Source organism: Chrysemys picta, chromosome 4, assembly GCF_011386835.1.
Source record: "Chrysemys picta bellii isolate R12L10 chromosome 4, ASM1138683v2, whole genome shotgun sequence".
Classification (NCBI taxonomy): Eukaryota; Metazoa; Chordata; order Testudines; family Emydidae; genus Chrysemys; species Chrysemys picta.
This window is the reverse complement of record NC_088794.1, coordinates 23,770,877-24,052,268: the sequence shown is the minus strand read 5'-3', so window position 1 is coordinate 24,052,268 and position 281,392 is coordinate 23,770,877. Positions and strand designations below refer to the sequence as shown.

The window sequence follows — 281,392 nt, the reverse complement described above, 5'->3', positions numbered from 1 at the left end:
GGTCTGCATTGAGTCATATTAGTGTGGCAATGCAGGGTAGTTTTCTCTGCTATTGCTTGCGCTGTTCCTGGTCTGTGGATGGAGGGAACTTCCTCGCCCAGATTGTCAGTCCAGCACCTTTCATCAGCACTAAACTGGCTCCCAAAGTTAAATAAATAGACGTAAGCTTTATTTTTTGCAGCAGAAATGCCAAGCCTGGCAAGATTGCTGTTTTCCCCCCTGGAGAATCCGTGCACAGAGCTGAGCTTGTCTGACAGGCTGCAAGAAACTGACGATGGCTGTTTGATAACATTGTCCAGGAAGTAACTGTGTTTTCTCCCAAGAGCCCAGGTTAGAGAATCCTGTTTATCCAGCCAGAGGGGCAGCAAAAATTGATACTGCTCAGAGAAAGGAAGGAACGAGACCCACTCTAATCTTTCTGGTGCAGCGAGAAGGGGAAAGGTATCTGCAATAGCCCTGCTGATAAATCCACTTGTATCATGGCTTCGCAAATATGCTAAAGTTGTGGGAGTCTCGCCTTTGTTTCAAGCAATTAGATTTGTGGGCATCTGGCACAGAATTACCCACTGGTAGGGTGGGAAGAATTATAGGTGCTGGGGAGGTGGAGGAAAAGAGCTAGAAACTGACAAATTCCTAGCAACCCTGCCTCCCAAACCTTAGCACTTAGACAATCAATGAGCTGTCTGCCTTGGGATATCTGATCTGGCTTCTGCTTAGGGATGACTGACAAGGAAGGGTTGGAAGGAAACAGGTTGAGGTGCCTGAGAAGCAGGTTTCTCAGAACTTTTAAAGGGATCTAAATAAATAACTATAAGGAAGCAATTATTTCAAGAGCAAATAAATGAGTGCTAGCAATTCTAGCTATTTTTTTTTTTTTTTGTGGTTGGGTGGAAGGGTGGGTTTTGTTTGGATGCTGGTGTCTGAAGGAAGGAATTCCCACCACACCCCTACTTTAAGTACTGTCTTCGTTTTTATATCACACATGTTACTATGGTATCTCAGCACCTAGGAAGGTACGTCCTTAAAATCAGGAAAGCGAATGTATTTTTGGGCTGGTACCAGTTTCTTCTGGATGTGCCAGTGGTGGAAGGCTCACGGTGGGAGATGGGCCAATCTCAAGGATGTGGGCCGGGGGAAGTCATCTATCTGCCAGGACTGTCGGATTGTTGGCCTGGAGTAGTTGCCAGGTTGGCTAAAAGCAGCTACACGAAAGGTCTGATTGACCAGTTTCCTGACGCTCACCAGGAAATGTTGATGCCTCATCTGAAAATGCCAATCTGAACATAAGCCCCAGAGCCAGTGTCTTGACAGGTTTAAAACATTTCATGCAAGTTACTCACCCATACTGGGTCACCAGTAGGAGATATAGAGAAACTGACCAATGTCTGATGCAGTGGAAAATGTAAGCTTCCTCTATACCCTAATGCACCGTGTTGTACACACCTGGGAATTTGTTTCTGTAAGGAAGAGATACAGCCCTTGAGACATGATTGACTCATCCGCTGTGATTGAGTTTTCATGCACCGGAAACAAAGGCATCAAACTTTCGGTTAAGGATGCTAGGTATTAAAAGTCCAACAGGCAATTTCCTAAACCAAACCCTAACCTTGCTGTGTCTTCTCTTCTTCCCCTTGGGTAAAACTGAGGTGATAATAAAAACTTCCAGGATGGGGTGAAGGGGGAGAGACATTTGAGGCTTAAATGTTTGTTTAAAAAAAAAAAATTGGGTTCCCCTGAGCAAAGCATCTGCTCAGGTGTAAAGAGTGCTTATATAGGCACCATTTCCCGTACACAGAGATACTGTTGTCACTGAGCTAGAAGCTGTTTAACAGAACTCCCCACATGACAGTTTAGTAGGATAAGAAGTGAAGTCTGCCCTGGAACCACTGTGGAGAATTTTAAGTAGGCAGATGAGTTGGAATTGGTCAGAACCCTAGGAACACTAGTGCTCATGTACTTCTGCTCAAATGGTCATGGCATTTAATGGCTATTGGTTTGGTCTCCAGTAATTGTGTATTTAATTTTTTTTGTCAAGGGCACCCAGAATCGGGCCTAGGAGGTTCTTTTTCAGTTGACAATACTGAACTGTAAATAGATTCATGCAGTCAGGAGCTGCAGTCTCCTCTGAATAGATTGCCAATCTGCAGAGAAGGTGTAATACAGACAGAGCCCAGTTGTCGGCAGGCGGGATTGAACCTGGGATCTCAGGAGCTAAATGCATGAGCCTCTACTGCATGAGCTAAAAGCCATATGCCCCTTAGCTAAGAGACTCATTAATCTCTTTCTCTAAGTGGTCTCGGTGCCACTAGATGGGACAGAACACCACACCCAGCAGGTGTATGGGTTACAAAGGTACTTTGAAAATGACTGTTTCTGTTGGAACCAGCTTCAGGGTGGATTTTCATAGCGGGGTCAGAAATTGCCCAGAACTGCCCTGATTTTTAGGGTTCCTATACTGTTCTTTGCATGACGGGTTTGCTATTCCAATAACTAAGAAGCATATGCTTTGCATTTTTGCTATCCATCGCTGCACTGACACTCCCTGACGGAGATGAAAAAGGATTTTTGTTGACTCTCTGGTTAGAAGAGGTCCCGGTGAATCCTGCAACACCCTGGCATGATCCCTTTGTGCTGGGGGGCAGGGATGCTCATTCCAGAATGGAATGAGTCCATCCTCTAAGGCTCTGTAGGCGTTTCCATTAGAATCCCAGTTCTGATCTTCTGTATCTAAGTGTTATGGACCTGATTTTTTTTCCAGAAAAACTGAGGAGCCATCCTACAAATTAAATAAAAAGGAGCTGTAGGTGCTCAGAGTTGAAAATCAGGTCTCGGGTTACTAGCTGAGATGTAGTTTTGAGACATAATATCAGTATGGAAGTGACTATGCTAATACTTCTGAGCATGCACGTTGTAGAGTCGGTGTTAAAAATCCATCAGATGGGCCCCCCAAAATCATGAAATAAAAAAAAAAAAAGTCAGGGTTCTTGTTTTCTGCCTTGTGCCTCGGAGGTGCGATTGGGTCACCTTTGCAAGCTTTTCTCTGCCACCATGAGGACTAGAAATTCTTCTTAAAATGAAAGTTCTTACCTAGTCATATGGCTCGAGGAGCTTGGGCTTCAAGACATACATCAAATATCATGAACTTGGGATAAAATCAGTGGCATCACTAAACCTCCAGAGGCCTGAGCAGACTTGGAGCGTGTCTACACAGAAATGGCCTCAATTAAGCTGGTACACCTTTTGTTTATGGGCCTCCCTTTATATTGTTTTAGAATTGGTTGTATCATTTTAGCTTGTGCCTGTAATTGTACCTCCAAAGCTACCAGAATTCCCACTTTGAATACCAGCTCCTGGCCTCCTCAGAGACTCCTTCATTTGCCCCTTTCCCTGCATGCAAATGTCTTGAGCTTCTGGTATTCAGAGGACTAAAAAACCCTGTTTATGAATGTATGTATTTGTAACCCACGCTGACACAGTGTGACTGTCTCCCTCTAGTGGCACCTCGTTTGAGGCCACTACAGTCTGTGTAAACTGCGCTAGCTCTTGCCGCTCAGGCAGGAGAGATTTATGCTTTTAGATCCAGTGGTCCCTGGTTCAGTCACCGTGGCATTCTACCCACTCAAGCATGTCCTGTGGCGTATTGATTTAATATTTATATTCCAATAGCAGCAGCCAGAATTGGGGCCCCATTGTATGCTGCACAAACACATGGGAAGATGTGGTCCTCGCCCTGAAGAGCTACTATATAACATTCTGTTAGTCTTGCTTTAAAGGGCAGCGTATTCCCATCCCTCATACTATTTTAATAGTCTCTAGGTTGGGGATTAGTTATGTGTTGACAGAGCAAACATTTTTCTGCCCTCATTCTGCCACTGAAAGCAAAAACCTCACTGCGCCTTGGCTTTCGCGCACTGACTGACGAATACAAGGAGTCCCAGCCTGGAAGATGAGGCCATCTTTCCAAAGGGAAGGGAGGGTCCTCTGAGAGGCGGGACTTCTGGGTTCTGCTTCCAGCCCAGGGAAGGGATGTGCTTAGAGCAGGGGAGCGGGCACCTCGGCTCCTGAGTTTTCTTCCCAACTGTCACTGATTCACGTTGTCCGGTTATTTAACCTCTCTATACCTTCATTTTTCCATCTGCAAAATAGACTGAATGAGCCCATCCTCCCCAGGGCTTGGTGAGGTTTCAATAATCAGTCTCCATAAACGGCTTTGTGATTCTTGGATGAAATGCAAAGTATTTAATCGTTAAGTTGCTGGCTTAAAATTAAAACTCCTTCCTGGTGCAGGTGCCTAGAAACTGTAGCTCTAAGCCCCAGTCCTGGTTGTCCAAGCCTGCCTGCATTTCCTTTTATAAACCCTTTGCTTTAAGTGTCTGCAGGGAGGCTGGCGTGGCTCAGGGAGGGCAGGAGGCGTTTGCACCTGTTCGGCTGGAGCCGGCAGCTTGCATTCCTACTGGTTTGCTCTACAGCAGCTTGGGTCGTGGGGAAATGATTATTCTTCCATTTAAAAATCAATGCGTCAAAACCAGAGCCAGCTCTTGAGCTGCAGGAGGGAGAACGCAACTTCAGAGCACAGCAGCCAGGGTGACCTGCAGGTGGCTCGGTGCGGCTGGAAATTGGACCACTTCAGTCTAAAGCACTGAATTGGGACTGTCCCTTTAGGCACCCAGCTCTCTAAAGTGGGCCCTCAGGACCCTAGTTATTCTGGTACGCTGCGCAGAGATGGGTTGGAGGTGGAGCAATACGTGGCCCCAGCACCAGGGCCTCTGGGGTTTGAGTGGGACCCTGATTCTGGGGACAGCCATAATTTGTTTCCTGGCTGCAGTGGCTCCATGGGGCATTCCAGCCACTGGACATGTAGTGCCAGCCCACCCCCTGCACTCTATGAGCTTCTGTATTGGGTGGTGCAGTGTATGTCTGGGGTGTCAGAGGGCCCTCTGGCTATAGCATGGGTTAATTCCTCTCTCAGCACCCACTGCACCTAGGGAGAACGTTATACCTGCAGGGTAACAGGTGCTGCTGAGTCTGGCTCTGCGCTCAGAATACAAAGTTATCTGTGTCTTGGGCACAGCAGAGAGTTCTCCGCGGGGGAGGGGGAGGGTGTCTCTGAGCCCAGTTCGTCGTTAGTCTGGAATGACACGTTTCCTTAGCAGCTCCATGACTCACATCTGAGTCAGCGCTCAGCCTGCATCACCTCTGCCTTGGTCTTTCCTTGTTTGTCTTCTGGCCTTGGATTATAGAGGCTAGAGGGCTCTTGCCCAACCTCCTCAGCACCCGTTGTCAGCGTCGGTAGGTGTGCAGAGGGGAATCTTGCTGCAGGTTGTTGCAGCGTGAGAATTGGCTGCACTTTATTTCTGACAGGATGTGTCCTGCCCCCCGGTTAAAGGAGCCAGGCTGCCCTTGGCTCAGTCCCACTTGAGCAGCATCTGAGAGGACCCAGTGGTAGTTAATCTCTTAGGCAGGGATGATGGTACAAACTAGCAGGCAGGGATGGGCTCTGTGGTGGTGGTGGGGGGGGGGGAGGGAAGGATGCTGCAGAGCTGTTCTCTGAGGCAGAGGGTATTTGTTTCAGGCCTGCTCGAGAGACTTCAGTTCTTTGTGCTATTCCTTCCTGTTGTCTCTCCCCGGAGTCAGGGTTAAAACCCTGGTATTAACCCTATTCTGCTGCTGCTTCACCCTCAGGAGACCTGGGTCTTGTTCCTGGCCCTGCCAATGGCCCACTGTGCGACACATCCACGCTCTGTGCCTCAGTGTCCCTATCTGCAAAATGAGGATAATGATACTTGCCCCCCCCCTTTATGAAGTGCTGTGAGATCTACGGATGAAAGGTGAGCTATAAGAGCCCGGTTTTATTATTAACTTTATAGGCAGGGATCATTTCACCCATCACTGAAGTGCAGCCTCATCACAGAGCATGATTGTGTAACGCCGACAGACCCTGGTCGTCGACGGGCGGGATTGAACCGGGGACCCTCTGGAGCTTAGTGCATGAACCTCTACCGCATGAGCTAAAAGCCAACTGCCTATTGGCTAAGGCTGCAGAGTATATATATATATCTATCTCTCTCTCTCTCTCTCTCTCCCTCCCCTTCCCTCCCCCCCCCCCGCCATTAGATGGGACAGAACACCACACCCAGAAGGTGGGTGGGTTACAACTGCACAGCAATTTGTTTTTTAAGATCAGGGAGAAGTAGAGGTGGATTTATAACCAGGCTAAACCACGAAGAGTAATTGGAGGAGGGAGAACCTATCCAGCTGGAATTGAGGACAGGGGCATGAATGCTTCAAACCTTGCCTTAAAATACCATGGCATCTTCAGTGACCACAAAGGGGTCCCCCGCTTTCTCTTCTGACAGACTAATGTTGCTCACTGAAGTGAGGTTATAGGTGGTTGCTTATCCTAACTGAATGCCTTTACTCTGTCCAAGGGCAAGTAAAATCTTAAATGCTTCCTCCCGCAGCACGAGACTGACCTTTGGAACTCTCTGCCTCAGAAGTCAGAGTCAAATACTGTGTCTGAGTGTAAAAGGGACTGGATACGTTTATCGCTAGTAACAATCCTTTAACTCTTTGTATCCATTAGTTCTGAAGGAATGGGGTATGCTTCCCCCTGCCCCAACGTGATTTCAGTATTATGCAGTGGCAGTCACCCAGTAAAAGGGAGTTTCAGGCTCCAGGACTTCAAGATAGGGCTAGTCAATTCTCATGCTTCAGGGCATGAGCTGATTGCCATGGATCAGGCAGGGTTTCTAACTCCTATGTGTAGCATTAAACAATTACCCAGGTGTGTTATGGATATCTTCACCTTCCCTGATGTACCAGGGACTAGTCACTGCCAGAAGCAGAAGACCAGATTTAATGGAGCCGTGGTTTGGATAGGCATGGTGGATGTTGTGTTCTTTCTAACTTCTGAACTTAATGACCATCCAGATCTCCCCAAAGGGGACAATGAGAGATGAACCCAAGCCAGGGCTCATTATCTAACTCTCCCTCCCTCATTCCAGCCTCTCAGGCTCCATCTTGTGGGGTAAGATGGGACTGGGATCTGAACTGACCCAATCCGCTCTGGGTTTGCCTTTGCGAATCTGAAACTGGCAAAATACAAATCACCCCAGTTTTGCCATGGGACAAAACTGCCAAAACCTTTTATCTGGACAGTGGTGGTCTGGGATACTGTAGAACCCAGACAGGCATCGCTCCCAAGAACCCAAATCAAGATCCATCCCATTCTCTTGTGGCACTTCCTTGTCCTGGCAGCTCTTCTGGACTTCAGGTCCTTGCAGCCGCGGGTACTGCTTGCTCTCAAGCCTGTGAGGCGTTCTCAGGAAGAGGGCTCACTACCCGCCTCCCACGATGCTGGCCAGGGAGCTCTGCTCCTTGAGGCCGTTATGCCCAAGGATCATTTGCATGCACAAAAGAAAGAATTTGCATTTCTTCGTGGCAGCTAGTGTGGGAACCGAAGCAGCCAATGAGTCAGGCTGTGCTGCAGCCTAGATACACGCTGGGCACTGTGTGAAAAGACAACATCCCTTCTTTTGGCACTTTGTCACTGCTGGTTTCACCTGGCTGGCTGTGTATGCCTGGGAACAACTGGCAGAGAATGGCTTGATCTATTGTGGCTGGCGGAGAGTGAGGGGCAGGGAGGGCTTGAGCATGGGTTACCTGTCCCAGAAATGACCCTCCCAATGGTAGCTAATGTGCCGAGGAGGGAGAGCAAAGGGGATTACAGCCCCATGCTGACGTTTTTCCGGTAGGCAGGTTGGGTGCAGCAGGCTGAAAATTGATTGACGTTACCATGAACGTGGGTTAATTCTATCGGTATCACTGGGCTTCTCCTGGTGTGGTGGGGTTGGGACCACCCTGCCTTTCCCAGATTGCTAACTGGGATGGGGCTTGCGGGCTGGGGTGCCATTGGCTCATGCTATCCTCGAGGCTGATCCAACCATCCCTTTGCAAAGGGGATGTAGTGCCCCTGCAAGGTGCTCAGGTGACGGCCCTGGACAGCTGAGGCCTCTCTCTAGCCAATCACGTGGCAGGCAGGGTAGCATCCTGTAGCCGTGGCCATTTAAGGCACTGCACATCCTGTCTCAGGATGACGCTGTTGAATCTTCCTTGTGGTTCTCAGCCCTGGGGCTTACTCTTCTACTGAACTCTCTGCCACAGTAAGACGTGGACACGGTGACTGGGGGAAGATTGCACCCACTATGAGCGCATGGGTGTGCAAAGGTGAATGGCAACCCTGGTGGGTCGGTTTGCTAGGGGAGCAGGAAGGAAGGGGTTAATCGAGCCAACGGGGTATGTGGTGCTGATTTTTATGATGGGATGTGCTCATTTCAATGCACTGCATTAGGTCTGATCTAGCTGAGCATAGCCACTGGGGGCACATTAGCATGATATTCAGCACACCAGCTTCTGCTTCAGAGAGAATAGCAGGGAGGTGGGGCAGCACCCGATGGAGGATGCACTGGCAGAACTACATGGGAACTCAGGCCTGGAACAGCAGGAGGCGTTAGTCAGCACTGAGTGCAATTGGGAAAGGTTGTGAAGATGGAGGTTCAGAACTGGAATATTGGGGGGCAGGAGGTCACGATCACAGGGGATTCATAGAACTGTGGGGAGGGGGGTCCACGACTGGAACTGCAGCGGGTGCTGCAGGGTGGGTTTGAGGGGCCTGGGCAGAGCTGTGCTGGGAAACTTCTGCAAAAGCTTCATTTCTGCCACTCAGGGTCGGTCTGTCTCTTCTGAGCACTGAACTTCAGCAATTAACGAAAACAAAGGCAACAAGCACCGTTTGTCCTCACCTCACCACTTCAGGCGGGTCACACCCACTCTGCACTGAGATGCCCATTGCTGGCAGCGATGCCAGCCCCAGCATGGATGGGCTGCACACAGTGACTTCTAAGGCTTAATCCCAAGAAACAAAAGCAGTAATTTACAGAACCCAGAGGAAGAACAGGCTCAGGGCATTAACCACAGAACAACAAACATGCAGGTGGATTCTGTGCCCTGGAATGTGCTTGCCAGCTGGGCTGTTTGGGTTGGTACAGGCTGAGATCTTTCCACTTTGTTCTGCGTCATTAAGGATTTGAACTGGCAGTGCTGAGAGTGACAGAGACAAAACAGCCTGAACGAGGCAACGGCAGCCAAAGAAGGGGAGAGCAAAGAAAGGGCAGGCCGGTGGCCTGAGAGAGCCTGGAGGGGAGTGAGGGGAGAGAGGCCACACCTGAAATGCACCGAGGGGAGACTGGCTAAGGCAGGGCAGGTTGGGGCCGGAGCAAGGAAGGTCTTGCATTGGGGGCTGCTTGGCTTTATCCTGCCTGTCCTGGGGCTGCAGGATTGGACGTGCACGGCAAGCTGTAACAAGCAGTGGAAAGGCTGCAATGTGTGTGTGCAGTCAGGTGATCTGTTGACGTTATTGTTACGTACGAATCCATTGCGACCAGCCTCATCTGTAACTCTAGGGGCTTTGTCGCTCCAGCCCAGCTGGAGTCTGTTCCACACCTTGAGGCCTGTATCCCTAACCTCAGCAATGCTTGGCGGCCACCCCAGGGGGACCTGCTACCACAGTTGCTTTGCCCTAGTGCCACTGGCCCCCTCCCCTCCTGCTCTCCTTGGTCACATGGACACGGCTTATCCCAGGCTAAAATGGGCATAAGTGTGTGTTGGGGCAGCTCTTGTTAAAACACTGGCAGTGTCCCCCTGGGAGGTGGGTAGGAGGCTGAGGCCTCAGATTGTCAGCGCTTTGGGGCGGGAACCATTTTCTTGGTCTGCATCTGCACAATGCTTAGCACGGTGGGGTCCTGGACCATGACTGGGGCTCCGAGGTGCTCCCACAATACCCGTAATTAATATCAATGAAGAGCTTGTGCTGCCCGTGGGGAAGCAAACCTTATATCTTATGGGGCATATGCCTAGCCTACCCAGGTAGTGTGCTCTCGCTCTCATCCCGTTTCCCCTTCTCCCCATGCTGCCCTCTCAGTCATCGCCGTGGACTGGGAGGACCCACTTACTGGGCTCTTCCTCTTTAACTTGGGGGCAGAGATCCCCCTTCTCTCTAGAACCGCCCCCTCCCCCAGTCCATACACACAGGTGGCTGCATGGAAGAAGACCCAGTGTGGGGGCGGGGTTCTGGGAGTGAAGGCCGAGATGGGGGGGCCCCGCTCTCCTGTAGGATTTGCTGGGGGGCGCTCTTCTCTCTGGGCACCCCTGTCAGACGCCAGTCAGAGTGATGTTTCAGGCTGCTCTCTTCCTTCGGCCAGTGGCTACTGATCAATGGCAGAAGCAGCATCATTTCCTTCAAGGACATAAAAAACAGCTGGCATGCTGGGGGTGCCCGACTGTGCGAGGCAGGGCCATCCCAGCACCTCCATTGCCTGGCTCCTTCTTCCCAGCCAGGCATCCATTTGTCTCTCATCGGGACCTGTCGCCTGCAGGGAGCCCCACCCAGCGTCTCGCCCCACTGAAAAGAGCATGTGTGTCAGCGCTGTGGTTACCTTGGAAGGGAGGGACTAGCATGTAATGGTATTTATGTTCCTCCCTGCTTCACTGATCCCTGACAGGATTGCCTCCTGCTGCAGGCAAGGAGGGAATATCTACACTGCAATTTAACGCCTGCGGCTGGCCAATGTTAGCTGACTCTGGCGTGTGGGGCTTGGGCTATGGGGCTAAAAAGAGTTCGAAAAAGAATTAGATAAGTTCCTGGAGGATAGGTCCATCAGCGGCTATTAGCCAGGATGGACAGGGATGGTGTCCCTAACCTCTGTTTGCCAGAAGCTGGGACTGGGCAATGGGATGGATCACTTGATGATTACCTGTTCTGTTCCTTCCCTTTGGGGCACCTGGCATTGGCCACTGTCGGAAGACAGGATACTGGACCTTTGGTCTGAACCAGTATAGCTGCTCCTATGTGCTTAAATCACAGCATAGGGATTCCAGCTCGAGCAGGAGCCCAGGCTCTGAGACCCCGCAAGGGGGGAGACTCTCTGAGCCCAGGCTCCAGCCCGAGCCCAAATGTCTGCACTGCAATTTAATAGCCTCACAGCCTGAGTCAGCTAACACGGCCCTGCCGTGGGGGTTTGATTGCATTGTGGACCTACCTGGAGTGCCTTGAGTGCACAGCGGGCCCTGGTACGGTGAGAAGAGGCAATGCTGCCATGGGATCTGTCTGTCTATTTTATCATCCCAATCTGATCTAATCCCTCATCCCAGTTAATAGGGTTGCCAATTTTGGTTGGATGTATTTCTGGAGGTTTCACTGCATGAACGTCTTGAATTCAAGATTAATCTTTACTTCCTGGAGATTCTAGGACAATCCTGGAGAGTTGGCAACCCTAGATCATAAGAATGGCCAGACTGGTTCAGACCAATGGTCCATCCACCCCAGTATCCTTTCTTCCGACAGTGGCCAATGCCAGGTGTTTCAGAGGGAATGAACAGAACAGGACACTCATGGAGTAATCCATCCCCTGTCGTCCAGCTCCAGCTTCTGGCAGTCAAAGCTTTAGGAGCACCCGGAGCATGGGTTTGTCCCCGACCATCTTGGCTAGTAGCCATTGATGGACCTATCCTCCAGGAACTTACCTCATTCTTCTTTATCCTCTTTTGCCTTCATAACATCTTTTGGTGCAGAGTTCCACAGGTTGACTGTGTGTTGTGTGAAGAAGTAGTACTTATGCTTGTTTTAAACCTGCTGCTGCCTATTAATTTAATCACGTGGCCCCTGGTTCTTGTGTTATGTGAAGGGGCAAATAATACTTCTTCTCCATACCATTCCTTATTTTCTCTCTCTCATATCCCCCCATGTCATCTCTTTTCCAAGTTGAACAGTCCGTCTTTTAATCTCTTTTCATACGGAAGCTGTTCCATAGCCCTAATCATTTTTGTTGCCCTTCTCTGTACTTTTTCCAATTCTAATCTATCTTTTTTGAGATGGGGCCATCAGAACTGCACACAGTATTCAAGGCGTGGATCAACAATGGGTCTATGTAGTAGAATTATGATATTTTCCTAATTATTTCTAAAATTGTTAGCTTTTTTGACTGCTGCTGGATTATGTTTTCCAATGTGCATAACTTTGCATTTATCAACATTGAATTTCATCTGCCATTTTGTTGCTTAGTCACCCAGTTCAGTGAGATCCCTCTGGAGCTCTTCACAGTCAGCTTTGAACTTAACTATCATGAGTAATTTTGTATCATTGGCAAACTTTGCCACCTCACTGTTTACCTCCTTTTCTAGAGCATTTATGAATGTTGAACAGCACAGGTCCCAATACAGATCCCTTGGTGAGGGACCTTGTCAAAGATTTCCTGAAAGTCCAAGTACAAGATCTGCATGCTTGTTGATGCTCTCAGAGAATTCTAATAGATTAGTGAGGCATGATTTCCCTTTACAAAAGCAGTGTTGATTCTTCCTCAATATATCATGTTCATCTATCTGTCTGATAATTCTGTTCTTTACTATAGTTTCAACTAATTTGCCTGGCACTGAAGTTAGGCTTCCTGGCCTGTAATTACCAGGATCAGTTCTGGAGCCTTTTTCTGAAAAATCGGTGTGCATTAGCTATCCTCCAGTCATCTGTGTGGAGGCTGATTTAAGCTATAGGTCACATACCACAGTTAGTAGTTCTGCTATTTTATGTTTGATTTTACTTCAGAAATCTTGGGTGAATACCATGTGGTCTTAGTGATTTATTACTATTTAATTTATCAGTTTGTTCCATAACTGCCTTTGACATCTCAACCTGTGACTGTTCCTCAGATTTGTCCCTAAAAAGAATGGTTGAGGTATGGGAATCTCCCTCACGTCCTCTTCAGCGAAGACCAATGCAAAGAATTCATTTCACTTCTTTGCAATGACTTTGTCTTCACTGAGTGCTGTGTTAGCACCTCTGTGGTCCAGTTGGGCAGGCTCATAGGCACCGGAACTAGAGGTGTGGGGGGGTGCTGCAGCCCCTTCCGGTTTTACGTGGGGCTCTGCTGCCAGCCCCACACCCGGGGTCCCAGCTGCCGTCTTGCCCCCCTTACCCCTGTCCAGGTCCCCCCCTCCTAGAGACACGGCCCTGCTTCCAGCCTCACTTGGGGGGGGGAGGCGGACAGGGGTAAGGGGGCTGGCTTTCAGCACCCCCACTGGGCAGGGCTTCCTGCTTCTGATGTACTTTAAAAAAATTGCTGTTAGCTTTTGTGTCTACGGGTAGGTTTATACTTAAAACGCTGCATTGGCACAGCTGCAGCGCTTAAGTGAAGATGCTCCTAAGAGAGCTTCTCCTGTCAGCGTAGTTAATCCACCTCCTGAAGAGGCGGTAGCTATGTCAATGGGAGAAGCTCTTCTGTCAACGTAGCGCTGTCTACACCAGGGATTGTGTTGGTATAACTGTCGCTGAGGGGTGGGGATTTTTCACACCCGAATTATGTAATTATACTGATATAGGTCTGTAGTGTAGACGTGGCCTTTGACTGGTGTAATCTAATCTGCTATCCTCAAGCATCAGGTTTCAGAGTAGCAGCCGTGTTAGTCTGTATCCGCAAAAAGAAGAACAGGAGTACTTGTGGCACCTTAGAGACTAACAAATTTATTAGAGCATAAGCTTTCGTGGACTACAGCCCACTTCTTCGGATCCTCAAGCAGTCCAACCTAATCCATCAATCCAATCCATTATCCCAGTCCGGTATAACTTAATCTACTATCTGCATCAAATCCAATTTAAACTCTCATCTCAGTCTAGTCCAAACTACATCTGTTGTTCTAGGCCAGTACAATCTAATCCATAGCTCTCTGGGGCAGAGACTGTTTCTGTTTTGTGTTTGTACAGCAACTAGCACTGTGGGGCCCTGATCCATGACTGGGGACATTTTAGGTCCAATACAAATACTACAACTGCAATACAAATAATAAACCATAATATCATCCAACCCAGTCCATGCGGTCCCACTTGTTTTTGTCTAATCTACCAATCCCATCTGGTTTAATCTAACATCTCCTCTCCCGTCGAGTTCTAATCACCCCTGAGTGCTGCGGTTGGGTGGAAAGCCTGCAAAGTTCACTACATTCATCTGACGAAGTGGGTATTCACCCACGAAAACTTTTGCTCCAATATGTCTGTTAGTCTATAAGGTGCCACAGGACCCTTTGTTGCTTTTTACAAACTAAACTTGGGAATTCTGGCACTGGCACTTTGGTTTGGGGTGCATTCAAACCCCGAGAGAATGTGCACATTTCTAAAGCAAGCACTGAAGGTGCATTAACAGCGTGACATAGGTGTGTATTAGTAGAGTGACTGGAACTTCAGACCCCGTATTAGAAATGGAACCTTAATGCTCCCCTGACTCGCACTAAAATTTTAGAAGGGAATGTGGAGTGAATTCCTGGGCAAGTAGGGTTAAAAGGGACCGTAAGGATCATCTAGTCCAGGGATAGGCAACCTATGGCACGCGTGCCAAAGGCGGCATGTGAGCTGATTTTCAGTGGCACTCACACTGCCCAGGTCCTGGCCACTGGTCCAGGGGTCTCTGCATTTTAATTTAATTTTAAATGAAGCTTCTTAAACATTTTAAAAACCTTATTTACTTTACATACAACAATAGTTTAGTTCTATATTACAGACTTATGGAAAGAGACCTTCTAAAAACATTAAAATGTATTACTGTCACGTGAAACCTTAAATTAGAGTGAATAAATGAAGACTTGGCACACCACTTCTGAAAGATTGCTGACCCCTGGTCTAGTCTAACCCCCTGCCAAGATACAGGATTTGTTGCATCTAAACTGTCCCCTTCCGGGTTTGTTTTAGGATTCAGGGAGCCAGGAAGGGCCTATTTTCCAGTTCTGGTTTGGCTGCAACCAAATTCTTGGGAATTTCTAGCAGTCACTCTGAAACGCAATGACAAATCCGATATTGGTATTATGTTTAGTCTTTCATTGCTGATCGTTTGAGCAGAACCATACAGCAACTCCAGCCCTTGGTGAGGTGGAGCTGGGAATTGTGGGTGGAGCCTGAGAACTGCTTAAATGATCTCCAACCCCACCCTCGCACTCCTGGGCAGCAGCAGATGGGTAAGGTAGCTTTACCCATGCCGTGCTTGGCACTAGCAGGTGCTACTGATCCTGCACACTCAGGAGCACCAACAACTCACTTCAGTACTGAAAATGAAAAGGAGTAGGAAGGTGAGGGAAGTCCTGTGCACCTGTCTTCCTATGCAGCCGGCTACAGCTGTGAGCCTGTGCCAACCCCACAGGGTGGGCCCAGCATGCGGCTGCCAGCTATGACTGTTCTATTTGCCTCTGGCACCCGCATAAACCCCATAAACACCTTTATGGCAGCATCTGGGAGATGGGGCAGAAGGAAAAATGGAAGTAATAAATGGGAGTGACCCCGATCTCAGTCAAATCATCCCGATTCAGGAGCTGTGACTGGCTAAAAGCTGGTAGTGTTGACGGAGACCAATTTATTGTGACTCAACTGGTCCCTGCTGTGGATCGTATAGTCACGTAAATCATTTTCCAACTAATCGCACCATGCTTCTGGCTTTGTTGATCTATCTAGTGGCAGAGACTTCCATGGGTTAATCACGCACTATATAAATGTGTGTTGTATTGGTTTTAAATGTGCTGCCCTTCTGTTATTTTCTCTTCCACTCTTGACATACCCTAACATTTTGTTTGGTGGTGGGTTGGATCCAAGATACCTATTTCCCATGTCCAGTTTGGATGCCGCTGAAGTGCTGGGAATGCCGAGAGTGTATTCTGAAGCATAATGATGACTGTTTAAATACCAGTTACATTAGCAGAAACATATACCTGTGCCAGCCCTTGGAGGTGGAGTTTTGAATTTTTTTTGTGTTTCTGTCTTTGTCAAATTTCCTCTTAACCCTCCTCACTTTCCTCTGATGTTTAACATTTAGTGTGTAGGCTGGATTTCTATGAGAGAAGGATTCCTGTCTTGTTGAGGGAACCTCTTGCACCTTAGTATTTAGTCATACTGAGTAATCTTCCCTTTGCATTCCTGCTTCCTCTTCTGTATAGAGGGGTATGTAACCTTCTAGCTCTGCTTAATTAGCTTCCACCCCCCAAGTCCTGCTTTGCCTCTAGCATTTATAATGTGTTAAATATAAAAAATGTTTTTAATTTATAAGGGGGAGGGGTCGCACTCAGAGGCTTGCTATGTGAAAGGGGTCCTCAATACGAAAGTTTGAGAACCACTGGTCTATTTCATACCAGCTGCTGCTGGGACAGATTTTTTTAATGATTTTTGCAGCACTTTTTTCTTTTGCAAATATCCCCGTTGAAAATCAGGATCTGGCTATTCCCTGCCAGCGAGCAATGCAATTGCTAAAGCTTCCTCTCCCCCCGAAGAGCCTTGTGACCAATCGCCTCCTTGCAATTGAACAAGGATTCCAAACAGCTGATCCCATGGCCTGTTTCGTCTCCAGATACAGTTCCCTTTCTAGATCTTCTCAGTTATGACTAAGGGCAATGCAGATGCTGTGTTTCTCCTTAGCTGCTGCTCTGTTGGTGGTTAATGACCTGGGACAATGGTGCTCAGACAACGTGCAGCTGGCAGCGACCCATCAGATCAGCACATCTCAGTCCGCACCTACCTATGCTGTTGCTATTAAAGATGCCTGTTCTTGCTTCGGGGGATGGCAGAGTCCATCAGACACGGGGAAGGCTCCGCTAACTTGGAGCGAGGGGAGGATGGTACAAGAAGCAGCTCGGACAAAACACGCAGGCCTGGCCACTGCTTCCTGCTGGCTGTGCCAATTTGGAAGCATAATTAGATCTTGTGTTTCGATCATTGCAGCAACCGTGCCAGCTCTCCTCAGGTACACAGTGACTTCCCAGCCTGCAAAGGAAACAGTGATTGCATACATGACATTTACAGTATTGCAACAGAGTGGAGATGATGTTGACTGATGTGCAATCTTGGCTGCTCCATGGGTCCTGGACGCATGTAGCTCTATTAGAAGACTTTGCCCTGCTATAACACCTCTGATCTGAAGATATCATGGCGCTTTATAATAATAATAATAATAATTAATGGAGATATCCCATCTCCTAGAACTGGAAGGGACCTTGAAAGGTCATTGAGTCCAGCCTCCTGCCTTCACTAGCAGGACCAAGTACTGATTTTTGCCCCAGATCCCCAAGTGACCCCCTCAAGGATCGAACTCACAACCCTGGGTTTAGCAGGCCAATGCTCAAACCACTGAGCTATTCCTCCCTCCCTGTTAATTAACTGTTAATTAAGTTAATTAACTGATGCACATGCACCCCAACCCCCTTGATGCGGGTGGTCTGTACCTTATCTGTAAAACATGGGATTAGAGAGGGGAAGTGACCTGTCCAAGGTCACGCAGGGAGTCAGTGACAGATCAGTACCCAGGTGTCCTGACTTCCTTTCCTTAGCTCTGATCAGTAGTCAACACTCGCATTCAGGGGTACTGGAATGATTTGTATAGTCGGGGTGCTGAGAGCCATTGAACCAAACCAGGCCCGCCGACAGCAATTCTGGGCCCTAGGGCTGTCCCTGAGGGGCGGAAGTGATAAATCCGTCACTTCTGGGACTAATCATGCTGGCCAATCGCACTGGGCCCAAAGTGTAGAGCCCAGAGCAGTCACGTGTGCTTGGGAGCCCTGCGGACCACCTGGGCAATTTAAAAGGGCCCGGGGCTCCCAGCTGGGGGTCCCTGGGCCCTTTTAAATCACCAGGGCCCTGGCCATTTGCCTCCTCGTCAGCGGGCCTGAACCAAACTGTAAACCCTGTACATAATGGAAACCACTTCAAGCTAGGGGGTGCGGCACCACCCCTAGTTCCAGCACATATGCGCCCATTCCTATGTAGTTTAGCCTACACCCCTCAATATTTGTGGGGGGACTTCAGGAGAAGGGACAACAGCCCTCCCCTGGCTTCCCCTGAGTCCTGTTGCTAAGGGGGCTGCTTAGACCACCTAAGGCCTGTTCCAGTTCTCTGCGTGGTTGTGCAAAGCCCTAGTGCAGTCGGGAGAAGTGGTGATTTGAGCTGGTGGAGCTCACTCCTGGATGCTGCACTGGAGTGAAACATGGGGAATAGCAGCTGTGCTGCGCCATCCATGGAAGTAATGGAGGCAAATCCCCAGCACAGGTAAGGCCGTACCCTCCCCTCTTTCCTCCCCCTGAGGTGGGGAGTGGGGAGTTGGGCAAGATGCTCCAGAAAATATCTGCAATGAGAGAATCTTTGAGCTACCTCTCCCACGGACAGTGCTTCAGAGTGAGTTAGGAAGGGATGGGGAGTGGTTTCTATTTCCCTTTGACAATGGGGACAGGTACCCTCCCTTAGCAAACAGCTGTAGGCAGCTGCCTGATGGCAATTTCAAGCATCCCCCCTGGCCCTTCTGTACTTCAGTGGTAGGATCAGTGTGAGCCCTGGTGGTGGGGCCCATGGGGGGATGGGGACTCTCAGTGCCAGATTGTACAAAGAGCTACGGACTCTTATCTGCTTCATTCGCCCATGGGAAAAAAGAGCTTAAACTGCTTAAAATAAACAGCTCAGCCCTCTTAAAAGCAACCCCTGGGCAGCGAGTTAAATGAACAGCCCCTGTGCTGTTGTTTCTTCTGTTTGCATGTGGTTGGCAGGCGTTAAGAAGCTGCCATGGGATCAAGGTGGTTATGTATACAGCTGGCAGTCTCTTCCCAGCCTCAAATACCCATGGTTAGTGCTGTGCAGTGTAGCTGGCCTCAGCGCAGAGCGCATCATAAACATAGAAACATAAATACTGTGCAACTCAGAAGAGCTGCGGAGTGCGTGTGCTACATGTCCCTTTCCTTTAAGAGCGGGGCTCCTTGGAGAAGAACCTGTGAAGTCAGGTCCTGGTGTGTGTCTGTAGCGCTGGCTGCTCGCTTGATTGTGAAAGGCTCAGGCTTCACTTCACTTCTGTTAAGCCTGCGGAGTCAGTCCAGCTCTGGGAGAGGGAGCTGAGTTCTAGCTGGCTGGTCAGGTTCTACTTGTAGGTGCAGTGCTAGTGGTGCAGCCCCTGCTGTCAGGACCTCCACTCTCTCTGCATCCCTCACTGAAGGCGACGGGAATAGCAGAGGATCTAATGTGATCACCGGGGGGTTGTACTGAGGGCAAGCCTTGCCTGCAGAATCAGTATTACTAGTGATGACTGATGTATTGGAAAGGGCCCCTGTCGGATGCCAGGCTGAGATTGCAGGGCTGGTAATGACAAAACCTTTTTATTATTTTATTTTTACAAATGATGGTAGGGTCTGAGACATAACAAATGCAGTGTCCTGCACAAAGCAGAACCATGCGGTAAGGTTCCTGTGGCAGAGTGCAGGGCATTCACAGGGCGCCTACACTCTGATCACTCGGACATCAGTTAGGTCCCCTGGAGGAGGCTGATTGGGGTAGGTGAAGTTAATTATTTAACCAGATGATGGGGGGGGGGAGGGGAAAGGGGGGCTGAGTGAGCTAAAGAATCATGAGAGGAACAGGTCTAGTTAAGCCCCGTCTCAGAGAGCTCAAATAAGGGAGACTTCTACCCCCCTCCTGCCCCAGAGAAGAGGCTGGAAGCACAGGTGACACTGCAAATGGCATTGCTGCACGGGACTGTCAAGGTGTTGGAGGTGGGAACATAAATGAAGCATGTGGTGTGGTTACCCAGCTGGTGGAGTCCGAGCAGGTTTCTGGGATGCAAAAAGGCAGGAGCAAAGCCCACCCTGCTATGGTCCCCAATGAGCAGATGAGGTTAGGTCACTCACTGGCCTTTCACCATGACCCAGACTCGGTTTGAATCTTGGCTTGGGATATAGATGGAAATGTGTTTGTGGGGTGGTTTATTTCCATCCTTAATCACTCCATGGTCTGACCCAATTGGATACGACTGCCAGGCTGCTTAAGAGGGGACTCGGGCACATCAAGGCAGGATTGAGGTGCCTAGGCATAGCTGTCTGAGACTCCTGCCCTGGAATGATAAGGGGTGCTCCCAGTAAGGACTGGGATGCACTGGTGAAGCATGCACATAGGTGTGACTGTATGTCAGGGCTGAGCCATGGATCAAACCTGGATCAGCAGAGCTGTGTGGACACCCAGATGCGAAATATCAGGGTGGTCGCTGGTCAGTGTACTTACTGGCACAGCTCTGCCATGGTAAAAGGATGTGAGTTCAAATCATTTCTACAGTTAAGGGAGCGGGAGATAGTGCTGGAGATTGGTACGAGCTTTCTGCACTCTGTGCACATGGGGACATAATCAACCCACCAGCAGTTTGCAAACTTGGGTAAGTGAATCTGCTTAAAACTCCACCTTGGGCACTGCCTCCCCTTCATTGCTGCCAGTGATTGCTTAGCAATGTTAATCTACTTCCAGGGGCTTAATGCTTTGGAGCTGCCCGCTTGCTGGATATGTCAGTTACTGAGGATTGACAGAGGGGCAAGGGAGGGCACGCTCCAGGGCATAAATCAGTCTGTAATGGAGCGGGGTTAGGAAGAAATGTTTGGGTCAGAATAGCCCAGAGCTGCCTCCTGCAGTCTTTCTCGAACCTTCTTCTGAAGCCAGGCTTCTGGGCTAATTGGACCTTCATAGAATCATAGACTTTAAGGTCAGAAGGGACCATTATGATCATCTAGTCTGGCCTCCTGCACAATGCAGGCCACAGAAGCTCACCCATCCACTCCTGTATCAGACCTGTGTCTGAGCCATTGAAGTCCTCAAATCATGGTTTAAAAACTTCAAGGTGCAGAGAATCTTCAAGCAAGTGACCCGTGCCCCACGCTGCAGAGGAAGGCGAAAACCCCCCAGGGCTTCTGCCAATCTGCCCTGAAGGAAAATTCCTTCCCGACCCCAAATATGGCGATCAGCTAAGCCCTGAGTGGTCTCACCAGTGCCTTGTATAATGGTACTAACACCTCCTTATCTCTACTGGAAATACCTCGCCGGATGCATCCCAAGACCGCATTAGCTTTTTTCACGGCCATATCACATTGGCGGCTCATAGTCATCCTGTGATCAACCAATGCATCCGAAGAAGTGGGCTGTAGTCCACGAAAGCTTATGCTCTAATAAATTTGTTAGTCTCTAAGGTGCCACAAGTACTCCTGTTCTTTTTGCCAATACTCCGAGGTCCTTCTCCTCCTCTGTTACTTCCAACTGATGCCTCCCCACTGTCAAAGTTAGACTCAGGACTCATAGTTTGTCAGACCACTCTGTTTTATTAGCACAGTGCTCTGCTAATACATTCAGATAATGTGAGCCCCCATGCAAGATTCAAACAGTCTTATTTATACAGATAAAAGGGTGCAAACTAAACAAAGGGACAGAGAGAGCAAAATTGTAAAATTTGCATAGGGCACAATATGCCTATCCTGCTTCCTTATTAACTCTTATCGATCTAGGCTAATGCTTCACCAATTGCCCTTAAGTGGGGCAATTCATTAAGCAGTTAATGTCTGCTTTCCTGCCCCCTGGCTTGCAGCATTTCTCATTTCTACTTAAAGGTACATACAGCATTCTTTAATTCATTCTATTTCTTAGTATAATTTATTTCACTTTCACACCAGCTTATAACAATAGTTCTTGTTAATAATCCCTAAATGCATGACCTTGCACTTTTCACTCTTAAATTTCATCCTATTACTATTACTCCAGTTTACAAGGTCATCCAGATCTTCCTGTATGATATCCCTGTCCTTCTCTGTATTGGCAATACCTCCCAGCTTTGTGTCATCTGCAAACTTTATTAGCACGTTCCCACTTTTTGTGCCAAGGTCAGTAATAAAAAGATTAAATAAGATTGGTCCCAAAACCGATCCCTGAGGAACTCCACTAGTAACTTCCCTCCAGCCTGACAATTCACCTTTCAGTACGACCCGTTGTAGTCTCCCCTTTAACCAGTTCCTTATCCACCTTTCAATTTTCATATTGATCCCCATCTTTTCCAATTTACCTAATAATTCCCCATGTGGAACCATATCAAATGCCATACTGAAATTGAGGTAAATTAGATCCACTGCATTTCCTTTGTCTAAAAAATCTGTTACCTTCTCAAAGAAGGAGATCAGGTTGGTTTGGCATGATCTACCTTTTGTAAAACCATGTTGGTCTGGCAATTCCTGTGTTTTATCCCAAAGTATTTCTCCAGGTAATTTCAAGAACCTCCTTTCTAGGGATGCCAGAGCACGCTAAAGATTCTGACCTAAGTATGCATTAGCCTGCAATAACGTAACAGAGCCAGCAATAACCCCCATCAGCGTGCTGGGAGGAAGTGGACTAGTATAAGCAAACGTAGACTACAGAGCAATTAAGATTACAGACAGTGAAGGGGGGGGGGGGGTGAGCAGCTTCCAGGACAAACACCAGCAGCTCACTCATGTAATTACCTTGTTTCTAAGGTGACAGAGTTGGTCTCCTTGCAGAAGTGCTCGGCTGCCCCTCCTAGCCGAGGTGCACTCAGTCTGGGAGCGTTTCCTTGCTTCCCTGGCTGCTTTGCTCCTGGATTTTTTAGGGCATAAAGAGACATGCCAGTGGGTCATGCATGGTAGGAAAAGACTTGCTGTGGCTGTAGTGAATGTAAAGGGGATTCTCTATGGAGGCTGCCGGACATGGGCTGACCCTGTGGTTCTCCCAGATTGACCAGCGCTGCCAGTGCCTGCTTAGCATTGTCATGCACTACTCGGTTACATGTGCCTCCCACGGGATCTGGAGGGACATTGTGCAGGGGAAAAGCAGAGCTAATTTCCCATCTTGTGACCCTTTCAGCCATTGGTCTTTTTTGTTGAGGCTGTTAATGATGGGACCTATTAGTGCCAGTGGTGGGTTATATGATGGGATGCTGTGTCTGGAGGGACCTGGACTGACCTTCACCCAGACTCCTCTCACTTAGGGGCCATCCTACTTCACACCCAGGGCTACACAACAGATAAAATGAAGAAATCTCGCAGCACTGGAGCACTGGGAAGTTCCATTGGGTTCTGGTGCCAAATCCCTGAAGGTTGATGTCTGCAGTTTATGCAATGACTTCAGTACCCCTAAGTGTTTTTATTACATCCGTATGTTACATGGCTGCTTATCTCTTAGTCTAGCGATGAAACCAGAGATAAGTCCAGAGAGATTCCTCCAGACTGATTCACGTCGCTTTCCTAACTCTGTCACGTTCCTGAGCCACGCACTAAGAGTTAAGGTGTGACAAGCGCACCTGAATCGGAGCTGCTGCCTTCTCGAAAGGCACCAGGAAAAGTTTAAAAATCAGCCTTTGTGGCTCTGGTGTTGCAAGCTACTCTTTGAATTTCACTGTTTTGCATGTGTAACCAGAGCTGTTTTGAATAGCAGTTGTGACCGCACTAGGGTTGCGAAAGGCAGGGCTTTCTCATTCAGCCAGATTTGCAGGCCGGGGAGCCGGTTATAGCGGGGCTCTGTATCAGCTAAACCTGATCATGGGAGGGAACTCTGAGAGGCCTGGACAGGCCGACGTGTAGGCAAACCAGCATTTATATATATATATATATATATATATAATGTATAATGGGGTGGCCAAACTGGCTTGTGAGCCACATGTGCCTCTTTTACCATTCAAGGGTGGGTTCTGGAGCCCCCCAGACTCCCCTATTTTCCAGCTACCTGACTGGGATGGGGGAGCGCAGGACCTCTCTATTGCAGTGGGATGGTGGGGTAGGGGCTTCTGTCCAGCAGGGAGGGGAGTCTCACTTGCTGGGGCTCGGGGCTTCAGCAGGAGTGGGGCTGAAGCCCTGAGCCCTGTCAGAGACATCCCACAAGGCGGAAGCTCCGGACCCCGGCAGTTGTGCCCTGGCTCTCAAACTTCTGAAGATTGTCGTATGCAGCTTGTAGGGCCGGTAAGTTTGGCCACCATTACATGTATACATGGTCTTGGCTGAAGACCTTTAGCCAATCTATGGCTCTCTATCCCCCCCCATTGCCATGGCATCCGAGCAGCTCAGACTTTTTTAATGTATTTATCCTCACCATACCCATGCTCTTCTCCCCGTTTTACGGACGAGGCTCCATGACTTCCCCAAGGAGTTCATGTCAGAGAAAAGAATTGAACCTGGGGCACCCAAGTCCTCAATGAGTGCCCTAACCATTAGCCAATCCTACGACTGCCCACATGGCTTGGCCTCTGGCAGGTCTGGGCCTCTCATGGTGTAAGCTTCATGAACTCCTTCCCAGGGGTAGGTGGGAGGGGAGTCACCCTGTCTCACTATAAACCTGTTGGGTGGGATTGTCAAAAGCGCTGGCCGAGCTCAACTCCCGTTGACTCTGATGGGAGCAGAGTTGGGCCAGTGGGGAGTTAGAGCATGCGGGACAGGCTGGGGAATAAAGAACAGAGTCCCAATTTGCTGCTGTGTGTAGAGCGAGTGCAATACTCCCTGGAGAGCACCGTGTGTGGAAATGGGGTCAGGCCACGCCAATAAAAATTGCTCTGAGCTACTAGTATGCTTATTATTTATCAGTTGTGTTTCCATAGCTCGTAGGAGCCTGAGTCGTGACCCGGGATCCCATGGTGCTAGGTGCCCTACAAACACAGAACAAAAAGAGGGTCCCCGCCCCACCCGAGGCCAGATGTGGTGGCTGAATTAAACCAAGCCTGTCACAGGAAGACAGCTCTGCCTACCGCTGCTCTTCATTGCTCCCTTTGGGTCTCAGATGGCTTCAGGAAAGGGATCCAGTCAGCTTGTAGTCAATTTCCAAACAGAGTTAACGGCAATTTCAGACCCTGCTCCTGAATCCTTTTGCCTGTTTTGCGGCTTTTATATATTTTTCTTCCCCCGTGTTGCTGCCCCAAACCAACAGGGGAAGCAAAGAAGGCAACTCCAAAGCGCTGCCAAGTTCACAAAGCCAACAGCCTGCAAAGCAGGGCAATTGTGTTTTCTCTAATCTCTTTCGCTTATCGAAATCTCCGGTGTTAGTGATAGCAAGAGAAGGGAAAACATTTTCAGACCAAAGCGTGATCTTTACGGTGAGAGAGTCCCTGAAAGGCCAGGATGAATGGGGTTTGGTATGCAGCGAGCAATGGTCCCATGCGGGCTGCTTCCAACTCCATCCCATTTGCTCTGTAGCCTCAAACTGGCTACTTGCTTGGCATGAACAGACCCTTCTCTTCTCTGGTTGGCTGGTGGCTGAGGCAGGGTTGGCTGCTCTGGTGTTGGTCCTGGTACAAAGGTGGTAATGAAACCGAGTGACAGTAAAGAGTAGCCAATTCAGCTTGCACAAGCAAGAGCCCCCTCCCCACAAAACTTTCTATTAGTCCCCTCCCTCCACGCTCAGGCACGGCAGCATGTTGATCGCATGATGCTTTTGTGGTTCATAGACCTTTCTGTGTGCATTGTATCTACATTGTCTGGGGATCGTACGGTGAGTCTGTGGCTTTCAATCCGTGGCCTTAGATTATATCAAGCGGAGAGCAGGCATGTAATTAATGTGTGTGGCTCATGTGACCTTAGTGCGTAGCCTGGGTGAGCCATGTGACGCTAACATGACCTTAAGGTGCAGTGTGTGTGAGGCTGGAGTGACTTTAGTGTGTAGCACATGAGCTGACTTGTGCTGAGTGAGGATCATGTGCCGTTTCTGTGGTACAACCAAACAGTGAGAATGCACCTGGGGAACAATGTTGAGAAAATAGCTCTTGGGAGCTGCAACTTATGCTAGAATGAGCAGTGCGCTTGGAACGGCTATATAGATCTATAATAGTCAATGCAAACGCGCAAAGTAAGAGCATTAGCGACAGCCTGGGGAATAAAGAATAGACCCTGCTCTGAAGCTGTGCTGAGAGCAGGATGGAACCTGGCAGGATGCTGGACTTGGAGGACCATAGATCCTCTGTCTGTCCAACGGTGCTACTGGCAGAGCTGTCTGAGTGCCCGGCTCAGCAATAGCGGAGGGGATTGGCATGGCACCGAAGGAGCACGTCCGGCACCTGCCTCCACTCTGCCTGGCTTGAGCTGTGCATTGCAATTTCCCTTCCCTGTCACGAGCACGGAAATTCAGTCAGTTTTGTGAAAATAAGGGAAACCTCTTAAACAAATGGAGTTAGCTCCAAAAAACCAGCCGTTCCTCACGGGGGAAGCTGTTCAGGGGCTGGGATCCTCCCCCCATCCCTGGCTGCTGCTTTTCGGAGCCTGGACTGGTTCCAGTTTGTGGAGCGCAAATTGGAGATGAGCCCAAACCAAAGCTCTGGGGTCCAAGTTGGGGGCGGGGGATTCGGATCTGGATACTTGCGGCCCAGGTCTATCGCTAGTGTCAATTCAGTACTGCCCTGCCTCACGGTGAAGCTGCAGCAGGTTGGCTGGTTCCCAAAAGAGTTCCTGTCTTGATACTCCCTAAATGCTTCTGCTACCGTTCCCCTTCAGGCACGAAGGGGAGGTAAACAGCCCCCTGGGATTAATTAAACTGCCACGGAACTGAATCATTTTAAACCCTGGAACCATAGCCTGACCCTGCACATTGAACATAGTGAGCGTTTGTGCTGTGTACTTTCACACACAGAAACTGGGCGAGCGTTCCCTATTCCTCTCCTGGGTCTGCAGGGTCTGCAGAAGGGATGGTTCCCTCAGGGAAATGGGGCACGTCAGAATGAGGCTAGAAACTGCCTCCGCTGATCTCAACAGTCACCTCAGCCAGGACCCCTTTGTCCCACTCGGGCCCAATTGGTCTCCTCAGCAGGAGGACTGGCTGATTGGAGCGCAGCGGTCCTTTCCTGTCCGGGTTGTGACGGCCACCATCTTGGCCTGGGGAGTGAACCTGGGACTTGCAGAGCTACAAGCTTGAACTGCTAGGGCTTGAGCTCAAGAGTGAAGGCACTATAGTTGAAGCTGTAACAGATATATATCCTTGGGGGCGGAGGAGACACATAAAACACTCATCACTGGGTTAGACCTTCATTTTGGCTTTATTATCCCTGAGATCTGAGCCAGTGGTGTCCAGTGGATCACGTTGCTCTTCCAGTATTACTCGTTCCTCCTGGGCCGAGGGCTACTGTCTGCTGAGATTAGAAGCGCTGTATCCGCAATGAGATGGCCACGTTGACGCATGTGACACTCTTGTACGTACAAAGAAGCCACCATGTCTTTCGCAGGACTGGGATCCACTATATCCCTGCAGAGGCTAAATTCCAGACATCCTCGGCTGTCCTGGAGGCTAATGGAAGTTACCCATGTTTGATGGTCCTGAATTTCCTTTCCCTCTGAGCCTTATCTTTTTGGGATTCACAAAAACAAGGTGCCATTGGGTAGGAAAAGAGCAGTAAATTATTTATCTGTGGATGTTTGTGTCTCTCTCTTGCTGTCTCTGGGGTGTATGTGTTAAAGTCCCTGGTCATCAACATCACAGTTCCTGAGAAAACTCTGAATAATGTTTTAGGCAAATCAGGGGAATTGTTTTTTGCACTGCCCTATAATCACATGCCCTCTTGTAGTAAAGAAGGTAAACAGGCTGTCCTGCTCAGGCAAACAGCACTCTGAACCTCCCCACTCGCTGTGCATTGGCTTTACCACAGTAATTAAATAATCAAGAAACAGAAGTGGAGAATGTCAGTAGCAACTTATGTTGGCTGGGTGTTTGTGTGGTTATTTTATGCCCTATCTTAAGTTTCCACATTTGAGACACACCTGTGTTTCTATTCATAAACTATGATAAAGTTATCACCGCTTGGAGACGGTGCAGCGGGACTAGCCGTGAGCTGAAAGCAAGCAAGGACTGAAGTAGCCGTGAGTCGAGCTGGGCCATGTTTTTCATATGAAATTGTTGCCTCCAAAAAAGGCAGGTTTGGGTCAACTGAAACAATTTGCAAATTCGTGTCTATTTTGACAAACTGGGGTGATTGAAACAAACAAGGAGATAGGACTGTGTTGGAAGTGCCGCAAGAGACCAGTTTGAGTCTCCAGAAACATCTCATTTGCTTTCTCCCGCTAGACACTCTGCCCAAAACTGCTAGTACCACCCCCTGCGTTAGCCCGGGGATTAGGGCACTCAGCTGGGAGACCCAGGTTTGAATTCCAGCTCTGGAGCAGGGACTGTAACCCAAGTTCTCCCCTTCCCAACCCCGCCATGTGAGTGCCCTGACAGCTAGGCTGTTGTAGGATGGGGCTCTCTGTCTCCCCACTGAAGCTGCTCCACTTCCTATGGAATAGGATAGTCCCCCTGGAAGGATTGCATAATCCTCCTGTTTTGTATGGCTGAGTGGACAGAGCCATGCCATTGGCTTAGGAGATGGGGAGAAAGGAGGAGCTCAGAACTGGGATCTCCAAAGCTCCTTGCAGTCAGTGAGGGTCTTGCCATTGATACTAGAAGACCCATAATTCCTTAGTATCCCAGAAGGCGAGAAACTCCATGAGCAACCAAGAGAAATTTGGCTTTGACATTGAGGTGCTCAGATCCCACTGGAGCTGGAACTGCTGAGTGTCTCTTAGGGTCAGACCCTTTGCAAGCCATGCTGATGAAATACATGCGTGCACCTGGGACTCCCTCTCGATTGACCTAGTTACTCTATGTTCGCTAGTGATCAAAGATGGCGCTTGTGTTTCAACAGTGGTTGCTTCCTGGTTCAAAGCCCCAATGGATCCTGCAGTGAAGTTGTAAATGAATGCTGGGTTGGTCCAAGCACAGTTAATTTCATGGCATCCCCACCACCAGATTATGGGAGTTCCCAGGGGATCAGGAAGGAGAAACAGGGCCAGGTGGGGAGAAGGTTCATATTCAAATAGAAATATCCTGGGGACAGGATGGCTAATGGGTGATGGACCATTTCAGTGTGGTCAGCACCCAGTCCAAGTGGGTAGTGAATGAAAGTTTCCACTAGAGAGGGATCCATTCCCAAACCCCAGAACCAAACATCCCTGACACTTTTATGGAGATGATTGGACTCTGAACCCAAATTTTGCAGGTGGCATGTCTCTCTCTGACAGCTTGAGCCTACATCCCTGAATATTAGGCCAGCATGCATCTTGGCCTGTCTCTGCTTGTTGACAAATAAAGGTTGCTTGGTGGCCTCTGTGAAGTGAGCTAATGGTTCTTAGCCTAGCTCTTTAGTGGGCAGGTGTCCATATCACCATACAGGAGGATGGCCTGGGGTCAAGGTGCTAGCCTGGACTTGGGAAACCTAGGTTCAGTTCCCTGCTCTCTCAGACTTCCTGTGTGATCTTGGGCACGTCGCTGTCTCTCTCTGCTTCAGTCCCCTATCTGTAAAATGAGTCCATTTCCTACATCCACCATCATGTTGAGGACACGACATATGGTGAGATGCTCTGGTACTACCATAACTGGGGCCTACTACCTACCTTAGATGCTGTCATTGGATCAGCTGTAGGCTAGACTGAAACCCTAGGGAGAAGTGGAATATGTGCATAGCTCACCCACAAAATCTACTTAACAAACCTCTGCTGCCGATCACAAGGGCGCCCATGTGGGCGGGCTGGGGTGAGCCAAGGGCATGCAGGATGCTTCTGCCCAAGGGGGAATTGCTAGCAGTATAGCTGCAACTGTCCCAGGGAGCTCGTCCCCAGTGTGGGTACACACCCAGCAGCCCGTGCTGCCTGCCACGTGTTAGGGGCTGGACTCTAATTACAAAGCGTTCATCGAAATGAACAAAGAAAGCTCGCCTGCAGCAGCCAACGCTGTAATCTAAGGGAAATGGTCTCCCCCCGATAAGATAACATTGATGTATTTCAAAAGGAAGGCTGAGCCCCCTGAGTCGACGATAGTGTGGGAATGTACATGGGCCCCGTGTGCCAACGTTGCCGCCGCTTGCTTGTGGCACTTTAATGCACGGCCTTCCTTTATTTTTACTAGCAAAATAGCTTTTTGATTGTGCGCTTATCTGGGCTGTGGGTTTTAAAACCCATTTCTGTTGGCACAGGCCTGATGGAGAAAATTGAGGACCTTTCCCCTCCGGGACCCATGGGTCAACCGCAGCCTGAGCTGTTGTTGGGGAAGCGAGTCTGGTGCGTGCGTCCCGGGCTGCTAAGTGGCACTTTAACGTGTTCCGAAAAGCAGTGACGAGTTTGCACAGTTCCTTCTGGGATAACAAAGAAACATTTGTTCGATGCTGGCTGTTTTCAGCGGAGATCAGAGATTTGCTCTATGCAGGGGCTAAAGAGCAGCTACGCATCTCTCTAGTCTATAGGAAGTTAGGTTTGGATTGAGAGCTTGGGCAGCCTGTTCTTAAAGGCACAGTGGGCCTGATTCTCCCTCCACTGCCTCCCACCTTGCAGCCTTTTATCCCCGTGCAAAGTGGGTGCATAACGTGAAAGGAGACAAGAAGCGAAGTTAAAGGCAGAGGAAAGAAAAATAGAGCTCAGAAGGGAAGCTAGGAGACTAGAAGAATGGGGCAGGACGGGATTGCTGCTGGGAAGGAAAAGATTGACTAAAGGGACGAGAGCTCCTTGGAATGTGGCTCTGAGTGGGAGCGCCTGCTAACTGCTACTGTTGGAAGTGGTGGCCCCAGCACCACAGGGCAGCCAAGCCTCAGCCCCTGCTATGCCAGCCCTGGTTGTTCAGGCTGGTTTAACCGTCAGACAGCTAAACTCTTCTGAGAGCTGAAAGGGGAGGGGATCCAAGGGGACAGCCCTTTTCTTTTGAGAAGTGTTATCTGTTGATGATGGGCCTAGAGCAATTGCCTTGTTAAGGTCTTGGGAATATTTGCTTCCTACATAAGCATGGTGGTGGGTGGGGGGAGGGATGACTAAAGTGGTTTGTGTGCTGGGAACTGTGCTCAGCATGTCTAGACGTGTGTACAGGTGTGTCTGTGCACACATATATGTGTATGTCCAGAAGGATTCGCTGCTGTGTCTATGGACCACATGTAGGGTGACCAGACAGCAAATGTGAAAAATCAGGACAGGAGGTGGGAGGTAATAGGAGCATATATAAGAAAAAGACCCCAAAATCGGGACTGTCCCTATAAAATCGAGACATCTGGTCACCCTAACCACATGTCTTGGTGCCTACATCTGGGCTTGCTTTTATTTTCCTGGATGTTGGTCTGTATCTACCCACGTGTACGTGTGTGTGTATCTACACGTGTGTGTGTGTACGTACGTACATGTGTACATACTTGCACCTGTTCTTATATAGATTTGGATTTGTGTGTCATTGTTCTCACATACGCACCGATCTGTAGTTTATATGGAGCTGCATATTTATATATTCTATGGACGTCTCTGTTTGTGTCCTTATGCATCTCTCCATGTGCATTTGAATGTGCTGTGTATGACCTTTGCACGTGCATGAATATGTGAGCCTGTCTGTATATACGGAACCCTGGGGATGGTTACAGATGAACTTGCTTGCTTGTGTGAATCCAGGTATAGGTCTACACTTGCTTGTAAGTGTATGTAAGGATTTGTCTGTATCTGGCCCTTGATATGAGGCCTGAGCTTTTGCACACGTGGACCTGTTTACACATGCAGTTATACTTGTGTCTGTGTATAGCAGCTGTAAGTGTCTATACGGCTCTCATATGTCTGCATGCGTAGCCTCTGTGTCTGGGTACACTGGGTGTCCGTGCATGTGCAAATAGTATGTGCTCACCTGGCGTGTGCCATGCATACTTTTGTTTGATGTGACAGCCCATGAGGCGAGCGCTTCTTGTGACTGGGACGAGGGGAGGTGTGCGCTCAAGGATGTAAACAAACATCTGTGAGCCTATCAGCCGTGTGTGCCCTGCAGTGCTTATCATTCACAGAGCCTCTGCACTGGCTGGCTGGACAGTTACTAGGGATGGGACTTGCATCAGCCTGAAGAAGCAAAGATGGAGCCTTGCTTGGAAAGCAGGGCTCCGATAAAAGCTTGGGTGAGCGGGAGCAGGGGGCTAAGACTTCTGCACTCATGATCCTGAGAATTGGTTAGAAGGATGTGGGATGCTGCCGGTAAGTGCAATAGATGGGCCGATGCCAATCCAGACATCTGTTGCAGGACTTACTCTGCCCCTGGTGTCCGGGCTGAATTGCGATATAGCTACGTACGTCCTCCCAAGCTCATTTTTACTTGTGGTTTCAGCTGGATGCAGTGGGCCTGAGCTACCTCTCGCCATTTGGCTTGATTCCTCTGGCTTTCGCGGAGTTGCTTTTGACTCGCCCTGGTGTGGGAGACTCAGACCCAGTATTCGTCTTCGCTCCCCGGCCCTATCCTGTCAATCAGCTGCCATAGTCTGTCCCATATGCAGCAGCAATTCAGTGGGTGAAGAGCTAAGCAGGGATGATACTGTAGACATGCAGTGTATAATTGCTGATTACCATTTACCCCTTAGCGGCGGGCCCGGTCACGTCACACACCGGAGCAGGGCTCTGCAGTGCTGGGGACACTTGAGTTGATTAAGGGGTGGCTGCAGAAGCCTTAATTCTGAATTTGCTGCCATTCAGCTTGGGCCCCTCAGCATCTGTTGCGCGGGGATAGCTTTATCGCGTTTTGTAGCTCATGTTCCAAAGAAAGAACTGGGCCCATGAGACCGGAAGGGGAGTGGATCTATGTGAAGAGGAGCCAACAGAATCGGAGGAGATGGTTCTGCGCCAAAGGGTGCAACAGAGCTAGAGGAGACTTTTAGGATTAGAGGCTCCACTAGAGTCAGGAGAAGGGGCTCTGTATGTCACCCAGCTGGGCAGCACTGATCCCATGGCACCAGTGGGTGTTGGTGCCCTCACAACAGTGAAGGGCCTCCCTTCCAAGCCGCCCACGTAATCTGGGGGTACGTAGCAAGGAACCTTCTTATCCCCCTTCCACACCAGCCTACGAGGACCCTGGGTCTCCTCTCTTGAACAGGGCTGGCAGCCAGGGTCCATCATACTGGCAGCGGTTTTGAAGGGGTTAAAGGTTAGACGGGCAAGGCAGTGGTGTTGTGGGGAGGGTGGGCAAGGGGGGAAGGGGAAAGATTCCCGGCTCTGAGTCCCAACAAGGGCACGTGCATGAAGGATCATCCCCCTAAAGGGTTAACCCTGGGCTAGGTTATTCAAACACCTCCAGCTGAGGTAAGCACACTGCTTGTTTGTTCAGGTAAATAAGGAAGGAATTAGATATAATGGGCAAAGGAGGCATTTGCTGAACACTTTGCATTCTAGCGCTCAGCGTCAGGGTACGTACCTAGAGACAGATGCCTTTAGCTGAGTGCATTTCTCCATAGCCCACCGCTTCTTTCCCACACCTCCTCCATCCCGTGGAGGTCTCTTCTGGTGGCACTTCTCAGAGGGCTGATGTTTCTCGGCACACTCGGCCTCCTGCAAACAGTGTCCGGGTGAGTGATGCAGGGGTAGGGCTCTCATCCCACCCCCCTGCCCAGCACTCCCCACGAGCCAAGTCTTGCACCCCCAATCCGCCTCTCTGTCCCCTCCCCATGCCTGCCTGAGACGCTGAAGGGACGGGGAAGAACTTTTCTAGCCTTCTTTTTGGATCGATGCTACAGCTGAGAACCTGCACATCTCTGCACACCTAACGGGTAAGTCCGGCTAAGATAGTCTCGCTTCAGTGTTATGTGTGACTTACCCTCCATGGTGTTGGAGGGTACACCCGGACCCTAAGATCTCCTAGGTCTGTTCCATCTCTGCTCTGATCCAGCCCTTGCTCTCTCATCTCCTGTCCTGTGTCATCTGAGGTCAGCTGGCTGATTCTGTGACGTGGTCACCTGGCCTTTTCTCCCCCTTGTTTTGAATGACCTGGTGAAATATCTGGGGTGGTTCTGAGATATTTCCAGGTTATCCCAAAACTTCCTACTTCAGGATTTCTTGCACCTTCCTCTGAAGCAGCTGGGATCAGCCACTCCTCGGGAAAAGATATTGATCCAGTAGATGAGTCCTACAATCCTAGGGGGGAAATATCCAAAAACACAAATGGGAATTAGTACCCAACTCCTTCTGAAAGTCAATGGGAGTCGGCATCTAACTCTCATTGGTGCCTTCAGAAATTAGAATGAGGGACTGGGGGGGTCAGGACTCCTGGGTTCTGTATCTAGCTGCATTGCTATATGACCACTGACTTCAAAAAACAACCATGCCTCAGTTTACCCAGCTATGAAATTTAGACAATAACGCTTGTGTCTGGGAGTATGCAAGGGCTTAATTGATATAATTATGTGCATTGATTAAATAAGTGCCCTTGGAGAACCTCGTGTAGATGGTCTATAGAAGGGTTAAGTATTGTTAGATACCCGGTTATATAAATAATGACAATTGTTGGTATACAGATCGCCAGGTTTCAGTGACTGCCTTAGCTAACCTGGGCATGCAAACGGCTGGGGGCGTATTTGTAAAAGGACAGTGGGTGCTGTTAACCCTTTTAATCAGACCGCCTGTGTCTCGGGGCTGCCCTTCACGTTTTTCAGTGCCAAAGGCAAATTGGCTCTGTGTCTGGGGATTTTTATGGTTATGCTCGGTTAGTGAAACACAAATGACACCTCTGATGCCAAATCCCTTACAATACCGGCTTTCTCATGGGCAGGCGTCTCTGCGGGGCAAGCGACTTGCAGGGGGAGGCATGTGCTGATATAAATAGGGGCTCTCTGGATTTTGATGGGGAACACCAAGCTCCACCGCTCCCCTGGGACACACAGGTCGGTGCTTAATTAAGACGGTCAGCTCGCCACTTCCCTCCCCTTTCTGCTGTTCACCTCCCAGTGGGAATGGAGAGACGGCAGGTGGAGAGGGCGGCTTGACCCGGGCTGCAGAAATCTGTGTGAACATCAAAGACGGCACCGAACAGGGGCTCCGTCACCCAAGAATCTCTGCATCGGGTGGAGGTAAATGAGTGGGGATCTGTGTATTTGCCGTCGTTGGAGGGGGCAGGGAAGGAACACTGATCTGTGTTCTCTTTTTTTAATACCCCAACGATAACTTGTGGAAAAGTCAGCTAGGAAGAGACTTGCCCAGGAGGAAGGCTGTCTGCAAGGTTCAATGAAAGATGGAAGGACAGAAGAGAAAGGAAAAATCTTTTCTCAAAGTCCTAAATGCAACAGCACCCAGACATATTTCCCTACCATCCTTAACAGGCCATGTGCCTCCCTGGCAGTCAGTGGAGTTTGCATCAGAGATCAATACAGCGCATTGACACTAAAGCTTTCGGGGCACAAAGGGGATGCAGCTGTGACCGTTTCTTAGGAAAAGGAGAGAAAGGGAGGGAACTAGATTGGATTCTATATCCTGAGATTCCTATCCTTCCCCGCCCCCGTGAAGTGGAGAAAACCTAGACAAGACATACAGATCACCAACAGTACTCCACTGCTGAAATCAGTCCAACCGGCCTGTCTATAGTCTGGGCTCTTCCCATGTCCAGGAGATGCACTGAGTGAACAGGACAGGTCTGGATCACTTAAGTCTGTGAGGCTACAGTGTTTGAGGGACTCCCGAACCTCACAGTACGTTGTTGGCGTTGTACTGGCCCATGTCAGTTTTGTGCTGTCTGGGAGGTGACCCCACAACCCTGAGGGTACAGGATGTTGTTTGATCGTGTATGCCGCTCGTTCCATCCTGGAGCAAAAAGCCAGGCCTAGTATGCCTCGCACCCCTGTTCTCAATTCAGCATGCTCAGAACCCCCCTGGATCCAGAACCAGGGACAGCTCTCAAATGAAGAGCTTATGAGTCCTGAACATCACGGGCCAAATTCTGCCCCCGGTCCCCCCTCAAACAGCCTTAAAGAGAGGGAGTTTGTCCACGTGTGTGAGAGACGGATGGATTTTTACAGACTGTGCTGAACCCTCTGGCACCCAGGCCCCTTCAAGGTATTTCAAGATAAGCACCCCAAAATGGAGGCACCTGGAATCACTAATCACTTGTGGAAACCTTGGCTGTGAGCTGCCTTCCGTGAGGTTGTCCTGGGTTGGTTTACTGTGGCCCCTTCTCCCTTAGCCCTGTTTGGTTACGGGAACACCTAGAATCCACTTTCATAGTTAATCTGATGGCCCCCAATAAAACCATCTCATTTCCTTCTCGCCACCAGATGTCTGGCTGGCAGAGCAAACAGGCTGGTAATTATTTCGTACCCAACCTGCTGGACTTTGACAGCCTTCATTTCCAGGTGCTCCCCATTCACAATCAGATGAAGCTGACTCTGTCCTCAGGCCGATTCCAGTGAATCCGAGGTAACCCATAGTATTTCTAGAGTGCCTGTCTCCTTGGGACGTCAGGGCCAGTGGTATCCTAGTAACCCCATGCTCTTGTCAGACAGGGGTCTGGAGCGCATGTGTCCAGCACAAGGTGAGAAGAAAGGGACTGAGAGAGAACCTCAAAGTCAGTTGGTGAGGAGCAGCAGGATAAAGCAGGGATTATTGTACTCCATTGGGAATGGTGATCTGGCCCGACTGAGTTTTCCTGGCCCTTGGATTCGTGGGAGCCAGTGTGAGGTAAAATGTGAAGGGGTCTCCAGCTAATTCTCCCACATGGGAGCTTTGGCGACTTGTCACCCTTATTTGGGAGAGAGGGTTTATCTGGGATGAGGATGGAGGCTGTGGAAGAGGTGGGGTTCTCTTTCCGGGTGGCTGGGGGGAGCTGTGTAGATAGGGGAAGCTGGAGAGCAGGGATGGGCCCAGACACAGACTCCAGTTCCAAACAGACTTGGAGGGCACATTGAATCCATACTGAGCAGCTGAACCAAAACCCTGGATCCAAGCAGGACGTTTCACAGACAGCAGGGGCGTGATTGCTGATGCACCTGAGGACCCTGGCCACTAGGGGTGCTGTAGTGCAGCCTCCTGTGGAGGTGGCATAGCGACCACGGGACTAGAGCCAAGGCCTGAGGTTGGGGAGAGCTAAGCCTGGCTGTCGTTGCAGCAGTTTTGAAGAGCAAAGGCTGCTGTAGAGAGGACAGCTGAGCCAGCCATGGGTCTTTGGAGAACTCCTGCTGAGAAGTCGGGGGGGGGGGGGAGGGTCAGGGGAGTGGGGAGGGATAATTTAACAGGTGAGCTTTGGGAGGTGAGCATGGACATGGGGAGAACTTGCACAATGGGTGGAAACTTGAGTCTTTCCCTGGGGTGCTCATTTGCAAATCTTTCCAGGCCAAGGTTTGCAGACTCAAGAGTTGCAGGTGAGTTTTGCAAAAGCTTCTGCCTCTCTTGGTCCTTAGCTGACCTGAGTCTCTGGGCTTCAGAGGCCTTGTGTCATTGCTCCCAGGTTAGACGCTCTTGCTTCTCTGACCAGCTGGTCCCAACTGGGGAGGAAATGTGTGGGAGAAGTAGGCAGGGCCAAGCAGCTCAGCCCTCGGCTCTCTCCCCCTGGGACTCTTACGACCGGGCATAAGGCCAGCCTTGGGGGCTGCTGAACCAGTTACCAAGGGCGACACCTGCAAATCCACCCCTGCAATTGGGGATCGTTGAGATCTCTGTGGCCCGCCAGATCCCTTGGGCTCACGGCATGGTGCAGGCTCAGAGAGCTGGGGCATTGGCCTATGTGATACGCAGAGAGTCTCGAAATTGGGTCCTTCAGCGTTGCCAATGTTGTCTTTCAAAAATCCGGGATGTGCCTGCTGGGGGCAGGGATGCTGAGCCAACTTTGAGTGGCGTCGCGACCTTGCGCGTCAGGTCACATCACCAGCAGCCTCCCCATCACATTCTAAATCAGTCCGGGATGCCTTTAATCTCGTATTGCAGCCGGGGGTAAGCGCCACTGGAGTGGCCTGGGATAAAAGGCGTCCCGGCCTGATTTAGTAAGGGACAGGCGATTTTTTATTTAAAGAAGGGCTGTCCCTTATAATTCAGGTCTGTTGGCAATCCTAGGCTCCCTCTGCTCTCTGCCAGCCCCCCTGCCAAATGCTCCGCTCCATGGGCATGGTCTCAAATGTCTCCCCCGGGGGGGAGGGTGCAAGAGGAGAACTGTTAGGCCCTCATGAACTCTGATATCCGAATGGAGGACTGTGCCTTAATGGGGCTATGGGGTCCCAGCCCTGCCTCTCTCCTGCCCTGTGGGAACAGCTCATGGAGGGGATCAGCTGGAGAATGGGGCTTGGAATCCCCCTGCTGGCAAGGCTGCTTCCTCGCTCCCTGCTGCAACGGGGTCATAAATTGGACCATTAGCCTCTGAGTACAGGAGAAAACATGCCCGGGACCTGCCTTTGTCATGTGGCCCTTCCCAGGCAGCACCAGAAACTTGGCACAAGGAGAGAGAGCCCCGGCTGCCCCGTCACCCGCATTCTTACTATGCAAAGCAGTTCAGCCAATGTTCCTTGGAGCCTAATGCCTTGAGGCATCCTCCTCATTGATACATTTACCTACCTCGTGCTCTCACTGGCCTGCCTCCCACAGGCAGTTGTTCCTCCGTCTCCCTTTAGCCCTCTGAGAATGAAGTGCTGGGTGCTCTCCAGAGCTGAGCCATTGGGCCAGCGCTGAGGACACAGGAAGGCAGGATGGATCTCCAAAGGGCCACATTAGGGGGGTTAGTAACTTTGTCCTGCTCCCTTTGGGCACAGAGAGAAAGAAAGAGAGAGCTAGTAATATTTTTTTCATATATAATTGTTTTGGTTTTTTTTAATGGGAGGCAATGTTGTCTTCTGCTTAAACCGTCAGACCGAGAAGCCGGACTCCTCGGTTCCTGACTTTGGCATTCACTCCGTGTGTGACTTTGGGCAAGTCACTTAAATGCTCCGTGCCTTAGTTTCACCTTCTGCAAAATGGACATAACTTTTGCCAAGTGCTTTGAGATCCATAGATGAAAGGTGCCACCAATTGTTAAATATTATTTTTAGCCTTTGTGATGTGTTTGCTGAGTTCCTTTCCAAAGTCTCCTTCTATTTTAAAAAACAAAAAACCCTCCATAGGAGCAGCCTATTAACATTCTCCTATCCTATGGGGGCTTCAGACATGTTCCAACAACATCCATAAATTTGGATAGTTTAATCCAAAGCTTCTTTGTACCCACCAGGTCTGCAGGATTGGGCTGGAAAACTAGAAAGAATGGGCTCCCTTGTGAAATTTCTGGGGATCTTCCCTCTTGCTGGGGCTCAAAATACAGAGGAAACAGCCTTTCTTCCTCATGATTTTTCAGGGGGTCAGCTTATGTTCCTAACTGGATCCCAAAATACAGAGCCAGCATAGGGATGAAAGAACTGGGGGGGGTGGGCGGGGGAGGAAGAAATGTAGTTTGGTCAAAGGTTCAGGCTCAATCTGATTTTATCCACTTTGATTTGCCTGACAGTGGGATATACCTGTCTTCTCCAAAAGCATTTATGGATGCTGGAAAGAGACAGCAGCGTTAAAGACCACTTTGGCTCCCTTAATCCCACATGGGCTGCTAAAATACGCCAGGTTCTTCTCCAGTGTGCGGTCTCTCCGCTTTCATTGCTGAGAGGTCTAAAACTTCCTGCTACAGGAGGGTCGGAGACACAGAACTGGAATCTGGTTTTGGAACGCTCCCTGATTTCTGGGCTGTTGTTAGTTCAATGAAGGTTAGAGAGAGAGCCTAGGGAAACAAACAAGTTTTGTGAAACCCCCAAAATTGTCGAGGTTTCCTACAATCCCACATGTTCCCAGGCCTTCCTGTCCCCTACTTAACACTTCTGCCTGTTTGCATGCAGTCGACAACAGTTGGGAGTGCTATCTGAGCTTGCCCTAACCCAACCTGTTTCGCTGCGGATTTAATTTTAATTAATGAGCTCATTGTTTAAGGTAGGTTTATTCTTTGCTTTCAAAGGGCTTGATCCCAAGTCTGTTGAAGTCAATATCAAAGATCTCATTGACTCATCGGAGGAGGATCATGATAATACAAATAATACCTACCTCTTAGTCATACAGAGATCTCAAAGCACTTTACAAAGAAGGTTTGAACCATTCTCCCCACTTCACAGAGAGAGAAACAGAAGCCCCGGGAGTGAAGTGACTTGCCAAAGTGGCTGAGCTGTGAACAGAACCCAGGTCTACTGAGTCCCAGTCTAGTGCTCTGTCCACTAGGTCACACTACCTCCCGTAGGCCTTATGTGTATTGATGTTCTGCACGGAGTTGGACCTGCAGCACACTGTTCAGATCCAAATTTCCCCCAAAAGATGATTAGAGCTGAGGTTTGGGCATACCTCTGAGAGCCACAGTCCAGCTTTCGTTAAAGTGAATGCTAAAACTCCCATTGGCTCATTCAGCAGACGCTCCCAAAAGCGATCCGGCAAAATGTTTGGGAACGATTTGGCGCTAGCTGTGTCCCAATGTAAGTCCCCCTGCCTCTTGGGGGCACCTTTCCCTATTTGAGCGGGAGAGTTGAGTGAGCGAGAGTGAAGTGTTCATTCCTGGTGGGTTTCCAGCCAGCTGAACAAGAAGCAGAGTGTTGCTGGTGTCCTAGCGAAATCAGGCTGAGCATTATATGCAAAAATCACATGATTTTTCTTTGGCTTTGTTGCCTCGCACCCTGCAATTGGCTGGTGCCCTTCTTCGAAGCAGCCATGCTTGCGTGGCCCTGATTAGCATCCCCGTGGATGTATGACATGCTAGCTGTTGTACATTCTCATCTAGCTGGGTTTTGCTTAGTCGTGGGCTGCACCTGGGTTCTCTCTGCAGGCCCAAGAGTCTCAGCAAAGCTCTCTGAGCCGTGGGAGCGAGTCTGGTGTTTGGAGCCTCCAAACCAGACGAGCTTCCCCTGCTTTGGAGCTTTGGCGTTGCAAACATTTTGCACAGCGTTAGTCCCTGCTGCAGGATTCGGTTTAGGAACCGTCCCTGCTCCTGGGCTAGCAGAGCTAAACTTCGCATCTAGAATCTTAGTGCCCTGATATCTCCAGTGGTATCTCACCAACTGGAATATCCCACCGCTGCCTCGTTTTTTCTTTAGTCAGCTATCCATTAATGCTTTTATATAGTGAGCTCCTTAGTGGGAAGGTACTATAGAAGGGTAAAAAGGCCCCACCCCACCCCAAAGTCCTTGCTCAGGCAAAACTCCTAATGAAGTCAAGGAGAAGGGGGGATCTCTTATTCTCAGTCTTGCTACAGCTTTTCTCTGCTGGCAGAGACCTTCCACTCCCTCCATACTGATGGAGGGTGTGTTGAAGGTGATGGTGGTGGGGGTGGGGTGGGAAGAGGGACGCTTTTTGTTGCAAGAGCGTTCTACTGAATTTTTTTCTGCAATGGCTTGGAAAAAATGGAGGCCCGTGTTTTAAGCTGCATGCAGTTGTCATGTGGGATCTTTCTTCCTATCAAAGGCACACATCACATTAGAGTTCATGGGAATTACATGGGCATATCAGAGGAGAATGAGGGTACAGCTGGAACTCACCTGCACATGGCTAGGCTGATGTCATCAACATGATAAACAGCTTGCAGGTTTTTCTTTTAACACCATTTACAATCTATTTCACACTTTAAGGTGTGATTCTGTTTGTCAAATGACTGTGGAAAAATGGCCCCTTCTTTCCCACGGATCAGCTCTTGGTAAATATTTAGAGCCAGAGCTGATGAACCTACTTTACCATATTAAACACCTGTTAGCCCTGCCACACTGGCACAGCTAAGAGTGAGCAAGCTGGACTCAACTCCTCATGCACCTTCACCTGCCCTGTTTGCAAAATTCCAATATCAGAGTTAATTGGCGCACCTGTGCACACCCAGTGATGGCAAGGGGGTTTGCACTGATGTCAGAGAAAGCAGAATTTGACCTGCAGACCCTTCATGCCTGATTGTGATGCATAAGAAGGAAATACCCCAGCTTGACTCTCAGATCCAAGGGCTGGCAGTTGCAAACAATGGGATGGATGCAGATCAGTGTAGCTCCCTGTAGCCAGTAGAACTATGCTGGTTTATACTAGCTGGAGATCTGGCCCAGGACCTTTCTACTTGTAAATGGAGCCCAGTTGGTCTGGAGATACTGAGAAGCAAGTCAGGAGCCCCTGGATGCAATTTTTACACTGATTTTTTTTTTTACAGTGACACTTTAAGTTGTGGTTCTGATCTCCCCCCAGCTCTTGTAGAGTTTGGCAAACAGCTGAAGTGGAACATAACTGTCTGCAGGTAATAAAGGGAGGAAATACCAAAGAGGGGAATTGTTTAGGGTATTAAAAGGGATCATTAAATGCAACCGAGGCTATGCCTACCCTTAAAACGCTACAGTGGCACGTTAGGGCTTTCCGCACGCTTCAAGCTTTCTGCGCTAGGGAAAGACACCAAAAATTGTTGTTAAGGCAGCAGCTCGATCTCAGAAACCCTCGGGCCTTGAGGGATTTTTATAACTTGGTGACAGTTTATTTTTAAAGGTTGTAAGAGTTAATGCCTTAATTGTTTCCTTTCTTGCCTGGATACTTGAATCCGCCGTGGCAAAGTTCTTCTCCTAGAGACTAGAGTGTATAACCGTAAGGGAAAGAAGAGAGGAAGAAGAGGAAAAGGAAATAGAAAAGAGAGAGTTAAAATAGAGACATATTTGAGTGCTACATACCAGTGCTCCCCGATGGGGTCATGGTGACTTTTGTAATTAACGTGCTGGAACCATTTGGTCAAAGGAATGATCCCAGCTGAGACTCTCTTTAAACTTTTATTACAGCTGCCTAATGCACCGAGCCCTGATGCCCATTTGTTGTCACAGGGCTTGTCTACTTAGCAAATGACATGCCCAGCAAGCCAGGATGTGAATCTGTCGTCAGATCCCCTGTGGACACTGCTACACATAGGTGGCAGGTGACTAGGCTAGAGGGGGGCTCAGCTCCCCTTCCCCAAACATATCTACCAGCTCCCCAGTTTTGGCTGAGCCATCCTGTGTACACGCCCGGCTCAGGAGGCAAACCCCCTCATACTAGTGCTAGTTCTCATTGAGCTACTGCGAGCATAAGTAGCCATGACCGCATGGGTCATGGCTATAGGCTGCTGGTTTCAGGAGGGGTTGGACTCCGACAGCTAATCCGTGCCTTGCAGTGACAACCATACACCTCTCTTAGCTCAGCCAGCGAACTATGAGGCACTCAGATACTACGGTGACAGGAGACAGATAATTACCGGACGTAGCTGAGGGTGGTGGTCCTGGGTGGATTCTGCTCTCTCCAAGTTTGTTAGAATTTACACTGGAATTTAGCTAGGGAGTGCAGTGGCCTTTGGGTTCCCTACCATAGTCTTTTGCTCCATGAACTCTGGGCCAAATCCCAGAATTGCCTTTGACACCAGTGGGGGGTGAGGGGGGAGAGACTTGGCACTGATCTAAAGATCTCTCCAAGGTGCTGGGGCAGAGGACAAGGAAGCAGAAAGAACCACACCCTTTTTGTGATTAACAACTGTTTGCTCATGCCCTGAGCTTAAATGCTGTCTCTGCAGCTGCTCGTCTGGGAGAAATTAGAGGGGTGGAGAAAACACCCCCACACACACATTAGCTGCAGAGCTAACTTCTAGCATTAAATAGGGGTCGAGGTCGCCGAGGCTAAAGAGATGTGTGAGGCTGGAGGAAGGGGAAAGGGATAATGCAAGTGAGGGAACAGTGAATAAATGCAAGGGGGAAAAGGCAGTCAAGGACAGAGGGGATGTGAGATGAAAAGAAAGCAGACAAACCAAGGAAAGAGAGAGCATGGCCTTAGAAACTAAAAAATCCTGGGCCCAGTTTTCAGACATGGGCCATAACTTGACATAGCTTTATAGACTACATTAGCATTGACTCCACTGTACACTGGCTGGGCGTCCGTCATTGACCCTGAAGGAGCTTCGTTGATGTATTCCAGTGGGGGAGGGGGGTTCGTCACCCTTGTATCAGTATATACAAGCTGACTGAGGAGCCCTGAGCTGCAAACCCAGCCTCCGTGCGACTCCCTGGCCTTGGAAGCAGGGCTGCGGTTTGACATCTTGGGTAGATGCTGTTCAGGAGTGGACGTGCGAGAGGAAAGTTGAGCTTTCCCTGCAGTTGGTCCCTCCTTCTCCTGTTGTTTCGCTCTTGCTCAAAGCAGCTTCTCAGAGTAAATACTTCCCCACCTAGCCCATAAAGGCCTCAGCAGCAGCCTCCTGGGTGCCAAAGCCAGAGAAAATCAAACAAAGGTCCCCACCCTTAGAGTACAGCACATTTTGTCAGATGATTACTCAGGCTTTTCTCTCCCACAGCCCAGAGGTTCTGCTCCTGGCCAGGTTCTGTTTCCCAGGGGCTCTGGCCTACAATTTCCCAGCCAGGGGTGGTGGGGTGGGGTGGGGTGGAAGGAAAGGGCAGGGCTGATTAGTTAGAAGTTTCACCTTCTTTCTTTGTCCTCTGTCCCCAAACTTGGCAATGCCCCTTAGGCCCTAGAGCCTCCAATTGGCACCAGTTGTGCTGGTTTTGCCTCAATCTGTCTGTCTGTTTGATGTGCGGCTGCTAGCGTGAATACCGTGACTACTGGGCAGTAATCAGGTGTGCGTTTTTGCAGTGGCTCTTGCATCAGAGACTTTATAATGGTTTAGAGAACAGGGCTCCCCGCATCTCCCTCACAAACACAGATGTAGGTACATGTCCCTCCTAGCACTCCTGATCTCCTTTCTTGTAGTACCCAGCACTGTTACTGGGATCAGTTGGCCAGATTCTCTGCTGGTGTCAATCAGCATCATGCCATTGACTTCAATGGAGCTTCCCCAGTTGACACCAGCTGGAGATCTGGCCCCAGCGACTTTGGGGTAGTAAGTAAAACTGCATTATGGGATAGAATGGGGAGGTATGGCTGAGCTGCTGCCGCTGCAAATGCTTTGTGTACATGGAGGAGTGAGAACTGCTGCAGACTGCAACCAGTTTAGCCAGACCTGAGGGCTAGACTTTGCCCTGGTTGTGGCAACCCAGGCTTGCAAGATGTCTGGGACAGCTGCTGTGCGTGAATGCACGTTGTTGCAGACGCCGAGTACACCAAACGCTGTTTTGCTTAGGGCCTGGAGAGAACTTGGGCAGAGAAGCTTGGAATTAGGAAGGGGAAGACAGAGATCCAGGGGAAGGGACAAACAGGCTGCAGCGGTCTGATCTGCCATTGTTGCAGAGCCCAGGAACATAACTGCATGCACTTTTTAAATTTATTTAGCCCTCTGCTTGTGGGGAAGGTGGTGCCGGGATCTAATCCCACTTCCAAGGAGCACCACACCATCTCGGGTTTGCAAAGGGCTTTCTAGGGCCTCGCAAGCTGTTACCAGCTTCCCTTTTGTGCAGGGAGCAGCATGGGGCTGGATTTAAGGCTGATCTCTTAAAGTCTTCATCTAATCCAGAGCAAATAAACCAGAGGTTTGGAACTGCGCAGCATCTCTCAGGGAAACCTGGTGCCTCTTGGGAGGCGTGGACCCCCCTAGCTAGGGACTCCCCAGTTCTGGCCTCCGGAGCATCAGAGAAAATGCAATATTTGCTGGGCAGCAGGGGGGTTAGCACCTGCTCTGCGGAGGATCACCTTACTGGGTGCCTGATCAGAAAGGCCAAGCCTGCTTCCGGGGCCGCTGTGACATTCCGACATGTTTCTAAAAGTCTCCTGTCTGAGCAAAATTCGCCACTTAAAGGCAGCCTAGTATTTCTGTATCCCTCAGGGCTATTGATTATTAAAGTCTATGGGGCCAGACCCCCACCTGACATAAATCAGCATAGCTCCATTTCCCGTCCATGAGCCGGGGCTATCGATGCTAGCTGGGCTCTAACTCTGTGTGGGTATGTGATTGCGTTGTGCGAATATATGCGTGTGGGGGTATTTGCATGGCATGTGTGTGTGTGTATATCTGTTTAGCTATATGTGCTAGGGACTTACCTGGGCCCCTATGACCGTAATACCCTCACAAACCTGAATGTGTTTATAGCGTATACACAAGAGCAGAAGCTCCTCGTATAGTCAGCCTCTTCCTGCTCGTTAGTTGGTTCAGCACTGTTACAATGCAGCATCTGAGACCCGTGCGCAAAAGTAGTTACTGCCTTCAAGGGTTTGATGGTAGCTGTTTAGTAGGGCTGTCCTTGAATGATGGTTGCACCGTTGCCTGTTAAGGCTAGGGTTGCATGCACTGGGTTTCGTACTGTAGCCGGGGTTTCTTGTGAGCAGTGGGAGCCACACACTGGCTTGTTATCGTAGGGTTGCTTGCGAGCGGGCCAGGCTGTATACGTTTTCTTTTTTGGAATACAAGCACTGAAGCATTTGGAGCCAGGTTTTTCAGAAGAGCCCAGCAGGCTAGGGGGGCCCTTGAGTGCTAAGTCTTTGGAAAATCTGGCCATCGCTGTGGAATGCCTCCTTTGCACATGGTGTAGGAAGAGGTTTGTTTTCAAAAATTGGGCTTTCAGTTATGTGCCGCAAAAAGCCCTCAGGAAATGTTGGCCTTTTGGGATTCTGAGGCCAGAAAGGAGCAGCGGGATGGCATAGTGGTCAGTGCATAGGATTTGGCGCCAGGACCTCCTGTGGTCTAACCCCAACTCCGCCACTTATTTTGCATGACCTTGGGCAAGTCATTTAATCTCCCAGTGCCTCCGTTGCCCTATATTTACTGCAGGGGGCCAGGACTTGACTTCAATGGAGAAATGATTTACAGTAGTGGAGGCCCTGGCCCAAGGATAATAAAACTTCCCTCCTGGGGATAATTGGGGAACCTTTGTGAAGCACATGGGAGATGCAAGGCCCCGGGGAAGTGTTAAACATTGCTGCTGTTAAAATCGTTGCAGACTTCGTTCCTGGCTTTGTCTGAAGGATGAGTTTAACTGTAACAATGTAAATCTTCCAGATGTCTCCTCCTTCCTCCCATCCCCACCCTTTCCACTGGCAAATCTGTGGTTAATGGGAGTCTAGCTTGCGGCTATTAATGACATTTAATTATCTCTTATTTACCAGCCATCACTGACTGCAGGGAGTGGACATGAGACCAGCCCATTCGCTAGAAGCAGCAGAATGGCAATGAAATTTTCTTGGCACGTTGAAAAATGTACAAAGATAGTAACACGCAGTACAGAACACTTTGGTAAATAACATCTCTCCTACACAAAGGATACCTTTATTTGGTTAGAAGGGCTTGAATAAACTCAGGAGATTCACCGTTTCATCCTTCGTGTTAAAGGAACCCAATGAAGTATCTTCATTGCTATTTTTCTCTTGCTGCTTTTTTTTTTTTTATATAATACCCACTGGGAAACATCGCACTGAAATCTGCTTACCCACCAATGTTTTCCCATCCTCCAGTGTACGTTGGTTTGTTTATTGCAGGGTCGCTTGTGTGCTGGCCTGCTGCACGGACTGATTTGTTTTTGTAGGGTCACTTTGGAGCAATGGCCCACAAGTACACACGCTGCTTTGTTATGTAGGGTCACGTGTGTGTGCCATTATTACTGTTCATTATTTGTATTACAGGAGTGACCGTCATGGCGCCAGTGTGCTAGGTGCTGTATAAACAGAACAAAAAGACGGTCCCTGCCCCCAAAGCGCTTACAGTCTGTGATCTGTGTGCACTGGTTTGTTTTTGTGGGATCACTCATGTGTTGAGCTGGATGGTCTGGTTTATTATGGTAGGATCGATTGGCATTACCCGGCTGTGTACGCTGCTTTGTTATTGTAGGGTCCCTTACCAGCACTGGATTGCTGTATTTTGAGAAAAAGAGCAGGGAATCATTTGTTGGGGAGGGAGGAGGGGGAAAGGTGGAAAATCCCCATACAAAGAAAGACACGGGCCGTGCAAACAGCTATACAATTGACCCCGACGGTGCCCTTTTAATGGCACACTCATTTCAGAGGGCTCTTTTCTTTAAAGCCTCAGGACTCCTCTCAGGGCACTATCAGGCTTTCTCTTTTGATGGAGACATTTCCCGCGGTTGCCATGGAAATTCAGCAGGCTCCTCCTCTTCACTGCAGAGTCCAGGGCTCCCTGTGTGCAGGAGACAGATGGAACTGGGCTTTTAAACATGTGCTCTGGAAAGAAAAGAACAAGTGCAAAAAGTTCATGCCAACGGGGATTGAAGGGGTTCGTGGCCAGGAGCCATCACCTGCCGTGTGCCCTGTCATCCGATTCATAGATTCCAAGGCCAGAAGGGACCAATGTGATCATCTAGCTGATCGCACGTATAACAGACCAAAGAACTGCCCCCACAATAATTCCCAGAGCAGATCTGTTAGAAAAACAGCCAATCTTGATTTTAAAAATTGTTGGCAATGGAGAATCCACCGCGACCCTTGGTAAATTGTTCCAGGGGTGAATTACTCTCACCATTAAAAATGTTTATGCCGCGTTTCCAGTCTGATGGAAACGGTGCCAGGGATTCTGAAATCAGAGGGTCTCCTCATGGAAGTGACATGAACAATGGGGTGCCTGCCTTATAACTGGGGCTCAGTCTAATCGCCAGCCACTCTGTGCAGGGTTTTTATACCATGCTCATCCCTGTGGGATCTGTGCTGCCAGAAATGCCAGTGCCTCACTCATTTAGGGTTTGAACTACTGTTGGTGTCATTGGCTTTCGGATCAAGCCCCTAATGACTGGAGATCTCATGACGATGGCATTGTAATTGTGTGAGCTGCCCTTGGGTGCAATAGTAGTGGATACACCGAGGCCTAGATCTTGTTAGAGAATCCCCATGGGGAGAGCAGTGTTCTTCAGGACAACACTCTCAGGCTAAGTCTACACTGGGGGAGGGGGTCGACCTAAGATATGCAACTTCAGCTATGCGAACAGCGTAGCTAAAGTCGGCGTATCTTAGGTCGATTTACCTGGCCGTGAGGACGGCGGCGAGTTGACCGCTGCCGCTCCTCCGTCGACTCCGCTTCTGCCTCTCCCCGCGGTGGAGTTCCGGAGTCGACAGCAGAGCGATCGGGGATCAATTTTATCGCATCTACACTAGACGCGATAGATCGATCGCTATCCGCCGATCTGGCAGGTAGTGTAGACGTTCCTTTAGCCCCGGTCTACGATAGGGACCAGGCTTACAAAGGGATTTAGGCACCTAACGATGCAACAAGGCACCTAGTGAAAAACACCTAAGCAGGTTACATGGCTAACTCCCAGTGACATCAAATGGGATTTCTGTGCCAAACCTGCATAGGTGCTTTTATATAAATCTCACTAGGTGTCTACCGGTAGTTGCATCATTACATGCCTAAATCCCTTTGTAAACCTGGCCCTAGGTGAAAAGATATTGCAGCAAGCCAGGATTTGGAATCCCTTGCAATGCCTCAAATCCACCCAACAGCCATGCTAGGGGCTTTACAAGGCTCTGAGCCGTAGCAAAGTCAAGAGAGAACCAACCGTTTTGTGGAGTCCAGCGGCCCTGCAACAGTTTCCTTGCTTGGTGTAGACGTGCCCTGCGCCTGCTGGTGACGTGAAGCCCATGTAAAGGGCTGCTCTGTTGGTTACACTCCGATCATTTTTTTTATTTATTATTATTGTTGTTGATTTGTATTATTGCAGTGCCTTTGACTCCTAGTCCCAGACCAGGACCCCACCGCGCTAGGTGCTGTACAAACACAGAACAAAAAGATGGTCCCTGCCCCACTAGGATGGGCCTTGTCTCTGTTATTTTAACTGGTAGGAGTTTGGAGGCCCAGCTTGGAGCAGAAGCAGTGAGGGGGAATGTTCTGGAGTCCAACCTCTGCCTGAGATGCAGGGCTCTGTCTAACCCTGCCACAAGCAGCATCTCTCCTGCCCTGCGTTGCCCAGTGATGGGGAACGGCTGTGCCCGCTAATGCTCAGGTTCTTGGCAGAGATGCTCTCCCCGTCCAAGGCAGGGTGCTCAGAAACCAGATTCCCCAGGCACACTCCCGTCTCTGGTTGTGTGTCCATTTCTTCCCGAGGAATGTGCAGTTCCCCACCCAAGGCTGATGGCTTCATTGTCCCAAACAGGCTTCAGCTCACCCCCCCCCCCCACCCCAGCCAACTGTGGCAAGGGGCTTATTTACTTCACACCATTTTCCTTCCTACCCCCTCCAGAAAGTTACCACCCTGATGAAGGATGACTCTCCCTCACGTTTGGTATCTGATCATTCCAGGCAGATCGGCTTTTCCCCACTCCCCTTCTACCCCCTGATTGCCAAATGACCCAGAAGCAAAGGAGTCACCCGGGCCTGTGAAGAACTATTTAACCTGTTTTCATCTGGGGGTCTCTTCGGGCGTCGAGTGGCTCTTTTGGAGGCTTCTTTCCCACTAACAGGCTTAGCTTTCCCCCTTTGTGCCTGACCACTGGGCAGAAAGGCAGGAATTTTTATCAAGCCCCAGCCCCTTCTGACTGGTGCTTGTTGGTTTGTTTCTCTCTCCACCCCTTGGTGGCTGACAGACTTGGAGACGCACCCGGGCAGAGTGATGGGCAGCGCAGGCCAGGGGCTGACCGCTCTGCCTCACGGCCGGATCGCCCCACAGGACGCCCTGCTGCTGACCAGCCTGGAGAAGACCCCCGCCGCACAAGACCCCGATACCCGGAGCTGGAGCTCCCTGGACAGCCCCAGCCCCCCTGCCACGCCCGAGCAGACCCTGCCCACTTTCTATCTCCACTACTTCGATATGCTCTACTCAGAGGACACCAGCTGGGTGCCCAAGGGCCTGGGGGAGACTCCTCAGGGCAGTGGCCAAGGAGGCAGGGGCGAAGGGCAGAAGGAGCCGGAGCAGTGCCCCATCATCGACAGCCAGGGCTTGGGGCTGAGCCCCGACATGGACTACCAGGAGAGCCTCCACTTAGAGGAGCACTCGCTGGAGCAGGTGCAGAGCATGGTGGTGGGCGAAGTGCTAAAGGACATCGAGACGGCTTGCAAGCTCCTCAACATTGCAGCAGGTGGGTGCCCCTTCTGTCTCTCCACTTTTGCGCTGGGGGTGTGTGTGGGGGGGGGGATTTAAGGGGCCAAGGAGAGCTCAGTGCCTTGTTGTGGGGAGACCGGAGGCTCAGGGGGCTCCAGACTGAGTTGTGGAGCTTGTCACCTCTTGCTTGCTGGTTCGGATTCAGCTCGGCAGCAGGTGAAAAGCATTGTTGGCTCTTGGTCCGGGATGTCCATGGAGTGGCTTGAGAGTTCCTGGCCCTCCACATTTACCAGAGAGCACCAGGATGTGCTATGTACGCTAGTATCCACAGGGCAGCCGGCATTAACAGCTGGACCCAAAGCCCTTGGAAGGCAGTGGGAGTGTTTCTGTTGTCCTCAGTGAGCTTTGGGTCAGGTCCTAATTGTCCCCCTTGTGGGCACTCTCAGCAGAGAGGCCAAAGACTGACTGGGCCATGGAGGCTGGGCTCCTTCCTCACCCTTCGCTGGGATTTCTCCAGGGCAGGCTGAGTCACGTTTCCAGGGGCCGGGGATGTCGAAGGAAAGACACCCCCACTGGCCTCTGTGGCCTTCCCTGGCACAACACTCCTCAAGCAAAAACAGCCACGCGGATTCCTTTTTTCTGTTCAAAGCCTTTTATTTGACAGCAATTTAAATCATCAAACCGTTCTGCTGGGTTGCGACAGAGTGAGTGGGCTGTGAGTGAGGCCCTGAGAGGGCAGCATCTGGCACATCTGGATCCCAGCAGTGCCACTGCCAAAAGTTTTCAAACAGGTAGGGGCTGGGGGTGGAAGAGTCTGAGGCCTGATCTCCACCTAAAACTTAGGTCGGTCTAGCTGCATTGCCCAAGGCTGTGAAAAATTTCACACTCAGAGCACTGTAGTTGGGTCGGCTTAACCCCCAGTGTAGGATTCTTCCAACAACCACTGGAAAGGTGGATGACCTACATCAAGAGAAAACCCCCTTCTGTTGATGTAGGAAGCATTTACGCTACAGTGCGGCAGTGCCGTAATTCTGCTGCTGTAGTAGCAAGAGTGTAGACGTGGCCTCATAGGTCCTAAATTAGACTTCTAGATGCTTCCCACTAGCAAAATATTCTGGTCTCCCCAGAGGCCAGGGCAGCTGGATTCATAGGGACTAGCAGGTTTTCCCCATCTCCCATGTCTATGATAATGTGAAATATATTTCACTGGGTTGCAGGGGGAATCTCTTCCCCGGGGGTGAGAAGTTTCTTTGAAGTCATGTGTGTTAAGCAAGTGGATGGCAGGTCAGGAAGGGAGCAGCCGAATGGGTGGGTCGTTCGTTTGTTCTTTCTTTCTTTCTAATTTCCCACTTGGGAGAGCTGGTGGTGGAATGTTGAGTGTCTAACAGAACTGTCCTCTCAGGTGATTCTTCTGGGGTGGTGGTGGGGAAGGGGATGGAACCTGCTTTTCTTGACATCAATGGTAAAACTGCTAGTGACACCAACAGGAAGCAGGGTTGGGCTGCAGAGGTGTGAAAGTGAAACCACATGCACAGGGGGGAGAAAAAAAAAAGTCATGCCAGGGAATCGTGGCGTGGTGGGAAGGGACCAACCCCCCCCCTCCCCCCGATGCGAATACCCTTGATTTATAGTGTGGGGGCTGAGAATCTGGACCCAAACGTTGCATTGTGGTTCGTACCTGTCTCTAAAATCATCCGGCGCACGTGTTTAAATGCAATGGCATGGGATATCGGGGGAAGTGCCTTTGAGTTACAAGCAGCCTACAGCAGGGTTGCAGCCATCTGGCCCCAGTCCTGACAGGATTTAGTATGAACCAAAATGAGCAATCTGATCTTCAGAGGAGCCTGAGCTGCCTCCTGTCTGAATCAATGGGCATTTTCTCACTGAATTCAGTGGGAGCAGGAGCAGGGCCTTCTTGCTCCAATGGTGCAAAAGTGCACCGTGCACATCCTCTCTGAAGAGCCAAACCCAGCAGCGAGCTCGGGACCCTGCAAACAGCACCTCGTTGACCCAGATCCGGAACTGACAGTGCTGTCAGCGATGGGGTTTGGGAGCCGGGGCCTGTAGGAGAAGCGGCTGGAGCCAGAAACAGAGAGTCCCAGCTAGATCATGAAAACCATGCTGAGCATTTTAACCCCTGCCTTGCACTGATTGCAAAGGACTCTGCAAGGTGCACTGGGACAGAGAGCAAAGGTGGCAAAGTCTCCAGTAGTAATGCACAGCCACTGGGGGCAGGTATGTTTGGTTTACTAGGATGAGTTCCTCTGGCATGAGGAACTTCGGGCCAGCTCCTTAGCTGGTGTAAATCAATGGAGCTATGTGAATTTACACCCTTTGAGGATCTCCCCATATATTTGGAGGGAGCAGTGTCTAAAATAGCTCACAGGGTTTCTACCTCTAATGCTGGAGCGGGGCCTGAACCGGAATCACAGATCCAAACTCTTTGGGCTTGGAAGCTCAGAACCATGGCAGAACTCTGGCTGGTCTCTCTCTGCATTTGAAATATTTTGTATCCTGTGGAGTTTCTTAAGCATCTATAAAGCTACTGGATCGAGGCATTAAGAACATTGGTCCAATTGGCAGTCAGCGTGGCTATGCTGATTTCCATCCACTGAAGCCTTGAACCTTGCAGCATGTGGGAAGGTGATTTGCTCTATTACGTGTGTGCATGCAGTAGGCACTTGCTGGGTGCATAGCCTTGCTGGGCGCCCCGAGCCAGGTGCTCTTCCAGAGGGCGTCGCTGTTTCACAAACAGTGGCAATGGGGAACAAAGTGATTTGGCACGCGGAGGATAAATGTGCCCCTTTAGGAGAACCAGCCCTTCGGACAGGTCACGCTGCTGTTGCTTCCCCCGTGGGCACGCGGTCCATCTTCTTCTCCTGACTGGATTGTTCATTTGAAAGTGCGCTTGCTGGGCTTGGTGCAAAGAGACTCGCTCCTTACGGCCGGGCTGGGCCTGCACTGGGGAGGCTCCCCTGTGCTGTAGGTGAAGGGTGCTTCTGATGCTCCCTTCCCCTGCCCCCACACCCCCATGATCTGTGGGTTTTGAGATCTGTTGACTGGGGTTGAAGTCTCTCCCAGTAGAGGCAGGGACTTTCTGCAGGTGGGGCGTTCCCCTGGCAGGAAAGGGATCTGGTTCCCAAGGGGATGGGACAAAGAAGGAGGCAGGGAACCCAGGAGAGGATCAAAGATCCATGTTTCCAGTGGTTGAAGTAGATTGAAACTGGAGGGGTAGTTTCCTTGCCCCAGCCATGCAGGAGGGGGAACAGGCAGGGAGTACTGCTCCTCAGCTCCCTTGTCCTTTTAGCATGGGAGGGGTGCAGTGTTCTCTGTTACTGTAACCCTTGCAGAGTGTTCTCTGGAGGAGAAGTGTCCCCCGACCCTGCTCACCAGGGCTGGGCGGGGCATTTTGTTTCTCATCCACAGATCCGGCGGACTGGAGTCCAGGAAACGTCCAGAAGTGGATCCTATGGACTGAGCACCAGTACCGACTGCCCCAGATCGGGAAATCTTTCCAGGACCTGTCTGGGAAGGATCTGTGTGCCATGTCAGAGGAGCAGTTCCGTCAGCGCTCCCTGGTGTGTGGGGACGTGCTGCACGCCCACCTGGACATCTGGAAATCAGGTACATGCCGGCGGAGTTGGAGGAGGCGGGGTGAGCGCGGCAAAGTTTCCTTAACCGTGTTATCCGTGGGAACAGTGCGCTTTGTAGCGGGTGGATTCTGCTCCCCCTCACCTGATGCTCATGCCCTTCCCTTCTAGCTGCCTGGATGAAGGAGAAGGCTGCGCCCGGAGAAGTGCGGTACTGTGGTGAGTTCCCACCTTTGCCAAGGACAGGAAGCGAGGAGGGGTAGGAGGGAAGCTGGGGGTGCAGCAGGAGGGTCAATGAACCAATGATTCAGTGACTGGGTCCCCAGTTATTTCAGAGGTTGCTTCTCTCTTAATCAGGACCAATATGTTAATCGTAATTAAGTCTCAGAGTGGTAATTATAATACACTATTTATTAGTCAATAATAGCCTGGTTAATTAGTCAATAATGTGTCTGGTTAATAACAAGCCCAAAGGGGAAATGACTATCAGATCTATCCCAGATACTTATATAGCCCTCATTACCCTGATATCAGAGTGCCTCACAATCTGGTGTGTATTTATTATGAATGTATTATTACTGTAGCACTCAGGAGTGCCAGCCACGGGACTGTGCTGTGCTAGGCGCCGAACAAATACAGAACAAAAAGATGGTCCCAATCCCAAAGAGCTGATAATCTCAGTCTTTACAACACTTCTGGGAGGCAGGGCAGGGCTATTATCCCCACGTTACAGCTGGGGAACTGAGGCACAGAAAGGCTAAGTGACTTGCCCAGGTTCACACGGGAAGACTGTGGCAGAGTAGGGAACTCAGCCTGGGATTCCCAAGTTGCAGGCTATTGCCCTGCCCACTGAACCATCCTTCCTCTCATCAGACGGCAGCCATTTTTGGCCACTGATGAGTCGTGATGACCTGGGCAAGCTGAAGAGGAAAGACTCCCTCTGTTCCCAGTCCCCAGAGCCACTTGCTCCTCTGCTGGTAGCGACTGACTAACAGCTGGCATGTGCTTCCTTTCTGCCGCAGCGGGTGACGAGAGCTGGACGGATAGCGAGGTGGACTCCTCCTGCTCAGGCCAGCCCATCCACCTATGGCAGTTCCTCAAAGAGCTTTTGCTGAAGCCTCATCACTATGGACGGTTCATTCGCTGGCTCAATAAGGAGAAAGGTGAGGGCTGTTGACTCCTCCTGGGGAACTCAAAGCCATATTTTGTATCTATGCCATAACCCCCCTAGGCCCCACAGTGTTGAGTCTCCTAGCACGAGTATTCACCCCGGCAGGTGCTCCAACCCAAAGCTCTCTGGGCCAGATTCTGCTGTCATCATTCCGTCAGTCCACAGGGCCAGATTTTCTGCCCTGCTCTTCTCTTTGCACCCAGAAAATCAAGCCCAGTGACTCCCAGTTTACACTGCTGTGAGTGAGATCAGAATGAGGCGCTATGCCTGGGTGTCTCCCTGTCTGTATGACTAAGGTACTCATTGCCATAGACACAAATCTGAGTCTCCCATTATCTTCCCCCAAACTCTATCCCTCAGTGAGTTTGTGGGAACCAAAGCTCTATTTTCCGTTCCCTAAACTTCCTTCCTGGTGAAACTGGGCTCCTGATCCTGGATTCCTGTAGTGCCTAGATCAAAGCCCGAGCTCTGCATGTTGTGGGTGTGTCTACCCAGCGCATGGCAGCAGGTCTCTGAGCTCGGGTCAACAGGCGTAGGCTCATGGGGCTCACCCTACTGTAGACGTGTAGCTATGTTGCAGCCTAGTCCGTGAGTCCAACGCCCCCTGCCCTAGGCTTCCGAGCCCAATGCTTTTGATTTAGTTGGGGATTGGTCCTGCTTTGAGCAGGGGATTGGATTTGATGACCTTCTGAGGTCCCTTCCAACCCTGATCTTCTATGATTCTATGCTGATCGTCTTCACAGCTGTTCTTAGCATGAACCATGTGAGCCTGAGTTTGCCGAGCTGGGCTCGGAGGTTCACTGCCGCTGTCTGTGTTAGACACGTCCACAGAGTCCCTGCCCCAAAGACTTTACAAGGCAGATGAAGGGTGTGAGGGGAAATGGCCACATGGAAAGTGGGAATCACTTGTCAGCGTCCACCCAGCAGAGCCGTGTCAGAGCTGGGACTAGAACCCAAGTTTTGCCAAGTCCTGTGCTCTGCCCACTAGACTATGCTGCTTCTCAGTGTCCCTGGGATTGGTCCTGCTTTGAACAGGGGGTTGGACTAGATGGACTAGACTCCTGAGGTCCCTTCCAACCCTGATATTCTATGATTCAACTCCCATCCTGTATTATTGCCTCCTTTTTCTCTGCTTGTTCCTCTCTCAGGCATATTCAAGATCGAGGACTCTGCCCAGGTGGCTCGTTTATGGGGAATCCGGAAGAACCGGCCCGCCATGAACTATGACAAGCTGAGCCGCTCCATCCGGCAGTATTACAAGAAAGGGATCATCCGGAAACCTGACATCTCCCAGCGCCTGGTCTATCAGTTTGTCCACCCCGTCTGAGAAGGGGTCAGGAGCAGGGGAACGGACTGACCTCCCGGTGGGATCCCTATAACCACAGCACCTCCCACCCCCTTCCAAAAAGAGATCCACCTTTGATAATAAAGATGAAGTCTAGGGTTGTGCAAGAGGCTGGAAATTCATCAAACTTGCAGGATGAACTTCAGAGCTTCCAACCTCCCCCAGGCTACAAAGCGTGTGTGTTGGGGGAAGAACCCCCGCCTAGCAATGGACTGCCTGCGAAATAGAGTGTATACATTTAATTCTGGGGCCAATGAGTTTGTGTAGAAAGCCCCCTTCTCCCCCTAAAGCTGTGGTGTGAGGGGGGCACAACAATTGGGTGGGGTGGGGGGGCGAGGGGATGCTGCCTGGAAGCAACGTCGAACCAATAGAAGTTACGTCTGACTGTTGTGGATGAGGTTCATTTTTCTCCCCCAGCTTTTCAAGTCTTTGGCTGTGCGAGAGGCACCACTAGACCAGATGCCACTTAGCAGAGATTTATGGCACGTTGGAGGTCACACAGCATAGCAGCTGGGCGTAAAACCCAGGAGTCCTGTCCACACGTGGGAACATAGGAGTTGTCATACTGCATCAGACCACTGGTCCTTGTTTCTGAGCCTGGCCGGCCACCCCTGCTTTAGTGAAAGGTGCCGGTACCCCTGCAGTGATGGGTAACTTGCCCCCTGGGGAAGTTTCTTCCTGATCCCCATCAGTTAGAGACGGTCGTGTACCCTGAAGATTGATAAGAGACCCACACACACACTGCACAACATCTAGTGATAATCAGATTCGGCCTCTCTTTGTCGATGCTTCCAGGTGGGGAGCTTGAGTTGTCCTGAAATATCCCAAGGATATCGTCATGGCAATTCTACTGGTTTTGCTTTTTCCTGATCTGAAGCCGTTCTCTGAGCATGGAAGAGAGGTAATTCCCCACCCCCCTCAGCCAGTCCAGAGCCTTTCTTTAATGGGACAACTCCCTCACCAATAGCCTAACTGAAATCTGTTCCTTCTATCCTTCCCTGGGCTAGAAAAGTAGCTGGTCAGTCCAATCATTAACTGGCGGTGTCTCTTCTTGGTGGGGGCAAGGATAGAACGATAGCCAGAAAGTGCTTGCCACTAAGGCAGTCTCCCCCCAACACTTGCTATATGCATGTGATCAACTAGGCAATGCCCCCAGCCTTGTGTGGCAGTGGAGGGATGCCCCAGTGTGACAGGGCTCTGCGAGCCGGCAGAGAGCAGCAATGCTCTGGTGTAGACGACTGCCAGAAGGACTGAGGGTTATCGGCTGGAGACGCTGCAGCTGAAGCGTTCGCCTCCCTGGTTGGCTCGTTTGGAGGTGGGTCGGCAGTAGGAAGCAGTGGAATTGTCCAGTAACGTGTGATGCTGGGTTAGCAGCTGCATAACTGGCTGGTGTGTCCAAGAACCTCTCAAGCGTCCTGCTTCTCTTCCTTACGGAGAAGCAGTTCTGAAGCACGTGCCTTGCTATTCTGGGAAAATCGCTTCGACGAGTTCATCATGTCCGACTGGCCCTCTGAGACATGCAGTGGGCAGCTTCCCTTTTTCTGGGTGCCATTATTCCTTAGCACCATTTTAATACTTCAGGACTAGATTCTGAACTTAGTTAGGCTGGTATAAACCGGGAGTAGCTCTCTGAGCTTCAACCGGGTTACTCTGGATTCACACTGCTGTAAATGAGATCAGAATCTGGCCCAAATGTTTTGGAGTCAAGTTCTGCTACTCCCTCCCCAGTTCGTCTCCCATTGCCTTGTGCAAAAGCAGCACCAGCTGTAAACCAAAGACAAGTGTGGCTGATCATGGGGTGGGCTCTAACTCGGGGATTGCCTAACTGGGCCAAACCCCGGACACCCGACTCAGATCTGAAGCGACTGAACTAGCCAGTTTCTGGTGCACACTTGAATGGGTGCGGTGACCATTTTCGGGCATTGTGTGTGAAAGGACAAAGTCACCCATGCGCAGGATGTGAGAAAGGCTCATTTGAAAGGAAAGACAATAGGATCGTACACAGCAGCCTTCTGCCAGGGCTCACGCTGACCCGAAGCTGGGACACCCTGGCACTTGGATGCATGAGAAGGCCATCTGGCTGAGCAGCAGGGTAACACCAAAAAGCTCTTCTGGGAAGCATGGAGGCAGCAGACTGTGTAGTATGTTGCTTTGCCCGCTGGACAGGTTGCTGTACCATGGCCAATCTCCTAAGCAAGAGTAGATTGCAAACAGTGGGACCAGTATATCTTGCATCCCTTCTGTGCTGCCCCACTGGGGACAAAATGAAGGCCACTGGGCAGGTTTCCCTTCCTCACCACAACTTGTGGCGTTTATGCCCCAGTTGTGCTAGTTAGTTTCCTAGCGACACCACCATCCTGTTTGTGAAAAATCTGCTGCCTATCCTGGGCAAGCCAAGACTGGAGAAAGATCCAGCCTGCTCTCGGAGCACCGAGTGATCAAAGGTGGGTAGAGCGCAGCACGGCAACTGGGTTGGCTTTTGGTGACCAGAGGTTCAGCTTGTTTTCTAGTAAGGCTGTATTCTGCCTCCTTAATTTGACTGGTGATTAAGGAAATTCACTGGTGTTGAAAGGGGCTGGGGCAGAAAGCCTGAAGACTGACATTATAGCCTGGTTACTAACAAGAAAGTTAGTAACTTTACTTCCAGCTTCAGTCCTGATCTGGCAGTCCCCCTTCTAGCATTGACTAAGGAAGTCATTCTCCATCTGATATGGGCTCTAACTGCAGACTTTGGATCCAGATTTCAAAGTCCCCAAGGTGTTTGAATCTGGGCTTTGTGATTCAGCGCATTATAAAGAATGGAACCATTTGCAAAACTCAGATCAAGGTTTGTTTTCCAACCTCCACTCCCAAAATAGCCAGCGCTTTGGCTCAGCCTGTATGTGGTCTCTCTGCCCCAGTCAGTCTTTCTGCTCAGACTGCCAACTACGAACCAGTTGTGATGGCTGTTCATGTGGTGTATGGACACCTGTCTACTAAGAACTAGACAGAGACCCACTAAACTCATTTCCTACCAGCACTGCACAGGACTTTCTTGACTGCCTTATTCTTGTACCTGTTTTTAAAGGGATTTTTTTTTTACACCTCTGCAATTTACTCCCACAGGGAAACAAATCAACAGAAGCTGACAAGATTATAGTACAATAGAACTTGAACAGAGGGTAGAGGGTTGTTTAAACTGTACATTTCATAACAGGTCAAGTTACCTGGTAATGTTGATCTTTTATATTATAATTTTTTATTTGTTTTCTTTTGGTTTTGGCTGATGAGACGTTGTGGTTCAGGTTCAAATGAAGAGTTTAGAAGGGAGACCAGGATATCTGTAAAATCCTTTATAAGAGTTTAAAGAAAAATATACGTACATGTTTTGTTTTTGTTTTTTAACTTAAAAGAGCTGCCTGTGTTGGCTGCTGCCTTTGTATTTCCTTCTGATAATTTTGTATTGTTTACATGTCAGAGTAGGAGCTGAAATGCTTCTTAGATTCCCAGCATATGTTGTATCTCATTGCCTTGAAGTTCTGATGCCTTGCGGGGAGGGGGAGACAGCTTTGTATCTTCTGAAAAACCGTGAAATTTGTGTGTATAATGAAAAGGGGAAAAATGGATGTGAACCACGTGGCTAATAGACCCCTCCCCTAGTCGAGGATCGGTCCAGTAACCTCCTCTCTATTACAATGAACAATGGTCTAGTCTGTTTTGGGGTTGTTTTTTTTCAGTTTGCAGTGGGAAGGATGTATGCGGATATGTGCAAAGCAAGTGTTTCCTTGCCTCTGCGTATGAAAACGTGTGCGCGTCCCTATGTGTGTGCAGGGAATGTGCATGTGTGTTTGTGCTCAAGTGTGCACGGTCCCAGAGCGTGTGTGTATGAACGCCGTGGGACAGTAGTAATAAACTCTAAGTGTAGGGAGCAGCTGCTGCTGTCCACCTCGATTTTAGCTATAGCAACACATCAAAGGTAAACAAAGCTGCCTTTCTGCCATTTCTGTAACCCCAGCCCTGCAACTTTTAGTGGTGTCTCAAGTTGGGAACCCATAATCACACGCCAATTTGGTCCCTAGATCCTCCTATGCTTTCCCCCACCCCTTTCCCTTATTGCTAGGGCATAGTGGCACATTCTTGCATAAGGCTGTGTGTGAAAATGTGCACTCACGCCTAGGTGCTGCTTTTGCACAATCAGAGCTCCTGTCCCCCTGGACTACTGCGCCTTTAAGGGAGCAGGTAAGGACACTGCCTAAAGAGGTGACCTAGTGGTGCTTAACACCCCCAATAAAGAGGCAAAACACACCATGCATGAATAAAATAATCCTTTTTCTTTATTACTGTATTTTTTAAGTATTATCTTTTTTTTTCCCCTTTATGGAAGAAGAGGCAGCCTTGCGTGCCAGAAACACACGCTCCTTCTCCTAGTGTAGCTTTGCTCACAGTAACACTGTTAATTACAGCCTCAAGATTGCCCCCCAAGTCCCCAGGGCTCCAATGGGAAACGTTAAGCAAAGGCCATGCCCCCATTTCTGTTTTCTCCCTTGAGAGATGAGTATAGAGCTAGACAGACAGTTAGTGGCATTATCTCAACCGCTGGAAACTCTGTTCCCTTCTATTTGAGCCCTTGATGTCCTCCCCGGCCATAAACCAGCAGCCACCCATTTTAAAGCCTCATAGGTCTGGTCTGCCTTCTCTTAACCCCGCTATTTTCTGGCGTGGTTCGGTCCTGTGGGGAAAGGGGGAGGGTCGAGTGCTTGCAACATTCTTTTGCCAGGGTAAAGGCTTTGCCCTGCGTGCTCTGCCCGTCCCATGACCTTCCATCTAAATATAGAATTATTCCCCTGGGAGCTGTTTGCTCCCCAGCTGCGAAACTCTTTCCGAGCCTCAGTGAGGGATTGGGTGACCAGCGGCGATGTTCAATGGATTTAGGAGCGAACACCATTCAGTGGAGCAGTCAAGGGGAGGAAGTAGAGGACATGCTCCATGTGGCAGATTAAATATTCTTAAACTGTGCCTGAGAGCCTGTCCTAAAAGTGTCTCAGCTCAGTCCTATTGGGTTACAACCCACTCCAGGAAGCTGTTGGATAATGTAGGGACCACTCCTACAGAGGGGCCTCCAAACTCCGTCTGAGCCCGGTCTGAATTCAGAGTGCTCAGGGCCTCATAGGACTGCGCTCTTACGTTGTGATTCACCCAAGCATTTGGTCTGGGCCTTGCTTGCTCCTTGGGGAGTCTTGGCATCAGGGGAAACTCTCCTGCAAAGGACCTTTACTGAGAGAAGAAGCGTCTGCTTCTGGTTATGCTGGCTGTGCTGGTCGAGGCTGGCTGGCTTGGGAGACAGGGCACGTGTCTTTTTCTAAAGAGAATGGGCCAAATTCCTCATGGATGTGGGTCTGCTGACTTCACTGGAGCAACATAAAAGATTTCCCCTTTGTACCGTACACTCAGAGCGGAAGTTCCAGTGCCTTCCATGCAGGACATGGCAACTCCCATCACTTTACCCACAGTGAAACCTTTCACCCACTTGACGTAAGGGCTATTTCTTCTGTCCCAGCTGGATCAAGGCCCTGTAGTCACTGCATTAGAGCTGTTCTGAGCTTGGCAAAATCAAAATAAATCCTAAGTGTCCCTCTCCTGCCATTCCAAACTCAAAGCTCCTCTGACCTGGAGCTGCAGCGTGGAAAAGGGCCTGCCAAACATTCCTGGAACCGAACATCAGGAGGCGAGATGGGCTAAGGGGGTGGTTATGAGGATTGGGTTTCCCCCGCCCTTTCAGGCTTGGGGTTGAATTGGAACTAGGCTTGGGCTTTGGGTTGGACAATGCTAAAATCCAGTGCTGCATGACCACAGCCTAAGCGTGTTAAAGCAAACAAGCGGAAGGCAAACACGCACCCCCAACTCGATCGGGGGAGACTCAAAATCTTGCGAGGATCTTGGCTTCATCCTGACAGCAAAACTTTAGACTCCCCCGTCCCCATCTGGCTTTGGATCTGACTTGGAAGCAAAGCCCTCGTGGCAGCATCAGGGATTTGAGCCAATCCCTCCTCCCCATCAACAAAGGCTTCATGGTGGAGGTCCTGACCCATCTCCTACGAGGAGTGATAACAGAGTTGGTCTTTGCTGCAAAGGGCCTTTTCCACCTGTTTCCCAGCCCAGCTCCGGCCTGCTCCTGCAACAGGCTCAGCTTCTCAGCACCTTGTAGGGACGTGTTTTCAGAACACTCAAGTCCTGGTGGTCAGAGGGACTGAGCCCCCACAACTCCAGATGAAGTCAGCAAGCGCTCAAGACTTCTGAAAACCAGGCCCCCGGGTTCTCAAGCTTCTCTGGATGAACACAACAGGGCCTGTTACGCCTCCTTCAGGTGTAGCGATAACTCGGCGTGCAATGGGTGGAGGTGGAAGGCATGGGGAGAGGGAGGCATCATACTTCCTGTGCAGGAAGTGCACTAAGTGCCCCCTCTCCCCTGCCATGCTGGCGCTGCTCTTACTCCCTATACCCACTGCCTGCTACAAACCAAACCCCAAAGTAATACTCATCTGGTAAAGGTGACAGTTACATCTACACCGGGAGATATTTGAGCACAAGACTCAAAGGAGGGTTAAAATCCATATAACAATTACATAGCTCAGTTACTCGTTTTGTTGTTTTTGTCGTATCCACAGTAATACAATCACAATATATATATAGATATGTATATATATATATATATATATATATCTTTTTTAAATTACACAATCAATGTACAAAAAACAGGTGCAGTGCTGAGACAACAGCATTTTCTTGACTTTTGTTGTTTGTTTGTTTGTTTGTTTGTTAACTAATGGAAGAAATAGAGCTGAAGGTTGGAGAGGTCTTGTCTATGTTATCCAGTATGCAGCACATTTATTCGGGCGGGAAGAACACTTGGTCACTGGAGTCAATAATTCATGAACTAAACAGGTTAAGGAGGAGGAGGAGGACGTGGAGGGGAGGCGGCTGATGAATTTGAAGATGATGGGGGATAAATAAGCAATGATCTGTGGCTTCCTATGGAAAAATCAGGGGGAGCTTTTCTCTTGAACCGCAAGGAATGGCAGATAACCTGTTACCCATATGCGCCCGTGGGCCATATGAAATTTGAATCCGCTATATAAAATGTTCTTTGTTGTTTTTCTGCACCTCCAAGACACAAGTTGCCCCGGTGGAGGCTGCTTAAGGAGCACGGTAGCTCACCCAGGGATTAGGAAAGGAAATATGTGGTTGGATGACAAGTGACCCAACTTCATTGCCAACAGGAGGAAACCGCTTAGATAACTAGGTTTGCTTTTGCCAGCTTCTCTCCTGGGAAGGTTTTGAGTTGGGTTAAGTTGTGAGCCTACTGAGCAACACCCTCCCATCGTGATCAGGAAAGCTGCTCCTTCCAGCGTGGGCTTGCTGGTAGGCCCCACTTACAAAGCATCCCAGGGCTGTGAAATAACAAATACAGATGGAATTCAGACCTGCATTGTTTGGACGTAGGGTTATAGGCTCAGGCGTGTCGCTAGTGCAACAGATAGTGATGACAACATGAGTAGCTGTGTGGTGGTTTAGTCTTCTGGTGACCTCTCCCACGGACAACGGGTTGTTGGTGTTATCTCAGTCTTCAGGCCAAAGCCACTGGGGAATGGCCATCCCTGTTTTCCAGAGGACACTTGACCCTTTGAACAGCTCCTGCCTGCTTGTCTCTAGCAAAACCTAACAAGGAAGCAACAGAGAGTCCTGTGGCACCTTTAAGACTAACAGATATATTGGAGCTTTCATGGGTGAAGATCCACTTCGTCAGACGCATGTGAGGAAGACGTTCTAACAAAGGCTCTATTTGCCATGGGATACCAGCCAGTATTCACATCCCCTGCCCAATTGAAGCAGAAGTAAAAGCAAGTGTCCCTTTCTCCCACGGTCCTCACTTTGCTATCCTGGCTTGTGGGGGGTTAAAAAGCTGAGATGCTGCAGCTCCACGTAGCGTTTGACAAAGGGATTGTTTTTTCATAGCCCTGGGATGCCGCCTTTGTGCCCTTATGAGGACTTTCCATCTGCCACTGATGGAAGAAGCCACAGGCGTGATTAGTGCTAGTAGGGTTGGGCTTGGCAAGCGATGTAATGGCCCCTTTCCTCCATGGATCAGAGTAAACACCAATCCCCATCCTCTTTTATTCTCCGCGAGGTGACCCTGGTGTTTCACTCCAGACAGATTTTGCTTTGACGTTCTCTTCCATTTGGCATTTACTCTTTGGTTCCCATGCCACTGCCTTTAGGCCTGATGCTGATCTAAATCCAGAGTAAAACCTCTGGGACTCAGGCAGAGTTACTCCAGATTTACACCAGTGAAACTGAGATTGGAATTGGGTCCTACACTCTTTACTTCCTTCTCTCGGGGCTGATGCAGAACGCCCCGCAGCTATTATCATGGCTCAGGAAAGTCTCAGGGTCCAATCCACCCCTGCTTAAGCTCCCTGAGGTCAATGGAGTTGCACAGGGGTGAACTGCATGCTGGCTACAATGGAGCACCCACAGCTAGACTGCTGGCAAGCAGAAGTGCAGGCTTGGCTTGGAAGTCAGGGGACAGGTCATGTGTGATCAGCAGGGCCTATGGGGTGAAAATGCCTTTCATGAGGAAAGTGCAGAGCAGCTGCTGGGGAATCCTATTCACAGTCCCTCCAGGGCGCTCACGACAGGACTTGGGGCCATGAATGGGGCTGGAGGACACCCATTCTCATTGGGGAAAGGAACAGCAGCTTGCTTTATAGCTGTCTTTCCTCTGTGTTGCAGCGTCCGCACCTATCCCCACCCTTACACCAGTTGGGCTCCCGGCTCGGAATCCATTCCATACGCACCAATCCAGTCCCAAGTTCTCTCCTCTTGGAAGCTGCGTCCAGAGCCCACACCAGGTGCACAAAGCTATGCAGATGAGTTCTTCTTAGCCTTGTTGCCACCGCCTAAAGGAGGGACCCTCTCCTGTCTGACACTAGTGCAGGCTTCATTTACTGCTTCTCACCTGTAACTCTTCCTAGGCAGGGTGGTGGCCTGGAGCATCTCCCACGCTAGGCACCCAGTCCGAATGCCAGGCGACTCCTCTCCATGCCCCCTGCACCATCCATCAGGTAGCTGGGGGAGAAAGCCTGCACATGTAAAGGGAATCTCCTGCACCCATCCACATCTGGTTGGAATAAACATAAATCTCCACCACATTCCAGTGCAAAGAATGGGACATTGAAGTCTGGTCCCACCTTAGTTCAGTGGCAGAAAAATAGTCCCTCTGATGGTCCCTGGTGAGATTCCTTTCCCAGGAAGGAGGTCTTGAGCCAGGCCTAAGATTCATCCCAGCCTGGCACCGTGAATCACCCTAGCTCCTGTCACTGTTACGAAGAGGTTTCCAACAGCGGTGAAGCAGCGTTGCAAATCTCCAAAGAAGAGGTGATGCATTTCAAGGCCCAGTTCGCTCCCTCCCAGAGTGCAGGCCTCCATTAGCTTTCACAGGCCTACATAGCTCTCCACACCACAGAGGTGTACCAAGCATCTCCTGAAAAGGGAGCAGGAGTCCACATTGTGGTTCAGGGTCCATGGGTGCCTTTGCTCCAGCATGTCCAGGTGCTGCCAGACACAGAGGCATTCCTGTCTCGGACCAGAGAACTTGTACAGCCTTGCTGGGAACCTGGACTGAGGAAGTGATGTAATGTCACTGAAGAGCATTGGAAGTAAGCCTTTGCTGGGTCCAGGATGACAATACGATACTAGTGACCACACCATGGTGATGTTTGATTGGAGGAGGAAGAGGGGAAGACCATACTCTAAAAATAAAAATCCCAAAGCTTTCACTGGGATGAGGAATCTTCCTTTAAATTACAGGCAACCATTCCTGCTTGCAAGACATCAATGAGCCCTAATCCTTGCCCAACTCAAAGACTCAGGGTGTTCAGCTGGATGGGAGATGTACGGTACATGGATGTGGTTTGAGATGAATGGGAGAGGGCAAAGGATAGGTAGGGAGATACTTTTCCCCCTGTCCGCCCGCAAAGACGGAGAAATTGGAAAGACAATGCTTAGGGAAGGTGAGTATAAAAATCTATACATAAATAAAAGGGGATAAATTCCATTTCCTCCCATTTTAATTTGGTTATGTTCAAATAGGGCAAATTTGACCGGTCCCCGTAGTTGACGCACCGTGTGTTTCGGAACAGTTCCAGCCAATGGGAAGGCGGGCTTATGATTATAATAGCCTTAAAAGCCAACCAATCAGAAGCCCCGGAAATGCCCTCATTGGTTGGGCTTTAAAATCTTGAGGTATTAGCTTTTTGCTTTGAAAAAAAAAGGACAACGTCGACCTTTCGCTTCACATTATCTTAGAAGAGGAAGAAAAGCCAGTATGCAAAATATTCTTCTGAGACCGCTCTTAAAAAAATAAAAGCTTGGTTGGAAAATATGTTTGAATCTCTAATGGTGCAGCGTGAGTGACCAGACGGCAAGATGGCTGGTTGGCTGGTGTAGAGAAATGAAGACGACGGAGGGTTTGTTTATTTTTAGACAGCAATGACGAGAACACCATGAGCTTAGATAGACTCCACATAGTTGGCTGGGTAAAGGCCGAGTTGCCCATTGTCTAGACGCCCTTTGCACCATCCTTGTTCATCTTCTTCACCTAATTTGGTTAATTCGTCGCCTGAGGCAAAAAAGCAGAAATAAAGAATTCATTGCCAGTCCGCCTGTGGCCCTCTTACCCTGAATGCACACACCATGGGTGGTTAGAGGGGCCTGAACCTTGAATTTACAGTCTGGCACTCTGCCACTCGAGCTGAAGGAGTAACTCCATGGGCTGACAGCAGCGGAAGGTACTTATCCAGCTACTGGAAGGGGACATGTAATAGAGATTGAAAAAGTGGATTCTATGGATGTGTGTGTTGTGTCCCAACTTCTATTCTGTACCACCCGAGTTAACTCATAACGTTCCCAAAGTGACTCCCCCTGGATGGACGTGTTCCAGGTTCAGGCCAGGGGTGAGTGGTTTCTGCAAAATTGGAGCAAAACCGGCCATGCCTTGTTTGTCTTATATAAGTGTATGAGGAGCCAGAAACCTCCCCCTTCCCCATATGTTCAGGGTAAACATTGGGGGGCTTGGATAAGTCAGACATAGTGCCACTGAGTTAACTCAAACTTTCACAAAACAACAAAAAACCTCTCATGTAGCCCCAGATCTCCGGCTGGGCAGATACCTCTTAAAAGGGCCAGCTCTCCCCTCCCTCCCCCCACCCCAGTCCCAGTCCCCCTGCCGCAACCTCTGCTGTGCCAGGGGGCTAGCGCCAGTTGCCGGACGTGCCCTGTGCCATACCCGCTTTGAAGCTCAGCTCATCCTGCTCTTGCCCGTCGTAGTCATACAGAGCTCGCACACGCATTCCCTTCCCTACCGGCTCCTCCTCAAAGGGGTTGGCGCCGCCATTGGCCTCGCTGGCACTGAAGGAGTTGCCGCCCTCGTCGTCCGACCACTCAGTGGTGTAGGGCTGGCTGCGGTCGTAGCTGCTCACGCTGGGAATGCAAAGTGGGTAGAAAGTGCCGTGAAGAGAGGGAGGGAGGGAGGCACGGACCCGGGGGGCAGGAGGGTGTGGGTCCCGGCAGAAGAGGTAATGTAAGAAGGGCAGCTGCCAGGGCCTTCCCCGGACCCAGAGAGAGCTGGGGCTTCAGCGGCTGGATTTCACCTGACAAGGGGCTGAGTCACACTGGCACTCAGATCGCTGCCCCAGAGTTGGAAGTTACAGGACTGGCAGCCAAGACCCTTTGCTGTATCACAGCATATCCACCAGAAACTGCCTGCACAGAGACACGACCATATCCCCTCTGCCGTATCACAGCGTATCCCCCGGGAACCGCCCGCCCAGAGACACGACCGCGTCCCCTCTGCCGTATCACAGCGTATCCCCCGGGATCCGCCCGCCCAGAGACACGACCGCGTCCCCTCTGCCGTATCACAGCGTATCCCCCGGGATCCGCCTGCCCAGAGACACGACCGCGTCCCCTCTGCCGTATCACAGCGTATCCCCCAGAATGGCCAGCCATGAGACACGACCGCGTCCCCTCTGCCGTATCACAGCGTATCCCCCGGGAACCGCCCGCCCAGAGACACGACCGCGTCCCCTCTGCCGTATCACAGCGTATCCCCCGGGAACCGCCCGCCCAGAGACACGACCGCGTCCCCTCTGCCGTATCACAGCGTATCCCCCGGGAACCGCCCGCCCAGAGACACGACCGCGTCCCCTCTGCCGTATCACAGCGTATCCCCCGGGAACCGCCCGCCCAGAGACACGACCGCGTCCCCTCTGCCGTATCACAGCGTATCCCCCGGGAACCGCCCGCCCAGAGACACGACCGCGTCCCCTCTGCTGTATCACAGCGTATCCCCCGGGAACCGCCTGCCCAGAGACATGACCGCGTCCCCTCTGCCGTATCACAGCGTATCCCCCAGAATGGCCAGCCATGAGACACAACTGCGTCCCCTCTGCCGTATCACAGCGTATCCCCCGGGAACCGCCTGCCCAGAGACACGACCGCGTCCCCTCTGCCGTATCACAGCGTATCCCCCGGGAACCGCCCGCCCAGAGACACGACCGCGTCCCCTCTGCCGTATCACAGCGTATCCCCCGGGATCCGCCCGCCCAGAGACACGACCGCGTCCCCTCTGCCGTATCACAGCGTATCCCCCAGAATGGCCAGCCATGAGACACAACTGCGTCTCCTCTGCCGTATCACAGCATATCCCCCAGGATCCGCCCGCCCAGAGACACGACCGCGTCCCCTCTGCCATATCATAGCGTATCCCCCAGAACGGCCAGCCATGAGACACAACTGCACCTCCTCTGCCGTATCACAGCGTATCCCCAGGAACCACCCGCCCAGAGACACGACCGCGTCCCCTCTGCTGTAGAACAGCGTATCCCCCAGAACCGCCAGCCATGAGATACGACCACGTCCCCTCTGCCGTATCACAGCGTATCCCCCGGGAACCGCCTGCCCAGAGACATGACCGCGTCCCCTCTGCCGTATCACAGCGTATCCCCCGGGAACCGCCCGCCCAGAGACGCGACCGCGTCCCTCTGCCGTATCATAGCATATCCCCCAGGAACTGCCCACAGTGAAACGAAATTGCACGAGAGGGCTTCTAAACAAAGAATAACTGATGTATGTTCCTGCTCACTGCCCCCCACCTCCACTGTGTCTCTGCAGCCCTCCCCATCCCTCCCTGTGGACTGGAAATCGGAGGGCCCCTTCTCGTAGCTTGGGCGCTGTCACCTGCCGCGGTCCCCGGCCACTGCTGCTGACTCGCCCACTGCAGTGGCATTGGTCAGGGTCACCCCTTCGTTCTTCTTAATCTTCTCTCGCCTCGTTATCGTGTGCGTGAGGTCCGGGTTCCACTCCTGGAGACACAAAGCAACATGTGCCCCTGTGCGCCTGCTGGGCTCTCTTCACCCGCCTGCCTGCCTTGTTCCCCTCCCCATGCCCAGTGCAAACCCCACCCTACCCCCTCCCCATTTACGGCAGCCACCTCCGGAGCGGGGCAGGTGGGAGCCTCACCTCAAACTGGGGCCAGTTCATAGGCATCCCCGGGCCGCTAGTGCTGCGGAACCACCTGAGGTCCTCCTGCGCGTCTGCCACGCGGATGGTTTGCTCCAGCTCGCGGTAGACGTTGGTGTAGCTGAGGGAGGTCACAAGCAAAGCAGAAGTGAGGAACCCCGGGTGCCCCCCTGCGCTCACGGATGACTGAAGCTCCTTCGAGATGAGCCGGGGAAGGGCTGCGGACACTTACTGGCAGAGAAGGCGGCGGTCGGGGCGATTATGGGAGGATGGATTGGAACTACGGGGCAAGCGGGACTCCCAAGAGAACTCAGGCCTGGCATTCCTCCTGCTGGCCACAGGAGGGAGCCAGGCCTCTGCACAAATCCGCCTGGCATGGCCATTGAGCCAGGGATATCCCTAGATGCGACTGGAGCCGCTGCTTCCAGCCCTCTGCCCTCCATCTGCCCTTAAGAGTGACTGGGTCTGACTGGCCTTTGGGAGCCTCTGCTGGGTACCTGAGCTCATTCATCATCCTCTGGGGCCTGGTTCATGGCAGCCCGGCCAGTCAAGTCACTGGAGATCCCTGTAGTTCCTATATGCTGCTGCTCTCGCTCTCCCGTCCTGCCCCACCATCCCTGTGGGCGTGGTTACCTGCTGCTCTCAGCCAGGTTCAGGTGCCGCTTGATGTCCAACAGCACCTCCTTCAGGAAGATGAGCCTCTTCTCCTCGAACTGCTGGCACTGCTCGAACACCTGCTCCATGCTCTCCATGTACTGTGGGGTGCACTTGTTCAGCTCCTCCAGCACCTTCTCGTACTTCTCTTGGGTCTGCGGGTACAACCCGGGGCCAAGGTTAAAGCCCAGGCCCCCAGAGCTCCTTGCCTGGGCCCTGACAGAGCCTCTCCCCACCCCATGTCCAGCTTGTGATGAACCCATCTTCATTTTTGTGAGGGCAGGGAACCTGGACCTTCAGCTGGGACAAATCAGCCAGCCCTGAAGTCAATGGAGCTGTGATTTATACCAGCTGAAGACCTGACTCCCCTGGAAAGACACTAATTTACATTGGGTGAGGGTCTGACTCCATTGGAGTGGCGCTGCTTTATACCAGCAGGGGAACGGGCCTTCTCTCCCCTAACTGTTGCTTCTGCTGCACCTGCAGCCCCACCAGCTGGACCTGCTGCACCCAGACTACAGTTGTTTGGGGTTGACCCAGGGGCTGAGATCCTTTGTGGAAGGGGAGATGGAAGAAGCAGCTATATCACCAGAGCCCCTCTTTCAAGGACGAAAAAGGCCAATAGCCTCTGGTAACCTGGTAAGGCCCCTTCCTGGAGGAGGCAGAGTGGGGTTCTCCCATCTCTCCTGGTTCTAAGTGCCAGTGCATGGTGTCCTGGCTGCCCTAGGACACTGGAGCTGTGTATCCACAGAGCCCTGGCAGCAGGGCAAGCTACCCACAGGCTGCTCTGCCAGCATGACTCACCACGGACCCGTAGGGAGCTGGGCATGTGTCCGGCCACCCTCCCCCTTCCCTCCAGGGCAGCAGCTCGCACCTTTTGCACATCTTGCTTGCACTTTTCCACCTTGTCCTGGAGCTTCTTCTGCTGGTCTGCAGTGATGGACTGCTCTGCCTTGCTGTTGGCTTCCCGGGTCATTGCCAGCTTCTCCTCTTTGCATGCCAGGTGATATGCTTTCTTGGCCGTCTCCACCTGTTGCCGGGAGGTGGGGTGAGGGAGGGAAGGAACCCAGGACAGATGTTTGCAGATGTTCTACCCATAACCCTTATCCCTTCCCCTAAACATCTCTGTGCTGCAATTGGACTTCCACCCTGCCTTTGTGCTGTGTCTCCCCGTCCCTGCGAATGGAGACTTGGGCATGGTTTTGTCTCATTCCACCTTCGCTCAAGGGCAATGGTGTGTTCGGAACAGAGTTCCTCTGGGGCTAGTGGCAGAAGAACGGGCAGGTACTTGTTATTATTGTCTCAGGCACAGCGCAAGAGGTGTTGAATGGGAAACTCCATGGGCAAAACAGGCACCTGTTTGCCGCCCCTTGAGGAATGACTGGTTCTCCCAATGGCACATCAGAAACCTGGTGCCTCACCAAAGATGGGGATCCTTTGGACACTATGCCCCCCACACCCTCTGCAAGCTGTGACTGGTGCCTCTGTGGTTACAACAGGCATCTTCCTCCTGACTGCTCCCAAGGTACAACCAATACCTCTGGCCATACAGCCGCACCTTCTCCCCCCCCCACCACATGTTCTGGTGCCTGTGTGAGTGGCTTGGGCACCTGGCCCCCATCCCAGCGCAGTGTGGGTACAGTAGGTGTGATCTTTCCTCCCTGACATCGTGAGGCTCTCAGTGGTTCTCCTCTCGGTCAGCAGGCCTGCTCCACCCTGCCCTGTCTCCTACCTCCTTCATTTTCTTGGCCCAGGGTTTCTGCGCTTTCCGGAAGCCGTCGTCTGCCTCCTTGGCCTCCTTGAAGCCTCCCATGATCTGCTTGTGGTAAGCGTCCTTCTGCCAGTTCTTCACCTTCTCAAAGTCCTCGTTCAGCAGGCTGTTCTTCACATCCTGATGCAGCTCGCTCACCTTGTCCGCCTCTGTCATCATGGCTCCCCACGCCCTCTCCAAGCTGCCGTACTGCGGGCCTGCGGGATGGGGATGAGGTAAGCAATCGACGTCATGGCAATGCCTGACCCTTCTCTAGTGGCTCCTGTCCGTGAGACCCACAAAGTGCCCATTTCATGGCTGGGGAAACTGAGGTACAGTGCGTGTGGAGGGGGGTGACTTGTTCAAGGAAGCGCAGCAAGTCAGGGGTCAAGTCAGGAATGGAAGCCAGGAGTCCTGTTTCCTTGTCCCTGGTTCTAACCCATATGCCATGCTGCTGCCCCTTGAGAGGGCTGAAATGCCCCTGTCTGGCATATTTCTGACTGCTGACTGGGAGACTGGTGGGGTTAAAACCAAACAAGTCAATTCTTTGAATTTGGACGGCCTGCTGAATTGGATAATTTGGGGCCAGGCAGGAAGCCAACAGTTATTACCTGATGGGACTTCACAGCAACAGGGGCTGGGGAGAGAATTGAGATCCTCCAGCTCCAAAAAAACAGGCCCCTGCTACACGAGCAAGAGGAGAATCTCCATTAGCAGTGCGGGACCTATGCCACACAATCGAGCAGTTCTGATTCCATCCAGAAGAGGGCAGTGAGGCATGCACTACCAGCCAACTCGATCTAGTTATTAGAGGAAATTAAAATATAGATCTAAAGAATTTTCAGGGCGAAATGTATGAGCTCCATCACCAAGGGCCCATTCTGGGGTTTCTCCCTGGTGGGGTGAATGCTGCAGTGCCCTCACACCGTGAAGGGCTGTGGACAGAGGCAGGGTCGTGATACCTTTCTCGATCAGCTGCCTCCACCTCTTGGACCAGTCGGTCAGCTGCTGGGCGTAGGCCTTCTCGATCTTGGCCCGCTCATGGACACAGTTCATGAGGTCATTACAGAGCCGGTGCCCATCGTCTATCCGTTTCACTGTCCGTTTGTAGTTCCCCACCTGCCAGAGAGATGGACAGCTGGCTGGGAACAACGGCTCTGGCCAAGCCATGCCCACTCTGGAGACAGGAGGGAATGGTGAGCGCCGGCACCAGGCCAAATCGGGGGGAAGGAGAGGACTGGGGGTGAAATCAGCCATTTCTGGAGTGAGTGGTGCTAGACTGGCTCAGGAGAGGAGAGGAGGGGAGGGCGGGTGAGAGGTTGGAGGCTGAAGCGGGTCTATTTTAATTCTGCTGTTGTCTCACGCTGTGGCTGGATGGGACTAGGACAAAACCAGGTGATTTCTTTTCACGTGTAACTTGCGACAGGTCTGTAACGCTGCTCTCCTGAGAGGAGAGGCCCGTGCGCTGCAAGGCTGCATTTCAGAGGGTCACATTCAAAAGACAGAAAGAACACTACATTCTCTCCATAACTCATTCCCCCATGCAAGGTCACGGAGCTCTCTAGGCACCCTACAGCGTGTGCCGAGCCCCGACTGAACGGCTGAGCACCGACAACGGCTGAGCTGGGAACACACAGTGCTTCTGCTGTTCAGGCCCTGAGAGCGCAGCGACTGCATCTCCAATTTGAACGCAGCCGGCATTCGATGCTCTGCGACAGCTCGCGCCGCCTTGGGCAGGAGGCCGGGTTCCAGCGAGATGTCAAGCCGCCGGGGTTGTCCCTGGCTCTGACGATCATGGGGAGTTCAGCCTCTTGCAGGGGTGGTCAGGTGTTGCAGATGAGGGTCTTTGCTGGGCTCAGCCAGCAGGGGGAGCTTCCCATTTGTATAGTTTTGCCACCTCGGTTTGCAAATGTGGCTGTTTGAGGAGGCCGATGGCGCCCTCTAGTGGCGAGAGTTTGCTCAGAAAAGAGTGCAGAGCAAACCCTAGTGAGCAGAGATGCCACCCTCCAGGGCTGTGGGAGCACCTGGCTATTCCACCAGTAGAGCCCACCCAGGCACCAGGGGAGGCATCAGGTACAATCTGTTGCTCCTCCCTGCTTGCTCAATGTCTCTCAGGGGGTCTCGGGGGGAACTCACCTCCCAGAAGCTGTCGGTTATTTCCTCCGCAGCTGCCGCAGACTCATCGTAGGAGCCCGACATGGTTCCCGTTCCTCGGGGTTTAATGCACACGCTCAGCCACTCTCTGGGAAGCACCAGACCTCATGCACTGGTTGGAGGAATGACAAGGGTCAGCAGGGGAGAATGCATCATTGAGAGCCCAGCCCTGCCAGCTGCTGCCAGACTTTGCCAAAGCCCGTTATAGGGCGCCCCCGTTGAAAATTTTCCAGTAAAAAAAACAGAAAACTGATCTCTGCCTTTTAAAAAATATATAAATAAACCAACCTTGTAAAATATTTGGTCTTGGGTAAAAATGTTCAGGTTTTTTTCCTGAAAATTTCTAGTGAAACTCAACTTTTCCACACACACACAACAAATTGGATTAAAAGTCCATTTTTCCATAAAAAACAAGTTTAGAGGGAGAAGCCCAACTCCGCTTTTCCAAACCACACCCCACAGGAATCATTTTGCCCACAAGAGAAATTCTCATCATGCAATAATTCAATTACAGTAACCCACAGAAACCTCACTGAGCTCGTTGTAATAATACTCAGCTCCTATATGGCACTTTTTGTCAGTAGATCTCAAAGGAGAGAGGAGGAGGTCACTATCATTACCCCATTTTACAGATGGGCAAACTGAGGCACAGAGTGGGAAAGTGACTTGCCTAAGGTCACCCAGACAGCCAGGAATAGAATCCAAGTCCTAGTCCAATGCTATATCCACTAGGCCACACTGCTTAGATGTACTAGATGCTGTACACAAAGCAAAGTGATGGTCCCTGCCCCAAAGAGTTTACAATCTGAGAAGCCAAGTGACATATGAAGGATGGGGGAGAAGGACCCAATCAAATAGAGACCAATTTTTAAGAATACATTTGTCATTTTTAGAAATAATTATGAAGAAAGATGGTGGCAGCTAATCCTGCCTACCCTGCCAGCCATCATTAATTGGCTGGTTTCTCACAGGTATCAAGGTATCAAGACCTAGAGGGATTTGAAAGAGGAGAGAATAGTGCTCCTACAGGTCAGTCAGGGAGGCTGTTCCATACATAAAAGGTGGCTATTTCTGGGGGAGAATGTAACAGCCACTTAACAGACTACATTAACACTGCAGAAAAGTTTGGGTTTTGGGTGGGGGAGAGGGGAATGAAAAGCACTGCATCCAGTTGAAAGTCCCATATTCAGCCAGGGCCAACAATGAGCTTTGGAATGCTGAATTCATGAGCCTAAAAATACTCATCTTTACTACACCCTCTTTTCCTAGGATAGCCCTGAACCCGGCAGCCATGTACTGAAGAATCACAAAGCGCTCACTTGGATTTTGTACACCAAAACCACTCAGCATTTATTAAAGCAAAGACAAGGCGTGCGTGGACTGACAGAGATCAAAACAGCTGCTTGACCGGCTCAGCAGCCAGTTCTCTCCTCTGAACAGGTCAGAAAAGCCATTTCTTTCCACATCTCTAGCTTCAGACTCAGCCATTTGAAACAATGTCACTTATTTTGCAAGTTCCCAGGTCTTTGAAAGCCATGGGAATGCAGTAGCTCCCAGAGAGTCTAGCATAGTCCTTGTGTGTGTATATTGTGAAGTAAATAACCTTTTACATCCTGGACTAAGATAAACCATAATAAGTAAGTCGGACTGGTACAAGTTCCATATTACACTGGTGCAGCCCATGTACGCTAGGGGTGTGCACTAGGCTAGCTTATAGGTAAATAGTATCAATGGTCAATGAGGGTCTGGCTGGAGAATCTTGCCTACATGCTCGGGGTTCTACTGATCACCATATTTGGGGTCAGGAAGGAATTTTCCTCCAGGGTAGATTGGCAGAGGCCCTGGAGGTTTTTCGCCTTCCTCCGCAGCATGGGGCAGGGGTCGCTAGCTGGAGGATTCTCTGCGACTTGGAAGTCTTTAAATGACAGGATTTGGGGACTTCAACAGCTGAGACAAGGGAAAGGGGGTGGGTCAGCTTTTGTGGCCTGCATCATGCGGGAGGTCAGACTAGATGATCATAATGGTCCCTTCTGACCTTAAAGTCTATGAGTCTATGAGCTTCATCATACAGCCATAGAGACAGGCCCTTTTAGACCACACGCCTGTATTAAAGGGCTCCTCTCCTGGCATGGGAGAGGAATCTATATGTCCATCCATTCTTTGGCCTCTCTGACACTAGTCCAGAAGCAAGACCCTGCCCTGACCTTGGGACGAGTTCAGGGCCAGCTCAGCCCCCTTGCAGCCCTGCGTGTAAGTCTATCACATGCAGAGAGCAAGAGTTGGGCAGCTTGGTGTCTCGCTGCTGCTGTCACAGTCTCTGGTCACATGAGCGGTTGAGCAATGTTACTAAAGTCAATATATTCTAAAATGGGAGGTGTCTGTACTAGAAACCACTGCAGAGGGATGGGATGGGATGAGGTGCCTCGGGAGCCTGGCCTCCCCTGGTCCCAGCTACACCACCCTTCCCTTCTGCATTCAGATCCTGGCTGCATTTAAACAGAGGGAGATTAAAACCCAGCAAGAGAGATTTCAGAAGTGGCTGGAGTCTTCTTCATATCTCAGCAGGGGCGGGATAATGCCCACCACCTAACGGCTCCCTCTGTCCTCCAGTACATTCAGATACCAGCAGCACTAGGTTATGTGCATCCCCTCCGTCCATTATAACTACTCCATGCCACCCTCTGCACCGAACTTAAATCTGTACTCCCAAGAGGAGCCCTGCTCCATTTCAAGGGTTTGCTATCTGGAAAGACATCCCCGTTGCAGATCCCGAACGATCTATGAATAGCCCACGCAAAGCTCTGGGCAACGAGGAGGAAATAACCCATGGACGGCTTAGCAGAAGAATCATCCCCTTACCCAGATTTGTTCATGCCCTGCTGCACATCCCTGCTGGACTGAGTGGCACATGGAGGAGGATAGGATGTTGGATTGCGGTTGTTGTTGGGGAGGATGAGGGACAGAGCAACAGGAAATTCTCGTCCTGATGTTTCAACCTAATCCCTTCTGAGCTTCTGAAAAACGGCATCCCCGGAGAATCACGTGAGCTGGCCAAGCCACTTAACCCTTTGCTGCTTTGCTAAAGGAGGGAAGAGCTGGCATCAGAACAAGGCAGAGAGGCAGCCCTGGCCAGGGAATGCCCAGCTGGTGCCCAGCAGAACACTCATCTTCACCAGGTGCTTCCAAATGGAAGGTGGAATTGGAGAGACTGTGAACTTGCCCATGGTCAGGTCTCTTGTACCTGTTCTCTATGGTGCCTCCTGCTGGGAGAAACTGGGAGAGGAGTGGCAGTGAGCTCCCTCTAAAATAGCGTTGAGACAGTTTTATACAGCACAGAGGAGGACAACTAGCCTTTACAGGTCTGAACTAGAGGGGAAAAAGAAGGTGAGGCATGCAGTGCCTTCAGGGCTCTCCCTGGCCAGAGATGCAGCCTTAGAGAAGATTCCAGGATCTTTTGCTTCCCAGGCAAACTGTTTTTAGGAAACTTTTTCATCAAATCCCCTGAAAACCTCATCAGCTATAACTAAAGCATCGGAGCTGGGGCTGACTCCAACCCCTGGGTCTGAGACACCTGCAGTTTGAAATCTGGACCCAGATCCCAGTTTTTCCAAAGCAAAGCCCCAGAACTCTGGGTACTGAAGGGACAGATCTGGACCCAAATTCTGCTGCTTGACAGTAGGCAGTTGTTTTGCCTGCACTCTCTCCAAACGAGTCAGGGAGCTCATGGTCTTGTCTCACCAAAGCTTCCGCCTGGCAGCATTGACGGGAAAGTCCTGCTGTTTGTGGATGCAGCATCAACTTGTTAGTTTGTTCTTAGTATGCTGACCTTCCCAATTAGCGGATGGATTATCTCCTCCAGGTGACTGTAACCCCTCACCTCCCGAAGCCAGCTTCAGGGGCAGGCAAAGTGTCTCAGCAGAGTTAATTATTAACAGCGAGTGATCTTGCTCCTGGATTGTCTGCAGCACTTTGGCATGGGAAGCTCTCTGCAAAGGCTGGAAACCCCACCACAGGTAACAGGATATGCAACAGAATTCATCAGATGAATGTCTCTAGCCCTTAGCTTGACTCTGGTAAAGGCTGAGCCAGAAACAGAATAGGGTTGTTACTCAAGATTCCAGGGTTCCTCTCCCAGGTCTCTAGGAGGGAGTGTGATCTAGTGAGAAGAACAGGGGACTCTCGGTGCTAGTGGGGTGAACTGCGTTCTAGTTTCATCACTTCTCACCGGCTGACCTTGGGCAAATCGCTTCCCCCTCTGCTTTGTGTTGTTCCCTGTCTGTAAAACAAGGATCGTGATCTGGATTCTCCATTGTGCAGCGCTTTGAGATCGATGGATGGAAAAGGGCTACATTCTGTGCTACTTTATGTGCATCCATCCAGTCCTCTAGCCACATAGACGAACAGTGTAAAAAAAAAAATTAAAGCCACATTTCAGACCAAGTGTGCAAATCCAATAACACATTCCAACGACTCCTGGCTCTTCCCCATCCTCCCCACTTCCAGCTACTCATCCCTCCTTCAGGAAAGCCAGGGGGAACCAACAGGCCTTGTAACTTGACCGGCAGTCCCGCAAACTCAGATTCTGGCAAACTGAAGCCTAAAGTAAATTCTCCAGCCAAGGAGCCCTCCTCAAATTTGCCCTCTCCTCTGGCCCCTTGCAATTAAACCATTGGGGCATTGCCCTGAATGCCCGGCAGAGAATACGCTGAGGAACCCATGAGCCACACCTTTTAGGGATTTATGAATGTAAACAAGCAACTGGAAGGGAACAGGCAGCTACTGTGGCTTCTGGCGCCTTAATGCACAGGCTGCTGCACTGGGCGTTAGGGGAGACCCGAGTGTTTGCAAGGTGCAACCTCACATGGGCACTACAGCAATCCAGCCGAGCGGTGACCAGGGCCTATCTCGTTGGGCAGGGTCCCAGCAGCTGGGCGGGGAGGTAGCCAGCCGAGAGGCTGGTAAGGACTCGCTCTGTACCAAGGCTGAATATAATTGTAATAATGGAGATATCCTATCTCCTAGAACTGGAAGGGACCTTGAAAGGTCATCGAGTCCAGCCCCCTACCTTCACTAGCAGGACCAAGTACTGATTTTGCCCCAGATCCCCTAAGTGGCCCCCTCAAGGATTGAACTCATAACCCTGGGTTTAGCAGGCCAATGCTCAAACCACTGAGCTATCCCTCCCCCCTAATGATTCAGTGCTATAGCCTGGTTGTCCTGTGAGAGACACGGCAGCTTGGGAACAGGAGCCGAGGGGGCTTTTCCACTGGACGGTGCAGCAGAGGGGACCATCGCTAGCCGCAGCCCTCTGTGCTGAAAGGGTTACTGGAGCAAGTGCCTAAGCTCATCGTTAAGAGGCGGAGTTCTAGGGCTCAGTGCAGTGGAACTAACAGAGCCTAGAAGGGATTTAGTGATATAACCAAGGAACCCACCAATCCTGCCCCGTGTTTTAGGGCTGGCTATAAATAAATGCATGACTCTGTCCCTCACATGCAGTCCGAGGGACGTATGTATGTATGCACATACACAATGTAACACAAAGCACACAGCATATACACAAAGCACACACAACACACAGATATACACTGTAACCAACCCATGAAAAAAAATGCAGAAATTGGGCTTGTTTTTGGCTTAACTGGCTTGCGAGTTGTTTGTTGGCTAGTTTTTGGCTTGTAGCTTGTTGCTTCATTTTTTTTTATTGGGTCTCGGCAAGCAGGAAGTGGGGAAAGAGTCAGGGGTGCACAGCAGGCCCATCACAGTCCCAGACTGCACACCGGGGGGATCTAGTCACATAGAGTGTTGGAGTTCTTAGGGACTGGTTTATTTTGGCCTTGTTTTGAAATGGGATTAGCTTGATTTTTGTCTTATTGTGAAAGTCATTTTTGGCTTATTGTGCTTATTTACCGCGTGAAAGTTGGCAATTGTGCCCCTCATCAGTCCAGTCCAGGGCCTCTCCTTAGCAGCTGCCAGTCACGCCTCACTACAGCACACAATGCAAGTTGCCAGAGAGGACTGCACTGACTCATTGGCAGGCCCAGGGTCTCCGTGTTAATCTGCAGCCTGCATTTTAACGACTGCCCGTGGTGCACTTCCTTTAGCTGCCAGGTATCCGCAGTGCCTCAGAACCCACGAGGACCAAGCCGACGCTGCTGATGCTGATTGCAAACTGGCCAGTGCTGCCATGGGGAGACTGGAGATTTAGCCTTCCCTGGGATGCCTAGCTCTGAAACATGGCTTGGAGCAGCCCCAGAACAGGTACCAAGAGCAGTGCCATGTGACCAAGATAGCTGTCAGAAAAGCTTCTGCCCATCAAACCTTTGTACTGGAGGGATATCCTTGGGCTCCCCACAATTCTGCCAAGGCACCTCAAGCCTGACCTGCAGCCCCCCCCCTTGCTATTCCAGCCCTGCCCAGCAGGGAGGCAGCGTGGGAAGAAATGCCATGTTTGTGGCCAAGCGTTATCTACAGGAGCTGGCGATCAATGAACCGGTTAGCTCCCTCTGACTGCCCCATGCCATGTTGCTGAGCCAGCAAACAGCAGGCAGGGGAGGGTGTCGTTTTAGAAACCCTCTGGGTGGACTGGCTTTGTTAGCAGTTGATCTCTGCAAGGAGACCCAGTCCAGGCAAAAGGCTCTGAGAATCAGGCACAGAGAGGCCTGATGTAATAACTAGCTCCTGGCTGCGCTTCTCTCTCTTGTCTTGTGTAGCACGGTGGGTCTGGGGTTTTTCTCTCTGAATTCTATTGCCGTTAACATGGCCATCTATTCCCCGGTCTGTGAACGCCCGCACACACATGTATGCTATAAACCAGCCTTGTTTTCCTTTGAAATGCATTTCAGTGCCGAGCTGTCATAACAGCATCTTGCTTTTCTCTCTAGCCCTGAGTCTGGGCTCTCCCTGCGTTACAGCGACTGTCCCTCTTCCAAGGTGAGAAGGAAAGGCAACTCCGGCCGTGAGTCTGTTCAGTCTCAGGCTTCTCCATCCCTCCTCCACCAGGAGTCCTCAGCCCTGGTTACAGAGAGCAGCTTGCTTCCTTGTGCATTCAGTGGTGAGTCGAATGGTGAGAACCTGCCGCTGCTGCTGCTTCTCTGCAGCCTGGGAGGCTCCCTGGGAGGCTGTGGCAGCCCCAGCCATACCAGCTGAGGTGCCATTGAGATACTGGAGAAAATCCTGAGCAATGCCCCACTCATGCAGCTCTGCTTGTTGGGTGTCAGTCTATTTCTGAGTCAACGGGCGCACGTGCCCTCCCCCCCCAAACCCTAGCACAGTTGGCATCGATTGCTCCCCCGGGGCCTGACCTTCCATCACTCTGCCCCAGTGCAATCATTTACACCAGTGCAAAGGGGTGATTCAGTGCTGCCCGTCTGATGCGGTACCACTCCCTTTGCACTGATGCTGCCAGCACAGGGCACTGGAGAATCTGGCCCCTTCGCAGCAGAGAAGCCACAGACAGCGCCTGAACTCCCGTTGTACCTCCCCCCAGTGCAGGGGGAAGCACGTTGGAGGTGAAGTTTATCCTACCACTGCTGTGCAGAGGGAGAGGGTCGGGCACTAGAGCTGCCAATGCAGCTTCTTTCCCCAGCACCAGGTCATTACAGAAACACCACAGGCAGCTGAGCACCAGCCCTCCTGCTTCCAAGCAGACATGAACTATGGGGGCTGTTATCTGGTACATCATATTTATTTTACAGTAGCACCCAGAGGCCTCAACTGAGCCCAGGCCCCATCGTGCTAGGTGCTGTACAAACACCTGGGAAGAGACAGCCCCTGCTCCTACGAGCTTACAGCCTAGACAGACACAGCAGAATTCTTCCCCCCATTTTACAGGTGGGGAACTCAGGCCCAGAGAAACTAAGAGCCAGAGTTCTAAAGATATTTAGGCACCTAAAGATGCAGGTCGGGCCCAAGCAGGAATTTCAAAAGGGCTTTGAAATCAGCGGGAGTTAGATGCCTAACCTGCATAGGCGCTTTGAAAACCCCACGAGGCACCAGTCTGCATCTTTAGGCACCTACTTCCCTATGTAGCCCTGCCCAAGGTCACACAGGGAATCTGTGCCAGAGCAAGGAAGCCTTAGCCCCCAGCTAGCGCACTAACCACTGGGTCTTGCTACCATCCTTTTTTGCTTCTGTGGCACAGGCTGATTAAGGCCTGAGCTGACCTGAGCTGCCATAAACTTTGCCCCACAACGGATCTCTGGCCAGGCCCCCCCGGAAGGCTGAGTACATTCATGGTTCATTCTCCCCCTGCTCCCTCTGTTCTCCTCTGCGTTATTTTCTGCGGGAAAAAAAGCAGGGGGAGCTGTTAATTTGATGTGTTATCCTCCTTAGTGTCTGCACATTAGGTGAACGAGTTTCTCCCCTGCGGAACGATGCCCCAGTCAGCACCAATTTGCTGTGTGCTGGCTGCCGGGTGCACTCTTTATGGCAACGTGATTGATCTGCAAGTGAGAAGGAGGAAGGAGGGAGGGAGAGAGAGAAGAAGCAGTGCAGGAGAGGAAGAGGAGGAAGTGAGGGAGGCCAGGGCAATCGTGTGACAACATCCCTGCCTGTTACACTCAACATTAGCCCCTTTGCCAGCAGGCAGGAGTGAAGAAACAAAAGACTGAGGAAACACAGAGAGGGAGAAGGGAAATGTACCAGGAGAGATGGGAAGGAACCAGGAGACAGACAGGCTACGCCGACACTGCAGGGCATGTATTGCTACACTCTGCAGGGAAAGCAGGCTGTGTCCACACTGTGGCGTGTAGCGACACGTATCAGTGAAAGGCTGTGGTGGGGAGAGGCAGCGGGGAAAGGCTCCAGGAGCGGGGAGGCAGCAGGACCCTACAAGGCTGGGGAGGCTCGGCTCGGGTGAGTAGCAAGCCATGTAGGGTATATACCTGGGTACATACCCATCAGCTTCAGGCATGTCTTTACTCACCTAAGCCTCACCACCAACACTGCTATTTATACCCAGGCTGTGGGGGCTACCTGTCTACATGCCGCTGAAAGAAGTGTGCCATGTAGGCGTATCGTCAGAGATACACGGACAGATACTGCAACAGTATCCCATATAAATTAGTCACAAGCAGCCTTAGCTGAGGTATCTGATCTGAGTCTTCATTGCCTTCAGTGGGCATAGACCTGGCTTTCCTACAGCAGGGGTTATCAGAGGAGACTGGTAGGGGAGGGGCCTGGCACCAGGACCCAGACGAGCAGACAGCTCAGATAAGTCAGAATGGGAGGAAATGACTAGATGATGATTATAATTATTTGTTCTGGGGTAGCACCTAGGAGCCCCAATCATGGTCCATGATCCCATGGCACGAGGTCCTGTACAAACACAGAACAAATCCATACCCAGTTCTCTGACCCACTTACCTGTGTGTCCCTAGCAATGGAGTCCCCCCACCCCACCCCCTCAGAAGACCAGGCCACATTCTCATAGATGTTCCTAGTCTTTCTCTTCTAAGATCTAGCCTAATTTTTCTCTTCTCTTCATTCCATCCTGCGACTCCTAGTGACTCTCCCTTTAATCCTAAACTTCTCCCCTCCCCACCGCTGACCCGTTTCCTACAGATGGTTATGTTTCCCCATTAGCCACGCTGTACATACTGAGTCAAATCCATGCCTGGTATAAGCCCATTAGAGCTGCACCAGGGATGAATTTGGCCCATTTAGCTTCATAGGGACAGATCCTTGGCTGGTGTGAATCAACAAAACTCCACTGACTTTAACAGAGCTACTACACCGATTTACGTTAGCTGAGGACCTGGCCCTTAATCTCTGCTCATCACGATTCCCCACCACCACCACCCACTTGTTGGTTGCTCTTCTCTGCACTCACTTTCATCTTGGCTGGTGCTGCAACTTGGTAACTGAACACAATATTACAGGGGCAGCCTCATCAGAGACATATACCAAGGAGCTGCTTTGGTACCTTCTGTCCCCTGGTATGACATCTCTGCATATGCAGCCCACAAGAGCTCTGGAGTCCCTGTTGCCATGTTTCATGACAAGATCATGTCTAATACACTGTCCACTATCACCCCTATGTCTCCTTCAGCCTCTCTGCTTACAGGCTTCTCCCTCCTTCTTCGTCTCCTTTCTGTGTTTGTACAGCGCCCGGCACAATGGGACCCTGATCCCGACCGGGGCCTTTGGGCACTACTGCTTCCGTTTATCGCCCCACATTTTCCAAGTTGAACCTCACCATATTTCCTGCCTTTATTTCTCTATTCTGTAACCTGCCCTCATTGGTGCATGTCTCTTCTCCCAGAGCCGCACCCCAGGGCCCGAGGCTGCAGTTGCTATTGCTACTATGGATATTACGGTAGCATCTAGAGGTCCCAGCCGAGATCAGGGCCCCATTATGCTAGGTGCCGTAAATACACACAGTGAGAGACTGAAGAATTTGCAGGCTAAAGAGACAAGAAGAGTTGTCACCCCCATTTTACAGAGGGGAGCTGAAGCTCCGAGAGATTGCCCAAGGTCGCAATGGGAGGCTGTAGCAGACGGGGGATCTGTGTGAAGGTTTGGTGTTAGAAAGAGGGAGTCTATAAGGAACCTGGCCTTATAGGAGAGGGATCTCTATGCAGAGGGAGCAGCACTTGTCTGAGGGTGGCCGTGAGAGATGGCAGCTCTGTAAGGCGTCTCCATTTCCGATCTCTATGAATTATTCACCCGCAGACGACACGGAGGATCAAGCAGAGCTGCCTTTATTCAAACCGATGGCCTGTGTTGCTGTGGCGGATGCGGCTTTGCAGGCTGCGTTCTCTGCCAGGGTAGCCTTGAGGGGAATACGGCCCAAGCGCTGTCAGGTCGCGGCGTGGCAGACAACGCTCGAGGGGTGCTAGCATTCCTGCTGTAGCAGTGCTCGCTGCCCGTGAGGGGCGGGGAGAGGTTTGTGGAAGGGACTCTGCCCGAGCTGGGGGCTCGTGTGTGTGTGTGTGTGTGTGTGTGTGTGTGTGTTTTCTGGGGGGGGGGGAAGAGTGTTGGCACATACACTGTAATGAACCCTGTGCTTACCCAGGCATTGTAGCACCCAGCTTGCCATGGGTGGTGCATGGGTACCACAGCTCACATGCTTGCATACAGCCTCTCCCGCCCCCTCAGAGCCCTCAAGGGGTAGCTCCCCAGCATAAGGAAGCTGGGGTGTGCGTGTGAGTGGGCCTGGCACGCTCCACTCACAAGAGAGCAGCTCCACACAGCCACCTCACTGGAGTGCTCAGGGTGCAATGCATCCCTTCGCTGGTGCAAAGCCTAGGGAGGGATGAAGGGAGGGAAAAGATGGATTCCTCCCCCCCAACCTCCACCCCAGATCCTGCGGCTGCCAGGGCCTGCCTGAGCCCTGACCTGGTGTGTACACGAATGTGTGGACACACCAGCTTCCTCTCCTTGTGCAATTGCATTCAACTGCCCCAGGACCTTGCAGCAACCAGGGTACAGCAGAGGTGCAGGATCCGCCAACCATAACCCTTCCCACCCAGGTAGCTCCCTCCACCCCACACACAGCCTGGAATGCCCCCTGCAACTGGAGATTTATTGCTGGGGGTGTTTCCCTGCAGACAGGTTGTATGGCTGCTCTATCCCAGTGTCCCATGGCCAGAAGCACAACCGTGGCCCCAAGGGGATGTGACAGCTATTGCTTGTCCCTCTCTGAGCTTCGCCCGTACAGCGCTTTGCATCCCCGCACCACAGCTGCTGCTGGCATTTTACAAGTGCTGGCTGCAATGCCTGGGATGGGGTCATCAAAGCTAAAGAAACTGCCCCTTCTGCAAAGTGGTTTCACCTAGCTGTCCTGACTCCCTCTCACCGTGCAGTGCCTGGCATGTGGAAATCAGCCCTGCTCTCAGAAACAGCAGTGGGCACTGCAGGAGATGGTGCTTTGGGGTTCCCCAACAACGGACTTGAGCCGGTGCAAGGGTGGAACCAACAATTTCATGCCACTGCTGTCCCTGCGGTGGGCCTGATCCTGTGAGCTGCTCAACTCCCACTGACGTGCAAAGGAGTCAGGAGAGCTGGGCCCTCCTGCTGTCCCTGGCCCCTCCTCACTGAGAACCACAAAGCCCGGTGCTCACGGTCAACTCTGAGCTCTCCCCTTTGTGGGACTCCCTCCTCCCAGTGTCTGGGGAAGGAGCAGTCATGGCTGTTCCAGGTCCTGTGTAATTACGAAGTGACAAAGCCACAGCCTCCCAGTACTGGCCACCCCGGCCCAGCCAGGCATGGGGGAGCAACAGAGACCCTCTGAAGGGAACTGGAGCAGAGGAAAGCAAGCAGAGAGGAGTGGGAGCAGCCTCTGGCTCTGTCGCTAGGGAAATCCACCTTGAGCTACCAGAGAGAGCAGCTGTGAATGATACAGACAAGGAGCAAGCCCATGCACTGCCCAGGGCGGGACAAGCCCCAGATTCCCTGGGCCAAACAAGGAGCTGGGGTAAGTGTTGCCAGCTCAGGGTGCTTGTCCCCTTGTTGGGCCCTAGGAATCGTGTTGCTGAGCTTTGGAGGGAGCCAGTCCAGCCCTCCCTTGCCCCGGGAGGTTGCTGCTCTGTAGAGGGGAAGACTCTCCAATTACTTTGCAAACAGTTGCCTAGCAAGGTGGGGGAATGGGGAAGGATCCTTATTCCCATTTTACAGAGTGGGAAACTGAATGTTGCTGAGCTAGAAACAGGTCCCAGGATCCTGACTAATAGGCCCCTGCTCTCACCATTTCCTCCTCAAAACAGGGAGAGACCCCAGTTATCCTGATGTCTGTCCCTTACACAAGCCACCAGAGCCAGGAAAAGAACCCAGGAGTCCTGACCGTAACCAGCCCCATACCCTAACCTCTAGGCACAAGTCTCAACCAGAATATATCAAAATTCATAAACACCAAGGGGGTGGTGACCAGCGACCATATCCAGCTGTCAGCGACACCAGCGCACCCCTGGAGGGATTGCATGGACGGCAATGGGGTCACTGGGGGTTCACATTGGTGTATGTGGGAGCAGGATCTGCTCCCAGCTCTCATGGGGGAGCTGCAATTTTTCTCTCCCTCTTGGCTCTTCCCGTGCTGCCAATTCTTTAATCGAATCATCCGTTTAGGGAACTGGGGCAGAATCTCTGTGTGAGATTAGCGTCCCCGCAGCTCATAGTACCAGAGTCCAGCCTGCACTCCACCCACTCTGCATCCGACCCCTTTATCACCCCACTCAGCCAGGCCAGGAGGAGGGGGTACGGCCTCCAGGGTAGACGCCACGTTTTAGAGAGGCAAAGCTCACGCCAGGTTTGGAGGGGGACTTTGTGTTGGAAAGAAAGAAGTTCCCTGGGGGTTGAGGGGATTGGGATGGGGGGCTGCTCAGTGCCACGGTGCCCCCCAAACCGCAGCCCCCTCTGGGCCTACAGATCCACTCTCACCCGGCCCTGGGAGAAAGCAGGTCTTAGTGCATTGGGCCTGTGGATGGTTGTGATTCTCTATGGGGCAGAGATTCAGCCAGGCTGCTCTCCCGAGTCTTCTCCAAACCTTCAGGGCCAGGCTGCCTCCAAGGTTCACGGGGCGCTACATGAAATAACCAGCGCAGAGGCCCATCCAGTCCTTCCCTGCCTATCCAGCACCAGCCACCTCTGCACACCTTGCGCTCTACCCCCAGGTCCTGCCTGCCACCCCCTCCGACTCCATAACACGGGTTCCCCCAGTCTCCAAACGGACTGGGAAGGCAGGAGAGGGAGCTTAGCCTTGATGTGCCAAGCAGGGTAATCTGTGGGGAGACCAACTGAACGGGACCGGAGGTGGGAAGTTGGGTTTTCCTGCCTGGCTCCAGAAGCTGCGGCACAGGAATGCCTGAGCTTCCCCTCTATGCTGCTGCAAGGAGGCAGCAGGACGGGGGTGACTCCCCCACCTTGTCTTAGGGCATGACGGGAGAGAAGCTCATTACAAAAACCCCTGCAGTGGCCCAGCATGACCCCTTGAGGCACCAAGGAGGACCCAAGCTCTGGAAGAATGAGTCTGTCGCACCCATGGGCCGTGTACCCCATAGGGGAATGAGGAAAGAAAGCAGAAACGTAGAGACAGTGCCCAGGAGGGTGCACCATTTTTAATGCCTTGAGGAGGGGGGCAGGGCAGAGATGTTGCTTGATCACTAGTTAAATGCACCCACTGGGTTTGAGATCATAGCGTGTTCGCTACCAGGTCTGGGACCAGCTTGTTTGTTAGTGGGTCTGTGACTGAAGCACATTTGCTATTGGATTTGTGATCACAGCATGTTCATTACTGGTTTGCCATCAGGGTCTGTGAGGACCATGTGTTAGCCATTGGGTCTGTGATTTAGCATTCGCTGCTGGGTCGTTACTGAGCCTGTGATTTACCCTGTCTTCATTAAAGGGTTACCATCAGCACTGTGATTATAATGTGTTGCTATTGAGACAGGCTGTGCGTGCGTGTGTGCGTGTGTGTGTGTACACACACGCAAATGTCAGCTTGCCAGCGCTATCACTGAAGAGTGAGTGCGGTTTAGCTGGAAGGATCCTGGTGCTGCGTCTTCTGCATGTGACTGTGTGGCTGAGACTCAGGGATGGAGTGCAGTCAGCAGAGGTTTTAAAAGCAAATGAATATGGCAGAGAACTGAATGAAAGAGGCAGTGGGTGCTGCTGGGAAATGGCAGAGAAGGAGTAAATCCCTTCCACCCACACTTCCCCATCACCCTTATACCCTCCCCTAAGCCTACGCCTCTCTCCTGCCTGCGGGCACAGTTGTGCTCCAGGGGGGATGTTTGCAAGGCTGGCCTGGCACCACCCAGGTGAAGATGTGTCCTGCCTGCAGAGCCCTTGTGTTGTCTGTATCACACATGGAATGACTTGTCCCTGTGGGGGGGATGAGCCGGGCGCTCCCAGGGACAGGTTGTGCTAGCCGAGCCGGGGAACGGAGACGCCCACCTTGGTTAGCAGAGAACCAGCCTTGGGGATGCCTGGGTAGGTGCCTGCTTGAGGTCCCCGTGGCTGCTGCAGAGGGTGTGGGAATTCTGGGTCCTATTGTTTCTGGTGGAAGAAGCGCTTGATGTGACTGGTCCCCAGTGGTCTACGGGCGATCCTGCTGGGGTGGGATGGAGTTCATGTTATGGGGGTGGGATCCCACTGGAAAATGGGGTTTCCTCCCTGTTCAGGGGGTTGTCAGGCCAGGGAGGAGGTACCCAGAGCTAGTGGGGAAAGGGACTGGCAGGAGGAGGTGTTTGAGGTATTAACTGCCCCCACACAGATCCCTGGGTGAAGGCTACTGACCCCCCTCGAGGGGCAGGGAGGGAGCATACTCTTCCTGTTGTGTGGCAGAGTCTGACACACTGACCCAGACACCCCTAGGCACCAGGGATAGGGCAGGGCTGGGCTTATCACCGGCAAGGCCCCAAACTGCCATAGGGGAGGAGGGCAATGGAGTTCTCCCTCCCCCTAGGTTCTGCTGCTGAATGGGAGATCAGGCCTGGCCAGAGAGTTCCCTTCCCATCTATGCCCAGGTGCTGAAGGGGGACGGTCAGCCTTGGGAAGAGATTTCTTCGCCTCTCAGGGAAGCAACTGTATGTTTCCTCTAGGTCTCCCTATCAGTGAGGGGAAATGCAGGATCCAGGGGGTGGGGGGGATTTCTAGCCTCTGGCCCGAGCGGGACAGTAAGGCTGCCCTGTGAATTGCCAAGATAGTAGGGAATGGCCATAATCATGGGGACTCAAGCAGCTGCTTTACCACTGAGCTGATTTATGGCTGTTCTGTGCCTCAGTTTTCCCATCTGTTATCGCCGTCTTACAGCTAGGGAAACTGAGGCATGGAGAGGCTGTGACATGCCCAGAGGCCATGGTTTAGCCCTGAATCATTATCGGAGCTGTGATTAGAACACTCGGTCATGCTCCCCCTCTCTCAAATGCACTGGCTCTGGTCCCGGCAGTGACAGCTCTTCCAGCTCCATTTCCTGTGTAACAGGCTGGGTGGGATGGGCCAGAACCAGGGATAGATAAACCCCCGGGGGGCAAATGGTGGGGCATTTCCCTCAGTTCAGAGGTGCCACCTCTCTGCCTGTCTCTGACATCTGAAGGAACAATCAGATCTTGCTTCTGATGCTCTAACTGCAGCCTCAGCTGAGATCGGCAGAAACCGCCAGGCAATTCTGCTGAGACTTCCACTCCCAAATCAGTGAAATTCAACCGCTATTAACCTTCTGGCACACGCTGGCCTGAAGGGGCTGCAGAGCCTTCCAAGGGCAAAGTGAAGACCCTCCTCCTGCAGAGCGCTCTGCCAGCCAGAACAGTGCATAAGAGATTGTGCCATGGGGCTTGCCCCTCCCCGCCCCAATGGAGGGGGAACGCATGCAGAGCAGGGGGAAGAGCCTATGCTACTGGGCCCAGCTTCCTGGCTGGAAGAGAGGAAACACAGGAGGTACTAGCCTGAGTGGAATGGGGTAGCACCAGTCTCCAACTGGCTCCTAGGAAAAAGTCTCAACCCAGCCTACTGCAAGGAAAGTACTTTGCTGCTGCTGTGCAGGGAGGAGCCATGAGCCTGGATGGAGTGGGGCAGAAGCATGGGGCCAAGCTTTCGCCCTGGGGAGAAGGCACCACAGGCCCAGACACCCTTCAACTTGTGTATGGGAGTTCTAATGCAATGCGATCTGGATCTGAGCCCTTCCCCACACCAGTCCTCATGCTTCAGGGCCCAAGATGATCACTGACAAGGGTCAGGAAGAAACTGCCACCCTCTCCAGGCACTCTGGGGAGCTTATGCTTTCCTCCGTCTCTGTCCGGGAGGTAAGAACAGATAGATAGTTTTTGAGTTCCCGCTACAGATGGGCTCAGCCCACAAAATCGGCAGGTATCACCGAGCAAAGGAAGATAGATGAGCACGGACCACAGTCCGTGCTGCAGGGCGAGATGGGCAGCGGCAGCCCAGCAGCGGGTCACTGACCCCAACTGCTCCCATCAAATCACAAGCAGTTATAAGCACCCCCACGTTCAGTGTTGGGATTATTACTATTATTTATTATGTCCTGTACCACTTAGGAGCCCCTCTCATGGCCCAGAACCCCACTGTGCTAGGCGCTGTCCACACGCAGAACAAAAAGACGTCCCCCTGCACCACAGAGCTTACAATCTAAGTATAAAACAAGAGACGGCAACTAGACATGGGATTTAGCTCAGGCCCATCTCTAGTTCTACCTATGTGACTTAGGGTGACCAGATGTCCCGATTTTATAGGGACAGTCCTGATATTTGGGGCTTTTTCTTATATAGGCTCCTATTACCCCCCACTCTCAGTCCCGATTTTTCACACTTGCTGTCTGGTCACCCTAATGTGACTATTAAGTTGGGAAGGGCAGAATGGGAAGTAGTAACTTGTGAACCAAAAGTAGGGACATGGAGGAACATCTGACCCTTGTAACTGGGGGTGGGGGAGAGGAGGGAAGCAATGAAGAATGAGCATGACGGTGGTTCCCCAGCTAAGTAGGGGTAAGGGCCACTGTCAGGAATCAGCACCTGCAGCCCAGCCAATTGCTAATGAACACAGCTGGCCAGTAGTAGGCTGCCTGATTGGCTAAACCACCTGATTGGTTGGAAGAGTCAGCAGATCATCTCTTAAGCCCTAGCCCAGCAGTAGTACCCTGGTTGTTTAAAGCGTCTGTCTGCGATAGCACCTGTACATGCATGGTCGGCCTTGCTTCGCTCCAGGTAACATAGTCTTGACCCTTGGCTCTGATTCCTGACTTTGGCTCCGGCATCTGATGCTGGACTTCTGACTGTAAACCTTAGGCATGATTGCCTATGTCCCAGTCACTGACACCCACTGTAACAAACTGCTATATAAACCACAACTACATGTGGACAGGGGTGTAGAACCTGGTCCTTTTGCTCCAAAAACACAAGCCTGTACCATCTGAGATCTTAGATGGTACCATGTGGTCCACCCAGTCACTAGAAACCAACATCATGCATTTATATATGCAATTAGTGCATTACAATCCCCTGTGTCAGTACCCTAGTTTCCCTTCCTATCACCCCAGGCCCCCATTGCCTAGTCCTCACAATATTTAATCCTGTGGATCACTAGCAAGACCTCCAGACTCCTGATATATGGAGTAGCAGATCTCCTTAAATAGACGTTTATTAGAGAAAACTTCAACAGGCTTCCACACAGCTTGAGTTCCAGCTCAGTCTGCGTTGTTTACTAGAATCTGCACTCCATGTGGTGCTCTAGCCGGCACGTGGTGATATCTAGTGGCTTCCAAATATAATTGCACATAAACACATAACAGAGACCACAGAGAACCTTTGCTAATGAGGCTTCCTTGTTGAAAAAAAAACTTAAATAAACCCTTTAGTTTTATCCACTGGTTAAACTCAAAACATCACTCAGACAAAATGTGGTGATGACCCCAGTGCCTGCGACTTGGCTACATGGGCTCCAAATACTTCATTTGTTAGTTAAATATCTGAACGCAAGAAGAAATGCTAATTTGTTCCATGCTGTTGCCTTTTAGTTACTTGGTGGTTCCCAGCAGGATCATCATTAAGAGCTTTGGAAATTAGAAACAAACAATTGTCTTAAGGAACAAGTGAAAAATGGTCCTTGCCAGATAGTTTGTCTTGGATTTTGGCTTTGTAAAATGATACAGTTTTGTTGGGCTTTAATATTAAATAGAAGCATTTGAATTACTTTAACTGAAAATGGTGTGTACACATATACATATGCACACTAGGGCGCTGGGCTAGCCTAAAGCAGCAGAGAGGAAGGCTGAGCTTTGTGGTTAAAGCACTGGCGTGGGACTCAGGAGATCTAGGTTCAATTCCTAGCTCTGCCACAGCCTCCCTGGGCAAATTATTTGGGGCTGCACTTTCAAAAGAGTGCAGCATGCTGGGTGCTAAGTAAGTGGAAATCTGGCCCTACATCTCTTTGTGCCAGTAAAATTGGGATAATATTTCCTTTCTCCCACCCGCTGTCTGTTTTGTCCACTTAAACTGGAAACTCTTCAGTCGGGGACTGTTTCACTATGTGTATGTACAGAACCTAGCGCAAGGAGGTCCTGATCTCAGTTGTGTGGCCTCTAGATGGTACTGTAATACAAACAATACTGAAAGAAAGTGAAATTGACTAGGAACAAAGGAGAAACTGATCAGCTGAGTTTAATGATTCAAACTGAGTGAGGTGCAGAAAACAGGTAAACAGCACAACTGGTTAAAAAGTCCACTTGCCTCCTTGAACACTCAAAGGGATTCTTGGTAACACCAGGCAGGGTGAAAGTCGCTATGGCACTCTGGAAAACTGTACCCTGTAGCTCTAAACATGATTTTTATCCTGTTTAAATACAGGCTGTCCCAGAAAGAAACCAGCGGGCGTGTTCATGAATAGAACCCACTTCCAACTCCATGTTGTACATGTGCAAACATACAACATGGCTTAACCCCAACTGTGTGGGTGCACACTCCTGCGTTTCTTGTCGCTCTGTGTCAACAGATGGAAAGGCATCCGTGGGCGAAATAATGACACTAACAATGGTGGTGGCAGGGTTTGTAGGCACACAGAAGGTGCTCAGCAGTGAAGGATTTTGACTAGGGATGGGCCGATTCAGATTGAAGTAGCAGCAGCTCCATTCTCCGCCTAAAATTCAAACTGACTCACTTGATGGTGGGAAAGGTTGGGTCAGTCCTTGCTATTTCCCCTGCTGCTGCTCCCTTCCTCGTTCTCGTGGGACTTCTTGACCCAGTGTTGCAGACCCTGGAGATTCCCATTAAACACCTGGGTCCTATCACCCCGTCAAGTCAGGAGGGAGAAAAGGCATAAATGCAGAGGCCTGGGCTAGAATCTGCCGTGACTGTGGCACAGAGAGGCAATGCCAACCCTGACAAGGGGAGACATTGGCAGCCAGTGCAGAGGCATCTGCTGGGAGCAGGGCTTGTAGCCATCAGCTCTGGACTCACGCCCTAGGGAGCACCAAGTCATGCCAGACGTTGGGTGATGGGCACAACCTATCTCTTAGTTTGCTGTCCAGGACTCCTCTGGGTTCTGGGATTCCTGCTGGGCTCTACCTTCATAGCACCCTTCCCTTGGGAGGAGTATCACTGTGGTTCACAGCTGCTTTACTGTATCCTGCTCTGAATGACCTGCCTGGTAAGCCAGGTAGGCTGGAATTAGAGCCCTGTTGCCTTCCCCACTTACCGTGGCCACCCTGTCTGTTCGGCTCCCCACTGGCACTGTGTATCAGGTGGCCTGGAGCCCAAGCCCACTGAGGTCCGTGGACTCTGGATCAGGAACAGTTAGGGGCTCATCTAAACCCACAGGAGGTTTGCTCAGCACTGCTTTGGCCCTCCATTTTCATATTTCAGGGTGGGACTCTTCAGTCTTAAGGCATGAGCCACAGCCATGAAATCAATGGCTGTGATGCGGGTCCTTTAGGAGCAAGAAGATGCACTGCCCGTTCTCATCCCCCCCAAAGACTCTCGTGGGGGGGGACTGCCCACGCCAGCATCTGCCTTTCTCAGAACTCCCCGCCCGGGCTCACGAAGCCAGGGAAGAGCTGTGTGTCAGTGGTTCCGTCACGCTGGCAGACAGCTGGCAAATGAGCTAAATGGCCCTATGTGTAGTGACTTCCGCAAGACGAAACACAAATCTGAGCAGCGACATGGCACGAGCAATGGGAGGGGGAGAGAGAGAGAACATAGGAAAGGAATAGGAGAGATCCCAAGAGGGCAGAGGAGAATAAAATACGGAGAGCGGAAGATGGAGGCTGGGAGTTAAAGGATAAGTCAACCTCACTGTCCCATTCTCCCTCCCCCACCTCTGGCCATCTGCTTCTGCTTCTACTGCTCAGAGCCTGCTCTGAAACTGCCAGGCTGAGCAGAGAGCTATTGGCTTCAATGTGGACTAGAAACAGCACCCTGTGCACGGAGTCAGTAGTGAGCCCACTGCCACAGCACAGTGCTGTACTGCCCGGAGTTCATTCTGAACCCAGGGCTCCACAACGTCCTGGAGGATCCTGAGCTGCTGGGGGCGTCCCAAAAACAAGTCCTGGCCCCTTGTCTCTACGCCATTTTCAAGAGCAGGGTTAACCTGGCGCCCTGGTCGCCTTCCAGTGTGTTCGATGATCTACATTCTCCCTCCAGTTTCAAATGGGCAGATCATTCTTGGCAGCTCTCTATGCACTGTTGTGCGGTGTTGCTGTGTGCTGTTAAACAGCTGCTGTACCCCAACCCAGAGGTGGGTGACAGATTCCTATGTGTATCGTCATTTCTGCAGCTGATCTTCTCTGAGCCTATGGGAATTCTGTGCGTACAACAATTTCAGGATTGGGATTGCAGTTGCCCAGGTCCTTGGGGATCCTTCTGGTGAAGGGTGCTGTATAAATATAAAGGGGCTTATAACAGGCTGGCTGAGACATCCCATCCTTTTAGCAGGCATTGATCGTGTTGGGAAAAGGTTTAGTGGGCTCCGCTGACACAGAGGCAGGAGGCTCTATATGCCACTTGTATATAAGGCAGGTAGAAGAGGATCTCTGAGAGAAAGGGGACCTAGGATGTGGGCTGAGTAACCTCAAGAGAGAAGCAACCAAGACTGGGCGAAGGTTTGAGCAGAGCTAATTACTGCTAATTAAGCCAAAGCCTAGGAAGGAGGTGAGTTTGGACGCTACGCCCCGTGGAGGTTTTGCTTCGGAGCAGGTTGGGAAAGGGGCCTGCTCACAGTTGTATCCCTGGGACCCAAACTGCTCCTTCTGGCGTTAATGGCAAAACTTCCCCTACCTTCAATAAAGGCAGGATTTGGCCCTGTTATTGGGCCCTGCTATATGTGCACACTGGTGAAAACTGTCCCAATGTTAGGGATGGGGCAGGGGAGAAGAAAGGTGTGGAAATCCACTTATGTGCCATGCATTTCTCTGAAGAGAGTTCACATAGTGAAAATACATAGGGCCAGATTCTGGGGTGGTGCAAATCACCATCGTTCCACAGAAGTCAATGGAGCTAGGCTGACTTACACCAGCTGGGGATGTCGCATGGAAGCTATGCAGATATCAGCAAAGTCCAGTGAAAACATGCCTGATTTACACGGCACTGCATGTGGGAGCCGTGGCAAAGGCAGGGTTGGGATTTGTTCTCCAGGCCAGGGCTCTCAGTTTGATTAGCTGAATAAAAAACCTACAGGGAGCGGGGCAGAGTTATAACCACCGGAGTGATCAACATGGACCGGCAGGGAAGGGGCCCCCGTTTGAGGTGCAGCTTTTCTGTTCATGGGATTAATTCACCAGCATCCCCAGAGCATCCCTGCTCCCTGGTCACCCTAAATGAATTTCAACAGCCAGACCAGGTGTGGTTTTCCTTTTTATGCTGGTGAAAGCCTGTCAGGTGGAATTCTCCCATCACAGAACCAGGTACAGCATGGGTGGCATCAGGGCAAGCTTCCCCAGTGTGGCCTTGCCAATGCCCTTTGACTTAAAAGGGGTCACCCCTAAGATCACCAGGGGCAATCTGCTGAAACTGCTGACAAAGAGGCTAATTAATACCAATGGTGCTGGGACAACTACATCCGCTACCTCTTCAAAGCAAACAAACAAGCCCAATCCAGGTGTGTCTGTTAAATGGACCCACGGCAGTCTGATAGGACCCACTAGTATTGCACCAAGGACCACGTCTTCACCATGGGAACTTCATTGTGTCCCTATCCCAGGTGATCACTTTCATGATGGCAGGGTTTGTGAGGCACGGAGAATTCCCTAAGCTAGAGCACCCTCTAAAGAGATTCCTTTAGAGATCCATGTACCCTAGTTCCAGATAGGACTATTGTGACATTAGATCTAGTGTGTGTGCGTTCACATACCCCCACCCCACACTCTGCATCACTCGAAGCAATGCCACAAACTCAGCATGGTAACAACAAGCATTTTCTTCAACTCCTGTCCACAAAACATTTTTACTTTTTGCACACTCTAAAAGAAGATCCATCTTCTCGCTCTCCCCGGGGTTAAGCATTATTGTTCTGAATACAGGAGACCCACCAACACTTTCTTCCAGGGATCTCAGAGCTCTTTGCAATCTTTCTATAAATGTGCATGTCACTTCACAGATCAAAGAAAGACAAGGTCTCTGTCCAGAAGAATTTACAGTCTAAGTGATGATGAGATGCACCAGGGATGTGCATAGACACTACCAGGGATGAAGACTGTAGAGAAATGAACCCAAACATGAGTCAGGCCCTCCCAAAATGAGACCGACTTAAAAATCATAAGATTTAGAAAAACAAATATGTGGGTTCTGGTTATTTGTCTTCTGGTTTCTGAGACTTTAAGGGTCATGTTTACAAGCTTTTCTCGGCAAACAGGAGGGCTAAAAACTTACTTTTCATTTTAAAATAAGCTAAGAGTTTCAAGAAATCATATGACTCCAGGAGCTGGGGGGTTTAAATCAATCACCAAATACCGTGAGACTTGTGATAAAATTGAGAGTTGGCAGCACTGTGGTGGTTCTGGATGTATAATAATAATAATACCTAGCTCTTACACTGTGCTTTTTTTCATTAGTAAATCTCAAAGCACTTTACAAAGGATCAGTTTCCCCATTTTACAGAGAGGGAAACTGAGGCACAGGGATGGGACTTGCTCAAGGTCACCCAGCAGATCAGTGGCTGACCAAGGAATAGAGCACAGGTCTCCTGAGGCCCAGTCCAATGCTCTACCCCCTAGGCCACATTATCACAGCATGGAGAGTCTCTTTTTACCTTCCTTCATGCACACAGACTCAGAGGGTTTGGTGTCTTCATGGGAAAAGTGTGCCTGACTCTGCTCTCAGTGCCCCCAGTGGAGCGCTATGGACTCACTCCTCATTTACATCACCGTAAGGGTGAGGGGAATCAGGCTCACTGTTCCAAAGAGAGATTGGAGGCACAGCAGATCAGGTCAGGAAGGGTGGGGGTATGCCCAGGAGCAGGAGGACAGGTGGAAGATGGTTGTGGGAGGAGAATACAGAGGGGTGGTTAATTTAGCTGCTTTTCTATGAAGTGAAAGGATCGAATGGGGAGTCAAAGGAGACAAGGTCGGGGAGAGAGAAGGGGATGCATTCTGTCGGGCTTTGCAGATGAGGACAAGGACCACGGTGAGGGGGAAGCAGCATAAGGATTTGAGATGGGGCTGGAAGTTGTCAGAACTGCCTTCCAGATGGGCTGGGGTTGGGAAAGCTGGGGCAGGGAGGAGGCTGCAGTACTGGAGGTGAAAGACGGATCAGGGCTAGGACTTCGGTTTTGTTGGACAAAGCCTGGGCAGGAAGGGATTTTGTGTAGGAATCTGGTGCTGATGGTGTTAATGTGGGAGGGGAAGGAGGGGGAGGGGTGAAGGGTGCTGTGAGTCTGAAGGAGCAAGGATGATGGTAGCTTTGCTAGTAGAGATGGGGCAGGTTTAGGGGCCAGGGTTCGGTTAATCCTCACAAACCCCCGTGACAGAGGGGGAAGTATCTCTGTTTTATAGATGTGGAAACTGAGGCACTGAGCAGTGACATGATTGGCCCGTGGTCACACAGCGAGTCAATGGCAGAGTGATAAGCAGATTTTGAGGATCCCAACTTGCTCTCAGACCTGTGAATTGGAGCCTGGACACCCCCTCTGTAAGCACCTGGCCTATTCCCTCCTCTGTAGGATGCAGCAGTCGGGACAGGCCCCCGTTCTGACTAGTCCATCCCATGGCTTTCCCTTCTCTATGTGTCACAGGAATGAACATGGTCTTCCATCTGTTCAGCTTCAGTGCAGCATGCTGAACACCCAGGGCTTTCTGGGTAACCTTGTGTCCTGCCCTCTGGCGTTCAAACCAGCTCCCCTTCCCAGAGGTGGCCTCTTGCTCCCTGGGCCAGACTGGCAAGGGCTGGGAACTCCTGTTTGTAGAGCCAGCCCGTTCTGCCCTGGCAGGAGACCTCACTACTCACTGGCAACCTCTGCTGGCTGCTTGAGGGGTGATGAGCAGCTCAGAAAGGGCTCCTACCAAACCTTTCTTGGCCAGAGGCTGCTGGCTGGGATTGGTTCAGAGAGGATTGAGGGGCATGGTTCAAAGGAAAGCAGGGTGCAGGGGGAGCTGTAAGGGATGGGGGTAACCGGTGTGTGTGTGGGGGGGTGGAAATGAAGAAGGGAGGTGTCTTCTACAGAAGATAGTGCAGAGAGAGCCTGAGTAGAAAGATCAGTATCGGAGCAAAATATTTATCATTATAATTAGGAATACCAGCCACTGCACCACCTACCCTCAGGAAAAGAAACCAGGAGCCCTTCCTGCAAGCTGCCTGCCAGGTGCCAGACCAGATCCCCCCTCCCCAGGGCTGCAAGCTGCTCCATCTCCTCTTATGACCCGCTCTCCCCATCCCTTCCCCGGCAACCGGCTTTTGGGAAGCTGAGAGAGGGAGGGGGAGACCTGGCCTTAGCAGATTTCCTCCCTCCCCCCATTTCCCCGCGATGCATGAACCGCAGCCTGGCCACCGCTCCGGTGCTGCAGGTAGAAACTGGCAGGTGGGAACCAGACCCGTGTGTCTCCACTGTAGGGAGGGGGTGGGGGTCGGGGATGCAGCATCCCTTTTGCAAAACTACCGTCCGAGCAGGGAGGTCACTGCAGGAGAAAGCCCAATCCTTGTCTTCCCCCCCACCCAATCTCCAGGGTTTTTTTAGGGGGGGGTGGGGGAGAAAGGTGCCCAGCTGCAGCACAGCGGGTCCTGCCAGCTTGCTGCTGGGACAGCTGGACACCCCCCCCCCCCACCCATTCCGGCTGCAGCGAGCACCACAGGGACCTTTGCTCCCTTGGCCAGCAGCCCGGCGCGCAGAGAGGGGGCCCCCCGGTGCATTTCCCTGCCGGAGGCGAGGCGCTTACCTGGGGCGTCCCCGTCCGCGCATAGAGCAGCCGCCCCCTGCTGAAGGGTGCAAGGCGGGAGCAAGGCCTGGGGGAGCAGAGCAGAGGGAGAGTGCGGGGCGCCAGGCTCCTGCGTCCGCCGGCCGAGCTCGCAATGAAGCAGCCGCGCCAGGACTGCAGGCGAGGCGCGCGCTCCCTCCCTCTCTCCCTCCCTGCCTGCCTCCTCCCGCAGCCGCCCACCTCCTTCTGCTGGTTTCCATGGCAACTGGGTAATGCTCAGTACCTCCAGCGAGCCCCGGCCACGCGCGGGTTCTCGCCCCTCCAGGCCCCCCCGCGGGCCCAGGTGCCATCCGCCGTGCGCACCCGCATCCTCGGGCACTGCACACGTGCGCAGCAGTCACAAGTGCTGCTGAGACCCTCACACTGGCGTGTGTACACACGCGTGACCCTCACACTGGCATATGTGCACACGCGTGTGACCCTCCTGCTCATGCATGTGTGAAGTTGATGCTCACATGAGCACGTGTAAATGCACAGCCTTCATGCTTGCACTGGTGTGTGTGTCTGTCTGTATGACCATGCTCACCCTGCCGTGCACCCATGAGCCACCTTCACACTCACATTGGCTTGCATGTGTGCAAACCCAGTAGTTAAAAATGAAAAACGCACTCAGGCAATCCACAGCTGCAAATGGAGGGGAATGGAATGATGAGTTCTGACCTGTTTGGGTTTATTGCATTGCACTAATCGGATGAATTTTCGAGCCGTGGTAAGGAAGGGATGAATCGATCACTGGGTACTGCCAGGCATGGACAGATTATGCACTCCGCACAGTTCCCTTTATTCAGTTATATCAATTCACCTCCTTGAACATCTGCACAGACATGGAGCTCTGCCTATGCACATTATTTATGACCTGTGCTACCCCGACATTCTAGTCCTGGCCTCCCAACTCAACTTCTGTCCTGATCTGCTGAACCAGTCCTGTACCCACACAGCTCTACAAATGCACCTTAATGCTGACTCTCAGCATCCTCTGCTATTCCAGCCGTAGGCCTATCCTGCCCAGAGCCTGCCGGCTTTGCCCAGTTATCCCAGAGGTCATCGTAGTTCTTGTGATCTAGCCAAAGGCTCATGGAGAGCTACGCTGAGACCCACCAAACGCCTTTCACCTCTGACCTAAGGCATTTTAACAAATGTCTCCATGGAGAAATCACAGTGAACTGATCCAGTGCCCCGTCTGACCCCTGGTCATCACTTTATTTCATGATCCTCCTGGTGCATCAGCATTGCTAAATACACCTAGCGATCGGCCTTAAAAAGGGGGGAGCTTGGACCTTCCACCACCAGTGAGACAATTTAGAAACCCTGCTGTGTTCCTCAGCATTTTGGGAGGTCTGGGACTCCTAGCACCCCATCTCTGCCTGACCATGGCTGTTAGCATTAAGACCTAGTGTATGGCTTCTGCTGTTTGAAGGTACTGCAACATCAGGTTAGTTTTGTCCCAGACGCACGTTCTCTAGGGAGAGTGCAGGCATTGCTCGTGCCCTATTTACAACAGGTGCCGGGAATCCCAAGTGCACATGTGCTAGGCACCAAGCAATAGGTCTGAACAGGCATCTGAGCTCCTTGTTTAATGCTGGTAGGCCAGAACTCTCTTCTCTCCAGAGAGCTCGCTCAGTGACAATCTGCCCTGCTTCCGTGTCTGGCTTGCAGTTCTAATCAGATCTTGCCGGGAAGGGAGCAGAGAGGGATAAACTCTCTCCGGGGGTAGGGATTCCATCTTAAAGTCTTCCATGTAGGAAGCCAGGCGAGTGGAAATGGAGCATCAAGCTGTGCAGCCTCATTGTCAGCGGGTGACATCCCCTCTGCCTGTTCCTTCCTTTGCAGCTACCCAGATTGGAGTGAAAGGGCCAGTGGCAATATTTGGAGAGGGAGGCCTCCCTCAATAAATAAAGTCAGCTCTAAACAGAATTGGGCCTGGATCCAAGCTTCTCCAATGGGCACGGGTGTCTCAGTTGGGGCCACGTCTCCAATCCTGTCTGGAGACTGGTTGCTGAGTGCATTGGGGCTGCGTTTCTTTATATTACTGGAACGGGAGCCGGAGAAAACCATGTTCCTTTCTTCCCTGAATAGTGCTGCAGGGAGTTTTCCCTCCCCAGCCTACAGAAGCTTAATATAGAGTCAGTGAGGAACCCCAGGGCCCTATGTCTGAGGGACCGAGGATCCTCAACTTGCTTGTTTCTCTCCTCTTTACCTTCAGTCCCCATTGTCCTCCCTCCAAAGCACCTAGGAAAGACAGGAATGGGTTCTGGGCCACTGGGGTTTGCATCTATTAGATCCCATCAGAACAGCAGCATGGGCCAGCTAGCATGTATTCTGTTCCCAGGAGAGCCAACATCCCAGAGGCAGCATTCCCGGTGCTCCCTTAGCACCCTCCACTCCCTATAGTGCATGCGCTCGCTCTCTCTCTCTTGTTTTCTCCAAGCAGATCCAGCATGGTTCCTGTTACAGTGTAAATAGGGATCATATCACCTACTGCATGGGAATCGGCAGCCAGGCTGCAGGAGGAGCCTTATTCAGTGGGCAGCTCTGTGTCTGCTGCAGATAGAAAGACCCATCAGATGCCTTTAAAGCGTTACTGAGGGAGACCCAAACCAGAGCCATCTGTTGGGAGAATCTGATCTGCAGCCTCATCACTGATGTCACTTATCTGCGTTAAGGCATGCGAATGTAGGCAGGAAACAACAGCCCCTCCTGTGAATAACCTGGTACATGTGCCAGAGGAAGCGACGCTAGTTCCTCTTCCCCCAGGCACAGGCACAGTGAAAAGGGGCCTGTGTAGCTCAGGGGATTGGTAATAGGCTAGAGAGAATGTTGTCTCTTTAAATCGCAAGTGTGAATCCAGATCAAGCTGGTATCGAGGAAATTTTATGACCATCTGATCGCTGCTTGGTAGCCTGTGTGAAGCGAGCTTGGTGGGTCTGAGTCCTGATCCCAATGCACGGGTGCCCCCATTGTCACATCCGGTCCTCTAGAGCTCTAGAGATGGTTCCTTCAGGCCAGCACGCGAGCAGGGGGTGCCGCTGGGGAAGCTTGCCCTGCTGCTGCCCAGGCTGAACCTCCTCTGTGGATGTGCAGAGGCATCCCGGGATGTCAAGCCAGCCCACTTCACCAGCCAAAGGAGTGGGGCCCACAGAGGGACCGAGAGGCACAAAAGAGAACAAAGCAAGGAGACTCCACCAGAAGCCTACAGAATCCACCTTCCAAACAAGGAGCCAATACACCAGGCTGGGATTGGGCCATAGGGGCTAGCCCTAGTGGCAGGGTGAACCCTGGCGAGAGGGGCTGAGACCCATGGAGGGAAGATGTTCTGCTGGAGACAGGAGCTGGGACAATGTCCCCTCTGCTCTAAAGCTGCTTTAATGCCTCTCTTTCATGTTCCAGCCTGGCTAACGGGAGGCACACAGGACATTAAAACTAGTAAGAGGCTGGCTGGCATTTTAGGCTGAGTAATAGAAGCTCCCCCGGGAAGCAGCTGCAGTAAGGAAACTGTTCAGATGGCCAGGGTTATTGTGTTGTTCAGGAGCTTGAAGATCAAGTTGCCCTGAGAACATAAACCCGGTCCTGTGTGGCTCCTTTCTCAATCGCAATCTCATCTTTCTTCCAAAGAGCACATTTGACTTCCTAATGAGTGGGCTTCTCTGTCTTCAGCACCCTTCAGCTGGCCTCCTGTTTCCCAGCCTCCTCATTTCAGGTTGTCACACACCCACCCACCCACACACACACAGACACCCCTTGACTTGTACTTCCCTCTTTCCTCCGGCGGCTACTCTCCTCCCCAGAGGTGGCTGCATTTCAGCAGCACTAGGCATATAGCGTATATCAAGTGTTTGAGGCTCTTTCAGGATGAAAGGTGCTTTAGAAATGTAAAATACCGTTATTCCAAGGAATCGATTTAGCTTAGAGTTTTATACTGCTGCCCATCATTGTAGAATCTGGGCACCTACACAGCACTAGTGAAGTCCCTAATGGGCGTGAGGTGATGTTGCAAACCTGACAGAGTGTGGCTTCATTGGTCAATTACAGATCTGGGTTAGAGTCCCAGGGTTAGCGAGATTTAACAAATTCTTTAACAAACTCCACCGGGTTCTATTTGCCACTCCCGCCATCACCAGCCACGGAGATTCTGAAATGAGAAGTTATTGGCCAGTTCGACACAGGCGGCAGAGTAGAATGGAGTTCCCTTTCCCATAGGTGGGTTGCTAAGGCCAGCAAAGGCTCCATTGGATCAGTAGAGCCAGAGATCTGAGATGAAGATACACGACAAAGAGCAGTGCTGGGCAGAAGAGGCTACTTGTATACCGTCACTTTCCTGGGGAATGTCACTGCTCAGGCCACGCAGGGTTTGCTCTGAGCTTTTTCCTCACTCATTGGATCCTCAGTCCACCTCCCTGCGCTATACTCTTTGTATTCACTCTCAATGTCTCCACTGGGAACTGCCAGGGCTAGGGGCTGCGCACCACACTGCCGTTTGGCCATACAGCCGCTGCTTCGTTCCACAGCCTCTGGCTTGGGAGACTGCACCTTGCTGTAAGGTGACTCCGGCTTCATGGATTTAACCTTCTGTGGTGAGGAGGACCAAGGGCTGGCAGCAGAAGTGTGTCACCTAGCCAGGAAGCAGGAGGAACTTAGGGTTGGGTGATGAGCCTTCTCAGAGCAGGCTTTCCTCTGGGTATTGCTGTGGCCTGGTTCCCTTCTCCCAGAGGATGCCTTCCCAGTCTACAACCCTCGGCACATGCTTGTGGTTGGGCACGAGACTGGTTTAGCAGGGGGAGCTGCAGGGCAGGAGTGAGGTGCATTGGCAGATCTGTTGGGGAGGGGATTCTGGAACTGGTATTGCAGGGGGGCCTCAGCTCAAGACAGACAGCACAGAACTGTATGGGAAGACTTCACTGCATCGGTTGAATTGTATGAGTAAATCTTGGAGTCCACACAGGCACAGGTCCAGCCCTGCCATACTGCCAGAGCTTCACCAACTGACTTCACACCTTGCCAAAGCTCAGGCAAAACTAGCTCCTTTTAGGGGTGCTCAGGTTACCACCATATGACTGGCCGGAGCAGGGGCTGCCACATAATGGAACCTACTTAATGAAGGTGGAATTCAGGCACCAGAGGGGTGGGGACGGGTTTGGTTTGTTTGCCAACAGTGACTCACGCACAACTTCCTCCTTAGCCCAGTTACTGGGTCAGCTTCCCAAGAGGGCAGGATAGGAGAGGGGGAGGAGGAGGTTCATACTCCAGCTTCTGAGACCCCTGGCCCACAGGGAACGCCAGCCCAGTGGCAGGCCCTGATCTGTAAGGCAGTCCCCAGTTTAACATGGGTGTTCAGGCTCTGCTGCTGTCTGGGTGCATGGGTCAAGGAGGAAGGGAAGGCGTGATGAGGAGGCAGGCTGCACCCCAAATAATGAACCTTACATGGTCTCCTCTAACACCGGTCTGATTTATTCTTCAAACGTGCCATCCTAGAATGTCTAAGAGATGCATGACATGGACAGCAGTGACAGATGATCTGGGCTGACTCTTTTCCCATCTCTGCCACCCTCAGCTCTGCCTCCCATTTGATCCTGCAGTCAGGAGACAAGAGAACACAGCCCAGGACTTGCCATAAATCCAGGGGCGAAGGCTGCGCATGCTCCGTACGGCACTCAGTACGGAGCATATCACGCTGTGGGTGACTCTAGGGCCCCTGGGGTTATTCTGGGACCGTGCTGCCCTTCTCCCTGAGCCGCCTCCATCTTCCAGCCAAGGATGTGCACAGCCAGCTGCAGATCCCAAGAGCCCTCTCCCTCTTGCAGCAAAAATGCAAACGCAGGGCTATTTGCATCTCTAATTAGGAACAGTTGATAATTGGGCCCGCTGCAGCGATTACTCAGAAAGCGAGCCATTGTGAAGGGCTCCGGCGCTGTGCAGGTGCTGCCAGAAGCCTGGCCCCCACCAAAACAATCTGCCTTTTGTTTGCTAATAACCAGCCCTAAAGCCATCCTCCAGAGCTCCTTCCGGGGCACGGCCTGGGACACAAAGGACTCGATTTTTTTCTGGCAAAGCGGCTGGCTGCACAATGCTCTGTGTTTGTGAGGGCTGGAAAGGAAACTCGCTTAGTGCCCAAGATCTCAGCTCTGCTACCGATTCCTGCTGGGGGGACCTAGGCTCGGGTTCTGTTGGCCTGGGCCTTATGCAGTGATGTCCACCAGAACGGTTGTGTTTTGCACACACTTTGCCAGGGCCGGCTCTAGGCACCAGCATCCCAAGCATGTGCTTGGGGCAGCACTTCTCAAGGGGCAGCATTCTTTTTTTTTTTTGCTTCGGCGGCGGCACTCCGGACTTTTTTTTTTTTTTTTGGCTTGGGCCAGCAAAAAACCTGGAGCCGGCCCTGCACTTTGCAATGGTGAAAATGATGGCCTAAGGTGCAGGGCAATGGTAAACTAAGCCCTTGATTTGCAAACTGCTTGCTTCTTAAGGGGTCAGGTTGACAAAGGTATTTAGGCACCTAAAGATGCAAGTTGGTGCCTCGTGGGATTCCCAAAAGCGCCAAAGCAGGTTAGGGGCCTGACTCCCATTTGAAGCTTGCATGTGTTTATTTCCAGCAAAAGTATTTTTTTTTAAATCTTTTGAATGCAAAATTGGCACAGAGAAATTAATCACAGCAGCAGCAGGGCATTCTCAGTTAACCTTAACTCTGCCCCTTACCCCCATCTCCTATCTGCGTTCTATAACAGGCTCCCATTCTTGCCCTGTCAAACTTAATGTGCCCTCAGTAATAATACTTAGCACTTCTATGGGTAGAAAGAACACTTTCTAGCTGTAGATCGGAAAGCATAGAAGGAGAAATATAGGCACGGAGGTAAAGGAACTCACCCAGCACCACACAATGTAGCAGGGCCAGAGCTGGGTTTCCTGACTACTGGGTTTATGCACTATCCACTAGACTGCACTGCTGCCCCAGCCTGCCCACTCCCATTTCCACACCAACATAAACTCTGTCCCTTTACCCATGCTGTACAGTACTCAGATCGGAACCTCTAGCACAATGGGGTCCTGGTCCATGACTGGGACTCCTAGGCAGTTCCGCAAGACAAATAAATCATAAGTAATAACTTCCACCTCCGCTCCTGGCCCATATATGGCAATTGAGCAGCAGGCACACAGTGTGGGGGAAGGTAGGGGTGTCTGTCCTATGTATGAGGATACCAGGATACCTTGCTGTTGAGTTGTGATTATAATGGAAGTTTTTAGCACATTTTATAACATCTCTCTTCCAAGGATCTCAAAGCACTTAGCAGTTTAGTCTCGTAACTCCCTTGTGAATCAGGTAAGGGATATAGGAGGCACTTCATTCCCCACCAAAATGCAGCCACCTCTGGGGTGGGATGCAGAGGCTTTTTAACCACATATAGCAATGCAGATCACCAGTTTAGGACATGCAGAGAGATCATTAAGGGAAGCAGAGCCGGAAGGCCTGAACTGGAATTTGAATGGCATGCTGGGATTAGCACTCCTACTCCTGCAGAAAGTGCCATGGGATCTGTAATGATCATGAGTAGTCATGACACTGTTTTATGTGTTGTCCAAAAGCAGCTCCCAGGCTGACCTACTTCAGTCCATATCTAAAGAGGAAAGGGGCTGGCAGATTCACCAATGCCTGTCTGACAGCGCCACGGTGTTGCCCTCCCACAAACTGACAGGTTCCAGCCTCGCTTTGCAAAAAAATGCTGCCAACATGGCTGCAGTCGGACTTCCCAGCTTGAAGTTTCCTGTGAACTAAGGCCCCGCTGCCACTGGCAGAAGCAAGGGGGGAGAAAACTCAAGGAAGGCAAATATCCCTGCGGGGTAAAGTGGTGGGACGCAGAGGGGTGCTGAGGCACAGTGCTAACTTTTCAGCTGTCAAAGCCTGGGTTAGATCACACGTGCAATGAGTTTGGAGGTCTCAGTCTGGAGCGAGATTGTAAACATTATCTCCCCAGTACCACAAACCATCCTGCCCTGGCATCCCATGGCCTGTGTGTCATAGTTGCTGACAGGAATAAAATGAACTCCATCACGCTCCAGCAGTGTTTATACTTGCAAAGTGTAGCATACCAGTGCAATGCAGATCCTCGCAGCGCCCGTCAGTGAGACAATGGGCCCTGCGTATACAAGGCCTTACAGCTGGGTACAGCTTCTCCTTTGTTCCAAAGGGACTCTTGGTCAAATGCCTGGGCCAAAATACAAGGCCCCTCATGTTAGTGATGCTAGGAAGCAAGATTTGTTCCAGCTCCTCTTGTGTTTCCCCAGAGGACTAAGGCTAAGCATGGCTGAAAATGGCCTCTGATTTTGGGTGCTGAGTTTTTGAGTGCCCAACGTGAGGCACTTTGGGCATAGTTCTCAGCGGCAGCATGGAGCACCCACAGCTCCCCTTCACACCTAGTGGAGTTAGGTGCTTGGTACTTCTGAAAATCAGGTGCAAAGGCGCCGAGCTGGGGATGCTTGCAGGCCTGGGCATAGTTGGGGGGTGTGGGGGAATGGAAGCCTTGGGCAGGCATGGAATTTGTCCCCCCCCACACGCATGGCCCCATTGGCCTGGCTGGAGCTGTCCCCCCCCAAATATAGAAGTCAAACTATGCCTATGCTTGCAGGTCAGGCTTGGTGAGCTTATTTCAGGGCAACAGACCTCACCCTGATCTAGAAGGACCAACGCTAGAGGGCAGGTCAGTCCCCTTCCTTGACCTGTCTGCTGGGACTGCCAACAAAGAGGTCAGTCAGTCCCGAAGGCAGAGACGTGTTTAGCCACGGGAACTTTTGTCCCACTCAGAGCTGGACAGAGATTCCCCAAACTTATTTCCCACAGGCCACCAAGCAATCGCATGCTGGACTTGGCTGCCACAGCTGATCCAGAGCTGTGATTTATTTTCACGAAGGAAAGGAAAGCGGCGGTGGACAGAGGGGCACGCACAGGGGTAGTACGTTCCAGTTTGAAGAAATCCCCAGATTAGCATGGGAATCACAGGGCTGGTTTTCAGCTCCTTCTTCTCCACCCTCTCTCCCACGTAGGTCCTTGCCGGTCTCTGGATATCAAGCAAGCGGAGGAGGTGGTTCCTCGGCAACTGTAACCATGAGACCTTTCCATGTCCCACTGCTCCCCTGGCACATGGGGCAGGTTGCTATTTATGATGCATGATTTATGCAGCGCCGGCAGCACGCTGGCCACCAAGCTGCTTGGCTGCTGTAAGCCATGTGTCTATTGCAAGTGAAGCGTGAGGTGCAGTCAATACCCAGCGCGGACAGCACAGGGATAACAGGTGAGTGGTGGAGTCAGCATAGAGGAATCTGTCCAGCCACCTGCCTGTACTGTATCAGCTCCGTGGGCAGGGGACTCTGATCTTCAGGGCTGCTAATCTGGCCCATTTCACTAGCACTAAGTGCTTCATCCTGCTTTCAGCAAAGCTCTCATTGGCTTGAATGGGGCAGGAAGAAGGCCTTAAATTCACACACTCTGAGCCCTGGTTGTCTGCTGTGTGGCAAAGCAGGTCGCCGGGTTGGTCTGGAAAGCGTTTCCTTCCAGGCTGGGACAAGCCAATTCTGGAATCAAAAAATCCCAGCTCTGCCTGCATTGCTCGTACCTGACCTTACAGTGTGCCCCTTCCATGCAGGCAAAGGAGCACTTAGCATCGTGCGAAGCTGCTGAAATATGGCTCTGTTCACTGAGACATACAGGGGGTGCTGCACCGCTCCCTCTCCTGAGGAGCAGAGAACCTCGCTCGGTTGCTCCCAGATCTGTGTCCGTGGCATAGCCGGGCACTGTGCTGCAGACGTCATGCCTTTCCCAGCTAGCATGCTTCACTAGCCACCTTTCCACACACAGGAGAAACCTAAAGGTAGCCTATACTGCGGGAGAGTTGGTTAGTGATTCCTCTCACACCCAGATGCCTTTAGGGCTTTTGGAGAGCACTGCTGGGCTGAAAACTCTGCTCCAAGATGCTAAGCATGCAAGGGTCATGCTTCTTGGAGTGAAAATTGAGCCTCTCTTTCTTCTTCGGGGCCTGTCTGTGTTATTTAAAGAGGCACAGCAGCAAACCACTGGAGCACCTTGATCTCCGTTCCCGACCCTTGTATCCGCACACAACAGCCCTCCTAGGCATTTCACAAACATCAATTGTATTTGCTGGTTGCAACACCTGGGACAAAGTCTTTAGATTAGATCTGGCACAGACAGTGCTGTCTGCAAAGTTTTCTTCCTAGTATGCACAAGGAGATAGGCACATTCCAGTTGCTCTGGGTCAGCCAGTTCTCCCAGCTCCATCCTACAATGCCTTGCCTTCCACCTGGATTACATCTGATCCTTGCTCTCCGAAGCAACACCAGGTGCTGTGAGAGAGGTGCTTCGGGAGTTTGAAAATGCACTGAGAGCAGCCATGGCTGGCGGATGCATGGTGCGTGGATGTGCAAGAATAATTCTGTGAGGGACGAGCTGGAGAAGTTCAGGAACCAGACACTTAGGGCCATTAACATCTCAGCAGCGGTTTCCACCTAGGGCTAAATTCAGACCTGGTGCAATTCCAGGCTCTTAGTGTAGCCACATCTTCTCTGTGTCTTTCTCGTTCTCTTTATCTCTCTGCCGCTCTCCCCCGGCCTTTCTCTCTTCTTCTGTTACTCACTCATTCTTTCTCTCTCACACACCTAGCTAATTGATAGTTTCCCATAATGCACAGCAACCACCTAGCCTGCATTTCGCAATGCTTTTACTATTAAGTCTATCCTGCCTCCCTGGGCAGCTTTATCAGCACAAGCCACCTATTAATCACCAGTCCTCCAGGAAACAAGGCCAAGGCAAACATGGTTGAAAAAGATCAGGTCGGCTGACCTGACCCATTGTGACAGGCACTTGTCAACTGGAGGAGACAGCTCAGATAAGGGACAGGAAGGTCCCAGCCCAGCAGGGTGGTCAGCACCATTTCACCAGGCAGCTGTTATGGCTGAGCTGATGATCTTGTTGCTTTAATCTTCCTCAGAGGACTCTTCTTGCTCCCTTTTCCAGTTCCCAGCCATGGCACTGCCTGAGCAAGCCATCTCCTCGGGCAGCAGGGAGGTGGGGCCTGAAGTGGCTGTCCCAGTGTTCACTCAAACTACACTTAGATGGATCCAGTGCCTGGAAACTCAGATGAAGGCAATGTAAATGGGGAGTGGCTACTATTTCAGACAACAGTCTATGGCTGCCCTGCATCCTGCCTGTCTCTGCCCAGCTCCATTGAATCTCCCTGTACAAAGCCCATTTGCTTGGAGTCTGCGTGCAAGTGGGGGAGGAGGGGTTAGGGTAGTGGCCTAGGTTTGGGGAGCCAGAGTTTATAGGCCCCCCTGTGTGACCTTGGGCAAGTGATTCAGTCTCTGTGCCTCAGTTCCCCATCTGTACTATGCAGACAATAGCCCTGCTCTGCTTGCAGGGGTTAGGAGCATAATTATACTAGAGGCTGGAAGGCGCTCAGATACTTCAGCGATGGGGGCCAAGTCAGTACGAGAGGTAGAGAGGCTGTGAATTTCAACCAGGATGACTTGATAAAGTCTTAACCCCAAAGGCCAGTCCAGGTAGTGTCCTCAGACTCCACCAGCATCTCTCTATTTGAGAGCTATCACATTTCTATAGCCGCAGTAGTAGCATCACTAACAAAGCAAATGGATAATCTTTGCCATGAATAGGTGGAAGTGACATGCATTTGTAAAGCAAAGTAGCTAAAGGAGTCTGTACCATTAAGAAGAGTGCGTGCAGGTGCCTTTCCCAACCTGATCTATAAACACAGCCCACACACCGCGTCAAGTACAAACTCACCTCCTGCCTGGGCTTTGGCTTTATTCATGAAGGAAGTAACAGTAATAGAATATCAAGATCAGCTCAGACCTTCTCCCCAGGCCTGCCTGCCTGCTCCCAGGGCTCCTCCCTTAGGATGGCTCAGCCCACACCCTAGATCCTGCTCTCTCCTCAGAGAGCCACACCCATCTCCCTTATATCAAAGGAGGTAACTACCTGCAATAGTGAGTCGGTAGAACCTGCTTAGCCCTTTCCCAATAGGCATGTTACCTGGGGAGGGTATTGCAGACAATTACTGCCAGCTTCTTACAAACAGGGCAGAGAAGGTGAATGGGTAGCACCGTGTGTGGCCAGTGACTTGGAGAACGTAAAGGCCTAGCAGCACTGCCATTGGCCAGCAAGGAATCAGCGCTCCCAGCGCAGTGGCACAGAGTGCTCTCCTCACTCCACACACCTGCTGTGTGTGCACAGAGAGACCCTGATGATTCCTCTACCAGCTCCTGCTCCACACAGATATCCCAGAGCAAACGCTGCAGCAGTATTGGTGTGAAAGGAGAGGGATAATGGCTCCCCTTGGTTACACCTGCCGCAGAGGACAGCTGCTAATACTACCTGCACTTGCAGCCTGTGTGTGTTAAGCATGAGTCAGCAGCACCGATCTGGGATATGTGATACAGGCCCAGTGAGAGCCCGTGGATACTAAGCAGCAGGCAGTAATGCACCCTGGAGTCTCTGATACAGGCTGCAGCCTGAAGACGGAGCCTAATGTGTCACTGGAGAAGCCAGTTCAGATTACAGCCAGAGCCTGCACCCGCATTCAGCTGACATGTCTAGGCCGTAGAGTCTCTAGACAACAATTCTCAGGAGATGGGGTTTTCTGACACTGGAAACGGAGATGGAATACCAAAGCCAGCCTAGGGAGACCAGCCAGCCAAAGACAGCCTGACATGGGAGCCTGGGAAGTTCATACTTGCTGCAGCTGCCTAGGGTGAGGAGTGATGGGGATTTTCTGCTGATCTCTTTTGTGTCATCTCCCTCCACTGCCAGCACAGCTGGGGAATTTCCTAGTCTATTGGGTTGTTTAATGTCTTCCAGTTGTTTGCCTCAGCAGAGCTGTTCTGCCCTGGATCTTTCAATTCTGCTCACTTAACCGCAGTGCTTAATTTGTGATGAAAGAGGTGCCAGGGCTCAAGCCATGTTTTTACATTCATAACACATGCAGCAAGCCCAAAGGTGCCGGGGCTCTGACCTGCCAAGCCTAGAGGTGGCAGGGCTCAGCCCTGGCAAGCCCTGGCACAAAGTAAGCCCTGCTGCACCATCCGTAGGTGATCAGAGACACTGAGCCTGATTCCCATCTCATGCCTATTCTTCCTCTAGTGTAACCCCAGTGACTCCAGCGGAGTTACTGTCGGTTTGCACTAGTGAAAGAGAAAGCGCAGTTCAACCCACTGGGTCCAGGCCTCAAACTCAGGCTACAGCGAAAGGTGCCTAAATTCTACATTTAGCGTCTCAAATCTGGCTTCAAAATACCAGTCCGAATCCAGATTTTGGGAGGGGCTAATTTTAGGCTCCCCAAAGCCTTAATATGGGACTTTGTCTGGTTCAGAAATCAGGGGCCCAATTCAATGGTCTCTTATACCTAGTACCAGAGCCTCCGTTCAGATTGAGTCCCTCTGTGCAGCTCCAGCTTCATGCAATCTACGTACTTCCTCCAATCCACCTAGGGGGCAGGCCAGGGAAGGGACAGAGCATCAAACGAATGCAAGCAGGGCTGGATTGTGGCAATGTTGAGCCGGTTTAGCCTCTGGACAGCCCCAGAATCCTTGGAGGCAGAAAGGTGGTGCAAGTGAGGATTAAGCCCTGGCTGTATGATTTACACCAGGGTGTAAGTGGCAAAGTCATGTAGCTTGAACCAATCTGGCATGAAGCAGGCATGCAAAACAAGTGCAGACCAGATGCCAACAAGGCCTAACACAAACTGAAGGAACTTTAAAAATCTAGATACTCATCACCATCCGTGCTGTTTGTTTCCTGTGTGCTTCGCTCAGCTGTGACAGGAACCTGGCCTGGTCAGTTTCACACAGTTTTTGTTTCTAGTCTGTTTCCTATGTTCTGTGTGACTGGGAATGTAAAGAGGTAGCAACCTGAGAGTGCCAGATTCTGGAATGCTCACAGATGACTACTTCCTAACTGCAGAACAGCTGATCTCAAAACGGGGCCAGATTTTCGCCTCTGAGATGGTGCCCAGGAGAAAGGAGAGAACAAACCATAATTACAGCCATCCAAAAAGGTGGGGGGTTGGATACCACTTGTGCAGCACTATGGACCAAATTCTAGTCCTATGGAAAATGGCCCCACAAAAGTGCATGTGTCTGCTGCAAGATCAGCATTTGGGTGCACCTGTATCCCAGCCAGCAACAGCCCCTTCCCCCTGGAATAATCTGTTTGCATGGGCTGTTGATGGATCAGGGGCATAGTCACATAAATATGCAGATCCTTCCCTGTGATCTCAAGGTCCTGCTCTTCTGCTCGTGTCAGGGTGGGAGTGTGCAGAGGGGTCTCTGCAGGGGAAGCCATAATAGGGACAGTCCCATCCCATCCTTGAGTCCCCGAGGTTGATGTGTGGGGTTTTCTAACCAGCACTTTCCAGAATTTGACTCTAGATAACATCTTACAGGCTCCATGTGTGATTCATGGTACATAATATACAGTCCATTGTTCTTAGTACACACTATGTAATACTGTCCATGGTAGATATTACATACTACATATGTTATAAGTTATGTAGACTCCTTCTACAATCATTATAGGCCTGAGGCTGCCAGGTGCTGAGTGCACACAGCTCCTACTGGAGTCCTGTAAGTGTCTTATAGATGTAGCCCCTATGACAACACATCCTTCATTGTCATTTTATGTCTTTGGCCCCTTTATTGAAGTGTTACAATGCTCCACATATATCTGAGCCTTGGGGCCTTAGATCATTTTCAGGCCAGCAAAGACTCTGGGAGGCCACAAAGTGGGTAAGGTAAATGGCCTCTGAGCTGAGCAGCCCCAAGCAATTTCAGACAACAGAGCAGGAAATCCCCTGCTGCACAGGCCTGTGTAGTGGAAACACAACAAGTGGAGCTGCCCCCATGTGTCTTACTCCTGCACTCACCTGTGTGGACAGGAATGAAATGCCAGCTGCTCCATGATTAGGAGCAGGACCTGACCCCATTTAATGGCTCTCCACAGCCACCTGACACTAGCCCATCCCAGTGGAAAGTTACAGGCCTCCCTTAGCCTCCTCTTTCCCTTCCCAGGCGTTTTCTAGGGCGAGTCGCAGAGCAGATCAACTGGAGGAATGTGCAAGCCACACACACATACACACACACCTGCCAATCCTGGCCCCTCATCCCAGCCAAGGTTAGCGTGGCATGCCAGTGTAGTCACCGGTTAAAAAGCCCGACATGCCAGCCCCAAACCACGGTCCTATCCCGCTGCCCACAAGGGATCAGAGCGCAGCCCATGACGTACCTTCGAGGAGTGACAGCGGAGACCATGGGAGGCTGGTGGAAAGGCGAGGTCTCAGCACCTGTCAGGCAGAAGGCCCTGCAGGCTGGCTGCCTCCCCTGCTGTATAGGATCCAGCTGCCAGGGACGTCTACTGGGTTCTTCTCTCACTCTGCACATTGGCAGGAAGGTCACAGCAGATGGGGAGGAGGGGGGTAAAGATCAGCACGGAGATTAGAGAGGCATTTTTAGCCAGCCAATCCCCGCCTGGGCCCTGCAGGATGACTCGCCCGGCAGCACAAGGTGAAAACAGTACTGCAGAAAAGGCACTGAATAAGCTTAGAGCTGCTCTCTGCCTTTCCTGGGTGGGACGGTCCCCCCTCCCTCCTTTTCTCCCTCTCACATACAGTTTCCTTTCACTATCTCTCTCCCTCACTTTCTCTCTCCTTCCTGCTGCTCCCTTTTCCTTTTCCTTCGCTCTCTTCGTCCTCACATACTTTTACTTTCCTTCTATTCCCATTGCCCTCCCCTCATTTTCTCACTCACACTCTTTCCCCCGTCTCTCCTTTCCTCACCCATTCCCTTATTCCCCATCACCCCACCCTGCTCCCTCTCCCACACCTCTTGCTCCCTCCCCCTCATGGTCAGAGTCTCAGCTCCCAGACCAGCTTTCACTAGCACCTGATAAGCCTCCCTCCAGTCCCCTCTGTGCAGGCAGAGGGAGAATGGGTGGGACGTGGCCACCCCTTTCAGTTCCACTCATTCTGCTGGGGGGCCCAGCTTTGGTCTAAATCTCGGGACCCCAAACATTTGCTGTCATTTCTCATCCTTAAGGCTGGCCCTCTTATCCCCACTATCCTGCTTTCCAAGCCATGCACAGTTCTCTCCCTTGCTTAGATCGATTTCTCTGTTCCTGGGGCTACTGTAAGATATACAGTGTAAACAGACCCTGATCCCTCCTAGTGCTACTCTGCCTTGTAGAGGTGGTGGATTCAGAGCCAGAGAGCAGCTCTCATCCTCCCTTCATCTCCTGGGATCAGACCTCGCTCTGTCACCCCTGGACCTGGCGTTATCTCCCTTGCATCATTGTCAGTTGTTTGGGTCAGGAATTCTGGACCATGAATCAAATGTAATGGACAAATAAGCAGGGGCTAGGCCAAATTCTGCTCTCACTTACTCCGATGCAGCCCAGGGAAATCAGTAGGGTTGTGCTAGCTGACAGAGTGCACAATGTGTTCTTTTGTCTTCGGGTGAGGGGAACTGCAATATTTATTGGCCCAAGCAGTAAATAATGACTTAGGTGAGCTCAGTATTGATCAGGAAGGGAAATCAATCTTGCTGTTCACCCTGTGAAATCAACTACTATGCAACTAGGTGCAGCGTTACATTCTGGAGGCCAGGTATTTACACGCATAGCTCCAAGGTCAATGTGCAAAAATGCATACACGCCTACACCTGCATGTGCAGGGCCTGGCTCTGTGGCCTTGCTTCTTGTGGAGCCCCCTACACCTGTTCAAAGAGGGTGTGAAAAACTACCAAAATGCCAGAGCAGCGTTTTACTCTCCATATGTATAAATAACTGTGCTCGATGCAGGGCAGTGAACAACCAGGCTTCAGCCACCCATGATATGTGCACAAACTGGGGGACTGAATATGCAAATAGGCATTTCCTGTACATGACTAAATATCAGGAAGACAAGGTGGGTGAGGTAATATCTTTTATTGGACCAGCTTCTGTTGGTGAGAGAGACAAGCTTTCGAGCCACACGGAGCTCTTCTTCTTCAGAGCTCTGTGTGCTCGAAGGCTTGTCTCGATCACCAAAAGAAGTTGGTCCAATAAAAGATATTATTTCAGTGGTAGCTGTGTTAGTCTGCATCAGCAAAAAAAAACGAGGAGTCCTTGTGGCACCTTAGAGATTAACAAATGTATTTGGGCATAAGCTTTTGTGGGCTAGAACTAGCCCACGAAAGCTTATACCCAAATACATTTGTTAGTCTCTACGGTGCCACAAGGACTCCTTGTTTTTTTTTTTTAAAGAGATTATGTCACCCACCTTGTCTCTCTAATATCCTGGGATTGGCATGGCTACAACTACATTAAACATGAGGAAATCATTCTGCTGGTGATGATTGCAAGCAACTGCTCCACAGGTGAGAGGAGAATCTGAACAATAGTATTTTTAATGCCCTCTAGTGGTAGTTTTGATTATAATTCTCCCCAGTACAGGAGAGGCCTGTTGGCTGCATTACTCTTAATACTTAAGAGGAAGATGGGTGTAGCTGTGTTTGGAGAATAGAAAGTAAAGCCTACAAAATGGTTAGCAGCACCTCTTAAAGTCTGTAGGGAGAATTCTGTTCTCTCCCCGATGTAAATCCAGTGAAGTCAGTGGCATTGCTACGGTTTTATGCCGCAGTAACTGCTATGTTCACATCATACAAACAGATAAGTCAGAGAAAAATATAAATACTCTTGCTGGAAGTTTGCAACATAACACAACTTTATTTCTTACCATTCGGAAGGATAAAACACAGAGAGAAAGCCAGAGAGGAACAACTCATCCCACCTTATTCAAAGCTGTCTGCCTGCAAACAGACTGCTGCTTGGCCCAGATTGCACACTTCCCCACAGAGCCCCTTAGCCAGGAAGCCGGAGCAGGAAAAACCCCAAAACATAAAGTGACAGCTTGTAATTTGGACACAGTTTTCAATACACCGCAGTAGCCAAGAGCAGAAGCTGACCCAGCGTCTGTACTCAAAAAAAACCCAAATCCCATGCATGGCCAGTATAAAACAACACCCATGAAGTTCTGTAGTGTAACCAGCAGACTAAGGGGCGATGAAGTTTGCTCTTTGACGAGCTCCCACACCTCTTGCCTTGGGTTGCCGACATGCCCTTAGTATAAGGGATGTCCCTTATTTTTTCATCTCTGTACAACAAGAACGGGAGTTGCAGAAAGCAGCAGAAATACCTCTAGCGAATGTAGGTGAGTACTGCTTAGCATTATTATAAATGATGTAGTAGTAGGCATCCTTCAGTCTCGAGAGACCATAGGTATGCGCCCTGAGAGGTAAAGAATTCACTCAGTTGGTTTTATTGCATCCGCAAACGTGGCTGAAGAGACCCACTTAAGAGAGACATTCGCTGCCGCATCTGTCACATTTAAAGGTGATGTTTCGACCCTTTGGGCTCTGCCTTCTCCTCTGAGAAGCTGGACGGCTTCCTCTCGTAACTCCAGAGACCATTGTTTAGCTCTTGTTTCCAAAGGCTGCAGTCTTGAGTGTGATCTTCCCATTTGTCCACATCCATGCCCATTTCTTTGAGGTCTCGCTTGCACACATCCTTGAAATGCAATGTTGAGCATCCTTTGGGTCTTTTTCCAGATGCCAAATCACCGTAGAGAATATCCTTTGGGATGCGCCCATCATTCATTCAGCACACATGCCCAAGCCAGCGGAGGTGTCTCTGTTTGAGGAGTGTTTGCATGCTGGGTATGCTGGCCCCTTTGAGCACCTCAGTGTTGGTGACTCTGTCCCTCCAGGAGATTCCAAAATGACAATGATGATAATAATAATAATAATAATTAATATCAGGAGGAGGGATGAGGTGGGGGTGCTAGAAAACAGTCCCTTATTTTTGAAATACAGTGTTGGCAACTCTGCAGTCCCTGGTTTCATGGGCCTGTTCCGCTTTGGCCTCCTGTCCTGGTTGAAGTAGAACATTTCCTGCATTCAGTGCTGCTTGCAGCTGGTCACACGTTTCGCCCGGTGTGGACCATTGGCAGGGGCAGAGCCAGGGAGAGCAGTCACTTTGCCTGCTCCTGCGCATGTTCAGTCCCACCACCGGGCATGCTCAGTGGCTGCAGGGGAGCTCCGGGATGGGGAGTGATGCTGCACCTGGGTGGGCCAGGCTGGATGGTGGGAGCTGAGCATGGCACAGACTCAGTGGGTGAGGCGCGGGGACCAGTGGCTGTAGCAGGGTTGGCTCCACAGGAATTGGCAGTGACCAACTGCGTCTTGCTTTAGCCCCTTGAAATGTTGGGACGTATGAACTAGCCCCTGGGATAAGGCCCATGGGCCTGGCAAGCAGTCAGGGCCCTAGTTTTGCATCTCGTCTTCAAGGCTGCCCTTCTAGGAACAGTGGCCCCCTTAACGCTACGCTGGGGCAGGGTCAGGTTCTGACTTGACTGACAGAGCTGAATTGGCAGTGCAGCTTCCTGCAGCACCTGTGTTCTCCTTCTAGGTCTCCCCTCTGAGCACCGAGCGGGCCCAGCCTTGCTTAGTGCCTGAAATGTGCCCCCAATTGCTGACAGGGGAGGCATGGCTACGCTGCAGGGGAAGGCCTTCCCATTGCACGCATTTATAATCTGCATGCCTGACAGCAGACGCCCATCCTGCTGCAGTCGCAGTGAGTAATGCATGCTTAGGTTTTTTTCTCACCTACCTCATGCTGATCCTTGCAGTTTGATCAATTTCTGTCTACGCTGAAAGCAACAAGGTTCTGTCTGTCTTGTGGCACATACATGTACAAGCATGAGCCAAAGTAAGCAATTGCCGGGGCAGAAACTCTCAGCACCATAAGGGGATCGCATATTAAACCATAGGCAGGGAACTCTACCGGACGACCTCGCTGTTAGTCACTCCCAGCTCCTTCCCCTTCTCACCCGCTGCCCCCTTTCCCCCAGGAGTCTGGAAGGATCGGCTGCCTCACCTGTGAATGGCAGGGGCAAGTCCCCAGGATGCAGCAGGACCAGTGGCGGATTTAGAGTTAGTAGGGTCCTGTGCGCAGCTTCATTTCCCCCACCCACCCACCCACTCAGGACCCAGCCAAGAAAAAGAACATTCTCTCTTATCTCCCCTGTGGGAGGGGGTGAGGGGTGTGAGGTCTGGGAGGAAGTTTGGGTGTGGGGTGCAGGCTTTGGGCTAGGGCAGGGGTTTGTGGTGCGGGAGGGGGGCAGGGGTGGCGCTTACCTTGGGCTGCGTGGCTCCCAAAGCGACCAGCACACACGCCCCTCCAGCAGCGGCTCTTAGGCAGGGGGACCAGGGGGTCTCTGTGCGCTGCTGCCTGCAGGCACCGCCCCTGCAGCTCCCATTGGTCGCAGTTCCCAGCCAATGGGAGCTGTGGGGTCGGTGCTCGGGGTGGGGGCAGCGCGTGGAGACACCCCCCTCTCCTCCAGGGATGCGCAGAGATGTGCTAGCAGCCGGCTGCTTCTGGGAGCGGCACGGGGCCACAGGCCACGGCATGCAGGCAGCCTGCCTGCCTGAGCCCTGCTGTGCCACCAGCTGGGACTCGGGGGCAGGTTGTCAGATATTTCTTGTCCTGCATTTTGGGGGGCCCCCCTGTCGTTGGGGGCCTCGTGCCACCGCACGGTTTGTTTAATGGTAAATGCGCTCCTGAGCAGGACTGCAGTGCAGGTGCAACCTGAGAATTCGCAGCAGTGTTATCGACTTACTCACCCACTGCAGCAGCTCTCCCCACTGTGGTGGCCTGCAGGCCTTCCTCTGACGAAGGAGGAGGAGCAGAAAGGCAGGAGTAGAGAGTCTGCTGAGGAAGGAGTCTTGGAGTGAATGATGTTTCAATTGGTTGTTTCCAGTCCGGAGCGCTCCCCCTTTGCCTGGCAGGGAGGCAGAGGGACACTCATTCACCAGCAGAACTGGGAAGGGAGAGGGGATGTTTAGCAGAAGAGGAGGATTCAGAGCGTTTAAGGCCAGAGGGAACAGTTAGATCATCTAGTCTAACCTCCTGCACAGTGCAGGCCATTAAATTCCACCCATTTACCCCTGTATTGAGACCAGTAACTTGTGCTTGGCTACAGCGGCTCTTCCAGAAAGGCCTCCAGTCCCGATACAAAGGCAGCAAGAGATGGAGACTCCACCCCTTCCCTCAGTAGTTTGTTCCCGTGGTTCATCGCCCGCACTGTTAAAAATGCGTGCCTTATTCCCAGTCTGAATGTGTCTGGCTTCAGCTTCCAGCCATCGGTTCTTGTTCTGCCTTTCTCGGCTAGATTAGAGGGCCCTTTAGTGCCTGCTATTTTCTCCACAGGAAGGTACTTATACAGTGTAATCAAGTCACCTCTCAATCTTCTTTTTGACAAGCTAAACAGACTGAGCTGTTTAAATCGCTCGCTGTCAGGCATTTTCTCCAGCCTTTACATAATTTTTGTGGCTTTTGTTCTGCCCCCTCTCCAACTGTTCAACATGCTTTAAGAAATATGGGCACCAGGACTGGACACAGTATCCAGTATCGGTCTCACCAATGCTGTATAGAAAGGTAAAATCATCGCTCTTCTCCGACTCGCTTACTTCCCTGTTTATACATTCAAAGTTCGTATTGGCTCTTTCTGTCCCAGCGTCGCACTGGGAGTGCATGTTCAATTGCTTGTCCACTGTGACCCCTTAGATCCTTTCCAGAGGCACTGTTTTCCAAGATCCAGTAGTCACCTGTTCTGTAAGTGTGGCCTGCATTCCTTGTTCCCTGACGTTTAACTTTGCAATTAGCTGTATTAAAATGCAGGAGGAAAAAGAAGATTCAATCATGCCCAATAAAAAAACCTGAGCACATCTACATATACCCTAATTATGTTTTGCTGAGGATGCAAATACAGGGAAAGAGCAGGAGGGAGAGGAGATAAATGAAGAGAATGCAAAATCGGCTCGGAGTTGAGACTGTCGGTGGCGTCTGCAGTCCAGTCTATGAATCTGAAGTTCTATGCCCTGCTCTGCCACAGACGTCTTGGGTGACACTGGGTCAAGTCACTTCCCTTCTTTCTGCCTCAGTTTCTCTTATCTGTGAAATAGCGACAGTACTTTCCCATCTCTCATGGAGGTTGTGAGGCTGAGCTCATTAACCCTAGTAAAGTGCTTTGAGACCCTCACATAGGCAGTGCTGAACTGGTGTAAATCATTGATATTATTGGGCTCTCTGTCTCACCTCTTATTCTTCTGTGTGCTAATATGCATCCCCTCTGGATACCCAGGGTCAGGTGGTGGCGGGGTTTCAAGTGTCCCGCACTGGCATCAATGGGAGAGTTCATCCTTGACTGCAAAAGGAGTGGAGGAGTTAGGCCAACACCGAGAGCTTTGGAAAATCTTACCCCGTGGTGCTTGGCTTTGTAAGTCAAGCTGGCCTGTAAAGGGTTTTGTGGGCAGCATCCATCACCGCCTCAGTATTAATTGGCCTTTAGAATTTGATCCACATTTCCTACAGTACCAGATGCCTTCTTTTTGTCTGCAGGGGGACTGTAGAGTGGGTGGGTGGGCCGGTGAGCTCTCAACGCTGGGTGGGCATGGATCACAGTACTGCTCTGCACAAGGACTGTGAGCCCTCTGAGGGTGCCAAGGAAATCTGCCCCCACAGTGAGAAAAGTGTCTGGTTGTAAACACCTGCCGAGACAGAGCGTGAAAGGCAGGGTGTCCTTCCCACACAACACAAGGAGGAGGGTTGGTGTGGCTGTGTCGTGTGTGCTACTGCAGCCGAGGCAGGCGGGACTGCAGGCATAAACGTGGACGTATCCCGCACAGCTACAATGGCCATTGTCCCATCTCAAGCCGTTTGAATGGCTGGCTCTGGGGAGTGCTGCAAACTCTGAGCTGACAGAAGGGGATCCAGGGATATCTCCGGCCCAGAAAGCGACATAAAAATGCAGCTCCAAACAATAAACCCTTTGAGCCCCATCATTTTGCACTGACCTGCTTAAAAGAGTCTGTTTGAGGGGTTTTACAAACCATTTTAATCTAAAAATCCCCCGCAGAGTCTACACTGGATTCCGTTTTCATCATAGCACTGAAATCTGTGTCTTCTCTTCACTGAATCTGCTGCGCTTGGGGACATGACACAACCCCACTTTTCTCACTTCCAGCGGTTAGATTTGTACTGGGTTTGGAGGGCCGGCATCTCCCTGGAACAACAGGTTCAAATTCCCAGTGTGTCAATACAGCTATTGATTTTTATAGTATTTAATATGTTGTTTATTAATGGTGGTAGCTCCTGATTGTAGTGCCATAACTATGCATGGCTGTCTATAGAGATTAAAATAAACCCAGCCCCTGCTCAGAAGGATTTACAATTTAAGCCCCCCAATCCTGTAATTGTATCCATGCAAATAGACACCCTGTGCCTATGTGGAGCCTCTCTGACTCAAATAGGATTCTGTGTGATCTTAAGGGCCTACCCACATGAAGTCAATGCAGCTTCATGTGTACCCGGAGAACTGTGTGATTGCAGGATCAAGGCCTAAATTAGGCAAACATAGCACTTGACAGTAACTGACAGAGGTAAGGGAGGAAGGTTCTAGCTCGAGGGCCTCCATCTGTGAGAGTTTTAGGTTTCAATCCTGCAGGGGCCTTGAGAGTGGGGCTATTCACGTGCTTCCTGTTATGTATTTTGCTGGATCAGGACCAGAGGGCTCACCACTTTGCCGGATGCAGCCCCTATGCTGTAATACTATCTGTTGTTGTAGATAGACTGCCCACATGAGAAAAGCCAGCAGGGTTTGGCTCATAATTTATCGAGTCCCTCAGTCTCTCTGGATTGCAAATGCTATCTATCTAAATGTATGCCAGTCAGCTAGCCATGATCGCATTAACTATCTGTTAAAAAACAGCTGGTTGGCACTAGGACCTTGAAGAAGCCCCATGGGACTGCCTGTATTTTCTTACTCTCTTTATAAAATATTTAAAATCTCCATCAAACGAAGTCCCATTTCATTTTGCTGCGGGGGGGGGGGGGGGGCACCAACAGGGAGGGTGGTTCTTTCTGCTTGGAGCGCTGACCCTGTGATACTGTGTGGAGAGGGACCTTAACATTTCACCTTTTCTGCATCCAGCACAGCTTTTGTCCCTGAATTGGTCTATTTCTGATTTGTTTAATTTTGGGCACTAGGGCTGTGAGGAATAATGTGGGCTAAATCCTTGTTCCTCTTTCACTTGTCTGCATGGCCCAGCAGGATAATTGGTAGAGCAAAAAGCGCTTTACAAAGGAGGTAAATATCATTAAAACCCATTTAACAAATGGAAAAGGTGAGTCATGAAGCAGGGAAGTGACTTGCCCAACAGGTTAGTAGCAGAACAGGGAGTAGAAGTGTGGATTCTAGAATGCGAGTCTAGGGCTCTAGCTACTAGCCCATCCTGCTTTGAAAAGAAAGATTCCTACAAAATGAGGGAACGTTTGCAAGTATTTGCTCAAAAGAGTCAGGACTGTCGCCTGACAACCAAGATGGCCATCTGGAAAATCAGGCTGAGCAAAGACTTTTCAAAGGGGCTCAGCCCTGGCCTAAGTCTGTACCCATGCCAGCAGAGTTAGGTCTACGTTGAGTGCTTGTAACAGAGTGTTGGGCAGACCGGCAAATAGAATGCAGACAGATGGGCAAAACCAACAGATCCAGCAAAATTGTTTCCTTTGTTTTGAATTTTGCATTTTTGTTTTGACAAGTGCATCAAGATATGTAGAATAATAGTCTTAATCATTATAATAGCGATGGGCTCAAACCAAAATCCTAGGGCTGGACACTTCCACATTTGGAGGAAGTTCAGCTCTCTGCACCCCGCGCACATTGAGTAAGCGGACCCCTTGTGATGATGCTCAGTTTATTATCCCCACTGGAGTACAGAGAGGTGTAGTGGCTTTCTGAGGCTTCATAGGAGTTCTGTTACACAGTTGGGAACAGAACCCAGCTCTTCCGGTACTGAGCCAGCGTAACTACATGCCATCCTCCCACCCAGAATTAGCACATTGAATCTGTTGGACTTGGTTGTACCTGCACCCTTGTAAACTGGGCCCATGATCTGTGTATAATGTATGGAACTATACTGGCTCCATCAGTTTCAATGAACAGGATGGAATCAGACACAATGGCAAAGTAATATGAAGGATAAGGTATACATGATCAATCCTATTGTGTATGCTACACAGTCGTCTACAGTGGGAATGTCATTCATCACTAGGATATGCACCGTGGCCACTCAGAACGTCACAGAGACACAAATCTGATCCTCCTGCTCAAAAACCAACAAAACAGCACAGGCTTCTGCCACTTATGCTAAAGGAGAATCTCCGCTAGCAAACAGTATTGGTCCTATGGCACACAGTTGAGCAGTTCTGACTCCAACTTGTAGAGGTCAGTCATATGCACAGTTCATTACACATTTAATTGGATTAACGAACCACAATTCTCCAAAACCTCAGAGTCTGGAATAGCTGCCTTCTATATATGAGCTTCCTTTGTACACTGTTATGTTGCCTGATGCCAGCACAGCCGGGAGTTAGCAAGCACTACTCTTACAATACCAGCCCGGGAGAGTGGGGAGGTGGGGGGAGGGAGGGGAACACAGTGTTGTCTTTTGGTGAAGCATGCAAAAATGTAAGTCGTTTAAAAAAAATACCATTGGCCATGCTTGTGGACTTGAGGCCCTGAGGCATAGATACAATCCTTCCAACTACGGATAGATTAAAAACCCATGTACGGCCTGATCCAACCCCCCTGAAGTCAACAGAAAGATTCCCACTGACTTCAGTGGACTTTGGATCCAGCCCTTATGCTCTGGCAATCTCTTAGTGCACATGTGTCAAACTCAAGGCCCGCGGGCCACATCCGGCCCGCCATACAATTATATCCGGCCCGCGAAATCGTTTTATATATCTGTTTTTAATGGCCCTGTGATATGACGCCCCAATAACACACACTACAAATCCCATGATGCAGTGCAATTGCCGCCAACGGCAAGCCGCGGTTCAAGTTCGCGGTCTGTTGATGTATACAACGCTAATATCAAATCAAAGCTAGACCCCAACAATGGCCAAGAGAAAAATTGATTCTGAAAACCGAGGCTTTCAAAGCCGGTGGGAGAATGAGTATATGTTTACTGAAATTGCAGGTAAACCAGTGTGTCTCCTTTGCGGGAGTAATATCGCTGTAATGAAGGAGTATAACCTAAGACGGCACTACGAGACGAAACATGAGAACAAATTCAAAAACCTGAGCGCAGGACAGAAGCTACAAAAGGTAGAGGAGTTGAAGAAGAATTTGACATCCCAGCAGACGTTTTTCACCAAAGCAAAATCACAAAGTGAAGCTGCTGTGAAAGCAAGTTTCATTGTGGCCGAAGAGATCGCCAAATCAGGACGGCCGTTTACCGAGGGGGAATTCGTAAAGAATTGTATGATGAAAGTGTGCGACGTCCTTTGTCCAGATAAAACGCGAGCGTTTGCAAATGTAAGCCTCAGCAGAAACACTGTTGCTAATCGGGTTTGTGAGATGGCGACTGATTTGAAAACACAGTTGATTGAAAGAGCAAAAGATTTTGTTGCATACTCCCTTGCCGTGGATGAAACTACTGACGTGACTGACACTGCACAGCTGGCGATATTTATCCGTGGTGTGGATTCCAATTTGTGCGTAACAGAGGAAATACTGGACATTAAATCGATGCACGGGACAACGAAAGGAGAAGACATCTTTGGAAATGTATTTCAAAGTGTAACCGACATGAAACTGCCGTGGGAAAAACTCGTTGGACTTACAACAGATGGCGCACCTGCTATGTGTGGTGAAAAAAATGGACTGGTGGGAAGGATGCGCTCAAAGATGCGGGAGGAGAACTGTGCCGGTGAGTTGACAGTGTATCACTGCATCATACACCAGGAATCGCTGAGTGCTAAAGTCCTAAAAATGGATCATGTGATGAACACTGTAACACAAACAGTCAACTTTATCAGAGCCCACGGTTTAAATCACCGCCAATTCCAGTCTTTTCTGCGGGAAATAGATAGCGAGTTTGGCGATATGCCATATCATACGGAGGTCCGGTGGCTAAGTCGGGGAAAAGTTCTCAAAAGACACTTTGAGCTGCGAGAGGAAATCTGCCAGTTCATGGACAGTAAGGGGAAAGACTGCACAGTTCTGCGGGATGAAAAGTGGAAATGTGAGTTGGCGTTCCTGGCTGACATAACGTCGCATCTTAGCGCTTTAAACCTTCAACTCCAGGGACGGGAGCACATAATAACCGATATGCATGATGCAGTGAAGGCATTTCAAGTGAAGCTGCGCTTATGGGAGACACAAATGCACCAATGCAACTTGTCTCACTTTCCCTGTTGCCAAGTAATACGGAACCAAGAAAGTGCCACAGTTTTCCCAAATGCCACCTTTGCTGAAAAACTCAGCGCGCTGCGCACTGAGTTCGCACGGCGCTTCAGTGACTTTGAGGCACAGAAAAGTAACTTCGAGCTGCTTCGCAACCCATTTGCAGTCGATGTGGAAACCGCACCTGTAGAAATGCAGATGGAGCTGATAGAACTGCAATGTAACGGGACACTGAAGGCAAAGTACGACACTGCGGGGCCAGCACAGTTCACTCGCTTCATTCCTGAAGCGATGCCGCAGCTCCGCCAACATGCGGCTCGAATCCTGTCCATGTTTGGCAGCACATATCTGTGCGAGCAGCTGTTCTCTGTGATGAAAATTAACAAAACGTCACACAGGAGTCGCCTCACTGATGAACACCTGCAATCGATCCTGAGAATCTTCACAACACAGAACCTAACCCCAAACATAAACGAACTTGTTGCAAAGAAAAGACTCCAAGTATCAGGCTCTGACTAAATAGGACAAGAAAATGGAATGTTATGATTTGTTATGATTATACTTTTGCTTTAAATTCAATTTTTTATTTATATTTTCAGATTTTTTAATATTCCAGCATGTACAGATTTTGAATGTATTGTATTGACAGGATATTTTTTTATGAAGAGCAAAATATTTTAAGTTGAAATGTATTTATTTTGGAATGATATCCTGTATTTTGGTTCATATTCATGGTTAAAAAACATAAATATTTAGTCTGTTAAATAAATGGTTATACTGTTCGGCCCGCGAGTTTTGAGTTTTGGCCCCCTGTGCAATTGAGTTTGACACCCCTGAGCTAATGGCTAACAATCTCTGCAGAAGTGCGGTGTCCCCCTTCTGAAAGCTTTCTCGAGCAATGGTTCTGTCCAGCCAATTGCACTAGAGGGCGCTGCAGTTATCGGAATGAAGGGCTGCTGCATTCACTGCAGTGCATAGGGAGGATTCTTCCCAAGGTGTCCATTCCTTTCCCCACAATTTGCCCTGCTCTTGTTTCATCCAGCAAAAACAGTTGCTTTCAGTAGGCTCAGCCCAGCAGTCCCCCTCTCTAACCAGCTGATTCCTCCTGGTTTTTGCATCTGTGCTATTTAACAGTCCCTCCAGGATGAGCAAGAGGAAGCAGGAGCATGTTGTTTACCAGTGATGATCAGGATCAGCCTCTCCCTTTATGCATGCACCTTCCCACTTCAAGCACAAGCATGACAAATGAAAACTTGCACATTTCTGGGACCACCTCCACTCTAGCCTCAGTAATTCAAGGACAGGAGCCCTTTTGTGGTTCCCTACAGATCCCAAGGCGATCCTTAGATGCTGAATTTCCCCTTCATAGAATCATAGAATATCAGGGCTGGAAGGGACCTCAGGAGGTCATCTAGTCCAACCCCCTGCTCAAAACAGGACCAATCCCCAGACAGATTTTTGCCCCAGATCCCTGAATGGCCCCCTCAAGGATTGAACTCACAACCCTGGGTTTAGCAGGCCAATGCTCAAACCACTGAGCTACCCCCGCCCCCCTTCCTTCTCCTATAGCACATTGGCACATCTTCATGAGGGCTGAGGCCTATCTCTCAGATAGATTGGCCAGGAGGACTAGCTCCCATTGGGTAGCTGGCTGCTCCTTGCGCTAGCAGAGATGCTACAGAGAGTGGCTGCTCATTTGCTTGTAATGAGTTTTTCCCTGGGAACCAGGACCTCAGATTCCACTCTCAGCATTCACTGACATACACATTGAAGCCACGCTTAACTAAATTACAGCACAACTTGGAGCAGCCTTAGCATTTATCAATTATTAACTGCTGTTGTCGTCATCATCTCTTCTGGACTGCCATCCAGCTCTGATGCGTCTGTTCATTTACCCTGCGTCCTCCTGATTCATGCTCTAAACTTCCCCATGGGATGGCAGCTGGGTTCAATTCCGCATCCTAGTCACCTGCTCACCAGGGTGGAAGCAGTGCATGTTCCATCCTGTCACAGAGCAGGAGGGCCTGGCCTCGTTCAACAACATCCTCAGTAAGACACACTAAGACAGGGGTGTCAAACTCAATTGCACAGGGGGCCAAAACTCAAAACTCGTGGGCCGAACAGTATAACCATTTATTTAACAGACTAAATATTTATGTTTTTTAACCATGAATATGAACCAAAATACAGGATATCATTCCAAAATAAATACATTTCAACTTAAAATATTTTGCTCTTCATAAAAAAATATCCTGTCAATACAATACATTCAAAATCTGTACATGCTGGAATATTAAAAAATCTGAAAATATAAATAAAAAATTGAATTTAAAGCAAAAGTATAATCATAACAAATCATAACATTCCATTTTCTTGTCCTATTTAGTCAGAGCCTGATACTTGGAGTCTTTTCTTTGCAACAAGTTCGTTTATGTTTGGGGTTAGGTTCTGTGTTGTGAAGATTCTCAGGATCGATTGCAGGTGTTCATCAGTGAGGCGACTCCTGTGTGACGTTTTGTTAATTTTCATCACAGAGAACAGCTGCTCGCACAGATATGTGCTGCCAAACATGGACAGGATTCGAGCCGCATGTTGGCGGAGCTGCGGCATCGCTTCAGGAATGAAGCGAGTGAACTGTGCTGGCCCCGCAGTGTCGTACTTTGCCTTCAGTGTCCCGTTACATTGCAGTTCTATCAGCTCCATCTGCATTTCTACAGGTGCGGTTTCCACATCGACTGCAAATGGGTTGCGAAGCAGCTCGAAGTTACTTTTCTGTGCCTCAAAGTCACTGAAGCGCCGTGCGAACTCAGTGCGCAGCGCGCTGAGTTTTTCAGCAAAGGTGGCATTTGGGAAAACTGTGGCACTTTCTTGGTTCCGTATTACTTGGCAACAGGGAAAGTGAGACAAGTTGCATTGGTGCATTTGTGTCTCCCATAAGCGCAGCTTCACTTGAAATGCCTTCACTGCATCATGCATATCGGTTATTATGTGCTCCCGTCCCTGGAGTTGAAGGTTTAAAGCGCTAAGATGCGACGTTATGTCAGCCAGGAACGCCAACTCACATTTCCACTTTTCATCCCGCAGAACTGTGCAGTCTTTCCCCTTACTGTCCATGAACTGGCAGATTTCCTCTCGCAGCTCAAAGTGTCTTTTGAGAACTTTTCCCCGACTTAGCCACCGGACCTCCGTATGATATGGCATATCGCCAAACTCGCTATCTATTTCCCGCAGAAAAGACTGGAATTGGCGGTGATTTAAACCGTGGGCTCTGATAAAGTTGACTGTTTGTGTTACAGTGTTCATCACATGATCCATTTTTAGGACTTTAGCACTCAGCGATTCCTGGTGTATGATGCAGTGATACACTGTCAACTCACCGGCACAGTTCTCCTCCCGCATCTTTGAGCGCATCCTTCCCACCAGTCCATTTTTTTCACCACACATAGCAGGTGCGCCATCTGTTGTAAGTCCAACGAGTTTTTCCCACGGCAGTTTCATGTCGGTTACACTTTGAAATACATTTCCAAAGATGTCTTCTCCTTTCGTTGTCCCGTGCATCGATTTAATGTCCAGTATTTCCTCTGTTACGCACAAATTGGAATCCACACCACGGATAAATATCGCCAGCTGTGCAGTGTCAGTCGCGTCAGTAGTTTCATCCACGGCAAGGGAGTATGCAACAAAATCTTTTGCTCTTTCAATCAACTGTGTTTTCAAATCAGTCGCCATCTCACAAACCCGATTAGCAACAGTGTTTCTGCTGAGGCTTACATTTGCAAACGCTCGCGTTTTATCTGGACAAAGGACGTCGCACACTTTCATCATACAATTCTTTACGAATTCCCCCTCGGTAAACGGCCGTCCTGATTTGGCGATCTCTTCGGCCACAATGAAACTTGCTTTCACAGCAGCTTCACTTTGTGATTTTGCTTTGGTGAAAAACGTCTGCTGGGATGTCAAATTCTTCTTCAACTCCTCTACCTTTTGTAGCTTCTGTCCTGCGCTCAGGTTTTTGAATTTGTTCTCATGTTTCGTCTCGTAGTGCCGTCTTAGGTTATACTCCTTCATTACAGCGATATTACTCCCGCAAAGGAGACACACTGGTTTACCTGCAATTTCAGTAAACATATATTCATTCTCCCACCGGCTTTGAAAGCCTCGGTTTTCAGAATCAATTTTTCTCTTGGCCATTGTTGGGGTCTAGCTTTGATTTGATATTAGCGTTGTATACATCAACAGACCGCGAACTTGAACCGCGGCTTGCCGTTGGCGGCAATTGCACTGCATCATGGGATTTGTAGTGTGTGTTATTGGGGCGTCATATCACAGGGCCATTAAAAACAGATATATAAAACGATTTTGCGGGCCGGATATAATTGTATGGCGGGCCGGATGTGGCCCGCGGGCCTTGAGTTTGACACATGTGGCCTAGATGACCTCCTGAGGTCCCTTCCAACCCTGATATTCTATGATTCTATGATTGGCATAGGCTGTGTCTACACTACGGTATTATGCCAGCTACAGCAACATAGTTATGCTGCTACAGTCCCCATAGCGTCTTTGACATACCGGAAATCTCAGGAATTTCTGTTGAGTAGACCAGAGGATCAGAGAGGGGTCTGATTTAGGCCGGTTACAAAGAAGACAGGTGGCATCTGTGTTAACACTGGCTTGCTTATCCTGCATGGATAAGCAAGTATGGACTACTCTGTGTCTGCATGGAGCTCCACTGATTTCAAATAGGGCTTCGTGGGTGCAGGGGTCCAGCTGCAGGATTGGGGACAGGAGATGACTTGTCTGGCTCCATGCCACAGATGACAGTGCTTTGTTACCATGGATGGGATCCGAGAATAACAGGGCAGGTCATTTTGCTGGGGGGACCAATGTCGTTATTAATTCAATATGGTCTAACGGGTCTCTGGATTTGGGTGCCCAGCGTGAAGTACAGACTTGGTTAGACTGCCAGAGGGGCTGAATTCTCCTTGAATTCAGTGGAGCAGCAGCTCTGGAAACCAGGACCCTGTTCTCTTAAACTAGGTATATTAAAAAAAAGTGAAGCACCCAACATCAAAAGCCACTTAAACCCCTTGTCGCCACCCCCCCACCCCCCCAAAAAAATACCTGGCAACAAGTACATAAGTGGCATTTCCACTCAGGCGCTTGCACGGTCACCTACGTGCTTTGCTCGGGGAGAGGGGTCCAAATGCTATTTCCCTCCGGCACTCGATTAGTCGCTTGTGCCGCAGCTGCGTGGGGTCCTCCGTGGCAAGCCGGAAGAGGCCGCCCCGCGCATGCTCTTTCCTTTCCAGCTCTCGGGCTTACTGTTACCGCCACGGTAAGTCCGGGCTCCAGCCGCTTCATCTCCCTCATATCGCCGCCATCCTGCGGCCGGGGGCCCCGGCTTGGCTCTCGGCGGCGGGCGGGCACCCTGCGCCTCATGCCCACGGGGATATTTCCCGGGCGGTGGGGGGAGCTAGGTCGCAAATTGGTCGGGGGAGCTTGCGGCCTAGGGGCGGACGTTGGGCCTCGGGGGGGAGATTGGGGCCTGGAAGTCTGATTGTATATGGGTGGGGGAAAGGAGGGCCTGGGCCTGGGCTGCTGTTGGGAGGGTGGGAGAAGCTATGTTGTGCCCTTGGTAGGGCCCAGCTGGGGGGGATGAAGGGGATGGAGTGGGTTAGTAAGGGCTAAACTGGGGGGGTGGGTTAGTAAGGGCTAAAGTGGCAAATCCGAATTCCATTTTCTACCCCCTTGTAAACTGAGTCAGTGGTGGCACCTCTAATCCTGCTGGTCTGGAAGAAAGTCCTGCTTTCTTTGTACTGCAGGGAGGGGATGGAAAGGTCTAGTTTGACTCTAGTCTTTGATTGAGACTGGGTAGCAGGTTGAGTACCACCACGCTGCTCTGTACCAAAGTGCTGAAGAGCTGTTTTCCTGCTGCTTAGTGATGGGTTCTTCCTGGCCCCCATGTGTGTGGGACCTGTTTCCTCTTTACATAGATGTTCTGTGAATGTAGGATGATTTTTGCTGTTGAGTGCTTCCTATCCTAAAAAGAGTTAACACTTACAAGCCTTGGTTTTGTAGCTGTGCAAATCTTAATCAGAAAGAAGTAGCCCAAGCCAAAATGGTTTTTGTTTTTTTGGTTACTGGGCAGTTACTGTTTTCTGGGCCACCTTAACTGTAGGACTACCATAGGAAAATACATATTAGGTGCTATCCTGATAACACACACACTTTATTGGATTTTCTTCCCCCATCTATCAGTTTGGAAGTGAAGCATCAAGGGGTTCCTAATCTTGGAAAGTTATTCCACATAACTAGATAGTGTGGATTATAGGCATTGCAATTGGGAGTTCTGTTAGGTGTCCAACATGTAGGATGCATATTGTACAAACATTACTAAAAGTAATTCCACCCCACACGTGTTACTATCTCTTGGTCTTGCTGTTGCCTTCTGCACAAGTTGACAAGTACTGTAGCAGATGTTTGCTTAAGTATGGTTGCAGAGCACCGTTCAAAATTGCTACTGTTCAGAATTAAAATAAAGACTATTCTCCCTGCTTCCCTTGTCTGGCTTCAGTGTGTGAAGGACTTGTCTGTAGCTTTTATTGTTGGGAAAATTGAATTAAATGTAATAGAAATAGTCTGTGGAGACAGCTAAATGCATACTTGCAGAGATAGTGGTTTAGGGTCCATCTACACTACAAAGACAACTGTCATCAAAAAGTTTACTCTGCTTGCTCTTCCTTGTAGATCATAATATGGGCTTCTGAGCAGCTGAAATATGTGATCTTGTAGCAAACTTGTATGTATCTTGCCAGTTAAGGTGCAGTAAGGATTCCCTATAATTTCTAACATGGTTAAAGGTGGTGGTGGTTTGTTCAGTGAGTTGCTGCAGGTCCAGCATGGAATCAGATGGCTTAAAATAAAACACAAATCCAGTTATTAGATCTAGCAACACACTAATGTATTACTGCTAGTCTAACTATTGATTTCTCTGTCCAGATGTTGATGCCCAAGAAGAACCGGATTGCCATCTACGAACTCCTTTTTAAGGAGGGAGTGATGGTGGCCAAGAAAGATGTTCACATGCCTAAACACCCAGAGCTGGCAGACAAGAATGTGCCCAACCTCCATGTCATGAAAGCCATGCAGGTATGAAGAATTAATTTAGGGGTCTGCACTGGGCTGTAAAAACAACTTTAATTTATGTTTTGGGACCTCATGAAGCTGGTGCATTGAGCACCACCTGAGTAATCCTGACATTACTTAATTTTGTTTAAAGAGAGAAACAGAAGCTCCAATGGAATTTGCCTTTTTTCCAGATTACTAGTTTTTTCATACTAACTTCATCAATCATACACAAACTGCGTAGAAAGCTTTTGTATTGTGTAGCATAAGATTCATAATCCTCTTTCTGAACCTATGATTTTAGCATCACTTTTAGTTCAGGTTTGCATAATGACCCTTAAATTATTAGTTTCATGGAATGTAAGTAGTTAATATGTTGAAGATACTGCGTCTTTCTGTGCATTCACATGTATTTCTGAGCTATTGAATATCTAGTTGTCCATTCTCCACCCGCCCCCAATAAACTACTGCAGTCGTCTGGCTGGTAGTATTTAAAGATGTTAGGTGGTCACAATCAAATGCTCATGTAATAATCCATCTGCAACTGCAAAAAGGTTAACTAGAATTTCTCTCCTTAGTCACTGAAATCACGTGGCTATGTGAAGGAGCAGTTTGCTTGGAGGCACTTTTACTGGTATCTGACCAATGAGGGTATCCAGTATTTGCGTGATTATCTTCATCTACCCCCTGAAATTGTGCCTGCCACCCTGCGCCGTAGCCGCCCTGAGACTGGCAGACCGCGGCCCAAAGGTAAGCACTGGTTAATAGCAGCAGCTACCTTGGGATTCTTGAATGGGTGATACAGGGCAGGGGAGAAGAATGGTGTAAATTAAAGTTGAGGTTGCTGGACTGTATGGGCATAGTGGATAATCAGCTGAATGTGAGCTCCTAGTGCCGTGCAGTGGCCAAAAGGGTAAATGCGATCTTTGGCTATATAAAGGAAAATATCGAGTAGGGCAGTTCTATTACCTCTGTGTTTGATACTGGTGTGACTGGTACTTGATATTGTGTCCAGTTCTGGTGTCCACAGATCAAAAAGGAAGTTTTGAGAGGGTTCAGAGAGGAGCCAGAAGAATGATAAAAAAGATTAGAAAACATGCCTTGTAGTGAAAGATTCAATGAACTCAGTGTATTTATTTTAACAAAGGTTACAGAGTGACTTGATTAGTTTAGAAGTGCTTAGATGGGGAACAGAAATTTGACTTGAGTTTGGCAGACAGAGGTCAAGGTGAAACAAGATCCAATGGTTGGAAGTTGAAACTAGACCAAGTCATACTACAGTAAGTTGCAACTTTTTAACAGTGAGAGTAACTTACATTGGAACAACTTACCAAGAGTTGTGGTGGATTCTCCATCAGTAGTAACTTTTAAATCGGGGGGGGGGGAGAAAACGCTCTAGTTCAACCAGGAGTTAACTCAAGGAAGTCTTGTGGCCTGTGTTACACAGAAAGTTAGACTAGATGATCACCAAAGTCCCTTCTGGCCTTGTCTATTAATTCATTGCAAACCACTTTGGTTCTTTTTTTGAAGCTAGAAGTATCCTTCTAGATAGGGATATACTTGCAAAATGGATATTTCAGATAGGAGCAATCAATGTGTATAGAGTAAATGTGTATTTTCAAAGGCAGTACATAAATACAAAATATATTAATGGTTCCTACAGACCCCTGAAATCTAGTCAATTCATGTACTTCCAAGAGGCTTATTTTAGGATGGCTAATATAACTCACAGAACAAAATTGGGGTTGATTAAAATTTCACCCTGTTATGCAATGTGCTGCACAGTAGCTGGTGGCCTGCCACTTCACCTTCTTAGGTAGCAGTGTTTCATTGGAGCTGTATGAATGGCTTACAAAACTTTTGGGGATTCTCTCTGGTGAAAAGGTGCTATAGTAAAGATAAAGCATAAGTTAGTCTTAGACAGCTATGACCAAACCACACACATCACTGCCACTTTTTTCTGCCACTGTGCACAAGATTAAAGGACACTTGAGTCTGATTTTGGTTGTTGGGTTAGTTTGTGGGTGCTGGGTAGTGTATATCACAGGCCATCAACAGGAGGTTTGACTGGATGATCTAGTAGCCTTTACCGGCCTTAAACTCTGACACCCCCCTCGGTTTATACTGCTGAATATGCTTTCAGTGTTTGTGAGGGCTTGTCTATACTTACCGCGCTGGTTCGGCGGCAGGCAATCGAACTTCTGGGTTCGATTTATCGCGTCTAGTCTGGACGGATAAATCGAACTCAGAAGTGCTCCCCGTCGACTCCGGTAATCCTGCTCGCCGCGAGGAGTACGCAGAGTCGACGGGGGAGCCTGCCTGCTGGGTCTGGACGGCGGTAAGTTCGAACTAAGGTACGTCGACTTCAGCTACGTTATTCACGTAGCTGAAGTTGCGTACCTTAGTTCGATTTGGGGGTTTAGTGTAGACCAAGCCTAACACTGAAGATTACAAAAACTGAAAGTGAACAGTTATCTATCTTTGGGTACGTCTACACTACCCGCCGGATTGGCGGGTAGCGATCTATCTATCGGGGATCGATTTATCATGTGTAGTATAGACGATAAATCGATCCCCGGTCGCTCTCCCGTCGACTACTGAACTCCAGCTTGGCGAGAGGCAGAAACAAAGTTGACGGGGGAGCAATCGACTCTGCGCTGTGAGGACGCGAGGTAAGTCAAAGTAAGATATGTCGACTTCAGCTACGCTGTTCTCGTAGCTGAAGTTGCGTATCTTAGGTCGATTTTCCCTCCTCTTCCCATCCCATCCAGTGCAGACAGGCCTTTGACTTGTTTGCTTTGTGCATTTGGAAGCACTCTGACTTCCTTGCTATTTTCTCTGTCTAGTCAGTTTCCCCTGTTTGTTTATGTAACACAGCAACAGGGGAAGAAACATTAAAATATAGAAAAATGTGCTTTTATAATCACAAGTTACCCAGGGAACAGGGGGCAGGTGTATTTCCTGAAATACCTTTTTATTTTAAGTTGACTATATTTCAGTTTGATGTACCTTGACTTGTTGCTGCAAACCCAGCTGAACTTCTGAAGGCCCAACTTGGTATCTGGGTGTGGCCATAAATTTGAGAATAGCTCCTGGATGGAGGAGAGAAACTACTGCAAAAGTTGATATGACAAGGCCTGCAGTGACTCTCAATTTTGGCTCTCCCTTGAGGTGGGAGAAAGTGGGACTTTTGCGTGGGGGAGGGGGCTGCCACTTGTGCACAGTAAGAGTAGTCTGCCCTCAAGCAGGAATACCCTCGTCCTTACCACTTAGAGGAGCCTGCACTATAGTTTTATTCTTCAGCTGGGAAGTGCCTCGCTGATTTTAAGTTGCATTGTAGCTCATTTAACTACTGCTGAGTCACATGCTCAGCCCAAAATGTGCGTGAGATATCCCGATCTCCTAGAACTGACCCCGAAGGGTCATCAAGGCCAGCCCCTTGCCTTCACTAGCAGGACCAAGTACTGATTTTGCCCCAGATCCCTAAGTGGCCCCCTCAAGGACTGAACTCACAACCCTGGGTTTAGCAGGCCAATGCTCAAACCGCTGAGCTATGTAACTCTTTAAGACCTTTCTATGTTAGCCAGAGAAATTGTAGTGCCTTTTGAGCAAACAGTGTAAATTCTTCCTAGGAAGATGCCTTGACTAGTGTTGACAGGATTTAAATGAAACCCACTTGTTGCTGGGTCTCTAAGGCTATGTCTACACTCACAATTGAACAACAAAACATTTGTCTTTCAGGGGGGCAGAGGGAAGGTGGTATTAAACACCTCTGAAAGACACAAGTTTTTCTGCGACGAGTGCCAGTGTGAACAGCGCATTGTTGGCAGGAGAGCTGACAACCAGCAGCTACACTGTGCGACTTTTAGCGGCATGGCTGTGGCGTTAAAAGCTGTATAGTGTAGGCATAGACTAAGATCCCAAGTTTGTCTTTTCTCCTTCCTGTGAGATGCTGTGACTTACAGAAGTGTATGTGAAACTTGCAGGTTAAAATATGCTTTTGAGTTCCTCTAGTGAAGGTAAATTGGCTATTGCCCTATTTACCTCAGGGTGTATAGTGCAGAAGTCTTAATCCCTATACACTCTACAACTTAAATGGTGTTAACTACAACACAGATAGAGCTATACCCATTGTCCAGGTGTAATAGCTAGTGTGGTTATAACATGCTTTCTCTGTTCAAGGCAAATGGTATTTTAAAGTGTGCTAATTGTGCTCTAGAGTACTGTTGTGTATTTGATACCACAGTCTCTTAAGTGTTTGTAACCATGTTATGTGTGTAATAGTGTTTGTTTGCAAGTTTCAGGGTAGAGAGAGGCCAGGATTCAGTGCCATAGTGCCCAGGCCTTCTTAGAGAACATAACTACCCAAAGTGTAGCACTCTTTGCTCAGAGGAGTGAGAAGAAGTGGATGTAGCAGAAGGCCAGTTCAGAGGTTGTGCCCTGTAGATGTATCACTTGGATACCTCTCTATGGTAGAAGCATTTTGTTTTCCCTTCACCTAAATATGAGAATTAGTTTTTCATGAATTCTAATAGGCTGGCAATTTTCTTCCTCTAGAAAGGAGCAATAAGGGAGCTGTGCATTTCTCAATATGCTTGAAACTGCATGTCAGTTTGTGGTGAGCCATCCACCCACCAGCCTTTACTCAGGGTTTTACTGGTAGAACAGTAAAGCATTGGTGCCTGATGGTGTAGGGCAGTGGTTCTCAACCAGGGGTACACATACCCTCCAGGGTCTTCTAGGAGGTACATTAATTAACTCCTCTAGATATTTGCCTAGTTTTACAACAGGCTACATTAAAAGCACTAGTGAAGTCAGTACAAACTAAAATTTCATACAGACAATGACTTGTTTATACTGTTCTGTATACCATACACTGAAATGTAAGTACAATATTTATATCCCAGTTGACTTATTTTATAATTATATGGTTAAAAATGAGCAAGTAAGTAATTTTTCAGTGATAGTATGCTGTGGCACTTTTGTATTTTTATGTCTGATTTTGTAAGCAAGTAGCTTTTTTAAGTGAGGTGAAACATGGGTGTATGCAAGACAAATCAGACTCCTGAAAGGGGTACAGTAACCTGGAAAGGTTGAGAGCCACTGGTGTAGGAGACCTTCATCTTTAAGGACTTGCAGCAGGGTTCACCCAAAGTTTCAAAGGCTGGCAAGTCCACCAGGCTTCTATTTGAGCTCTGCCTCTTGCTTCCTTCCCTGGAAGCATCTGCCCATCTTTTTATGTTACTTTAGATCACCTTTTCTTAGGCTTACTAATTTATCCCATTTTTAAGACCGAAGATACTTTTGCCCACGCTTAATCAAATATTTGGGGCTGGAGAGAGAATTCTGTACAGTTGGGATTTGGGGTAAAAGTGTGCATTTGTCAGGCGTAATAAACACAACCATGATGTGTTCTTTATATTATAACCTTCAATTTTAGCCCTTATTTGAAGCAAGTTTTGCAGTTGGCCTGGCTAGAAGCACAATGTAGTTGAAAGTGTGTTGTAAATTCAGGATTGGTAAAAACTTAGTTGTATTTGTATTGATCAGAAACTTGGCAAGCAAATACAGTAAAAGCTGTGTAATCTGGCACTTTACCAGTTGGAAAGCTCTATAAACCAGCATTTCTGATCTTCATTGAAAGTCCGGTCTATAGTCCGGCAGGCTCGGGTCCGGCAGGCTCCCTACCTGGCTCTGAGTGACTCCCTGGAAGTGGCAACATCCCCCTGCCGCTCTTAGGCGGAGGAACAGCCACTAGGGGTTTGGAAAGCAGGACATGGGCTCTGGGAGGGAGTTTGGGTGTGGGAGGGATGTGGGATGCTGGATCTGGGTGGGGCTCACCTTGGGTGGCTCCCCGCAAGCGGCGACATGTTTAGATTTGTATTGTTCAAACACTGTTGATGTGTTTTTAACAGTGGTTCTCAACCAGAGGAATGCATACCCCTAGGGGTATGTAAAGGTCTTTTAGGGGTTACATCAGCTCATTTAGATATTTGCCTAGTTTTACAACAGGCTACATAAAAAGCACTAGTGAAGTCAGTATAAACTAAAATTTCATACAATGACTTGTTTATACTGCTCTATATACTATACACTGAAATGTAAGTACAATATTTATATTTCAGTTTTATTTTATAATTATATGGTAAAAATGAGAATATTTTTGTCTGTTTTTTTTTTGTAAGCAAGTCATTTTTAAGGTAGGTGAAACTTGGGGTATGCATGACAAATCAGACTCCTGAAAGGGGTACAGTAGTCTAGAAAGGTTGAGAGACACTGATCTATAAGACTGTCTAGTAGTGTGGCCATGATAGAGAACTGCATTTAAAATTTAGTTGCCTGCATTTGTGGCCTGATAAGGCCTGAGCATATAATATGTCCCTTTGATCCTGTATCAAAGCCTCCCCACAACATCACACTTGTAGGATAATAGAGGCCTCTTTAGATTGGATTCCTTGGATTGATAATGCTGTTGTAACTCGCAGGTCTGGAAGGTGAACGCCCTGCTCGTCTTACTCGGGGAGAGGCTGACAGAGATACCTACAGACGCAGTACTGCTCCACGTAAGTATCCTAGCTAGCACAAGTATGAGTTAATCAGACCGAGCCTGTCATTTGTGCAGTTTACATTTCTTCTGTAGAAATGTCTTCAGTGTTTAGATATACAACATGCTAATTTCTGTGATGAATGTCTGAGGTCTCAAGCCTCCACTTCCCTGGTGATTCTAAGGTCTGTTTATCAATATGCTCCCACTGCACTGCAGTTATGCTTACATGGCAAGCTGGGTTGGTGGATTTTTTTTTTTCCATGTGGCATAATGTTTCCTATTGCCCTAACTTGCAATTGCAGTAAAAAAAAAAAAGGCATTGTGGAAATTATCTGTAGCCTATGGTGTGTACGTCCCAAGGTTTTAAACATTTGATAGTGTTAAAGACAGTGTATCCTAAATAAGAGTTTGTCGTCAAAGCCCAGGCAGTAGATTCTCTGTTTTGTAGTTTTCTAGAATAGCTCTTTCTCTCTTCCCAGTTGGGGCTGACAAAAAGGCTGAGGCTGGTGCAGGAGCAGCTACTGAATTCCAATTTGTAAGTATCTGCATTTGAGAGAGGGTTTTTTTGTTTTGTTTTTTTTTTCTCCTATGTTAATGCTTTAGAAATGCTTTAACTAAAGCTATCCCTGGAAGAGATGGTATATTTTCACAATGCATTCATCATTTATTCACCACCTTAAACAGCTGGCAGTTGCCGTTGGAATGGTATAAAGGCACTACCTATAGATGGAGCTCCTTTTGAGCCTGCAGTTACACCACTTAGACAACTATCATATCAGACTTCACATGCTAAACAGCACTGGTTGAGATAATTACTTGGCTAGGCAGCACATGAGCATTCCTTTAAGGTCTTCTGAGGTGATAGTGATCATTTGATCAGTACTGGGTAGAGAGCCCCCAGTGTATCTGTCTAATTTTTCAGGTGAAAAAAAACTACAAGGCCATGATCATCTGTGATTGATTCTTCTTTTGGGGAAAGTGGTAGCTTTGTCGATCTGGCCACAATACTCAAGTTGCAATTGGAATTTGTCATGCTAAATTTTCCTTCGGTTTTCAACTCAATGTGTTATCCTCCCCATCTATCTTAAATTTGAAGGTGTACAGTAATACACTTAATGCCTCTCATTTGAGGTGCTGCTACATTTTATTAGCATGTCAACCTCTATATCCCTTACCTCATCTCAGAAGTGAGATGGAGGCTTAATATTTGTGAAGCACTGTGAGAGCTCCTGATGAAAGGGATTGCTTCACACTTTGATAGAGCATTAGTTTGAGCAGACTGGCTTGGAGGTAATACATCAGTGTTTCTTAACCTATTTACCATTGTGGGCTGCATGCACAGTTCTCTGTGTTGTGGGCCACATCCACACAATATATAGACTAGCTGTACGGCCCTGAGGGTATTAGATGGCCTGCAGGTTAAGAACCACTGCACTAAACTCTCAATAGAGAGGTGGGTTGAATTCCTAGTCTGTCAAACATTGGGTCAGGAGGGCTTGGGCCACACCATAGATTATAAAGACAAGAGCTGTGTTTTGACAAGCGAGAGTTCCACCTTGCTCTCCGTACACATGGTAACTAACTTAAAAAACAAGTCCTTAAGTCTTCATTTGCTGAACTTGATAGGTAAGGCAGGCAAAATTAATGGTTCTCCTTATAATTCAAGTACAGAATTCCACATCAGGGGAAACAATGATTCAGTGCACTTGGAATGTACTTAATATTTGGTTTGGTAGCTATGTGCTACTTTCAATTGCTGATGTGGCCAAACTTCTAATGCTGTGTGTTTGGTTTTTTTGTTTGTTTTTGCAGAGAGGTGGATTCGGTCGTGGACGTGGTCAGCCTCCTCAGTAGAATTCTCTGGTCATGTTTTTGTGTATAATAAAATAGGTGAAAATCTCACTGTTTGCTTCCTTGTATCATTTGAATGTGTGGAAGCTATTATCAGAGACAAGCAAAGCAACAACTTATACAACTAAGCATTCTGGCTCGTGCTATGACAGAGTTGAAGATAATCCTGATTAGAAAGTGGGTTACGGGGAGTAGACTAGGTCCTAGGAAATCAGTCTGACTTCACAGCAGTGATGGGAGAGGTGATTGCTGCTGCAGGATTTGGTTGTGAGGTTGATGGTTCTTTCCAGAGGAGAACATGGCCTTTTGGGTTCCATGGCAGCTTGGAAGTACCACTGGTACCCTTTATGCTTTCAGTAAGGGGGCACCCATAGTAGGTTTCTGGTAATATGGGGCCTCCCTTTTAATAAGACAACTTGGTTTGACTCACCTATAGAACTTGATCTTGCATTATGGGTAATGTGAAGTTGAAGCAGCTAAAATGCACAGAATCTAGGAAGATTCATGTGATGTGAGACTCAAGTAACTACATTAAAAAGGTTGGAGGACCCAGCCCTTCATGATTGACACTTTTTTTTTTTTTTTTTTTTTTTTTTTTTTGCCCCAGTGGCAAGCACTCTGCACCAGCTTGGCATGGTTTGCAGTACTCGCGGGGAATTCTCCAGCAGAACAATAAAATATGGGATATCCATAGCTGCTCCCTAAAGGACAAAGTTTTCATAAGGTCAATGTACTCTTTACTGTTTCAGATCCTAGTGTGTAGGTAATCATTTACAGTAAAACAGGATGGTCTCTGGCCTCTGATGTTGCTTAGCAAAAAATAGAAAAATTGAGTTGTCCTAGTTTTGTGCCAGATATGGGGGACAAGCAGCCATTTCTCCAAGGCAATTTTGCTTATGCACCCAGGATCTGTTCCCTTAATTATTTCATGTCTGTTTTTAGTTTGTGATCTGAATTGGCTGCCTGGCTATAGATGTCTACTCTGGCAAGTATAAACTAGATTCTGTAGCAAGAGGTCTGGATTCTGTGACAGTCTTGTGCTGCAAACTGAAAAATCTTTCTCAGGTAGAGGCTTTTATTAAAACAGGTATGAATGACCCCACAATCTCTATGGTATTTCTTGTGTTGGGAAGTTAATTTACTTCCCCAATATTCTTATGTGCTGCATAATTTTGTGTTGCAAACACCACAGTTATGAAGGACAAGTTTTTCAGGTGCTGAGCAAATCGAGGGCCTGATTAACCGACTGGAGCCATCAACAAATTCATGAGCTGCTACTTCCAGGTAAATCAAACAACTGTGAAGTGTAGCTATGTTATGCACATACACAGTTGAACAGTGGGGAGCGGGGAGGAAACCCAAGTTCCTGTATTTTAGCAGAGTTTACCTGTCTTAGCCCAAGAACACTTACCTGTCTTAGCCCAAGAGTTTCCTTGAAAGACTTGCATATCTTACTTTCTAGATTGATTCTGATGGTTTGGATCAATTGATCGTTGGAAATAGGCCTGTGTGCAATACATGGTCACACCAGTAGATGTCATCATAATGCAAATTTATATGATCGTCACATACTGTAATAGAATGCTTACCTGAATGGCTTTTGAGTGTGTGTGTGTGTGTGTGTGTGTGTGTGTGTGTATTATAAAGTGGTCTTAACACTCCTTAACACTGCAAAAGTTAGACACTAAGAAATTAATCCCACAAATACCCCCGTGAAGAAGGTATTTTTAGAGATGGGGGTGAAATGAGATGGAGCAGTGTGTTTTTTCTAAAACTAGAGTATATTGGTGTCATAGCAGGTGGTCATTTTCACTTGTGAAAGGTTAATTCAAATGCAGCCATCTCTAATTTTCATCAATCTTTTTTTAAATCAAGAGTTCCAGCTGCATTAACTGAAGTCTGTAGATCACAATATAGCCAAGTTACAGCTACTAAATTACAGCTAAAATATGGATTCCCTAACCCCTGGGTCTAATGATACACTTTATAGCCTAGATACCTGCCTGGCAAACAAACATTTCCAGTCATTTATAGTTGCATTTGATCTTTCTTTGTTTGTTTTTAGCCAGTCGTGGTGTTGCATAATGAATAACTGTGTGGGTTAATATTTCTGGATTGATTACTGATGCTATGTAACTACTGTAGTTTAATATGATTGTCCTGCTTGTTTTCTCTTCTGAGTCAGTAACAGGCATAGTTATTGTCTGCCTTTTTTTAATGTATATTAAAATCGTGCCACACTTTAGCTCTCTGGGTGGTACATGGCAACAGATGTAAAATGAATTTTATCAACTCTCTAAGCTATGCCCATCTTAGTTTGTGATACCTCATTCTCTGTAATTGCAGACTGACTAGATAGATGCATATGCTTATTTAACTGACGCTGATTTTTTTTTTTTTTTTTTTTTTGGCCTGTTCACATCATGTTCTCTGCTTCATCTAAACGTGCCACTAACTTGTGAGATGCTGATGTCTGGAATGTAACTTCACAAATGGTAACTTGAGCATTAGTCTGGGCTGCGCTTAATCAGAGATGCACCTTTTGTCTTTTCCAGAGCTAGCTTTGGTCTTGTTTCATTAGCTGCATGTGACAGACTTAATTGCACTTGAATTTCAAGGGATTCTCCTAATCCAGTGGTTCTCAAACTTCATTGCACTAGGACCCCCTGCTGACCACAAAAATTGCTACATGACCTTAAGTAAGGTTGAAGCCCTAGCCTGAGGGCTTCAGCCCCAGACTCCCAGCAAGTCTAACACCGGTCCTGGCAACCCTGTTGTAACAGGGTTGTGACCCATGGTTTGAGAACCACTGTTCTAATCTAAACCCTCAGCAGTGTCACTTCAAAATCCCAATGCTTGTGAATGTCTCAATACGAAACCAATACTGATTAAAAAGCAGAATGCACTAGTGATGTTTGACCTTGAAGTACGGTACTAGAAAGAAGTGATTCAACACTCTGACGATTAAAAATGAACTTCCTGGTGCTGTGCTGTCACCTCTTCTAGCCAAGAACCTTCCTATCAGTCTTCCTCGTGATAGTGATAGTCATAAAAAGTCCACCTTGGGACATTGGAGAGGCTCAGCAGACTTGTAATTGAGATTTCCATCTAATGTTCAGATGAGAGGTTTATTGGAGAGCTACATCTGAGTAGGGTGGGGTGGACATAGGAAAGCTCTTTGCAAGGGGGCTGTAATACTTCAGCCTCCTCCAGCTCTAGTGGGGGCATTGACTTGTCATGACATTTTAAAACAACTCACAGAGCTGTCACAAAACTTAGTACAAGTTGTCATTATGGCGGAGGGGCATAGTTAAACTTGAGGGAGTAGGGGTACAAGAGCTATTGCTGTGCAGGTGGTTTCTTCAAACCCTTCTTTCTCCCTCCCCCCCCGGTCCAAATCTATTCTTGGGGGACCTTTCTTCTGCCCTGAGCCACCAATCCACCTGGAGCTTTCCTGTACTGCTGAGGGGTGAAAACATTACTTTCTGTACTATGACAAACCTGCTGTTGCAGTTACAGGCAAATACCTACAGTTGGTCAATTGGAGGTTAGTAGAAGGCTTCTAGATTTCTCAGGGACCCTAAACTCTCAAGTAGCACAAATAACACTTTCTATCATCTCCAGTTGGCTGGGAGACTCCTTCCTATCCTAGCAGACCATGACCTGCCCCCACTCATACACACCTTTGTCACTTTCTGTCTAGACTACAGAAATGCAATACATGAGGATGTAGACAATAGGAAATTCTAACTTGTGCTCCAGCGTTCTGTTCTCAGTAAAACAGCTCATGAGAACACATCAACCCTGTCTTATGCTGTCTGTGCTAGCTTCCTATACACTATCAAGTCACGCTGATAAAGTTAGCCAGGGAAGCCTTCAAATGAGGGGATCCCACCCTCAGAAAAGTGTAAATGTTTCTTCTTTTTCTAAGCTTGTAAATAGTGTGAGACAAAAATTGTCTTTATAGTTAGTACCTACCGCAATGGGGTCCTGGTTTACATAAATCTTTTAAGAACTGTTGTAGCAGCCCTAGGCCCTATTCCAGTAAAAATACAATAAGGTGTGTTAACTTGTTATGAAAATTAACATCGTTGTACCTTTCACTGAGTGTTTTGTTTGTAAAACAATGTACAGAATTGTGAGAAACATAACACCATGCAAACAGTGACCTGCCCCAATTTAGCTTTGTCAAAGGACATACAAATGAATTCAACGATAGACCGCAAACTATTCAAAAATAAAGCACTCTTGTGTTACACCTAGCCTGTGCTTTTGGCCCACAAATTACAAAAATACATTCCAAAATGTTTTAGTAACACTAATAATTCTTTAAACAGCAATAGTATAACTAGCTTTTCCCCCCACCCCTCCTCCAGCACTTTTCCATAAACAGATGAGCCTTGTAGTCTGCTCTGAAAGTGGTCAAACTTCTGCTCTGCTATGGGAGTTGAGCAAAAGCATCAGCCAGACCAGAGAGAAGGACTTTTTTGCTGAAAGTGTCTTGCTAGCAGGACCCACTTGTTTAAAGCAGGGGCCCTGCTAGCTTAAGGCCCTTTACTTCCAGTTAAGTGTAGTTCAATTATTACTGAAGCAGTGAGAAAAATGCTCTCTGCAGGAGGAAAATTGCCTCGATTGAGTTTTAACCAGTGTTACTGAAAGGTGTTTTGTCCTTGTACTCAAACCATGTTCAGCATACATTTAGCTGCACCTACTGTCCATGATCTATTTTAGGGATTTATGCTGCAACCCATCCCCACACTAGCTAGCTGTTTTTTATGTAAAATCAATATCAAAATCCTTAGGCGATTTTGTGGAATCTTGGGAACTTTTCAGATTTCTTTAATTCCTTCTTTTCTCTGCCCCTCCCATATTTGTTTTGTAAATAGGGGGTTTATTTGCTAGATGGGTGTGTCAGTGCTCTGAGTTATGCAGTGTAGCTGTGGGTCTAAAGATATTATCTCACCCACCTAGTCTTCTGCCTTTTTCATGCTGGAAAGGTTTTCTCCAGAGGGAGATTTTTCAGCTTTCCAAAGTGGTTGGACTCTGGATTCTCCTTAAGATCAGGAAGTTTGTTGTCTTTCATTAAGAATACTTTGCCCCTGCCCAGCCATCATGTGCTTCATGCTGGGCTTTGTGGTCTCTTTTCTCCTAGAGAAGGGTAGCAGCTGGGTTGGTAGTTCTAAAATTGGAATTTGGTCTGTGTGTGTGCATTTTTCTACCATAAACTAGGCCTAGTATCTAGGACTTAACCTGTAATAGGTCAAAATCACCCCCTTTAAGTTGCAGTTGCACAGGGCACCTAATGCCGAGGTTGCCAGGGCAGCCTCTGTGGGAGCCACAAGTAGGAGGCACGTGTTTCAGTGGTGATTGGTGTGCTATAAATATCTAACTACATATGCAATCAGCCCCATTGTATGGTGGCTTGCCTTCTGCTCCAGGTGTAATTCATTAAGGTCTGGGTGTAGTACTTTGAGCTCCTAGGGTGGAAAGCAGCAATGTCCGGGCCAGGAATTCAGCTGGCTCTTGAGTTACTGCCTGTGGGCACCTTTCTTTGCATACCACCCCAGGCCAGTTGTTCTTCCTCTCCCCTTGAAAGCAGGTTGTTTCCCCCTCTTATTCCTACACCCACCCAAACGAGGCAGAGGGGGCTGGCCAGTAGCTGACTCCCTCTTCTAATTTTCCAGGCAACCAGGAGATACCAAGTAGCAGAGCCAGTGCTTGGCAAAAGCAGACTAAGCAAGTGGGCAGGGGCTTCTGAGCAGCTCAAGGGGGAGTCCCCTATGTGCTTTTTTTTTAAGGGGGCAAAATATTTCTGGTTAAGGCCCCCAATGGACTAGCACTGCAGGAGGAAGTTTTCTCCCCTCTCCGGAGGAATCACCCCCAGGTCCTGTTCCCCTCCCCCAGCCCAGCTGGCTGAAGCCACCTTTGTCCCACCCACCCCAAGTGCTCAGGGCTGCTACAATGGAACGATCGCAGGGCTCCACTGCTACGCTAGTAGCGTAGCGTAATCTCTACCAGACAGGTATTCTTTCTGGGTAAGCCAGGTGTTTTGCGTCAAGCCGACAGCCATGGGCAAAAAGTTACGCCAAGCAGCTAGCGTTTGTCTGCCCTTCCTACCTCCACAACTTGCGTAAGCGTCAGCTTCCGCCCCCCACCGCGGCCGCAAACTGCGTACGGCCGTCCCTATTCCTGGCGTTGGTCTACCCCGCGTGCTTCCAGTAGAGCTCGTGCTGCGTACGGAAGGGGGCCGATTCTTCACGCCGGTTACGCAGCGGCCGTTGCAACCGCATTAGCCGCCCCCGCCCGCTGCCTTTACGCCGTTTGCGTAGCGTGCCCCAAGATGGCGTCGTGGTCGTCGTTGGCGGCGGCCGGAGAGCTGGCGGCGGCGGCAGGGCTGGTGGAGCTGACGGGGGGGATGAGGCGGGCGAGAGGCGGCAGCGTCAGCAGCGTGTAGCGGAGGCTCCCGGCGTGTGACAGACTCTCCTGGGAGGCGGGTCCCCGCTGCCGGAGACCGGCGGGTCCCACTCCCCTCAGGGCCGCCCCCCCGCCGCCTTATTCCCCACTGGGCCTCGCGCCCCATCCGCGGTGTCCTCCGCTCCGCCTGGGCCTAGAGCCGAGCCCCTTCCGCCTCCTCTCAGCGCCCCGGAGCCGAGCCCCCACTCAGCCCCCTCGCTGCCCCCCCTTCCCCAGAACGGAGGATGATGAAGCTCAAGTCCAACCAGACTCGCACCTACGACGGGGACGGGTACAAGAAGCGGGCGGCCTGCCTGTGCTTCCGCAACGAGAGCGAGGAGGAGGTGAGCGGTGTTGGGGGGGCACTAAAAGTGGGGGGGGTGAGAGGGGCTAGATGGGGGCGGTCGGAAGTAGGCGGGGGTGGGGTGGGCAGAAAGTAGAATGGGGGAGGGGCTGGCCTGGGTTAAGAGTGAGTGTGGGTTGGGGGCGGCAGTGGGGGGGACTGGGAGAAGGAGGCATTGGGGTGAGGGGTGTGCTTGGGAGCAGAGTGGGTAGGAGGCCTGGTAAGAGAATTAGGGAGCCAAAGGGGAGGTGTCTGGGTGGCTCATTATGGGAAGAAAAGGCGGTGGGGTGAAGGGTGGGATGCTGTTACCAGCGTGATCGGGGGAGGCTGAATGTTAAGCCGGTGGAAACATAGTGGGTTCCCCAAGAGCAGAGGCTGAGAGCCCTTAAGAAGAGTCAGAAGCTCAAGAGGGTAGGATACAAGGAGTTGTGAGTGAGACGTTTGGGGGGAGTAGTGCTTGCAGTTTTGGAAGGTAAGAATTGGGGGTTCACAGAGAGTGAGGGGCTTAAAGGAGCCAAGATATTTAAGGTCCTTGACATGGTTGTCTGGAAAGAGTAAACACTTTTTTATTCCTGTAGCTTGAGAAGTGTATGGGGTTTTAATTTTGCTAGTCAAATAGCTAGCTCTCTATTCTGCAGTCTTGCAAACTGGAGGTGTGGGAAGGTACAATAGATTTTGGCTGAGAACAGAGAGATGTAGGAGTCTGAGAGTAAGGACAACTGAAAAGATAAAGCCATCACAAATCATTTTCTTTTTCTCCTTTTGCAAAATTTAGCCTTCTGAAAGTGTTTATATTGCATTTGATTAATTGAATGTAGCAGAAAATTTTTGCAAAGCATATTTAAGAAAATGCAAGATACAATTTTGAGTGACGGTGTGAACATGATTTCTCTGCAAATCAAAGAAGGGTGCAGAATGAAAGGTTTAAGACACTGAAGGGTGAAATGATCTCTTCTGGTTTGGCGTGGCATGGTATGGGATAGGATCTGGCAGTGGGCTGCACTAACCACAGTGGCAGAGCTTCAGTCCAGCACATCACATGAGATGGGAAAGGAAACATGACCCTGGATTTATAAAAAGAAACTGGGATAAAAGGGACTGATGCATTGCCAGAAACCACTGTCCAGAGAGGCTTGGGAGGAAGTGGGAATTAAAGGTAAACTGGTTTGCCTGAGAACAATTATATTGTAGAGGATATTTGTGTCTGTAAGACTAAAGGGAGTGAATTTGCACAGAAATGTGGTTTTCAACACTTTAAAAAAACCTTCCTATTTGGGGTACAATATTTAAAACAAACCAAGAGATACCCCTATGTGAGTGTAATGGAATCATATTGACTAGATCTGATTTACTGGTTCCTTGGTGGCTGTACCAAAGTCTTTGTTCTCCTGATTATCATAGTTGTAGCCAGAGGAAATCTGAAGGGAATGCAGACAGTTCACTGGAAAGTTAATTAGCATACCATTTGGTTATTATTTAATGTAGCGAAGGAGCCTTTTATAGCTGTGCTGTCATTGTGAAGGGTGTCAGCATTTCAGTTATAAATGGTCTGAAAGATTTAAAACGGGTTCTCAAACTGGGGTTGGGACCCCCCAGGGGGTCGCGAGGTTATTACATGGGGGGGTCGCAAGCTGTCAGCCTCCACCCCAAACCCCGCTTTGCCTCCAGCATATATAATGGTGTTAAATTAAAAACACTTTTTTATATATTTATAAGGGGGGTCGCACTCAGAGGCTTGCTATGTGAAAGGGGTCACCAGTACAAAAGTTTGAGAACCACTGATTTAAAACTTCCTTGTAAAAACTTGTCTAGACAAAAAAAAGGTCTTTCTTACCAATTTCTATGAAACTATTTTGCAATTTTAAAATAAGTATAAGGGAAAATGTAGCCTTGTGGTTTCAGAGGTTGCTTTGTGGTGCAATGATGCTGGGCCTAATTAAGAAAATAACACTTCCTGGAGCAGTTTTACACAATTGATTAGGCATATGTGGTAACTTTTTCATAAGCATTCCTAGACAGGTGTGGTTAGGTACATTTTCATTGTAGTGTCTGGATTGTAATATGACTAAATATGCAAACATATTTGTCCATGGCAAGCATATGATCTATCAGCTTTTGACAGGTTGTCAGTTTGTACATTACGACAGTTGAATTTGCAGTATCACCATAGACGGAACCTCTTTCCTGTTACTGATCTGTTCAAGGCTGTTTTGGTCTTGGTTACACAAAACGACTATACTTCAAAGTAAGGGTTTGACAGCCTGAGAAAGTTGAACTGACTTGATTTAAGGTTTGATTATTTATTTTAAAAACTGGTTTAGTAAACTGATGCTAATGGTTGTGTGGACAATAACTGTTTGGGTTTAAAACAGGCTTCTTTCAGTGTAGTTTAAGTTGATGAGGAATCAACTTAGGCTAAACTGAAATAAGCTACTCTTACACCAAAATAAGAGGTTGAAAACCCCATTTAAGTTAAAGTGATGCAACTTCTCCCTGTAGATAAGGTCTAGCAAAGTTCTGACTACAGCTTTCAAAAACAAAACAAATTAAGAGTTCAGGACTGGCTACTGAACCATGCCTGATTGTCTCTTGTCACAGTTGTGTTACAGAAGGCTCTGGAGAAGTTGTGTGGGGCTCTGGAGAAATGAGAACCTATATTCTCAATGTCCTTCCTTTTATGGATTTCATTCCAACCACTATTAATATACAGGAAGTGTGTGTGATCACAACAGTAAAATCAGTTAGCATGGAAGTTCTCAACTGGGGGTGAGGGGGGCACAACAAGGTTTCAGTAATGCCATTCACTGACATTTGGCCTGGCCCTCCCACCCCATCACCAACAGTGGGGTAGCCAGGGCAAATTTGAGCGAATAGCATTGCAGTCTGGCACGTGGAGTCGTAACACCACTCAAATTTGATCTGGTTGGCCCCCTGCCAGGCCTAGGGTGGGGTGGGAGAGAGTTGTGGAAATGGCTGAGGAGGACAACAGGGCTGAGAACCCATGTGGGTCACGGCAGGGCTCCTTGGTGGTCTCACCTCACTCACTGCACCGGCTCCATGCCAATTGCTGCTGCTTGCACTTGGTCCTGCTGGCCTCACACTTTACGCAGGTGCAGTTGCACCTCTGGCAGGTGGTGCAGGCCAGGCCTGCCGTGCAGCAGTAGCTCCAGCACAACCTTGAGGACTTTGCTTTCCTTGGCTGCCTTGCTGCATGATCGGGGGCTGGCGGATGGGCCAGAGGAACCCTGGCAGTGCCAGCCTTCCATAGGGCTTACAGGAGTCTCTGAGCTGGGACCAGTTCTAGGGCCCAGGGGACTGGCCCTTCCCACCCCACCCTGAGGAGTGGAGGAGTGGGATTGGGTATCCAGCCATTATTGAATGAGCTGCCACCCGTTTGCTTCCTACTTGACATCTAGTCAGTTACAAAATAAGAGTTTAGGTCCTGCTCCCGCCACACCTGTTCTGTCCTACCTTGCAACCTCACCATACCTCTGCTTTGAGGGTATCTCTATGCACACCTGTGCCTGTCTGTCATGATGGAGGTACAGATGGGCCAAATTCGAGTGGCATACCAGGCTCTATCCTTCTCACTATTGTAAGGGGTGATGAGGAGCTCTAAGTGAGTATGTTGTGGGGAAGGCATGAGGGTGGAAAAACACCCCTCCAAGGTGTTTTCATAAAGTTGAGAACCTCTGGTCTAATGGATAGATGAAACAGAATCTCACATCCCTAGTATATTACTTTAAGTGGCCTATCTTGAAACAAACCATTTTTCAATAAATTGTCTACAGACTGGGTATCTTGTTTTTTTTAAAGGGTCTATTATTGAAAAATCAGTGTTAGGACAGAATACTTAAATGAGGTTGTGCTAGGAATTGAATACATTCTTTCTCCGTGTGTTATGTTTTCCATACCTAAATTTTAGATAAAAACACATTTCTGCTTCAAAAATTACTCTAGAATTAGTAAAGGAATAATTAATTTAAAAAGAAAACCTGAAGAACACACACAAAAGAATAAACTTCTAAATTGGCTCAGTGCACAGAAATCCTTTTATTGTATTCCTCTTCTTTGTGAAACAATAGATTCCCCCTTAAAGGAAAGTCTGGCATGCCAAAAAAAAAAAAAGGCAACATGGCTATTTCAAAGAGATTTTGAACAGCTTTCAGAGAGCCTTCTAGCAATAGTTAGCATAAAAGTACTCTGAGAAGGATGAAAAAACTAGGGCGAGTAAATTCGTGTGATAATTGCTGCCTGTGTGTGAGAGAAGAAGAGACTAGTTTAGAAATTTAAGTAACTGTTTAAAGGAAACAATATAATCCTGAATTTAGTTTATAACACAATCTTAGAACTTTGAAGTACTGCATTTTAGCACCTGTGATCTCTTAAGGGTTTTTAAAATTTTGCTGCTGGTTGTATTTAAAAAAAAAAAAAAGAAACATTTTTTATAGACTGTTTTTTCAATCAGGATTTGAGGCAGAGGTCCAGAAAATTTCACAAATTCACTTAGGTAGAATGGAAAACCATTTACTGGAACTTTATGTGCTATATTGTAATAAAAATGCCAATTATAAATGTTCAGTTCTATTGGGTTTTTTAAAGCCTTGGCTTAGAGTGGCTATAGCTTGACATATCTAACAGCTGACAGGTTGCTCATTAACAACTTAACGGTTTGAGGGAATTTTGGGGGAAATACTTGTTTTGCAAAGAGCAGGGCATTACTGCTCTCCAGTTTTCTATTGAATGAGGAATAAAACTGGATGAGGAAAACTATGAAAGTATACCCAGTCTATAGAGAGCATTCCTAAAGCACTCTAACACTCAAACTTAAGAAGGTGAGCTATGTTTTAAGAGATACATGTGAATATCTCCCTGCTTACTGATGGTGACATGACATCCTTATAGTATCCTTATAGCAATTACTTACATGGAAAGGTAATATTAGAAAGTATTTAATGTATGTTCAGTTATCTTTAATGTGATTCAATAGCTGGAAATAAGGAAAGCCAGCATCATGTGATCAGCCAGTTTTCCACAGACGGCAGTCTGAGAATCACTCCTCTAAAGGCTTAACTTGACTATTGTTTATATTTCCTTCAACTACATAAAAGGTTTCTGTGAAAGCAAAATAAAAATACCCACCATATTTTGCTAATACAGTATTGCATCTGCACTAATATAATGCTTAAAATCCACTTCCCCATGGCGTGTAGTAAGTTTCCAAGAAAATATAAGCTTTCATCTTAAAAAAAAAAAAAGTGGTTTCTAGATTGTATGATTGTAAGGTTACCTTCTTAAATTGAACTGCGTGTGAACTGATGCAACATTCAGTTCTTGAAACTACGGAAATGCTGGTGGGGTGTGAATATGGTTGTGTGGGATTAAAAGAGGAAGGGTAAGATTGGTGGGATATGTGTAAAGTAAGAGGTTGGCAGAGAACTTGTGGAAGAGAATGCATGGAGAGGAAGTACAGATGAAATAGACACTGGAAGTAATGTAGGGAAGGATGAATCATAATTGAATACAGGGAAGAAAGTGGAAATGAAGCCAGGAAGGGAAAGAAGGATATGAAAACCCCAAGAAAAACAGCAACATTTTAAACTTTATTGAATAGAAAATTGTAATGTTGCAACTAAATACAGTATATAGTAAATGGACAAAACTATTGTATTTCTTTAAATTGCAGGTCTTTCTCACCCTGGTTGGTAGGTTTAATCCTCAGGCTAGTAGGTGTCTGGTCAACTTTTAAAATTCTGTATGTATTTATAATATAGTTTGGCCCTTTTTAACTGTCTTTGAGTTACAGAGAATAAGCACTATGAACCTGTTTTGAGAATATTATGTGAAATTGCAGAATTCAGTGGGATAAGAGACTCCTATGTGGGCATAGTTAAAAAAACAAATTACGGGCCCTTGGTGTATTTTCTAATTCCTAACAAGTTGGCTCATGTTTCTTCTTGCACATATAGGCGCATATCTCTGTCCAGTGTAGATTTTACAAAACAGAAGAGCTTGTTTCCTCTTCCAATCTATAAATAAAAACTAGGTTTGAGAGGATGAGATCTACCAGTTCTAAAATCTTGAAGGACATCGTGACCAGAAAGAGTTCAATTCACTGACTACAGATAATACTTTTTTCTTCATACAACATTTAGTTTTCAACGGAGAACATGTTTTGATAAACTTTCTTCTTATTTATCCAACACATGTAAGATAGCTTTACTTAACTAATTTTAAAACACTTTGAAATGTGGTATTTTTAATTGAATTTGAATTTCCATCCCACTAGAGCTTGATACAAATCACAAGTAAAAAATTTATTATTATCTAGTAAACAAGAAGTGCATTATTCACCATTTCTAGCATAATACCATATGTAAAAATTAAGAGTGAATAAATGTAAATTAAATTATTTAATTGCTTAAATGTGTGTAGATATGGTGTAACCTCCTTGTTACCAAAAATAAACACCAAATTTAGGCCTGGTCACACTGTGGGGGCAATCAATCTAAGTTACGCAACTTCAGCTACGTGAATAACGTAGCTGAAGTTGACGTACTTACATCTACTCACCGCGGTGTCTTCACTGCAGTGAGTCGACAGCTGATGCTCCCCCGTTGTCTCCGCCGGTGCCTCTTGCTCCGGAGTTGACGGGAGAGCACTCGGCGGTCGATTTATTGCGACTAATCTGATCCGGCGGGTAGTATAGACAAGCCCTTGGGGACTGGTGCTGGTCAATGGACCAGTCGTTGAGAAACACCGAACTGATCTCAAGACTTTACATTTCATGGCAAGTTCTAATAGAAATAGTGGAGGTAGCCAATGTGGAGTGGAACTGGATGAGCTTTTGAGTGCGGTTCATGAGTTTGGTAATGATAAATCCTGCTGCTTGATATCTTGTCTGCCCTTCCTCTGTCATGTCTCATCAAGTATTTCTACTTGCCTGTCTGTCCTTAGACTATGAGCTCCACAGGGCAAGGACTGGCTTTTCTTGAATGTCTGGAAAGTGCATTGCTAAAATATCTTTGGGTTACTATCTACTCACATAACTTTAACTAAATCTCCATGCTGATAACTCCCAGTTATCCTTCATAAAGTTGCCTCCATGAAGTCACACTGTAGAAGTCATATGCTTAGCCATGACTAAGCAGTAAATAGTGGGTTTTTTGTTTTGAGCTGTAGTTGAGAGGGGCCTGGAACTTCCTCGATAGCTACAATGTATAAACTGAGGATTGATCCTTCACCTCTCTAACATCTCTCAATTCCCCTGTTTTTGCCTGCCAAAGTAGTCATGGAAACCAACCTCTCCTTTTCAGTCATGTTAGTTTTGCATAGGGAAGTTGTAAGTAGTACGTTAAGTAATTGTAATTTGAGTATTGTACATGCTTTAATTTTAGTTTAATTTAGTAGATTTCACTTGTTTGGTTGAATTTTTGCTGGTTTTGAATTGCCTTGGACCTTGCCTAAGATGTTTGTCTTGCTACTTTCCCTTCTTTGGATTTGCATAAGTACCTTTTCATGCTTCAGAGAAGGGCACTTTGCCATGAGCTGTGATGCCTGCAAGGTCTTCTCCAGAAGGAATCATAAGGACTGCCTCCAGGATGTGCCCCTGGCAAGAGGTTCTAGTAAGTGACCATCTCCTTACAGATGTCTTACTAGCAAGAATAGTGAGGAAAGATTAACATCCACAGTGCTTAAGCCTAATACAAAATGCTTGGCTGAGAAGGTGGTTGCTTTCTTTTAAAAGTACCCTGTAAGGAACCATTGAAATATGTTTCACCAGTGATGGAGCCAAGGTTCATTGCAGTAGGTAAGGGAGGTAGAGGAACAGGAAGAAACGCTGGGGTACATGGAGGAAATAAATTATTTTGGATTGTTCTTGCTGTAGCCCCAGAGGTTCCAAGCAAGATATAAGGCACATTGTATGAGTCCCTACACACAAACACAGACAATACTGCAATTGAAATAACTGAACAATTCATCTTCTCTTCAATTTTTGCTGTATTTCTGAGAAAGAGTGCCCTATCTTTGTCACTGCTTTCAAGCGGATTTCAGAGGATCGGTGTATTTTTTTTTTTAAACATTCTATTCTATTTTTAGCTGAACTTGGTGAAAATCTCACTTTGTCTCTGTTGCAGAAACACTAATGAATTTTGCTAGTAAAACTAGCATGTGTAATGGCTGCATAGCTATTATATACTTTTTTGAAATAAAAGTTCTCTTCTTTTTGTAGATTTCAAATATATTTCAGTGTTTTTAAATGCAACAATGGGAATAATTTTCATCACACTGTTAGAGGTACACCTCTACCCCAATATAATGCTGGTCTCGGGAGCCAAAAAATCTTACCCCATTATAGGTGAAACCACGTTATATTGAACTTGCTTTGATCCGCCGGAGCACACAGGCCTGCCCCTCCGGAGCACTGCTTTACTGATGTATACTGAAATGCTTGGTGAATTTTAGGATGTTTCCAAAAGGTACTTTTGTCTGATGCTAGTACTTCACGACTATTGCTTCTAGAACATGCTGTGGTTAGAGTAGGAATCTGGGGAGTCAGGACTCCTGGGTTCTGTTTCCACCTTTGCCACTGGCTTGCTGTGTGGTATGGAGCTCACTTCACTTCTCTGCCTCTGTTGTTTTATTTATTTATTTATGTTGTAAAGTAAGTATAATACTTTCTCATAGGATTATTTTGAAAAAAATCTGAATTACAGAAATCACCAGTGTAACGAGACACAGTGGAGTAAGACATTTAGGGCTTGGCTACACTCGAAACTCCAAAGCGCTGCCGTGGGAGCTCTGCGCCAGCGCTTTGAAGTGCGAGTGTGGTCGTGGTGCCAGCACTGGGAGAGAGCTCTCCCAGCGCTGCAGGTACTCCACCTCCCTGAGGGGATTAGCTTACAAGCGCTGGAAGCGCAGCTCCCAGGGCTGGGGCACTGTTTACACTGGCGCTTTACAGTGCTGTAACTTGCTGCGCTCAGGGGGGTGTTTTTTCACACCCCTGAGCGAGAAAGTTGCAGCGCTGTAAAGCGCCAGTGTAGCCAAGGCCATAGTGATAATATATTACTGGATTACAAGCTTGGCAGGTGAAGGCATTAGCTGCACCAGCCTGACCAAATGCAAACTTTGATAATTATGTTTTTCCTATTTCAGTGTATTATATTATAGTTGCAAATGGATGTTGTGTTGACTTCTTGGACTAAATTATTGTGCACTGGGTTAACCATTTGACCAGAGGTGGCCATGCTTGTATGATGGGCAAAATAACAGGTCGCGTGTGTGTGTGTATTATATGTTCCTTATGTCCACTTAGTAAAATTTGTAAAGCACTTCAGGAACATTCTGGATGCGTAATAGTTATAGACATAAGATAATTCTCATGAGCAGAATAGAACAGTTCTTGTGAAGGTCTGATTTTTTTTTTTAAGAGAGACTGAAAATATTTATAATAAAAAGGACTTGGAATGATGTATTTTTAAACAAATTCAACATTAAGGCCAGATTAAGAGTTGATAGTGGAAAATGATAGCTGGAAAATAATGCTACAAAATCCACTTGCTATATCAGTGGTCCTCAAACTTTTTACCTTGTGCACCCCCACCCCCCACACCGCTGTTGGGAGCCAGGGCTGCAGCTGGAGGTGGGGCTGGGAGTGGAGCTGCAGCCAGGAGTGGAGCTGCAGCCGGGAGCTGGGCTGGAACAAAGCTGAGAGCAGAGCGGGGCTGGGTGGCACCTCCCTACCCCTCATGGGGACTGGCCCAGGCCCTGCTGCGCTCCCCCCCAACCCCGAATGTTCCTCCATGCCCCCCTAAGGGGGTCCGCTCCATTGTTTGGGGACCACTGTGCTAGATGGTACAGAAAACAGACTGATCAAGTACTGTTTCTCTATGTGCATATGTAATATGTTATCTGTTCCAGAACTGGCCCATCTTCTAAAATGGTGCCAATGGTGCACATTTAAAAAGGAATGCAGTATCAAAGTCAGTTTGCTGTATTATATAATAAAACTGCTTCTGAATGTGACAGTTTATTGGTTATTCCTTTTGATATTACAAAGACATGTAAAGACAATGAAATAAGACACATGACAACTTAAGCCCAACCAAAGTTTTGTCTTTTTTTTTTTTATTTTTTTTTATTTAGGTTTAGAATATTCATAAAATTAGTAACACAGATTGGATACTGGGCCATATAAATACTTGTATAGATGGATAGCATTTCTGTTGTTGATCTAGATTAGATTAATCTAGACTACATCTTTAAATTGCACTGACTGTAATAGGGAGTTAACCACAGATGGTAGAAGGCTAGAATTTCCCTCTTAATGTGGGAATCTCAGTGCATAAGTGGAATTATTTAGGACACCATGGCATGGTGGTACCAGGATGTTTTAGCCATTCATTAATGTATTTCTGAGGAAGGTAATGATTAAATCTATTAGGACATTGTTAAGTAGTTTAGATCAAACATTTAGCCTGCCTTTCCTGGCCGATGGGGGAGAGGATTTGTTTTGTTTAGAAAATATCTCATAGACTTTAAGGCCAGACGGGACCATCGTGATCATGTAGTCTAATCTCCTGTATATTGCAGGCCATGGAACCTCACCTACCCACTCCTGTACTAGGCCCATAATCTCTGGTTAAGATACTGATGTTCTCAAATCTTGATTTAAAGTCTTCAAGTTACAGAGAGTTCACCGTTTACTCTAGTTCAAACCAGAAAGTGACTTGTGCCCCATGCTGCTGAGGAAGGTGAAAACCGCCTAGGGCTCTACCAATGTGACCTGGGGGAAAATTCCTTCTCAACCCCAAATATGGCAATCATTTAGCCCCTGAGCATGTGGCAAGACCCACCTGCCAGCCACCTGGGAAAACACTATCTGTAGTAACTCTGATCCCTCCCCCTCTAGTGTCCCATCTCTGGCCCTTTGAGATATATGCTTATAGCAGTCACAGATGGGCCATATGCCATTGTAGGTAATCTCACCATACCATCCCCTCCATAAATGTATCAAGCTCAGTCTTGCAGCCAATTAGGATTTTTCCCCCATTACTCCTCTTGGAAGGCTGATCCAGAACTTCACTCTGATGGCTAGAGACTTGTTGATGGCCAATTTGTATCCATTTGTTCTAATGCCAACCTTGACCCTTAACTTAAATAACTCTTCTCCCTCCCTGGTGTTTATCCCTCTGATATATTTATAGAGAGCAATCATATCTCATCAAGATCTCATCAGTGCCTTGTCTAATGGTAATACCATCTCCCTATCTCTACTGGCAATATCTTGCTTGATGCATCCTAGGATTGCATTGGCTTTTTTCACGACCATATCACATTAGCGGCTCATAGTCATCCTGTGATCGGCTGAACTTTCTCCTTCTCGATTGCTTCCAACTGATACGTCCCCGGTTTATAGCAAGAATTTTTGTTGTCAGTCCCTAAGTGCATGATCTTGCATTTGGAACTATTAAATTTCATCCCATTTCTATTACTCTAGTTTTCAAGGTCATCCAAATCCTCTTGTATGATATTCCAGTCCTCCTCCATATTGGCAATATCTCTCAACTTTGTGTCATCTGCAGATTTTGTTAGCACACTCCTACTTTTTGTGCCAAGGTAATTAATGAAAATGTTGAATAAGATTGGTCCCTAGACTGATCCTTGAGGAACTCCAGTAGTAACTTCCTTTCAGCCTGACAGTTGACCTTTCAGTATGACCTATTGTAGCCTCCCGTTTTAACTCTTCCTTACTCACCTTTTGATTCTTGTAATAATCCCCATATCTGCCTGTTTTGATTAATAACAAATTAGAGGAAAAAACTGTAGCCATTGGGGTGGTGGGGTTTTTTGAGAGGGAGAGCGAAGTGATACTGTAATATGTTTGTGTTCCTGCTTTCTCTCTCCTGTCTCTGCAACAGCAGTTCATTAACCAGTCTTATTCCCAGAACTGTGCTAATGTCAGAGTTTGTTTCAAAATTGTTAATTTTAATTGCATTAGAAACTGTGGTAAAAATAGAAAATAACAAAAATTGTAGGGATAGAGCTCTTACTTTCAAATTTCTTAGAGGCGGGGAAACATTTAAAAACACTTGTATTTCTTAAGAAAATAGCACAAACTTCAGAATTTTAAGCAGTGTTTAAGTAGTGCGAGTACATACATAGCTGCTAATGGAGCCCTTTGATTTGTCATGAGATTGGTTAAGCTTGATGACTTCTTCTTTCACTCCTTTCTTACTAGCAAAGCTACATCTTAAATACCAGGCTGCCGTTGCTATCAGGTTAATTCTTCTGCTATGGTTTTATTTTCTATGGTTCTATAAAGGGCAAAGATCTTCATTTTGGCGTGTCAGTCATGTGCTACGTTTGGGTCTGCTGCGTAGTGGAGAGACCTTTCTACAGCAACCCTACTGTTTAGCCAGATTGCTTGCAAGAAGTACTGTTCCCCACCCCCATGATCTCACTGCAGAAAAGGAATACTGCCAGGAAGTGAGGGTGCGGGTGGGAGGAGGAAGAGTTATAGGAATATCAGTGCCAGGCATTTTCTTTGTAATCCCTATTGGTTTTGATAAATCAAGCTGGGAGAAGCCTTAGTTCTTTATAGAATTCTATATTTATTTCTTGTAATACAGATGTTTGATGGCAAACCTCCATATTTTAGTAACTCTACTTGAAATGCTTATGCTTTTTAAAGGACTGTGTTAGAGAATGGGGAGGGGGGGATCAGAGGAGGGATTTTGTTTTAATTACAGCTGCTTTTTGACAGTGAATGGAAAGAGAGCCAGGCTTTCTCCTAAAGCCACGTGAGGCCCCCTTCCCTGCAGGGTTGTCTGGGCAATAGAAAAAGAGAAGTGCTAGTTGGCTGCTCTGGGGGTCTAATCTACAAGCCTCCCTACTCCCTTGTTAACTTCACTATAAAACTGAGGCTATAGATTTTACTATCTCAAACATAAAAGCAGTGTGTTTTGAAAGATAAGGTGGATAATAACTGTTGGCCTCTTGGCAGTGCATTGCATCAGGGCCGCCCAGAGGATTCAGGGGGCCTGGGACAAAGCAATTTCAAAGGCCCCTTCCATTAAAAAAAAAAGTTGCAATACTATAGAATACTATATTCTTGTGGGGCCCGCGGCCTGGGGCAAATTGCTCTCCTTGCCCTCCCCCCTCTGGGCAGCCCTACATTGCACTATCAGGAACATTTAATTTTTTATTTTTGAGGAAAGAAGAAATGCTGTAAAAACTACATCATGTTACTGAAATATATATTGTATTTCAGTTGACATTTTGACTAGTGGCAGAAGGGCCAGGAGTTAAATTTTCTTAGCCTTGGTCTTAGAAGTACAGAATGAAGGCCACAGCAAGCCAAAAATGAGTATAGGACTATAGATGAAAGATTGCACTTCAGCTGAGTGGGCCAGTAACTAATATAGCACAGAAGTAATGTTGAGAAATTGTTTACCATTACTTTCTCTACAGACCAGGAGAGTTAACACAAAAATACTCAGTTCTGGGAAGATGTCAGAGGCTTTTCAGTGCTGCTGTTTAGGCTGGGGAAGAGACATGTACTAATTCATTTGTGAATCCTTTGTTCGGGGACACCAGTTTTAAAGTATAAATATTCCCTTTAGAGCTTTGCACAAGTTTGTACATTTTAAAACCATGTGAAGGTGGGGCAAGAGAATGGACAGAATCTCCATTGAGGCACCTGCATCTTTCACAAAAAAACCACTTTTCATCTGCACATTTGGGTCCTATTTACACTACCAAATAATTAAATTAATGCAGTACATGGTTTGAAGCTTATCCTCATACTATAATGACTAGAAACATAATTGTTTAAAAACTGAATTCTGTAGAAATTGATGGCTTAGTTTTCTACACTTGCCTGGCAAAGCTTTCCACTCAGAGGTGGATTTTTCAAGTTTCAATCTTGTATGTGGCATTCCTATCCTTCCTCCCAAGTATTTCTTAATGATTTACAGAAAAATGTTACTTTACAGTAGGTGTGATTTTATTTATTTATTTATTTATTTATTTTTACTGGTTACCAAGCAGACTGTAAAACGTTAAAGTTGTCTTTATTTCTCTGTTTACATGCAGTCTTGGATCATACTATCCAGTTTACTTGAGACCTTTGAGCTCCATGCTTATACTGGGGAGTACAGCTTTTTAGATGTATTAATTTCCCTGTGTACATCCTGTTTGCTTTCAAAGAACACAACAATGTCACAACTTCACTTTGATCTAGGTTTTTGTCTGGTAAGAGCTGATTAGTGGCAATATCCTGTTTAAAGTAGTCAAAAATGATGCCCCTGTAGAGCATGTTTCCTCCTCCTGTGAGGGTATTTCCTCTTGCATTCAAACTATGCTAGAGTGTGAGAATGACAGGACTTTGCTTCTCACTGAGGGTTGTCCAGTTGTTCCATTACTAAGGGTATTCTGACTTGCATTAAAGAGTGAAGCTAACTTAAGTGCTGTAAAATTGTTGTTCACATCTAAAAGGTCAGCATTAGGAGTCGGGTGTTAATTAGGCCACTGCCTTGTTCTGCACTGTCAAACTGTTTTTTACAAACCTTTAGTACTGTGATAAAGTAGCTTTTTATTTGAATTTCCTCACAACTGCAAATTGACCACAAGTGAGTATGCTCTATTGATATTCCAGGGGTCTGCCTCAGGTTTTGTTTTGGAGATGGCACTACAAATTGAAATTAGTAGCTACTGAGGACAGGTATATTTTACCCTGACTAGAAAATAGATATTCCCTTCTTTCTTCCCATTGCTCCTCTTTAATTTTGGGTAAATCATGACAATTTTCTCTTTGAAATGGAGGAAGAGACATAAATATACTGACACATGAAGAGAAGGGAGTTACCTTACAAGTGGAGAACCAGTGTTAACAATTCAGTCAGGGTGGATGTTGTCCATTCCCAATAATTGACGAGGAGGTGTCAATATTAAGAGAATACAGAATATCTTTGTATTCACTATTTGAACAAATTCAAAAAATGGGCCCACTGTATCTATTATAGTGGGTCTGCTTTCACCAACTGTTCTTAAGGTTTCCTGATGCTTCCCATCATGACCCTGTTTTCAGTTGCTTATAACTTTGTCTTAACTGTTTGGGCTGAAATTTTCCTTTCTGGGTGTCTGCCTCATGCTGAAGTATTTTAGAAAATTCAGCCAGAATAGTTTTGCTGTTTCTGGGAACAAGGCTAGGGGAAAATGTTTTGCCCTTGTTAAATTGTGGTGACCATTTCTTAGACACTCTGTTGCCCCATGCTTTGCAGTAGGGACTAGAAATTTCACGGGGGGGGGGCTGGTGGTTTGTGTGTCGGGGTGTTCCTTTTGCCACCCCTGTGAAAGTCTGCCTGAATTTGTCTAGGTTATAAGCTTTTTATAAACTGGAGTTTGCTTATGCTCAGGATAGACTTTAGATTTTAGCAGCTAAATTCCAGAAAGATTCTGTCTGCACTGGGCACATTCCAGTTTGGGGCTGAGCAGGACTTTACCTGTAATTGCCGCTCTGGGTTGCTGTGGGCGGTGCTGCGTCTGGGTCAGGTTACTGGAACTGAGATCAGGGAGCTTTTGAAAATATTGACTAACTGCTCGATAAGTGTGCACTGAAATGAGGCAAGAGTCCTGTGGAAAAAATGGTATATGATCACACATTTAAAGATTGTGTAATAGTGCAAACACACGAGAGGGCTGAATTAAGATCTCACAGGCAACCTTAATTCTGGCATTCCTGAACTTTTGAGTGCTTGATTTTGCAATCTTAATGTTCTTTTAACATAGTTTTTGTGTAATATTAGTGTAAGTTGTGAGTAAGCTTTTTAGCTAACAGAAAAAGAACATTATTTTGCAAATTGATCAGTTAGACAAGACTGTATAAACTGTCAAAAGTGGAGGGAACTCTGTAAGTCTTAAGTTTGCTTTCCACACAAATGTGATTTTTTGAATGCCATATGTACAGTCATATGCATGTAGAATTTCTCATGCTAATTTGCTTTAATCTTTCAATTCTTACTAAATATATGTAAATCAGCATTTACACAGTAAGGCATAGGCTTAGTCTTTTCTGCAGCTTAGCTCTGAAATGTTTGAGTGAAACTATTACAGTTGGCCTGTAACCTAATTGGACTGTTGTGTCGGAAAGTTTGCGGAACGGTTGCATTAGTTCAGAGCTACTTTGGTAATTGTGCCAGTAAAGTAACATGACGGCTCGGAGTGGAATGAGTGAATAAACATCACGGGTAAGTCTACAGGTTTTGTTTTTGCTTGTCTGTCTTCTTGTGGATGAATCGCAGCCAGATTCAGTAAACACAATGTCCAGGTATTCCTTGGGGGAACTTTCAGCCATCTGGGATTAACAGTTAGCATTTGTTTATGGGAGAGGATAAGCAAACAAATAAAACCACATTATATTTCATAGCAGAACATTAGAGTAAAAGGTGCTCCAAAGAACCACCTCAAAAATACATATTTAGGAGAAATCTGAGTAGGAGCAATTCAAGTTATGTTCAAACCTATTTTGCTGGTTCACAAGCTCAACTCTGTTGAAATGGGAACGTGTGTGTGTGTGTGTGTGTGTGTGTGCGTATATATGTATATAATATTACTCTTTCTAGCCTGATGAAACTCAGACATTTCAGATATTGCTTTTCACAGATCTAATTGGTGGTGTGGTGGTTTGTTTTTTGTTTTGTTTTTATATTCTATCCTATCTGAGGCAGAGGAAACTGAGTGCTGATCACAGGACTGCCTCTTATGGTGCCTGATCCACAAGGCAGCAGGGAGAGAATGGACAGGATTAGCTAGGATCCCTTCCTGTCAGTCCCAAGGGTCAGAAGAAGCCAGAAAGCGGTATAAGAGTTGGGATACACGTGTAATTTTAAATAAAAGGTGTGCAATTACTTGCCTAACATGTTTATTCTCTTAGTGCAGTACTGCATAGAATGTACATTCAGGGGGAAACTTTTCAAAGGCAAAAGGGAAGTTGGGCATCCAACTTGAAAATCTTTCCATTAAACTATCAAAATTAGCAGTTTACAAGGGCAAGTTACCTTAATTCTGTGCCCAACCAACTTAAAAAAAAAAAAAAAAAGTCCCGTTTCATGTAATGTAGGTGTGGACAGGTGCAAAGTAGTGGTAAAGCGTCTTGACTATTGGATACTGTATTGTGATGTGTCTTGAAGTTTAAACAGTATATGATGATATTGACTTGCAATGTTTCAGAGTAGCAGCTGTGTTAGTCTGTATCCACAAAAAGAACAGGAGTACTTGTGACACCTTAGAAATTAACAAATTTATTTGAGCATAAGCTTTCGTGGACTACAGCCCATTTCATCAGATGCATGTAGTGGAAAATACAGTAGGAAGATATATATATATATATATACATACATACACAGAGAACATGAAACAATGAGTGTTACCATACACACTATAAGGAAGGAGAGTGATCAGTTAAGGTGAGCTATTATCAGCAGGAGAGAGAAAGAACTGTTTATAGTGGTAATGAAAATGGCCCATTTCCAGCAATTGACAAGGAGATGTGAGGAACCATAGGGGGGGAAAGATAAGCATGGGGAAATAGTTTTACTTTGTGTAATGGCCCATCCACTCCCAGTCTTTATTCAAGCCTAATTTAATGGTGTCCAATTTGTGCCATTTTCATTACCACTACAAACAGTTCTTTTTCTCTCCTGCTGATAATAGCTCACCTTAACTGATCACTCTCCTTATAGTGTGTATGGTAACACCCATTGTTGTGTGTGTGTGTCTTCCTACTGTATTTTCCACTACATGCATCCGATGAAGTGGGCTGTAGCCCACGAAAGCTTATGGTCAAATAAATTTGTTAGTCTCTAAGGTGCCACAAGTACTCCTGTTCTTTTGACTTGCAATGATGCGCTTTGTGATGCCATGTGAAATTGCTCACCTTAATTTTGTGGTGCTCAGCCTCAATTTATTTTGTCTTTTCAAGATTTGAGTATCCTTGTTCCAGAGTAGTAGTGGTTGGAGTAGTTTGGAGAACTTGGAGTAGCTTACTAAATAGAGAGTATGTGCAACTGTCTAAATAGGATGGGGTTAGGGAAAGCTCGGCCTCAGAAGGAAGAAGCAGAATATTTTTCAGAACCCCAATTTGACCAGTCTTAGGGGTCATATATGAGAACTTATATTTTTTTAAGCCAGGTCCCACAAAAGCATACTACATGAGAGTACACATATCAGTTGCACTCTGTTTTGCTTTGAAATATAACCCTTTTCGTTGGCAGGTGCTCTTGGTGAGCAGTAGTCGCCATCCAGACAGATGGATTGTCCCAGGAGGTGGCATGGAACCCGAGGAGGAGCCCAACGTGGCTGCTGTGCGGGAAGTCTGTGAAGAGGTATGTACCCAACAAGAACAGAACACCTGGAATCACTCTATGGTCGGTAGTTGGCTCTGTTTTCTTATCCTTTTCCATTCTTGTTTTTCCTTTCCTTCCCCTGCTGTCAAAATAATCTGCATGTTGTGAAAAATATTTTCAGTCTGTTGGTTCATTTTTCAGTATACCTGCAATTTATTAGAGGTACTAATAGTGCTTGCATTTTTAGTGACATTGTCTGTTACTGTACTTTTCTATCTTCATATCCTTAAGGGTAAAAATCATTTAAAGCAAAGTGCAAAGCTCATGTATAATAGAGAACTGACTACAGTTCTATAAATGTATAACTTCTAAATTGAACACTACAGGATATATGTTGGGCACAGAACAGAATATTCTCATCACAAATGGAATTAAGATTGAATGGGGGTCTTGGTATCTATTTAAGAAACTTACAAATATATGTCTAATGATAATCTTTTTCCTTCATCTAACTGTGCAAAATACATAAATTCTCTTTAGTAATATGGACATGGTATGTCTCATTGGTCCCAAAAAAGCTAAACAATGGTTTAAGTTTAAGACTGTCCCATCTCATTTCTTGCTGTGAAGAGACAATCTTCCATTCCCCATACAGCCTTCACTTTCAGTAGTCTTTTGTGTCCTGTTTGTTTTGTATCTAATAAAGTGATACAGTTCCTGGCTACTGTTACTAGAATTTAAAATGTCTTTTCAAATGGTTGCTGGTACTTCTCTTGTACACACACCCCAAATATAATGCAGGTATCCTATTTTTTTTAAAATAAGAAAATAATGTTTTGTTAGTGTTAGGTGGGAGGAAATGAAGGTGTGATGTGAAGACAACGAAACAATAGGTTTGAAGACGAGATAGTTGTGGGAGGAGAAGAAAGGGGAAGGGTCATGCATGATGCCAAAGTTAGACAGTGGAAGAAAATAGGAATTGAGAAGAAAGGTAGTACAGTTGTTTAAAAAAGGCTCTCTTGTTCAAGAGAAGCACTGCCTTTTGTCCGAGACCTTTAACTGAAAGAAGTTAAAATGAAGCTCTATTGTTTTAAGTTGAATTTTACATTGTATAGTTAATAAAATGCAGTTTCTTAAAAAAACAGAGCTTCAGAAAAGACATGTCCTTACAGAATTGTCCATGAGTTGGTATAGAAGATTTTAATGGTACCTTTCAAATCATTGAGGCCCATTTATTGGGGAACAAATTAAAATAGTGTTTTGGCCCAATAAACAGGTGTGTGTTTTTGTTTTTGTTTTTGTTTTTGTTTTTGTTTTTGTTTTTGTTTTTGTTTTTGTTTTTGTTTTTGTTTTTGTTTTTGTTTTTGTTTTTGTTTTGTTTTGTTTTAAATCCTGTGTGGATATCCAGAGACTGGTCATGAAAATAATTAGAGGCATGGAAAGACTTCTTATCATTTAGCGCTCCCCTCATACGGGATTGTTCTGGAAGGAGAGGTGACAGGTATACAGAATTCTATAGAAAAAATAAATTGAGCACTCCTGTAGATGCTTCTTCAGTTAGAAGAATGAGGTACATTCAATTAAATTAAAAGGCAACACATTAAAAACTGATAAAAGAATATTATTTTACATAACATGCATGATATATAACAGTGAGCTCCACAGATTAACTGAAGCCATGAGCTGTTCAGGGATTTGGGAAGGATTAGATGTTCATATAGATAACAAGGAGGTCCACAATTGCATAAAATAACACTTAAAATGTTTTTATAAGGGTTATAAACCATCATGCTACAGGGCATAAGTCAACAGCTAACTGTTGAGAGTTTGGAGGAAACTTCCCCCATAGGCAAATTATTTCATATTTGTCAACTATGGAATTTCTTGCATTGTCTTCTGAAGCATCTGGAAATGTCTGCTGTGAGACAAGATGCTGGACTAAGTGGTCTCCTGGTCTGGTCTAATACAGCAGTTTCTGTGTATCTATTCAGAGGTCCTCAAAATCTACATATCAGAATTAAAAATCCTTATGTATACCACCCGCTGTATACACTCTAAGCCTCTTAATATCAAAATGTCTTTCCTTTTTAACTCTTCCATAAAGATCTGTATTAGGAAATAACTGCCATTTTTTAAATTAACTAACCGCACATTGGCACCCTACTTTATTCCTGTAAAAGAAGCGGGTTCATGTACCTTTGAAGTATTTAAAACTCAACTAAAATATTGCAAGTATTTGAAGAACGCTTGAGAGTTTTTTCAAAAATTTCTACTCCTGCTTCCCCTCATATTATGCTTTGTGCTGAAAGTCAGATAAGGTTAGAGCTGAGATTGTCTTCCTTCCCCCAGTTGTGTAGTGAGGAGGATTGTGGAGCAGGGTATTGAACTTTGTACTTTGTTCACCTCCATTGTATAACTAGGCCCATGGCATTTGGTTTCAAATGCAGGTGGGGTTAATTGTGCTTGTGAAAATCCTTGGCAGCACCCAGCTGTCTCTTATAGCAATTATTTGCCTGCATACCATGGAAAGAATAAAATGGTTATGTTTTAAAAAGAACCTCTCTTCCCAAAGCCCACTAGTTCTTCTGAGGTCTATTTTTGTTGGGATGTTCTTTTGTTTGTGTTTTTCTATGAAGATAGCATTTTCCATCTGCTCATATCTTTGAAATAGAGGAGAAACTACTCAGTTTTCTTGTTCCCAAGCTGTAACATGGCACACTGAACTTGAGCTACTAATAATCAAGACTATAGCAAAATATGATGCTGGCAAAAGACAAATGATAGAGTTTAACCAGGCTAGTGAAACATGTTCTACTTGGGGACACAGCCCTGCTTTATGACCAGATCGCTATTAATAATTAAGCTATTTGATATTGAAGTCAAAAGTTCGTTGAGCAGATCCATGGCTTCACCTTTCAAATCCTAAAATAAATCTGCATTGACCCTCCCTTTCTCTGGCAGCTGAGAGCCTTGGAGAAGCTGCTCTCTTTCCATGACAGCTCAGTGGTTGAAAGGAAGCCTTGGCATGGACTCCATTTGCAGTGAAGAAACTGGTTTGGGCTGGCTGAGATAATCCCCTCTTGCTCAGCTGGTGTTTGCTTGCTCACATGTATTGCTGCCGAATGAGACTGTAATTCAAACTGTGGCAGCCTAGCAGGGTTGAGTTGCTTTGAGTGAAGTACCTGCCTGCTTGAATGCTGCTCAACAAACAATAAACATCACAAGTGCCAAAAGGAGCAGGGTTACAGGAACAGCTGACCACTGCAGCACCCAGTGGTATTTCTAGTGATTTCAGATTCCACCTCTGCCTCAATCTGTCAAATGCTGACATGATGAAGACTCCTCTCGAATGAACTTCAGAAGAGTGATCTATTGTGTGTAGTTACCTGGTAGAGGACTATATGATCACTGCAGCAGCTGATTATAACTTCTTAATCCAGCGAATGCAATCATTAAATGCTACTTAGCTATCTTCCAATATGCCAGTTATAATTGTGCAGTGTATAATACTTACAGAAAATATGAAATCTCAGTCTTATGATCACAGAACTACTTTGTATGTGCTAAAATGCTAGCCTGGGGGCCTGTCATATGATGGGCATATTCTGTTACTGGATTTGGGAAGCTGAGGTGCCCAGTTTGGAACGCTAATTTGGCAGAGGCAGTGGTCCAAAGCGATGGCTTATCAGAGTATCCGTTTTGCCTGGAACTCAGGACTATTCTGTAAGCCTTAAAATAATTCATCCCATCGCTTGATTTCAGAAGTTTTTGAAGGGCAGTAATTGGATTGTTGTGTTATGGGGGCACTAGTAGGAGCTCTTTTCTGATGAGAATTGATCCCCAGACATTCTTGGGACAACTGCATCCACCTCCTACATATAGGGAGGTGGTAAATTGGCTGAGCAGGTAGATCCATCTGGCTCCTTTGCAGCCCACCTCCTGGGCTGCTGCGGATTCCTGGCTCCCTGGGCCTGCAGGAACTTTGGCAGCCCACCTGACAGGCTCCCCAGGATTTCAGGACCTCAGCTGGCTATCTCCCCACCTAGTTCCCTAGGCTTCCCACCTGGTAGTGAGTCTTCTCAGGTGGCTGGCTACCCAGCTCTCTGGGCTGCCAGCCTGATGGCGGGCACCCTAGGGTGCAAGGGAACTGGCTGGAAATGTTGAAAAAATTCCATTTCAGGTCTCCTGAAATGAACTTTTTCAATTGTTTCCATTCCATAGGAAAATGCATTTCTAACTTTTTGTTCAGATCCAGAATGAAACGTGAAATTTCCTACAGGAAAGGAACTCTGGTTTCTACACAATTCTACATTTAAATATAATAGTCTTGTGCAGCCATTTTCACTTTTTTCTCTCACTATTTGAATTCATCCTTTTATGAGAGGTTGTTTTATCTTGCATCAGCTAATGAAATATTTGATGTGAATTCCAACACTGGTTTTACATGTAAGAATAGAGCATATGAAGAATTAGAAAATCTGCTGTCTGCACAGATGCATTTGAATTTCATGTGTCTCCAGTTCCACTGTAGTACAATTAACCTTGAATTATAATTAGCTTATCACAGTCATCGTGGTATGTAAATGCCTTATTCGCTGGATATACAAAAATACAAGTACTCCGACTTTAAATATTGGATGTGACTACAAAGATTTCCCAGGCTGTTGAACCGAAGCTGTAAGGATCCCATGTGTTTATAAGAACTGATTTGAACCTGCAGGTGGCAAACATCAATGGTAACTTAAAATGTACTTTTCATCTGCTGTAACCTTCATTGCTAGCAAAATTAATTGCTAATGAAGGGTAGGGTAGGAAGGTTAGAAACAGTAATGGGGAACCCTAAATTTTAAACTACCCTAACTAATCCTGTGTACTTTAAAGCTGGGGTTACAAGGTATTTAGCACATCTGGCACATCAACATTCATATGCCCTTTCATGCTTTGATTTGTGGGCTCTAAAGTTTTACCCCCCCCCCTTTTTTTTAACATAACTGCACTCAAACAAAACAAAAATAATAATTCTACATTTGTAAGTTGCACTTTCATGCTAGGGATGGCACTACAGTACTTTTATATATTTGAAAATGTAGAAAAATATCCAAAATATTTATAATTTGAATGTCAAGTATCAGAGAGGTAGCCGTGTTAGTCTGGAGCTGTAAAAAGCAACAAAGAGTCCTTTGGCACCTTATAGACTAACAAATGTATTGGAGCATAAGCTTTCGTGGGTGAATACTCACTTCATCAGACGCATGACAAAGTGGGTATTCACCCACGAAAGCTTATGCTGCAATACGTCTGTTAGTCTATAAAGTGCCACAGGACTCTTTGTTGCTTTTTGCATAATTTGAGTGGGTATTCTATTATTGTGTAACAGTATGAATAAAACTGATTAATCGCAACTATTATTTTAATCTTGTGATTATTTTTAATTGTTCTAATGTATTTAAAATTATTGTAATAGATATTGTAAGGTTAGGCCATATAATATGTTGATATTTTAAATTTAATTTAAATATATGTATTTAAAATTTTACTTAATTTAAATAACAAATCCAATTTAAATACATGTCCGATTTTCTTTTTAATCTATAAATTTGATCATCCACACTACTATGGTAGTTATAAGATAGCAGAGAATTAAGTCCACAGACTTACATACCCAACAATGCGGGTAAAGGAAAGGGTAAAACAAACATTTTGCCCAAAAAGCCCTTAAGGATATATTTGGCCGTTATCTAAAATAGCAAATTTCATATCTTGTAATTCACCACCAGTATTTGTGATGGAAGCTGTATTGTAGATAGGATTCAATTGATTTTACCTGAGGTTTCTCACTCTAAAGTTTTCTAGTATGGACTCAGCCTTTGAACCCAAGTAGACCAAAGTAAAACAACTGAAATTCCGACCCACATTTTCTTCAGCTCAGCTGCAAGGAAATAAAAGCTTACTGTAGAACAGGTGGTGTTGCTGCAGACTGCTTTTTGCATCTGACACAAACTTATTTTCAGCTTTGAAACCCAAGCCTGCAGATCTTAGAGATCGTCAGCCTTTTTCCCTTTATTTTAAGCAAGTTTTGTCTGGGCTCAAACTGTGCTGAGCATGTTGTTCTGTTCAATTTGCCATATAAGAGCTGTTGGATCATCGAGGGTATCTCAATATGCAGTTGTCAAACTGATTTTTCTCTCTAAAATGGATCCCAGGCTTTTGGGACTCGTGCTACAGTTACATCATCCCTCTGGTGATTACACTGTTTTCATGTGAATTGACTGCTTTCAACATTTGCTTCCTGTTTTTACAAACCTTGCTGTCACACTGGAAATAAGGAAATGAGCTGAGCTGTAGTTAAAAACATTAAACCTCCTTCTGTTTGTACTTTCTGTAGGCTGGAGTGAAAGGGACATTAGGAAGATTAGTAGGAATTTTTGAGGTAAGTTTATTGAAATATCTGTTCAGGTTGTAAAGTCTTGCTGCAAAAATGTCATTTTAGTGAAACTTTTTTCTAAGCTTGCAGCAGTATGCATGTTGGCCAAACTAGACAACCAGGTTTGGAGGGAAGGCACCGTGTGTGGTGGTGGGGGGGGGGGGGGGGCTTGATTTTTTTTTTTTTTTTTTTTTTTTTTTCCCCCCAGAGGTGCTGAGTGCTCAGTTTCCACTTCAGGTGGGATAGCTGGTGATCAGCAGCAATCAAAATCAGATCTCTTATTAAATAACGCCATTCACCGGCAGTACAGAGCACGACTTCATGTAATAGTGTTGGGCCTATTTATTGTGTGTGGACTATTTTATGCTACTTCATCCTAATGCCACTTATTGTAGTCCCTTGATTTTATACACACTAACCCTTTCTGAACAACTTTCTTGATCTTGAAATGGGAGACCACTGATTGATTGTAGTTTTGTAGACTAAATAAGGTCACTACTTAAAGGAAGACTTGCACTATCCCACCTTCTCGAGGCTGCTTTAAGTTGTCCATCCCCCCTCTCTCCCTCCCCCCCCCCCCCCCCAAAAAAAAAAACAGGGTTTAGGATTTTATTTAGGTGTTGTCTTCTTGGCTGCTCTGCCATAATCCTGTCCATTTTGCCTTTCAGAATCGGGACAGGAAACACAGAACATATGTTTATGCACTTATTGTCACAGACGTGTTGGAAGACTGGGAGGACTCTGTCAATATTGGTAAGACCTTCATGCTTGTTAGCATTACTGGTGTACGTCTTCCCTCTCATACAGAAGCATGCCAACTCCCCGCCCTTTACTGTGATTGTTAGAATAGTTGAATTCTATTGACTTGTCCTTTTGAAAACAAAAATATTATCATGTTGTTGATTCCTTCTTCCTTCCCTGGTCCTTTGAGTCATCTCGGTGGGTTTATATAGAGACTCATGTTTTGTCTAATTCTTGCACTTCTGTTTGACCACTCACTCCTGAAAGCGGTGCGTTTAAATCCTTATCAGATCCCCAAACGAAAATGAGTTTGTCAATGTAATTCCTGCAGGATGCTTGCTAACACTCTTAAAAACCCACATATAATTGGGCTCATCTTGCAGGCTCTCCTCAGGAGAGGTCTCAATACAAAGAGACAAATGCTGTACAAGAGGATTGAGATGCCTTGGAGAAAAAGCACTTTCTCATGCCAAGCCAGGTTTCAGAGAGTGCCATCTTTTCCTCCTTTTCAGGAGCATGTCATTTAAAAAGAGAAAATTGTTAGATGATAGATGAAGTTCAAAATTTGTTATGAATTCCCTTAAAATCGGTGGTGTTTTTATATTTTTCTATCCCACTCAAAAATCATGGAAATAACATTTAAAAAAATAAATCTCCGGATCCGAAACCCCCATCAATTGGATGGTGGACTTACTTTGAACATCTTTTGTGGAAGGTTGGAGGCATCTGTGTTATACTTGGCTAGGGGGACCCTTCAGTCGCTATGAGATCAAAAGACTAATGAGAGAAGTCTCTTGAGATTTTTGAATTGGCATTGGGCTGCAAGCCCACTTCATTGTTCCACTTTAATCACAGTTGACATGGACAGAATGCTAGTTAACAGCAAAAACTTCACAGAAGGGATAAATGTCTATCTTTAGTCCTCTTACTGCGTTTACTAATTTATTTCTCTACCCACAGGAAGGAAAAGGGAATGGTTTAAGATAGAAGACGCTAAAGAAGTTCTGAAGTCCCACAAACCAGTGCAGGCCTCATACTTTGAAACCTTGAGACAAGGCTGTTTGGCAAACAACGGCACTCCTGTCATGACCGCTTCATACACTGACTCTAACGAGAGCTCTGTCTCTGACATCAGATGACTGAAGACGTCCCTATAAAAGAGAGTTTTGGAAAATAGACTGAAACATGGATTTCCCCCCTCCTCCCTCTCCCACCCCCTTTCACATGCTTCCTCTGTCGAACAAGGCATGGGCAGCGGCCTGTGGCAAAGCAAGTGTTAAGAGTGTTGCAGTTTAGTGCAAGGTGGGGTTTTTTGCTTTTTTTGGATATGTATTTTGTAAAATACATTTTGTGCATGAAGTGCCCCTTTCCCTTTACACCGCTACCCTGGCCTGGAGAGCGACGCTGCTCGTTTTGCCTCTGCCTTGTGATCTGACGTGTTCCCATATGTGTCATCCCAGCCATAGCCAGACATTATTCTTTTTTTTAATTAAAGACTGCAAATGTGAGATCAATTCTTTAAGTCTTAGTCTGTACTGTAAGGTGCTGTTCAGACCTGTGGTGGTCACTTTCAGCGCATATGTATAAACAATTTTTTTAGATGGAGGAATCTAACTTTTTAATTTTGCGGGAATTTTTTAAAACCTGGGCTACTTGTGAAAAGAGGGTTTCATAATTAATCCGTTTGCCTTGTTTTTTTAAATACAAAAATTTTTGTGACCATGCTAGTGGCTGGGCCAGTTTACTCCCCCCATAAGCCCCTGAAACTTAGTGCAGTGACATTTTAAGGTCAGAGCAAAGTTTTGATCACCTTCAGACATCCCTGGTGCTCAGTTCCTTCTCCTATAGATTCAGCCAACATTTCTGCTTTTATATTAGAATGAAACGCAAAGAATTGGTCTTTACCGCCCAGCCAAAAGCAAACAGCCTCAGAAACACTATGATAGAAACTGAATTTTGGCCTCAATGGTAGGAATCAGGGATTCAAAGTGGGGTTAAAATCTAACCAACTGGAGCTTCAAGCACCAATGCTGCCCTGCTGTTTTGGAATTCTTTCCCACTTGCTGCATATTGCTGATGTCTCTTCTTGTCCACATGCCTTACACTGTGCTCAAATGGGTATTGTAATTTGTGCTAAAGCATCGGATTGTACTTCGAGTGTCATTGCACAAACCTGTGGGGGATGTCCCTGAAAAGAAGTCTTGGTTGGGGAAAAAATCAGGTGTTGAATCTCTTGTATGTGTCATTGCAGCACTTACAATTGCACCACAGAGCATACTCAGAATGTTAAAACTATCATCCTCTGTGACAAAGGTACAGCTGGCTCCCAAGCAGAAATGCTAGTGTGGAGAAGTACATCATTTAATAGGATAGTTGCCCTGATGCATTGGCACAATTCATGTTTTTTTTGTTTGTTTGTTTTTTACTGATGTAAGTTTCATGCTGTCTTGATTTGCCAACAGTGTTGTCTAGTTGGGAAATAAAATGGAAAGGGTTGGGGCTGGAGGGTGGGAGGGTAGGGGAAGGTTTGGGAGGGGCATTAGTTAATCCCTGGCTTGGGACAGGAGTTAGTTGCTGCATTTGGTAACTTCTCCTTTGTCAGAGCATAGCCAAGATGTGAAATTAAATCTGCAGTACTCTTCCTTATATTTAACAGAAATTATTTTAATAAATACTCATACTTTTCAAGAGCATTCTTTCTTCCCATTAAGCACTTACAATATAAAATTCTGATAGACCTATCAATGGAGCAGGGGTAATGGGAATTGGTATTTTCACTACTTTGGCAAGAGGCTGTTCAATTTGAGATCCCATTCTGTTCCTTTACTTGTTCTCCCTACTTTCATCAGTATGGGATAGCAAGGCCAAAAGCAGTGCCAGTGATCACCAACATGAAAAGGCACACAAGAAAAGGCTGAGGGGCATTATTCAAGAAGTAGTTTGAAACTGAGCATCTGGAATTCAGCCTAAATTACACCAGTTCTGTTCACTTCAACTTAGAAACAAATGTACAGTCCCTTCTTAGTTTTTGTTGATCAGCCTGAACATAACTCTAAAAAGGGCTTGAATAATATATCCAGAAATGGACAAGAAAGTAAGAATCCTCTCTTTCTGAGCCGTTAGCGGCGCCTAACAACACAGCCATCTACTGCCTTCAGTTGAGTTTTTGTCCTTCACTGTATAGATTAATGCATTACAAATGCTTTGCAAAAAAGCAGCTGGTACTCCTGAAAGAGTAACTGCAGTTTTAATATCAATAGCATGCACATTTTTGTTTCCTTAAATCTAAAAATGTTTTTATAGGGCTGTTAAACTGACACTTTAGGGTAGAATATTGTTAATAACTTGCTAGTGGCTTCTTTGTTTGGGTCAGAAAAATAAATTGTGCCAAGAAAGTATTTTAATGTGGCATGAATTGATGCTGTTAATGCAATTCCATTGAATGGCTGGTGTTATGCCTTATTAACTGGAAATAGAAGATTGAGCTCCTGGGGTGGAAGTAGTCTTTATTCAAAAGCTGTGTACTTAAAACAAGCCTTGTTCCTGACTTACATAAATCTTTCTCCCTTACCACCACCTAGAGTTCGCATCTTCCCAATGTCTGAGGTTCTTCTGTAACAATTCGTATAGCCATGTGGTATATTAGCGTAAGTAATCTTGTCCAAAATGATACTAAATTGATTTGGGACTCATACTTGAGTTACCTTTCATATGCAAACACATCAGGATTTTAAGATGGGGGCTCTGGCAGCTGTTGGCAGCATGATGTCAGTTAAACCTCTCCAGAGCAAGTCTGACTGACCCAGTGCACAAAATGGCTTCCGAACTAGACTAGGACTTCCAGCATTGTTAAGACCGGTGCTTCTGAACGTGCTAGCAAGGGTGGAAATTGTTACCTCCCAAAACAGTGTTGTGTATTGACCCTAAATCTAGAGCTAGGATGTGTCTCAGATCTTCACTTAGTCTGGGAAGTCTGGAGCTACAAAGCTGCAGCCACCACTAGGAAGGTTTTGATGTGTTTGCTTTGGGTCAGAATTTTCCACCTCTCAGACACCAGGGATTCATTATTGTGTGTAAGTATTAGGTTTTCTTCAGCACCCCTGAATCCAGGATTCTAATGAGAATCGGAGGCCTGGAATTCAGTGCAGTATAGTAAATTCACTCACCTGATCATTTTTCCCAATGTTTTGCCAGCTGCACCTTTATTCCGTACATATATAAAGAGGAGATACTGGGGTACTGGGAGGCAAGACTGCTTACAGGGGAGGAGAAGTTGCTGGATATTGAGATCTTGAAATAATGGTTTTCCTTTTGCATCCTACAGTAGGGTTCAGGGTTGGAGGGTGACAGTGATGCATGGGCATGGAGACATAGGGCTTGTCTACATTAGGGAAACTTGGCAAACATTTCCCACTGTCACGCAGGCTGATTCAGCTCCACCAAAGTTAGCAAAGTTGGGAGCCCTAATCTAGATGGGTTGCAAGCTGTCCACCTGCATTTTAAGCACGTGGACCAGATTGTCAAAAATCCCCCTGGGAGCCTATCTCCATCTTCCGGCACCTCAAAATCTATTGAAAAGCTGGCTCCGTGTTGCTTAACCTTGCTCAGAGCAGTTTTAACTGACACCGGGCTTAAAATGCTAGTGGCAGCCAGAGGGTCCTCTGCATTATGGGGCCAAACGTAACTAACCCTGGCGGAGCTGAAGTAGTGTTAGCACCAGTGTAGAAGAGGCTTGAACAGAGAATAGCCCTTCTCTTAGAAGGAGGAAGTGTGCTTCAGGCTCTTGGAATTCTTTCTCAAACCCTGTTTTGATACAGTGGAACAATGACTGCTGTGGCATTATTTTTGTGCTTTAGTATCACCATTTAGAAAGTCTGTGTGAGTAAAATAAATACGGTATCTTGGAGTCTTTGGAATTAGTTATTGTAAATCTTTTTTGGCTTTAACCTTTAGTTAATTAACTCATATTAGGGCTTTTTAAAAAGAAAAAAGTCCATCTTAGCAGTAAACAAAACTGCATCATCCTTGTATAAAGTGATTAGCTTGATTTTGCCCTCCCCCCTCCCCCGCAATGTTTTTTGTTTTAAATATAGGGCAGCCTCTCATTATTTCTATATATGTTTCTTACACACTTAGCCATAATTTTTATTTTTTCCCTATTAATCTATATGCCATTATGGCTAGCAATTTCTCATCTTATTTCTTCCCCTTCCCCCCAATCTCCATTCCCAAAAATATATTGTCCTTGGCCATTTTTACTTCTGAAATAAATTTGCCAACCACAATGGTGAATGCCACAGCAATATGTCCTCTCAGTAGCGTTCTGGTTATTTCAAACCTGACACAGGGCAGATTTAGAATGTGATCCCTAGAGAAAACAGTTACCTATGTGTTTAGGATTTTTTTTTTTTTTTTTTTTTTTGGTATTTTTTAATCAGGGTAGAAAGTGTAAATGCTTTTCCTACATCTGCCACTGAGCCTGTTTTAAAAGCCTTCTGAAAGTCAACCACTGAAGCACACGGGAAGTTAGCGCTCCTACACTAGTCAAAATTCAAGGAAATCATGGGTTGCAATGACTACGGAGTTACTGCTGATGGTAAAAACACTAAATGTTTTACTGGGAGGTAACTGATTTTAAAAAGAAAAATGCAGCAACGCTCTCCCTCCTCGCTTGGTTTTGGCCATCTGTCAAACATAAATGTCCCCAAGCCATACTGTTGTTCAGTCATGGGGGGAAAACGTGGTGAGCTATATACCAGCTTTCCACGAGGGGTAATACTCTGTGCTCAGGCCTTTCTGTAATAAAGTATCTTCTGTGTGGTTTCCCTTATCTCATCATGGCAGACTTTATTAGGATGTCTTGCCCCATGCCACAGTTCGGCTGTGCGAGCTTCATAGTTTGGGGCACTGGATTGTTGCTAGCTTGCGGAGCAAGCATGTTCACATTTGGGTCTCCTTTGTGACAGTGTGGGGCGGGGAAAGTGTCTTTGAGGGATGATATTCTTGTGAATAATTAGACTTGAAACGCCGACATTAGAACAGTTTACCCCTAGCAATGCCAGAATACCGATGCTTTCCTTCAGGCAGTATTTTCCCAGGTGCAAGCTTTACTTTGATTTGGCTGCTGTGATGGTCTACTTGAAACCAGCAGGTATTTGTGCATCAGGATAATAGAATAAAAATGGTTGAGCTGCTGGAAAAATCAGTTCAACACATTAGTTCTTCTAAAGATTAAAACGTGGAGGGGAAGGGGAATCTACCTGCCAGATTAAAAAGTGTTCTCATTGGAGCCTCTGGTGTAGATTTAATGGTTTTCTCTTCCCTTTTGTTCCCTTGTTCACATTATCTGCATTTGGATTAGAAGTGTCCTACGCAAATTATTGTACATACTTATAAGTACCTTTGGAAGACGCATGTTATGATGAAACTGAAGATCTTTGCATCTCAAGCCCCAGCAAGTGGTATGTTTTCCTTGGAAACAGGAAGAGGAGAATTAATTGATTTTTTGGGGGGCTGATGATCCTGCAAACTGGCAGGTGGTGTTGCCAAGAATAAAGCTAAGTATCTTCTGATCTCCCCACAAAGATGGATTTTTTTGTTTTGTTTTGTTTTAGACCCATGGCTTACTGGAGATGTGCAAAATCCAGTATTTTACACAGCAGGGGGATGAGGGGAGAGTTCATGCTTTTTTCATCTTGCTTTATGGTAGCTTTGTATAGAGGAACTACTTCCTATCATCACTGGAAAAACTTTTATTCCTGTTCTTGTCACATTACATACCATCTAGCAACTGAAGCCCAAAATACTGCCTCTGAGACCACAGTACCCTTGCTGCTTTCTTCCGTGTTGGAAGATCTTAGGAAATATGAGTGTTTGGTGTGTGTATCTCTAAGTGTATTGTGTGACAAAACCTTGACTTGATTAAAATCTACTTTGTAAAGTAAAAACTGGAGTGTAAAACTTTAAAGAATTCAAAATACCTTAATTGGGTTCAATTAATAAGAGTGAATGGGGCTGATAGTGTGACAATTCATGTGTGTATAGGGATTGGGATCCTGAAAGATGTGAATGCTGAGGGCCTGATCCCCCCCCCCCCTCCCCCGCAAAGTCTTTATTCATGAGTTGCAATGATGGGACCTACGCTCTCATAATTAAGATTGGAGTCTTAATTTAGCTAAAATATTCCACCTCAGCACAACTGTAAAATCCCAAGGTGAAGCTATAGAAGATGTTTCTCTTGAAATTAGATGACATGGTTAGCATAAGTCTGTGATCACCTCCTGTGAAAGGAAGGTATATCTGGAGCTGTGGAAGCTCTATCCTGCTAGACAGTGTTGAAGTAATGGGTTAATATTAGTGATGAATTGTGTTGACCAATTAGTTTAAACCTAATGAGCGGGGATAAAAATGTTGAATCTAGCGAAGGGATATTGGTGACTCAATAAGCTCTTTTAACACTACTGTTTGGAGCGATGAAAAAGTAAAACCTCAATCATGGGAGTTGATGCTGTTTTTTTGCATCTCTAACTATATTAGATGCAGATCTGAGAAATAAAACATTGGGAGACCATGCATAAGTTCTTGATTGAAAACATTGCTAATATGCCACTTCTTGCCTAGAGAGGTTGGTCTGTGTATGCACTTACATTATGTGAAACTAGTGGATATATGGAACTGTGGTTTTTATTTGAGGAAAGTCCTGAATGAGGTCCATGTAATTCTCTTTGCAGCTTGAAGGTGGTATATTTTATAGCCAGATGGAAGCTTTTGTTTGCATCCACTGCTCTTTTGCTTCTGTCAAAATGGGCACTTTGGGATTTGCTTTCCTTTTTAGGAGGAGGAATTGGTTCCTCTGTCTTAAGTGGGTTATGACTAATTGTAACACGGGTGCTGGAAAGGCAGATACTGAGTTTGGGTGTACCCTCTGCAACAGCTGTGCTGCAAGATGAAACAGCTACGCTGGGGCCAATGCTGGAGAAGCACAATGTGCTGCTATGGTGGGGATTGAAGTTCAAGATCTTTCGCTTCTAGATCAGCAGAGACTAGTGTGGGAATCTGCTCCAAAATGTCCTGCCTAGAGAGGATTGTGACCAGTCCTCAGTGAGGAGGACTGTTGGCACGGGAGGTAAGAGATGGTATCGTTGGACTAGGAAGAGCAAGAACTCAACTAAAATATAGTGAGAGCTTGTCAGCATCAGTTGCTGCCTGGTCCACACTAACCCCCCACTTCGAACTAAGGTACGCAAATTCTAGCTGAATTCGAAGTACCTTAGTTCGAACTTACCGCGGGTCCAGACGCAGCAGGCAGGCTCCCCCGTTAATGCCGCATACTCCTCTCGCCGAGCTGGAGTACCGGCGTCGACGGCAAGCACTTCCGGGATCGATTTATCGCGTCTAGACAAGACATGATAAATCGATCCCAGAAGATCGATTGCTTACCGCCGGACCCGGAGGTAAGTGTAGACCTACTAGTTTTTCCCCTGATCAGGCAAACACTTGAACAAACTGTAAACCAAACTTCACCTGAGAGAGATCGCGCCAAAGCTCTTGGAATTCCCATTTATCACAATGTCCTCTTTTAAATCATACAAGGTATGGGGTGGTGTTTAGTCATTAAAGCTTGGGTCTGGATTGCCAAGCAGTCTGGGTTCTTTTCCCAACTGCGCCACTGACACTCTCTAAGTTGACTTTGGGCAAGTCACTCAACCGCTCTCTGCCTAAGTTTCCCCTTTTGCAAAAAATACAAGGATATTTGCTCACCTTTAGTGAAGTGCTTTGAGATTGCTATAAAAGTGCAAAGTCGGGTATGTTTTAATACATGTTGGACAGAGCTTAAACAGAAGAGCTTTTAGTGTCCTTAATTATTAAAGAACATGATCGTACCTTATCTCTTGCACTAACATACACGTCTCATTAGTTCCTTCTTTTAAAGCAGCAATTCTAAATGCATTGTTATATCTGCAACGACCATCTCTTGCTGAGAAGGAAGTGGATGATCTGTTGTTTTGCAAGTGCTATGTTTGTTTCACTTTTCCTTGAGTGGAAGTCATGGCTGGTGTTTAAAAACAATACTGTGGCAGGTGACTGAGGAGAAATGATTGCTTGGGATCTTTTGGTCTCTCTGGCCCCATCTACACTATGAAACTGACCTATTGCTGAAAGCAGCTGGTGGTCCTGAACTGGTGCTGAAAACAGCATAGGTAGGCTAATGTATACAAGGTTAAACTGTTTCCATTGCCATTACAGAAAGCGTGATTGGCCTCTTTCCCCTAATCTCAGTCAGACTGTCTGTAACTGTGCTGAAAAGCACAATAGCAGGTAAATATTTCCAGCACAGATTTAGTGAGATCCCCAAATCCTAATACAAATAGGGCTTAAGGAAGTCGTTATTTTCATGAGATGGATCTCTTTAGGTTTACTCTCCATATGGGGGATGTGAGCCTCAGTGATTGCTGTCATCAGTAACTTTAAAATCCTAAAGCAAATGTTCATATCCAGCACATACTTTGAAAGAGATGGAAATGCTCTTTTCTGCAGAGCTCCTTTGTTTGGATTAGAAGCGGAAGTAAATGTTGCATTTCAGGACCTGGAGAGCTATTTTAGAACTAAAGTGCTGAGCAAGTTGCAGCCCCTTGCACACAACTTGTGTCAATTAAAGAGAGGAAGTTGGAACAGATGAGTGGCAATAGCATGACAGAGAAAGGACAATCTAGTCCTTTAGTTCATGTGTAATGTCTTCTGTCATCTGATGTCTGCTCTACAAAGAAAACCCCACAGCACAGAGTCTGAGCACGTGTCCGTTGGCTTGGGCTGTGGGGCTAAAAATAGCAATGTCCATGTGCTAGGTTAGGGTCGAGCCTGGGCTGTGAGATCCTTCCCGCTCACTGCGCATCAGAGCCCGAGCTCCTGCCTGAGCTGGAATTTTGCGGTTTTTAGCCCCGCAGCCTGAGTCAATCGACCCGGGCTCTGAGACTTGGTGCCACGGGGCTGTTGTTGCAGTGCAGAGACGCCTTTAGAAGGACTTTCGCACTGCAGTAAACTTTGGGGCAGGCTGTGTTTAAAAAACACTTCTGCATAAAGCTATTTACATTAACAACTTTCTGCAATTCTCTTGCAGATCATGAGTTATTTTCCCCTCACAACTCAGCTGGCCCCTCCTGCTAATTAGACAGCATCATCTAGTGGTTACAACAGAGGATTTGGGATTCAGGAGACCTTGCTTCTACTCTGTTTGCCAAGGACTCCCTTTGACTTGACACAACTCATTTCACTTCCCTGTGCCCCCATTTGCCCCCTGTAAAATGGGTTTAAAAACTCATCCCCCTTTGTAGAGAGCTTTCAGATCCTCTGATGGAAGGTGGTATATAAAGGTACGCTGATGTTGTAGCTATAGTGTCATTATACCTTTACCTGCTCAAGGAAGAGGAGTAGATGGGCTGGGAGGGAACACTTTAACTAGATGAAGTGCATTTGTTAGCATGTTTTTTCACTTGTGTGAAAAGACCTTTTTGTGACTTTAGCTGGAACGAGAGCTTTGGAGCTGTACTTTGGACATGATGGTATTTACTAAGCTTCCTGTGTGTCATAGTATATACTGTATTAGCTTTTGTAAAAAGCCAAAAATCTACAGGCGCTCCACCTTGCATTCTCTGCCTGGTCTTGTCACGAAAACACATCAGCAAAATCTTAAAATCTGTACCCCAGCACAGAGTACAGATTCCCAGATCTGATCAAAATTCTCTCTGAATAGGTATAAAAAAACAGCAACAAGGGATCCTTTATAGTAAAACAGCAAAATTTGACTTCAGTAAGTCTGATGAGCACAACTTGCTATCATTCCTTACCTAATCTCGATACCTCACGACCAAACTGGGTCACTATAACTCTACAAATATTAGTTACATTTATTCACTTGTGTTTCTGTGTTTCTTTCTGGGAGCTGCACGTAGTAGACACATTAAGTCACTTGGAATGTACTGGGAGGGCAGGATACAAGAACAGTAATGGTTTGTGTGATTGGTAATGCCCGATACCCACGCTGTAAGCCCCCAAGTTTTCCTGCTAATGCTAGAAATGGATGTTCTTGACTGGAAAAATCGATGTTGGCTGTTGTGTTACTGCTGACGAGTAATTCAGTTTTCAAATGGAATTGTCAGATTAGTTTAATCAGTTTTCCCTCCTCCAAGCAAGCCAGATTGTCAGAACTGAAACTAAGGCTGGTATTTTCAAAGGAGCTGAAGGGTGGGTGTTAAGTACCCAGTTCAGTGAATTTCAATGGGATTTGGGCATCTAACTCCCTTAAGCTTTTTTTCCTCCACACGATGTGCTCCTAACCCATTACTTTGTGTGTTTCTTTGATCATTGTGTAAACTTGACACTTCTTTCTGTAATCTTCTCTGAAATCAAAATGGTTCTTAAAAATAAGAGGATTGTGAGGACACTTCTGAAATCTAGTATTTCAGCAGAGGTCCCTGTTTTATTCATCCCTTGGTTTGGATTCTCTCATTTGTGACTTTTCTTGTTTTGTTCAAGGTATAGTTTGTTGAATGGAAAACATGTTTTTCTTCGAGGGCCAGATCTTAGTTTAAGCCAGTGAATAATTCAGACACACACCTTTTTGTTCTTGTTCTCTCCAGGCTGGACAGGTTTAGTAGATAGCTGGATAATTTTGAACTTTCATCCTTCACTGTTTCCAGAGACAAGGCATGGAGGAGTTTGCTCTAGGTTCATCTGTGGTACCATTACTAAATTCACTTTTTAAAGAAATCCATGTTCGGGTTGAGCCAGATCCTGAACTGATGTAAAGCAGCACCGCTTCGCTGAAGTCCAGGGAAGTCGATTGGCTTCCATCAGTTGATGATCTGGCCCCGTGCATCTGAGAATGCCATTCCTTTCTCTTTTTAAAAGATGTCTCTCAATTTGAATGGTGTGTGAGGGGGAGGGCACCACTGTCTTTTAAAAACTGGTGAATGCAAGTTTTGATGAGAGTGTAGGTTGTAATCTAGTGCCAACCAATAAATGCACCAGTATTTCACACAAACTGTGCTTACTGTGGTGTTTCTTCTTCCTAACGTTGTTCCTAGACACTGTGAACTTTAAACACAGTATGGAAGGATGAAAAAGAAAAACATGCTTGAAGGAGCAAGTTGCCTCTGTGAATCTGCCAGGTAAGTCGACAGTCAGGAGAAGGATGCTAAATTTAAGGGGCACTGCTATCTTGAAGGCCTTCATCTTGACTAAGGACTTGTCTACGTGGAGAAGCTATTCCAGAATAAGGTAGGGTGTGAATTTAAAGCATGATAGCTATTGGAGAATGGCTCCCATGTAGACACACTTTTTCCAGTAGGAGTGCTTTTTTATGATGTAGCTTCATCAAACTTTGGAAGTGGATTATGCTAAACTGGAAAAAGGCACTTTTATAATGGAAGACGAGTGTCTACATGGGAAGCTATTCTGCAAAAGCTGTTCCAGTCAACTTCCCCATGTAGACAAGCCCTAACTAAAGCCCTTTTCTGAATGGTATATCCTAAAATTGAAGTGTCCCTCTGCTCCTTTGCTTGTGTTTAGGATCATTTGGGTGCACCCAAGAGCAACACCACCACATGCCCAGTTCCACCCTCCCTTTTCTCTCTATGCAGATGCTTGCGCTCTTGCTTCTTTGGTTTCAGATTTGCTGGTGGTGGTTTGTGTTTGTATTGTAATAGCACCTAGCCCCGTCCTGGACCAGGACCTCACCACTAAGCATGCTGCAAAACATCCTTTTGCAAATGTTTTGGTGTGTGGGAAGAGCATGGAAACGAGCTCTTTCTAGAGTAGCACGAGGGGCCCCCAAACATCAGCGAAATAGTGGAGTAGCTTGCTAATAAATCCATAAAGTAAACACTTGAAAGCTGTTTCGTCTATTTTTTCTGCTGCAGTGATTTTTGTCAAGTAACGAAATGGCCAGAGGAGAAGTGCAATAGTTCAAGTGGACGGCGATCCCTCTTTAGTGTGACAAATCATACGCTTGTAAGCTCCATTTTAAAAAGCAAAATGTGTCCCTGGTACATTGTAACGCCCGTAAGACTCTACACTTGCACCTTTTCCACTACCTGGAACTGCCCCCTAAGCATCAGCGAATCGGGCTGAGATAAAGGAGCAGTGAAGAGATCTCCAGTCGTTGTTTGACTTCACCTACGGCAGAACTGCAATCTTCTCTCATTGTGCATGTGGCAGTTTAATAATGAAAAGCAACCCTACAGTGTGGCGGGCAGCGAAGAATACCTTAAGCAGTCCAAACTGCTGGGGAAATTTAGCTGCACAGAATGCATTACTCAAATTGGAACTGATGTAGAACCGTGGGACCAAACTCCCCACCCCATGTTATTTTTCAAAAATGCCACAATCTATAATAGAGACAAGGGAGGTGAGGTAATATCTTCTTTGGGACCAACTTCAATCTAGAATAATCTCTAATCAGAAGTGGTTAAAACCTCAATTTTATTTAGGTCTCATCTGAAATATAGGAACTCCACATAATCACGCCGTGCCATTGGGTCCCTATTGACCCAGAAGGAAGAGTGCCATCTACTGAATTATTAGTACAAATCTTTGCACTCCACTGCGCTATCGCTGGAGATTCTCTCTGTATGCTGACTATACCTGAGCCTGCTTAACTTACAAGATCACACAGCCTGAGATTACCTAGCTTCGTGCCCCCCTGGAAAGAAACAAATCACCTTTTCCAGAAAAGAAGTTGCTCGCTGATCCAAATCCCAAGTGCCATCTTCCTCTAAAATAGAAAGCTGGCTCAGATACTCTAGATAGAGGTATCAGTGTCACCAGTAGTTTTCCTTCCCTCACACTAATGCAGTGTTTGGGTGTGTGGCTAATCCTCTGCCTTCTCTAACCAGTGATGTTAAAGCTTCTTATCCACACACTTCACCAAAGCTGAGAGTTAACAGAACTTAAAGCTCACGCTGATGGTTTAGAGATGATTTCAAAGCAATCTTTCAGGGGGGAAAAGGGAACCCTGTCTGAATAATGTAAATCGGGTGACAAAACAGCCTTAAGTGGGGGTTAGACATGTTACAGCAGAGAGATCTATTTCACTGACTTGTGCCAAGTAATGTATGTGGCTGGATAAAAATAACCATTGCACCACTTGTAGTAGTACTTCATGTCTGGCAAAGTTGGTTACCTTTATCCTCTGCTATTACATTAATTAATGGTTTCAGTCTTTGTGCCATTTGGTGCTGCTGCAACCAGCAAGAGGATGGCAAAACGCTTTATGGAGATGGTCATTTAGATCCTGAAAGGAAAGAGAGCAAACATGAAAGGCAAGGCTTGAAGGAGAATTGGCTTCGAGACAAGAGCACGAGTGTCAATGTGACTGCATGCCCCATGTGTAACTGTATCCCTCTAATGCTAGGCATGGGAAGAAGGGAGGAGTATGGCAGCCGCCTCTGGGGTGGCCCTGCTTTCCTAGAGTTCAGGCATTACATTTAATGTCAGGTTCCCTGTCTCGGAGTGTAGCTATACCCGGGGAGCTGATAGAAGAAAAACCCCGCTGTGCCTGCTTGCCTAATAGCCCAGCCACTAACAGCATGATGGCACATCAGTAACCAGGCTGTAATTTAACATTGCACTTACATATTGGCTTTTAGCAGAGGATCTCTGCAAGCACTTGTCACAGTTTCAGGGTAAGTGCACCTGTATCTGCCCTCAGGTCTTAAGCCATTATATGTCTCTGGGCAGGGACCCTTATCCTACTCCCTTCAGCCTGAGGGCTTTAAAGCTGCCAAGCTCCCTGCCTTGTGCTGTGATATCCCTAGCAAACCAGGCTGCCTAAAGCCCAGCACAGGTGGTTGCTTTCTCTCCAGGGACTATGCACAGTATAGTTACCACCTGGTTCCTTCTAAGCAAGCACATTTATTCTTAAGGTAAAATAATTACAGAGAAAACATCAAAACAATAGATTTAAACACACACTCAACATACCAGGAGTCACCCCTTAGTCTTAATGTCCTGGTAGGCTAAAGTCTTTGCAACCCTTCCACAAGGATTGGGGGGGTCACCCATGAACAGAAGGCCCGGTCTGTTTGCTGGATCAGAAGCAAGGCCCTGAACCAGTTTAAACCCAGCCTTTTTCTATCCAAAGCTCTTTCTTTTGTCTATCTATCTCTGGAAAAGCCAGTTTGAACCAGTATATGGAAGCCCCCTCAGGGGGTGGTGCCTCTCTGGAGGGGTTTACAAGCTGACTGAGTCCCCTTAATCACCTTCCACTGGTCTTAGTTCCTGGCCGAGCTGTGCTATCTCTGCCCCTGGTGCTACATGCAGTCCTGGGCCCACCGTGATACGGAAACCATTCGTAGATGGCCATATGGCCCCCAAAGATATTGCATGGGGTTGCAGTATCTGTCACCATGCTTTCCAAATATCAACTATCAGTAAGCTCAGGATTATTCACGCTTGTGTGTAGCACTTATAGAGTGTGTGTGTGTGTGTGTGTGTGTAATATATAATGAAGCTTGATCAACGCTTTGTTTAAAGATGGACTCTAAGCACTCTCAAATCTGCCTGTTAACTCAGGTGGTCTTGACATTTCCTGTGCCTCAATGAGGTGCTAGATAATGGTCCAAAATTTGGATCATTCAAGCCAGGTCGTCTCTAGATCTAGCCCCCCTACATCTTACAAAATCTAAAATTCTTCTAATATTCTTTGCCCACACCTGGGGCTCAAACGATGGTTCGGATCCTCCCCAAGCTCTTGAGTTGTTTGGGATTTGTCTCAGCCAGCGCATGGCACTGGTTGTCGCTTGGAGAGGGAGAAATTATACAGGATAAATTATTTAAAGTTAGGTTAGGAAAGTAGCTAGCGTCAAACGGAATGAAACATGCATGTGCAGTGAACCTTGAGCTCTGTTGAAACAAGGGGTCGCAGGTGGTCCATTCTCACAGCAGCTTGTTGGCTCAAGAGGCAGGCTGTGGCTATTGAGCTGATCTCTGCAATGTAAGTTCAAACCCTTTCCTTGGCAGGAATTTGAGTATCATCTGTAGGCTTGTTGCACTCTCCACTTCTGTCAAGGGGGTTTTAGACTTTTGGGAAATGTGCCCCAAGTAGTACAACTACTGTAGAAGGGGCTCTGTTTGTTTTTGTTTTTTTGTTTTTGGAGGGGACGCGCTATGCCTCCTATGTGAACTGGGATCTTGTGTCCTTATTGATGAATTAGTGACTGACTTCATACTAATTAATGTCTTAGGCTGCTGTGGGCCACAGCACCAGGAATGTTATCAGTATCATTAGAATAAGAGTCTCTAGATGCCCATGAGAAATGATGTCAATTTATCATGTCCCTTTATTTAACGCACCCACTAAGTGTACAAACAATCCTGCAAACACAGATACAGTATCAGATAGTGCAAAGTATTGAGTGCTGACTGGCACCACGCACAACGGCTGGTGGTAGACCCTGGGGTGACCATCCGTATCTTCCTCCACCTCATCACTACCACCACCTGTAGTCTCAAAATTCCTGAGTATCTAGGCTCTTGTATGACCCTACTTCCCTGTAATATTTCAGCACCTGAATGGCCTAGAAGTTGGTTATCTGAGGGCTCTGCTACAGGTGACACTCAGGAAAGTTCAGACAAATCAGGTAAAGGAGTGAAGTTAAAGTGCTCTCATTCAGAGGTAAAGTGGCCACAGTTTGCTGTAGCTAAGCCCACTAGCTGGTAACTAAGGCCACTTTTACTCCTGATCAAGAGTTCTGTTAACTTACACACAAGAACTTCACAGCTTTAGCTGATTTGTCTTAACTTTCCAGCGTGTCCCCCTGTAGACAAACCCTGAGACAGCCTCTCATAACATACGAACATCCACACTGGGTCAGACCAATAGTCCATGTCACCCAGTATCTGGCCAATGCCAGATGTGTCAAAGGGAATGAACAGAATGGAGCAATTTCAAGTGATCCATCCCCAGTTGTCCGGTCCCAGCTTCTGGCAGTCGGAGGTTTAGGGACACCCAAGTATGGGGTTGTGTCCTTGACCACCTTAGCTAATAGCCATTGATAGACCTGCCATCTGGGAACTTACCTGATTCTTTTTTTTTTATTCTTCTCCCCCTCCCTTTGTGCAGCTGGCTGGGAGTGAGTGGCCAGAGGCAGGGCTTTCTTGGGGGAGGCCCATCCTCCTGCATTGTGGAAGTTGCACACTGTGATGGGGTGTTCAAACCCCATGTCAACCAGGTGAGGGCTAATGAACTGCTCTGGGCTGAAACAGCCTTGCCCCCACCATCACCTAAGTCCGGTGAGGAGGGAGGGTGTGAAAGGGAGAAGCCCAGCTCAGATGCTGGCAGACCTGGGGACCTGGGAGGGGAGCAGATTTCAGCTCCGGGCGAGGGCTTTGTGGAAGTCAGGACCTGCTCCAGCAACTACTGCTGGTCTGGGCTCCCTTGAAGGGAAAAGGAGGGCCTAGTGCTGAACCATTACTTTGGGGCTATTGCTAGAGACTCACCTGGGGGAGCTCCAGTCTGCCTGAGGTGCTCTGCCATGTTCTTGGATCCATTTGCACTAGTAGCCCCCAAAAGGGGGTATACCCAGAGACTAAGTTGGAGGAAGGGCTGAGTCTCCCACCATCTCACTTGTGCTGCTGACTTCCTAGATATTGAAAACCAAAGTCTAGGCGAGGCTAGAGCTGTGTCATGCCCCTAGGGGGTGCCCTAGGAGACTGACCCTGTAACACTTCCCTTTGTGGGTCATTAAGGTCAGGGTCTAGCATGTTTCAGGGCATGTGCAAACCCTGTTTGTTTCCTGGGAATTGACTACCCTCTCCGACACCGTGGCAGCTATTCACTCCCACAAGCTGCAGCCGTGGGTTTGATGAATGAGGGCGCTGATGAAGGTAAGTGATTCTTGTATGGGAAAGGCCAACTCCCAAGAGGGGCTGAGTGCCTGCAGATCTCAGTTGTTAGCTACCTGTGGGGTTTGGTTCAGTGTGATTGGCTGCAGAGTGCTAAATGGCCCTTCACCGGTAGATGAGAATGACTGTTCTGGTGGTCAGAGATCTGTTTTTGTTCCCAAGTGCTGGGGCAGCGGAAGAGCAAACCTTCCTACGCAGAATTGCAAGATGTATTCGTCGCAAGTATACAGCAACACTGGGTTGGCAATGCCTAGGCCCCTGTTACCACAAGTTCAAATCCCAGTAGGGCTATCTCAGCCTTTCATCATTCTCTGAGCGATAAACTGAGTTGCAGGGAGTTGACACCTGTGGGAATGAGCCATTAAATTATAAGGGCTTGTGCTGATATTAAGGCTTCTGTGAGCACTTTAAGAGTAAGTGATTTTAGCCCTCAGCATCAACCTATTGTACAGGGCTCGGTGCTGCCCTCCACCCCAGAGCTGGCCACCATGCTGCATGTGGGGCTTGCAAAGTGACTTGGGATCTTTCTACTTTCATGCCAGGCAAAGGGGAGTTATTTCTATTACTTTGTTGAGAACATGCTAGAGCCTAAGGCAGAGGGTTCTGCAGTGAGGTAGTAAAAACAGCAAAGCCCTTTCTATGGCATTGCTTGTACCAGTGGTGAAATACAGATCCTAATTTTCCTAGGTCAGACAACACCCAGCCTGAAACTTATTTCAACCACGGTTCCAAGCTACCCTGAAGGCTGCTCCTATATAATAACAGATTCCCAGAAAAGCTCAAAGGCCTCTTTCATGGGGGGATAATAAGCCAGAATGACCCAGTTTCTTTTAGGCAGCAGCAAGACCCCTCTTCACCTCCAGAGGGCGCCCACTCTGCATGTTTCGCTCTCTCCAAGGAAATTTCCTAGAAATTCTTGGTTTATTTTTAACTGCGCTATGGAAGGGGAGGGGGAACTACCCACCACCTCCCTATTCTGTTCTCCCCAGCATTTCTCATGCAGGAAGCAGAGACCAGCGAAGTGCATGATGAAAGGTTACATCGTGCAAATATTCAATCTCTATAGCATTCAGCTAATGCCTTAGACAGGCTGGGGTGGATTTAGCCTGGGATTTTCCAAGCTGCTAATGGCGTGAACTGCCAAACTTCCAGTGACTTTCAGGGGGATGTGTGCATCTGGCTCCTTTGCCTTATAGCCCATAGGGGCAGGGTCCTCCCTATGCCAAATAGTCTGCAAGTGGAAAATTGCAACACACCCACCTCGGCCCTTCTTGTGACTGTTCTTCTGATTTGAACACGTTAGGTTGTTAGTGAGGAGCAAATTGCAAAACAAGGGACTTAAACAGGATGCATTTGCTACAAAACCTTTCAACCTCTAATGCACATTAGCCAAGCCGCACAGTTCCATCAACCCCTCTCTTTTTTTCCCCTAAGAGTGGATAGGAATGTGGGACACACACAAGTTACACCCAAAATTCTCTAGAGGGGCCGGTAATTTTGGGTCACCATTTCTGGGTGCACAATGGTAGAGATGGAGGGTTGGATCTTTTTTTGGAGATGCTGAGTGCCCATAACCCCGCCTGTCTTCAGTTTTAAGTACCTCAGAACAGGGACCGAGTCTTCCTATGTCTCTCCAGCACAACGTGACCCTGGTCTTGAGTGGAGACCCTGAGTGCTCTGTGATACAAATAATGGCGACCAAGTGTGTGAAATCCGTGCTGTACCTCAGCAGGGTGGCTTTGATCTTTCTGAGCAGCGGAGTCAGTGCTGTGGGTGGAGAACTTGCCTGAGGACAACTGCATCATCCTCTCCTAGGCAGCTGCCTTCAAATCCAGGTCACCTCTGAGGTAACCAATGGATGGGGCAGAGATGGGCTATGAAATTGTGATTTACAGAAAATGAATAGGGACAGTAGAAAGAGCCTGGGGATGGGAGTCAGCTTTATAGCTTTAGGCAGGAAAGTGGTCTAGTGGTTAGAGCCTGGGCTTCAGAGTCAGGACTCTGGGGTTCTCTTCCTGGTTGTGCCAATGACTTGCCAACTAACTGTAGGCAAGTTGCTTTTATTCCTCTGTGCCTCAGTTTTCCCCAGTCTGGCAAATGGGACTTAGCACTCGGGCTCACCAGGGTGTTGTGTTTAGTTAAATGAATCTGTGTAACATGCTGTGAGATCCTCCGATGCAATGGGCTAGAGAAGACCAAAGCATCTCGGCAAAGGCCATGGCTCCTCTGGCAGGGCTGATGGGGAAGGCAGACTGTAGGAAGAAGCAAGGCAAAGGGCTTAGCATTGGTGCAGAACTTGTGTTCAGCTCCAGGCATGGCTAACCTCACAGTCAGGGCTGGCGCTTCCATTTAGGTGACCTAGGTGGTCGCCTAGGGTGCCAGGATTTGGAGGGGGGCGGCAATTCTGCGGCGGGGGGTCCTTCCGCGCTCTGGGTCTTCGGCGGCAATTCTGCGGCAGGTCCTTCCCTTGCTCCGGGACTCGCCGCCGAAGTGCCCCGAATACCGGGAGCGCGGAAGGACCCCCTCGCCGCAGAATTGCCAACGACGACCAGGGGCGTGGAAGGACCCCCGCCTAGGGCGCCAAAAACCCTGGCGCTGCTCCTGCTCACAGTGTTACATGATTCACTTTCCCCGGGCTCGAAGCTGATTTCCTCTCCGCCCCCCCCCTTTTTTTTTTTGCTGGATTTTGTGCCCTGTTAACTCTTCATTCACTGGGATGAAACAAATGAGATGGGGAGAGAGGGAGGAGGTGTGTGCAGAGTCTCTGCTTTAGAGAATGAACTAAAGACGGCTTTCAGATGCCCTTAAAAATAGGCCTTGCTCCAGGGATACACAGATAGCTGCAGCAGGAGGTTCTGGCTGGCTTTTGGCTCTAACCAGCACCAGGACACTCTAGCTTATGCTGAGTTCTCTATCCATCCATCCATCCATCCAGGTTCTTATTCTGGGGTGAAGTTCAACCTTACGAGTCTGGGCCCAGGCCTGCAGTTGCAGGAACTTTGGGTTTGCCCAGATCCCAGGCACAAGTGTGGCTGCCTTAGGGTTTGCTGGACAGGTCTAGCAGCAAACCAAATGCTGGGAATAGCTAGGTATGCGAGCGTGGGGTGGGCGGGGAAGGAGTGAGATCATCTCTGCTGTAGCCCATTGGCTGGGGAGTCGGGGTGGGGGAGGGGACGACGAGGTAAAGCCCATGGGAGGTTTTCCCACAAAATGTCCTGCAAAGATACCCAGGCAGCTGGATCCCTGGGGAGGCTGCACTGACCTATTTCTACCAGGCTCATCAGTGTGATGTTAGCTGGGAACATGCTCACAACTGGGCCTGGTCGTGGAAGGGGAGACAGAAGTGATATCAAATTCAGGGCTGAACTAGAGGTGTAAGAAAGCTGGATGTGTCTTCTGTCTTTTATTACACGATAAGTATAGGAAAGGTGGGGCTCTTTCTGCAATACAGCGTGTGGCTGGGAGGCCCATGCCATGCAGCCCCATTAAAGGGATAAAGTTAATGGAAACTATTCATGCATGATATTCCCAGTGGAGCTGGAGCTGCAGGGCTCAGAGTAGGGGTGAGAGTGGGGTTATATATGATCCAGCACCTCTCTTATAGGGCATCCCAGCTTCTTTCTCCCTCTGGAAGGGGGCTGTGTGTGCCATGCCCTGACCTTGCCTCAGGGACAAATCTGGTCTGTTTCTATTCATGCCACTGCCCTCAACTTCAATAGGCCCTGCCGTCAGATGACAAAGTAAAGCGAGAGAGCGCCCATGATGGGAGGGATGGGAGCTTCCCCAAGACCTGGGTGTGCAGCCCGCTGACTGGGGCAGGACATGCGCTGAAATCAATCAGTTTCACTGGTGGGGCAAGGGATCAAAACATTTCTAAAGCTAAATGTCCCATGTTATCAATAGGGTGACCAGATAGCAAGTGTGAAAAATTGGGACCTGTTTATTTTCAGGGGGAGGGGGAAGGAGTATAGTTGCCTGTATAAGATAAAGTCCCCTAATATCAGGATATCTGGTCACCCTAGTGATCAAGCATCTGCCCAGGACAGGATTTTGCCAGGACAATGGGCCCAGGGCAGAGGTGGGCAAACTATGGCCGCGGGCCACATCCAGCCTGTGGGACTGTCCTGCCTGGCCCTTGAGCTCCCGGGCAGGGAGGCTAGCCCCCAGCCACTTCCCTGCTGTCCCCCCTCTCCCGCAGCCAGGGCCAGTGCTACCATTTAGGCAAACTAGGTGGTTGTCTAGGGTGCCAAGATTTGGGGGTGCCAAAAAGCGGTACCCCCATTTTTTATAGCATTCCTAGGCTCGGCTGCGGCACGGTTTCTGCTCCACTTCTCCCGCCTCCCAGGCTTGCAGCGCCAATCAGCTGTTTGGCGCTGCAAGCCTGGGAGGGGAGGAGAATTAGAGCAGGGGCGGCGTGCTTGGGGAGGAGGTGGAGCAGAGGTGAGCTGGGGGCGGGAGCTGCCGTGGGTGTGTGTGGGGGTGCCTCAGGGCGGGGAGGCAGGGAGCTGCCGCAGGGCTCGGGTGGGACCCTTGCACCGGCCCTGCCCGCAGTCTGAGCTCACTGTGTTGCCAGCACTCTGGCCCACCACTCCTGCTGGACAGCGCGGCGGCATGGCTAGCTTCGGCCAGGCGGCGGGGCTGCGAGCTCCTGCTGCTCTGAGTGGCATGGTAAGGGGGTGGGAAGCGAGTGGGTTGGATAAGGGTCAGGGGATACTGGGGGGCAGTAAGGGGACAAGGGGTGGTTGGATGGGGTGGAGGTTTGGGGGGGCGGTCAGGAGATGGGGAGTGGGGGGGTTGGATAGGCATGGGAGTCGTAGCGGGGGGCCTGTCAGGGGGCGGGGGTATGGATAGGGGTTGGGGGGGACAGGGAGCAAGGGGGGTTGGATAGGCATGGGAGTCCCGGGGGGGGGGGCTGGCAGGGGCAGGGGTGTGGATAGGGGTCAGGGTAGTCAGGGGACAGGGAGAAGGGGGGGTTGCATGGGGGTGGAGTCCCAGGGGGCGGTTAGGGGTGGGGGTCCCAGGCGGGGGAGGTCAGGGGACAAGGAGTGGGGGGTTGGATGTGTCGGGGTCCTGAGGGGTGGGAAGTGGGGGGGCGGGGGCCAGGCTGTTTGGGGAGGAACAGCCTTCCCTACCTGGCCCTCCAAACAGTTTCGTAACCCTGATGTGGGCCAAAAAGTTTGTCCACTCCGGTCTAGGGGGTGGCATTATTAATTTCTGATCTCTGAGCAGGATCTGCCACTTGTCCCAAAATCCTGTTCGTGTAACCTCCCCTCTCCCCAGGCCTCTGTGGGGTTTGAACCCCTTGGCCTTTAGCATTGACCTGAGGCAGGAACTCCATCAGTTGGCAGCAGCAGGAGGCTGTTATCCACTAGCGGACCAGCCTCTAAAGGGGCAGAACGCCGTTAGCTCCCGGGCAGTGCCCGCCCTCCCGTCTCTGCCCAGCGGGTGGGGCCCTGGGGTGCCTTGGGGAAGGCGGGGGGTGGCTCCAGCCCCGTTCATTGCTCCGGGCAGGGAGCCGCAGCGATCTGGCTGCCTATCGGCTGATCCTGGTCGCTCCCCCAGGGACCATACACGTGTCTTGTGGTGTGTGTGGTCCCCCCCGCTCCCCTAAGACACTGCCTGGATCCCCCTCCCCTCCCGGGCGCCCCCGCCCCCCTACAGCGCGCAGGGGTGTGGCTGCACGAAACTCCTCCCCCAGCTCCCCGGGGAGGAGCCCCCTCCGCTGCCAGGCACTGTCCGGAGCTGGCGGGGCCTGGAGTCCCACCCCCAGGGAGGAGGCTGCAGCGAGCCCCCCCGTGCGGTGCCACTTGCTTGTATACCTGCACGGTGTTTGGGGCAGGGGGGCGCCAGCCAGCGGCCCCTGGTGCATTTAGCACGGGGGGAGGGGGCGTTGCCTGCAGATTCCTTCCCCCAGCTGAGCAAGCAGGGGAGGGACCCCCCCTTTGTCTCCCCCAGCAGCCGGTGAGCCCCCCCCCTCCCCCGCCCTGCAGCGAAGCTCCCCGGGCTGCTCGGCTGGGACTGTCACACCTGGGCGAGCTGAGCTCCCGGCCGGAGAGCGCCTCCTGCGCTCACTCATCCCCGGCCCGGCGACCTTGAGACAGGTACCGACCGCTCCTGCAGGCGAGCGCCCAGCCCGAGTCCGTGCCCTGCCAGCGCCACGGGCGGGGAGGCGATGCTCAGGTGTGTGCCCGGGCTGCACCTGGGGAGGGGGACTGTGACGGGTGGTGGTTTGGATAAAGGACACGGGGAGGGGGGTGTCTTGCAGGGAGGTCCCCCCCCACCGCAAGGTGGCTCGTGCCTCCCTTGGGATGATTTTTGCACAAAGGCTGTTGGGGTGGGGGGTGGGGGTGTGTTGTGGAGGGGGGGGGCGTTGTGTCTGTGATCAGCAAACAAAGAGCAGCAGCTGGGCATGCCGCGATCCGTCCCCCCCACCCCCTTTTTTGCAACGCTTCTTCTTTTGTTCGGTGAGCAGAGTCCCCCCAGCTCCAGGGTCTTTAATGCTGCCCGGTCCTTTCTTTCCCAGAGAAGGGGGGGTGAATTATTGATCACTTATTACCAAACTCTCCTTCCCCTTCGCCCCCCCTCCCGCCAGCCAGTTAGCTGCCTCTTCCCCTAAAACAACAGCACCGTGTGTGGGGAGGAGGGGGAGGGGGGTTGGCGAGATCAGAGGGGGGGGGGGTGTCACCAGCAGAGAGAGAGATTCTTTCCGAGGCTGCTGACCCTGCCTGACAGCGGCGCATAGCCAAGTCTGCAGCAATGATTCCAGTTAAGCACAGCCCTGGGGAGGGTGGGCAGTGGGTTCTGTGGCCAGAGGGGCTGGAACTAGGGCTGCAGCTGCATCTCCTGGCTTTAAGTGGTTTCCATCATATGCAGGGTTTACAGTTTGGTTCAATGGCTCTCAGTCCCCTCCCCCGCCCCCCCTACAAATGGTTCCAACTTCCAGCACCCCCGTCTGTGGGTGCTCGGCAAACTAAAGGGACTAGGGAGCCTTTGTAAGTCAATCCTCCTCAATACCAAGCTGTTTCTGCCGAGGTGCAGAGGGGTGCATGCCCCTCTCTTTGTCTCTGGGCATTTGAGGTGGCACGAGCCCAAACCTGGCTTAAAGCATTAGCCTGTTGGACAACAGAGAGGCGGCCCTGGGAGAGGTGGAATGGGGGAGGGAGGTGTTGGTTCCTTGGCTTTCTGCTGAGTCCTGGCTTGCTGGCTGGTCGGTGTAAGTTCTCTTCCCCTAGGAAGAGCCCAGAAGATGGGGTCTGGGTCATGATTCCAGTGTGGGTCGGTTGCCTGCAGGTTCTCCCCTCCCCTTGCAAGTTCTTTTCTCCAGAGTGACAGAAGAAACCCACCGAGGTGCAGTGCAGCCTGAGCTGTTTTTAATAACCCTGGGCTGGGTCTCTAGTGCTGCCTACTGCTAGAGAGGAAAGTGGGACACGTCTGACTGCAGACTTCCCCAGCCTAGCTGCCAAGGCGGGGCCGCAGCCTCATGGTTTGATTGACAGGCATCTTGCTCTCACCCTCTCCCATGCTCCTTGGCTGACTTTCATGCTGCACAGACCATTGGTGCATCAGGACGGGGAAGCCCATATTTGATGCTTCACACTAAGGCAAATGATGCGCGTAACCAGTTGTCCCAGGCGGTATATTCGTAAGTGGAGTTCTTGACCTCCCCCAAGCAATCAGCTTATGCCCTGTGCCATGAGCGTCCATCACCTTTATGCTAGTGGGAATAGTCACACGTGTCTTCATAAAACTGCCTATCAGAAAGGCTTAGGTTTGGGGAACCATGGACAGATGGTAACAGGGAACCTGTGAACAGAAGGGGCAGCAGGCTTAGAGCTGGGGGGAGAGCTTTAAACCATAGGATAGGGAGATGGTTCGCAGGCAGAAATGACCAGAAGCTCCTTAAAACAGATCATAATAAAGGAGGGAGACAAATATTTGGAGGAAATGTAGCAAGCCTGCTCCCAATGGTTTAATCAAAAGAGCAACCTAGAGGAGTCTCCTTTCTAAAACCTCTTGTTTCTGGTCGTGGGCCGTTGCCCATTCTGTGCCCACATGGCTAGGCTGTCCTGTGAGGCAGGGCGTGGAGTCACAGGGATATATTCAGACTTGGTGCCAGCCCATGAAACTCTGCTGAAGTCAATCATGCTTTCACCCCCTTATGAACTGGGCCCCGCAGCCTCTTCTCCACTGGGAAACGAGGTGGTGTCAGGACACATGTTGAGTAACATGATTGTAAATGTGTGAAGGAGGACGTGTTGTCCTGGTTCACCGGGGCCCGCTGACTCTGTCAAGCAGGACACTCCTTTGGCCTGTGCTGAGTGCTAAGCTGTGTGTGACCTCATGAGGGCTATCCCATGTTATTTCCAGTGTAGACCGAACGCCCAAATGCAGCGACTTCTCTGCCGTGCGGGTGATGGAAATGGGTGGATGTGATTTCAAATAAATAAATAAAAAAGCCTAGAAGACATTGCAGCTGGAGGCGTCTTCCACCTGCAGGGAGTTCATTTCCTTGAGCTGGGCTAACGAAAGAGATCGTATCCACTTGAAAATGCAGGGAGAGGGGAGGGATTTGGCTGGGGACATGGCTTGGTAGCTCTCTGTTAATGTTTGATGATGATTGTCAAGTATGTTGCAATATATGTCCTGGCAGTTTTTCAGCGCTCCTTTAGGATGCAGGGATGTCAGTGTCAGGAAGCAGCAAGCTCTGTTATTGTTTTATTGTCCTGGGGAGATTACTTTCCAGCTGGAGAGGGAGGAATCTGACTTTCCAAGGCATCCTCCTTCCTTCCTTCTATTATTTCTTTCTTTTTCCCCAAGATGACTTTTTTTTTTTTTACAGCCTTTGGAGATGATCCAGAGAAGGTGAGTTTTCAGTATTTACATTCCATTCCTCAAGCTCCAGCATGTGGGATGGGCTGCCCTCCTCCAAGCAGAAGTTATTTTCCACTCCAGCCAGTAAAGGCTGCAGAATAATAGGGTGTTTGTTGCCTTGCATCCTGATTGCCTTATGTATTTGAAAAGAATGTAACTGAGACTCTGGGCCCCCACGGACTTCACACCTGTTGCTATGCCCACTGTGACCCAAGTTCATGGGAACAGCAAGGACAGACCTCAGATCCTTGTGCTCAGAGACACAGAACCCTGCTACATGAGCTGCAGGAGAATCTCCACTGGCTGTTAACACTATAGAGTCTATGACTTGCAACTGAATAGTTAGAAGGCAGTGGTGTACACTCTGCCAATTCTATTTAGCATTGTCTCATTTTATTTTTAAAGTGCTCTTGTGGCAGCATAAACCATTAAACTACAGTCAGGAACTGAAAGGCTGGTGTTTTAAGGAGTAGCTTAAGCCAAAAATGGACCCTGCATAAGAGAGACCAAAGATGCGGGTAGGGATCAGAACTAGAGTGCGGCAGGACCCATGTCAGTTTGAAGGTCAGATATCATACTGGGGCTAGAAACCAGCGATGAACTCAAGGCATGGAGTTTAGATCTGGGCTGTCCCAAATTTGGATGGTGTTTGGATAGGGCCCATTAGAGAGAGATGCTCAAGCCAATGGATCCAGCACTCATTGGGGAGAGGGTTCTGGATGCAGCAGTCAGTGGGGAGAGGGTTCTGGATCCAGCACTCAGTGTTCCGATTATTTTTCCAGCTAAGGTGGGTTTTACAGACAATAAGGAGTGAGGTAAATGGCAAGCCATGGAGGGTGAAATGTTTTACCAGCAGGGTCAAAGTGCAGTGGGGGGTTATTTTAGCAGAGTATTTTGTACAAAGCTCGGACAATTCCTCTTTGTCAATTACAGGCATCACTGTTCCACCCTTTACCCAGAGCCTGGAACTAAGGTGCTCTAAAATGCCCACCAGACAGGGAACATGCTGCTAGATAAAAGCCTTCTAACCTTGTTATCTAATGTTCTGCCTGGGGGTGGGGGGTGGTAGAAACCTCATGGCCACGGTGTCCTTGAATCTTCTCTTCCTTCCAGCTTACTGACGATCTCTGAGAGACCTTGGGCAAATCAGTGACCCTCCCTTTGCCTCAGTTTCCCCATCTGAAATACTTCAGGGACGTTGTGTAGATTAAAGAATGGATGTTAGTACAGCTCCTTGAAGATAGTGCATGTGTGTGGGAGAAACGTTAGAGCTGTGCTACATTTTTACTCATGCGATCCATGTAGGTGTTAGCTCTCTGAAGAGACCCTCACATTCAGATGGTGGAAATAATCCTGATCAGAATAGAGGTTGAAGTTTTCAGTCCTGGGTACAGAAAGCAAAGCTCTTTAACTCATCATTAGGCTCCTAAATAGAAACAATTGCTATTTGGATTCTAATAGCACCTAAGGGCCCCGCTGTGCAGGGTGCTGTACAAACATAGTAAGAGACAGTTCCTGCTCCAGAGAGCTTGATGTCTGAATAGGCAAAGCGGTGTGGGAGAGGGGAAGTGTACTGGGTGGCAGAGGTGCCGAGCCCCTGCAGCTCCTGTTGACTTCAATGGAATTTTGGGGTGCTCAGCAAATCAGGCCGAGTGGGGCTAGGTGAATTTAGGGAGCTAATTTTCAACACCCTAGGTTTGAAAACTTCAGTCCAATCTCACAAACCCACCATGGTGAAGGGGGTCGGAATTGGCCTTTGATCTTGGCATGGGGAAGTCGGGGACTCTGCCTGAGTTGAGCCTCCGCTCTGCACCCCCCTGATTTCTCCCCCAGTGTCAGATCTCTGGCACGTTTGTCTCTTTTACCAAGCGTCAGTTCATTCCTCAGACAGCAAATCCCTCTCCATATAGATCAATATAAATCCACCCTCATTAGGATTCCAGAGCAGCCCTCTCCTGGCAGCCGTCTGCCCCTGAAATGCTCTTGCCTGGACAAACGAGCTCGCTTGACCCCTACCTGTCCCTGGCTTAGATGGGAATTAGTTCAGTTGGCCTGTGGGAAGCTCTGGCAGGCAGAGGGGAAGCGAAGGCTTTAATCATAGGGTGACCAGCTGTCCCGATTTTATAGAGACTGTCCCGATATTTGGGGCATTTGCTTCTATAGATGTCTATGACTCCCAACTCCCTTTCCTGATTTTTCACCCTTGCTATCCGGTCACCCTACTTTAAGCACCTTGGCCAGGGTGGCAGCCAGCGTCCCAGAGACCTGCTCTCGTTAGAGGGTTATCCAAGGTGAGAGCTGCTGTCAGATGAGTTGAATGCAGCAGTTGGATGGAGGCTGGAGCCAAGGTGCAGGGGGAGGTGGATTTAATTAGCCAAACACTGTGTTTGTTTTATGCTCCAGCCCTCGGGGGACCGGCTGCACTGTGTGACCTATGCGTGGTGGAGTCGCTGCAGCAGCTCGAGGTGGGGAGAGAGTCCAGGGGGGTTGCAGGCAGGTACCTGCTGCAGGTGGCTCTGGTGGCGGACTGCACAAATCCACCATCATCGTTTGTTTTGTTCGCTTTCTCTTGTATGCAGGTCCTTTCCCTGCACCCGTGTCCCCTTGCACCGTATCCTTCCTTCTTGTCTTGCTTCCCAGTTTGCTCTGGGGGGGATTTTCATAGGCACAGCTGGGAGTTAGGCACCAAATTCCCGTTGGGGTCTGTCATGAGGGGAAGGGGATTGTCTGTTAAGGGAGATGAGCTTAGCCCCTTGTGACTAATTATCTGCCTCCCTGGTGATGGGTCAGGGGCTGGGGATCAGGTGAGAGCCTGCAGATCATCTGGAAAGGGGCCAGGCAGCAGGACCTGGTTTGTCTGTCTAATAACTTATATGGGATTGTTTTAGTTTGGAGAAATAAACTCCTCCCTGAAGGCAGGGATTGAAATTCTGCCACTGGTGGGAGCTTTCTTCCCTGTCCTGGCCGATGAGTGCGCCCCACCAGCTGGCATGCTCTGAACTGCCCTTTGGGCCTTCTGAAAACATCTCCCCTTGAGAGCCCGTGAGCTGAGTGGGGTGGGCTCAGTCCCACTCCTACCAAGCTTTGGGTGCTGTCACCTCCACCAGGAGAGGGCTGTTGCAGGGGCACTTCTAGGGCTTAAATTCAGGGCCCCGAAAGGTCGTCAGGTTTGAAACACTAAGACTCATCAGTTCGCGTACCGGCGGGGCTGATGGAGCATTTCGCATGTGCAGAGCAGATAAACTCCGGAATTAGCTGTCTCTTTAAACCAAGCTCCTCTCCGTTCGGCTTGGTGCTAGGCATCATGGTGCCATCTCTCAGCGTCTGGTGTTTGCCCAAGTGGCCTTGGCTGGTATTTGAGATATTGTGGCCTAGTGGTTAGAGCAGGGACTGAGCGGCAGGACTCTTGAGTACTAATCTCGACTTCAACAGTCACTTGCTGCATGACCTTGGGCAACTCACTTAATCTGTCCGGAAAAGGGGTGGGGAGGTATCATGATACCTTGCTCCCCTGACGACTAGATGGGATAGAACCTGGGGCTTCCCTCTCATTCTAGGGTCCCCTCATCAGGGCTTCGCTCCTCCTGGGCTCAAGGGATCTCAAAACATGCTTAACAAAGCAAGGGTGTGAACCAGCATGGCCGTTGCTTAACCCACTGCAGCCTTGAGCACCAAAAGTTAGAGTCGGCTATTGATTCATATTAATGGCATGGGTCGCCGCACCTCCTGGCCCTCAGGGAAATCTGGTTTGGTACCCGATACCTCAGTGAGGGTGGCAGGATCTGGTCTATCCCTTCATCACCTTTGATTTAAACAGGGCAAATAACATGGTGACGGAAGGCTTGGTGGATTTCATCCTGTCCATCCCATTCTTAAGCTGGTCTTGTCTATCTGAAATGTTAGGAGACAGACATAAGAACCTGTCAGGTTCCATCAGCCTAGGATATGGTTTCCAGGGCTCTGTCCACTCCCAGACGTTTCTACCACTTCCCCTGCAGAGATGGTTCCATGTTACGAACTCTTCCCAATATAACTCAGAAGCAGCTTCTGTAGTTCCTCACACGTATAGAATTGGACGGAAATAAACATTCATGGTTTTTTGGGTTGGTTATTTTTTTTTTTTGTTTACTTTTTTCTCCCCCTAAGTCCTGAAATTTCATAGAAACATCAAAATCCCGCCCCGCGATCTAGAACTGGTCAAATTTACAGATTTAATCCAAATTTTGTTTGGGTAGAATATTGAAATTTTGACCCCAAAAGCCCTTGGTTGAAAGTTGGATCATTTTGACCAGCTCTACCCCATTCTCTTATGAAGCTGCAGCAGCCACTGTGTCTGCTCTTGTCCCTTCCTGTTGTCTTTTGCTCTTCATCACTGTTGTTGGATTTGGTGCCTTCAGTGTAGCAGTCTTGTAAGGAACGCCCTGCGGCAGTTGGCAGTGTCAGTAGTGATAATCTCTGGTGAAGCTAAGCTCCTGGGTGAATGGCTTTGTACAGGTTGGACCTCCTAGCACTGGTTTCTCCTTTCTTTACTTTTCTGCGTTACCTTTTAGGTGTTGAGAAGCCAAATGAGATGCCCCCAGTGATGCCGGCAGCACTCCCTTCCCTGAGCGACCTCCCCTTGATCGCACCTTGAGATGTCCTCCCTGAGCCCCCCTGGCCAACGGAACAACGCTGGACCATGAAGTCCCCCAGTGCTGTGATCTGCAGGGAGAAGCCGGCTCTGAATGTTTACCCTTATGGCTCTGAACAGGATGGCTGGGAAGAGGCCAGGGATGAGGACGTGAACTCAGCCCAGATCAACTGCACCATAAACCACCTGGAGCAAGCTGGTAAGGGAGAATGGATGTTGATCCAAGAAGCTGAAACCTATTATTGTAGACACTAGACATGGGCAAAGTTGTTAGATCCTCTAGCCTCACCCCTTTCCAGCCCAAGCTGTTCCCTAGAGACTATTCTCCAGGGCTCTGTCCAGGCCAAGTCTTAGATATCCCTAGAAACAGCTTCCCTTGGTTCTGGTCATTTGCTTTCCAGCCAACCAGATCTCAGGGTCAGGAGACAAGCCAAAAGCAGCTAGTGATTTTTGGGCGTCCGGCTTGAGACCCCTTAAATGTGTCTGATTTCCAGAGGGCAAGTGCTCAGCGCTTCTCTAGGGCTTCTGATGCAACCTCAGTCATGCTCTGAGAACTGCACACACACAACTTGTCAGGAGCCTCAGCAGCTAGATCACTGACTGGCTGGGTCACGGAGACCTGAATTCCCTTCTCCTCCTCAGAAGCTTTCCTCTGGGTCAGAAAACACGCGCCGGGCAGCATGGCCTCACCCTGGGTTAAACAGGGGCCATCAGTCTCCGGGGATGTCAATCTGGCAACTCATTACTCTCATTAAATCCCAACGCGTCAGTTTGCACCAGCAGGGATAGACCCCTAGAGCTGCCTTTGCTGCTGGAGAAATCTGCACCAGGGGACAGGGAAATGGGCCTCTGTTATTTGAATCTTGCGATGGCCCCCACTCTAGGGGTCAGGGTCCCACTGCACTCAGAGCCCTGAAGAGCTCTCAGACAATAGACAACAGGTAGAGAAAGCAAACAGCTGGGGGAACATGGGGAAGCAATGAGGCGATACTGGTCAGCATGAAAACATCCGTCACAGCACACCAGCTGCCTACCCATTGGCCTTCTACCTCTGCCCCTTCTATTCCCTTGTCCCGCAGCTCCCCTGGAAGTCTCTTGCATGGGACAGCCATCCTGCTCCTTCCACCTTGGCTCTTCCCCTCTCTGTGTCCCCCAGGGCCAGCTTTGTTGGGTGAAGCGGTAGGGCTGACCTGCGTGTGACGGTGCTTTCTCTCTTGGTCAGGTTGGTACTGGGGTCCCCTCACAGCAGCAGAGGCCAGACGCGTTCTCTGCCCTGCCCTGGAAGGCTCCTTCCTGATGCGCGACAGTTCCAGCCCAGACAACCTGCTCACCCTGTCGGTCAAAACCTCTGTCGGGCCCACCCACATTCGGATCTGCTACAGCGCCGGCCGCTTCGGCTTCGACTCGTCCGTCCTGGCCAAGCCCAAGCTTCAGAGCTTCAAGGACGCCATGGCCTTGGTCCAGTTCTACTCCCTGGCCTCGCTGAAGCAAGCCGAACGGCTGGGGCCGTCGGAGCAGGAGACCACGTCCGTGTCCAAGGATCCGGCCATCCACCTGAAACTGATCAAGCCCCTGTATGTCTCTGTGCCGGCTTTGCAGCACCTGTGCAGGCTAACTATCAACAGGAGCACTCGGCAGGTCTCGGCCCTGCCCTTGCCTGTGAGGCTCAAGGACTACCTGCTGAAGTACCCATACGTGCTCTGAGAGTCCCCCCCCCCCTCCCCGCCACCTTACTCACCTTTCCATCCTACCCTGGCAAAACATGGTGCTCTCCCTGCAACCCACGCTGATCCAGCACCAGCACTGATGGCCTCCAAAGGGTCCCTGGCGTTGCTCAGCTGGAGAGCTGCAGTACGTGGCCTCGGGGTCAGGTACAAGTGTGAGGAACTGAGCGAAAGGCAGGGATCTCCGGAGCTCAGATCGAAGCAGGCCGGGGGCAGAAAGCGTGTTTGTTTTTTTGTTTTTTTTTTCAGGCTCTGTCTGGCTCTGTCGTCCCTAGCTAGGGCCGCTAATAAAAATTCATTGTACTATTGCTTGTTCTCCCCTTGCTACATCTTTGCACTGACTTCTGCTTGCTTCACTGAATATCCCTTGGACAGGGCTTCCGTTCTTGCTGTTAGGGGGAGAGTGTGGGTTAGTTTGGGTAGGGTTTGATGCTGTTTCTTTAATATAACCAAGTCCTGATGCACATCTGGGGCTGGGATTTTTTTTTTCGAGAAGCAACTGATGATTTTTTAGGGCCCAACTTGAGACACCATAAATGGGCCAGATATAGGGTGGGTGCTCGGTGCTGCCTGGAAATCAGGCCCCTTTTAAGGGGTCTCCAGCTGTGCACCCAGAATCACTGGTCACTATGGGAAAATCTTGACCTGGGTTTCCCCAGGGTGGACTAGATCTCCAGGCATCTCTACGGTGGAAGCAGCTCGGGCTAAAACACACTGAAGCTCACCCTGTGATGCTCTTTACACCCCAGCAATTGCTCCACTGGGAGTTTAAAAAGCTCACCTAGGAAAAGGATTGTTTGGCTGGCTTCTCTGGAAGATGTCCGAGTGAAACAGGCAGACTCCTTTCTCTAGCAGCATGTGGTTCTTTGTTCCAGTGTTTTGCTAGTTGCATGAGGCCCAAGTAAAACCAAGCCCAACTGCTGCAGCTAACACAGGCTCCCCTTCCCAGAAGCAGTTCTTGGTCTGTCCACAGCGCACAGCCAGATTTATACTGGTGCATCCGGAGAAAACCTTCCCCACTCCCATAAGGCCTTGGCTGTTCCTACCACAAGGGAGGATGGTGGGTGGCTTCTCCCACACATGGTGCAATGTCCTTGGGAGGTAGGAGGACTGGCTCACCCCAGTTCCACAGACCCTGTCAGCCCCTTCTCCACAAGTCCTGCATTACAACCCTGACAGTTTTGTAGCCCTGCTTAGAAACATGATTGAGCTGTGATTCCTATTCATGTGGGAGTGGCGGGGGGTGGGGTGGGTTGTGTGAGGGGGTGGGGGTGTATTACTCATGTTGTGTGTGGAATCTACCATGTTCCCAAGGCAGGATGAAATTCACCCCTGTGCAGAGGGCCAGCACAAAGACTAAGTGCTCATGTACCCTGCACAGGGCTGAACTTCCTGGTCAGTAACCTCTAGGCCCAGATGTGTGGGCATAATTACTGCATTTGGGATAAGAGTCCGTGCGGTTTTGCAGCTGGGTCGTTCTATTAAAAAAAAAAAAATGGGAGCAGTAGCTTAGATGGTCCCTACCTCAAACTCTGCTGCTTTCCACAACTGGGGCTCGGAACAAGTGCCTGTAAAACAACTGACATTCTCCTGTTTCCTTTTAAACAAACAAACGGTGCTAACATGGATTCACAACCTTGTGAGGCATGTGTGCATCCAAGCCTAGCATGCATGGGGTTTTAATCACAACCTCGTGGGGCTTGTGTGTGTGTGTGTGTCCAAGCCTAGCATGCGTGGGGTTTTAATCACAACCTCGTGGGGCTTGTGTGTGTGTGTGTCCAAGCCTAGCATGTGTGGGGTTTTAATCACAACCTCGTGAGGCGTGTGTGTGTGCGTCCAAGCCTAGCATGCGTGGGGTTTTAATCACAACCTCGTGGGGCTTTTGTGTGTGTGTGTGTGTCCAAGCCTAGCATGCGTGGGGTTTTAATCACAACCTCATGGGGCTTTTGTGTGTGTGTGTGTGTCCAAGCCTAGCATGCATGGCGTTTTAATAGCCTTTCCCCTTGCAAACCCTGAGCCTCTGCAGGAGGGTTAGAGCCTCTCACCGGCTTTTCTAGGAAAGCGTGATAACAGGCACATCTGCTCATCGTTCTGCCAGCGAGAGAGGGGGAGAGCAAATATGTTAGCCCAGCGCAGTTCTTGGAAGCTGATGCGTTTCGGCTGAATCTGTGCAGGGAGGATGAGCCGCCCTTTGGAATTGCCTGCCGTGGGTTGCTGCATGTCAGGAGCAGCCTGGTGCCTGGTTTATTGTTTCCTCTTTCGGAGCTCACGATTCTGGATTTGCTTCCTGTGGAGCTGCTGAAAGACTTGAATGAGGGGCTGCCCGTGGCCATCATGCTCTCCCTCTCTGAGGGAGGCAGATTGGTTTATTCCTCATCTTATGTCGGCACCCCAGCAGTGCTAAATTCTTCAGGGCAGGGGATGGTTGTTTTGTGGTTTGTACAGCACCAAGCACAATCAGGCTCTGGTTGGGGGGAGGGATAGCTCAGTGGTTTGAGCATTGGCCTGCTAAATCCAGGGTTGTGAGTTCAATCCTTGAGGGGGCCATTTAAGGATCTGGGGCAAAAATCTGTCTGAGGATTGGTTCCCCCTTTGAGCAGGGGGTTGGACTAGATGACCTCCTGAGGTCCCTTCCAACCCTGATATTCTATGATTCTATTATGACTGGAACTTCTGGGTGCAAACATGGCATAAATAATAATGGTACTTAGGAGGAAACCCTGTCCCTCAAGCCTGTGCACTTAGTACCATGGGGAAAGGCAGAGGCTGGATCCAGGAGAGCTGGGCTCTGTTCCCAGTTCTGCCACAGACTCCCTGTGTGACCTTGGGCAAATCACTTAAACCCAGGTGCTCCACTCTGCTTTCATGAGGGGACTGAGTTCCAGCCAGTCTCTTCTGGGAAGAATGGGGAGGGGGGGCTGTGTCCAATGTCCTACTCCCCAGGACCACTTAAGTCCTTCAGCCAGGGCTCCATAGGTGTCTGGTTCCCTGGGTGATGCAGGGAGAGATCTAGGGGATAAACCTGGCATGGTCCCCTGGCTCACCCCAAGGGTTTCCATTTGGAAATCCAAGCGGGAGTGACTTGGCAGCTGGGGAGTAGGGCTGGTGCTGGGGTTTAGTTGGTTTGCCGCCAGTTTGTCTGTTTTTAACTGTGTGATCTCCAAGCTGTGGAGGATTTCAAATAAAATGCAACCCCTCCCCCCATATCTTGGAGCCAGGCTGTCAGGCTGCCTGGCGGCATGGGCAGGGGCCCACACAGGGTAGAGCTCATAAATAAGGCCACGGGTTATGCATGCACCACTCGCACAGCAATTGAGATGCCTCTAACACAGAATACAGCCCCCTAGGTACAAAAGAAAGGGAAATTCTGCCCTGCTACTTCCAAAATACAGCCCCACTGAAAGGGACTCTGAGTCAGGACGTCTGGGTCCCCTTCCCGGCTCCACCATTGACATTCTGCAAAGGGGGAGGAGCTCTTCGGGTCACCTTGGCTCATGCAGGATGGATGTGGGGCTGGGGAGAGGGCGGCAGAAGGCTAGTGGCTGAAGAGGGTTGGGAAGTTGTGTTCTAGTCCCACCTCTGCCACTGCCTTGCCGTGCGGCCTTGCACAAGTCGCTAAGGGCGAAGTTTTCGGAGGCGGCGGCTGATTCTGGGTGCCTCGGCCCGCGGGAGCCCGACCTGAGCTGAACTGCCATGACGTCAGTGGGAGTCGATGGGAATTTCAGGTGCTCAAAGCCTCTGGAAGATCGGGCCCGAGGGGGCACCTAAGCAGAGCACCCAAAATCAGGTGCCCGTTCTGAAAGGGTTAGCCTGACCCTCCGTGCCTCAGTTTCCCCATCTGTAAAATGGGGGTGATACAGGCCTCCCTGCCAGGGTGTGGGCGAGCCCAGCGTGCTAATGTTTGCTCAGTGGCTGCGTGCCGTAGAAATCACTAATAGCCGCTCCCTAGGCAGGCGGGCGTAGCCGAGGGCAGAATTTCTTACAGCGTCAGTTGAATGGAGACGGGTTGTCGCGTTGGGTGCGCTGATATCTGCAGCCCCCTCCCTGGCTTCTCCCAGGACCACCCCGCAACCTGGGCCTTTCAACCCTTTTCAACCCGCTCCCCCAAGCCCAACCACCCCCCTTCTCCCACTGCAGCCGTGGGTTTGCTGTAGCAGGGTTGCTGCCTGGCACCCATTCTCATCGCAGGGTGCTAGCGATTCCCCACCAGGCCAGCTCGGTTATTCCTCACTGGGCACGGGCGGGGCGCTTGTCTGGTCTCCCCAGTGCCCACCTATTTCTTTGCAAAGACCCCCCTGCTTTGCTCTGGCTACGTGCTCTGGGGAGGGCTGGGTTCTCTCCGCCTCATGCTCTCCTTCCTCCTCTTTCCCTCGAAAGCAGCCTGCCTGCTGGCTTTCTGAGAATAGGATGCTGAGAGGCTTGTCAGCTGAGCTCCCCCGGCCCCACCCACGCCGGCTGCAATGGCATTGGCAGCCGCCCCCCCCCTCGCCTTTTGCTTTATGGATCCATTTCTCATTTGACCCAGTTAGCGGTGCCATCTGGTGCCTCCGCGCACGCAAAGAGGATTACGCAGCCGCCGGCCGGCAGGAGGGAAGGGAACTGGCGCAAAGAGGTTCGCCCTCCTCCCCTGGCTAAGCCGAGGTGGGGGTTGGGTGCAGCGGGGAGGATCAAGGCTTGGGCTCCCCCAGCCCCGTGCGAGACGGCGAAGATAATCGGCTGGCACGTTTGTTGCATCTCCCCAGCGCAGTGCAGAGGGCTACCCAAGCTCTGCCAGGCCAGCTGTATAGAAACAATCCTATGCACTTCCCACCCGGGTTCATTACCTAAGCTCGACCCCTACCCTGGAAGCTGGGGGAGTATCAGTCCCATTTTGTTTTACAGGGGGAAACTGAGGCACGAAGCGGTTGGTTCGTTTTCAGTGTCCTGCCCCAGATCATGGAGTGAGCCACTGAGCCAGGAAAACAAGCTAGTTCCACCTCCCAGGCCCACTAGCCAACAATTCCTCCCTACGGATAGCTTGATTCACTACTTCAGCACAGCCACTAGTGTGGAAGGCAGCAGCTGTTTGACAGAGCATAGCAACCGTGCAGAATAGGACAGGAAGTGGAGACTGCCAGAGCCAGTGAAACGGCGGGGGGATTTTAAGAAGGCAGAAGAGATGTACTGTCAGGACGCTCCGGCTCTTGCAAACAGTGCGGTTGCATTATGAATGTTCCCAGGAGAGCAGGAGCTTGGGTTTATGTCTCCTTTGAAACGTGGCACCTGGTAGCAGCGCGGCGCTCCCTAATGACACCACCTGGGACCCTGGAGACGCGCTAGAGCTGCGTGAATTGGGGGGAGATATTCTCTGTGCGGTTCTGTTTGAATGCCGGTGCACATTGGTGTTTGTCCGCCTTTGTGATTTTTTTTTTCGTGTGCTTCAGTGCTTAAGCTTTATTCGCGCGTGTGCAAGATGATGACCCGTCTGGACCTGTGCTTAAGGCACTGCAGTCAGGAGACGCTTGATACTGATGCTGCCACCGACTTTCTGGGTGACCTTGGGCAAGTCACTTTCTCTCTGTGTGTCTAAAATAGGAGTAATACTTCCTTTCTCCCTCCCTTTGCACAGTTATGCCCTGATCTAAGCTCCCGGGTGGCAATACAATGAATAATAATAAGATGCTCACAAAAGATGGATATAAAGCTTGACTATTTGCCAAAGGCGCATTCACTGGTAACATTTGCCGTTTATGTGCTGTTGGTCAGTTACATAAATCGTCCGCTCAAGGAATGGAAACAGTGCCCCGTGTCATTCCGATCACTAACCAATGCAGTGCCAAGTGTGACTATCTGCAGCAAGGCATTTGTGAGCAATAGGCAGGCCAAGTCCGAGTCCCTGAAGAAATTTGCAAATCATGGCGGTTAGCTAATGAATTTGAGAATCTCATGGACGACGGGCCAGGGCATTTAGCCAAAGTTTCTGATTAAATGATTCATTCTGACTTATTTGCCATAATTGCCAACACCACCTCTTGCAGCACCGGGGCTTTCCCTGGAGGGCATCTGACTGCAGCCTTGCTTGGCCCAGCCTTATGAAATCAAAGGAGACTGGAGCCTGCGATGGAACTTGCTGAGATCTCTCCAGCTAGTCTTGTTCATTTTCCCTTTGGTTACCTGTGACGCTGCAGGTAGGGAAGGTTGCAAAGTTGTGTGCGTGTTAAGGAAAGCAACAGTTTGCAAGAACCATGCAAACTAGGCAGCTGCTGGTAGAAGCAGCCAGTCTCTGCAATGTACCCCGAAGACAGCTGGAGGGAGGGAGTGATGGCTGATGCTGCGATTTGTGTTGCAGGGACAGTTTCCAGTAATGTTCAGAGCAGCTCAACAGTTCGTCTAGTCTGCTCTCCTGTCTCTAGCAGCGGCATCTCCCAGATATTGCAAAGGAAGATGTGTGGGGGGGGGGAAATAAACACAAGGCACCAGACCAGTAGTCCAGTATACTGTATCCCAAAGGGAACCCTGACCCAGCTGGAGAACAGCTCATGCCTTGAAGCATGAGAACGGAAAGTCTGGTCATCTTGGCTGCAGTGCCTGCAGATGCTGTCGCTATTCTAGTGCTGTTCATTCACAAGTGACTGAAAGGCACTAGCCAATCCGAATGGTAGCAGGGCAACAGAGAGTCAGGCTCCTTCTGCCTTATTTTTTTTTTGTATTCTCCTAAACCATTTGCCTCTCTCATATCCTGCAGCAGTGAGTTCCCCAGGCTAACGATGTGGTGTCTGAAATAGCTCTATGTAAGCTTGGAAGGGTTAGATTTTATTGATCAATGTTGGTAAAGGTTGATTTCACCGTACACACACAAACCCACGAAACAATATTTCCATCCACCATAATCACAATGTACAGCGAGGCAAAGTAAGGAAAATGCTGCTCGGGAACTTAGTAGGGATTGATTTCAGGATATTTACTTGGTATATTTTGACATGTGATGTTGATAATTTGTGCTTTAATGGTTATAAAGCTTTAACTTTGACTAGCAGTGCCTATTGTCATTAAATGAATATTGCCTCTCCCACCCCTATAATTTCATGTAACTGTGAAAATGTAAATTGATAAGAAAATGCTTAAAAATAAACATCCATTGTATCTGTCGAAATTATAAGGAAATAAAAATCAAATTCTGCCAAGCCTAGGTATGTGGTCCTTTTAGAATCCTTTCCTAGCTGTTGCTGTTTTCATGTATAACGATAATTCTTTTCTTACTCTTAAACCCTCCGCCTCCATAACAGTGTGTCAGCATTTTCCACTTCCGCATCTTAAGTTTGACATCGAATTTGGGGCCATGCATGTATTTAAATGTCAATTATCATCCCATCCACACAGTGCTTTAAGCACATCAGGCCTGACAAAGCATGCGCCTCAGCTGGGATTAATCTGTGGCGCTCCATGGGAGTGGATTTACGCCCGTTGAGGGTCTGGCCTAACGAATGAGAGAGGATCAAAAGAGCTCAGAAGAACAGAGACCCCTGCTGGTCTGGACAGGTTTAAGCCACGGGTGCATAGGTTGTGGAGCATGCAGACTTTTCAAGGAGCCTGGGCCTCAGGCTGAATTCCCCATAGGTTGCACGTAGCCCTGTGTGGGTGTCTGAGCTCATAAGCCATGCCCGGTGTGTGCCTGTGGGGATTGATCCTGCTTTGAGCAGGGGGTGGGACTAGATGACCTCCTGAGGTCCCTTCCAACCCTGATATTCTATGCGTCTGATGAAGTGGGCATTCACCCACGAAAGCTTATGCTCCAATACATCTGTTAGTCTGTAAGGTGCCACAGGACTCTTTGTTGCTTTTATGATTCTATGGTGGGTGCATTTGAACCTGCTCGAGAAGACACATGGCATTTCCATTCAGACCTGTTAGCGCTGTGTTTGGCTTCTTGACATGCATGTTCAGGTCAGAATAACCAACTGACATGGTCCTGTCTACACTGTAATCTCTGTCTAGAATCTGTAACACAGTAGTCCTCCCACATGGATAAACTTGGTTTGCTCTGCAGAGTAGATAGGACTGAGACAAACTTTCAGACCATGCCACCACCCTGGACACCCCAAAGTGAGGGAGGTATCATCCCCTTTAACACATAGGGAAACTGAGGCACAGCGATGGCGTGTCACACAGGCAGTCACTGGCAGAGCTGGGGAGGTGGAACCCAGGTGCCCTGACTTTAACCCACTTCTCCTTTGCATTAACCTCAAGACTATGCTTCCTCCCATTCCACAGTTGCTCTTCATGTCCTGCCTACGCTTGCCAGAGCTATTGCCTTGACTACAGATTCCTTGAGGCTGGCTCTGTGCCTTGTGCACATGTAGGTTTTGAAGCATCTGGCCGGGAGCCAATCAGTGCTATGTGAAGAGTGGAAACATCTCCCTGTGGGATAAGGCCGATAACATACTGGGGATGTTGAAGGATCTGCTCTCTCTTCGGCATGCAGGTCTCTCACGTGCACAGGTACAGGGAACGTCCAGGGAACGTCCAGGGAACATCAGACTGGCACGTCCTGGGATTCCAAATGGAAAGACTTGGCAAGCCCAGGCGTAGCGCAATGCGGTGGCTGCCAGAGGCAGGCGGCCTCCTCCCCACTGCCGTGCACTCTTTGAATGCTGCTTTAATCAAGGAGAGAGTTCCGTCTCCCAAGGATACTGCAACCCAGCCCGGTCTGAACGGCAGGGCCAGAATTCCACTCAGTGGGGTATCCAAAGAGAAGAGTCACAACATGGTGACCGGGGACGGGGGAGTTTCAAGTGAGTTCCCTACATCCCTATCGAGGCATCCAAATAAGTGGCCTGATTTCCAGAGACGCCCAACACCCCACAACTCAGTGGCAGTCATGGGGCTGAGATAAGGACTTAGGTTCACAATTTTAAGCACCCAAGTTTGACGACTTCTGCCACCGTCTTTGATTCAACTCAACCGTTCCTTGATTGCGAGTATGAGAAAGGCACCCCTGTGGCTTTGCTGTCACGAGCTCTGTACTAGCCTGATTTGCAAAGGTGCATAGAGCCCTCTACCTGCATTAACTTCAGCGAGAGTTATGGGCACTCAGCTTCTTGAAAAAATGAGCCCAAAATTGGCTCTGCCCCCAAGCTCTCAGGAGGAGGTGATGGCAGACTTAGCTCTGGGCCATTGAAGGCTCCTGGATCTGTGCTGTGAGCATCTCTCATGTTACAGGATCTGGTGACAACACGATAGTCATCTGATGTATTTAAAGCAGGGTATAGAAGGGACCGAACAAGGTGTTCACAGGATCCACGATTAAGGGACCATGGATGCTACAAGGCCAAACCATGTGTTAATTGGGCTGGACCCAACTGTGTTGCAGCTGGATCTGTGTATGCGGTACTGGTTTCTGTAGCGAGGAGGCTTAGAGGTGGGCACAGAGCACTGAGGTGATATGTGCTACGGGGCTTTGGAGACATGATATGGAACCTCAGGGACTATTGGGCTGTATGTGGCACTGGGCCTTGGAGACCATTTTTTAGGACAAAGGATGTGACCTCAGAGCCTGCTGGGGGTACCCTGCTGCCCTATGGCCTTTGCCAGTTGGCTGAGGACGGAGTGGAAGAGCTGCAGTTGAGGGACATTTAAAGCTTCTCCATTATGTCTGCCCTGAAGTCTTCGTTGGATTCTACCCATCCTTCCCCCAAATAGGAAAGTTCAGCTCCTCCCAGGAGATCCCTGGTTTTCTCCTCCTTGTGGCCATGGAGGTATCTCAGATGCCTTCCAGCTATTGCGGGGTGAGTTATCTCCCCTCATCCCTCCCATGGAGCTGCCTCAGGATGTTGACCCGAGCTGGGTGGCAATGGGGCGCCAGTGGACCTGCAGCAGTATCTGAGCCCGAGTGCAGAAGCAAGGGTGTGGGAGCAAGATCCATCGATGTCTGCGGTGCCGCCATCAGTGCTGGTGCCTACAGCATGCCCGTGGCCCTGGGACGCCTACCCTGCCCTCATGGCACTGAGTTCATGAGGTGGTGGATGGGACCTTTAGCCCGGGCTAGGCAGCAGCAGCCCCGGCGGAACGAGGGGCCCTGCCCCGGAGAAGCCTGCATGGCATGGTGCGCCGAATGGCACCCTCAATGCCCCCTGTCGCGGCGGCAGGGCCAGCTGGCTGCTGCCAGGGCCCTGGACAGACAGTGCCTGTGCGGCTGCTATAGCCACATGCTGCCCCTTCTCCCCATGGCAAGACCCCCCCCGCACTCCCAAAGATGCAGCTGCCTGGGGGGAGGGCAGCACCCTGGCAGATGGGGCGTTCCCAGCTGGTGTGAACCTAACAGCACCTCCGGGGGGGCTGCCCCACTGCAAACCCACCCTTCCCATCCCCTGCAGGTCTACTGGGGCAACAGCCCCTCACCCGGGCCTTCATCTCTTCCGTCCTCGTCCTCTTCCTCCTCCTCTTCCTCCCTGCCCCAGATCCCTCCGCCCCAGCGGGCCGGCTCGCCCCTGGCCGGGACGCAAGCAGCTGCTGCCCCCTGCCGCCTCTCCGCTGCACCAGCCGCCTCCGTCTGGCCAGCCCCGGCTCCGCCCCCTGCCCGGCACCGGCCGAGGCCCCGCCCCGCCGCGGCCGGCTGTCAGTCACGCGCCTCTGGGCCCTTCCGGATGGGTGGGGCGAGGAGGGGGTGCGCGGGGCCGGGCGGCAGGTAAGGGGCTGGCGCTGCCCGGAGCTCGTGGCAAGCAAAGGTGGGGACGGGAGGGGAGTAGCAAAGGGAGGGGGGGCAACAAGCCGGGGAGATGTAGCAGGGCAAAGAGAGGGGGCAGCAAACGGAGAGCCGGCAGGTTTGGGGAGTGGGGATGCAGCAGGGCAAAGGAAGGGTCTGGGGGTGGCGGCAAAGAGAGAGGGTGGGGTGCAGTGGGGTAAAGGGAGGGAGGTGGGGGTGCAGCAGGGTAAAGGGAGAGGGGGCAGGGGAGATGCAGGAGGGCAAAGGGAGAGGGGTGGGGGATGGCAGCAAAGGGAGGGGAGTGGGGGGGTGCAGCAGGGTAAAGTGAGAGGGGGTAGGGGAGATGCAGGAGGGCAAAGGGAGAGGGGTGGGGGATGGCAGCAAAGGGAGGGGAGTGGGGAGGGTGCAGCAGGGTAAAGGGAGGGGGTGGAGTGGGGTAAAGGGAGAGGGGGCAGGGGTGCAGGCGAGGTACTGGAAAGCGAAGGGTGGCCAGACTAGGGGAAGGCAGGAGTCTCTCTGGGGCTTGCAGCAGGACGGGTTAGGGGAAAGTGTAGCCAGCAAAGCACAGCAAGCTGCAGGGATTGTACATGAGCCTGCAGGGTTTTCTTGCAGGGCTTTAGTTTGAGCCTGTGCTTGTCCTTCCTCAGGACCTAGCTGTAGGGCTTCGTAGAGCCTCCCGAGAGGGTGATGAACACGTCTCGGGAGTGACGCCTCGCCAGCAGCAGCCGTTGCACACACTGCCCAAGCGCTGTGGAGTTTTTGGTGGTGAGCAGGGCCGTGCACTAATGAGGGGAGACCTGGGAGGGGGCGTTATATGTACGGGGATGGAGAACACTGCGGGTAAAGGGGGACACTGCCACTAGGTTAAAAACGATAAAGCCCCCTAGCTTAGTACCAATAACTCTATAGATAACGAAGTGCTAATTTCTCATTATGCGTGCAGGCCCTGATCTTGCAATGGGCTCCCTGCCAGCAGATCCCTGCTATAGGAGGTCAATAGGCTGATACTTGTGCTGAGCCTGTTGCAGGATTTTAGAGCCTTATTCATTGCATTTCTTTTCTGCTTGGACAATGCAGGCTGACTCCTATGAGTCTGGTGTGTACATAAGATAGATGTTACAATTCTAAATTTTTTTTTTTGCTTGGAGACTCCATGCCTGTCTGCTATGGTGTCCGTTCCAGATAGGCTTTAAGGGCGAGTCTGAGTGTTGTCCCTCATGCAGACTTTACATTTGTTCTTTCTTTGTTAGGCTTTCCCCCCGAATCTGAAATAAGCCTTCAAGGTTTGTAAGCCATCTGTGCTCTGTCTGGGGGATAGAGAGCCACAGAAATGTAGGGATGGAAAGGACCTCAAGAGGCCACCTGTTCCATCCCTCACGCTGGGGCAGGGATAAGTAAATCATGGATACCAGGATTAATGATGCCATGGCCTAGACTAGTACTGTGGGGTTTGGGCTGCCGGTGGGGAATGTTTGCATCCAAGCACAATGATATTTCTTAGGACCATTCTGCCTCCTTTCCCCCAAACCTGGCCCTCGACTGGCTGCCAGCATCCCTTCAAAGGAGGAGAGATCTGATGATGGATTGGAAGCTCTTTGGGGCGTGGACCATTTTTGTTGATGTATAACACCTAACACAATGGGCTCGTGGGCCATCATGAGGTGTGACAGTAATACAAACAATAAACAATGGTGGGGCCTGGGATGAGTCCTGCACAGGACGCTATCAAGCTGCTCCCTGTGGCTGTGGGTCTTTGGGTAATTCCCTGTAGCAGATAAAGGCCCATTGTGCTCATCTGAGATGCAGCCTCATGGCTAAGGGCTTCCAGGGCATTTCCTGACTCCAGAAGGCTCGGGGGTCTGCTCCCAAGCCAAGATCTGGCCTTTGCTGTCTATTTCAACGTGTGTCTTTATCCATCTCAAGAGAGTTTTTGTATGTGCTGCGTATTGCAAACTCGTGCTCTGAGATACTTGTCTACGGCAGAGATTCTTTCATGGATTAAGCTGCTGGGGGAGGTCTCTGCACCAGCGTCACGGAGGAGAGATTTGAGACAGAGCTGGGCTGTTTTTTCTCACATCCCCAAATGGCGCATTGTTAATTATTATTTGTGTTACCGCTGCACCCAGGGCTCATTGTGCTAGGGGCTGTGAGCTGTCTCTGAAGCGACGTCCTCATCTGGGCGTTTCTATGGGAGCAGTGAGGCCGTGAAGATGTGTTGGCATTTCCTTGAGCCTAGCGCTCTTATTGGTGTCAGGCTAATGCCTAGGGTTCCAGGTGAGATCAGGGCCCCGGTGTGCTAGGAGCTGTACGTGCATGTAGTGAGGAACGGTGCTTACGATCTAAATCAGTGAGACAAAGGGGAGGAGAAACAAAGCATTACCATCCCCATCTTAAAGGTGGAGAACGGAGGCACAAAGAGGGTGACTTGCCCAAGGTCATACAGGAGTCAGTGGCATAACAGGGAACTGAATCCAGGTCCCGAAGGCCAGTGCCTAAACCACAAGCCCGTCCTCTCTCTCTAGTAGATGCAACAGCACGACAAGGCAGTGGTGAGGTGTGTGGGCTTCAATTCCTGCCCAGGTTGCAGGCAGGTATTACCTAGCACTGCAGGGGGCTGTGTCCTTCTCTGGCACCTTTCGTCTCAGCGCCTCACAAACATGACCAAGATGTCTGCCTCATGCCCGGGGACTTAGGAGGGTGAAGGGAGGCGCATCATCCCCGTTTTAACAGATGGGGAAACTGAGAGGGGGGACTGGCCCACATTTGCACCAGGGCCGTGACTCTGTCTTGGGCAAATCGCTTCTCCCTTTTTTGTGCCTCCATTTTTCCCCATCTGGCAAAAATGGGGGTGAAGTTATTGATGCAGGGCGCTTTGGGCTCTGTGGCTGGGCTGTGCTCTCTGAGCGCAGCGAAGCGTTGGAAAGCAGATGCTCAGCGAGTGCCTAATAGATGTGCGCAGGCTTGTTTTGAAATGTGCCGTTTCCCTGTGCAGCATGGGTAGCTTTTTAAAGCATCCCCCTCCTGAGTGCATTTAAACGCTAAGGATCCGATCCCTTACCTGTTATACCTTCCCTTGACCCTAATGGGCATTGGGTGGGGCCTGAAGCAGCCAATCGGATATCACCGTCAGTCTCATGACTCATGTTATACGCCGTGGTACCAATTTGGGGGCTTCACATCCTTTCCCCCCATCCCCGGCTGGAATTTGGCAGCTGAATGGGAGAAACTGATTTGAATCTTAAACTTAAATCTACGATCTTGTTCTGATTGTTTGTTTATGGACGAGAGGGTTAGCCAAGAGGTTGTCTTCCCGATGAAGATCGGAGCCACCCCTCTGTCTCCCCTCGAGCAGCTGCTTCCGATGCAATGAGTAACACGACCACTCCCACCTCTGCCGGCACCTCCAGTGACTCCTTGGTAGGGTACATCCTGGTGCCCTTCTTCCTCATCACCGTCATCGGCATCGTTGTGGTGGTGGTAAGAGACTTGTTTTTGTTTGGGAGTCCCCATGGTGCGATCCTCTAGGTCGCTAGTTCAAATCCAGGCATTGACCAAAAGTTGTAACCACCTTGGTGGCTGCTGGTCCCAGTGCGGATCACGTTGGGAGCTCTGGCAGAGACCAAGGGCTGAATGGGCCCCATGGAGACCACACTCCTCTCTCACCCCTAGACGTGGTCTCTCCAGGTTGGGGCTGACCTATGCCGGTGTGTGGTGAGCTTGAGTGGCCGCTGCCTGGGCTGTCCCTGCTCTGTGGCTAGAGGATGTCAGTCCACCCGAGGGGTGGCCGTGTGAGGCCTTTCCCCAGCACTGATGTCCCCAAAGAGTTGGGGAGAGCGCGATCCGGGAGGGCGCGGTTCTCTGCTGGCCTGGCAGCATCTGCACTGTTGGTATAGTGCCCGGTGGCTTCTTGTCTCTGACCTTTGGCTGATTGCACTCCTGCTGGGAGGGCACTGGGCATTTAAATGCAAACACAGAAGTGCCTCAACTCTCTTTCTCGGTTGCTAGTGGCCTCCACAAATACCTGGCTACGTCTGGCTCCTGAGAGCCGGGCTGGCCCAGGCAGCTCGCTCAGTCAAAGAGCTCAGATCTAAAACCAAAACCCGAGAGACCCTCGCGCCCCAAACAGTTTTGTTCGAATCAAGGCGGGGAGACCTGCGGTGGGGTTGCACGTAAAGGGAGGATTCATTGTAAGTGGGCAATGATCGGCCAAAGCCCATCCCCAGGGTGGTGTCTTGTAGACTATAAATGGGGTGAGGGGATTGGATGGCCTTTTTAAATTTTTTAAAGGGAGTGTGTTCTAGCTTGACCACAAGGCATGGACTCAATGGAGGACTCATTGGGTGAGGTTCTCTGGCCTGTCCTGTGCAGGAGGTCCTAGAGAGCAGATGGTTCTAATGGACCTTCCTGGCCTATGGTGATGGGGTACAGAGCCTTTCGTCTCTGCCAGCTGGATGGGTACTGCTTGCAGGCCACCCAGCAGCTGTCTGTGAAATGAGCGGATTTATCTGCTTCCTGCGGAATGTGTGTCTGGATCACAAGTCCGATGACAACGCTGGCAGCTTGATGGCAGTGGCATGGACTGAGCTTCTTTGGAACAGTCTCTTCCTAGGTGGCCAACTCCTCGCTATCACCTAGGGCCGGCGTCTCCAAAGCGCTCAGCCTCCAGCGTGTGGAGCTGTCCTGAAAATCCGGCGTCAGGTGCCTGGAGATCTCTGGCCAGCCCCATTGACAGGGGATGCTATGGGGGGGAAGATAGCGCTGCCGCCTTCCAAATGGAGGTCTCCAGGGCTGGCCAGCCCCTTTCATTAGCGCCAAACTCACTTTAAATATGATAACGCCAACCTCTGGGCTGTGTGGTTGCTCACTACATGCTTTCCCCCCCATTGCAGATGATGTACATTCAGAAGAAGAGGAGGTAAGTGGCTGAGTCTGGGGGCTGCTGGTATGTTAGGGAGGGGAAGTCTGTTTTTGCTTTGGCTGGAGAAGAGGGGTGGTCATACAGCATCTGCAGCACTGGCCTAGCTGGAGATGATAGAATAGATCCAGACTCACTCGGGGGAGCACGGGGGCCTTTGTGTGTCTGGGAGAGAACTCACTGGCTGTAGTCACTCGGTGCCTTTAGATTTAGGGCCTTCCCCCTAGATCAAGAATGGTGCTAAGGGAAGGAAGGGTGTGCAGTGAGAATTAACCTCTGTCCCCTTGGTCTGTCCATGTCCACCTTCTGGGGCAATGAATATCTTCCACCTGACTTGGATCCTCGGCTCTGTGATGCCAGATCCTTTGTGTGCGGCTATGACCTGTGGTGGCAATAGCTGTGGGCTCAAATGCTGCAGTCCTTGCACGGGCCAAACGCCCATTGACTCATCGTTGTGCTCGGTCCCAGTGTGCTAGGCGCTCCGCTGCCCCGAGGAGCTTAGACCCGAGTGTAAGAGGAGACAGCGGGTGGATTGAACAAAGAGATGGGGGAGGAGTGCGAGGTAACAGCGAGATGGTAGCTTTGAATGAGGAAGGAGTGCTGGCTTTGGCCCATGGGCTCAAGACCTGGGGTGAGATTTTCAAAGCTGTTTAGATGTTCAAATTAAGGCAAGGAACGTGTCTAAATCCCCTAGGCGGCTCTGGAAATCTCAGCCCCTGTGACTGTCCCTTCCCCTTTGCTGGCCGTGTGATCCTATTGTCAGCGTCACCCTTGGGTCCATAGCGGGGCTGCGGGTCACAGAGCAGCCTCGCAGTCTCCTGTCTCTGCGTGTGTCAGGTTTGACAGGTTACGTCACCACCTGTTACCGATGTACAGCTACGACCCCGCAGAGGACCTGCACGAGGCTGAACAGGAGCTGCTGGGGGATCCAGACGACACCAAGGTGAGCTGCTTGGGTCCAGAGGCCACGCGCGAGAGTGGCTGTGGGCGGGCGGCATGAGTGGGTGTGATGCCACTTGGAGCTGGTCGTCCCCAGCACCGGTCACGTTTGCTTTTGGGGTAACGTGCTTGTGAGTCAGGAGGGTTGCCGGAGAGGAACGTGAGGAGGCACTTTACCAAGCATCCAGACTGCTCCGGCTAATGTTCCTCATCCTAAATCATCTGTTGTAGAAGATCTGCCCAGGAGAGCACTGTGCATTCAGCAGTCTTGTACAAGAGACACGGGGGATGGGGTCTGAGCACAGGACCTGGATCAGTGCTTAAGTGGCTAGTTATGTGGGCAAGTAACAACCTTTCGGTGCCACTGTTGGCCTGTAATCACAGAGTGATTCAGGTTTCTGAGTAGTCTCCTAGGGAGTTTGCTCCTGGAGGTGAAGTCCTAAGGGCTGTTGTAAATGCTAAGTTTAAAAGGGTCACCGTCAACTTGGGAAACCGCATTTTTGGTCTGGAAACTTTGTATCTAGTATTGTTAATGGTAACAGCGGAGATCATTATCACCAGCATGTTACAGCAAAAGTTGGGGGTTGTGGTGGAGAATCAGTTCAACATGAGTGACGCTGTGGCCAAAAGGGTGAATGCGATCTTGGGATGCAGAAATGGAAATTTTGAGTAGGAGCAGAGAAGTGGTTTCACCTCTGCATTTGGCACTGGTGCAACCGCTGCTGGAATCCTGTGTCCAGCTCCAGTGCCCACAATTCAAGAAGGATGTTGATCAATTGGAGAGGCTACAGACAGGAGCCATGAGAATGATCAAAGGATCAGAAAACCTGCCTTCTAGTCCTAGACTCAAGAAGCTCAGTCTATTTAGCTTAACAAAGAGAAGGTCAAGGAATCACTGACTTGATTACAGTCTATAAGTACCTACAGGAGGAACAAATATTTAACAATGAGCTCTTCACTCCAGCAGAGAAAGGTTTAACACAATCCAAGGGCTGGAAGCTGAAGCTAGACAAATTCAGACTGGAAATAAGGTGTAAATTTTTAACAGTGAGAGTAATTAACCATTGGAACAATTTCCCAAGGGTTGTGGGGGATTCTCCAGCACTGATCATTTTTCAGTGAAGACGGGATGTTTTTCTACAAGATCTGCTCTAGGAATTATTCTGGGGAAGTTCTCTGGCCTGTGTTACACAGGAGGTGATAATCACAATGGCCTTTTTTTGCTTTGGAACCTATGAATATATGAAATGAATCGTCCTTTCTCTGGCAGCTCATTCTGTGTAGTCAGTTCAAAGGATCTCCTTGGTATTGTCAGGCCCCAACCTTGCAAATGTTTTACCATGTAACTCATTGGGTCTGTTCCCCGGTATAAAGTTACCTTTGTGTTTGCAGCATTGGTATTTCCTCTGCTGAAAAGAGCCCTAAACTCTAACAAGAGAGCAGAAAAACTTTGTCATTTGCTTTTCAAAGGATTTTAACAAGATATTCCTTTTAAAGGGGCTCTGTCAGAAACAGGATATTTTTTCCCACTTGGTCCAATTAAAAAAAGAGAGAGATTCACGTTGACTGTGTTCCTTTAAATATCACTGCTGTTACTCAGTAGGAACCATTGAATAGAAATGGAGGTATATTTAAAAAAAATCTGGCTTCAGAAAAAAATACTAAGAAATACCCACTTGCCTCTTAAAATCGTGGTTTTGAAAATTCCATCATCTGCTGTAACTAGAGCTTTGACCCGCAGTACGTCAGTTACCAGGATCAGTAAAAATCGGTACAAGATTTCCCCCCTTCCTCATATTGATCATCCTGTCCTTTAAAATACACCTGTAGAGACAGTGACCCCTGGGTGAAAGGAGGCTGCACAGCTGAGGGAATAAGGCATTGAATTGTTGGTCAGGAAAGCTGAGTTCTGTTCTCAGCTCTGTAACTGACCTGTCCGGGTGTCCTTCGCTTCTCTCTGTTTTCCCATCTGTGAAATGGGGATAATATCAGGCTTTGTAATGTGCTTTGAGATCTATAGTTTAAAAACCCTATACAAGAATTAAGCATTTATTATTATTATTATTTATTATTATTATTATTTTATTATGCACTGGAAATATGTAGAACAAATCCATAACTATTTAATGTAAAGCTCTCCAGAATAAAGTGGGCATATACCATTAACAATCACATCTTAAAATAAATGAATTAATAATACTGTAGATTACTAAAACTGTACAGAAGTCCAGATCTGATTTTCCACCATTTATACTGCTTTGCATTTCATTCCACTTGGATGATGAAAACAGGTCAGTTTCCCATTGTAGTTCTCACGTGCTATCCCAAGGCTGCAGTGTTTGGGCTGCAAATACAGCAGGGGAATTTTTAACTTAATTACATTGAATTTTTTTAAAAAAACCCAGCTTTCACAAAACTAAATGTGGGGCCGCAAGCTCTAATTTAAAGGGTGTGATGGACAGGGAGTTGAGAAGAGGCCAAGTGCTGTAGATAAACAACATCGGCTGTGTGGAAATTAGGTCAGTGACTCAGGGTGTGTGGGGCGTGGCTGATTGCTGGGGATGTGTTAGTGCTGAGATGATCACCAGCAAAGCTGCGTGATCTTGTTCAGGCCAGTTGTCCTAGGCATGAGCCTAATGCACTAGATCAGAACTAGAGGGAAATTTAGATCAAAAGGGTTTAATCCTTGCCTGTTTCTCCTGTGCCTTCTTAGTAAGGCCAGGTCTACACTAAAACATTGTCAAACCAGCTACGTCGCTAAGGGGTGTGGCAAATCCACACGCTGGGTGACGTGGTTAAGCCTATCTATCTCCCGGTGTGCGCAACACTAGGTTGACTGAAGGATTCTACACTGAGGTTTAGGTCGGCTTAACTATGCTCACACCTCTGAGGGTACGTCTTCACTACCTGCCGTGTCGGCGGGTAGCAATCGATTTATCCGGGATCGATATATCGCGTCTCGTTAAGACGCGATATATCGATCCCCGAAAGCGCTCACCGTAGACTCCGGAACTCCGCCAGAGCGAGCGGCGGTAGCGCAGTCGACGGGGGAGCCGCAGCCAACAATCCCGCTCCGTCTGGACCCCAGGTAATTCGATCCAAGATACTTCGACTTCAGCTACACTATTCGCGTAGCTGAAGTTGCGTATCTTGGATCGATTTCCCCCCCCCCCTAGTGTAGACCAGCCCTGAGTGACGTAACTAGATTGACCCATCTTCATAATGTAAACCAGCCCATAGCACCTTTCTGAGCTAGATTGCTGATGCAAATCCTGCCTGGATCAGCAGCAAGCTGTGCATTTACGCTCTGGAAGCGCTATGGTGCCCCCCGGTGAAATGAAGTGGTTTAGACTAAGGCCTTGGCTACTCTTACCCGGTAGTTCGGCGGCGAGCGATCGAACTTCTGGGTTCGACTTATCGCGTCTAGTCTGGACGCGATAAGTCGAACCCGGAAGTGCTCGCCGTCGACTGCGGTACTCCAGCTCGGCGAGAGGAGTACCGCGGAGTCGACGGGGGAGCCTGCCTGCCGAGTGTGGACCAAGGTAAGTTCGAACTAAGGTACTTCGAACTTCAGCTACGTTATTCACGTAGCTGAAGTTCCGTACCTTAGTTCGAATTAGGGGGTTAGTGTAGACCTGGCCTAAGTTCCATTCCAAGTGGGCTAGTGTACACGCTGCACAAACTTGTGCTGCAAGTGGTGCTAATTTGGGGCCCCTTTTGCAGGCAGACTCCGCGGAGGCCATGATTTGACTGGCTCAGAGAGACTGAACCCTTTGGCCAGGGGAAGGTGCTAGGGACATTTCCCCCGCGCTTGCCCACGTTCTGCCTGTTCTGTGCACAAACCGAAGGCTTGGGTCTGCAGGATTGTGTAGATTTTACAGGGCGGTGGAAACGAATTCATGAAAATAACTGGTTTGGGCAGGCAATGGGGCCTGTGATATTGGGCTTCAACTGAACTTTAACGCATGTTCCATGAGAGAAACTGACCACTCCAGCTGATCTGGCTTCTCCAGCATCTCAAGAGCTGCCTCTTATTACATGCAGTTGAGGAATGTTGTTTGCCGCTATCTCCTTGCTAGCCAGACAGCATCCAGAGTTTCTCCTCTGTGGCTGTGGACTGATGTATGGGATTTCCAGTGCATCAGCTCATTTTCAGGTCATGACACGTGGAGGGGGGAAGGAAAACCAGCCCCTCATGAGGCAGACTGCGTTTGTTTCTTTTCACCGCCTCAGTGGACACTGGGAATTCTCGAGTTCTGATCCCGATGCCTTCCACGCCTCTGGCAAGTTGCTTAATCTCCGTGCCTTGGTTTCCTTATCTGACCGAGAGGTTAACCCTGACCTTGCTTTTGTGCCCACGGAAGCTTGAGGAGTGTGTGTGTGTGTGTGTGTGTGCCTGGCACTTTGAAGGCAAATAAGCATGTATTGTTTGTTGCAGGTGATGCGAGCCTGGGGTGGATATCAGCCCCATCGGACTCCGCTCATGGACATGAAAGCATAATGCAGCTCGGAGACCAGTGCCCAGGCGATGTACTAATCACCTCCACCCCTCTCCCTTCTTGTTGATTTCTGTGCTAACGTCAAGTCCTCCCACATGGAGTTAATTGTTTAAAGCTCCACCCTCCGTTTTGCTCGACTTCTGCCCCCCTCTCCCCGTTCTGCCCTTTACAAGGTACGGCGGGTGGGCGTAGTCCCTGCCGGCTTTAGCTTCCGAGTGCTGTCAGACGGTGCTGCCCCTGAGCGTTCCTGCCGGCGAAGCACTGGCGGCATGGGCTGAGTCTTGGGTTTGCACGTTTTGACCAGGAACAGCTCTTTCCTCCTCTTGGTTGCGGATATAAAACCCTCTGAGCCTTTTCACACGGGCCCAGAAGAGAGGCTGTCGATCCTGAGAGTGTGTTGGTGAAACTCCATCGCTGGGTGGCTCAAAGACTCAGCCCCAATAAACCCAGTTATCGCAACCTCCCCTTCAGTATAAGCCATTTAAAACCAACACAGTTGTAGTATTGCAGATGCATCTGCTGACTGCACAGAGAACAAACCTCCTGCCATGCTGCCTATCTATCGATGCACATCTTGGGCGTGTTACTTTGCATGGGGCAGTCCCATGCACAAATCTGATTATTGTATCTCTTGCTCGCTCTGTATGGGGACCTAGTTTAATGGAACCTTTGCTGCGATCTTGAAATAGCTGACAGCAGGCATGTTTCCTTCAGCCCTGCAAAAGGCCATTCAGACGGGTGCATTTGAAACAGTCCTTTGATTCCAGTCACCCCAGGGCAGGGATGGGTACAGTTTGGCTATGCAGTAAAAAGAGGGTGAGTTGAGCAGAGCAAAACTGTCTGTCTTTGCATTCAGCCAAGAGGCCTTATGTATTTGCCAAGGAGGAGAAGTCTTCCTGGCACAAAAGCTACTGGATAGTAAAACAACCGAACTTTGTAATAGTTCAGCAAGGTGGATCTTTCTATGTGGATGATTTTTGTATTCAATAGTAGCTCATCTCTATATTTTGTAAATAAAAAGGCACCGTGAATGTGTGTGTCTCTGGCAAGATCTCATCTTTTTTTTTTTTTTTTTTTTTTTTTTTTTTGGTAATCTGCAGTTCCTGTCTTTCCGCTTAGAGCAGTCAAAACCCATGTGAAGTGCAGCTTGTGTTGTGTTAACCCTTTGTCAACTGCAGAGCTGGGCCTGGGACACCATGATTGAAAAGGTACTGTGTCCTCTGAGCAGAATAGAAACCTCACCACCACCTGCCTTGAAGTCAGGTCCACTGATCTCTCCAGACTATGGCATGAAGTGTGTGTGTGTGTGGGGGGGGGGGGGAAGGCTGGTCCTTGGCTCAGTCCTGTCTGCTTGCTCTTTTGAGAATCCCTTATGTCCAGGACCCTCCTCACACGCTACTATCCCTGCACTGAATGCAGTAGAGATGGGTGCTGATGCTGAGTGCTTCATGCAAGCAGGTTGCACGTGGCTGTGCCCCAGTGAGAAATCATCTTCTGCACCAGGAGCTCCTGGAGTAAAAAGGCTGTTTTTGTTTGCCTCCTTCAAACTGGGTGACAGGGAGCTTAGAAAAAAAAATAGATTTACATGGCATAGCTCTTGACAGCTAAAACCAATCGTGGTTACAAAGATGCTGAAGTTACAGGCGTACATTAGTAAATCAAATGCATGGTAACTATTCCAGAACATTAATTTAAAAAAATCTCTCAAATGTTAGAAACCCAGAAAATGCAGAGTTAGGGCTGCACACTTCTCAACTAAGGTGCCTATATCACCTTAACTCTGACCTTTAGATGCCTCCTTGCCATCTTCTTTTGTTTGAAAACTGGCCTTGCAGTTTGTTACGTTAGATAGGTGTGTCTGAATATGCTGCCTCATCCCTACAGTAGGCTTTGCTGTTTTCATGGGCGTTCTCTGTCGTGATTAGTGCCTGAGAGGCCTGTCTGGAAACATGATAGCAACAGGGGTGCCATATGGAATTGTAGTGCTCAATCCTGTGAAAGTGCTGAGCACCTGGGAGGAGCCTTCAGCCCCTGGCAGGATCAGGCTCTCATGGAGGAGTGGGGAATGATCACGTAGCAAAATCAGTTTAATAGGGAATGTGTAACACAAGTGTGCGCGCTTTGGGTGACCATAACAAAATGTGGACAGCAACCCATGAACTACGCAGTTGAGATGAGCACACAGCATTTGTGGCCATTGACCAAATGAAATTTGTAATGGGCAGCAAGTTTCTAACCTTCTATGCAGCTCTGTGCATGCAGACTTGCAGTTCTTTACTCACTGAGGTGCTCGCACTGTGTTGATGGGCACAAGTGAAAATCTAGATGATGGGTGTGGTTTTGGGTGCCTTCTTGGAGAAGGGCAGCCTTTACTCGGCAGTATCTGGGTTTCAAGGGTTTCTACTTGGTGGGGAGGGATAGCTCAGTGGTTTGAGCATTGGCCTGCTAAACCCAGGGTTGTGAGTTCAATCCTTAAGGGGGCCATTTAGGGATCTGGGACAAAAATCTATCTGGGGCTTGGTCCTGCTTTGGGCAGGGGGTTGGACTAGATGACCTCCTGAGGTCCCTTCCAACCCTGATATTCTATGAATTCAGTTGGCTGGGCTGGGTCGGCTTGTCTTTTCTTTTACCTTGGGATAAACTGCCTCCAAATCGACTTTGACTTGAAGGTCCCACTGCTTCCATTGGGTGTATTTCTGGAATCCCAAGGTCACTGCACAGAACCTGCCCTGTGTGGAGTTGTACGTGCCCTGCAACCTTAGCCAAAAACTATACCGAGGATCCGTTTGCTGCCAGAAATCCTATTATGTTTGCACCATTGGTGCCTGAGCCAACAGACGAGAGCAAGTGTCAGATGTTCTCCCTGCTCCGAGGAGAGGTCTGTAAGGAATATCCCTAGGTGCTGGGGATATAGCTAGGGGCGCTATTTAGCTCAGGAGTGAACCATTATTGTAGAGAGTAGGAGCTGCTGCTCTCACCTGTCGTATATGTTTACGCTCCTGTTCCCCTTGTGGCTCCAGGTTAGAAGAGGGACCTTGTGTCCAGTGCTGTTCTCACCCAAGTTCTCTGAGGTTTCGGTGGAAGGTGAATGGACACCAGCAGCCCTCTGTTGTGTGCTGTGTCTGTATGTAGATTGAAAGGCAGAGGTCTGCCTGCCAGGGAGAGAGTTGGTTGTTCTGTGGCAGGGGCTGGGTGCTGCTCTAAAACCAACCCACCAGGTGGGAGAGACGGGGAGGCTGGAAACATCCGTAAAATGTTTTATTCAAGTAACTGCAAATAGGAAACCAAAAGGTCTTTAACAATGGGCCAAAAAAACCTCCACTTCTTGCCAACTGTCAGCCACCTGCCTGCTTTCTCCAGACGCGACTTACGCTCACATGGTCCCTCCCCGCCCTGCTGGACAGGTGACTTGAACACCCAGTAAAAACTCTCAACGTAAAACCCCAAACTGCTTTCACCCCCTTGGCCTTCCCCATAGTAATAACCTCCAGCTCCGCTGCAGTTGGTCGTAGCTAAGGGATGGAGTGTGGTGTGGCGAAGGGATCTCTGGGCCCGTAGGTCACTGGAGGCAGATGCTCACGCTGTGTACTTTCCTGCTGAGTCTAATTCCCAGCCTGAGGCATGGAGCATGAGAAGAGTACCTGGTGTGGATTAATGAGCAAACAATATCTCACCCCTGCCCCTCCTTTGCCTGCCGCAAGCAGTGCTGTTGTGCTGAGGCGCCTTCCCGCGAGCTTGCTGCCTCACCTCACGGACATCGTCCCCTCCGGGAAACAGACGCCGGGGCTGACTCTGCTGTTGTTCAGGCCCAGTCCATCGCCTGACCCGGGCTGCTTCTCTCTCTAGAGAGCAACATCTCTAGTTCAGTGACGTCGAGCAGCCGGGGAATGTTTCCAGGCCACGGCAGTAGAGAGTTAATCCCAAGGGGGCAGAGGGACAGGGAGGGGTGTTGTCCCCACCTGCAAGCGCTAAGGGCTGGTGGGGAATAGGTCATGGGTTGCTGCTTTACCATTTTCTCTCATTTTACTAATGTTGGCTGGAAAGCCCGGGGGAGAGGGTTGATGGGATGCCTTCACCACACCCCTTTGAAAGGCTTTATCCCTTTCTATAGTAGAACAGCCTAACGCTTTAAAATACTCCCCCCATCTCCCCACAATCCAACTGACTTTGGCTCTCTACCGTAAATGAATTGTTCCCAGAGGAGGGGGGAGGGAGGAATAAAAACCAGAAAGACCATGTTGGAATAATAAATGTTGTAACCAGTACAGCAGCAGTAACAGCAGCAGCATATCTATGGTTAAGAGAATGGAACTTAAATTATCCAGAGGTAGTTGTGAATGAAGGAGGAAAAAACAAACCAACAAAAATAAACCTTAAAAAAAAAAAATCCACTAAAATCTGGCCTGGAAGTACAAGTGTCACTAAAAAGCCCACTATGCTATTCCTGATGGAGAACTCCGCAGAGCTGATGGGAAAGAGAAAGAATCAGCAACACTGCCTGTGAAAGGCGAATTCCCCTTTAAATGGCAGACACCCCACAGTCCTCCTGCAATCAGAGGGCTGGGGCGGCCTTGTGAGCCTTACACACGGGGTGGGGGGAATCTGAAGCGAAAAGGCAGCTAACGGTGCAGTGTTATGTCTATTGTGCGTTGCGGGGGGGGGGCTCGGTCTTCTGCCGAGAGGGAAGTCTGCTGTTGTAAGCTGGAAGGAGGGATGCAAAAAGCATTAGTGCTTCCTTAATAAGAGAGCAAGGGATGGCTGGACTTCGTAACTTAAAACAAAAGGGCAATTGTTCTTGAGCACTGAGTCTTAAAGGTTCTCTCAAGATGGCAGCAGGTCAGTTTTAATCTCTGCCCCAGAGTAATGCAGACAAATCTGGCTGTGCCCTGGTTCCAGGCTTGCGATTGTGCACTGGTCACCTGTGGGGGCAGGGGTGGATCTGATTGCCAGCTGGTCCCTGTACCTTGTCTGCTCTGTGCTCCAGCATCAAGCCCTAGCTGTGCCACCCTTCTGACTGCTCTATCACCAGTAGGATGCGCTGTAGGCATGTCTAAGGGTCCTTTAAAATGCATGTGATGGTAACACCTAGCTCTTGCCTACCACTTTTCATCTGTAGCTCTTCCAGCACTTTACAAAGGCAGTTGGTATCATTATCCCCCTTTTACAGATGGGGAAAACTGAGGCACACAGGTGATGTGACTTGCCGTGGGTCAGCCAGCAGCAGAGTCAGGAATAGAACTCCTGTCTCCTGAATCCCTGGCCATTGCTCTAGAGCCCTATCTCGTGGCATATTCTCACAGCGGGACTCTGGGTGTGATCACACGTCAGTCCCAACAGAACAGGCCTTGGCTGAACTGAAACAAACCGTTAACACGTAGCTGCGGCTCAGAGTCCCTTGTGCAGCCAGCCATGGAAGCGGTACCGTTGGGCTACCCCCAAAGTGATTTTAATGCATAGTTCAGCTCTGCTGCTGGGCCCAAAGGGGAAAATGACAAGGGTGATGGTTCCCCTAGGCCAGCACGGGGCTTTGGAGATCTCGGCCGGAGCTGGATCAGAACAGGAGAGGGAGCTCCCTTCAAGTTCTGTCAATTAGGGGATCTAAGAGCAGGAGGGGCAGCCTCGAGGCCTCCACCTTCAAATCTTCCCCGCAGGGCCAGCAGCTGAGGAGGGTGGGCCAGAACATCAGAGCTGAGGGAAGTGGGAGGAAGAGTCAGGCAGTTCTGCGGCTGTGAGTGACAAGGGAGTTTGAGATGATCAGGGGGAGCGGTGCTCAGCCAGCTCTGTCACACTAACCCCCCTGATGGACCTTGGCTCCCCTCTCAGGGCTGCAGGAAGAAGCTCCTCTCAATTGCATGCTGGCGGCAGCTTCTGTGCAAAGTGGAGATGAGGGATGCAGCAGGGAAAATGGGTGTGTGTGTGTGGGCGGGGTTTTTTTGACAGATCTGTCCCCAACTACTGTAGTTTAAAAAAGAAAACTAAAATATAGACAGCCATAAGCAGCCCCCGCCTCCTTTCCCTACCAAGAAGTGTGTTGAAAAAAAAAAAAATCACAAAACAATAAAGCAACTGTTCTACAGGAGCCTTCCCTCAGTGAATTTCACTAGGAACAAAAGAAACTACATAAACCAGTAGGCTAAATTTTAACCCTGTCCACTAAGAAAGAGAAACAACAGAGCCCGTTCTCCCCCTCCGAGTTAACAGCGTCCGTCAGTGAGCGCGACGGCCGCTCCGTCGGTTTGATCTGTACTCCGGTGCTGCTGCTGTTTGAGTGTGAGAAAGTTGTGCAGGGGGGCGGAGGAGAAAAAAAAAAACCCACCAAGGATTTTTGTTTTGTTTCGTTCCTTCCTCAGTCCAAGAACTTGACGAGAAATTGGTAAGTTGAATGATGAGGTAGTGCCGGGTTCAAGCGTTTTCACTGCTCCTCTTCGGATGACTCCTGCGAAACGTTCACCTCCTCTTCGTCCTTCTGCTGTAAGAGAAGGGAGGAGTGAGGTAGCACCCGGCCAGCCTGGCTCCAGGTCAGTGTAGGAGCATACGCCATGTCTAGTGCACCATTAAAGATACAGCTCTCTTTAGATATGCCCCTTTGATGACTCTGTATGTTTAAAATACTCACACTCAACGGTCTTTGAGTGGAGCCCTAACCAGATTTAACTTCAAATCAAGCTCCCAGGCACTGCCAGGCTCAGCCAGGCACTTGGAACTGGCTCCACTCCAAGGCACAGATCCGAGCTAGTCCCAGTATTGCCACGGTGACTTTGGGGAAGTCACTCCGCCTCTTTGCCCCGGTTTCTGTACCTGGGAAATGGGGATAAGGACACTTGCCTGTCTTTGGAAAGTGCTTTGAGAGCTACAGATTAAAAAGTGAGTGAGCGACAGTCACGTAACCAAGGTCGTGTCATACTTGGCGGTGGCTAGCAACTGAACATGGAAGAATCCTGACATTCGGCCCCTTGCTCGTAGCATTGGACCATAGCGCCTCTGCCAAGGAGACACCCCAACTTCTGTGCCTCCAATGGGCCCCTGTAATGGATTCTGGTGACCGTCTTCAGAGAGAAGCACCTGCGTTGGCTGATGGTGGCAGGGCCAGTCTCAGATATTAATGTGGTGGTGTGCACCCTGGGGCCCTAGTCCTGAGTAGGTCTTTAGCCTCGGCCATAGCAGAAATACTCAACACCAGTAACTTTCATGGACATGAATAGCCCAACAAAAAACATATCCAGCGGCGAGATGCAATGCTTCCCAGAGGCCACAAGAGGGGACCCCAGCAACAGCTGGAATCTCAACATGCCTGTTAAGACCAACTGTGCTCTTCCTCCCCCCCCTTTTGCAATGGACCTCTGTTCGCCCACTCAGAGAGCAGCACCCTCCTTTGCTCACTCCACCTCCCAAACTTGCAAGGCAGGGGGCACACGTCAGCACTGCTGGCAGGAACCCCTGGGCTAAGTGCCACAGCGATGGCATGAACCGGAGCGAAGGCATTCCTTGAAACGCACTCCTCCGCCTGGCTCTCTTTAAAGAGACATGCACGCTCTCAAAACAGTCTGAGTCACCCTCACACTCAGCTGTGAGTCAGCAACCTCCACTTCCTCGCGTTTCATTCATAAAAAAATAAACCATTGAAGCCGGCACGGAAAGTGGCTGCCAATTCCATACAAAGTGTTCCAGTGACACAGACCTTCTCACTTAGAGAAGGAAGGAAGTGAGGGATGGGCCCTGGTTAACCCTTCTCCACTCCTGGGAAGCAGATCGTGGTTAACCAGCATGCCAGGGCAACCCAGAATAGAAAAAGGGGTTTGGCAGCCCCACCTGGGGAGCGAGGAAGCCGGCTAGAAAATCCTGTAGCTGTATGAAGCCAAGGCCCTGCTCGCAGACTGAGCTGTTTTCAGTGTAGACATTGGTTTCGCTTGGAGAATTTCAGGTGTTTAGGTAACAGCTCCCCAGGGGAGCCTGCAAAGGAATTTGCAGATTTCAGAGCCAAAGAAACTGTAAAAATAATTTGAGGGGAGCTTGGTGGATCACTTAATGATTACCTTCCCTCTGAAGCACCTGGCGGTGGAAAACAGAATCCTGGACTAGACGGACCTTGGGTCTGACCCAGTGTGGCCGTTCTTATGTTTGTTCTAGAACACTAGTGAGTCAGGGATTGTGCAAGTTCCAGTGATGCAGCTTTGCACTAGACTCCTGCAGTGCCAGCCCAGCCCCCAGCTGCTCTTGCTAGGGCAAAGCACCCCAATCCCCTCCCTTCACCACACAGGAATGCTGGGGACGCTTGTGTAGTCTGCGTTGTGCAGGAGGCCAGACTTGATCATAACAGTCCCCTGTGGTTTTATGAATGCACCTCAATCTAGATCTGAAGCCCACCCTTTGCTGTTCCCATCTTGGGCCTCATTCAGCCAGGGATGGTTCTAGAATTTGGTAAGACAGGCATTTTTCTACCAGACAGGCCTAGAACAAGTCTTCCCCTCTTGCTATCCAAGCTGGGATTTGAACCTGCGTCTTGAAGAGCGAGCGGCCAAGTGCACTGTGCACCATATATGTTGTTATCCCTTGTCTGAGTTTCCAGACAAACTCCCTTCAAAGCTGCATTTAGGAGACCCCTCCAAATCTGGTGGCAAGCAGCAGCATCTCGCAGCATTGGTGCAGGATATTGGAAACCAACTATCCAGGCTCCCTCCCCTTCTCCGGATGTGGGGTCACTACAGCCAACCAGCAGCGGGTGAGCATGGCACGTTTAGCAAGGATGCTTCTGCCAAAGGCTGAGGTTGCAACTTGCTGAGCCTGAGGTGGGTGGGGGGGGGGATCTGCTATGCAATGTGACCTTGACAGCAGCGTAATGCTTAGCTTGAATGGAGTTACACCAGGGAGGAATTACAGTGAGTACAAAGAAAGGGAAAACTCAAGGTGGTGGCTGGAGACAGCAAAGACCGAAATCCTCAGGGGGCTGGTGGGATGCAGCGGAACCCGTAGGGCAGTTAGGGGAAGTACTGTTTACAGGGTGCCCCAAATTGCCAGGCTATCCAAGCTGGCTGTACAAGGGGATCCAGCGGAAGAGGCAGGCAGTGCCGCCTTAACCTGGAGAGAAGCAAGAAAACCACGGTTCTGCAGAGCTCCTGAAGCCAGCAGAGTGCTCCCTAGGGCAGCAGATAGCAGCTTACAGCAGGGGAAGGGTGGGGCTGCTGCAGTAGCTTATCGCTGCTGGGGTGGGGCGGGGTGCTGCTGGGGGAAGCTCAGACTGCCAGGCACTGCAGGAGGGTCTGTGACAGCCAGAGAACCTCGGTGGCTGGGAAAGGGAAGAAAGAGGAGCAACATATGGGGGCAGAGGGAATTTGCTGTACACTCACTCTACAGGAATGCCACCCTGGTAACACACCACAAAGCCTTGGGCAGGCCTGTGCCAGCTAGCTGAAGAGAACAAGCCACTTCCTGTTAGTCACTCCGGGGAGCAGGGAAAGAACACGGAGCTAATTACAGCCATTTAGAGTTGTCATGGACCACGGAGAGGTGGATTACCACCTACTGTATTACAGTTTACCTCCCAGGAAAACTGTGGCACTGAGACACCCGTCCCCTCGCTGTACTCCCCTGGGCGTCATCCGGCACCAGGATGTGACTGTGTCCCCTCGACGACATCACAGTGCGGCTTCCAAGGACATCTGGCACGGACTCAGGACTGCGACCCTTCTGCTAATTCGATGTCGCAGCCCTAGGAACTTCCAGCCCCGAGATTCGGTTGCATCCCCCCATGCTATATTTTAGCACAGGTCCTGAGGAGCTTCCAGTATCAAGACACAACCACATGCCCTCTGCTCGGTTAGAGCACGGCCTGTGCTGCCAATGTCCAGCACAGAGATGCAACTCCTTGCACCTCAGCCCCTTCCACTCTCTATGGTGCTGCTGTGGTTGCAAAGTAGTCGAATGAGCGTGGGACCACGTCGAACCGCATGGTTCTCATGCAAATTCACAATGACAGAAGAGACAGATCTCAGGCCCAGCTTTCGGTGCAAAAGGAGAACTCCCATCCGCAGTACAAGGGCTATGGCATAGAGTGCAGCAGTTTGCGAGCACTGATATCCATGCAGACTAGCCAGGGTCAGTACATGCATTAGCCCACCACCACCTGGAAAGCCCCAAGAATAGAGACCAGCTCTTCTTACAGCGCAGAGGTGAAGCCATCCAGCTGCAGTGTGGAATACCTGGACCGCAGTCACTGTGATTTCTCCAGGGCACAAGAGGCTCAGCTGAGTTTCCTGCTGCTACTCTTGATCCCACCCCCCTCGAGACTGGCTTCCTCCCTGCAAGAAGCAGGCCTCTTTCCCCACCTTGCATCTGTGCAAGGGCCTGATCCTGTGGGGCGCTGCATGCTCTCCATTCACTGGGAGCAGAGAGGGCTCAGCACCTGGCAGAATCGGGCCTCGGAGAACTATTAGGATAGGAAGGTTCCACTTACCGATTTTTTGGGCCGGCCTCGAGGTTTCCTCCCAGGTGTTACTGCAGCTTTCTAAACAGAGAGAGAACTTTTAAATCCACAGAGGGGACTGAAGAAATACCCCCTCGTCGCCTCCTTCCCTGGAAATCTTTGATTTCTATTGTCTTCTAGGTCAGGTGTCTTCTAGCTCACCTTGTCAAACTCACACGAGTGGCAGTTCCCAGCCTGCCCTTTGGCTGCTGGACACAAGGATGGCCCCACGGGGCTAGATTCCCTCCCCCCCATCAGAGTTATTTTCCAGCAGACGATGGCCAGGCCCCAGCCCCATGACTCAGAGAAATTTGCAGGATATGAGTCGCGTGTTTTCAAAACAGCTTTAAAACACAAACACACACACATATCACACGAACCTTTTGTATATCTCTACCCCTCCCTTCCCAGCGATGTCTCATACTCTGTCATTTATACAGTCTGTCCTCAAAGACTTCCTGGGGGGCCGGGTGGGGGCCTGAAGGGAGCTGGTAACCTCATCCCCCTCCCTAAACACACACACACGCGACCCTGGGAGAACCAGCATGCTGCTGCTAGGTCACTGCTGCCATAGATTCCTCCCTAAGTATCACCTTAGATATAAGACTTTGCCCTTCTATGAAGCAAGGATCTCAAAACCTTCCATCCACCTCCTGCCAGTCCTGTCTGATGGGTATCCTTATTCCCATCTTACAGGTGGGCAAATTGAGGCACAGGAAAAAGTGGCTTGTCTAAGGTCCCACACAGCAGGAATAGAACCCAGGTATCCCAACTCTCGCCTCCCCCTTCCAATGTAACCTTCCCATTTACTGGGGGGAAATATCCCTCTGGAACTGCTCCCCTCTTGAACTCCTTCCCCGGCAGGGGCTGAGAGCCAGGGAGCACGTGCACAGCAACGGCCTGGAGCAAGCACGCGACTGGCAGTGGCTGCAGAGTCTGGGTCTAGATGAATGTGCTCAGAAAGGAGCCTCCTCCTATCCTCTGCCCACACAATTCCTTTGGGGCCCGTCCGCCGTTTGCAGCTGGCTAGAATAATGGTGGGATGCTCAAGGCTGCCGTTAAACAGAAGATGGGGTGTGAGCCCTCCCCTCGTCCAACTGATCGCAGCCCAGCATCTATAGTAAGATTTCCCTGCTCCACCCCCACTTTCCTCCCTGAAGAAGGTCCTGATCTTTCCTTGCCCAGCCTTGGCCATGCAAACCCCAGCTGCCTTGATGCTGCTCATGCCGACACTGAGAAACAAAATGTCACCAGCTGTCCCACTTGGATGCAAACAGCTTCATGTGACGAGTCCTAGGGACCCTCGTGATCCTCCACCCGCCACCTCTCCACACAAGCATCAGTGATCATTGACTTCCTTGAATGAGGAGTTCACGGGGTCTGTATTGGTGATGGCAGGGGCGGGGGTAGGGGGGGTAGGGAGCACCTAGGTTCCTCCCTGCAAAAATCTGGGTGCCCATCTGTCTGGTCCAAACCCTGTCTGTCTGCTCAGCTGGGCTAGAAATCTCACCACTGAGCCCAGTGCGTGCATGTGGGAAGTTCTGTCACCTCCAGCTTCCCAGAACAGAAATCCTGTGGATGCCAAGAAATCCAAGGGAGAGGGACACCCCCGGGCTCCCAGTGCCCAAATGCCAAGGAGTCACTTCAATCTTAAATGGCCATTAAGAAGCAGTGGATGGGGAAGGTCATGTGGTTTTCCCCCTCCCACCCCATACCTACCCTGCCTTTAGAAGTGGCCTTATTTTTGCTCCCCTTTGGTCTGCCACGTGGTCTCTTGGGGGTTGGTGCCTCGCTGGGTTCCTGCTGGAGACAAAGGACAGAACTTGTCAGCAGACACCCAGATCTGCAGTGATCAGTGCTGAGAGGCAGGGCTGGGACAAGCACAGCCCATTCACAGCCCACTTGCCCATCCAAGTGGGATCTCCCAAGTGGGATCTCACTGCACCCAAGAGCATGAAGGATTCCAGCAAAACAAAATAAATCGGAGTCCCGGCATGCATGCCACAGGGCCTCTGTTATGGAAATGCCCGCAGCACGGCACTGCACCCACCCCCCTCAATCTTAATACACAGATGCCAACCAAAACACCTGGCTAGTGTTTGCATTGCAGCAGAGGCAGATCAAGAAGGAACAATGCATGCTGGGACCTGTAGTTTCCAAGGGCTGTGGGAATTCAAAGCGAACGGATGGCCACAGAGGGCACTTAGACTAGCTCTGCTTTCAGGTGACGCACTCTGCTGTGGACAGAATGCACCTGTCACGCTGCGCCCAGGAGGATGTGGGACAAAGCAGACGGGGCTACCTGGACTTCTGATGGAACGGGCCATTGGTGAATGGGGAGGAAAGGCATGAACCTTCTGAGAAGAGGCTGCTTTTCCTCCCAGATTTGGAGACGTAAGAGAGAACGTCATGGGACTGATTTTTGGAGCGGGCACTGGGATGTCTCCCTTTAACAATAAAACAGTTAACCCAAGAGCCCATAGCCAGGAAAGAGCACCCTGAAATTTCAACACCTGGAGACTGGTACAAAAAACAATCTTGTGAATTATGCATTATTCTGGTGTCACTGCTACAGTTTCTAATACCCAGGCACTTTCCGTTTATAGCTGCAGCTATTAGCAAACCAGTAATCCAACACCCGCAGCCCTGCCCCCACCTCCACCGAGTGACTGCCTCCCCCCACCAATCCGAGCCCTGCTAGGCAGATATTCCACCAGCCAGAAGAGGAAGGAGGTGGGATCAGCTGGCTCAGGGCAGTTAAAAGGTTGATACCAAGGGCCAGTTGCTGATCTTGGTTAGGCTGGTGTCAATGTGGAGAAATTGTAATGGCTGAGAGCAGAGTTAAGCTCCCAAATGAGATGTGCTCATGATTTCTTGTGCTTCCCCAGCTCCCTGGGTTTATGCTTAAGGTAATAATACAACAATAAAGGGAACAGAGGAATGACACTCTCCAGTGGTTAGAACACTAAGTGGGAATTGGGACATCTGGATTCCCTTCCTAGCTTTGCCACTGACTTGCTGTATGCCCTGTGGTTGCCACTGTAACGTGCCTGCTTAGCAAAATGCTTTGAGAGCCTCATCTGTGCAGGCACTAGACCATCCTCAGCTGAACCCAATTGGTCCTAAAGTTTGAGAGGATTATTAGTTGCTAGTTAACTGCTGCAGTTCCAGGTGATGGACAGGGGAATTCTCCCTTCCCTGCAGGTTTAGCCAGTCATGTTTCAGGTTCTGCTATAAGAGTTATAAATAGTTGGCTAACTAATTGTGTTGGCTGCATGACAGTGAGCAGAGAAATCAGAATTAGTGCCTGGCCTTACGTGAGAGAAACTTACACAAACAAAATTCCCACTGGTTCAGCAGGACTGACTAGCGCAGACAAGGCAGCTCCGGTGTTTTTAATCAGTGTTAGTTAATGAAACCTGCTTTTCAGCAGGTTTAACTACCAGGATCATAAAACTTGCCTCAGCTGCCAGAAGTCTTGTCTCTATTATGACTCCCCTCAGTTCAACTAAACCAGAGTAGAACTGGTGGGATTCTCTTTGTAAGTTCCTACTGTAGCTAAAGCCTTTAAGGTCATCTTGTTACCATAGCCCTTTACTTAGCTGGAGTTTCCTGAGGACCTTTGGGCATAGCTCAAGGAGAAGAACATGATGTTTATGTAACTCCAAGTGACTCAAAACTATACACCTACAGAAATGCAGCCACCACTGGGGCAGAGGAGAGCAGCTGAGAGGTAGGATATTTTGGCAGAGAACATATCCTACCAAACTCACACTCTGTAAGAAGTTCCAGGGGGTCCCTGCTGTCCACATGTAGCAAAGAGTCAGGTTTGTAAGTTTGTATCAGGAGACAAGCTATGCATATGTTTGCTTCCATGGTGGTGAGGCCGATATATGGCATGATTCCCAATGCCAGTAAGTACCTTATGTGGAACCCCATTTGTTTTGTTCTGTTCATCCCTAGGGTAAATGTTACTCTTCAATGAAAATTCCTTCTGTTTATGCCTTCCTGCTGCCTTTTCGCCTTGCCTTCTAAGTCCTTCTGGAGCGGGCCATTTGGCCCCAGCTTTGAAGCCAGAATTTAATTTTACCCAGCAATAGAGGCTATTGTTTTGCCCCACGCTAGATCTTGGGATGAAATCTCGATAAGCATCGATTCAGCCCTCTCCGATGTTAGGAGTAGCCTCATTTTGCAGATCACAAGTTAAGAAACTTGCCCAAGGCTGCCACACATTGTAAGGCAGTGGCGGAGCTGAGGAGAGAACCCAGGATCCCTGACTCCCAGTCCTTTGCTGTAACCACCAGAGGGTGCAAGATGGGTGATGTCTCCCAGGTGGCAAGTCAGTCATGGAGATGCCTCATTTTTTTCCTTTCCTCCCCACAGACCTCCTGTCTGCATGCCTCATAGAACCCCTCTGTAGAAACATTGAAGAAAGCAATTCTCCATACCTGAGGCTTCTTCCTGGGTCGTCCCCGTCCTCTCTTCTCAGACACGTCCTCCTCCTGTTTGGAAGCCAAGGGCTGGCTGGATTTTGCACTAGATTCACTCATCGTCTTTCTTCCAGAGGACAAAAGAAGGAGAAAAAAGGGTAAGTACAGAACACTTGTCTAGATGACCCTTGTTCTATAGGTCACAATCATCCCCATAATACTGATGGGGAAATGGGGGCACAAAGAAGGGAAGGGTCAAGTGCATGGCTGATTTAGTTGGGGTTGGTCCTGCTTTGAGCAGGGGATTGGACTAGATGACCTCCTGAAGTCTCTTCCAACCCTAATATTCTATGGTGTCCTAGGGAAAGTCACCCAGGTCCTGGCAGTCAGAATTACAAACTGGGGGGGGGGGGGTTGTCACTGGCCAGTGCATCTGCTGTGTCCTGTCAGAATCTTGCACTCCCCTCCCACTCTCCGCCAGTTCTGACCCTTCTTTCCCCACATGACCTGTGTTGGATCTGTCAGCAATAAGTTTCTTGGGGAGCAGCAGTGCAAGGAGTCTTGGTGTTTCCTTCAGAACATGAAGGTTTGTGTGCCTTGCTCTTTGCCACCTCTCTGCAAGTACCCAAAAAATCGGAGGCCCCCTTGAAAGTCTGGGCCCTGCCATTGCACGTAGTTGTCCACACACCCCACTGCTTAGGTCAGGGTGGGGCGGAATGGCAGGAGTGGCAGGAGTGCTCAGTGAAGGAGGGAGTGAATTATATACAGTCGCCTCCTGCTATGCCTGGTGCTAACCAGCAACCCTTCACTGCATGCACCCTCTAGTTATTTACACAGGTAGAGGAGTGTAAATGCACACTTGGACAGAACTACCAGGAAAAGAGCAAGCTGCATGAAGGCTATGGAATAGTCCTCCCCATGGAAAGTGGCAGGAGCCACATTGCGTAGGGAACTTTTAAGTAGGCTGCACAGAGGACCCCACCAGGTAATAACCCTGCCTTGGTAGGGAGATGGTCAAGGTAGGACCTCAGAGGGCTTTTCCAGCTACCAGTTCTGTCTTTCAGGCTGATCCTCTGCCTATTGGCGTTTTTAATCCATGCTCTGTACAGTGCTTCCCTTCTTGTGTAGGGAACACTTCCCTAAGGCTCCTGGAGAGATACTCCACTGGGCATTTATGCTTCTGTTGTTTGTATTGCTGAGCTCAGGGTCCCCACTGTCCTAGGTGTTGTACATGTGCAATAGTAAGAGGGAGTCCCTGCCCTGAATTGCGTACAGCCTAAGACAAGATGGAGAAAAGGAGGATTATTTGCCCCTGCTCTGCAGATGGGCAATTGAGGTGTAGAGAGATGAAGAAACTTGCCCTGGATTGCACACTGAGTAGTCAAGGATCAAATCTTCTAAATCCCAGCCCAGTGCCTTTGCTATAAGACCCGCCTTTAGCTCTGCTGTATCTCATGCTGATCCTAAGAATACCCCACCCAAATGTGGACAGGATCCACACCTTGACCCAGTCAGAGTGCCTGGCTCTTCTGATGCTATCCCGCAGCTCTGTACTGTCCCTCTCAAGTCACAGGCAGATCTTAAGGCATACAGAGCAAAATGCATCCTGCACTAGCCGTTGTCATCCTGCCAGGCTGAGAAATGGATGGAAGGGGGAGTAAGTTCCAACCTGACATAGTGCTAGGTGCTGTACAGAGACCGTCCCTACCCCAAAATATTTAGTCTGAATCAATTCCCTGCAGCATTGGAGCCAAACTGTACCCTCTGTGGAGGAGCCGTGGGTGGGAGAAGTGGTGCAAAGGTCACCTTGGGGCAGTTGTTAAAGCCAGTCAGAAGGAAGTGCCCCTGGCAGCCCCAGCTAGCTCCCCTTGCTGAGTTCTCATGCTCCTTGTCTCCAGCTGCGGCTCCCAGCACTGGGGGTGGGGGTGGAGCTGGGATTCCCCCACCCTCCACAGCCGCTGCTCCCCTGCTATCCCTTCCCCCAGCCGTGCAGTGTCCTTCACACTTATTGCACGCACCAGGGACTCCCTGCAACTCCAAATTCTCTGTGTGCCCCCAACCACACTCAACAAAAGAAGTCCATTTTTCTAGCAGTTAAGCCACTAGCCACCAGTGCTCAGAATAACGTCACCTCCAAGTCAGCAGCGACTAGAATGGGTCCAATTCCAAAAGGATCAGCAGCATTCAGGAAACAAAACCCACGCCCAACAAAATGACTTTGGGTTCACTAAAACAAGTGACACCAACATCTAAATTAGTTTGTCTGAATAAATCTGTGCAGAGCAGTTGCAAACTCATCCCAACTGATCACAAGGGAAGCCTTAACGTAGTCCATGCGAGACCATCTAGAGTTAATGGACTCCATCCAGCTCCAGGTAGCTAACACCTTGGGTAAAGGTTAATCCGGATACTTTAGAGTAGTAAAAAAGTTTCAAGGATCCTCCTCCCATCTATAAAGAAGGGGTGTTTGCAACCCCCTGAAACCTGTTCACAATCCTCCAATGGAGAACCCATGTCCCAGGAAAACAGGTGCTTAATGATATTAGTTGTCAGCAACTGGATCCCATTCAAATGGCGCTGAAAGTTGTGTTCGGAGAGGACAAAGCTCTTTCCAACACCGTTGCATGCCTAAGACAAGCAATGGTCAGTCCCCTCTACCCTCCTAGCTGTAGCAACCGAACAGGGTCCCCTTTGCAGACAATTGCCCTCAGCAACGGGCGGTTTGCTCAAATTCACACCAACAGTTATCGTCCCACGGTGATGGGCACGTAGCCGTCCTCAGCAGGGCTTTGCTGCTATAGTCTGAAACGGCCAAGCTGGGAAGGTCAGATTTCTAAAAAGTTGCATAGTGGGATGAAAGCCAAGGAAACCACACACACATCCTGAATGCACAGACCTTCTAGGTTTTTAAAACCGTACACATGGGCTCATGTTCAGTTGTGGAAGTGACTCACAAGTAAGTAAACCTCAGAAGCCACAGCCTCATGTAAACACCCCTATGTATTACTCACTACAGCCAAAAGCCCTTCAAGGATTCTCTCCCTCAGAAATATGGTCCCACTGTTTTGGGTTGGGTTTGTTTTTAAGTAAAATTCTTGGCCACTTGGGTATCCAGTTAAGAAGTCAGGATGCTTGTCAAATGTGATACATCCTCTGAGCACTCCCTTCCATCTCTAACAACCTGGGCATGCAGGCATGGGGAGCGCTGGACCCACAACATAGTTCCCTCCACCCTATGGAAAAGCCCCTCATCCGGGGCTGCATGGGGCAGGGCTCAGCCCTGTAGCAAACAGCCCACTGTGCTAACTCAAGGTTCCTGGTCCCCATTCTGACCCTTTAGCGAGGTTTTTGGCAGAGCTGTTGCCATGGAGGGAAGAGAGCCAGGAAGTAGCCTAGAGACACAAACCTCTCAGTAGATGGCCCTACCCTCCAATGGACCCCTTCAAGAGCTGCACGGACCCGTGAGGAAGAGATTTGCAGGTTCTCTGGGCTGAATCCCCTGCCAATTTTTGCAGGGGCCCTAACAGGCAACCTCACTGCAGGATTATGCTGCATTGGGAAATGGCTCTATATCTATGCAGGGATGTGATCGGTCTCTTCCCTGTCTAAGGCAGAGTCTACACTACAGCCATGTCACTGTAGTGATGTAGCGTAGCTGTTGCCTGTGTCGACGGAAGAGTTTTCCCCATCAGCATAGTTCATCCACCTCCCCAAGAGGCAGTAGCTGGGTTGAGGATGAATCCTCCTGTCTACACCTGCATCCCTACCAGGGGTTAGGTTAACCTAACTACATACAGTGCTCTGGGCACACAGTTTTTCACAGCCCCAAGTGAAATAGGTCGACCTAAGTTTTAGGTGCAGACCAGCCTTAAGCTTATGAAGAGAAGACTTCAGGGGTGTGGGAGGATCTAGTCAGATCACATGGTTGTCTTCCTGCTCTCTGGCCTAACCCTCTGCAGCTGGGGAGCAGGAAGTTCAAGCACAGCAGACAGACACAACTGGCTGGCACCTGAGGAAGGGACATGGCATTTGTAAGAACAGCCATACTGGGTCAGACCAAAGGTCCATTTAGCCCAGTATCCTGTCTTCTGACAGTGGCCAGTGCCAGGTGCTCTAGAGGGAAGGAACAGAACAGGTGATCATCAGGTGATCCATCCTGTTGCCCATTCCCAGCTTCTGGCAAACAGAGGCTAGGGACACCATCCCTGCCTATCCTGGCTAATAGCCATGGATGGACCTATCCTCCATGAACGTATCTATTTTTTTGAACCCTGTTGTAGTCTTGGCCTTCACAACATCCTCTGGCAAGGAGTTCCACACGTTGACTGTGCGTTGTGTGGAAAAAAATACTTGTTTGTTTGTTTTAAACCTGCTAACTATTAATTTTATTTGATGGCCCCTAGTTCCTGTGTTATGAAAAGGAGTAAATAACACTTCCTTATTTACTTTCTCCACACCAGTCATGATTTTATAGACTTCTATCATATCCCCCCCTTAGTCATCTCTTTTCCAAGCTGAAAGTCCCAGTCTTATAATGTCCCCTCATTTGGAAGCTGTTCATATCCTTAATCTTTGCTTCTCCCCCCCAATCGCCACATTTGAGACTGACTTCACAGTTCCTTTGCATCAGCCACTAGCCACCAATCCAAGCCCAATCACCACCTCACGGATTAACAACAAAAGAAAAGCAATATCCATAGGGGAAACTCTCTTGCTTAAATCTCAGTCTCCACATGCCCAAGAAGTCCTATCAGAAGAGTGTCACAGGGACACCACCCAGAAGACAGAGCAGGGCAGTCCCAACAGCAAGGGGATAAAATAAATAAAACCCGGTTTTATTTAAGAGCACAGGACAAGAGGCACATGCAATTCCCTCCCTATGAACTTTACTAACATTCAAGGGCTGCTTTGAAGACCCCCCCACTCTATTAGAGCAGCCATCCTTTAAAACAAGCATGATAAAAAGCAGGGGACCCTCGGAAGGGACAACACCATAAGCCCTTTGAAGATCTGTGTCTTAGAGGTTATAATCAAAACCACCCACAGCAAGAATGGCTTGATTTCAGGAGTAGGGTCTAGACCCCTCCTCAGGGGGAAGGAGTGGGAGTGGAAAGAAACCTTGTAAAGTTTACAGTGGGGAAAGCCATCATATATCTTCCCCCATCACCACACCTTTGGATTGCAACCGAGTCTAGCCTCAGCCTAAACGGAACAGAAGGAAAGACCAACAGAACTCTTCCTGTCTGGACCTGTAATGAAACCAAGCCCTGGCCCCCAGCTGGATGGGAAGTCTGGGAGCCAGGGAGAGCCCATAGCTGCTGGAACTGGGGGTGCTGTTGCACCCCCTGACTTGAAATGGATTCCATCACATACAGGATTTACAGTTTGGTTCAATAGCTCTCAGCACCCCCACTGTACAAACTGTTCCTGGTAGAGACTCTCACACCTCCAACAACAGCACCTATGGAGAGAGACACACCTTAGCTTCTCCCTGCCTGCTCTCTATTGCCACCCCCCCCCCAGATGGGCAAATCAAAGAGCCCCAGCCCTGCAGAATTAAAAAGTACCCCCTTGCCGTATGATCAGCCCATCACAGCATGTCGGGAACATTGCACCAAAGAAGACAAGCAACCCCTTTACATAATGAACAGCACAGAGCCGCAGGAAAGCCCCCGCCCCCGGCACCCCGAAAACACAGCAGTGGATTTACCACAATCTCTTCTTGGTTGGAGAGGGGGAGACATGGCTCTGGGATCTGCCCCTTTAAAGGGCCAGGAGGAGGCGGGGTTTCTTGCGAGCCCAATGCACTACCTGCTCTTTGCAAAAGAAATGAAGGAGAGAGAGAGAGAGAAAAAAAAACCTACCCAGCTCTGCCTGGCTATTGCAGAAATGCAGTGCAAAAAAAATGAATAAGTGGAGGAAAGTGCTGTCGCGCGATTTGAAAATGAAACCGGCTCGGAGTGTGCGTATTTGCAAAGATCGGGGGGGGGGGGGGGGGACCAGAAGCAGCACCATCACCCAAGCCAGCCACCATCACCCGAGCCCTGCAGCAGCGAACTCCGCTAGCAACCCGGAGCCGATTGCAAGCTGAGCTCTTTGGCAGGGCACCCCCCGTCGCTGCCGCTCCTCCTCCTCCTCCTCCCCAGCGCTCAGCTGTTGTCTCCGGAGGGGCTTCCATCCATCAGCTCGGAGACCTGCTGAAGAAATAGCAGTCCCTCCCCCTCCCAAATCAGGTGCTTTAATAATAATAATTAATAATAATAAAAAAAGAAGGGGGAGGGAAGGTCAGCATGGCAGATTCTGCCTACCCCAAACCCAGCAAAAGCCCTCCCCACTTCCATTCTGCAATGCATGATGAGAAGGAAAGCCAAAGGGCATATTTATTCCGCATGCCTTGCTCGCGTCTCTCTGCAAATTCTGCAAACCAGGCTTCGTTAGTATTATTTGCAATTTGAAAATTATTTTGCCCCCCCCCCCAGGTGCCCATTCGACTATAAAATAATTATCAAAATAAACAAAACACCAACTTACTAACCCGCCCCCCCCACCTCCACCCAAAACAAAACGGGGAAAAAAAAAAAAAGGCCAGACACTCACAATTGCTCCCGATCGCGGATCTGTGTGGTGTGTGTGTTTTTTTTTCCTTGTGTGTCTGTGTTGTGATCAAATTAAACCCAAACCCCCCTTCTGGTTGCTGCGGATTGCAAAGACGGCTCTGAAACAAGAAGGCAGGCAAAGAGAGACTCACTGCACATACATATACAGACCAGCCAGGGCTCTCTTATTTATATAAATAAAAAAAATTGTTCCAAGAGGAAGGATGCTGGGTCAAAATCATTTGCACGGGGAGGGGGGGGCGGGGAGGGGGAAATAGGAAAGGGACCAAAAAAAAAAAAAACCCTTCAAGCCTTACTGGAGGGAATCCAGCTGCTAAAAATAGCAAAATCACACTCCAAATTAAATAAGGGCAGGCAGGCTAAGCTAAAGGGAGCTTTAAGCCCTTCCAGTTGAGGGGTGGAGCCCAGCAGAGGCTACGCTACGCCATCACCAGTGGGTGGGGAAGATGCAAAGAAGGGGAAGGGAAGGGTGATTTAAAAGGGCTGCTGTGGTTAAAGCTAATGTTGGAAGGTGGGTTGAAAGTGGGTAAGAGAGAAAAACCAGCAGTAGCAAAAAAGCAGGAAGAACCGCCTCCTCCTCTCGCCCCCCCCCCCCCGCAACAAAACAAACCTGGTCAGATGGAGGAGACAAGAAGAGAACTAGTTTTCAGAGCTGTCATTTATACATATAAATATTAAAAGAGGGTAGAACCCCCTCATTGTTCTTTTGTTTAAAGGAGAAACGATTCCTGTGTAGTTGGGCATCCTGCTGGGGGAAAGGTAGTGTGGGAACCTTGTCGTTCTGAGACCGTGGTGCTGTTTGTTATTTTTTAAGAGATGCTCGCAAGTGGCTTTGAGCCCCCAGTTTTTAAAACACATTTCCTGTTTTTTTAAATATACAAAATCACTTGGATCGTGAGCTGGGGCAGGACCTGGTTTTGTTACCTGCTTGTGCGCCACAGTTGGGACTGATCCTTGACTGGTGCTCCTAGGCTCTGCTGTAATAGAAATAAATAATTATGAAAGGGACACAGTCAACTTCAACCTGATGGGGATGTGAATATGTTCCCCTACTGCAGTTACTCCTGATTTGCACCAGTGTACGTGAACGAAGAATCAGGGCACTATAGTGTAATGTAGGGAACTTTTTCACAGCATGGGCTGCATATTAATAGATGGTCTTGTGGCCATCTTCCCTTCTATTTGTGATTGTTCAGGCCCACCTCTGACCCATGTTCGCCACTCCATGACATTCTTATAGTAGTTACGGCAATTGCTTATGTGGAAAAGTAACAGTAGGAGTGTATTTAATGGATTTTTAGCTTATTTTAATGTGATTTAACAACTGGAAATAATGAAAAGCCCGTGCCATGTGACCAGCCCCGACCACCAGCCCCCCACTTTTTTTTCCAGAACCATTGTTGTAAACCACACCCATTTCTTCACCTAGGTTATTATAGCATTAGTCTATTAAAAGTGAAAGAATTTTTAAAATCCAATTCACTTGTCCCCTCTTTATGGTCTGTTTGATTTGCATTTCTCCCAGCTTGGATAATGAAAATGAATTGAATCAGTTTCTCTTTTTCTGAGGGTCATTTTCCCATCCAGGCTTTTACTCTGTCTTTGGGTTTCAAACTCTGCAGTTAGTTTAAAGTTGTTTCGTAGATTCTAGGGCTGGAAGGGACCTCGAGAGGTCATCGAGTCCAGTCCCCTGCCCGCATGGCAGGACCAAATACTGTCTAGACCATCCCTGATAGACAGTTATCTAACCTACTCTTAAATATCTCCAGAGATGGAGATTCCACAACCTCCCTAGGCAATTTATTCCAGTGTTTAACCACCCTGACAGTTAGGAACTTTTTCCTAATGTCCAACCTAAACCTCCCTTGCTGCAGTTTAAGCCCATTGCTTCTTGTTCTATCCTTAGAGGCTAAGATGATCAAGTTTTCTCCCTCCTCCTTATGACACCCTTTTAGATACCTGAAAACTGCTATCATGTCCCCTCTCAGTCTTCTCTTTTCCAAACTAAACAAATCCAATTCTTTCAGCCTTCCTTCATAGGTCATGTTCTCTAGACCTTTAATCATTCTTGTTGCTCTTCTCTGGACCCTCTCCAGTTTCTCCACATCTTTCTTGAAATGCGGTGCCCAGAACTGGACACAATATTCCAGTTGAGGCCTAACCAGAGCAGAGTAGAGCGGAAGAATGACTTCTCGTGTCTTGCTCACAGTACACCTGTTAATGCATCCCACATTTGCTTTTTTTGCAACAGCATCACACTGTTGACTCATATTTAGCTTGTGGTCCACTATAACCCCTAGATCCCTTTCTGCCGTACTCCTTCCTAGACAATCTCTTCCCATTCTGTATGTGTGAAACTGATTGTTCCTTCCTAAGTGGAGCTCTTTGCATTTGTCTTTATTAAACTTCATCCTGTTTACCTCAGACCATTTCTCCAATTTGTCCAGATCATTTTGAATTATGACCGTATCCACCAAAGCAGTAGCAATCCCTCCCAGTTTGGTATCATCCGCAAACTTAATAAGCGTACTTTCTATGCCAATATCTAAGTCGTTAATGAAGATATTGAACAGAGCCAGTCCCAAAACAGATCCCTGCGGAACCCCACTCGTTATGCCTTTCCAGCAGGATTGGGAACCATTAATAACAACTCTCTGAGTACGGTTATCCAGCCAGTTATGCACCCACCTTATAATAGCCCCATCTAAGTTGTATTTGCCTAGTTTATTGATAAGAATATCATATTTCATTGTCCTGTTATTTTGAAATGGCAGAGCTATTTCTGAGAGCCAAAGTTTTCAACTCTGCATGCCTACAGTTAAGTTCCTAAATAAAGATTTAGGAACCTAAATTGAAGTAGCTGGATTTGCAGACGCACCGAGTAGCTGCAGCTCTCACCAGGTCTGAGCCCAGCAATGAGCTCAGCGTGGCCACAAAGGTTCACCTATGCAAAATTCAGTGCAGGATTAGCACTATGGATCTGGATCGGAGCTGAGATTCTCAGTATCTCTGGAAATCAGGCCACTCTTATAGGAGGGATAGGATTTTTGGCCAGCGCCTAGCACAGTGGAGTCGTGGTCCCTGACTAGGGCTTCTAGGAACTAATGCAATACAACTATTACTAGTAGTAGTACTTTTCAAAAGCGCATAAACCCTTAAGGAACACAGAGCAGGTTTATTTTAAAGAAACCTAAAGGAGTTAGGTACTGAGATCCCATTGCAATTAAATGGGAGTTGGGTGCTTAACTCTCTCAGACTCCTTTGAAAATTCCAATCACAAGTCAGACTGCACGTCAGTAACGTTCGTTTATCAGTTTGTCACCCTTAGAACCCTGAATGTAGATTTAGGTGCCTAACTTTAGGCACGGACGTCTGACATTTTTAAATTTGGGTAGTATGTTTTTAATAAAAGCTTTTTTTCCCCAATACAAAATTAACATCTTATGCCAAATTGCTCTTATCTTTTGAATAGGATATTTTTCATGACCTTAAGAAAACAAATACATATATGTAATGAAAACAAGCATATCCTGGCTTTTCTGTTTTGATTTAAAAAATCCCCTGCAAATTCCTCTGTACATTCCTAATTTAAACACACAATATTGTTCCTGGCCGCTGGAAAGTGAAACAGACTAAAAATGAAAGGGAAACTGATTAGTCTATTTTTAATGTTTAGAAAAATGCAGGAAAAAATTAAACAAATGGGACAAATGGAAAAAAGTAAATATTGGGGGTGATTCTCCTCTCAGACCAGTTTGACACTCGGTAATTCCACTGAATTCAGTGGGGTTACTCCTGATGTACACTGATTTGAGAGAAGAATCAAGCCCACATAATGGTGTTTAATCTCAATTTACACCAATGCAGATGAGACGAGAAGCAAGCCCACTCTGATGTGCTTTTGGTTTTAAATCTGCTTTTTAATAATATAAAGCTTTAGTAACACAGGTAAGGAACTTAAAAAAAAAAAAAGACACCTGGTGCTATGCAACAGTAAATAATAAAATCACAATAGAAGTACCAGATCTGATTGCTTTGCAATTTGTGTTATCATTTACAGCTGTGCAAAGTGAGTTTAAAATGCTGCCTTTCTGACTGGAGATTTTTTTTTTTTAAAATATGTCCTTTCAGGCACTCTCTTTAGATCCAGGAATGTGATTATGGTGTGTGAGTGTGTGTGATGATTTTTTACTCACTTCTATAGTCCATCAATTAATTCATCAAATGGAGACTGCTCAGTAATGCATCACGCAGTGTTTTTCTAGATATGTTTTTAATTCTAGTGATGTCCTGTGGAAAATGCAGGATCCTGGAGGAATTTATAGGGTGCTCGTTAAGAGACCTGTAGATTATATGTGACAATGTCAACTACTTAACATAATGTTACAAAATTCTCTGTATTGGCAACACCCACGTGGAAGATTGAAAATAAAAAAGCCATATCTTGCTGTCTGGTTTTAAGCAGAACTCCCTGCTAGAAGCAATGCTTAAAAGCCAAAGCATTGTATAGCCCAAAATATATTTTTCACTATTATTTTTGCCATCTGATTTTCCTCTTTCCTGAGCTAAAACCAAAAAGACACTGCATTGATAGGCTGTAGGTGTAAGATTTATAAGGAAAAATAGAAGGGCTTACAAAACCTGATTATAACAAAAATGAGCTCTTTGGAGAACCTGGCTCCATAAAGCAACTTTTACAAATATGGATTTAAAACATTTACTTCAAGAGTTTCCAGTCCTTAAATTGCAGCCCCGGGCTATTGCAAAACCAGGAAGTAAAGCTGCCTAGAAACAAAAATGAAAGTGACCCACTTTTCCATAGTCCCAGCTGAGTGAAAGGCAGAAAGTAACTGAGCAGCGTACATTATTAAAGGTATTTTTTAAAAAACCTCCTTTGTTTTAATAATTTCTAGGTACTCCTACTAATGCAGGTAAGGAACTGTTTGTTAGGCAATATTTTTAAGCTGATTGTGTCCCTGACTATGTAGCAGAGGTGAACTTATAATGGGATTCTTTCATAAATAGCTTCAGATGACACACAGTGACTCACCATGCCAAAGCACTCTGGTTCATGTGCCTCATCAGTCACCACGACTGTGGGAGGAGTTTCTATCAGAGAGTATGATTTATTAATTATTTGTATTGCAGCATCCAGAGGCCCTAACTGAGATCAGGGCCCCATTGTGCTGAGCACTGTGTGCTGCCATGGTAGAAGACAGTCGCTGCTCTACAGAGTTTACCATCTAAATAGGCAAGACTGACGAAGGAAGGATTAGTATCCTCATTTTACAGATGCGGAACAGAGGCTCAGAGAGATTGGCTCAGGGTCGCACAGGAAGGAATTTCTACTGCACAGCCAACAGGGGGAAGCACAGCATTTTGTTTTTCAGTGGGTCCTACAAAATAGTAGCTATGTTTTGAAAGTGACGATTTAAAAAATATATATATATATTCAAGGGGAAATTCTATTCTTGGATAAACTGGTGCCAGTCCGGAGTCATTCTGATGGAGCTACTTTGGTGTGAATGAGCAGAACTTGGCTTTAAGAATCTAGCAGATTTCCCCCCCCACCCCCGTTGGTTTATTAAAGTAGGTGAAGTTTTGAGTCACTCTTTAAAGCTGGCAATGTCATGTAGCTTTACATAATGGAACGGAAACTGGAGGTGATGCATTTTATGTGAGTGTTCCATACTTTGATCCAACTTTAGTATCAAACACAGTAGCTAATGAGTGGATGTGGGCACAGACACAGAGCAATCCTGATCATTGTCCTATTCCATTTATCCCCAACAGAAGAGGGGGAAAAGGCTGGTGGTCCAAGATAGGCAAAAGTGAGAGTTAGACCTGGGAGGCTGAGGAGCCTTCAGGGGCCCTGTTTAAATGGACAGTTTTAAGGAGGCCTTCCACCGCTGCACTAACAGTGTAACTCAACTGGTTCTAATGCCAGTGGAAGCGTTAGACCGAATGCTGGCAGTTTTATATGACTGTATTGTCTAGATCTACTCTGAGCAGACAGGGCATGGTCGTAAAAATGATTTAGCCCTGTGCATACGAGCACCCCACACTGTTGATCCCGCTGGTGGAATGGCACCGACACTCGTGCAACAGTGGGAGATTGCTCTAAAATTGTTGGGTAGATGCAACATAGGAGGGTTTGTGGGGTATGCTGCTGTCAAGATGACAGGGCTGTCCCCTTCTTGGTCTCTCTGAGTGCATACCTTCGGGTATCAGGCCTAGTGCCATTACCTCTCCTGGGGTGGAACATCACAGTTCTCCCACTCTTTGACTGGGCCTTGGGCTACAGCACCCAGTGTATCGACCGGGCTTACCCAGCAGGTCCAACTGCGTTTGGCGCCTGTGGTTCTTCCCTTCGAGAGCCTGTGACCAGTGGTGACCAACGTATTGTTGAAATTCAACAGTAGGAACACAGCATTTAGAGAAACAGGATTTTAAAACAACACACCGTCTACACGCACGTCTATCTCACTTAAAGCCCTGCCATCCTGTGATGCTGACCTAAGCAAGCCTAGCTTCTTCGGACACCCAACAGGTGTCTGTGAGTCAGAACAGCTTCCCAACAACTGCCTCTCCCGGGAAAAAGAGTTCTTTCTTATCCAGCGACAGTCCCATCTTCTGGTTATCACCCCTGGCTCCGCGCGGCAAAACAAGTTTTGCAATGTGGCTAGAAGCAGGAGATAGAATCTTCATAGCTAATATCTTGGGTATCGTCTCTTAACAACACCAAAGTGTTTACCAGGAGTGGAGGTGGCTTCCCTTGAATCGTTGTTTTCCTTTCTACACTAAACTTCCCAATAACCTGGCCAACTCCCAGTATTCCTAAACTTTTATGGAGCAGCCCCTCTTCCATTGCAACTGACAAAGCTATTGTTTATTTATTACTACTAGTATTGTATTTTTATATAGCGCTAATGGGGATTTCTGTGTGTGTGTTTATAGACCTAGGTTAGCTAGCTGGCTATCATTTATGAAAGATTTTCCAAACTGACTAGTGATTTGGGGTGCCCAGCCTGAGACATTAAAGGAACCTAGTTTTCAGAGGGGTGGGTGCTCTGCAGTTTCTAAAACTAGTTGGTTTTAAAAATCTTAGCCAGTGGATATACTGTGTCGATATAGAGCGGATCATTCATCCATCATTAAAACGCAGCCGCCTCTGGGTTGGAATGTGGCAGCTGCTCTAGGTCTGCAACATGAAACAAAAATGAAGAATGTACCATATTCAGTTGAGATGACGGAGAGAATTTAGGGAGGCAGAATTGTTGCGATCCTGTTGAGCATGGCTTGGAAGACTACAACTCTACTCTCCCCTTCTTGGTAATTAAGGCAGATATTTGCAAAGCTGCATAGGGGATTTTGCACCGTTGAGGGGCTATTGATACATTATGATTGCTATCGATTGATAGCTATTAATATTACACCCCCAAAAAGCTACGTAGACAACTTGGCAACAACTGTAGGCCACGCAGGGCTCAAATTTTGTTAAGCCAAAACACACATCCTTGAAATTCACACATCAAGCCATAACATCATATTAGAAGGCAAAAGTATCAATAAAGTAGAACAGTGTTTACCTGGGCAGCACCATACTAGCCAGCAGAGATCTCAAAAAGAAGTGACGCCAAGGCTAGGAAAGACAGCCCCAGTATTCACTAAACTCTAAAATGCATGAAAACCACAGATCTATAGCACCAAGAGATAAAACTGAGAATTTTTGGTGTAGATGTAACTTCAGTGCCAACACATGGCTGTGACCACTTGAGAGCTATTAAAATGTTAAATAGAAAGTTAGACGTGTGTGAAAATAAGTGCCCGTGAAAGATTCTGAGCATTGGATGGAGATACTTTGCCACCACCGAAGAGATCTGAGAAATCACCAACCGGCAGCTCATCTCCATCACAATTAGAAGGATACAGTTGGGGCATATACTCCTGAGGCCAACACACAAACTCCCACATGAAGCTGTCAAGTGGAAACCAACTGGTGTGAAGAAACAAGGGTGCCCAAGAGAAACCTTATGAAGTACCCTTAGCAGGGAGGGCAGAACAGTCGATCTCAGCACAGAGAGCAGGTGGAAGCAGCAGCTAGTGATCGAGAGGGATGGAAGAGACTGGTTTCTGCCCTGTGCACTGACACTAGAGTGAGGATGTAATAATACAGGACATGAACATAAGTATAGTGTTTGTCATCTTCAAAGTCTTATGGAACAATAGTTAATTAATCCTCACAACTGCATTGTGAAATAGAGTCTGATTATACCCATTTTACAGGTGGATAACCTGGGGCACACAGATGAAGTGACTTGTTCAAAGTCACATAATAAATCAGTAGCAGAGTGTGAATTACAGTTCCTGACTCCCAGTCTGGTGCTCAGCCCACACCTCTCTCCAGTAGGAGGCTTTGGCTCTCTGTTCAGCCAGACCCTCTGGGAACACAGTCTCCATCCTCTTTCTTCATGTGATCACATGGGTGAAAATACTGTCTGCTGCCCTTTGAAATGGGTGCTCAAGCGTTTCAGAAACAATTTGGGCAGGGCGCTCCTGGCTGAACTGGTCATCCAGTGGATGGTTCATTCTCAAGGCCAATAAACCAGATTAATAACAACACTTGGTTCTGCTTTGGTGCCTTTTATTGGAGAAGTTTCCAAACACTAATGAAACCAAACAGCCCTGAGAATTAGCCATGTATATTCCAGTGGATATACTGTGTAGATATACAGTGGATCATTCATCCATCATTAAAACGCAGCCACTTCTGGGTTGGAATTAGGTGAGCAATGATGTTCCCATGTTATAGATGGACAAACTGAGGCACACAGAGGTGATGAGACGAGCCCCCAGGGGTAGAACCCAGGAGTCCTAACTCAGAGTCCTGTCGTCCTCCTTTTTCTCTTGTTTTTTACTGGCATGCCCCTACTTTTAATAACCACAAAGGAGTTCAGACCCCACCTTGGCTCATGCTGGAGACCATATTCACATAGATCAACTACGAGACGTAGCATTAGAAAAGCCTTATGGTGATCTGTCTCAATTAACTATAGAAACTTAGAGCAGCCTGGGGAGTACGGGGGAGTAGGAACTGGAGGACGGAGCCAGCCTGATGGTGAGGGGTGGTTTGTGGGGAGTGGAAGCCTGAAAACTTGGGGATTGTGTGGGTGTGGGATTCTGGTGAAATTTACCTATTGTATCCCTGCCTCCCATTACCCCCCTGGAGCCACCTATCCCACCCTCCGCCATGCTGAGCCCCTTTCCCCCATTGTCCATCCCACTATAAGCCTCTTGCCCCCAATGAGCCCATCCCCCTGATTCTGTTCACCCTCCACAGAGACTTTGTCTCTCCCCTCCACTGAGCCCCTTGGACACCTGAGCCACTCTCCTTACCCACCTCCCTGCTGACAGGGCCCAGAAGCAGACACCGGCTGCTGGGGCATTCTTCAGCCCCAGGTGCTGTACACTGTCTAGGCACCCCCAGGGGGAGAACTGAGAACGGAGAGGAGAGCGGCTCGCTGCTCCTCAGTGCTAGTGCTGCAGTGGTGGGGAGTGGAACAGGGCAACCCTGGACAGCAGCTGTGCAGTGCCTGCAGCCCTACTGGATGTATGTCAGAGCCTTCAGCCGGAGCTGGGACAGACACACAGTTAGTTGTAGTGATATTATATGTACTGAGTGAGGTCCGGGTCCCACTGTGCTTGGTGGTACACGTACGCGTGCCATGGTGAGAGACCGTGCCAATCGAAAATACACGCAAGCCTGTAAGTAATAACAAAAAAATAAAATGAGACCCCATCTGGATGCAGACCCCATCTGGATTTCACCAGTGCAGCTGGCCCCATAGTTTGAGAGAGCCTGCAATTGTCTAACCGCTAGATAGCGATGCTCTTGGGGACTGAAAAGTGAGACTGCAATTCGGGAATCCCGCTCAGTAGATCAGCTCCCATCCTGGCTGTGGCTCCTGGGGAAACAAATATGCAAGGCCTAAATTGTCAGAAGTGACTAGTGATTTTGGAGGCCCAACTTGAGAGACCTTTAAAAGGGCCTGATTTTCAGCAAGTGCCGAACGCCCAACCCCGCTGGAAAATCCGCTATCTCAGGGTGGACACCCAGAATCACTGTTAGAACATTTAGGCCAAAGCTCTTTCCAAAATGCTCAGGAACATTTCTTTCTGTTGGGTGAAATCCCAACACTTATGCTATGCAAGAGGCCAGACTAGATGACTACCAACCTGCAATGGAGGAGGTCCTGGCTCTACTGATGTCAATGGCAAAATTCCAATTGAGTTCACTGGGGCCAGGATTTCACCCTATGAATCTATTAATGTAATTATTCGACCACTACAGTTATTGCTGAGGCTTTCAAAAGCCTAAGAAGGACCAAACCTCATATTGATTTAGATCAGGGGTTGGCCACCTTTCAGAAGTGGTGTGCCGAGACTTCATTTATTCACTCTAATTTCAGGTTTTGTGTGCCAGTAATACATTTTAACATTTTTAGAAGGTCTCTTTCTCTAAGTGTATAATATATAACTAAACTATTGTTGTATGTAAAGTAAATAAGGTTTTTAAAATGTTTAAGAAGCTTCATTTAAAATTAAATTAAAATGCAGAGCCCCCCGGACCGGTGGCCAGGACCCAGGCAGTGTGAGTTCCACTGAAAATCAGCTTGCATTCCATAGGTTGCCTACCCCTGATTTAGATGGAGAGGTGGTAAGAATCATAGAATATCAGGGCTGGAAGGGACCTTAGGAGGTCATCTAGTCCAACCCCCTGCTTAAAGCAGTACCAATCCCCAGACAAATTTTTGCCCCAGATCCCTAAATGGCCCCCTCAAGGATTGAACTCACAACCCTGGGTTTAGCAGGCCACTGCTCAAACCACTGAGCTATCCGTCCCCCAGATTGGCCTGAAAAAGAAACATGTTGGTCCTAGATAAGGATTCTTGAGTTTGAGACTCATTCCATGCTGGTTGTTGTCTTACATTTTCAAAGCTGGATTAACTGAAGGCACTTAAGCCATCCGGGCTCTCTTGATGGATGATGTGACACATCTGGATCTGTTTCTCTGACTGTTTTGGAAGTGCTTTTCAGAGCCTGTGTACTTTTCTCCAAAGAGCTGATCTATTAGTTTTTCAGTTGTGTGAAACTGGTGACATTTTTTTGGCTCTGGATTTTGATAGTCATTCTCCCTGGGTCTGCAGTAGCTCAGAAAAACCCTTCCCATATGTGACGGTTCAGGATATAACTCTCATAACCAACCTTGCAGATAGATTTTTATAAGGCCGTGCTTCTGAAGAAGTAGCCCATGGGTCACCAGTGACCTGGCCCACCCTTTGTGGGGCTCCGCAGAATGAGTGGTCTTGAGAACCAAGCAGTGGTCGATTGGTGGTGGTCCATGAGAAAGTTTTTCTCCTGTGAAGTGGTTTGCAGAATGAAAAGCTCAAACCCCTCAGTAAAGACGGTGGTTATTTTGATGGTGAGTCTGCTTGTCAATTGCAGCGGGGTGCTGGAATCTGTTGTTGTTGTTGTTTGTATCCAAGTGAAGGCAGCATTTATTGAGATTATACTTCCTGTGGTGAGCCTGTCTAGCTAGGTTCTTATGTGCCCCCCCCCCATCCCTGTACTATCTGAGAACCTTAGAAACGTTAATGATTGTATGCTCACAACACCTCTGTGCGGTAGGGAAGTGTTATTGCTAACAAGGACAGTTAAGGATGGGAGCCGGTTCCCTAGGGTGGTTGTAGAATTCCTGTCATTGGAGGTTTTTAAGAACAAACACTTGTCCGGGATGGCATAAGTATACTTAATCCTACCTTAGTGTGGGGGGGATGGACGAGATGACCTCTTGAAGTCCCTTCCAGCCCCACATTTCTACGATTTGCATCTCCATTTAACAGATGGGCAAACCGAGGCACGGAACAACTAAGTGACTTGCCCACGGTCACCCAGGAAATCAGTGGCAGGGGGTGGTATCCTCATTGTACAACTGGGATATAGAGAGATTGGATTGTGAGGCTACCCAGCTCTTTGAGGCAAGGATCCTCTTTTCATTATATGTGCATATAGAGCCGAGCACAATGGGGTCCTGATCCCTGGTACTAGAACAAGGACAGATGAGCCAGAGGTTGTGCGGGAAATCTCTGACAGAGCCATGATTCGAACTTCTCTCTCTCTTGAGCACCAGTCCAACGCCGTAACCACAAGCCCATCCTTTCTCTGGAAGCCGAGCAAAAGGTCTCTCTTCCCTCACCGGGGACTTGATTATTCTGGAGCAAGTACAGAAAAATTACATTTGTCCTTAATTCTAACGCAGTTTAAAAGGACAGGTGCCACATCAGCTGTGCACAGTATTCCTCTCCTAAGGCAAGATCCGCTATAGTTCAGAGACTAAACTCCTCGTCCATGCTAAAACTCAGCCCGTTTGGCTGTTGCCTATTGCACCAGCACCGAGATCCGATTGGCTCTTACACGTCCCATGCGGAGGAGGCTTGCCCGAGTGGTTAGAACAATTAAATGTCCAAGCTGGGAGAAAAAAACTCTTGTGATGAGACGCCTCCTCCGCGGCGTGCTGACGTGATGGGCAAAGGCGCAGCCAGCCAGTTATCAGAGGCAATGCAACACTGTTGTGCTTACGGCACACAACAGTCGTTAACGGGCGCAGCAGAAAGATGTAGCTTGACACAATAATAATTTGCTTTTCTCCAGAGCTGCTCAGCTGACAAATGCAAGGTGCAAACATTAATTCAGCCTCTCATCCCTCTAGTGAGGTGGATAAATATTATTACTCTCTCTATTTGATGGTGGGCAAACTGAGGCACAGGGAAGGGAAGGGACACGCCTGGGGTCATTATTATGGTTTTTTGGTCACACTGGCAGCAGGCCCTAACAGAGCTCAGGGCCCAGTTGTGCTAGGAGCTTTGCAAACACATAGAGATAGTCCCGGCTCCCAAGAGCTTACAATGTAAATAGACAAGGCTGACAAAGGAAGCATTGTTATCCCCATTTTACGAATAGGGAAATGGAGGCACGTAGCTCAGGGCCCCTTTACGCTAGGTGCTGTACATAGACACAGTGAGAGACAGTCCCTACTCCGGAGAGCTTACTGTCTACATAGACGAGACTGACAAATGGTGGGAGGGGGAAATGACTTGCTCAAGGTCACCCAGCAGGCCAGTGGCAGAGCCACAATCACACCTAGCTCTTATCTTGCACTTTCCATCAGTAGATCTCAAAGTGCTTTACAAAGGCGGTCACTATCGTTATCCCCATTGTATAGAAGGGGAAACGGAGGCATCAGGCAGTCAAGTGACTTGCCCAAGGCCATCCAGTAGCTGAGTCAGGAATAGAACCCAAGTGTCCTGAGTTCCAGCCCAGTGCCCTTCCTACTTGAGTATCCTTCTGCTAGAATAAAGGTATCAGAATCTGTCCCTCAGTGACTTGCCCAATGTCACTCAGAATTGTGTGTATGAGTGGGGAGGGGTTTGAAGCCAAATTTCTTGACTCCCGATCCACTGCCTTAACCACACATCAGTGACAGAGCCAGGAAAAGAACCCAGGTCTCTGGACTCATTTTTCACTGCGCTACCCATTAGACAGACTTGTTCCCCTAAGGGATAATTCCTGAATATTCACGATGGAAGACGTGGTATTTGTGGGCTTCTTTCAGAAAAGCCTGCCATTGACTTTGATGAAGCTGCTCTGGATTTATCCTGGTGCAACTGCTTAGACTTTGGTTCAGCGGGCCTGATTCTGCTCTCACTCACACTGGTTTTACAGCAGGACAATTTCGCTGGTTTTAACAGATGTGCTGCGTATTTACAGCAGGGGATGTGAGAGGGGATGCTCATGAGGTAATGTCTTGGGAATTACATAAAATGACGGGATGGATCAAAAGGGAAGCTCTTGAAGAGTGACACGTAATGCACGCCAACCTGTACTAAATGCAGCTACGGAAATGCTTAGAGTTTTGCTATCAGGAGGAATTCATTATTGATAAAAATGAAGGAAACCGCCAACAAAAGTGGATGCTATGTTTGAAAGCGAACAGCTGGAACCCTTGCCTCCTGTGTGCTGTCATGCCACCTGCCGCTGGGAAAGTGTGGGGTGGAGGATGCAGATGCCCAGACTGAATGCATTCAGCGAAGAGCTAACACGTGTGCTTGTGAGTTGGAGAGATGTCATGCCCAAGGGGTGGGAACACTGCATGGAACCCACCACTGTGTTCTTTCAGGAATGGCAAAATCCTTAGAATTCCATTTCTGCTTGGTTTGGAGATGCCATCTGGAAGGATGCCGAGCCAGTGAAGCAATAAGAGGAGAGTCAAGCTGACTATGGCAGACAGAGAGCCACGCTAACGTAGGCTTCAGTCCTGGTAGGGCTTCCAAACTCAGCAGGGTTTGGCTAGGTCCCTTCTTGGATATTCCCTCTGAGTCAGTGCCTCGCGAGGGAGCTAGGAATTGTTACGCTGCTGTTTGGCTGTAGCTGTTAAAACGCAGAATTGGCTGGGAAACAAAAATTCCGAAACATTTTCACCAAATTCCCTTTGTTTTTCATCCAAATTTGGGTGAAATTTTCTGTCCAGCTCTAGCCAGTACAGAGCCCTTGGCACTTTCTGCAGGAGTTAGGCGTGATAACCTGGTTAAATCTCCCCTGCAGTTTCTGGATACAGTATTCTCCTTTGCTCTCTCCCCCCACTAAGCTGTTGTAGCTTTGTGCTGTTAGAGAGCTGCTGTGTTTCACTCCAGAGGACGTTGCGTTTAGATAGTGAGGTGATCTATATATACAATGGCCAAAACCGTTGAATGTGGGCGCCTTAAGTTCTGCATCTAAATCTGTTATTTGGTGCTTAAATAGGTGCCTAACTTTAGGCCCCCGAGTTTGACAATTTTGGATTTTGAAAAAAGAAGAACAGGAGTACTTGTGGCACCTTAGAGACTAACAAATTTATTAGAGCATAAGCTTTCGTGGACTACAGCCCACTTCTTCGGATGCATATAGAATGGAACATATATTGAGGAGATATATATACACACATACAGAGAGCATAAACAGGTGGGAGTTGTCTTACCAACTCTGAGAGGCCAATTAATTAAGAGAAAAAAAAACTTTTAAAGTGATAATCAAGCTAGCCCAGTACAGACAGTTAAGAAGTGTGAATACTTACAAGGGGAGATAGATTCAATGTTTGTAATGGCTCAGCCATTCCCAGTCCTTATTCAAACCGGAGTTGATTGTGTCTAGTTTGCATATCAATTCTAGCTCAGCAGTCTCTCGTTGGAGTCTGTTTTTGAAGTTTTTCTGTTGTAATATAGCCACCCGCAGGTCTGTCACTGAATGACCAGACAGGTTAAAGTGTTCTCCCACTGGTTTTTGAGTATTTTGATTCCTGATGTCAGATTTGTGTCCATTAATTCTTTTGCGTAGAGACTGTCCGGTTTGGCCAATGTACATGGCAGAGGGGCATTGCTGGCACATGATGGCATATATCACATTGGTAGATGTGCAGGTGAACGAGCCCCTGATGGTATGGCTGATGTGATTAGGTCCAATGATGATGTCACTTGAATAGATATGTGGACAGAGTTGGCATCGGGGTTTGTTACAAGGATAGGTTCCTGGGTTAGTGGTTTTGTTCAGTGATGTGTGGTTGCTGGTGAGTATTTGCTTTAGGTTGGTGGGTTGTCTGTAAGCGAGGACAGGTCTGTCTCCCAAGATCTGTGAGAGTAAAGGATCATCTTTCAGGATAGGTTGTAGATCTCTGATGATGCGCTGGAGAGGTTTTAGTTGGGGGCTGAAGGTGACAGCTAGTGGTGTTCTGTTATTTTCTTTGTTGGGCCTGTCTTGTAGGAGGTGACTTCTGGGTACTCGTCTGGCTCTGTCAATCTGTTTTTTCACTTCAGCAGGTGGGTATTGTAGTTTTAAGAATGCTTGATAGAGATCTTGTAGGTGCTTGTCTCTATCCGAGGGATTGGAGCAAATGCGGTTATATCTTAGAGCTTGGCTGTAGACAATGGATCGTGTGGTGTGTCCTGGATGGAAGCTGGAGGCATGTAGGTAAGTGTAGCGGTCAGTAGGTTTCCGGTATAGGGTGGTATTTATGTGACCATCGCTTATTAGCACAGTAGTGTCCAGGAAATGGACCGCTTGTGTGGATTGATCTAGGCTGAGGTTGATGGTGGGATGGAAATTATTGAAATCATGGTGAAATTCCTCAAGGGCTTCTTTTCCATGGGTCCAGATGATGAAGATGTCATCAATGTAGCGCAAGTAGAGTAGGGGCGTGAGGGGACGAGAGCTAAGGAAGCGTTGTTCTAAGTCAGCCATAAAAATGTTGGCATATTGTGGGGCCATGCGGGTACCCATAGCAGTGCCGCTGACTTGAAGGTATATATTGTCCCCAAATGTGAAATAGTTGCGGGTGAGGACAAAATCACAAAGTTCAGCCACCAGGTTAGCTGTGACATTATCAGGGATATTGTTCCTGATAGCTTGTAGTCCATCTTTGTGTGGAATATTGGTGTAGAGGGCTTCTACGTCCATAGTGGCCAGGATGGTGTTTTCTGGAAGATCACCGATGGATTGTAGTTTCCTCAGGAAGTCAGTGGTGTCTCGAAGATAGCTGGGAGTGCTGGTAGTGTAGGGTCTGAGGAGAGAGTCCACATAACCAGACAAGCCTGATGTTAGGGTGCCAATGCCTGAGATGATGGGGCGTCCAGGATATCCAGGTTTATGGATCTTGGGTAGCAAATAGAATACCCCTGGTCGGGGTTCTAGGCATGTGTCTGTACAGATTTGTTCCTGTGCTTTGTCAGGGAGTTTTTTAGCAGATGGTGTAGTTTCTTTAGGTAATCCTCAGTGGGATCAGAGGATAATGGCCTGTAGAATGTGGTGTTAGAGAGCTGTCTAGCAGCCTCCTGGTCATATTCCAATTTATTCATGATGACGACAGCACCTCCTTTGTCAGCCTTTTTGATTATGATGTCAGGGTTGTTTCTGAGGCTGTAGATGGCGTTGTGTTCTGCATGGCTGAGGTTATGTGGCAAGTGATGTTGCTTTTCCACAATTTCAGCCTTTGCACGTCGATGGAAGCAATCTATGTAGAAATCCAGTCTGTTGTTTCGACCGTCCGGAGGAGTCCACGCAGAATCCTTTTTTTTGTAGTGCTGGTAGGGAGGATTCTGTGGGTTAGTATGCTGTTCAGAGGTATGTTGGAAATATTCTTTGAGTCGGAGACGTCGAAAGTAGGATTCTAGGTCACCGCAGAACTGTATCATATTCATGGGTCTGGAATGGGTCCGAAGAAGTGGGCTGTAGTCCACGAAAGCTTATGCTCTAATAAATTTGTTAGTCTCTAAGGTGCCACAAGTACTCCTGTTCTTCTTTTTGCGGATACAGACTAACACGGCTGCTACTCTGAAACCTTGGATTTTGAAGAATCTTGGTTTTAAATTCTTTGAGGAGCAAGGTGCTGTTATTATGTATATTACAGTAACACCTGCTCCTCAGACCTTAGTGGTTCAGAGCCAAATTAGCAGCCAAAATTGCCCAGAAGAGCCACAGTCGTCTGAATTCATTGTTTACTGATTATATATATTCATTCATTGTTTACTATTTATCTGTCTATCTATCTATCTGTCTTATTGTCATAGCACAATGACTGACCAAATATTCTACATCAAGCCAAGCAAGCATCCCATTCAGGTGCACCTGTGGAGCATGCTGCAGCTGGAGAAGACGAGCTTAAAAGGGTGAAGCAGGCCACAGATTATTAGGGGGAAATTTGTCCAAGAAGAGAGGCTGGTAGGGAACCTTCTAGCCAGATCAAGGCAGTGACTAGCCTCCTCTCCACTGCTCCGTTTTAGGGCAGACTGACTCTGCAGCCCTGAGAGGGGATCTGGATGTCGGCTGTCTGTTAGTCTGAGGAGCAGCACCGGGGACTGGACGTAATTAGACTCAGAAAGGATCCCAGGAGTGAGCTCAACTCCTGCAGGGAACAGTGAGCTTGTCCAGGAATGGAGGCAATGGAGGGGACCCGGGGCAAGAGACTTAGAGAGGACGGCCGAGCCCAGAAGGACTGTACTGAGCCAGAGAGATGAAGTGATTCTCCCCAGGTTGTACAGGGAGTATTCAGTAGAGATGGGAATTGGACGCAGGTTTCCTGAGTGCTAGGCCAGTGACTTAACCCCAAGGCCGGCCTTCCTTAAAGGAATGCAATAACAATAACAATAATAATTAATGCTACCTAGTTTTCATGCACTTATTTTCATCTCTAGATCTCCCAATGCTTTACAAGGGAGGTCAGTAGTAGCATTATCCCCATTGTGTCTGTTAATAATAAGTTGCACTTACAATCGTGATTAATAATCCTTCATGGTATAGTGGCTTTTAGCCATAAATCACAAAGGTGGGGCAGCAACATTGTCTCCATTTTAGAGGCATGGGGAAACCGAGGCACGGGGAGCAATTTTCCAGGTCAGTGTCATGATTAGAACCCAGCTTTCCTGATTTCCCAGGGTAGCAATCGTTCCACAAGGTCACTGACTAACTGAGAAATGACATTCATTACCTCCTCTGCTGTTGCAGTTCAGGTATGTGCTTTCTCAGCTATAATAAATAATTAGCTCCTCGGGTGGTAATGTTCTCCAGGCCAGATGCTCAGCTGGTGTCAGTCAGCATAGCTACAAAGCAGATGTGAACTAATGAATCACTTTATCCGGGATTTGCTTAAGGCCTTTGATGTGTTTTCAGACTGTCCATCCCTGGAAGAGAAAACATGATTGAAATGTACGTGCTGGTTTGCTATCCCAGTGTTCATGGAAAAGCTTGGCTGACCAATATTGGTCACACAGGATGTGTTCAACGTTTGTTAATGTTTATGTGGAGGGTCCACCCAACCACAGTGAATCTGGTGTTTATGATGGAGACACATATAATGTTGTTCTTTGTCTACATAGAACAACCTTATTATGCACCTTGAATTAGTCCGGATCTCAGCCATGCTACCATGTACAAGGCACGCTTGCTGTAACAGTGTCATTGATTGAACCAGCTGCTGCCAGGTTGATTCAGAAAGCTAGCACCGGTGGAAAAACATAGTCACTTGTCAATATCATTTTGGAGGCTGGACAAGTGCCACCCTGTGAAAACCCCAGAGGCACAGTCAGAACTATTACAGGTTCCTGAATCAACCTCTCCTATGCCGCTTCCGGGAAATGACCACCTCGTCCAGGCTTCATGGACACTACAACTTCAATCCAGCAAAACGCATCAGCACGTACTTAACTGTTAAATGCCTGCATGATGCGGCCCTGATCCTGGCCAAGGTCTCTGGGCGCTGCTGCAATATAAACGATAGTAATATAATAAATGGAACCTTTCATCTAAGGATCTCAAAGCACTGTAGAAAGGAGCCCTTCCAGCCGCTAGGGATTTCGGGGGTGCAGGGATGCCTGCTGATGTGCCCTTCCCCAGGAGGGGAGTGAGCTGGCATTGTGCCAGCAAAGCAGCGTGCAGCTCCCTTAACATAGGGGCAGGATCAGGCTCACCGCCTTTCTCAGAATGTAAGTTCATTGGGGCAAGGATTGTTTTTATCGTTGTGTCTTGTACAGCTCCAAGTGCGTTGTCAGGGCTACTCAGGTAAATAACAGTAACGCCGTACTCCCTGCATTGTTGTCAGGCTCTTTGCTGCCCTATGTTGCGTCGCTTGAATCGTCGTTTTGTCCTGCTTATAAATCTTAAGGACAGAAGGGACCACTGTGATCTGACCTGCTGCACAACATAGGGCAGAGAACCTCTCCCAGTGATTCCTGTGCCGAGCCAGCTAGTTTGCAGTGGTTCTCGAGCAGTGGTACACATACCCCTGAGGGTATGCCAAGGTCTTCTGGGGGGACATCAACTCATCTAGATATTTGCCTAGTTTTACAACAGGCTACATAAAAAGCACTAGCGAAGTCGGTACAAACGAAACTTTCATACAGACAATGAGTTTATACTGCCCTATATACTGTAAACTGAAATGTAAGTACAATATTTATAATCCAAATGATTTGTTTTATAATTATATGGTAAAAATGAGAAAGTCAGCAATTTTTCAGTAACTGTGTCCTGTGACTGTGTGACACCAGGGCCGGCTTTATGAACTGCGGGGCCCGATTCGAATACCTGGCGGCGGTCCGGGGCTTCGGCGGTGGGGGGTCCGCTCCGGGGCTTCCACGGCACTGAAAGACCCCCCCCCTGCTGCTGAAGTGCCGCCAGATACCCGGAGCAGACCCCCGCCACCGAAGTGCCGCCGAAGACCTGGAGCGGACCCCCGCCACCAAAGTGCCACTGCCGGGCGAGTAAAAAAAATTTAAAAGGCGCCTAAGGCGCGGGGCCCGATTCGGGGGAATCGGCCTAAAGCCGGCTCTGTGTGACACTTTTGTATTTTGATGTCGGAGTTTGTAAGCAAGTAGTTTTTAAGTGAGATGAAACTTGGGGGGGGGGGGTATGCAAGACAAATCAGACTCCTGAAAGGGGTACAGTAGTCTGGAAAGGTTGAGAGCCACTGAGCTAGAGTACAGCTCAATAATGTATCCTTGCTGATGGAGCCTAGATATCCCGACAGGCAGGTGAGTCGTGTGTTTCTCTGTGAGCTTTTGTGTGCTGACTACAGGGGATGTATCAGAGGAGCATGTGGGAGTCTCACCTTGGACTGGTGTTAAGATAGAGGTGGGAGGAAGGGTTCTTCAGCACTACAGTCTAAGGTGTATTTCCCAGCTGGGGTTAGGCCTCAAATGCAGAAAGAGCTGTTTGCAAATAAGTAGGAATATTTGAATGAGAGTATGCCAAGTCATGCACCTCCCTGCTACAGTGTACCCACCCCGGCCCTATAGCGCACACTAGCTCACCTCCCACAGCCAGTGGTACCTATAATAGTTGTGACTGGCTCATTAGCTCTTCCCTTACTAAGCTCGCCCCAGTGAGACTAGCCTGGGTTTTCTGTAGTGTCCTGGGGAACATCCCTTCAAAATCTGTGGCCAGGATTTGGAACAATCAGAGGCCTCGTCTACACTCTAAATGCTTTGCCCGTAGAGCTACGTGGCAGAGCCCACCAGCCCCCTCCCTGAATGACTCTTCTGTTGGCACTGCTGGGGTTTTTACCCGAAATAGCTGTGTCACTGGGGGACTCATGAGAGACAGACAGACATGTCTGAAGGGCTGCCAGTCACCTGGGCCATCCCTCCCTCTGCATACATTGAGTTTGCTTCTACACAGGTAGAAATGGGACCCACAATCCCTTGGCGATGCAACTCTATCGGTGGTGGAGGCTGTAGTGTAGACAGGCTCTGTCCTTTAACAACCGAGCTAGGTGACTCCCCTGTGCCCTGTCTACACTAGCACTCCAATAGGTGGAGCTGCTCTGGTGAGGAATTATGGGTCCCATTTTGCCAGTATAGACATAGTCTTATTCGTTCATATCTATTCTCTTTCCACCAGCTAAAGCTGCTCCTGGGTCCTGCTGATGCGCCTTGATGATGACACAACTATCCCTGGTTGCTTGTTTCTTGGATAAGCTATGGTTGCAACTAAGCCCTGTGCGGTGGCATTGCAGGTGGGAATTTGATTCAAGAGGAATGTGGGAACTTTATACTTACAGACGTACAGAATACTTCTGTGTCACTTCCCCAGCCATCTCCCGGCCCTCAGCTGTTCTGCAGCAGCGATGCGTTGGGCGCGAGCTCTGGGAAAAGCTGAGCCTGGTGGGACTGTTACCCCGTCTCTGCTTTGTACCCCATAGTTTGCCTTGCTCAGGAAGTATTTATAGTGTTGTCTGAGCTTCCCCAGGTTGGCCAGAATTTTCCCACATGGGAGACCCGATTGTGAAAAAGAGCTCAGCATGCGGGTCTTCAGAAAATCTGACCCCAACTCTGGGTGCTGCTCAGCATTTGAAAATCCTTCCCTGAGCTCTGTTGGAACTCTAGCTTGGTAGCGCTGGGCCAGGTTCTCTGCTGGCATGACTCCATCAATGTCAGTTACAATATTGCCAACACTAAGCATTCAAAAATAGCTAGTCAGGCCCCCCTAAAAATCATCCGATTGGCTTCCAAATCAAGAGTGTTTTTGATTTATTTTAAAAGTTGGGTCTTTTTATGTGCCTGCTGGTTTCTGAACCTTTAGAATTCACGTTTTCAGGCTTTGCCCCCAAAATACAAGGGTGAGGAATGTACCTTAAAAAAAAAAACTACTTAATCACATGACTCCAGGAGCTGGGGTCTTTAAGAGAATCACCGAATAGCACAAGAGTTACGATAGAATGCCAAGAGGTGGCAACACTGTGTTATGCTGTGGGAGAATTTGGCTTACTGTGGCTGTCCAATGGATTTGTCTCCTTGGGAAATAGAATTGCATTCAGGCCCAGAAGATGTAGCAACCCAGATTCACCCCTCTTCGGAGCAGGGACTGTCTATTACTCTGTGTCTACACATCGCCTGGCACAATGGGGCCCCATTCTTGGTTGGCCCTTAGGCAGTGCCAGAATGCACATGATTAAATCACCAGGGCTCAAAGGACCTGGGTTTCCAGGAGTGTTGAACAATTGCAACTCCAGTTGACTTGAATGGGAGCAAGAGGTGCCCTGCAAATCTGACCCTAATTGTACCAATGGGGCATGGGGTCAGTGGGAAGGGACAGGAGTGCTGGAAATAATTCCTGACGCATAAGATGGGCCTGAATTGTACAGCCAGGCCTAAAAGGGAGTTGGCAGTGGGAATCCAGAGACCGTGAGAGACAATCTATTTACCTTGCCGCACCTATGAGTGTTTATCTATCCCCTCCTCCTCCCATGCATGCCCAAACACGCTAGGTACTAACCCATAAAAATCCCCGCCCTCCACCCCCAGGTTCTTGGGTGTCTATTCTGCTGGGAGCTACTGCTGGCCTCCATGCTTGTTTATCCAGGAGCTGCACTTTGCTACTTAACACCTGCCAGTTCGCTGAGCTGGGGTTTTCCTGGAGGAGGAAAGAAACATTTCTGAAGCATGTGTGGGTGCGGGTGTGGGTGTGGGGGCAGGGGATGCTAGGAAAAGGCCCAGCTCAGCTTGTACAGTTTAGCTGCCACTGTCTTCCTCTCCCTGAAATCTCAGCCTCGACGTGCCCAGGATTTAAAAGTAAAAGATTTAGAGATGAGTCTGGTTTGAGCTGAAATTTTGTATCCAAACATCCCAGAGCTCGGATCCCCATAATAGGCTGAACCAAAATACTAAATGCAGCAGGCTAGGATGCAGGGGAAGTTTGAGTCCAGGTTCTGATCCAAATTGTGTAGCTGGGGTCCATCTCTTTAAATAAAATAAAGAAATCTGTTCATGCTGAAGGTATCACTTGATATTTCTCGGAGCAACTAAGTGATAGTTAGTTTTAAAAATCCCTATGCCCCGCCCACTCTGTACGCTCGGTCCCGCCCACACCATTTCTTTTGCCCCTTCCACTCTTTGTCCCTGGACCTTGCCTACTCCTGAGCCTTTGTTTCCCCAAATCCGTCCGCACCCTTCTGCCCACAGCACAATTTCTCCTTTCTCCCACTCAGTTGCTCCTGTGCATTTTTTTCCATCCAAGAGGCGTCTGCATTTCAGATATTAAGTGATTTCTGCATGTCTAATCTATGAAGCGTTATGAGACCCTCAGATGAAAATGCTCCATAAATCTCATTGTTAGTCAGGGTGAATTGATTTAAATCAGCCGTTTAAATCATGATTTAACTCAGCAAGCAGAAACCCTTGATTGAAATAGTTGATTTTAATCTCATTTTACATTGCACTTTTTTTTTTCCCCTAGGGAAATGTTCAATCTGATTGGTTGGTATAACCACTAAAACATAGAATCATAGAAATGTAGGGCTGAAAGGGACGTTGGGAGATCATTTAGTCCAATCCCCTGCATTTAAGCAGGACCAAGTATATCTAGATATATGCTGATTTGCAATTAACTTTGGACTAAATTTGGGACTTCTTTTTCCTAAGCAGGAGCAAGCACTATATCTATACACATTTATTTAAGCATTTAGGTAGTTTAACATATGTGTGGACAGATTCTTATCTATTATGATGTTAGAAAATGGTGAATGACGCATTTTGAATGATGATTTTTTACTTGGGATTTGTGTCAAGCGGTATATGGATGGAAATGAGAATTCAGTGGGAATGTGCAATATTGTTTTTAATTAGTTAAATAAACTACCTGTCATATAGTGGATACACGAGGAGAAAAAAGTAAGTTTATCAGAACATGTTTTACATTTAAAACTCATTTATTAAACAAAGGAAGTATTCATTGCACATGGTGAATGGACGGATTGATTCTGGACCCCAAGGGCTAGAATTTCAAAGGTATTTAGATGCTTAAAGATGCAATTAGATGCCCGGTGCAATTTTCAAAAGTGGCTAACCAGGTTAGGTGTCTAACTCCACTGAAATCTAATCTGCTTATGTGCTTCTGAAAATTGCTCTAGGCACCTCTCTATAGCTTTAGATGCCTAAAGTCCTTTGAAAACCTGGCTCCATGTCCTTCAGGTTTTTAGAATTAGTAGATCTCATCGTTTCCCACCTGGTTTTTATTCATAGACTGGAAGAGGAAAACAAGGTTTCCTGCTTTTTCCATTCAACTAGTCCAAACGAAGAAAGTTTTCTTCCTGCATCCGCTAGTTAAACTGAAAGCCAGAGTAATTAAGGCAAAAGCTTTTCAGCCCACCAGAAACTGAAAGTACTTACATTTGGATAAATCTAAATGCCAGCATTTGCTCCATTGTGAAGACTGAAAATCATAGCGATAGTTAACACAGCACATGACATTGTGACATATTCATACAGCTCGAGTTGACCTCAAAAGTTAAAGATGTTTTCCCCCCTGATTCTGTGTGTAATTAAAAAAGTAGCATGCTTTAACTCGTTAAATATTGAGGCATGCTCATTGATGCAGCATTTATTTATTTAGTTCATTCTAATAGAGTACAGTAAATGTGGGCCTTCCCATAAGATTTAATTTTAAGCAGGTGCATTTTTAAAAAGAAAAATGTATTTTATTTAAATTAAAAAAAATCTGATTTTTATTTATTGTTTTTAAAAATCAATTTCCATCCACCCAGTTGTTAGCAGTACTAATAAGAGAAACAGGTACAGCTGTGATCTCATAGCTGAGCTGCAGAAATGCTTCCTCTAGGTGCTGTCCCCTTGTTCCTTTGCACCAGTATTTCTCAAACCGTGGTCCAGGGTGCACGTGGTGGTCTGCAGAGAGCTGATTGGTCACAAGGTGCTGGCTGACCCCTCCCCTTTGCTTCCAGCTGCAAAATTCCATTAAAGACAGCTACTCTTCTGATATTATAGTGTTACCTATGCTTGCAACAGGTGGTGTTTTTGTTAAAGCTCAAACTCCTGGAGTCACTGGATTACATGAAAAATTCTTTTTTTCTCTCTCTCTTTCCTTTTTTCTTTCATAAAGTTTCCAGTTTGTGTGGCTGTGGAGAAGAACATGACCTGGGAAGGCTCAGAAACTGGAAGACAACTCAAAAGAACCCCAGATTTTATTAGTTTTGGAAGTGAGTTTTTTAACTCGGTCTCACGGTTATTTGGGGCCTGACTCATGATCTTTGAATGCCTGGGAAAGGCTGTACTACACTATTCCATCCAAAGCAATTGCTGTATTGTTCACAATGATGTTACACAATTGGGAATGGGATGGGAGGCATCTGTGAGATTATCCCTCTGTTAAGATGTGGTTTCCAGTCGGAGAACGTATGAGAGCTCTAGCTTTATAGGGAGAGCTGACTGGAAACATTCTAATGAACCATTTTTCATTGGAATTTTCCAATTTGTTGAAATGGAAACAGTTTGCAGAGACAGTTTTAATTTTGATGAAGTTCCGACAGAAGTTCCTGTGCATCTCTGGGGCAGCCTGTCCACTGGGCGGCTAGAGATGCCAGGGCTTCCAGATGCAGAGCTGTGGGTCAGCCCTGGCATTCAGAGTGCCCTGGGGCAAGGAGCACCAAGGCTTCCAAATCCGGGGCTCTGGGGTAACCCGCTGAGTGCGCTGCCCAAGAACCGAGGCTCCATTCCCATTTGCAGAGAATTTTGGGTTTTGTTCCAAACCGGAATTAAACCAAATTTTGAAATATCAAGCTCCTCCCCCAAATGGAACAACCTTTATATTCCCATCCCTCGGCCTGCGCTGAGATAGATTCACTCATGTCTCCCGCTAACATGGAACCTTTGTTGGGCAGCCTTCTTGACCACAAAGCACAGGCTGGTGGTAGCGATGAACCTGCCGCTCTGCATTGTAAATGTGGATGATGGATTGCGGAGCTGAACTTTCCCAAAGTTTGAGACGTGCCCCCAAGTATGTTTGAGGCATGATGTGGGTGCACATGTACGTTTGGGGTGTGTGTGCACATGCAGAGTGGTGCCTGCGTGTGCATTATCCAACACGTGGCTCTGGCACAGGCCAGTCTGACAAAGCAGGGGTAGTAAGGACGTAGGGTGGTTAGGCTCACCTTTGGCTCAGTGAAGATGCGCACCCTCCCCCCCTCCCAGTCTGTATTTGAGGCTGCTGCCATGTGCTTGGAGGCTAGTGAGCTGATAAGTTGCATTATGGCCTCCTACTCCTGATACTGAGATTGGCCTGTCAACCTGAGGGTTAACAACAGCATGAGTCACAAAGGCAGCATGGGGGAGACTGAATCTGCTCTGGGGGGCAAAGTGCTCAGCAAGAGGATGTGGGGTGGGAGGCCAGAGCTTGGAGACCGTACACAAGAGTGTACCTGCCAGCCTCCTCCCACTGAACAAATCCTCGCCAGCCCCAGCCAGCTAGCCGGAGGGATGCTAACAAAGAGTTGTAAAAAGACCAGAGAGGAAAATGATTAACTTGGGGAATGGTTGCTAAGGAGGAATGCAAAGGGACAATTAATTGAGGACTCAGTGCTTGGCTCAGAGGTCTTCTCTTGCAAATGGAGCATCAAAGCTAAGCGCAGGAAAAATATTGTAGCAATTCCATGAGTGCCTATGACATCATGTCTCTCATAGTGCTGCTTGCCACAGCCACAGGGAACTTCGCAGCCGCAGGGATACTGCACAGATGGTCCTGTTCTGAGACCACTGGTCTCTACCCTTTGTGCTGACGGAGAATCTCTATTAGCAGTATAAGGCCTATGATACATAGCTGAGCAGTTCTGACTCCATCCAGTAGAGGGCAAGAGAGACACACGTGCACACGCTAGCCAGCTCATGATCTGTCATCACATTCAAGTATGCAATTAAATTTTACAGTTACCAACAAGCCGTGCAACATTTTTATTTATCCAGCACCTAACATTTGTTAGTGCTGGAGAGGTAAACAAAGAAACAAGGCTCCTGCTTTAAGGAGCTTGCAATGAAAATATCAGCTGATGGCACTTCCGGGTCTGATTCTCCCCTGCCATGCGTTATGGGCAGTCATTTTTACCTGGGCAAAGTAGGTGTAAAAAGCATTCTCCACTCATGGTGGTGGGACGGTTTTGCACCCCTTGCCCAGGTGTAAATTACGCCCGAGTGCAAAGCAGTGGAGAATCAGGCCCGCTGGCAATAGCACTAGAAAAAGCTTGTGGAATATTTGAGCGGCTGCTTGTGTTTCTGTGAAGCATTTTCAGCTTCTAGCTGGATTCCTGCAGCTGTTCTGTTTTGGGTCAATGCCCCCCCCGGGGGGGGGGGGGGGCTTTTGGTCTCTGCTAGTCACACAAGTTCACTGTGGCAAAGGGGAATAACTCAGGCAAACAGCGAGCTTGTCCCAGCGCCAAGAAAACATTCTTCCAGGCCAAATTCCTTGACACTTTCCCTTTTACTCAGCTCCGGTTTGAAAAGTACCCTGTTGGAGGGACTTCCCTTCTGTGAGTCACCCCTTGGTCATGAGGGGTGACTCAGCACTCAGACACGAGGCCAGCCACTGGCCTGGGACTCCTGCAGGAAACTGGAAGGAAGGCGACTGGAGAACAAATGCTAAGGGGAGGCGAGGCGGGAATGGAGGTGGCGGGTGTGTTTGTGTGTGTGTCGGGGGTGGGGGGTGGGGGGAGAGAATTACAGGTGATAGGCAGGAAGCGGGCGGACTGAGAGATGGCGCTAATGCCAGGGTAAGAGAATGAACAAGGGGGATTAAAAGAGACAGAAGGAGCCAAATTCTCTGCGGCTGTAAATGGATAAACTCCACTGATGTCAGTGGAGCTGCTGTGCCCGTTTACACCCGCAGAGAATTTGCCTCTCCCCCTGGCAACTACAGCACAGAGAAGGGAAAAGAACAAAGAAAAGGAGACTGACGACGGGGCCAGATCCTCAGCTCGTGCCCAGCCCACAGGGTGACACTGATTTACACCAGTGAGCGAGCGAGGAGAGATGGAAGCGAGAGACAGGTGGGAACAAAGGGAAAAGCGAGACAGGCGAAAAGACGAGGAAGAGGCAGGGATGGAGAACCAGGAAGTAAAAACAAGCACCCAACTAAATTAGTTTATTATGGCTTGTCTAGACTGGAGAAATATGTACTGATGTAGTTACACTGGTAATACACTAGCAGACATCTGCTTCACCAGTGCGACCCCCTTTTGCCCCCCCCAGCATAGGGGCCTGCGCCAGCTGATTCTGTGGCTTTATGTAAACCACATTCTCTTGAGGTGCTGCACACCTGCTCGGATACAAACTATCAAGGACTCAGCTGGCCAGCGCCGGCCCTGACTGAAGTCAAAGGAAGTCAAGTTGGGCCCAGCGTTTCAAAGCCCGTGGTCTGACCCAGGAGTCCATCTCCTTTTGCACATTGTACAAAGCGCCATTGATCAGCTGGGAATCACTGATGCTCTATGGCATAAACTAACCTGCTGTAGACACTGCTCAGAGTTACAACTCTTCCAAAGCTCCTCCCGCCTCCGAAAGGATTAATCATTATTTCTGCCCCGGGACCAAAGAAAAGGCTAACAGCAGGGACCCAGCATCTCATCATCTGGGTGATGGCTTGCAGAACCACTTGCTTCTAGGCTGCTGCCCTGAGTCCAGCCCACATCAGTAGTGAGGGGCTATTCGCACTGTGTGAAATGAGCTGGGGTGGAGGAAGTGAAGTTTTCAGTCCAATTTGCTACTGGGGCAAGTTTCTACATCAAAAAAACCTGCAATTGGTGCTATGTAGGGTGACCACGTAGAAAGTGTGAAAAATTGGGACGGGGTGGGTGGCAATAGGCGTGTATATAAGAAAGAGTCCTAGGTCTCAGAACTGTCCCTATAAAATCAGGACATCTGGTCACCCTAGTGCTATGTGGTCTCTTTTTCATCAGCTGCAGCAGAGCGGCCAAAGAGACTGAACTCCCCTGTAATTGCTAACTCTGCTGCTGTACTTCAAATAAATTACTTCAGGGCCTGATTTTGGTTTACACCAAGACCTCTTTACATCACTCTGCCCTTAAGGAGGTGTAAACTTGGCACCTGGTGTATTATTATTTGTATTCCAGGAGTACCCAGAAGCCCCTTGGGAGATCATGGCCCCACGGTGCTAGGTGCTGTACGTACAGCTTTCAGCACTTTTCACCCAGACTCAAATGCACTAAAATTTATTTTAAAGAGAAAAGAAAAGAAAGACAGGCCCATGCTTAGCATACTGGAGTTCTGATCCCTGACTGGGGCCCCTAGGTGCTACTGCACTGCAAATAATTAATAAGGCTTAAGCTGCAGCTATATGTCTAAAATGTTCATCACACATCCCCATATTTACTGTGCTGTTACTTCTCCTTCATATAGTACCTCCATTTGAGATGATTGAAAACTCAGGAATCATATGATAAAAAACATAGCTTCCACCACACATTTGAATTAGTTTGGGTCGCTTTCAGCAGGTTTCATCCGATCATTGGTGATAGAGATTTGACCTTTAATTAATAATATAAAGGCCAAAACTGAAACAGAAGGGAGAAAAAGAAATAGGTATGTGGGATAATTTAAAA

General features: G+C 48.6%; 7 protein-coding genes and 1 long non-coding RNA gene across 25 annotated transcripts; 6 read left to right on the top strand and 2 right to left on the bottom strand.

The window, feature by feature from the left end:
* Positions 1-32,298: 32,298 nt before the first annotated feature.
* Positions 32,299-60,302, top strand: SPDEF (SAM pointed domain containing ETS transcription factor). 3 transcript variants are annotated; one of them, XM_065591678.1, is made up of 6 exons: positions 32,299-33,410; positions 50,053-50,544; positions 53,934-54,131; positions 54,269-54,316; positions 55,120-55,260; positions 56,417-60,302. In XM_065591678.1, the coding sequence occupies exons 2-6, from the start codon at positions 50,079-50,081 to the stop codon at positions 56,593-56,595; spliced, it is 1,032 nt and encodes a 343-aa protein (XP_065447750.1). In that variant the 5' UTR covers positions 32,299-33,410; positions 50,053-50,078; the 3' UTR covers positions 56,596-60,302. The 3 variants fall into 3 exon arrangements, with proteins under 3 accessions (XP_065447750.1, XP_065447751.1, XP_065447752.1); XM_065591679.1 differs by lacking the exon at positions 32,299-33,410 and adding an exon at positions 34,681-36,306; XM_065591680.1 differs by lacking the exon at positions 32,299-33,410 and adding an exon at positions 40,845-41,875.
* A 600-nt stretch (positions 60,303-60,902) lies between these two features.
* PACSIN1 (protein kinase C and casein kinase substrate in neurons 1) lies at positions 60,903-116,042 on the bottom strand. Of its 3 annotated transcripts, none has more exons than XM_024111068.3 (10): positions 115,867-116,042; positions 74,711-74,840; positions 73,537-73,693; positions 72,557-72,792; positions 71,699-71,854; positions 70,804-70,979; positions 70,171-70,291; positions 69,889-70,013; positions 67,937-68,130; positions 60,903-67,270 (listed from the first exon to the last, which is right to left on the bottom strand). In XM_024111068.3, the coding sequence occupies exons 2-10, from the start codon at positions 74,771-74,773 to the stop codon at positions 67,161-67,163; spliced, it is 1,338 nt and encodes a 445-aa protein (XP_023966836.2). In that variant the 5' UTR covers positions 74,774-74,840; positions 115,867-116,042; the 3' UTR covers positions 60,903-67,160. The 3 variants fall into 3 exon arrangements, with proteins under 3 accessions (XP_023966836.2, XP_005309736.2, XP_042714050.2); XM_005309679.4 differs by lacking the exon at positions 115,867-116,042 and adding an exon at positions 100,533-100,714; XM_042858116.2 differs by lacking the exon at positions 115,867-116,042 and adding an exon at positions 89,618-89,738.
* Positions 116,043-133,094: 17,052 nt separating this feature from the next.
* Positions 133,095-143,492, top strand: RPS10 (ribosomal protein S10). Its single transcript, XM_005309678.4, has 6 exons — positions 133,095-133,253; positions 134,918-135,067; positions 135,622-135,793; positions 141,529-141,606; positions 142,070-142,125; positions 143,403-143,492. Exons 1-6 carry the CDS (start codon positions 133,122-133,124, stop codon positions 143,442-143,444), a joined length of 630 nt encoding a protein of 209 aa, XP_005309735.3. The 5' UTR covers positions 133,095-133,121; the 3' UTR covers positions 143,445-143,492.
* Positions 143,493-149,658: 6,166 nt separating this feature from the next.
* On the top strand, positions 149,659-182,696 carry NUDT3 (nudix hydrolase 3). 6 transcript variants are annotated; one of them, XR_010600410.1, is made up of 6 exons: positions 149,756-150,238; positions 168,513-168,623; positions 174,970-175,014; positions 175,677-175,761; positions 176,710-177,051; positions 182,111-182,696. XR_010600410.1 is itself a non-coding variant. In XM_005309677.5 (5 exons), the coding sequence occupies exons 1-5, from the start codon at positions 150,140-150,142 to the stop codon at positions 176,886-176,888; spliced, it is 519 nt and encodes a 172-aa protein (XP_005309734.1). In that variant the 5' UTR covers positions 149,659-150,139; the 3' UTR covers positions 176,889-179,147. The 6 variants fall into 6 exon arrangements, 4 of the variants coding, with proteins under 4 accessions (XP_005309734.1, XP_042714047.1, XP_065447747.1 ...); XR_006176333.2 differs by having other exon boundaries at positions 149,772-150,238; positions 168,513-168,665; XM_005309677.5 differs by lacking the exon at positions 182,111-182,696 and having other exon boundaries at positions 149,659-150,238; positions 176,710-179,147.
* Positions 182,697-192,873: 10,177 nt separating this feature from the next.
* Positions 192,874-209,183, top strand: LOC101933959 (suppressor of cytokine signaling 2-like). Of its 5 annotated transcripts, none has more exons than XM_065591673.1 (4): positions 199,448-199,751; positions 202,490-202,512; positions 207,072-207,350; positions 208,374-209,183. In XM_065591673.1, exons 3-4 carry the CDS (start codon positions 207,200-207,202, stop codon positions 208,853-208,855), a joined length of 633 nt encoding a protein of 210 aa, XP_065447745.1. In that variant the 5' UTR covers positions 199,448-199,751; positions 202,490-202,512; positions 207,072-207,199; the 3' UTR covers positions 208,856-209,183. The 5 variants fall into 5 exon arrangements, with proteins under 5 accessions (XP_065447746.1, XP_065447745.1, XP_065447743.1 ...); XM_065591671.1 differs by having other exon boundaries at positions 199,460-199,830; XM_065591674.1 differs by lacking the exons at positions 199,448-199,751; positions 202,490-202,512 and adding an exon at positions 192,874-192,977.
* Positions 209,184-219,399: 10,216 nt separating this feature from the next.
* Positions 219,400-230,944, top strand: SMIM29 (small integral membrane protein 29). 3 transcript variants are annotated; one of them, XM_024113992.3, is made up of 6 exons: positions 219,400-219,538; positions 220,204-220,321; positions 222,843-223,033; positions 224,446-224,471; positions 225,309-225,414; positions 229,849-230,944. In XM_024113992.3, exons 3-6 carry the CDS (start codon positions 222,923-222,925, stop codon positions 229,909-229,911), a joined length of 306 nt encoding a protein of 101 aa, XP_023969760.1. In that variant the 5' UTR covers positions 219,400-219,538; positions 220,204-220,321; positions 222,843-222,922; the 3' UTR covers positions 229,912-230,944. The 3 variants fall into 3 exon arrangements, with proteins under 3 accessions (XP_023969760.1, XP_065447738.1, XP_023969759.1); XM_065591666.1 differs by having other exon boundaries at positions 221,058-223,033; XM_024113991.3 differs by having other exon boundaries at positions 219,440-219,578; positions 222,845-223,033.
* Positions 230,945-233,152: 2,208 nt separating this feature from the next.
* Positions 233,153-244,924, bottom strand: HMGA1 (high mobility group AT-hook 1). 3 transcript variants are annotated; one of them, XR_006173805.2, is made up of 5 exons: positions 244,817-244,924; positions 242,088-242,171; positions 240,360-240,410; positions 236,226-236,378; positions 233,153-233,550 (listed from the first exon to the last, which is right to left on the bottom strand). XR_006173805.2 is itself a non-coding variant. In XM_065591667.1 (4 exons), the coding sequence occupies exons 1-4, from the start codon at positions 244,916-244,918 to the stop codon at positions 236,322-236,324; spliced, it is 294 nt and encodes a 97-aa protein (XP_065447739.1). In that variant the 5' UTR covers positions 244,919-244,924; the 3' UTR covers positions 233,153-236,321. The 3 variants fall into 3 exon arrangements, 2 of the variants coding, with proteins under 2 accessions (XP_065447739.1, XP_065447740.1); XM_065591667.1 differs by having other exon boundaries at positions 233,153-236,378; XM_065591668.1 differs by having other exon boundaries at positions 233,153-236,378; positions 242,088-242,168; positions 244,817-244,922.
* LOC135982925 (uncharacterized) lies at positions 243,309-279,454 on the top strand. Its single transcript, XR_010600409.1, has 4 exons — positions 243,309-244,101; positions 244,752-244,956; positions 272,896-273,010; positions 276,889-279,454. It is a non-coding gene; the product is annotated as an uncharacterized LOC135982925 (long non-coding RNA).
* The last annotated feature ends 1,938 nt before the right edge of the window (positions 279,455-281,392 follow it).

What these genes read in the sequence shown, in the direction of transcription:
- NUDT3 (XM_042858113.2), top strand. Translation starts at nt 150,140, where the DNA reads ATGATGAAGCTCAAGTCCAACCAGACTCGCACCTACGACGGGGACGGG. An exon ending in GCAACGAGAGCGAGGAGGAG is followed by an intron (nt 150,239 to 168,512) that starts GTGAGCGGTGTT and finishes TTTCGTTGGCAG; the next exon opens with GTGCTCTTGGTGAGCAGTAG. An exon ending in GATTAGTAGGAATTTTTGAG is followed by an intron (nt 175,015 to 175,676) that starts GTAAGTTTATTG and finishes TTTGCCTTTCAG; the next exon opens with AATCGGGACAGGAAACACAG.
- RPS10 (XM_005309678.4), top strand. Translation starts at nt 133,122, where the DNA reads ATGCTATTTCCCTCCGGCACTCGATTAGTCGCTTGTGCCGCAGCTGCG. An exon ending in TGGCAGACCGCGGCCCAAAG is followed by an intron (nt 135,794 to 141,528) that starts GTAAGCACTGGT and finishes TGTAACTCGCAG; the next exon opens with GTCTGGAAGGTGAACGCCCT. An exon ending in CAGACGCAGTACTGCTCCAC is followed by an intron (nt 141,607 to 142,069) that starts GTAAGTATCCTA and finishes CTCTCTTCCCAG; the next exon opens with TTGGGGCTGACAAAAAGGCT.
- PACSIN1 (XM_024111068.3), bottom strand. Translation starts at nt 74,773, where the DNA reads ATGTCGGGCTCCTACGATGAGTCTGCGGCAGCTGCGGAGGAAATAACC. An exon ending in GAGGCAGCTGATCGAGAAAG is followed by an intron (nt 72,793 to 73,536) that starts GTATCACGACCC and finishes CCCATCCCGCAG; the next exon opens with GCCCGCAGTACGGCAGCTTG. An exon ending in GGGCCAAGAAAATGAAGGAG is followed by an intron (nt 71,855 to 72,556) that starts GTAGGAGACAGG and finishes TCCCGGCAACAG; the next exon opens with GTGGAGACGGCCAAGAAAGC.
- HMGA1 (XM_065591667.1), bottom strand. Translation starts at nt 244,918, where the DNA reads ATGAGTGAATCTAGTGCAAAATCCAGCCAGCCCTTGGCTTCCAAACAG. An exon ending in GACCCAGGAAGAAGCCTCAG is followed by an intron (nt 242,172 to 244,816) that starts GTATGGAGAATT and finishes CTTTGTCTCCAG; the next exon opens with CAGGAACCCAGCGAGGCACC. An exon ending in GAGGCCGGCCCAAAAAATCG is followed by an intron (nt 236,379 to 240,359) that starts GTAAGTGGAACC and finishes CTTCTCTTACAG; the next exon opens with CAGAAGGACGAAGAGGAGGT.
- SPDEF (XM_065591678.1), top strand. Translation starts at nt 50,079, where the DNA reads ATGGGCAGCGCAGGCCAGGGGCTGACCGCTCTGCCTCACGGCCGGATC. An exon ending in CCTGGACATCTGGAAATCAG is followed by an intron (nt 54,132 to 54,268) that starts GTACATGCCGGC and finishes CTTCCCTTCTAG; the next exon opens with CTGCCTGGATGAAGGAGAAG. An exon ending in CTGGCTCAATAAGGAGAAAG is followed by an intron (nt 55,261 to 56,416) that starts GTGAGGGCTGTT and finishes TTCCTCTCTCAG; the next exon opens with GCATATTCAAGATCGAGGAC.
- SMIM29 (XM_024113992.3), top strand. Translation starts at nt 222,923, where the DNA reads ATGAGTAACACGACCACTCCCACCTCTGCCGGCACCTCCAGTGACTCC. An exon ending in TACATTCAGAAGAAGAGGAG is followed by an intron (nt 224,472 to 225,308) that starts GTAAGTGGCTGA and finishes TGCGTGTGTCAG; the next exon opens with GTTTGACAGGTTACGTCACC. An exon ending in GGGATCCAGACGACACCAAG is followed by an intron (nt 225,415 to 229,848) that starts GTGAGCTGCTTG and finishes TGTTTGTTGCAG; the next exon opens with GTGATGCGAGCCTGGGGTGG.
- LOC101933959 (XM_065591674.1), top strand. Translation starts at nt 207,200, where the DNA reads ATGAAGTCCCCCAGTGCTGTGATCTGCAGGGAGAAGCCGGCTCTGAAT. An exon ending in AAACCACCTGGAGCAAGCTG is followed by an intron (nt 207,351 to 208,373) that starts GTAAGGGAGAAT and finishes TCTCTTGGTCAG; the next exon opens with GTTGGTACTGGGGTCCCCTC.